The 288,358-nt window shown below is 39.3% G+C and overlaps 8 protein-coding genes and 1 pseudogene across 16 annotated transcripts; 3 read left to right on the forward strand and 6 right to left on the reverse strand.

The window, feature by feature from the left end:
* Nucleotides 1-5,016: 5,016 nt before the first annotated feature.
* Nucleotides 5,017-7,189, forward strand: LOC145783560 (uncharacterized). The gene is made up of 3 exons (XM_082595457.1): nt 5,017-5,733; nt 6,124-6,603; nt 7,058-7,189. Exons 1-3 carry the CDS (start codon nt 5,017-5,019, stop codon nt 7,187-7,189), a joined length of 1,329 nt encoding a protein of 442 aa, XP_082451583.1.
* A 5,096-nt stretch (nt 7,190-12,285) lies between these two features.
* LOC145783561 (protein-glucosylgalactosylhydroxylysine glucosidase-like) lies at nt 12,286-17,640 on the reverse strand. The gene is made up of 4 exons (XM_082595458.1): nt 17,620-17,640; nt 16,024-16,967; nt 13,786-14,891; nt 12,286-13,706 (listed from the first exon to the last, which is right to left on the reverse strand). The coding sequence occupies exons 1-4, from the start codon at nt 17,638-17,640 to the stop codon at nt 12,463-12,465; spliced, it is 3,315 nt and encodes a 1,104-aa protein (XP_082451584.1). The 3' UTR covers nt 12,286-12,462.
* On the reverse strand, nt 15,909-58,152 carry LOC145783060 (arfaptin-2-like). 3 transcript variants are annotated; one of them, XR_014290897.1, is made up of 10 exons: nt 58,004-58,152; nt 55,590-55,635; nt 31,087-31,260; nt 30,588-30,715; nt 30,335-30,435; nt 24,473-24,593; nt 23,131-23,288; nt 22,547-22,721; nt 16,933-19,474; nt 15,909-16,671 (listed from the first exon to the last, which is right to left on the reverse strand). XR_014290897.1 is itself a non-coding variant. In XM_082594829.1 (9 exons), the coding sequence occupies exons 1-9, from the start codon at nt 58,124-58,126 to the stop codon at nt 19,322-19,324; spliced, it is 1,179 nt and encodes a 392-aa protein (XP_082450955.1). In that variant the 5' UTR covers nt 58,127-58,152; the 3' UTR covers nt 15,909-19,321. The 3 variants fall into 3 exon arrangements, 2 of the variants coding, with proteins under 2 accessions (XP_082450955.1, XP_082450957.1); XM_082594829.1 differs by having other exon boundaries at nt 15,909-19,474; XM_082594831.1 differs by lacking the exons at nt 55,590-55,635; nt 58,004-58,152 and adding an exon at nt 37,129-37,208 and having other exon boundaries at nt 15,909-19,474.
* Nucleotides 58,153-84,142: 25,990 nt separating this feature from the next.
* Nucleotides 84,143-193,422, forward strand: LOC145783018 (MBT domain-containing protein 1-like). Of its 4 annotated transcripts, none has more exons than XM_082594779.1 (14): nt 84,143-84,294; nt 146,253-146,393; nt 160,549-160,650; nt 165,669-165,819; nt 170,756-170,892; nt 171,217-171,329; nt 171,562-171,694; nt 174,560-174,686; nt 181,452-181,571; nt 181,842-182,013; nt 182,289-182,434; nt 189,033-189,113; nt 190,920-190,978; nt 191,071-193,422. In XM_082594779.1, the coding sequence occupies exons 2-14, from the start codon at nt 146,280-146,282 to the stop codon at nt 191,290-191,292; spliced, it is 1,677 nt and encodes a 558-aa protein (XP_082450905.1). In that variant the 5' UTR covers nt 84,143-84,294; nt 146,253-146,279; the 3' UTR covers nt 191,293-193,422. The 4 variants fall into 4 exon arrangements, with proteins under 4 accessions (XP_082450905.1, XP_082450907.1, XP_082450908.1 ...); XM_082594781.1 differs by having other exon boundaries at nt 189,036-189,113; XM_082594780.1 differs by lacking the exon at nt 84,143-84,294 and adding an exon at nt 144,037-144,102.
* Nucleotides 142,506-143,423, reverse strand: LOC145783562 (protein FAM200C-like). The gene has a single exon (XM_082595460.1). It carries the CDS (start codon nt 143,421-143,423, stop codon nt 142,506-142,508), a length of 918 nt encoding a protein of 305 aa, XP_082451586.1.
* A 5,295-nt stretch (nt 193,423-198,717) lies between the features above and the next one.
* On the reverse strand, nt 198,718-225,427 carry LOC145783295 (small ubiquitin-related modifier 2-like). Its single transcript, XM_082595132.1, has 5 exons — nt 225,295-225,427; nt 206,290-206,340; nt 200,060-200,137; nt 199,870-199,941; nt 198,718-199,083 (listed from the first exon to the last, which is right to left on the reverse strand). The coding sequence occupies exons 1-5, from the start codon at nt 225,325-225,327 to the stop codon at nt 199,018-199,020; spliced, it is 300 nt and encodes a 99-aa protein (XP_082451258.1). The 5' UTR covers nt 225,328-225,427; the 3' UTR covers nt 198,718-199,017.
* A 2,644-nt stretch (nt 225,428-228,071) lies between these two features.
* LOC145783563 (uncharacterized) lies at nt 228,072-229,485 on the reverse strand (annotated as a pseudogene).
* Nucleotides 229,486-237,446: 7,961 nt separating this feature from the next.
* LOC145783675 (uncharacterized) lies at nt 237,447-246,480 on the reverse strand. The gene is made up of 7 exons (XM_082595564.1): nt 246,310-246,480; nt 245,305-245,526; nt 242,756-243,034; nt 242,483-242,618; nt 241,543-242,183; nt 240,944-241,079; nt 237,447-238,062 (listed from the first exon to the last, which is right to left on the reverse strand). The coding sequence occupies exons 1-7, from the start codon at nt 246,341-246,343 to the stop codon at nt 237,552-237,554; spliced, it is 1,959 nt and encodes a 652-aa protein (XP_082451690.1). The 5' UTR covers nt 246,344-246,480; the 3' UTR covers nt 237,447-237,551.
* Nucleotides 246,481-259,901: 13,421 nt separating this feature from the next.
* LOC145783411 (cilia- and flagella-associated protein 337-like) lies at nt 259,902-282,540 on the forward strand. Of its 4 annotated transcripts, XM_082595279.1 has the most exons (25): nt 259,902-260,184; nt 261,064-261,161; nt 263,086-263,139; nt 263,527-263,610; nt 263,741-263,806; nt 263,942-264,115; nt 266,316-266,423; nt 268,421-268,615; nt 268,897-269,061; nt 269,139-269,208; nt 271,837-272,064; nt 272,236-272,384; nt 272,472-272,623; nt 272,805-272,849; nt 273,922-274,024; nt 276,384-276,570; nt 276,639-276,799; nt 278,588-278,730; nt 279,290-279,348; nt 279,570-279,791; nt 279,891-280,118; nt 281,245-281,384; nt 281,461-281,601; nt 281,666-281,820; nt 281,902-282,540. In XM_082595279.1, exons 1-25 carry the CDS (start codon nt 259,944-259,946, stop codon nt 282,083-282,085), a joined length of 3,552 nt encoding a protein of 1,183 aa, XP_082451405.1. In that variant the 5' UTR covers nt 259,902-259,943; the 3' UTR covers nt 282,086-282,540. The 4 variants fall into 4 exon arrangements, with proteins under 4 accessions (XP_082451405.1, XP_082451406.1, XP_082451408.1 ...); XM_082595280.1 differs by lacking the exon at nt 272,805-272,849; XM_082595282.1 differs by lacking the exon at nt 263,942-264,115.
* The last annotated feature ends 5,818 nt before the right edge of the window (nt 282,541-288,358 follow it).

A 288,358-nucleotide genomic window follows, 5' to 3' on the forward strand; every position in this document is an offset into this window, starting at 1 on the left:
GATAAAACTCTATCTAATTTGACTACACAAAACCTTTTTAAAAAAAAAACTGCTGTTTTATCATATTTTTTAAATGAATCAGACGTTAATCATTTTCATTTGAACGAGTTTTATTTCTGCATCTTATTCTTCTTTTCCGAAATCTTTCTTTTTGGTGCTGACAGAGATAGAGGCTGTCTGGGGTCCCTAATTTTGACATTGTATTGCTCTTTGTAATAATCAACGTAACTTCTTTTTTGATCGGGAAAGCAACTAAGTGAAGAAGGTATTCAGTAAGGTTTGTTTCAGTAGGGACTGGTAGCCTAAAAGTTAAGTAACTAATTGTGTATGAAACAAAGACGTAGAAAAAAAGAAACCTAAAGAACGGTAATGTATTAATATTTATATTGAGGCTATTTTTCCAATGTCCAATTTTCTAAAAGTGACTGGCAAATTCTTCCCATTTGTCCGCCAAAGAACGAGACACCAGTCTGACCCAGTGACGGTAGTAGAAAACACATCAATTTTACCTCGAACGCCTGAAAATTCGACATCTTTCTCTTCAGAAAGCGCAACTACATCTTTTTTAAATTCACCTACTAATTTGCCTACGACCGCTGTTGTACTAAGCGCCCAACCGCGTAACTCGGCCGCAAACACGGATATGAACAACGAAAACGCGACAACTAGCTCACCGGAATCAGGCCGGGGAAATCACGAACCGCCACCGATGTCGCAGACCGCGATTCAACCCCCAAACGCCACGCTTAACAACGCATTTTTTAATACAGAAAACGAAACATTTGCTACATCTAGAAACGACCCGTCGCTGTATTTGGCTAATGCAAGACAAAAAATATCTCTCCCGAAATTTTACAAAAATCAACCGGAACTGTGGTTCAAAATGCTGGAGGCAAAAGCAGCAGCGAACCATATAGCTAATGAAGAACATCTCTTCACTAACGCCTTAGAATTTCTTGACGAGGAGCAGGTTGCGTTGGTGCACCACATCTTTGATGATGGAGATGCACATCCCTATACGAAACTAAAAAAAACACTGATTAAACACTACGAACAGACTACAGCGTCAAAGCTGCAGCTGCTGCTGACCGACCTGAAATTAGAAAAAAAAAAACCTTCCACCCTCCTAGGCGAGATGAAAACGCTCGTTAGGCAGATTGGATACTTCGGTAGGGATTGCGAAAATTTACTTTTAAATCTTTTCATTCAAAAAATGCCCAGTCACGTACGCGTCGCCTTGGCAGGGCATTTCCAAGAAAAAACAGTCGATCAACTGGCGGAAATCGCAGATAGTATATTTCTAATTAAACAAAACAACGACGCCTGTGGTCAAGACAACCTGTCGAACGCGGAAAACCTTCGCCAAGGTCTGATAAATGATCATCTCCAGCAACGACTTTCAACTTTGACAAAAAAATTGGAGACAATGGTAAATTTTCAAGAGCGCACAACTCATACGCCTCCGTACCACAACGTTGCAAGCAATAACCCGCGCGCTTCTTTCTCACATTGGTCTCCGAGACAACCGTTCCAACCCCCTTACCGAAATACGCCTTCCCAACCTAAACCTAGGGTTTGGAATCGACATTTTTCCCAACAGAACGGGAATCGATCTAACTTTTCGCCAAATCAAAGCGGTTTTAGGGCGCAATTTAATCCGAGACAACCGTGTTTTTACCACGCTCGCTTCGGTCACAGAGCACGAAAATGCGAAGGCAACTGTTCCTTTCCAAAAAAACGCGCAATTTACCCAACAATAAGTAGGGTTGTTGGGAAGGAAAATTGTGAAAACCACACAAACCTACTCCATGTTATCGACAAAAATACAGGGTCTACGTTTTTAATCGACACCGGTTCGGAAGTGTCAATTCTGCCAGCCAACAGCCGTCAAACTAAACGTAAACCAATTATGCACTTCAGCGACGTAACTGGTAGACCAAGCGTCAAATGTTATGGATTGATTGAAGCAAAAATAGATATCGGACTGCAGAAAACTTTCAACCAAACCTTCTACTTGTGCAATATCAATAAAGGAATTTTAGGTTGCGACTTTCTAAAGGCGAACGAAATAACCGTTGACATCGCCAACAAAAAATTAGCACGTAACTCTATCAAAACCTTTTCAGTAAATCACGTTTCACGCAACGCAAACCCTTCACACGCAGATACTTATAACACCCTATTGGCAGAATTTCCTGCGCTAACAGCCGAATTCGATTGTACGAAAGCAGTAAAGCATCGGCACAGATTGCATATTATTACGAATGACTCGCAACCAATTTTTAGCAAGCCACGCAGACTCCATCCAGAAATGCTCGAAAAGGTTCGAGCAGAATTAATTCGCCTCCAAGAGAAAGGAGTCATTTTTCCAATCTCTGGATCTAGTTGGGCTTCTCCAATACATGTGGTCACAAAAGCAAATGGAAAAATACGTATATGTTCAGATGTCCGAAGAATAAATAATATTACAAAACCAGACAGATACCCCTTGAGAAACTTGCAAGACTTTCGCAACAATTTACGTGATTGCACAGTTTTTTCTAAAATTGACTTAACAAACGCATTTTTTCAAATTCCAGTGGCCCCCGACTCTATTGAGAAAACAACAATATGCACGCCTTTAGGTTCTTTTGCTTACAACCGCGCCCCATTTGGCTTCAAAAATTGCCCTTCAGTGTTTCAAAGACTGATAAATGAGGTAACAGAAAAACTGCCATTTTGCTTTCCCTATATAGACGATATCTTAATCGCTTCCAAATCGCACGACGACCATTTTCGCCACTTAAAAAAATTGTTTGAGAGCCTAAATGAATATGGTCTAAACATAAATTCTGAGAAAAGCGTGTTTGGCGTAACAGAACTCGATTTTCTAGGCCATCACATTTCCAAAGAAGGCATTTCGCCTTTAAATGATAAGACATCAGCAATCCGAAATACGCCTCTGCCGCAAACTATCACCGAACTGCGCAAATTTCTAGGTTGTCTAAATTTTTACCGCAAGTTTATTCCTAACTGCTCCAGCACTCTTAGAGAGCTCAACAACTACCTGGGTAATCACCCAAAAAAGTGCAAAAAGCCTGTCCCTTGGACTAACCAAGGCAAGCGAGCGTTTGAAGACGTAAAAATAAAGCTTTCTAACGCTACGGTTCTATCCCATCCAATTCACGGCGCAGAACTACAACTAAACACAGACGCTTCTAACGTCGCCGTTGGCGCTGTATTACAGCAAGTAAATGAAGCCGGGGTATGCGAACCCCTCGGATATTTTAGTAAAAATCTATCTCCCGCACAAAAGCGCTACAGTACGTATGACCGCGAACTGTTGGCCATTTATCTCGCCGTTAAATATTTTCAAAATGACGTCGAGGGCAGATCAGTTACAATTTTTACTGATCACAAACCCCTAACCTTTGGATTCCACCGACCGCCAAACACAATGACTCCGAGACAAGTCCGCCATTATGATTTTATTTCCCAATTCGCTTCTGAGATTAAATATCTTCCAGGCGAAGACAATCACGTCGCTGACCTACTATCACGCATAGAGATTAACTCACTTCAATTACCAGAGGGAGAGCTTAACTATGTAGAAATGGCAAAGGACCAACTCACAGACCCCTCTATAAGTCAACTTCTCAACAAGTCACATGACAACATGATGATAGAAGACAGGGCGTTATCAGGCACCGATCTTGTACTAAAAGGTGACGTCAGTTTAGGAAACTTCCGCCCACTCGTACCAACGCCTCACCGACAGCTTGTTTTTGACATTTATCACAACTTGTCGCACCCAGGATTTCAAGCAACCAAAGACTTGATATCTCGTCGTTTTATATGGCCTGGACTGAGCAATTTCGTCAAGCTGCGATGTAACTCCTGCATCCCTTGTCAGCGCTCTAAAATAACGCGTCATAATGTAGCACCACTTCAAAGGTTTGAGCAGCCAAAAGAACGATTCCAGCACGTACATGTAGATATCGTCGGCCCTCTTCCCGAAAGCCATGGCTACCGCTATTTATTAACATGCATTTGCAGATTTTCCCGCTTCGTCGAAGCAATACCTCTAAGAAACATACAAGCCTCTACAGTTACTGATCATTTCCTCTTGGGCTGGGTCGCCCGTTATGGCTGCCCTGCCATTGTAACAACGGACCGAGGCGCACAATTCACATCTCACGTGTGGCAAGAAATGTGTAAAAAACTAGGAGCGAAAAATTCAACAACTTGCGCCTACCACCCAATTGCGAATGGCATGGTAGAAAGATTCCATAGGCAACTAAAAGCCTCCTTAAAAGCATGCTCAGACACCCCTAATTGGTTCCCCCATCTAGCCTTAAACCTGCTAGGCATCAGGTCTTCTGTGAAAGAGGACCTAAAATGTTCGTCAGCAGAAATGCTGTACGGCACTCAATTACGGCTGCCAGGTGAATTTTTTGACGAAATAGCGCCACCACACAAAGAATCAGATTATGCCGCTGAACTATCGCAAATTATGTCAAATTTAAGGTACACTGCAACACGCCACCACAACACGTCAAGGAAACCATACATCGACAATGCACTTTGGCAGTCCACGCACGTTTTTGTACGAACCGACCTGCAGGCAGGGACGTTAGTACCGCCGTATAGAGGACCCTATTTTGTATTAGAAAAAAAGTCAAAGTATTTCGTTTTAGCAATAAACGGTAAATCTGATTCAGTATCAATTGACCGATTAAAAGCAGCCAGACTCCCACAACATCTGTTGGAAGAAAAGAGAAATGAGGAAATGTCAGACGACGGTAATCAATTAATTGGACTAGCAAACTTAATTACACTCGATTCCTTTGCAGAAAACTCCGCACTATCCAACTCGCTCACGCCAAACGTTGGAACAACGAAGACAAACGTCACGTCTCCATCCACGGAACGCAACGACGAACAACACTCTCCACGCCCATCGAAACTGCCAGTACACGTCAGCCGCAGAGGAAGAGTCATTTATAGACCTGCAAAGTTAAGTGATTACGTTGCATGATGTCTGTCTATACATTACTGGGTCTCTGTTTTTTGGCACTCGGCCAATCACAGGAAATAGAAATTCAATTGTGCAGACCTCAATTGACAGAAGCTGAATATTTTATAGAAAAACCTTTACGATGCATCAAACATCAACATAATTCAGTACACAACTGTATTGCTGAAGTATATAATCCGTCTGCAGCTTATGTCCCGCTAACTGTTCACTCGTGTCAAATCTTTGAAACAACATGGTCAACCACGCACTATTTTTTCGGAGCACAAACCCATCATCAGACAACAAAATCAGTAACACCGCCATCCAGTAGTAGCTGCTGGTATTGGACAAAAGCACATCACGCTACCAATATAGGCTCCCTAAAACAAATCTCTAAAAATATGTGGGGCACCCATAACCCAGTTAAATTAGAATACAAATGGCCTACCACTACCGAGGGGAAGACTTTAAATTCAGTAGTTACTCAAACCAAAGCCCGTTACGACCCGTTAACAAAAACCATATTTAATGCCTTAGCTACAATGTCTAAATGTAATATTAATCGAGGTTCTTGCACTGTCGGATCCAGACGATTCGTTTGGATTGTCCCACCACGCATAAACTGTCCAAAAACAACACCAATGGGTAATCATACTCTATTAATGCATTTCCACTCCGAATCGCTACAACCATACCGTATAGAAGTTAAAGATCTGGGAATCAGTCTTCATCAACAGGCAAAGTGTCCCCCAAAAACCTCCTCTTGTTATGGAAAAAATGCGCTGTGTGACGTAGCTGGCTTAATATTAAAACCGCTAAATTGCACTAATATTTCTTCTATTGAATTTCATGACACTAGGGGAAAAACAATAAAAAATGCTAACTCAATAACTAGAAAGAAACTGGGCTTGGTCCCCACTCGTCTGTTACAAGAAGCGTCTGACACAATCACCGAATTTCTTCAAAAACAAACCAACGAGATTCACTTTCTAGAATGCCAAATTCAATCCCTCTTCACCACCTTGTATCATCTTATTTCAAAACAATATCCAGGTGAATCACTTTCCGCCGTGTTAGGTGGAACACATGCCGCTATTACACAGGGAGATTTAATTACAAAAATTTAGTGCATTAGAATAAACGGCACCATTCTTCCCAGCTTGCGATATGGTAATTATTACTCTCAACGTCCGCTAATAGAATATTTAAACAATGGCTCCAAAGAGACCGGTCAAGTCATGAGAGACGGAAATGCTTACCCTGGAGTCCACCTTCTAGAAAAATACATGCCTGGAAAGATTCTTACGTTCCGCATCGGTGAGGCATTTTACCTTTACGAAAACTATTCACTAACACACATCCACAAAAGAATTAAGTTGCTTCAAGCCCACCTTGCACCGTTAACTCAGCCGGTTGACTCCCCAGATTTTCTTGAAATCGAATCTCTATACAACCAGTCAAATTACGGTTTCGAAGATTTGCAATCAATCCTGATCGCTATCAGTGCTTCCCAACTTAATAATGAACGCATGCACGATTTCTTACAGTCCAACATCGATGGCGACGATAGCGCAGATATGCAATTCGTGTCATCGACGCTTAGCCAAGTGATGTCAAATGTTTTTTTTCAAATTCTTTCCTCTATTACAAGCCCATTTATTAATACATTGCTAGTCGTATTGTTGTTTTTATCCTTCTTTTGGAGTGCTGTTCTTACTATCATAGCGCTAAAGTATTATCTTCCTGCCATCGCTAAAAGCCTGCGATCATCCGTTGGTAAATTACAACAGCGTAGACAATCCCAGCGTCAACCCACACAGGAAAACGGGGGAGAAACCCCACAAGCCCAACTTACACAAGGGTAGCTTTATTTCTCGCCTGTTCTCGCATTTTAATAGCTTCACGCATAAGCTTGCATCTGCCGCCATGATTAAATCATGTCGCCTAGTGGTTTGAACAATTTTATGCTATATTTTGTTATTGTGTTATACTACCGTGTAGCCTACGTACTTTACTTATTACATGTACCTTGCGAATGCTACTCTGTATCGCTTTTTGCAGAAGCGCCACCTCGCGACAAGGTTGCTGCTACGACGAGATGCGAGAGACATTGAGAGACCTCAAGAGACCTTGAGAGACTACAGCACTACGACGGATGACACGACAGAGTTCTCTATCGCCACCACACGGTGACTCTCATCAACTTACCTCCACGCGAGATGCCTCTATTCAGAGATGCCTTTACTTAAAGAAGCTCTGCGCAGACGACGTCAACTCGGCTAACCTCATAGCCGCCAACATGCACCGAAGCTGCATCGTTAACTTTCAACATGGTCAATCCCATGTCCGCCGTAAAACTGCACTACCGTGCACAGTAGTTGCATTGTTACGCACTCAAACCTTCTTCACACAAGAAGCACTCTACTTCAACAACATCGCCGCAGCATTCAGCTGCCCAAGACGTCTGCTTTACAGCTTGCGACCTTACAAGCTGACCACTCATTCATGTCGTGCTCACTGCTCATCATCCGTCAACAGACATAAACTGAACTGCTCATCAGCACTGCTTGTCATAGTCTCGAACTCAACATGCTTGAACTGTATAGCATAACTGGTCCTCAAAGACATTACTCTCACAAACGCCATCTTTGTCTAGCTAGTACAACCTTCGCGCACGCGTAGCACACCGCTATTCTATTATTATTATGGTTGCTTCTATGAGTGTCAAGCCTATCTCCCCGGACGCGGGGCATGAACAATCAAGGACACTCACCTGCCTATATAGCCTAACCTACCATATTTGTGTATTTTATCTTGCAAGTGCAATCTGTGTATATCATACCAAGCCAAAGGGCTTCCAGGGAACTAAGACATCGCCTTATCTCTTACGATAACCGACTGTTACCCCTGTAACCGCATCTACTGTAGCCTATTACAGTCCCGCAATTATTGTAGCCTATATCGTAGCCTACTAAGCCAAAATGGCTGCCAGGGAACTTAAGACATCGCCTTATCTCTTATGATAAACGACTGTTACCCCTGTAACCGCAATTACTGTAGCCTATTGCAGTCCTGCAATTATTGTATATCGTAGCCTACTAAGCCAAAATGGCTGCCAGGGAACTTAAGACATCGCCTTATCTCTTATGATAAACGACTGTTACCCCTGTAACCGCAATTACTGTAGCCTATTACAGTCCTGCAATTATTGTATATCGTAGCCTACTAAGCCAAAATGGCTCCCAGGGAACTTAAGACATCGCCTTATCTCTTATGATAAACGACTGTTACCCCTGTCATCACGTTATCGACTACTTATTAACTTATGTGTGCGTTTAATCTCCTCATCCCACGAAAGGAGGGGGGTCATGTGTCTTCCCCTAGCAATTGTTAGCCTACAATTGTCAAGTTTCTTTGTAAAGTACATATCTTATAACCACACACCTATATATTGTTGCAACATATATAACCGAGATATTGTAATATTATTTATCTGTTATTTTGCCGTAAGGAGGGAAGTGTGTAACATGTACCATGTTTGATGTTTTTAACTAACAAAATTATATTTTAACATTTAACCGAAAATTATCAGTATTGCAAAATGCATTTCAATGCTGCAAATTCAAAACCTAGCGTTCTCACAGAACATAAGTCAAGCTTCCTGTAACAAATGCCACTCACACAGAATCTAGCTCAACACATCTGTATTTCTAAAGCGACATAACTATGAAACCGGTATAGCTTTTCCCTTGATTCTTACGATAGCTGTTATTGATGAAAAGGCTCTACCGGTATATTATGAAGTAAGCGGGGAATTGAAAAGGACAGGCATTCGAAATTTGACTAGCAAAACGAACGGACTGAATTTTAGAACAAAAAGGTTAAATGCACGCCGGGAGAATGTCACTCATCCGACACCCGTCTCAATAAATCAAATTAGTTAGATATTTTCTCAACTCCCCAAATACTAAAACTTGTAACATTGATAAATAATAAAAATGTATGATTCTATTCGATTGGTTTACTTTTTGTAGGAAGTCATACCCCTAGACTAGACAGCCAGAAGCCTAAATTATCCTTCTAAATTATCCTTTTAATTAGAGACTTAGAGTCTCTCAATTTCTTGTAAATTATCCTTTTATTTTATAACCAAATTACGACAGTAAGTTAAGCAAAACCCTACACTGGGGGCTCGTCCGGGATATTATGATATAAGCGGGGAATTGAAAAATGCAAACACTCAGACATTCAATTCGAAATTAGACTGGCAAAACGAACGGACTGAATTTTAGAACGAGAAGGTTAAATTCACGCCGGGAGAATGTCACTCATCCGACACCCGTCTCAATAAACTAGATTAGTTAGTTAATTTTCTCAACTCCCCGAATACTAAAACTTGTAACATTGATAAACAATAAAATGTATGATTCTATTTAATTCGTTTGTTTTTTGTAGGAAGTCATACCCCTAGACTAGACAGCCAGAAGCCTAAATTATCCTTTTTATTTTCCTTTTATAACAAAGTACGACAACTAGACAGCCAAACCCTACACTGGGGAACTAAGTTAGGCAAAACCCTACACTAAGGGGCTTCAGACATCGTAAAACCCCTACATGCCTTTGAGCCTGCCATGCTGTAAAGTTTGTTTGAATTTTGTAATTTGTTTGTTATCCTAGGGTAGTCTTTTCAGGTCTGCCTAGGATTCATTTCTTTTGGTGTGTGCCTTTGAGCCTGCCATGCTGTAAAGTTTCTTTGAACTTTGTAACTAGTTGTTTGTTATCCTAGGGTAGTCTTTTCAGGTCTGCCAAGGATTATTTTTTGGTTTGTGCCTTTGAGCCCGCCACGTTGTAATACTTTGTTTAAATTTTGTAAATAGATCTTCACTTTGGGCAGTCTTGTCAGGTCTGCCAAAGATTGAAGCTTCTAAGCCTGTACTCTGTCAGGCCACTGTTCTAGTCAGGTAGAACTGGTTATCGTTAAACCCTGTAATTTTAGTAGGTTGCTTACTGACATTCTCTGTAACATCGTGAAGGTCAATTGTCACCTCACCTAAGGTAAGTACCGTACAGATTTTGTTTTTTGTAGCTTGTATATTGCTGTGTGTTAATTATGGCTCGTAAAAAGCCCAAGCAAACCCCAAGACGGGGTAAGCCAAATGGTTATGCTAGTGGCTCAACAGAGCAGCATAAGGCCGCCTCTAATATTAGTGGTCAACATGACATTAGCGAAGAGCTGCCAGGTCTCGTTGTGTTAGAACAAGAGCTGGTTGAAATCGAGCTTGGCATAACTTCCATCGACATGGAGCTATGCTCAAGTGATGATTTCCTGAGTTCTTCTGAAGTTTTGGAGGTAAAGAAAAGATGCCTCGAACTTCAAAGGAAGCTCTCCCTTAAACGTTTAGATTTACTCAAATGCAAACCACAGCAATCAGGCTCAATGGAATCTAGGATCAACCGTATGGGGGAAAGCATTTATGGTTTGCTTGAAGCCTGCTCTACCCTCCTTCGAAGCTGCCGAGAACAATCCAAGCAAGTGTCACATCAAACATCATCGGTAGTTATGGATGCAGGCAGTGACACAGGCAAAGCTGCTGAGTCTAGCAGTCACGTGACACCCCGTGAGAGTGGTGTAAAGATACCACCTGTAAAAGCAGAACAGGGTATCCTTCAGGGCAGCAGTAGTGCTAGTAATATTCTTAATCCTTACACATCTCCCTTTCGCACTGAAGCTAATAATAGTAGTGAATTTCCCATCGTCGTGCCTCAACCCCAGCTCAGTGCAGGGTTTCAAAATGTTCATGGTCCTCGGTTGTCGCTGGAGAAGTTTGACGGCAATGTGTTAAAGTTCTTTAACTTTAAAAGGCGTTTTGAACGATACATTGAGTCAAACTATCTAAGCTTTGAAGATCGCATCGCTTTTTTGGAGGACAATTGTGTAGGCCAGGCCTTGGAAGTAATTTCTGGCCTGAGTTGCTTGCAAAATAGTGAAAGAGCATATGGAATGGCATGGGATAGATTGAGAAAAAGGTTTGGCAACCCTGGAAAACTCATGGCCAAAGTGAAGGAAGATTTGCTGCAAGGACCCCCTATTTCAGAGTGGGATGCGCCAGGCCTCACAAAGCTCTGCGACAAGATGTATAAGTGTGAAGTCAGTTTCGATGGCTGGGGTAAGTCTCACCTTTTAAACAGTGACGAGGTGCTTCAACGGCTGTTCCTGCGACTTCCTTACAAGTTAAAGGAGCAGTTTGTTCATGTTAATCACTTAGGATCGGACTGTGCCACGTTTGGTGATTTAAGAGTCTTGGTCGAGGATGCAGCCTCTCGAGCCGACAGCCAATATGGCCATCTTATGCAACCAGGCAAAGATGTTAAGAGAGCTCCACAACCATCGCTGGCTCGATCTAATCCGCAAGGTGGCTACAAGCGTGCTTCGGTTTGCACAACCCAAGAGCAGATTTCCCCATCTGCCAACCATAAGCAAGAGTCCTGTTGTTTGTGTGCAGAGTCGCATGCCCTATGGAAGTGTGAGATGTTTAAACAAAAGCCTGTTACAGAAAGAAGAACTCTGGTGCAAAAGCATAGACTGTGTTTCTGTTGCTTGAGATCAGGCCACAGAGTGGTGGACTGCAGATTTAAAAGTACGGTGGTTTACAGCTCTGCTTTTGATGAAATTAACAACTTTCACGCAATTCGTCAGAATTTCTTTGAGACTTGCTGGTAAAGTTTTTGCTGCTAAGGCGTACCTATGCAAGAAGCAATGGGTAACAACCACGTGAAGAGCTTTGTTTTTTACTAAAGCAGCAAATCCGGATTTGTTCCCGAGCATAGCTGGTGCTCTATCCGTGCATATAGAACAATTTTTTTCCAAAATTCATCAAAGTAATCACGGACCCCCAAATGCTTTCTCACGGACCCCCAAGGGGTCCGCGAACCCCAGGTTGGGAACCACTGGCCTAGACCAAAGCCAACCAGCTGACAGAGAATCCATCACTTGATTTGCTTTCCATTCGCGCCTCGTAAACGTCTCCCAAAACCGCCACACGCTCTTTTCTAGTGGAAACTTGAACTAGTAGCACACCTCTAAATTATAAAACTGCAATTAAAAAGCAAAACTAACCCAAACATCCTCGGCCGTTGAATTTTTTTTCGCGATTTCGAATCAAAACTAGCCCAATTCTGCGGGAAAACTGCAGGATTGGCAACCCTATATAATGACGCACATCAAGAGTAAAAACTGAATTGGCATGAGGGAATCAGACACTTGGCTATTGCTTTTAATACGGCTTCATTTGAACCACTGTGCTAAACAAAAAATAAGTCATGGACAATTTTCACCCGCACAAGTGTTTACCATCCCACGGGTTGAAAAACACTGCTGTAGAGCTAAGGCTTTTCAGTAAACAACTATTGTAAATTGCTGATGAACTGAAGTAGCTCCGGCCACTCTGGAAGTCAGTTCACTGCATTCAACTCACAGTTATTTCTACTTTACTGCGTTTCAGGTTAACCGATTGACCAGGAAAGCATAAAGTATAAACACGGACGGGCGACAAAGTTTTAATCGTGAGACAGAGACGACTCTCTGCAGCTACATACGCGATGACGACGCTGCCTCTTGTGACGCTAATCCGCAGCACCAGACTGTGATAATTCAAACCGTCTAGAATCATCTCTTCAGCTGTTGCCTCACCGTAAGGGATCATGGCGGGATCAAGAGTGAGACGAGAACGGCCAACACGAAGGCCAAAATAACCATAAACAACACTTTGCAGAAATCCCCCGATGCCGGTTAAGAAATTAGCTGAGCCAGAACCATCACAGTTTTCAGACCAAATGAAGAAAGGAGGGTGAATGTTTTTCATTTGTCGTAAAAAATACATCTTAGCCTTCCTGTGCTCGCCGAGAGACAACCAATTAACGGCGAACATTCCCCAAGTCATAGCTGGGCCACGTGAGGTGGTCGCCTGCTCGTAGATGACGAGATCATTCCTTGTCAGAGTCGCGGTGGACGCGCCCAGTGGAAAGCTGAGCATTATGGCGTCAGCTTGCTTCACAATGTCCTTCTTATAATCGAAGCCATCAAACTCAGGATGGAAGTGATTGACCTCATCGAGCGGAATGTACATGCGATCAGAGGCATCGAGCCACTTCGATGCAAGATTGTGACAAATGTTCAAATGCTGAGTGACGTCATAAGAAAACCTTAAGGCTTCCGAAACAGCGACGTTTGTGAAAGCAGAATTGTTCACTGGCGAGTGCCATTCATCCGGTCCCATGACATCATTGATGACGTACCTTTGACGCGTCTCGTTCCAGTTGATGCGTGACATCCAAAACGTTGACGTCTCTCTTAGCATGTCCCAAATAGAGATGATCTTAGGCGGAAATGAATGTTTCTTTCCGCACGTTGGTTCACAAGCCAATCCTTCGCTCTCCGTGGAATCCTTGCGATAGTTCTTGTGGCAAGTAAAAAGTTTTTCGGAAAATATCTTCCAGTCGCCAGTGAAGTACAAATACTGCTTTAAAAGATGAATGATGTCAGCAGTGACGTGGATTTCATTTCTGACATAAGCGTCACCAGGGCAGACGTCATACCCAGTGAAGGCGGCCTCCCACGGATAACTGGCGCCATCGAAGCGGAAACGATCAGCCTTTGCGCATGCGCCCGGCAGGTTCCTGGCCCGGTACTTCAACACAACTTTTGCCAACTCTGAAAGACAAACAAGTTATAAGATACACAATCCATGAATGTGAAAATGAAGCGTGGACTTATCGCCAACAATAATAACCTGGGAAAAGCGGCAGCAGTCCAGGCACCATCCAAAAGTCTTGATCCCAAAAAACGTGACCCAAGTAATCCTCTCCAGCGCCACCATGAGGTAAACCACCAGGGCTCACTCCATAAAACGTGAAAGGGTAAGTCTCTTGGGGCGAAGGAAATGAACTGAGTAAGGAATACAAACTTGACGTGATCGCTTGGCTGATGAAGGAGTCGCCTTTAACCTCGATGCTTCCGCGGGACCACGTGTCATTCCATTGCATCACGTGACTTAACAGAAGCTTTCCAGATGCAACACTCTGGATTCCTTTCTCGTAGAAATAATTTGCTTCTTCAAATGTTGAACTCATGGAAATAATAGAAATAAACTTCCCATAGAAATGTTTTCGAGAGGGTGACTTCCAAGATTTTATTTTGCTTGGTATATCTGTTGATATTACAATGACTGGTTGTCTTGCTGTAAATGCTTCTTCGGCTACTTTGGTGAGGCCGGTGCGGGCGTGGGCCTTCAGAAGAGGATGACACTCGCTTCTTCGAGCGCACTCCGGCGAACTGTAGCGAAGTTGCTTTTCCTCAGTGAAGATGATATCAGCAGATGATGCATTGTGTGAGCTTCCTTCTAATGCAAAGCTAGCAAGCAGTGAACTTTCCAAGATGATCTCTGACACCAATAACCTGGAATAAAGAAGATGCGCATAGATGGTTTGTCGAACAGTTACAGTCTTGTTGGAGAAAGTCGATGAAAAAGTTCCTTTCCTCATGTCCTGCACATAGACACGATCGAGAGTGGGGGACCAATGAACACGTGGGACATTGACCGGAACTTTCGCTCTGTGGCTGGAACTGGTCTGGCCGTTGTACAACCCACTTACGTAAACGAAGTTGCCATACAATTTATAGCCGACGAAACCGTTTGCTAATGTCGGGTAGAAACGAGCATCATTTGGCAATGTTGTTGATGTCACAATGTATGGATCTGTTGCGTCACTATGCCAACTACTATCGTCACTTCCTCTGGAAGTTGCTTGGGTTCTTTTGAGAGGTGAGACGTTTAAAAAACAAAGCACAAAAACCAATTGAAAAGATTTTACAGTAAGAAACATATCTATCAGAAACCTAAAAGAAACAATTTGATGAAACACGATGATGAATAAGAAAATATAAAAAAAAATGTATAAAAAGGTTGTCGTTAATATTACTGCATTCAATTTTTTTCACTAAATTAGATGCTTTTGAATCTGCTTTACGCGGATCCTCTATTGACTTTACGTTAATCAGGGTTTAAAGTGTCGAAATTCTATTTTTTTTTTCATGTATAAGAAACATGGTGTTTACATTTTCAAACACATTACTCGCACAAGGAAATAGTCGAAACGTCTGTGCTTGGCCTAGGCCTTGGCTAGGCCGCCTATGCATTCAATGGAAGGTCAGCATCTGGAGCATAACTTCCACACATCACATTTTCATCAAAGAGATGTCCTAACTTCCACATGGCTCTCACAACGGTAGTACTTACGACAATTGCATAATTTCAGTTCAATTACATTTACACTATCAAAAATTTCACTTGTAGTGAAATTCTCATATTGTGGTTACAATAAACCACAAGATGAAACGCTTAAATTTTCTGTTGAACGTCGGTTAGTTAGTTGCTGCTGACAGTTTGGTTTGTCAAATGTGGTTGAATTGGATTTCATAAGCATCAGATTGCGAAAATGCATGTAGCCAGTGCATTCCACAACAGTGGAACGTATCCCGGATGTAGCCAGTACATTCCACAAAAAGTGGAACGTATTCCGGATGTTTAAATTCATTTTGAGTGCCAACTAGCGGCGCACATACAAACATTACATCGTGCCTGCAAGCTACAAAATGAAATTGTAATTTGGCTGATACTTTCCAAATGGCAAATACAACTACACAACAGCAAAAGCCTCACAGATAGATTTACATCAAAGTTTGCATATAATTGCATTGAATTACAATTGATTTAGCTCTGACTGTCACCTTCGGCAGTTCCGCCCACGTAAACCCTTGGCTGATTTCCACAATAAGCAACAAAGAGGAGAAATCTCTCAGGAATGAACGACTGTTGGCATTCAAGATCTTTTGATTACAAACAAAGGTAACAAGTTAGTGGAATTATAACTTCTTTATTATACATAATATATTGTCGTCAGTTGCAGGTTACTAAAACGCAAAAACATTGTAGTATTAAACGCATACAAATCGAGCATAGGGAATGTACCAAGGGATACTACTGCATGGTGGTGTTTCACTGACAGGCTTGCTATCAGCTATCGCAGTTTGCCGATGAAATGGTGAGCTGGCGATCGTTGCAATGTTTGAGGACTCAAAGGTAAGCATGTAAACCTGGGGCATAAAGCCGACATGTGAAGCCGACCGACGTGTGAAGGCGACCGACGCGTGAAGGCGACCGACGCGTGAAGGCGACCGACGCGTGAAGGCGACCGACGCGTGAAGGTGACCGACGCGTGAAGGTGACCGACGCGTGAAGGTGACCGTTGTGTGAAGGCGACCGACGCGTGAAGGCGACCGACGCGTGAAGGCGACCGACGCGTGAAGGCGACCGACGCGTGAAGGCGACCGACGCGTGAAGGCGACCGACGCCTGAAGGCGACCGACGCGTGAAGGCGACCGACGCGTGAAGGCGACCGACGCGTGAAGGTGACCGACGCGTGAAGGTGACCGACGCGTGAAGGCGACCGACGCGTGAAGGCGACCGACGCGTGAAGGCGACCGACGCGTGAAGGCGACTGACGCGTGAAGGCGACCGACGCGTGAAGGTGACCGACGCGTGAAGGTGACCGACGCGTGAAGGCGACCGACGCGTGAAGGCGACCGACGCGTGAAGGCGACCGACGCGTGAAGGCGACTGACGCGTGAAGGCGACCGACGCGTGAAGGTGACCGACGCGTGAAGGTGACCGTTGTGTGAAGGCGACCGACGCGTGAAGGCGACCGACGCGTGAAGGCGACCGACGCGTGAAGGCGACCGACGCGTGAAGGCAACCGACGCGTGAAGCCGGCCGACCACGAAAAGGCGACCGACGCGTGAAGGCGACCGACACGTGAAGGCGACCGACACGTGAAGGCGACTGACGCGTGAAGCCGACCGACGCGTGAAGGCGACCGACGTGTGAAGGCGACCTTTAACACCAAAAGTTGGTGGCTAAATGGGTTCCACATAAGTTGTTGGTGGCAGGACATCCAAGGCTTGCGTTAGGAAACATATCGAATTACTGCAGAGATGAGAATCTTAATGCCACTGCAACTTCACTTTGGAAGAATCATCAAAAATTGGCAACCGAAGTATAGTCATTAAAAGTTAATGAGAACAGTGCGCTTGTGACTCACAATATAGTTTGTTATCTGTGTCACTGTACAGTCGCCTGTAATGCTAACAATTTGTACGAAACAAAATAAAAAGTCTGGTCTGAAACCCCAAAGATAGAAAATGCTACACAGAAACACGACACGTTCTCACCAGTTTGAAAATCACTGCTCTATAACTTGTGATTAAAGGTTTCAAATGTTTCTTACATCATTGTTTGATTGATAATAGACATTTGATGAAAGCAAGAAACTTTCGTATGTTCTACGGTATAAATACAAAGGATATCCATTACAAGGGCACTACAGCTTCTAGCTAAACGTTAAAACTCGTGCGACATTTGCACTTGTGATGCTCTTAAACCCGATTCTTTCATCAAAAGAAAGGAAAATAAAAATAATTCATCCCCACTTATTTTCACTCCTCAGAAGCTACTCAAACCAAAGACCTAAAGGCGACGAGTTATCAAAAAAAAACACAGGAAAAGCACCTTCCCAGCCAGCAAGCCCATATGGGCCCCATATACTATTTTAATGGGCTTGTGGGCATGTGGGTTTTTGTGTTTTTGCCATATGTGCCCAATATGGGCTTTCTTGCAGAATGTGTTTATTAATGACAAGGTGGGATATAAAACTTCCTATCTTCAAATGCGTGATCATATACATGCATTTTAATAAATTTAGCCACATAAAATTATTGATCATGGGCTAAGCCTGAAATATTGATGGGCTTCCCACTTTGTTTATGGGCAGACCATGGGCTGCTCACTTTGTTTATGGGCAGACCATGGGCTGCCCACATTTTTTATGGGCAGAACATGGGCTGCCCACATTTTTTACGGGCAGAACATGGGCTGCCCACATTTTTTATGGGCAGACCATGGGCTACCCACATTTTTCATGGGCAGGCCATGGGCTGCCCACATTTTTTATGGGCAGACCATGGGCTGCCCACATTTTTTATGGGCAGACCATAGGCTACCCACATTTTTCATGGGCAGGCCATGGGCTGCCCACATTTTTTATGGGCAGACCATGGACTGCCCACATTTTTTTATGGGCAGACCATGGGCTACCCACACAGTGATTCAAAGGTTTGTGGGCAACCCATACTAATATGATATACACCTTGATCAGCATTTGTCTAGACTTTGAGATTTGTTAGTTGTCTGAAACGACTTTTATTGATCTTTTAAACAAACACAAAATGAAATTGAACAAGCAAAATTACTGGGGGCACCTTGCTATGCATTGCGCAAAGCTCACTGCTTGCAGTTGGAGCACTTTGGCAAGGTTGGCAGTAGAACTATTTTTGGTGCTTACGTACCACAAATAGGAAAATGTCACATGGAGCTATATATACCTTCATGGCCATTCCAGTGTACAATAAACGGTGTGCACTGTCTACAGATATTGACGCTCTTGGCTTACGCCGATTGAGCACTTTACTGGGGGCACCTTGCTATGCATTGCGCAAAGTTCACTGCTTGCAGTTTGAGCACTTTGGCATCTGTCTGTAGTTAAATATATACCTGATATACATATGGGCAGCCTGTATTAGATTTATGGGTTACACTTACATATGGGCAGCCCATATTGGATTTGTGGGTTGAGTGTGAGCAACCCATAAATGAATATGGGCAGCCTATATGGGGGCAATGTGATGCCCGCGGACACAATGTGTATGGGCCCCATATAGGCAGCTCACATGGGGCCCGTACATCAGCCCATATGGGTCCCCATGTGGGGCCCATATGGGCTTGCTGGCTGGGTTGGCCGTTTGGTCTTCTCTACGTCAAACAGCGTGAAAGGATCAGACACGTGCAAACAAAATGGGAATCTTCAAACGAGGTTGATTGAGGACAAAATAACTGAGCAGACAACAAGACGCTAATGACTAACCGTATAGTTAAGCAGACAACAAGCAAGATGCTAATGACTAACCCTATAGTTAAGCAGACAACAAGACGCCAATGACTAACTCTAAAGTTAAGTTCCTAATGTACTGTATGAGAAACTACGGCAAAACAGTCGACAGCGGTAAGTCATATTGCTAGACAAGGACAAACACAATTTAGAGTCAACACAGATCCTTCCTCAACTAGCAACGATAAAAACATGACAATTATTGATTCTCTACCAACAATATTCTTCATGGGAATTATTTACAAGCAGTCATCAGCAAGTAGCTGTTCATTTTTTTTCAAGCCAAGAAGCTGTAGAGTTTCCACCAGTGGGTTTAACGTTGAATTGGTTGAGTGCAGATTCGAGTTGTTGTTGGTTTCCAGCGAAGTAAGCGGTCACCGCGTTGTGAAAGAGAAGAAGATGTTTCTGCATCACCTTCACCTGGAACATGAAGACAAACCTTTAACAGATATCCTGCCAGTACAATGAGATACTTGCATATCCTGTCAGTACTATGAAATATTTGCATATCCTGTCAGCACTATGAGATACTTGTATATCCTGCCAGCACTACGAGATACTTGCATATCTTGTCAGTACTATGAGATACTTGCATATCTTGTCAGTACTATGAAATATTTGCATATCTTGCCAGTACTATGAGATACTTGCATATTCTGTCAGTACTATGAGATACTTGCATATCTTGTCAGCACTATGAGATACTTGCATATCTTGTCAGTACTATGAGATACTTGCATATCTTGTCAGTACTATGAAATATTTGCATATCTTGCCAGTACTATGAGATACTTGCATATCCTGTCAGTACTATGAGATACTTGCATATCTTGTCAGTACTATGAAATATTTGCATATCTTGTCAGTACTAGGAAATATTTGCATATCTTGCCAGTACTATGAGATACTTACATATTCTGTCAGTACTATGAGATACTTGCATATCCTGCCAGTACAATGAGATACTTGCATATCTTGCCAGTACTATGAGATACTTGCATAACCTGTCAGTACAATGAGATACTTGCATATCCTGCCAGTACTATGAGATACTTGCATATACTGTCAGTACTATGAAATACTTGCATATCTTGCCAGTACTATGAGATACTTGCATATCCTGTCAGTACTATGAGATACTTGCATATCCTGTCAGTACAATGAGATACTTGCATATCCTGTCAGTACTATGAGATACTTGCACATCTTGTCAGTACTATGAAATATTTGCATATCCTGTCAGTACTATGAGATACTTGCATATCCTGTCAGTACTATGAGATACTTGCATATCTTGTCAGCACTATGAGATACTTGCATATCTTGTCAGCACTATGAGATACTTGCATATCCTGTCAGTACTATGAGATACTTGCATATCCTGTCAGTACTATGAGATACTTGCATATCTTGTCAGCACTATGAGATACTTGCATATCTTGTCAGCACTATGAGATACTTGCATATACTGTCAGCACCATGAGATACTTGCATATCCTGTCAGTACTATGAAATACTTGCATATCCTGTCAGTACAATGAGATACTTGCATATCCTGTCAGTACTATGAAATACTTGCATATCCTGTCAGTACAATGAGATACTTGCATATCCTGTCAGTACTATGAGATACTTGCATATCTTGTCAGTACTATGAAATATTTGCATATCCTGTCAGTACTATGAGATACTTGCATATCTTGTCAGCACTATGAGATACTTGCATATCTTGTCAGCACTATGAGATACTTGCATATCCTGTCAGTACTATGAGATACTTGCATATCCTGTCAGTACTATGAGATACTTGCACATCTTGTCAGCACTATGCGAAACTTGCATATGCTGTCAGCACCATGAGATACTTGCATATCCTGTCAGTACTATGAGATACTTGCATATCTTGTCAGCACCATGAGATACTTGCATATCCTGCCAGTACTATCATTACTATGAGATACTTGCATATCTTGCCAGTACTACGAGATACTTGCATATCTTGTCAGTACTATGAGATACTTGCATATCTTGCCAGTACTACGAGATACTTGCATATCTTGCCAGTACTATGAGATACTTGCATATCTTGTCATTACTATCATTACTATGAGATACTTGCATATCTTGCATATCCTGTCAGCACCATGAGATACTTGCATATACTGTCAGCACCATGAGATACTTGCATATACTGTCAGCACCATGAGATACTTGCATATACTGTCAGCACCATGAGATACTTGCATATACTGTCAGTACTACGAGATACTTGCATATCCTGTCAGTACTATGAGATACTTGCATATACTGCCAGTACTATGAGATACTTGCATATACTGTCAGTACTACGAATACTTGCATATCCTGTCAGTACTATAAGATACTTGCAAATCCTGTCAGTACTATGAGATACTTGCATATCCTGCCAGTGCTATGAGATACTTGCATATCTTGTCAGCACTATGAGATACTTGCATATCCTGTCAGTACTACGAGATACTTGCATATCCTGTCAGTACTATGAGATACTTGCATATCCTGCCAGTGCTATGAGATACTTGCATATACTGTCAGTACTATGAGATACTTGCATATCCTGTCAGTACTATGAGATGCTTGCATATCCTGCCAGTGCAATGAGATACTTGCATATACTGTCAGTACTATGAGATACTTGCATATCCTGTCAGTACTATGAGATACTTGCATATACTGTCAGTACTATGAGATACTTGCATATCCTGTCAGTACTATGAGATACTTGCATATACTGCCAGTACTGTGAGATACTTGCATATTCTGTAAGTACTACGAGATACTTGCATATCCTGTCAGTACTATGAGATACTTGCATATTCTATAAGTACTACGAGATACTTGCATATATTGCCAGTACTATGAGATACTTGCGTACTTGCATATCCTGTCAGCACCATGAGATACTTGCATATACTGTCAGCACCATGAGATACTTGCATATTCTGTAAGTACTATGAGATACTTGCATATACTGCCAGTACTATGAGATACTTGCGTATCCTGCCAGCACTATGAGATACTTGCATATCCTGCAAGTACTATGAGATACTTGCATATCCTGCCAGTACTATGAGATATCTGCATATCCTGGCAAGTACTAAAAGATACTTGCATATCCTGCCAGTACTATGAGATACTTGCATATCCTGTCAGTACTACGAGATACTTGCATATTCTGCCAGTACAATGAGATACTTGCATATGCTGTCAGTACCATGAGATACTTGCATATCCTGCCAGTACTATGAGATACTTGCATATCCTGCCAGTACTATGAGATACTTGTATATCCTGCCAGTACTGAGATACTTGTATGCCTTGCCAGCACTATGAGATACTTGCATATCTTGCCAGTACTATGAGATACTTGCATATCCTGCCAGCACTATGAGATACTTGCACAATAGATACGTTTTGACATGAAATGAGCCAAATAATAATTTAAATGATTACCCTGTTCTCATTGAGGAACTGAAGCTTAACGGCAACATCTTCACGGAGCCTTTCGTAGATGGTTCTGTGAGTGTTAAAGTTGGCTTGCGCATTTGCTTGCTTCCTGATGTTTGCTTCGGTTCGTGGCTGAAGGTTTATCGTTTCCAGTTCGTTCCTGTACGCGTCGTATTGCAATCTATAATGTACAAGTGGTTGGTGAGAACCTGGTCCGGATTCGAATATCCAGCAACAATGGATAGTGCCATACAATGGAGCCTGGCCCGGCTCGTGTTCGGGTACCACCAACAACACAAATGAACAGCGCTATACGATGGAGTCTGGCCCGGACTCGAATACCACATACAGCAACAGTGGACGGAGTCATGCAATGGAGCCTGGCCCTGGTTCCTACAGTAACCAAAAACAGCGCTGTGCAATTGAGAGAATTTTCCACGTCAAAACGCTGCTTTCGAGATCAATGCTTCGTCACTGCTGTGTAACGAGTGTACGACAATCGTAAAAGTACAACTTGAGCATCTACATTACAATGTAAGCGCCTTGCAACATAGGTTGTCACAACGGACAATACAAAATGCATGTGTTACCTTGCTGACTCGTACTTGGATATGGTCAGCAAAGTATCCTCCATTGTTTTCGTACACAATGTTGTCACACCAGAAGTGAAGAAGTTGATTGCAGCCAACAAATTTTCCCCGTTGTGTGCAACAACCAGCTGGGTTTCAGCATTGTATCGCAGATCCTCCTGAAAATATCAATTTTGAACAAAACTGAGCAAAAAGCTTTATCATTATTAAAATAAAGTTGGGAACGTTTTCGGCATACTTCAAACCTTTTTCGAGTTTAAAGCAATGATCTACACTTCACTAATACAAGGCATAGCATCGAAAGGATGACGTCACAAAACAATCACAAGGCCTTGCCCTGATTATGTAATAGAAAACGAGCAACTGACATGAGGGTGCTGAAACAGGAATGGCCCGTTTCGGCGAGAGCTTTTTTCGGCAAGTTTTTGAAATTTTTAAAGGAAATTATTGGGCGTTTTTTTTTTAATTTTTAATCATTGCCGTTTTTACATCGTTTTATACGTTGCTAAACGTTGAAATCGTGCAGAAAAAAATAAAAATAAAATGTTTGAACTATTAAATTAAAATTCGTCATGTTTTTGTCATTCGTTTATGCCTATAAGTTAGTACTTTTGAATAGGTAAAATGATTACTTTGGATCAACAAATGTGTGGACAGCTTAGCTTGGATTGAAAAGAAATTATTGAGTACCGTAGCCTAGTTACCCCGACCAGCAGAATTTGCCGTTTTTACATCGTTTTAACGTCGCTAAACGTTGAAATCGTAAAGAAAAGAGAACTTTTGCTGACTAGGATACGTTGAAACTGAGAAACATTCATAGAAGCCCTTCGATTTCTTCCAAGAACCCAGTTTGCCTAACAGTTCGTATTTACATTGATTCAATGTCTGAATATTCAATAATACTCAATTGTTGGATTTGCAGAAGGCATCGTTGGATTTTCAAAAACTCGCCGAATAGGGCACTCGCCCAAAAAGGCTCTCGCCGAATAGGGAACTCGCCGAATCGGACTAGCCGAATCGGATTCACCGAATAGTAGCAGACCCGCTAAAACAACTGACACGAGGCTCCATGAAACAACTGACATGAGGCTCACCAAACAACTCCCTTGAGGCTCACGAAACAACTCCCATGAGGCTCATGATACAACTGACATGAGGCTCATGATACAACAGACAAATGATTCATAAAACAACTGACACAAGGCTCATGAAATAACTGCATTGAGGCTCGATATAACTGACATGAGCCTCGGTACTCTGCTGTGAATTATTTGAGGATGTTCAAACAAATGTATTCACTTCAGCAACACACAAACAGTGGGGGTTCCGAATCTAATCTTACCTGCAGTTCTTGAGACTTTGATGATAGTTCGGCAAAAGCAGAACCTAGAACTTTTTGTGTTTGAACGATGGAACTGAAGTGCGAAGATAAAACTTTGGTGAGCATCAACAGGTTCTCATACCTGCAGCAAGAAATTCAAGCTGAAAACTTTCAATCCTAGGAGACTATGTCATGAACGCAAGGGTTCTTGCTTTTCGGCAACCGAGTGTAGACCTGTTCAACTAGATCATTCTAGTTTAGGGTTAGGGTCATTCTAGTTAACCTAACCTCATGCAAGGACCGGAATGGCCCGTTTCGGTGAGTCCGAATCGGTAAGTCCGATCCCTTAACGGGGGATTTTTTTAAATTATCGGGTACCGTAGCCCATAGGCGTCGATTTTTTCTTAGAAGAGAGGAATTCTGGGTGGGCGAGAGTTTTCAAACAGATTTCATTGAATGTGTATGTTTGCAAATTCGCAATGGTTCAGTCTTCGAAATGAGCATATTTTTACTTCGGCAAAAACGTTGCCGAGGCCAAACGGCAAAATTTGAAATTGCCTCGGCAATTACTGTGAATATTTAGTAGGAAAAGATTGTAGGTACTAAAACATGAATAACGAGAAGCGAAAAATATACAAGAGTAGTCTATTACGAACGCATTGTTTGATTTGTTGTGATGTAATAATACCAAAAGTAGCGATAAAGCGAGCAATAAGATACTCACGCTGTTATGGTAAAAAGGTAAAGGTGAGTCCCATACTTGATTCAAGCCTCGGGGAACGAGAAGATAAGGTTCTCATTAGACTAAGCCTTCGGCACTAACGAGAGTAGGGTGGCCAGTTCCTTTCTCTCAGCCGCTGTTATGGTAATTCGCGTTAAAAAAACTCATGGGGAGGGGAAAGTAAGTTAATTTTGGGTTGATTCAACGTTCGAGTCAGTACAAATCGATTTAATTTTTCCGGCGGGTTATATTGCGTAACAACAATGCCCAATAAGAAATTTACGTTTGTTTTATTACACTAATTCGACATGTAGCGACGTTGAATTATCATAAAATAACGTTAATTGCTCAACCAGGTACAGGTAACATATTAATAGCTCCCTGCGAGAAGATTGCTTCGATTTATGTAAGCTTATAAGCCAACATAATTTCGGCACAATTTGGACACTGCGAGCAACACAAAGTCTGTTTGATGAACTAGTCAGAATCAGTATCATCAGATGCTGTATCAGCTGGACGAGATAACGGAAAGCGAGGCGCAACAAGGAGTAGAAATAATTTGACGTCTACTGGAGTTAAATCAATCCAAATAGGGTGGTATTTTTATAAAAGAATCTCCCAGCTGGGCACGTGCCTAAGCGCCGGCGAAGTAGAAAGTAACCCAAATAAAACATCCAGCAATAGTAAGATTGAATCAATCTCCTAGTCTGGTGTAGTCTTAAGAAAATTAGTTTTTTCTTGTAATCTTGTGGTCCTTACAATCACCTCGGCAATTGCCGACGCTAATTTCGAAAAGTGTGGTTAGTCTTTCTCACAAAGACTGCGTTTAGCGTCGCTGCAGCAATTAAGCTTTAATAGGTTGGATGTTTTCTTTCTTGCATCTTGCGATCTTATGAGCGCTGCTAAGCTAAACAAACTTCTTTTATGTTTTCCGTTGCGACCTAAAAAGCGCGTGACTCGTGACCTGTTATCTTTACAGTGGCGCCTTCGGATTTGCCGGATTTTGGTTAGTAAAAGCGATTGTTTTAGTATGATTGGGCAATTCAGAATACCGAATCCAGAAGGATTCGGATCCTAAACTATCCGAATCCAAAACGGCAATTAAACCGGGTAATAAGATTCGGTTTTAAAGATATACATAAGTCTTGTGCGAGCTGTCAGCTGGAGACAGTGAACTGAAATAAAGTGTGGTTTACTCCCTTTTTTCTTTGCACTGACACCATCCGCAGTTCCGCACTTTCAAAAACATTGTGCGCGCTCATGCAACTCTACGTCACTCGCTCGCACGAGCAACCAAAGAAACTAAGCGCGCAATTTTCTTCACGCTTTGTACACAATATGCACAATCGTGCAATGCCTTTTTTCAATCCACGTGCGTATGCGACTCTGCGATAGATTGACTGGTGGGCGTAACAACATTGAGCAGATGCCCCCTGCTAAAGGAGTTGGCTCTGAAACACCTCAGCATCTTTCGAGCGATTCTTTTCGACTGCGGCTTGACGGAAACTAAGCTGCGCTCCCGTTCAGCGTTGCCAGATGGGGAAATAGAATATCAAATTAAAAAATTGTGGTGAAATTTAGAGGTCTTTCTTGCAAAGCTTTTTGACCTTGGAACCAGATAACTTTTTGGTGAAATCTGGTGAAATTTTTCCTACTCAATTTTTTTCAAGAAAGTTTTTTCAATTTTTTTTAAACTTTTTAGCAAATAATCCCTGCTCGTATAGAAAACGTTTTGCAAGAGGTCTGCATATGGATGGTGGCAGTGTCTTAAGTCTTAAAAACTATTTGTATTTAAGCGAAATTGCTTTATTTAGGGTCAGGGCCGTAGCCAGACCGCAGAGCAAGGGGGGGGGTTTTATAGGGGGAGGCCGACAATTTTTTTTTGGGCAAAATCATTATAATTGCTGTTGCTCGAGAATGTTGCTCGATGATGTTGCTATAGCTGTTGCTCGAGAATGTTGGGATTTTGCCAGGGGGGGGGCGGAATTTTTTCCGGGCGGGGAGCGATGCCCCCCCTGGCCCTCGGCTGGCTAAGGGCTTGTTTAGGGTGTTTTAAATATCTGGTGAAATTTTAGTTACTTTTTGTTGCCAAGCGGCTTCCATCATCTGGCATCACTGCTCCCATTTGGCTGGAAGTCATTTAGAATGCCTTAATGCGTTGCATTGCAACAAACATTTACTTTGATTGTGTAGGTTTTGTGTCTGAAATTTTTTTACTTTTTGTGTTGCTGGAGCCTGGAAGTTAATAGGATTCAGTATTCTGGATTCGATTCTGGATTCGGTTTAGTATTCCGGAATAATTCTAGAATAGTGAATTATTCTGAATTGCCCATCCCTAGATACGTCTTTAGTTTGTATCGGTTATTTTATTGTCATGTTCATTATGATGTCATATTCACATTCCCTTACGCTGATCGGGAACTGAAGTTTCATTGTGACGTAACAAAAGTGAGACCATTCGGAGAAAAAATCAAATTGCCGACGCAAATTCGGAGAAAAATCAAACGTGGCTTTCTCTCACCAGGAATTGCCAGCTGTGGCAGTTGCCGTAGCAACAACAATGCAGTGAGTACAGCATTTTTTCCACGCAGCGTTGTTGCGGAATTGCTTTGTTCTGTCGGATACCTAGCGAGAGACATAGCGTAAAACAAGAAGTTGCGCTGCAGTTGGTTGGATAGTCCAGCGTTTAAGAAAAACGGAAATAATTGTAACGAACACTTCATAAGTGTTATGAAAACAGGGTGGGCGAAACATATTTTGCCCACCCGGCCCACCCTATTTCGACGCCTATGCCGTAGCCTAATTATCATTGCCGTTTTAGGGTTAGGGGTTTGGGGTTAGGGGTTAGAAGTTAGGAACTCACCGAATCGGACTCACCGAATAGTAGTGGACCCTGCAAGGACAATGCAACAAAACGATCAAGATCAAAGTGACATGCTGTCATTCTACCGATAAAGCTGCAAAGTTAGCAAAAACTTGATTAATTCACCTGCATCACAATGCCTAGTGTGACCGTGTATGGCAAGGCAAATTTAACGCTGTGATGGTGGAATGACATTTTGTGTGACAACTGCGTCCAACTAATTGTAGTTCAGTGTTGAAAATCTAAAAAAGTTCTCGTTGCCCAAGGAGCAAGAATTGACAGCGATAGTTGCATGTTTCGATCAATTCAATCACACAACTTTTCTTATCCATTTAAAAATAAAACACCTCAACAAATTCTTTGAACACTCCGAATGTATGAGACGAATGCATCACCAATAAAATTTACTACGAAGGAGCAGCAGAAAATTAAAACCAATTGTATGCCACAAGATAGCGGTTTGTATGTCACAAGCCGGTGGCCACTTAAACATGAAAATTCCCTGTAAGACCAAATGATACCACGAATCGAACACACGTCATCGGAATGACTACCACTGCCCGCTACGCCAAGCTGTAGACAACAAAACGTTGATTTAATTTACTTTATATCAGAAGTGTTTTTGTACGGTGGAGTACAGTGTGTTTTTGTACGGTGGAGTACAGTGTTTTTGTACGGTGCAGTACAGTGTGTTTTTGTACGGTGGAGTACAGTCTGTTTTTGTACGGTGGAGTACAGCTGTGTTTTTGTACGGTTGGAGTACAGTGTGTTTTTGTACGGTGGAGTACAGTCTGTTTTTGTACGGTGGAATACAGTCTGTTTTTGTACGGTGGAGTACAGTGTGTTTTTGTACGGTGGAGTACAGTGTGTTTTTGTACGGTGGAGTACAGTCTGTTTTTGTACGGTGGAGTACAGTCTGTTTTTGTACAGTGGAGTACAGTGTGTTTTTGTACGGTGGAGTACAGTCTGTTTTTGTACGTTGGAGTACAGTCTGTTTTTGTATGTTGGAGTACAGTCTGCTTTTGTATGGTGGAGTACAGTGTGTTTTTGTACAGTGGAGTACAGTCTGTTTTTGCACGGTGGAGTACAGTCTGCTTTTGTACGGTGGAGTACAGTGTGTACTTGTGCTTCGTATAATGGAAAAGACTCCGGTGATATGGCCACGTACAACGTTAATGTTCAGTCGATGGAAGTGGAAGAGCGTAATCCACATGGACGCCAAAGACGAGATGATGCGATAACGTGCGGAGCGACTTCCGAAAGAGGAATCTTGTGGCAGACAACGTTTAAAATATAAATGCGTGGAAAGCCGCCATCAAGCCGGATCGAAATTTATTGACGTCCAGAACATAAAACTGTGCACTAACTAACCGTTTTCCCTGGAACTTCTGATGGGTCCAATGTTTCATTTGTCTTACAAAACTTTTTATTTATAAGTGCCTACTGCCCTACAAGCCACAAGCTAGTGGTTTGTATGCCACAAGCCAGTGGTTTGTATGTGGCAAGTCAGTGGCTTGTATGCCACAAGTCAGTGGTTTGTATGTGAGAAGTCAGTGGCTTGTATGTCACAAGCCAGTGGCTTGTATGTGAGAAGTCAGTGGCTTGTATGCCACAAGCCAGTGGTTTGTATGCCACAAACCAGTGGTTTGTATGTGACAAGTCAGTGGCTTGTATGCCACAAGTCAGTGGTTTGTATGTGACAAGTCAGTGGCTTGTATGTCACAAGCCAGTGGCTTGTATGCCACAAGTCAGTGGCTTGTATGTGAGAAGTCAGTGGCTTGTATGCCACAAGCCAGTGGTTTTCATGTGACAAGTCAGTGGCTTGTATGCCACAAGTCAGTGGTTTGTATGTGACAAGTCAGTGGCTTGTCTGCCACAAGCCAGTGGCTTGTATGCCACAAGCCAGTGGTTTGTATGTGAGAAGTCAGTGGCTTGTATGTCACAAGCCAGTGGTTTGTATGCCACAAGCCAATGGTTTATATGCCACAAGCCAGTGGTTTGTACGCCACAAGTCAATGGTTTGTATGCCACAAGCCAGTGGTTTGTATGCCACAAGCCAGTGGTTTGTATGCCACAAGCCAGTGGCTTGTATGTCAAAAGCCAGTGGTTTGTATGCCACAAGCCAGTGGTTTATATGCCACAAGTATGTGGTTTGTATGCCACAAACCAGTGGTTTTATCATGCCACAAGCCAGTGGTTTGTATGCCACTAGCCAGTGGTTTGTATGCCACAAGTCTGTGGTTTATATTCCACAAGTCTGTGGCTTGCATGTCACAAGTCAGTAGCTTGTATTTCTTACTTTCTTTTCGTATCACGTAAAATTTCGACTTTGGCTTCAAGTTCTAGGTCGACCGTCCTCGTCCCATGACCGAGTTTCTCAGATAAAACTTGCTTTGTGCACTGGAACAAAGGAAGAAAATGAAAGCATCAGTGTCCATCACCTCACAGACTGAAAGGCACTAACTGTGAAGTGTAAAATGTAATTCACTCGCTAAAACAGCATTCTTAGTTAATTCACAGAAACTCCAGAACGTTCTGCATTACAAACAAACTTTATATGTCTTGACACTCCACGACTTCACTTGTTCCGCTTTCACAGAGGCCACCTGCTGCACCTCTTGAAGAGTCAGATTTGAAAGTTTCGAACTGTTGGGCTCTGGCGTGGCAGAGTTTCCAAAGGCTGCAATGACACACAATAAGCAATTTATTAAATCGACTTTACAAGTACTTTTTCACGCCCGAACCAAATTTCTATTTTTCTTATTTAGGCAAATCGTTTGATTAGAAACACTTTTACCAATTAGGCATATACAAGTTGAAAGGTTCCACCAAAACCATGTAATCAAACGTTTGTACCACTTTATATTGCTCAAGTACTACCCGAACGTCAACGTTGGTACCACTTTATATTGCTCATGTACCACCCAAACGCCAAAGTTTGTACCACTTCATTGCTTACTTAAAATGCTTAACGAGTTTGGCTATGCAACATCAACCTATGCTTATCGAATTTGGCTATGCAACATCAACCTATGCTTAGTCATTGCTTACCGAGTTTCGATTTGTTGAAGTTAAGCGACGAGTTTGGCTTATAAACTGGCGACTCATCAGAAGTGACAGGTTGCATACTTGACGGGGTACCGGATGAAGCTAACCGGCTACCAATCGCATCATCTCCTGCCAACCTGCTTCCAACGCTAGCTGAGCCAAGGTAGGTCTGGCCACCTGATTCACACAAGAAAACAAAACCAGTGTGATTAGTAGGGTGTTGCAGGCGCTCTCATGTGGTCAAAAACAGCTCTACTTTTTGTTGGTATTCCTTTTGGCATATTAGGACACTTTGTGGAGTTTTATTGAGATTGCAGAAAAACTGAGTGAGCAGATTGCAAATGAATTTTACTAGTACAAAATTGCCATATTCTCACCATTGTGGGCATTAGCTGGTGCGTTAATTTTCTGGTAGTCTAATTTTGGTAATACGCTACTGTAACAATCTTAACAGCACCTTTCTTATGTCACAAGTCATGAAATATTTTACAGTGCATGATACGCTAATTCCATTTTTGAATGATCCTTATTTATACAATAGTATTTCATTAAGTTTGAAACATTGCATTCAAGATCTGTGACTTTGGCTCGTTTTCTATGTTTTAGGCCTAGCTAGGTAGCACACTGCAGTGGTGTCAACAAATGCTTATGTTTTAATTTGTGTACGTTTACATTATTTAATCTAGTGCTGCAGTGTAGACACTGTGTGTTATAATCTACTTTTATGACCAGTGGATCACAAATATTAGAAAAATATGTTTCCTTCTGTCTATATCTCCTACTAAAGACGACCAAAAAATCAAGGGGAGCAAACTTGCCACATATCGGCAAGTTATTCTTAGCTTTCTGTCTTTCCTCAGACGAAAGATGGAGGAAGAAACTTCCATAAGGAGAATTGTTAACACAAGCAGCTCATCAGACAAGTGATGTTCTGATTTTCTATAAAAAAGCTAACATTCCCACACTACACTCAGGAAAAATGGCTCAGAAAATAATGAAATTTTACGATAAAATGAATGGAGTTCTCAAAATTCAGCTGGAATACTACAAAAAGAATGAAGGCAAGCACTCTACAAGGATCAAATCATTTAAAGACAAGCTACAACTGACCTTTCCCTTCTGGCCTCGAGATGCAATGGAACCGTATTCCGATAGAAGAAGATAGACAATTTTTAAGGAGCATGCAAATGACGAGGGAAGCGACAATGGGTGGAAGCGATCAAGTAGGCTACTTCTAGTGGGATGGCAAGTTAATGGCTTCATTGCAAGATCCCAATAAAGAAGTTGACCGGCTTCCTATACTGCTGTCCGGTGTAGGTGGTGCAAAACTACTCAGTGTTCCACATTCGCCAACACGCTCTTCAGAAGCTGCAGGAAGGCTAGTTGCAAATGCCAGTCTAGAGCTCTTGGATAGTTGGAACTGCAGGGCTTGCCTTGCAGGTATGGTTTTTGACACGACTAGTAGCAATACTGGCCACAAAACTGGAGCCTGTATACAATTGCAGAATGACGTTAAGAAGGGTTTGCTTTGGGTAGCATGCAGGCATCACGTTTGTGAAGTAATCCTGAGTCATGTTTGAAGTGATCTCAAAATTGAAAGCAGCAAAGGCCCTAACATTTCTGTGTTTGAGCGATTTCACAATAACTTTGAAAGTGTTTGTTACAACTCGCCAGATGGTTTCTGCATATCGAAATCACATGAAATTGAAAGTAATTCGTTATTGAAAGACAGTCGAGAAGAATTATCTCTACTCTTTAATCAGATGAAGCAATATCTGGATTCAACAAAGTTGAATCAAGAAATGATTATCTAGAACTTATAAATTTATGTGACTTCTATAATGTATATGGGAACTACTTCTTCAGTTGGTGTTACATTGCAACCACCAGGAGCACTGCACCGAGCCCGCTGGATGAGCAAACTTATCTATTCTGTTAAAATTGTTCTTCTGGAAAATGAGATCAATTATCTCAAATTGCAAAAGCTTTATGTAGTTTTGAGGCGGGATCAGCTGAAGAAGCTGAAAAGATTTGTTCAATTTGCTGTGTATGTGGGAATGTTAGCTTTTTTATAGAATATCGTAGCTTTTTATATAGAACAATGAGTTTTTTACCAAAAGGCACATATAAAAAAAAGTAGAAGTGAATTTGATAAAGTTTAGTTTTTTGAGGGGCGCCTGCAACACCCTAGTGATTAGTGTACAAGGAAGTGTAACATTTATTACAACGTGAAGAACCCTGGCACCTGCTGGTTTTGTTGGCTCTTTCTTTCCACAAAGATAAGAGTTAAACTGACTGGTAAAGCGGCGGTCGATTACTCCAGTGGCAAGAATACGGTGCGATACTGATGAGCCCAGCCTCATGGGCGAAACACGTGTCTATCGCTGTCTATTCGATGCTACAATCGGCTGCCAAAATAACTTAAACAAACATTTATTACAATGTTGGAAGTTAATGGCAATGTTGGTAGCTATGTTACTTTATGTTGGTTTATCATAAAATTTTTAGGAGATTAAAAGGGAGCACTAGAGAAAAAGTTTGGGAAGCCTTGGCCTAAGGTATATATTCAAAGGGAAATCTAAACTTAAAACCAAGGATCTTGAAGCGTAACAACTTACACACGGTTAATTCGTTGCTAAATAAGTAATTACGTGTCTTTGCAATATTCTAGCATATGTATTCCAGTCCTGACGGTGTTATAAAATAACTGTCATTCTGCTACCTGAGGTACATCACAAGTGCATAGAAGTGTGCAAGTGAGGTATAATAATATATATAATATAGTGTATTATGAGTGTGTTGCTAGCCGAATAGAGCTCATAAACTCCGATCATTTACAAGCAACTTATGTTGAACGGCATACTGCACAGTGCACATTAGGGTGGCACTTAAAATTGAGTTTTTGAATTTTGCTTGGGACACCCTTTCAAATGGTGAGGTTGTCAGAAAAAATAACTCTTGCAAATTTTTTTTAAATTTGTAGTTGATTTAGAGGTGGCCCTGCCCCCCTAAAGTTCTATGCCCTCCCTCGAAATACCAAATCTGCGTATCTCGAAAACCACTTGAGCTAGAGATACAGTTTTTGTGTTAAAAGATGCAGAAAACATGGTTTTCTATCTGCTTTCTGAACATTGAATGCATCTATCTTGAGTAGAAAAGCAGTTATTTAGAAAAAACGCATTTGACCAAATCTTGATTATAACCTTTTTTGTGAGCACGAAACCGTCTACAAAATTTCATTTTTTTGTCTTAATTTTTGCACCTTAAGGGAACACTGGTAACGATATTCATTTCAAAATGTAATTCTGGTCAGTACTGGAAGAAGCGATATTTTCGACAATATTTTACATATTGCCTTGCGTATCATGACAGGATGTACCTGCGACCTACACCATCGGACAATTTCCCTGTCCTTGCAGGCAACCAACCAGCTGAGTTTCGCCGTGAAGAAGCCATCCTGTCTCTTTCTTGCCGCACTACGAACCCCAACCACTTGCTCCACTCAAGTCTCTACGAGTCTGTGAGCGAGCAATCGAGCATCCTCGGCAACCGAAATCGAGACACCCATGTGTATGTGATGAAAATCGCTGAAGACCAATCCATCAGCGTGGCTACCTGGGAGGACAACAAATGGAGCTCAGAGTGGAAGAAGAACTCCTCAAAACTCTAAAGTTGTATCTCCGACACCAGCCCCCATCCAACCAGAATACATAAATTGCCAAGGAAGGCCTGGGTGCGGCTCAACCGCCTGCGTACTGGGCTAGCCTACTGGAGTCAGACTATTCCGCTCCAACATGCACAAATGGGGGATGGCTCCATCCACAATCTGTGAGTGTGGCAAAGAGGAACAATTCCGAACAAACCACAGACCACACCATCTGTAACTGCGCCAAATGGTGTGCGTGGTCTGCTTGAACTGGATGACAAATCAATGGACGAATCAAAGGATTGCTGCTCGACACAGCATCTAAACCGCATCGCCACTGCCCAAGAGTGGTAAACGACAGAGCCCTTGACCCCTGGAGTAACAAAGAAGGTTTAAACCAGTGGTTCCCAACCTGGGGTTTGCGGACCCCTTGGGGGTCTGTGAGAAAGCATTTGGGGGTCCGTGATTACCTTGACAAATTTTGGAAGAAAAAAAAACGAAAAAGGGATCTTTTTACTTTCATTTCTCTCTTTAAATGCAAATGTGTCAAGCTCAAGCCCACGAGAATAAACTGTACCGGTATGCATTAAAATAAATCTATGCTGCTGCCTACAGTGTGTAGGCCTACATTGACCTTAAACTACATCTACCACAACGCATGTCGGTTACAGTGAAATCAGGATTGGCTCGTCTATTACGTAATAGAAAGCATGTGGTGCAACCAAAGTTCAGTCGTTTAGTTCAGGAAAGGCAACAACAGCCCTCTCATTAAATTTGCTTACGTTGAAAAAGTTTCGGCATGGCACTTTGGGTCACCTTAATATTCAAATACTGCTGACATTTCTTGAACAATTCATTCATTTTCTTATTTGAGCAACTGTTTAACCTGATATTTGCCGCAGGAGTCATAGCGGCAATGCAATATGACACAGACTCCACAGTACAGTAGTTGAATAGCATAATTATTACAAGAGTCAATAGTATGTTAATTGAGTTTCAGGCAAAATTTAGGTAGGGGTCCGCAGAATTAGTAATTTTTCTAAAGGGGTCCGTGACAACAAAAAGGTTGGGAACCACTGGTTTAAACGAAGACGAATCGACAATATTGTTCTTGTTGGAATTTGGAAACAGTTTCCTGTGTTCAGTAACAACTTGCAAAAGAAACTGAAGTTGGTAGCCTACTCATCTTGTTAAGATTTTGTTAAAATCCTGGATTAGACTTAGAGCAACTCCTCTCTCTGCTCTGTCATTGACTACTGAAAGTCCCTTCGCCATGTGTAAAGCTTGAATAAATGCACCATCTTCAGTCCAATGAGCAGGATCCTTTGAAAGTATAATTATTGCTTCATCTTCACTCAACAGCTGAAGAAGCCATTTTGAATTAGAGGAGCAATAGCCTACTGTTCTAGACCCTTATTGCTAAGAAACGCATCTACTTTGATGCTTGGTCTCCTTGGTGGACGTTCTCCTGCTTCATCTAACATGGTTGCCACCATTAGCTTTTTACTTTCCACAGACAATCGAGAGTCAAACAAGGCTAGTCCAACCATTTCTTCGGACAGATACCATAAATGCAGACCAAGCTTTTTGTATAAATCGCCTTCGCCATCCAACAAGTGCGATGCATAGCACCTGAAGCTTGAAAGCGGATTCCACGCTCAGGAGTTTCTCCAAGGAATATGATGAAAAACGGGCATTTTAGCTATGTATGAATGCATAAAAGTTTAGGAATACTTATTTCGTTTATTGCTTTACCAGTTTTACAGTTTAGTTTATGAAGTTTGTTTATTGAATAGCTTGGGCCACAATACTTGTTTAGCACTGTTTTGTGCTAGAATACCGAAAACAGGTTTTTTCTAAATAACTGCTTTTCTACTTAAGATAGACGCAATCACTGTTCAGAAAGCAGATAGGAAATCATGCTTTCTGCAATCTGCATCTTTTGACACAAAAACCGTATATATCTCTAGCTCAAGCAGTTTTTGAGATATGCAGATTTGGTATTTTGGAGGAGGGCGCAAAACTTTAGGGGGGGAGGGCCACCTCTAAATCAATTTCAAATTCAAAAATTTTTTGCAGGAGTTATTTTTTTCTGACAACCTCACCTTTTAAAAGGGTGTCCCACACAAAATTCAAATTTTTTTCATATTTTGCCAAATAAGAGCCACCCTAGTGCACATAGAACAAAAATGAGGAGTGTTTTCACCAAACAAAAATCTAATAAAATCTCAAAAACCTATGTCAAGCAGCGATCATTTGATCAATATAACTCCAGCAAAGTCAGTAACAATGCAATCTATAAAGTTGGCAGGAAGGCACATGTATGTAGAGTGCAGATATCAGTCGCAAATCTCAGCTATATTTTAACTTCATTCAAAAATTGTAGTTTAGGCACTTACATTTTATTTGCCCACAAGAATTCAATAACGCCACAGGCATTTCAAAAACATAAAACTCTAATTTAATCTTACACTTTAAGAATTATATGTAGAATTAAATAACTCAAGTTCTACACTTGTAGTAAAGCGACTTTTAAACCAATTTAGCAACAGAATCACTAAACTGAGCCAGACTAAGCGAAATCCAATAAACAGGAAAATGACAAACGCCTTCCTAAACTGAACCTTGCGACGACGTGGCAATATAACAAGTGAGTATAAATCAAGCGAACAACGTATAGACCAGCTGGCAGGAAGTCAACGCATATAAAACATGATATAAACTCGGCTTGCATTTAATACCTCAACAGTTCAATCTTTTATTTCCCTTACACTGCAGGGGGGATCCTCACAAGTAGGTGCAGTAAGTTGCATAACAAATATATAGAGAAAAATAAATGAAGCCCATGGGTTGAAAACTTCATGATGCAATTTGTGATCTCTATGTTCAAGTGTGGTGTTTGAACCTGTGGGATTACCTAGCACATGGAGACCTTTATACACAGGCCTTGACAACATGCAGCTTCAAATTTGACTAGAGGCCTATCTATTAAGAGCAGAAATCGGTACTGTACGCTGATAGTTTGAGTAGCAGTCTTTGTGTATAATTTTGAACTATTTTTAAGCTATTGTTACCATACAAATAATGGACTGGATTTTTGCACTGGAAATTCAAAACGCCTCTGGCAACACTGCTAATAGATATACAATTAGTTAATTTTCTTGCTGGAATCTTTGAAGTTTATTAAATTATAAAAACATCTAAATTCTCTGAACTTGTTTACGCATTGAAGTGGTTTTGCAGTTTTAACATGTTTGCAATCAATGAGGCTATGAGATCCGTGCATCACTTCTAACTGGTGATGGACCAACCTCTGGTTCCGGTTAAACTCTGGCCACTTTTTTTAGCTCCAGTTCTGGGCCGGAGGTGTACTGTATATGCCAACCGTGTGTGGCTGTGGTCAAGTTTATGACCTTGGATAAATAAGTAATTTAATTTTATGTATCATTGTGGTATTGTAGTAATGCAAGAATACAGAATTACACATGCTGGCTGTAACATTGAAAATGGGTTCAAGGAAGTCAATCAAAAATCTTCAATATTTGAAAAGCAATACTACAAAAGGTGGATAGAAAACATAAGCAAATTTGAAACCTCAAATGTTTACTTCTAACTAAACCCCTTTAAAGCACCGTAAGCATTGCCATAAAGCACCTTCTTTAAAGTGCCTCTGACAGAAAAATAAATTCGCTAAATTTACCTAAGATACCAAAGAGATGACACTAACAAATTTCCCTGACCAGCAAATCGTAAAAAATATCAACAGGCTACTAAGTTACACGCTTGTAAACTTTCGTTCAAGCTTTTTATAAAATCGGTCTCAATTCAATGGCTGCTTGACACCTGCACAAACATCTAGACCGCGTCGCCGCCACCGCCCAAGGGTGGTAAAAGACAGAGCCCCTCGACCCTTCAAGTGGCGAAGGTTCAAACAAAGAGCTTGCAGAGCTCTTAATGTTGGCATCCCTGATTTTTTTCACTACATGCCTTACCAGTTAGATATCACTTTGCTGGGATCACAACAAATTTTTCGAAACTTTATGTTTTTAAAAATTTCAGTTAATTCAAAAAAAGATAGAGAGCCGTTTATGTAACCTACACTATTCTGTAGTATATATGTCATGGCCCCAAACGTAACATCAAGATACCATGGACTCTCAATATCACTTTGAGTAAGAAAGTAGATGTTGCATTAGAGCTAAATGGATTCATCACCTGCCCTTGCTTCCCCTGCTTTCCTCCATGGCCGAGGTTGGCGGTCATTCATGTGCATCATTGAAACAGATATCGTAATTCTTTAATTGATTTGCAACTTCCACTGGTCACAAAAAATTCTGCTAACAAAACTATGAGACTAACTCATTATATGTTATGTAATTAAAATGCTTACAAAAATTGCTACAGTTCCAAAATTTCTAAAGAATGGAATGTAAAGCTTGCTTAGAGCAGGTGATTAACAAATAAAATTGCCATATGTTACTTTAAACCAATGGTCTCAAACATGCGGCCTGCGACAACGTTTTGTGCGACCTGTGATGAGTTTTTAAACTTTTAATAATTAACAATTACAGTAATTGTACAAGTGCCACATATTTTTTCTATAGATTTGAAAAGGTAAAATTCTCTTTTAAATTGCTCAAAAAATCTGAAAATGTCCATGAAATCTCAAATGACATTTTGCAGAAACTCATATTGTTACATCATAATGGCATTGCCTTTACTTTTTGTGCGGATATTGCAATTTGCGGCAGTCAGTTTTCATGGATTTAATTTTTTCCACACTTTTTGAAAGTTGGATGCAAGATTTTTGTTCTGCAGATCCAAGTCGTTGTGTTTTTTTGTTTTTCATTTTCGTTTTTTGTGTGATCAGTGGTTTTTTGTCTCTTTGTTCCTACTACTATTTCTGTGAGGCCTAGGGATAGGCAATTCAGAATACCGAATCCAGAAGCATTCGGATCCTACACTATCCGAATCCAAAATGGCAATAAAACCGGGTAATAAGATTCGGTTTTAAAGATATGCATGTCTTGTACAAGCAGTCAGTTGAGACAGTGAACTGAAAAAAGTGTGGTTTACTCTCTTTTTTCTTTGCACTGACACCATTCGCACTTTCAAAAACGTTTTGCATGTGGTTGTGCGTGCACGGTTAGGGTTAGGCGGTTAGGCACTGCACGGCGCATGCACCCCTATGTCACTCGCCCGCATGAGCAATCAAAGAAACTAAGTGCGCAATTTTCTTCACGCTTTGTACACATGCACAATTGTGCAATGTTTTTTTTCAATTCACGTGCGTATGCGACTCTGCGATAGTTTGACTGGTGGGTGGTGGCGTAACAAGTTAACAACATTGAGATGTCCCTGCTAAAGAAGTTGGCTCTGAAATATCTCAGCATACTTGCCAATCAGCTTCTTCCGAGCGATGCTTTGCCAGTGCGGGCTTGACGGCAACTAAGCTGCGCTCCCATTCAGCGTTGCCAGATGGGAAAGTAGGATACCAAATTAAAAAGTTCTGGTGAAATTTAGAGGTCTTTGGTGCCAAGCTTTTTGACCTTGGAACCAGACAACTTTTTGGTGAAGTTTTCCCCACTTAATTTTTTTTCAATTTTTTTTAACTTTTTAGCGAATAATCACTGCTCGTATAGAAAACATTTTGCAAGAGGTTTGCGTATGCGTGATGGCAGTGTCTTGTGTCTTAAACCATGTGTCTTATGTCTAAACCAACTTAAACCTAAAACCATGTGTGTTTTAGGCAAAATCGATCAATTTAGGGTGTTTTAAATAGCTGGTGAAATTTTAGTTACTTTTTAGTGACAAGCAGCTTCCAGCATCTGGCAACACGGCTCTCGTTTGTCTGGCAGTCATTTGGAATGCCATAGCCCTTGATGTGTTGCACTGCAACAAACATCTACTTTGATTGTGTTGCTTTTGTGTCTAAATTTGCAAATAAACATTGCATGAAATTTTTTTACTTTTTGCATTGCTGGAGCCTAGAAGTTAATAGGATTCGATATTCTGGATTCGATTTAGTATTCCGGAATAATTCTGGAATAGTGAATTATTCTGAATTGCCCATACCTTGTGAGGCCATATGTCTTTCTCACGGCAGTGGTGCGTTCTTACTAGGACTTCTTCTTTTATTGCGTTCTCACTGTGTGACTTTGTTTGTACTTTTATTGTGCATTGCGGCCCTTGGGTTAATTTATTAGTAATCATTTGGCCTCCAGAGCAATTTGAGACCCTTGCTTTAGAATAAATGCAATTTTGACTAGCTATAAGTAGACCAACTCTTGTTTTTAAGGGTATTGACTCAATTCTAAAGCTTTGACAACTATATCACTTCAATTTAATTGAACTTTTTTATCAATTCACAAATCTAAGTGCAATAGCACTTGAAATTATAATTAATAAATATTGCACTAAACACATGTCTAATACAGTAATGCAATAGATTGAGTTTTGCTTTTAGAAGCACGATCGTTATTCGTTGTTAACTTTACAAGTTAAGTGAAACTCGGTCTATTGCAAGGGTTCTTAACCTTTTTTGTACCGTTTACCCCTTGCCGAATGAAAAAAGTAAAATTTACCCCCACCGTTTTGGTGGCCCCTTGTGATGTCATCGTGTCCAGTCAACTATGCGAAGAAATGCGCAATAAAGGAAGTTGCAATCCACTTTGTGGTTGAAGTCCTAATTAGGTTGTGTACAGTAAAAATGTAGCACACATATACGCTGCTGAAATGGAACTGGTAGACTTGTGTGGTGATAAAAGAAAAAGACGAAAACTTACATTAAGCATAAATTTGAATCAAAATCGAGTGCAACACCACCAGTATTTTAACAACTGAAAAAATGAAGTTTGCTTTATTTTATGATTTAGTAAATTTACTCCCAGTTAAGAACCCCTGGTCTATTGCATTACTGTATTAGCCATGTATTTAATGAAAATATTTATTAAATTTATATTCACCTGATATCACAATAATTAAAAGTAATTTTAAGCATCAGAAAATGCTGAAAGGATGTGGAAACTGGTATCTACCATACCTGAACCTATCCTATTTTGCACTATATATATAACAACGAAAATCAGCGATATTACATTAGTACAGTTTATCTGAGCACCTAGCAATTTAATTGAACACAGTTACTGGATCGGGGTTGCCAGATTTAAATTTGATGTTCTGCCAAACAGTGTCCAAAAATCTTCCAAAAACATCTTTAATCTGCCAAACCAATTATGCTTATTGCTTAGTTTACCCCCAAGATAAACTGAAATGAAACCCACTAAAATGAACTAATATGCTTTCCATTTTTAGATTTCATAGTTGCTTTGTTAAAAGCAAATGATTACAACCGAAACATAACCACCATTTACTTCACAAACAACAAGATGGAACCACAATTTTGTCACGAATTCAATGGAATTCAACTAATCTTATGAGTTTTATGAATCTGCCAAACTTAAAAATTCTGCCAACTCAAAATTTCGCTGCCAAACAGCTTAAAATTCTGCAATAAAATCTGCTAAATGGCAACCCTGTACGGCCTGTACTGGATTAATCTTTATGTTCTGTGTGGCATACCTAAACGTTGGAAGAATTAAATAATATTTCACCACACATTCTAATTCATATAGCCTAACAATTTAAACAATAGAAGAAATAAAAATTGCATGGTTGGGGCTCCTGATGCACCCTAATAAGGGTAAGTTAGGGATTAGTGATAACACTAAACTAAACCATTTGTTGATGGGTCGCAACCACAAAACTACAGTATAGCTCCCAAAACTACCAAGCTCCTAACTGCATATGGCATGCAGTGAATGAACGCACATTTTTCAGTTGCAACATTTTCTATATGTATTAGCCTAGGCTATACATATATTACCATACATTTAACCATGTCATCACCAAGTAACATAAAAAGCCAACAGTAAGGCTCTTAGCAGTTTCGACACACGAAGTACATGACATCAAGTCACATGTGCCTGAGGCTATATGAAGTGATATCACTTGAGCATAACACCATGGCAGATTCAAATAAGAACAGGATCTTGTTAAGTACCATCATGATACTTGTTAAGAGTGGTAGCGGCAACAATCGCAATGTAGAGTGAAAATATAAACATTTGTATAAAACCAAAGCTAAAATTATACATAGTTCTTGCAGCAGAGAAGATCAAGATGCATAGTAGGCTACTTAGAAAGACATTCACTGGTTTATAGGTATGATGGTTAGAGGGGAGCAGTATTTCATCAACAAGCCTTTTATTAATAAATAATCTTATGTTTTTTAAATATGAGTTTATATCAAGCAACAATCTTTGCTTATTTGTTTGAAAGATGGGGTGGAAATTGTGATGAAGAGACCTATTTCACAAACAGTTAAAATGTTCTTATAATTATATATATATAAACACAATGTTGGTTGCTAAACAAACAAAAACTATGGAGATGTATGAATTATATGATAATACAAATTAGCAATTAATTCCTGAATTAGCTCAATTCTAAACATTAGGCTATACGATTGCGATAGTCTATGTCAGGGATGGTCAACAGCTCATCGATGGTAACACCCCCATTCCTTACAGTGCTGCAGCGGACAGATTTTTCTCTGTTGGTAAAGACATGCTGAAACCAAAGCATGCAGGTTGCAAGATTGCAGGACTAAACAACTTGCATTGTCAAATGCTCATGTTTTTGAAAGATGTGTAACAAAAAACATCATCCAAAACGTGTTTTTAGAAGGATAGAAAACATTGATCAAAAATAGAAGTAAAAAGATAATGGTAGAGGGGTCCTCAAGTAGGTCCTAGTGTCTTGTTGATACAGTTTATTGATGTACCGGTATACGCTACTGGACCTAATGTGGTAAGTTGTTATTCAATAAGTTGGATCACTTCTGTTTTCTAACATTGCTGTCATACCTTTCTATTTTACATGTTGGTAAGCTAGAGCAGTCCTCGTTAACCAGGCATTTTATGCCACCCAAGTGTACTGTACAACCTACCCAATCATAAATAGGGAATGCAACTGAGAAAGGGTAAACACTAAACAGTCACTATATAATAATACAAAGTATATCCAGAATTCAACTGTATAATACTGTACAGTATACAACTGTACAACTGTACATATACAATACAGTGCGGTCGAGTTCTGGATAGCTAATACTGCATCAGTTTTTATGTTTGTGACAAACTTATAAAAAAGTTTATACATACACTCGACAGAGAATCCAATTTCCAAAACATTTGTTTTTTTGATACTGCAATTTGAAGTCACAGACTTTACTCTGTGCTAGATTTTGTTATTTTCTAAGTAAACGAAAAAGTTTTACTGGTGCTGAGCAAAAGCATGCATTTAAAGGCTTTGATCAGATGGAGAATCATGAAAATAGACAAGCAGGCTTATACCATCAATTTTTCTTCAGAGGTAATGTATTTATCAAGCAAACTTATTACTTACACAAGCACATACAACTAATCTAATGCTTGTCAAGAAACTTTGATGACTTCAGAAAATCTACAAAAGAGCTTAAACTTTTTAAAGGAAAATATTGATGATGATACTGAAACACATTTCATATAATAATTCTGGTGAGGCTCATCCGAAAAGAAGGTTTTAGATGAGTGGTTTTCAACCTTTTTGGTGGAACGGAACTCAATGAAACATTCCAAAAGCTCGAGAAACTCTGTTCAATAATTTAATTGCCTTTTGCAAAAAAACATCGTTTGATTAATAAGAACTCCTTGAAGCGAAAAAAAAAACATGTCAATGAAATTTGGCGGGTAAGCAGAAAGTTAAAAGTAATCGCACCACAAGAAAACAACAAAAACTCGGGATCGCAGCAAACGTGTTAAAGTGTAGCAAATTTATTAATAGTGGCAAACCTAATCAATATTTGATTATATTTAAATTTTAAACAATATGCATAAATAAAATAGACTCTCGGATTTGAATGTAAACTTGCGGAACTCCTAGACCAGAGGTCGGCAACCTGCGGCTCCGGAGCCACATGCGGCTCTTTCAGCCCTCTGCTCTGGCTCCCGTGACTTTAAACACTGCGAGCTTGAGCAATACAAAAAAATTTTGTTGTAAATTAATAACTGCTCTAGGCTATAGTTTAAACTAGTTTTGTTGAAAATTATGACTTACAAATCCGTTTAGTATGTTTTTTTTTCACCAAGATTTAATGCTTTTATCTTGCTAAGGAAAAAAACCTTTAGGACTGTTAGGAATAATGGCGGCTCCTCACGGCTTACAATGCATGTATTGTATGCGGACAGATTCTGATTTGCCCGCCCCGTCTGTGAAACGATAAAGAGCATATTGTTACGTGATTTACCGCACAATTAATGTTAGCATTATCTTATACCTGGCAGTGTCACAGTGCAGTTTGTAGTAGCCTGTAGTATTTTGTAAGCAGTTAAAAGTGTCAGATACTCTTTGTTAAATATGTAAATCGCCATTAGTTATTTATCAGTAACTTTGGCAAATTTGCCAAATTATTGCCAGTATACCAGCGTTATCTTTACCGGAATGGCCCGTTTCGGCGAGTCCGATTCGGCGAGTCCGATTCGACTAGTCCGATTCGGCGAGTTCCCTATTCGGCGAGAGCCCTTTTCGGCGAGTGCCCTATTCGGCGAGTTTTTGAAATTTTTAAAAGGAAATTATCGGGTACCGTAGCCTAATTGCAATTGCCGTTTTTACATCGTTTTAACGTCGCTAAACGTTGAAATCGTGCAGAAAGGAATAAAAAGAAAATGTTTGAACTATTGAATTAAAATTCGTCATGTCAGTTCAGTTGTTTTTATTTCTGACCATCATATGAAAAACAATACACGTCAACATAGCAAAGGTGTAGAAAAAGGTAGAAGCGACAAAACGCGAACGTTAAAACGTGCTTGTGACCGAAGTAAGTTATTGAGTTGAAAGAAATTTAGCAAGGTTGCATCACCTTCAAAAAAATTCAAGATATGAAGGAAAAATAAAACAAAGAAAATGTTACAAAAAAAATAATGTTTATGTCTATAAGTTAGTACTTTTGAATAGTTAAAATCATAGGCGCCTAACTATTTTTTTGGCCGTGGGGGCGAAAGCGTGTTTCATCAGCAGCAACGTAAATTCAGCGAAATGTCACGCAGGTGGATGACGTAATTATGTCGTCACACTAGGATTGCTTTTATTGCCACACTCGGAGTTATCGCTACGTTCGACCTACCGTTAATTATTATAAACAAAGCTCGACCAAAACACATGCTATGCGTCTGCGTTGGCTAGCGGTTGATGGACTGCGACTCTTTAAGCTAAGCGCAACATAAAGTTTAGCAACGAACTAGATTTATTAGCATGAAACAAGAGACGAAAAGGTTTACTAAAAGGTATACTGTAAATGGAATGAAAATACTAACTTGATCATATGCTTGAAAATATACCTGTTGAAAGTAAAATCATTCATGTTTACATCAATTCAACAGCACGTCACCTTTAATAAATTTAAAAGTTGCTGACATCCGTAAACAGCCCTTGAAAAATAGTTACGGAGAGACGTTTGATTAAGTTTTCGACTTGACATTGCTCCCTTTTCACTACAATATCGCAACTTATGACTGACAAGCTTTCAAGTTTCAATTCCCTGTAATAAATACGCCCGTTTTCGTGTTGCAGATGAAACAAACGATGCGCATATTCCCCGCCTTTGATCGGGTTTCCATGGCAACGGACGTGTGTGCGCCATGCAGTTTGCGCGAGTCCGTTGTTGTGTTGATTATGCCGCTTGTGCGACTGTGGGCAGTGCGGTTTGTACCAGCCCTTGTTACGTTGGTTAGTGGTAACCTCGGGCCGAGACTTCAAGTTCATTTTCACAGCAACCGATTCACTGCCGCGACAATTCTCTGCAGAGGTTTCGAAAAGCGACAGGAGACTGTTTGCAAGCGCATTAAGTTAAACGCACGCTGCGTCAACGTAGCAAATTATGTTGTTTTTGGGTGCATTCAACATCTGATGACATTGAATCGACGCAAAATGGTAGATTTTTGCTATGTCACAGGCAGCAAAATCAGTCATTTTTACATTAATTCAACGTCTGCAGACGTTAAATCAACGTAAAAATGACAGATTTTTTTGTCTGGGGTGGGATTGTAGCATCGCTACTCGTTCTAGTGATGATTTACTGCGAAGCTGTTGCGGTTTGTATTTAAAAATGTTTTCCTGCTGCCGATCGCTAGTTCATCTATTGTTTTATGTATCAATGCCGCATAAAAAGTTGCTCCCACGCGGAAATATGCGTGGGGGCCTGGCCCCCACGGCTTAGGCGCCTATGGTTAAAATGATTAGTTTGGATCAACAAATGTGTGACCTACACTCCTACAGCTTAGATTGAAAGGAAATTATCGGGTAGGCTACCGTAGCCTAGTTATACCGACCAGCAAAAATTTGTTCCAAGAACCCAGTTAGCCTAACAGTTCATTTTTACATTGTAGTAACAGAATGAAAAGGCTAACCACATGTGTGGCCTATCGTTTTAACGTCGCTAAACGTTGAAATCGTGTAGAAAAGGGTGCTTTTGCTGACTAGGATACGTTGAAACTGAGAAACATTCACAGAAGCCCTACGATACGTTGCATTTTTAAGATAATGTATTCAGACGTTGAATCAATGTACAAATGAAATGTTATGCTAAATGGGTTCTTGGAACAAATCGTAGGGCTTCTGTGAATGTTTCTCAGTTTCAAAGTATCCTAGTCAGCAAAAGCTCCTTTTTCTACACGATTTCAACGTTTAGCGACGTTAACACGATAGGCCACACATTTGTTTAGCCTTTTCATTCTGTTACTACAATGTAAAAATGAACTGTGTTCTTGGAACAATTTTTTGCTGGTCGGGATAACTAGGCTACGGTACCCGATAATTTCCTTTCAATCCAAGCTGTAGGCCACACATTTGTTGGTCCAACTCCAAACTAATCATTTTAACTATTCAAAAGTACTAACTTATAGACATAAATATGATCTATTTTATTTTTTTTTGTAACATTTTCTTTGTTTTATTTTTCCTTCATATCTTTAATTTTTCTGAAAGTGTTGCGACCGTGCCAAATTTCTTTCAACTCAATAACTTACTTCGGTCACAAGCACGTTTTAACGTTCGCGTTTTGTCGCTTCTACCTTTTCTACACCTTTGCTATGTTGACGTATTGTTTTTGATATCATGATCAGAAAGAAAAACAACTGTGAACTGACATGACGAATTCAAGCACGTTTTAACGTTTGCGTTTTGTCGCTTCTACCTTTGCTATGTTGACGTGTATTGTTTTTCATATGATGGTCAGAAATAAAAACAACTGAACTGACATGACGAATTTTAATTTAATAGTTCAAACATTTTCTTTTTATTCCTTTCTGCACGATTTCAACGTTTAGCGACGTTAAAACGATGTAAAAACGGCAATTATAATTAAGCTACGGTACCCGATAATTTCCTTTCAAAAATTTCAAAACCTCGCCGAATAGGGCACTCGCCGAAAAGGGCTCTCGCCGAATAGGGAACTCGCCGAATCGGACTAGTCGAATCGGACTCGCCGAATCGGACTCGCCGAATAGTAGCAGACCCATCTTTACTAGTAAGCCTAGTTTCCGTAGTCTAGAGCAGCATCTAACTGAAAATCTTTTATTTACTAAAGAGTTTAGAAACGATACAACAAAACAGTATAGTCTTGTATCGATTAATAATTAGCAATAGAAAAGTGTAAGAAGAGAAAAGTTGCGAACGAAAAAAGAATGTTCAACCCCTCATGGACAGATTCATTTGCTTTCATTGCTAGCGAAACTTGCTTGCCGATATGTTTGTTATGTGATGAGAAATTAGCAAACAACAAAAAATCAAACGTTGAAAGACATTTTCTGAATAAGCACAATGTCTTTGCAGAAAAATATCCTGCTGGAGATCAGCGAAAAAAAGCAGTTTTAGAACTTCGGCGGAGATCCGATCAAAGCAAAACTTGTTTACAGTAAGTGGATGAACTCATCCAGATCAAGGACTTCTGCTAGTTTTATAGCGGCTCGAGAGATAGCCTGTCATGGAAAGCCATTTCAGATGGAGAATATTTGAAAGAGACATTCATCAAGATATCAGAAAATCTATTCTCAGACTTTAAAGACAAGAATAAAATCATTCAGAAAATCAAAGACATGTCTCTCTCAGCAAAAACTGTCAAAGACAGAACTATAAGAATGGCAGCCAACATCAGTTCTCAACAAATTTCGGATATCAATTCAGCCCCAGGATACTCTATTGACTGTGATAGTTCAAAAGATGTCAGAAATGTTGAGCAAATATCGCTGTTTTGCAGATACGTAAATTCTACTGGATTAAAGGAAGAATTGATTGAAATAATTCCACTAAAAGGCCAGACGCGAGGTGAAGACATCTGTGGGGCAGTTTTAGACTGTCTCAAAACAAAAGAAATAAACACAACTCACTTGGTTTCGGTCGCTACTGATGGAGCACCAAATATGATAGGAACGCAGAAGGGGTTTGTAAGTTTACTTCAGAAGTCACTGGATAGAAAGCTGTTGACGTTTCACTGTATGTTACATCAGGAGGCATTGTGCGCTCAAACATTTCCCGGAGAGTGCAATGAAATGATGAATCTCGTCATTCGAGTATTAAACAAAATAATTGCACAAGGATTAAACCACCGACAGTTTCGTTCATTATTAGATGAACTTGATAGCACATATCCAGATCTGCGGCTACACAACAATGTCCGATGGCTGTCCCAAGGGGAGGTACTGAAAAGATTTGCTGTGAGTTTGGAACACGTAAAAATGTTTTTAAAAATCAAAGGGCTCTCTTTTCCTGAATTGGATCAGCCAGATTGGGTAGAAAAGTTGCATTTTATGGTGGATATGACATCGCACCTCAACACGTTGAACAAAAGCTTGCAAGGAAAAGGTAGCACAACCCTGCAGATGCTGGAGGAGGTTCTGGCTTTTGAGCGCAAGATGACGGTGTTTGCCAGAGATTTACAAAGAAGTACACTACTTCACTTTCCCTTTCTAAAAGAGTTCAAAGAAGCACACAACCAGTTAAATTTTGTTTACTTTCAGCAAGCTATCATCGATATGCAAACTGTGTTTCAACAATGATTCTGTGATTTTAGGAAGGAAAAAGACACGTTATCCTTCCCTATTACCCCTCTGGAAATCGATCCATTACTGCTGAATATGACTGCATTCACAGCTGTAAGTCAATCTAGTCTTGAACTGGCTGACATAGCTGACAAGGATGTGTGGGTATCTAAGTTCCGAAGCTTGAGAGCTGACCTTGAAGATCTTGCTCGCCAGAAGGCCACGCTTCGTCACAACCACAAATGGAGTGACCTTGAAAAGCTTCAAAAACCAGACAAGCTCGTGTTCGATACGTGGAAGGCCATACCTGACTCTTACATGAACATGAAAAAATATGCATTTGGAGTTCTGTCGATATTTGGATCAACATATTTATGCGAATAAAGTTTTTCGGTCATGAATTACTTAAAAAATGAACAACGCTGCAGTCCCAGATGAAACTCAAAGTGTCATCTTATCAAGCTAATGTAGATGTGCTGTGCAGTGAAATTCAGGAGCAAATATCGCATTAGCTGGGTGAAATAAATGATTATTTGAAAATGTATGTTTTTACCCAATGCTGTCCCCGTAGGTAGCCTACTAAAAAGTCTTATGTTTAATAGTCAGGCTTTGTTTGTTGAAATTCTAGAATATTTGCATGTACAAAGCAAAAATTGAAATAAATTCTACATGAAGTGTAGGCTATAATTACCTTTGGTTTTAGTGGCCAACTCGACAGTTACATGTTATGGCTCCGAATATGTCTTAATTTGAAGAAACTTGGGAACATTGGCTCTTTTAATGCTGAAGGTTGCCGACCTCTGCCCTAGACATACTGGCGGAACCTTAGGGTTCTGCGGAACCCTGGGGAACCCTGGTTGAAAACCACTGTTCTAGATAGTAGTGCCCAGCAAAGAGTAATACATTTTATTTTTATCATAACTTAACCAGCCACCAGATCTATTTTTTGCAGTTTCTTTTTATTTGTGTAGAATATGACTGCCAGACGGCTATCAGAAAAACTCAGACGGTCGCCAATATTCACAAACCACGAAGACTCTCCCTCTATGGAAAGATCTCCATCACCAACACTCTCTTGGTCTCTGTCACTTTGCATCTGAGTAGAGTGCTGATGCCAACACAGCAACACCTCAAAGACCTCAACAAAATAATCTTCAACTTCCTTCTGGTACCGTTAACCATTTGAACAACTCCAGAGAAACAAAACACTTCCTCTTGCCAAAGATGGAGGCATAACATAGTGGACATACAATCCAAATTTCAAACAAGCCACATCGACAGACTTTGCAATCAACTCCTCATAGAAAAAGCCAAAGGGTTTAGTTCAAATCTGGCACAAATGGGCCATGTTAAATTTGAGTTACAAAATGAGACACATCAATTCTCTTTTCTTTTTCAACAGCGTTCCGCATGCCCCAAAGCCGAATGAAATGTACCCAGAAACCTTCAAGTCCTTTTGCAAGCTCAAAGGCTTGAAACACGATTGGGAATACACCTCCCATAAAAACATTTAACTTCATCTAAAAACTCTGAATAAAAAGAAGATGACAAGATAGACCAACATGGACAAAAGACCACTTGGAACGAGTTTCTTTTGAAAACAATAAAATCAAATTCCTCCTTCCCTATCCTTCATTTCTTATCAGATAGATGATGGAGGATACAAATGGGTTGAATTTGTAAGATTGTTATAATATACAATCCAGTAGAATCACAAACTGCAAATTCTGTCGAAAACTTGATGATAATGTGGCCCACGTCCTCACCGAGTGCTCCTTAGTAGTAGTAGTTTTAGAGTGCTCCTTTAGTAGTAGTACCGTAGTAGTCCAGTTTTAATCTGGTGATGTTACCAAGGATGGTCGGATCCACCTTCAAATGCCGTAACAGCCTTTTCACACTCTGCCTCCACATCAATCTTCAACAGTCCCTCGCCTTTGGATGAAAAGATTGCAGCGACCCATCCAAAGAAAACTCTGCGGTCAGCAAAAAAGCTAACCACACTCTGGCCGTCTCTCTCTGACATCTTTGCTAAATGAGATGTCAGACTGCAGTGGCTTTTTTTCCAATCGCCGCTGCCTTCTTCAAATGATCACCAAGAAGATCACACACACAAACCATCTGGAATTAAAATTTTATGAAATTTTGCTAGTTCTCGAGTTTGACCTGCTACGGTACTTCCTAATCTGATCCAACGCCAGGAAGTGGAAAGTTGAGACAGGAGGATAGGTTGAGGCAGCCAATAACCTTTTTTTATATACCAACAGATTACCATCTACCACGATGGGTCCCTTCAGTCAGAGTAAGTCTCTCGCCTCCCTGGTAGGTAGTTTAATTTATTTTTATTTTAAGTATATATGGTGTGCCAGCTGAGTGTTTGGGTGTGTGTTCGTCTGAAGCTTGTTCAAAAAACCAAACATATCTAAATAAAACTTCATACTGTTCTTGCAACGTCAAACACTTTAGCATTATAAATTTTCCTAAAGTTACATACTGTGAATCACCGCAAATCAGGGTTCGATGTTAGCACTGGTCCTCTGGCCAATGTCTAGTACGAGTTCCCCGCGGACCAGTACGAATCATTTCGCACTGGTCCGACTGTCCAGTGCGAAAATATCATCGTATTATGTCATTTAATCGTTTAGAGTGCGTGGTTCTCGTTTGCGCTTCTCGTCAAACAACAAAACATGTGATCCGTGCGTGTTAAACCGTAAGAAAAAGGCAATTGCATCACATGTCAAATCGTAAGAAAAAAGCAATCGCAACATTACGTGACGGTGTTAAATCGTAAGAAAAAGGGTAATCGCAACAACATGTGAGCTCTGGTAACCTAGTAGGCCGGTAGCCAGACAAACACACATCGGATTCCGATTATGACCCCGTGATCGTCCGTCATCAGATTCCGATTATGACCCATCACGCCATCATCGGATTCAGAAATTGAAGAAGAGTCCCAGGTAGATTGAAGACTCAACGTAGATTGAATGACTGAATGTCTTGCCTAGATAAACTGTTGTTACTATTGCCACCATTCATTATTGTCGTTTTAAGGTGGTTTTCCCTGGGTTGGCCTCGTGCTTCCCACGAAAATCTTGCTTTTATCAGTAAACGGGATGAACCAGTGCAAATGGTGAGCCACCGGTCCGGTTGGCCAGTGCAAAAAAAAGTTAAGGTCGAACCCTGCAAATCCATAACCAGCTTGGAAGTAAATGACGATAAGTCAAGCACTGAAATCATCGATTTACAAGACAATACTTTTTTGGGACTGCAAATGTCAGCAATGCACGCATAGGCATTCAACAATAGATTTTAATTGCTGTGTAACTTTTGGTGAACTGTTTAAACCTAATTTGAGAAGAACCAAAGCATTTCAAAAATTTGCCAAAAAATTCAAAATTAGATCAACTTAATTTAATAAAACTGTTGAGCAAAGGAATTCCAGGTCATAGCACCGAAACTTTGGCCAAATAGTCGTAAGTCGTAACTCCTGAACAAAATTATCACAATTTTGCGGAGAAATCTTGAAATTGGCAACTGTGATGCCAATCAGTGTGTGTGCGCTTGTATAATGTATTAGTTGTGCTGCTGTTGCTGCACGTGCATGTATTTGTTGTTGTTGATTCTATTTGAATAAGGATCTTCTAATGATCCTCCTTTTAAGTGAAACAGGCTGTCAAGGGTTTAGAGCAGGGATGGCCAAATAATTTTGGCCATGATCCACTACCGGCAAATCTGGGAACTTAGTGATCCACAATGAGCTGAAGACGACACCCAGCGGCGGGGGGTCTGGGGGGCCTCCCCCAGAAAATTTTTTAAAAATTACTTTAAATTCGGTGCATTCTGAGAGCATTTTCAACAAAAATGTGGGTATAAATATTCCTGTAACATAGTGCTGTCCGGTGGCATAGCAAAAGGATAAGATCATGTTTTCTTGGGTATTTTTCGGTAATAAAGCTAAGTCTCTATGTTTTCTTGTTGCTAATTCCTGGCTGAGATATTCGAATGTTTGGTATTGGCAAAACTCGCTCTTTTAATGCAGTTTCGTGTAAAATTAGGCAAACTTTGTTTTAGAGACATAGAAACTGAAAGCATCATTCTCAATATCGTGATTCGTGACGTCACACGCGTGCCAAAGGGGGGGGGGGGGTTGTAACCCCCAAAACCCCCCCTTGGCTACGCCACTGGCTGAAGATGTGCATTTTTCCTTTTGTATCATACAAAAAAGATGGAATTATTTGGGTACATCTAAAACAAGGCGTCAAGATACGATATATACATAATTTGATTAAAAATCAGTAAATGAGTGTGCTGTAATGAACAGGTCTGGTATTAGAGAGAAAAATGATGAGTGGGCTTTGATTTTGCAATACTATCGAAACGTGGTTTCCTGTTACTTACAGCGATTTTTACGAGTTCATGAAGATGAATATTTAAAAAAAAAGTAAAAAAAATTAGCAATTTTTAAAATAAATACTTTGAAGTTTTTTTCAGAGCCAACTTGAAAGATCCACAAAAAAAGTTGAAAAGATCCACAAAAAAAGTTGAAAAGATCCGGAACCGGATCGCGATCCGCCATTTGGCCATGTCTGGTTTAGAGACTCATAACTATATTTGATTTATTTGTTGTTGCATGTGCATGTATTTGTTGTTGCATGTGCATGTATTTGTTGTTGCTCGTGCATGTATTTTTTGTCGCACGTACATTCCATCAATGATGAATAACATATATATATACATGAAAAAAATAAATGAGAAACATACCATATCCTATTTAGGATTCGAATGATTCAAATAGTTTAGGATTTGAATCCACTATTTTAAAGTGTCCATCCCTATCTAGGACCCTCATAGAAACTGCTCACACAGAATACAACTGCAAACCACCTGGGTTTTTTTCTTTCGGTCATTGACCGATTTTTTACCAAAATGTTCAAAAAAAAATATATAGTCAATTCGGTCAAAATATCCGAAAAAATATATAGTCAACTCGGTCAAAATGACCAAAAAAAAAATAGTCAATTCGATCAAAATGTCCAAAAAATATATAGTTAATTTGGTCAAAATCTTGCGCCACTCTATGATTTTTTGTCAATAGGAAATACAAAGACGTAGACTTATGTTTGAACGTTGATCCAATGTCTTATTATTGTATGTTGTAACTTACTGTATTTTTGCTTTGCGTTATTTTTGAACGTGTGTTAGTGTGCAATAAAAGATGTTTGCGGCCGGTTGTTGCAAGGTTGAGTTTCACTGATAAACGTTGAAGAAACGTTTGTCTGTTCTAACTTTTCTCAGATAAAACACAACAACGTTTCTCAGCGAAACTTAATGCTGCAGCTAGTCAGAAAGTGCAAATTTTGGTTTGTATTAGCTACTTGAAAGGAAATATTTTTATCAGAAAAAATGACCGAAATAAACAAAAAATGACCGAATTTTTTCAAGTCATTTCGGACAAATGACCGAAAAGTCTCCGTGAAAAAAAAAACAGCAAACCACTGTGTGTTATTTTTGAAAAAAAAAAACTGTAGTAGTAAAGGTATAGCACTAAATAATATATGGAAAGCATGAAAAAAAAACAAATTACAAAAGTTAAAGATGATAGGTTAAGGTTTATAAAGCTGTAATAATGAGCAAAATGACAGCTGAATATGCACAGTTTGCACACCCAGCAAAACGTAAAAAGTAACCAAAAAACACAGACTATTAACTTTGCCAAAAAGGTGACAAACCTGGAATTGAAAGAGTACCAACTTCTTTTTCTTCGGTTGACATTTCCTGTAAAAGCTTTCTATAGTTAAATTGAAAATACTGGGCATATACATGACATTCTGACGCTGCCAACCTGACGCAGAGACATCCACTACAAAGTTATTTGACACAAATTCTAGTTTATCCATCACTGATCATATTAGGCAGTGGCTATTTAACCGGCGCCGGTCTTTGAATCTGAAACACTATTTGACCGGTCATGACGTCACTCTATAGGCACTTCTTTCTTTTTCTCTTTCAAAGCAAAAGACGAGAAGAGTGCGTATATAACTTGTAAATTCGACGATTATCTTCAACTGATTGGATGGCGCGTGGGTTACGTCTCTGGTTGATGTTCCAGAGGGAATGAGTTCGATACTTCGTGGAAGCGTTTTTTTTTTGGCAGTGGCTATTTGACCGGCGCCGGTCTTTGAATCTGAAACACTATTTGACCGGTCATGACGTCACTATACAGTCACTTTTTTCTTTTTCTCTTTCAAAGCAAAAGACGAGAAGCGGATATAAGTTCTAAATCCATCCATCTCACTCAAGTCGTAACGTGGCGCATGCGATACGTCGCCGCCTCCGACTCTAGAGGGACTGAGTTCGATACTACCCGGAAGCGTTCTTCTTTTTTATTTATTTTTTTTTAACTAAATTTTGACACAAAGTGCATTTTTGTAGTCAGTTTTTAATTATTTTTTATGTCTTTTCAAATGTGAGTAATAAAGTTAGAGTTTTTTTAATTTGCTGGAATTTGAGAATTTCTCTGGGTAATTTTCCGATTGTGGCCGTGCTAAATACTGATACGGAAAAAAGCCTACATAATTTTTCAATTCAGGCACGTTTTAAAGTTTTCAAGGTTTTGCCACATCTTCCCGTTCATTAACGTGCTGGGAGGTCTATGTGTATCGATTTTTGTAGTTAGTATCTTTTTCGTCCCGGACGCGTTAATGACGAAAAATAAAATGATTGATTGATGTGACCGTGTTTGCCGAACGAAGCAATACATTTTTGCTCTCAACAAAATGCACTTTGGGTCAAAATTTAGTTAAAAAAAAAGAACGCTTCTGGGTAGTATCGAACTCAGTCCCTCTAGAATAGGAAGCGGCGACGTACCACACGCGCCACATAACGAGTTGAATAAAATGGTTGGATTCAGAACTTATATGCGCGGTTCTCATCTTTTGCTTTGAAAGAGAAAAAGAAAAAAAGTGACTGTACAATGACGTAATGACGGTCAAATAGTGTTTCAGATTCAAAGACCGGCGCCGGTCAAATAGCCACTGCCTTTTTTTTTTAATTTTTAATTAAATTTTGACCCGAAGTGACTCAATCGTTAGGCTGCTGCATTTTGTAGTCAATTTTTTTTTTCGGAAGCAAACAGCCCAATTTTTTATGTCTTTTCAACTATGAGTAATAAAGTCAGAGTTTTTTAATTTTCTTGAATTTGATAATTTCTCTGGATAATTTTCCGTTCGTCATAAGAAGATGTGACCGTGTATGCCGAACGACGCAAAAGTGTAATGCGTCGTTCGGCAAACACGGTCACATCGCAAAAATGTAATGCGTCGTTCGAAAAACACGGTCACATCCTCTTATGACGAACGGAAAATTATCCAGAGAAATTCTCAAATTCAAAAAAATTAAAAAACTTTGACTTTATTACTCATAGTTGAAAAGACATAAAAAATTGGGCTGTAGGCTTCTGAAAAAAAAAAAAATGACTACAAAAATGCAGCAGCCTAACGATTGAGTCACTTCGGGTCAAAATTTAGTTAAAAATATAAAAAAAAACGCTTCCACGAAGTATCGAACTCATTCCCTCTGCAACACCAACCAGAGACGTAGTAACCCACGCGCCATCCAATCAGTTGAAGATAATCGTCGAATTTACAAGTTATATACGCACTCTTCTCGTCTTTTGCTTTGAAAGAGAAAAAGAAAGAAGTGCCTATAGAGTGACGTCATGACCGGTCAAATAGTGTTTCAGATTCAAAGACCGGCGCCGGTTAAATAGCCACTGCCATCATATTATCTTGCCTTGTACGGTACATTGTACAAATGCTTTTGATACTTACACTGAAGTAGCTAAAATCAGCTCCAATACCAGTATAGTTAATATAGTCAAACAGGCAAATGAGCGCAGGTTTTTTAAAAACTTTTTTCTAGATTAGGGGTGTTCAAATGGCAGATCTTGATCCGGATCTTTTCAATTTTTTGTGTGGATCTTCCAATGTCAACGGAAAAGATGGGATAACAGTGGAAGACAGTGAAGCATTTTGGTTTGGTGTGCTTTAGCATTCTGCATTCAAACACTTGTCAATTTATGCCCTCACATGTTTATTGCCACTAAAAGGACTTGCATGATTTATTTAAAATCTTTTATTTGTACCTTTTCATTATGATATGCATTTTGTTGAATATCTCCAACTCCATTTGAATCGTTTTCTTGGTCCCCATTCAGAGATATTTCAGTAGTCGCTGGTAATACATCTAGAGGACTGGTAGTGTCCATTTCAAACTAATCAAACGCTTATTGTTTAAAGCAATCTAAGATTTGAAGGGTTATAAAAAGCAAAATTTTGGGTGCTCCTATAGAATTCGCTTTTGTGGTCAATATGACGTCACCAAACGGACGCAACTATTATTGGGAGGGTGAAAAGAAGGAACGTAAAAAGCGGGGGAATGGATATAGATTTTTTGACAATTTTACTATATTTTTACAAAAAAACATTACACCAACGTCGAGTGTTCGATATAAGGCCTTAGTATGACTTAAAACTCATCAATTTGCATTAATTCAACTAAAAATTGATCTAATTAAAGTTTAACAGTAAAAATAAGAATCCTTTGCCACTATGTGCTGTAGCTTTCTCATACTGCTCGGATTTTAACAATTTTTCCATCGTTGGGAAGCACGATCATACATTCAGGGCCAGATTTAGCTGATGGGGGGCCCGGGGCACTTTTAGATCGGGGGGCCCCGTGCAAAAAAATTTTTCGCGCCTACGGCGCGAAAGACCGTCTCTACGTTTACAGTAGCATCAGTCCAGTACTGCACAGCATTTTGCAGAAACTTTAAAGGCCAAAAAGAAAAAAAATAGCACAAAATCATATTTTTTCCACATAGGGGGGCACTTCAAAAGTCGGGGGGCCCGGGGCAACTGCCCCCATTTGCCCCCCCCCTAAATCCGGGCCTGCATACATCTACACAAATCAATTGTCCAAATCCAAAACAAGTACAGTACTATCTTTATCTTGTAATAACTTAAACTTCACCAACTTGTACCGATTCTCAGCAATTTAACTTTTACAATAAAATTGTTAAATCTTTGGTAATTGAAAAAGTGTGTCTTGCTTTATGCACTTGAAAAGTTTCAAGTTTATATTTTATCTACAAAACGAGCAATCGTCGTTTAAACTTAATCGCCCGGCGAAGCTTTTTTCCAATGCATTGTAAAGGCGAATCGATCATTATTCACTATAAGCCACCCCCTGTTTGTTGTGATCGGTAATTGTAGCCACGTTTTTTCAACCAAGAAGCCATTTTTTGGCAATATAAAGTTATAGAAAATAATTTGCAATCCTGCAAATGTTTGAAAAGAATCTAGGAAATCTTCTCACAATCTGGCACAAAATGATTATGTTTATTGTATCTCTGCAGTATTTTTTATGTCAAATTTTGAAGCCACGTTATAATCATTTTTATCTTTGAGGTCAAAAGTTAATTTTTTTTTGGCCAGAAACATAATCGCTGCCTTGCTCTTGTATCGCTTTGTCGCCTTAATGCGTATTTTTTGTGTTTCAAACAATAAGGACCCAGTCCACAATTCAGTCCTTTTACATTGATTCAACATTTGTAAACGTTACATTAATGTAGATTTGCTGACTGTAGGTTTATTTCACATTTCCTTTGTTTTCCCATGTTCCCCACTTCGCTGTTGCATTGTTTCGATGCTGGCGGACAAAAATGCATTTTTAAATTGATTGACACAATCTTCAATAAAAAGTGAGCTTCGAACTTAGCTTTGTTGATGTAAATGCTGTAATTTCAATGGATGAAATTCATGAGTCATGTTAATAAACACCCGTAAGCCAAATGACTTATGATGTAGCCTGCATGATATTTGTGATGCGACTTGACACATATCCACAATTCCAAAAGCGCCTAATTTGAACTTAGAAATTTCAGATAGCCTAATTTCAAAAGCTTGTTCAATTGTCTTCTCTCTACTAAGGATGAGGTAAGTTGAGCCACTTTTTACTTAAACGCTTCTACTAAGAAAACCGCTTGGTTTACAATAAAAGTGAAAGTGGCAGCATAATGGTTGATGCTTTGGCCTTAATTTAACAAAAAAAAATTTTTCATAACTCATAAGAATATTGAAAAAAAACATGTTTTAAATATTACGTCATTTTGTCTCAACTCAACCTACCCCACGTGGTAAGTTGAGCCGGGGTGTGAGGAAAGTTGAGCCACTCGTTTTAGTTCAATAACAAAAGCTGTAGCGATGGTAGCCTACATTATAAAATGCTATGCAATACATGTAGGCTATTCACGAAATTATTGCCCAGATATTTGTCGCGAATTCTAACATGGACTGTGACGCAATGGTGACGTCATCATTGCGATGCACTGTCATGCTTGAGCGACAATCTCTCATTATTTTTTCCCTATTCACTAACTCGTGTTTTCGCTGCTTGGCGAAAACGTGGTTCGCCTTTTACGATGTCATAAATCTATCGGACGGACGTATTAGAGTGTGCAGTGACTATTCCATATCACAATTGAACCCGTCTCTTTTTGACAATATACAATCTTAACTCAACACATGTGGAACTTGTGTCGAAAGTTAGAAAGAAGACAGGTAGGGTAGCAGTTAATACATAGCTGCTACCAGGAAGAAAGAACAATATGTAAAAGGATAAATTTATTTTGTTGTGACCAGGGCCGGATTTAGTTGATGGGGGGCCTGGGGCACTTTTAGATCGGGGGACCCCCTGCAAACCCTAACCCACCTCTGCGTCTACAGTAGCATCAATCCAGCACTGCACAGAATTTTGCAGAAACTTCAAAGACTGAAAGGAAGAAAAAATAACACAAAATCACATTTTTTCCACGTAGGGGGCCCTTCAAAAGTCGGGGGGCCCGGGGCACCTGCCCCCTCTTCCCCCCTAAATCCGGGCCTGGTTGTGACTGTTCGACTGTGAAATTGCGCACTTCCCAGCCGACAAATCTGCCACTTTTTCGTTGATTAAACGTCAACAGACGTTGAATCAATGTAGTCCTACTAGCAGATCGTGTCAACTGAGCTACAGAACAGAAAATAAAACGATGAATTATTACACAATCCTGATCAAATAAACCTCCAAATCTGAATTTTCTAAATCAATTTCCGTTGTCTGTCAGATCTAAACTTATTCCACATGCCACTGATCAAGAGAGCATGGAAACCGGAATTTCTGCTGACGGCAGAAAGTTTCTCCAAATGGTCGTGTGAGGAAGCTTTAACGACATCCTCTTTAAGAAAAGCACACTCATCGTCTGCTTCAAAGACAAAGGACAACTTTTCCTCGGACTTTCTAGGCACTTTTCTTAAAAAGTTGGCCTCAATTTTTTCATCTTCATTGAAGCATTCGATTTTACCAATGTAGGCTAATGCACAGGTCGGGTTTTCCCTTGCATGTTGCTAGTATAGGCTGCAAGTTACACTACAAATAAATTTAAACTTCAATAGACCGATGGACAAGTTATTTTTCCAGAGATTTAGACTATTAAAGAGTAAAATACACTTTGTTATCTATTTAATGACTAGGGGAAGGTGAGGTAAGTTGAGCCAGTGGGTAAGTTGAGCCACCCCCCGTAACTCAAAAAATAAAAATCGCACCAACTTTTTACTGCCACCTACCTGACCGTTTATCTTATATGGAGCTGTTCTGTAAAGATTATAGGTCTTTGTCTTGTAGAAAGACAGAAAAACTGTTTTTAGTGATTTTAGGAAGTTTTTTGAACTTTTTGAAAAAAAATATTTTTTGAGTTTTACAAAATGTCTGTGGCATTCACCAGTATTGATATGTCTAACAGTAATCACTAATGTTAGCTTATTCAGAAACTATTAAAGTGAGGTTGCTAACTCATATATGACTGGAGAAATTCTCGTTTAACTTTTAATGGCGGCCTTGAGGTAAGTTGAGCCAGTGATGTACAGGTAAGTTGAGCCGGTGGCTCAACTTACCTCACTTCAGCTGTCAGTGTTAAGTGATGATATATGTAGTCATTAAATAGATAACAAAGTTTATTTTACTCTTTAATAGTCTAAATCTCTGGAAAAAATAATTTGTCCATTGGTCTATTGAAGTTTAAATTTCTTTGTAGTGTATCTTAAGTACCGTAGTGTAACCACAGAAATAGAATAGATATAGAAGGCTCATAGAGCGCTTAAAATGGCACCGTCGCAACTTGCTAGCCGCCATCTTTGTTAGCACATGGTATTCACCGCTGGAGCTTTCTCAAGTTGATATACGTGCTACAAATAGTTTACAAAATGCCTTATTGTGCAGCTATAAACTGCACAAATCGCCACAAAAAGGGCTGAGGGAAAACTTTTTCAGGGATGGTCGAGCATTTTCAGGGGTTGTCGAACATTTTCAGGGGTTGTTAGGCATTGTAGAGTATAGCTACTTTCAGGCATTGTCGATAATTTCCACGCATTGTCTAGGATTTCCAGGCATTGTCGCTCAATATCAGTGGTTGGCAGGTTTGGTAGTCATTATGGAACATTTTCAGGCATTGTCGAACATTTTCAGGGGTTGTGGAGCATTTTCAGGGGTTGTCAAGCATTGCAGAGTAGCTACTTTCAGGCATTGTCTAGGATTTCCAGGCATTGTCGATCATTATCAGTGGTTGACAGGTTTGTTAGGCATTATAGAACATTTTCAGGCATTGTCGAACATTTTCAGGGGTTGTCGAGCATTTTCAGGGGTTGTCAAGCATTGTAGAGTAGCTACTTTCAGGGATTGTTGGGAATTTCCAGGCATTGTCCAGGATTTCCAGGCATTTTCGATCATTATCAGTGGTTGACAGATTTGGTACCGTAGTCATTATGGAACATTTTCAGGCATTGTCGAACATTTTCAGGGATTGTCGAGCATTTTCAGGGGTTGTCAGGCATTGTAGAGTATATAAGCTACTTTCAGGCATTGTCGATAATTTCCAGGCATTGTCTTAGATTTCCAGGCATTGTCGATCATTATCAGTGGTTGACGGGTTTGTTAGGCATTATGGAACATTATCAGGCATTGTCGAACATTTTCAGGGGATGTCGAGCATTTTCAGGGGTTGTCAGGCATTGTAGAGTAGCTACTTTCAGGCATTGTCTAGGATTTCCAGGCATTGTCGATCATTATCAGTGGTTGACAGGTTTGTTAGGCATTATAGAACATTTTCAGGCATTGTCGAACATTTTCAGGGGATGTCGAGCATTCTCAGGGGTTGTCAAGCATTGCAGAGTAGCTACTTTCAGGCATTGTCTAGGATTTCTAGGCATTGTCGATCATTATCAGTGGTTGACAGGTTTGTTAGGCATTATAGAACATTTTCAGGCATTGTCGAACATTTTCAGGGGTTGCCGAGCATTTTCAGGGGTTGTCAAGCATTGTAGAGTAGCTACTTTCAGGCATTGTTGGGAATTTCCAGGCATTGTCAATCATTATGAATAGTTGACAGGCTTGTTGTTAGGCATTGTCAGAAATTTTCAAGCATTGTCGAACATTTTTAGGTGTCAGGGGTTCTCAGACATTGTAAAGTACCTTAGATTCTTTCTGGCAGGCATTGTCGGCAGTGGCGTAGCTAGGGAATGTGCCGCCCGGGGCGGATTCAGGTTTTGCCGCCCCTTCAAGAAAAAGCATGCAAAACCAGCCCGGATTTAAGGGGGCAGAGGGTGCAGGTACCCTGGACCCCTCGAATTTTAAAGGGCCCCCATACGTGAAAAAAGTGTGATTTTGAGTTATTTTTTTTTTAGGTTTGTAGTTTCTGAAAAATGCTGTGCAGTGGTGGATTAATGCTACTGTAGACGTCGAGGGGGAGTTTCGCGAAAAAATTTTTGAACGGGGGCCCTCCGATCTAAAAGTGCCCCGGGCCCCCATCAGCTTAATCCGGCCCTGTGTGAAAATGAAATGCGTTTTTTATCAGATTATAATCAAAATCAAAAATCGTCGTCTGAAAGTGCCGCCCCAGACGTGCCGCCGGGGCGGTCCGCCCCTCCCGCCCCCCCTGAAAATGTTCGACCATCCCTGAAAATGTTCGACAATGCCTGAAAATGTTCTATAATGACTAAAAAATCTGTCAACCACTGATAATGATCGACAATGCCTGGAAATTCCCAACAATGCCTGAAAGTAGCTACTCTACAATGCCTGACAACCCCTGAAAATGCTCGACAACCCCTGAAAATGTTCGACAATGCCTGATAATGTTCTATAATGCCTAACAAACCCGTCAACCACTGATAATGATCGACAATGCCTGGAAATCCTAGACAATGCCTGAAAGGAGCTACTCTACAATGCTTGACAACCCCTGAAAATGCTCGACATCCCCTGAAAATGTTCGACAATGCCTGATAATGTTCTATAATGCCTAACAAACCCGTCAACCACTGATAATGATCAACAATGCCTGGAAATCCTAGACAATGCCTGAAAGTAGCTACTCTGCAATGCTTGACAACCCCTGAAAATGCTCCACAACCCCTGAAAATGTTCGACAATGCCTGAAAATGTTCCATAATGACTACCAAACCTGCCAACCACTGATATTGAGCGACAATGCCTGGAAATCCTACACAATGCCTGGAAATTATCGACAATGCCTGAAAGTAGCTACGTACCGTACTCTACAATGCCTGACAACCCCTCAAAATGCTCGACAACCCCTGAATATGTTTGATAATGCTTGAAAATGTTCGACAATGCCTCACAAGCCTGTCAACCACTGATAATGATCGACAATGCCTGGAAATTCCCAACAATTCCTGAAAGTAGTTAGACTACTCTACAATACTTGACAACCCCTGAAAATGCTTGACAACCCCTGAAAATGCTCCACAACCCCCCAAAAAGCTGACAATGCCTGACAATACCTGATAATGCCCGACAATGCCTGACAATGGGTATTTAGAGGTACCGGTTGAATAGGCTTTCACGATTGGTTGTGCTAACAAAGATGGCGGCGGGCAAACTCGAGTGGTGCCATCGCGGTGTGTGGAGCGTGAATGGGAATGAGCCTTCTATATCTATTCTATTTCTGTGAGTGTAACTTGCAGCCTACTAGCAACATGCAAGGGAAAACCCCACCTGTGCATTACATTGGTAAAATCGAATGCTTCAATGAAGATGGAGAAATTGAGGCCACCTTTTTAAGAAAAGTGCCTGGTAAGTCCGAGGAAAAGTTGTCCTTTGTCTTTAAAGCAGACGATGAGTGTGCTTTTCTTAAAGCGGTTATTAAAGCTTCCTCACACGACCACTTGGAGAAACTTTCTGCCGTCAGCAGAAATTCAGGTTTCCATGCTCTCTTGATCAGTGGCATATGGAATAAGTTTAGATCTGACAGACAACGGTAATTGATTTAGAAAATTCACATTTAGAGGTTTATTTAATCAGGATTGTGTAATAATTCATCGTTTTATTTTCTGTTCTGCAGGTCAGTTGACACGATCTGCTAGTACTACATTGATTCAACGTCTGTTGACGTTTAATCAACGAAAAAGTGGCAGATTTGTCGGCTGGGAAGTGCGCAATTTCACAGTCGAACAGTCACAACCAGGCCCGGATTTAGGAGGGAAGAGGGGACAGGTGCCCCGGGGTTTTCCTACGTGGAAAAAATGTGATTTTGTGTTGTTTTTTCTTCCTTTCAGCCTTTGAAGTTTCTGCAAAATGTTGTGCAGTGCTGGATTGATGCTACTGTAGACGCAGAGGTGGTTTTTCGCGCCGTAGGCTTGAAAAAAATTTTTGCAAGGGGCCCCCCGATCTAAAAGTGCCCCGGGCCCCCATCAGCTAAATCCGGCCCTGGTCACAACAAAATAAATTTATCTTTTTACATGTTGTTCTTTCTTCCTGGTAGCAGCTATGTAATAACTGCTACCCAACCTGTCTTCTTTCTAACTTTCGACTCAAGTTCCACATGTGTTGAGTTAAGATTGTATATTGTCAAAAAGAGACGGGTTCAATTGTGATATGGAATAGTCACTGCACACTCTAATACGTCCGTCCGATAGATTTATCACATCGTAAAAGGCCGAACCACGTTTTCGCCAAGCAGCAAAACACGAGTTAGTGAATAGAGAAAAAATAATGAGGGATTGTCGCTCAAGCATGACAGTGCATCGCAATGATGACGTCACCATTGCGTCACAGTCCATGTTAGAATTCGCGACAAATATCTGGGCAATAATGTCGTGAATACATGTATTACATAGCATTTTATAATGTAGGCTACCATCGCTACAGCTTTTGTTATTGAACTAAAATGAGTGGCTCAACTTTCCTCACACCCCGGCTCAACTTACCACGTGGGGTAGGTAAGTTGAGCCAAAATGGCGTAATACTTAAAACAAGTATTTTTTCAATATTCTTATGAGTTATGAAAAATTTTTTTTTGCTAAATTAAGGCCAAAGCATCAACCATTATGCTGCCACTTTCACTTTTATTGTAAACCAAGCGGTTTTCTTAGTAGAAGCGTTTAAGTAAAAAGTGGCTCAACTTACCTCATCCTCCCCTACATATATCATCACTTAACACTGGCAGCTGAAGTGAGGTAAGTTGAGCCACCGGCTCAACTTACCTGTACATCACTGGCTCAACTTACCTCAAGGCCGCCATTAAAAGTTAAACGGGAATTTCTCCAGTCATATATGAGCTAGCAACCTCACTTTAATAGTTTCTGAATAAGCTAACATTAGTGATTACTGTTAGACATATCAATACTGGTGAATGCCACAGAAATTTTGTACAACTCAAAAAATATTTTTTTTCAAAAAGTTCAAAAAACTTCCCAAAATCACTAAAAACAGTCTTTCTACAAGACAAAGACCTATAATCTTTACAGAACAGCTCCATATAAGATAAACGGTCAGGTAGGTGGCATTAGAAAGTTGATGCGATTTTTATTTTTTGAGTTACGGGGGTGGCTCAACTTACCCACTGGCTCAACTTACCTCACCTTCCCCTACTACAAACTCAATATTGTACACCTAAAATACACAATCAAACATGTGAACAGATAGGCTATTCAAGTAGGCTAAGCTGTTACTTATGAGAAGTTTGATTCCATAAAACTAGAAGCTGCCCATGAGTTTCGAAAAGCATTAGTTTAGGACAAAAATATAAAACAACAAACGCAGTTTTATTTTTTGAAATTTGTGTAACAATATTACTCTGTAACTATTTTATAATTAATGAGTAGCCTACAATAAGATTTGCTCGCAAGTCGTAAATCTTTATCAATGCAAAAAGTATGCACACCGCACAAACACTTCGTGCGGCTGATCGAGCTCTTTGTTCTTCAGAAATTTGCATGAAATCGAATTAGCACGGTAATTAAACGGCGGCAAGATAAAGAAAAATTGTCGTTTTTGGGTACTTTTGCAAAAAGTTGACATATCAAGTTTAACATATAAAATTTTAGAATAATGACTTTTCAAACTTATAGACAAATGATTTTTTTTCACACCAGTGCAACTTCTGTTGAAATAGCACCAGCGGATCACATGTAGGCCTAACAGCTGATTGCTTTGATCCAAAAACGACCCCCCCCCCCCCCTTTGAGCAGTTAACTTCCAAAAAAACGTTGAAAAGCAAAGGGTTAAGAAAGGGTTATTGGCAGATCCCTGTAGAAGGAAAGGATATTCTCAAGACTGCTTTTGTTACACCAGATGCAACATATGAGTTCATTCGAATGCCGTTTGGTATGAAAAACTCTGGGGCGACGTTAGTGCGCGCAATCAGAAAGATTCTATCCGGAATGGATAATGTGGAAAGTTACACTGATGATTTGATTATGTATAGCCTACTAAAGATTAGGACACACATTTACGGACACTCGACGAACTGCTTGGGCGCCTTCGTGCCGCTAATTTAACAGTTGCAACCAAGGATGTGGAATTTTTGGGTCATAGAGTATAGGATATGATTGGATTACCTACGCCAAATGAAGATAACCTAAAGAAAATTCGTGATGCAAAACGTCCCAAGATTAAAAAGGAGGTGCGTTCTTTCTTTGGCTTGCTAAACTATTACAGGGATCATGTTCCATCTTTTGCTACGATCGCTGCACCTCTAAGTGATCTGACCAAGAAGGGGATGCCAAACAACGTAATGTGGGAAGAAGAACAAGAGAGAGCTTTTCGAACACTACAGGAAGGTCTTCTGAAAAGACCAATTCTGAAATTGCCCGACCATGATAAGGAATTCATCGTGCGAACCGATGCATCAAATGTTGGTATTGGAGCAGTTATGATGCAGAGATACAATGACAAACTGTATCCAGTTACATATGCCATTAAGAAGCTAACCAGCGCCGAACAGAAATACTCAACGATGGAATAGGAATGCCTTGCAATAATTTGGGGCATTAACAAATTCCATCTGTTTCTGATGGGAAAACGATTTGTTTTGCAAACGGATCATAAGCCATTAACTTTTCTTTCCCACGCCAAATTTCAAAACGATCGGATAATGCGTTGGGCTTTGGCACTGCAAGTGTACGATTATCGCATTGAAAACATTCCAGGCAAGGACAACATTGTAGCCGATTATATGAGTCGAATAAACATAGTTGCTCAGCAGTATACCGCTGTGTTGAATAACGTGTTTTTTTTTGTTTTTGTTTTTTTTGTGATTGATTGTGTTGTTATATTGTTTGCAACAATATTCTATGTCACAGGCGTAGCCTATGTCACAATCAATTTGCAAGGCCTCGCGACGGGCTGCTTTGTATCTTGACCGAACGTGCTGTTTTGATTGTGGAATTCTTGAGTGATGTGTTATTATCTTTTACTGTCTTGTAGTAATCTCTGATTGCGAAATCTTTATTATGTAACGTATATCCAGAACATTCTGTAAACGTGCAAGCCTGGAATATTCTTTTGTTTTTCACAATTGCCAGATGTTGTTTGTTATGATGTAACATAACCTACCTGGTCACAACGGTAAACCATAATCTCTTCGTGGGAAAATTGTAACAAGATTCCCGAATCCGTTCGTCTGTATGTAATGACCGAAAGAAACACTCCTTTGAAACCGTCTATTCAAAATTGTATTTCTGCAAAATTAGCCACCTGGCTGTCGAAATTGGGATGCAACACCGTACACCACTAAAACTTGTCACTACAGAACAGATTACTTGGATAAAAGACGGATATTTCGTCCAGCTGGCAAGCACTAAGCAAACAGTTAAATATGCCTCCAACTTTCAAGCAACCATTTTACAAACGACTAGAATAATTTGCGATATCTCAAACTCACGTAAACAGTAACTGTGACGCAATAATGAAAGACATTGTCACGCAATTCAAACAGGTGTTGAAAGGCGATGATGCAATGTTTCATCAGGTCTTACGAACGATGGTGCAATATTTGGACATTTTCTAGCAATTTCCATGACGTAAGATGCCAGCTAGGTTAAGCAGACCATAACGGTTTTTATATGACGTTTGATTTGGTAAACAATTGGCTGGAACATAGCGGCCCCTAGTTATGACAGTCTAGCATGGCATAACTAAAAAGATTTTAAGGACAATTGTGAGCCAATGAATAAAAACACACGATACACAAATTGTTTGAATCACTCACGTTTAAGTTAATACGTAAATACAAAGGGCATGCAAAAAATGAACAACAATACGAATAATACGCGACGATACATGAAATTGGTACCATAAATACACGCTAAAATGATGCTATATGCAATGGTTGCGATAATAACCGACTGTTCTGGGCTCAGACAAGTGTCGGCCACCGCAGACAAAACCAGGCTCAAACCCTAACACTTAGGTGTTCTTTACGGGGGCGAGGCACGAAATATCCCTCAACACGTAGTCTACTTTCACTTTCCCCGTACTCTCATCATAGTTGCAGACGGCAACTTTAGCTCTACGAACCACAGGCTTCCCTTTCCTAATTTGTGGAACTACCTCATGCACCCTCCCAAGTTGATACTTCCCACGTTTACCAATGTCTTAGAGAGAACCCACCACTACAAGTTGACCAGGCTCCAAATTCTCGGCCATTTTTAGCCATTTTTTCCGGCCCTGAAGACCTGGCAAGTAAAAATCGATCCATTTGCTCCAAAACTGCTGAGAAAGTGACAAATTGAACCGATAGTCCCTTCTTAGTTGGTCACGATCATGTGGTTTCCCAACAGCACAGTATGGGTCTAAGTATGGGGTCAAAAGTGAGGCAGGGGTGATGACAGTAAAATCCCTAGGGTCGTCACTCAAAGGTACCAAAGGGCGTTCGTTCACGATCCGAACGGCACTGCCTGTGTACGTAAGCAGTTCAATAAAATTGGGCTTACGTATTGAAGAGTCCAAAATGTGAAAAAATGCGATTTTAAATTGTTTTACCATTGCCTCCCAGGCGCCACCTTGCGCCGGAGCATACGGAGGTATAAATTCCCAGTTTATCTCTCTCTGTCTCAGGGAGTTGTGAAATTCAGCTGATTCTATCAACTTGGGTGACTTCTTAGATGCTGCATGAAAGGTGCTTCCATTATCGGAATAGATAGCATTAACCTGCCCACGTAAATCTGTAAACCTAGTAAAGGCAAGTAAAAAATCACTCAGCGACAATGACGTAACCAGCTCAACATGAATAGCTCGAGATGCCATACATGTGAACAAGAGTCCCCAAGCTTTTTTGTGGCTCCAACCTTCAACAAAGGTTAAAGGTCCAAGATAGTCTAAGCCGCAATCAAAAAAGGGTTTCCTGTGCGCAGTTGTGCGAGACAAAGGCAAATCAGACATGAGCTGCCTTATAGGCCGAGCTTTCTCAATCGCACATGCACCACAATCATTAAGATACCTCTTCACGGAGGCATTACCATTAGCGATCCAAAACTTCTGTCGCGTAGACAACAAAGTGTGCTGTACTCCACAGTGCGCATTTCGATTATGATGCAACAGTACAACAAGCCTAGTGAAGGGGTGTTTCGAAGGCAAAACAATCGGATGCTTTGCTTCTAGAGAGATCTCGGGAGAATTAATTAAGCGCCCTTCAATGCGGATTACACCAGCGTCATCTACACAAGGTCTGTACTTTTTAAGTGAACCCAATTCTTTCAAGCGTTCCTTCTCACGCGAAGCGCCAACACTACCCCGCTTTATCACTTCCTCAAGGGCATCCGGCGATCGTTTGGTCATTAAATGTACCACATTGCCATACAAGCTTTTCTGAACAAACTTCACAGTTAAGTCTAAGGCTCTATTAAGATAAGAGGCGTCCAGTTTTGGCTTCACAAAGCTACGCTTTTTCGTTTTACAGCACAAAAATTCAACAAAAGCAACCAAATAAGCGATTCTCTTTTTCATAACATATAAAAAAGGTGCGGCCTCGATCAATCTGTGAAGGCCACCCTGTCCAACGTCAAGCGACTCCTCTTAGTCATGAAGATATAGGCTATGGGCAGGTACTGAAGTGGCATTTTCTACAGATGGAATTTCTTCACACTGATAGAGAAGACTAGAACCATTCAACCACAACTCTCGAAATTCTTTCTTTGTAATAAGATTTGGCCGTGTGCCAACATCAGCTGAGTTCATATCGGTAGGGCAAAAACGCCAATCCTGGGCTCCGGACAACAATAAAATATGCTCAACTCGACGCGTAATAAACTTATTCAAACTTAAATCAGGGTTTTTAACACACTGCAACACAGTCCGAGAATCACACCAAAAATACTTAAGGCAGTCGGGCATCTTCAATGCCTCGTAGGCCTGCTTCACGAGTCTTGCTGTATTCAAAGTGGCAACAAGCTCTTTCCTAGCTATCGGCCAAGAAAACTGATTTTTTACAACAATGGTAGATTTACCCAAAACGAAAGACACACTAGGAACTCCGTTAACCAGTCTACGTAAGTAAACAACAGAAGAGAAAGCTTGATTCGAAGCATCACTAAACCCATGTAATTGATAAGAAACAACATCATCCGGACTACACACACCAGAGTTTGCAAAATACCATCTCGGTAACGTAAAATCCTTAAGCAGGTCCAAAGAACGAAGCCACGACTCCCACTCTTTTACAAAGCTATCAGGAACCTCGGTGTCCCAATCAAACTTGTCTATCGCCAATTGCTGAAGTATCAGACGTGCTTTTAGAAAAAATGGCGCTCCAAAGCCTAGCGGATCAAAATTTTGTCCAAGCTGACTGAGCATACTTCGGCGTGTGTGTTTAGCTAAGGGCTTTAAGGAACATGCGATACGCATCTCGTCAGACTCGGTTTGCCACACACAACCCAATGTCTTCGCTGATGGCAAAGACATATTTTCAGTCTGAAAGTCAATGTCACGAATCAAAGGTGAAAGCATCTCATTATCCAAATTTGACAAGACAATCATAGCCTCCTTGTTAGCACTCCACTTAACAAGCTTAAACCCACGGCTATCAAACAAAGCAATCGATTCATGAGTGATTTACTGAGCTTCCTCTAAGCTATCAGCCGAAAATATAAAATCATCCATGTACGTACATATTATTTGCAATATTGCAGAGAGTTAGTTCACCAGCACCGCTGGGATTCTGCTCGATCATTTTCTTTATAGCCAAGCAAGCGATATATGCGCTACTCTTTATTCCCCAAGGGTGTACACAAAAACGAAAGGGTACCATTCTACCATTTTCAAGGTCATCATCTTCAAACCACAATATACGAAACAAATCCCTCTGGGACTCAGGTAACTTTATTTGAAAGAAGCATTTAGTCACATCAGCCATGAGACCAAATCTACCAAGCCGAAATCTAGCCAAGACATCTACCAGAGGGTTTAACAAGTCAGGACCCGAAAACATTACATCATTAACACAAGTTCCTCGAAATTCAGACTTGCCATCGTAAACAATACGCTTTTTTAATTGTGACGTCACAAAGTATGGTAAATACCACTCAAATCCCTTTACATTTTCTGCTTCACCAGCACGCTCAATATAGCCATTAGATTTAAGATCCTTCATGGTGTCAGTGAGGAAATCACGAAGTTCAGGTTGTTTTAAAGCCTTCTTCCTTAAAGCAGCAGCTCTATCTGACGCCAACACAAAATTGTTAGGTAAATCAATATCTTCCTTCAACGGTACAGGTATCTCAAATCGACCATCTTTCAACTCAACATTCGGTTCAACAAGTTCTCTAGCCAAAATGTCATTGCGAGACAATTCACAGGTTTCATTTTGCAAGGTCAAATCCTGAATGACTTTATTCAGGTCTGCTATTTCCATATCACGAGACTCAATTTTACGTTGAAAGCCAGAAATGACATCCGACTCTGAAGACGTCTGTACTCTGCACACGTTAGCAACGCTTTCATCTAAGGGTGACTTACCACCACAAGCCAACCAACCGAGAGGAGTGAGCAAAGCATGTGGTTCACTACGATTCTCACCAACACGCTCTTCTTTAGCCCACATCAAATAAGCGTTGTCGTTGCCAATCAGTACATCTACAGTACTACAATCATTCAAATGAAACATATTCACGTCATGAAAATGACGGAAACCACTTAAATCCTGCTTATGCGGTAAAGTTTTAACATCGTCAGCCAGTAGCGCACCCAGAAAAAAATTTAGGGGGGGGCTAATTCAAAAATGTCGGCCGAGTGATTTGCGATAATAGTGACAGTAGGCCTATGCCCATCAGTGCCGGTCTTTGGGGTGTGCAAACCGTGCGATCGCACATGGCCGCAAATTAGGGAGCCCGCAATCTACTCAGAAAATGCAGTAATTTTGTTATTTCCAATGGAAAAATTCAACAAAGTGAAACAAAGGAATTAGCAACAAGAAAACATAGAGACTTAACGGGTGCAACCTTTTTTGTCCCCTGAATATTTCGTATCCTGAAAAGATCGAGAAAAAAAACAACAGAGCCGAAGTCGCTGATCGGAGTTGCCGCAAACATTTCAAAATTTCTCTTGATCTTTTCAGGGGACGAATTAAGTCGAAATTTGATTTTGTTACTTCGATTTCAGGGTACGGAATCGGGGTAAAATTTTTTTACGGGACGAATTAGGTTGCATCCAAATCAACATAGAGACATAGCTTTATATTTCCGAAAAATGCTGAGGAAAGCATGATCTTATCCTTTTGCTATGCCACCGGACAGCACCATTTTACGGTAATATTCATACCCAAATTTTTGTTGAACATGCTCTCAGAATGCCCCAAATTCAAAGTAATTTTTCAAAATTTTCTAGGGGAGGACCCCCAGACCCTTCGCCCGCCGACCGTAAGACCACCCCCCTCCCTTTTCAAAATACCTAGCTTCGCTACTGAATTGGATCATTGTCATTGGGGCCCGCAAAGTATATTCCGCACAGGGCCCGAAATACCCTAAGACCGGCACTGTGCCCATCCCTTTGATTAATATTTAAAAGCACTCACGGCCCACTACCCATCGGTTTGCCGATACATCAGGATTCGTTCTCTCAAATCAGATTAGAAGTTGGCCTAGTGAACCCCACGCTATTAGAACCATCAACACTCTCATCTCTACGTCCACTCTCACAATCTTCTATAGATCTCGACTTTTCGTCATCTAGGCCTATGACAAGATAAAATTAGCTTTCCGTTTGCCAACACAGATAAGTGCGAAACCAACAACTAGCACGAAAACAGTTTGAAACAAAACACTAAATTTGTAAACAGTAAATTTGATGTGGACGTTTTTCCTATTTACAAAACATTCAAAATTAGTTCGTATTTTCAATTAAAGTCCCAGACGCCTTCGTCTCTCTGCTCAAATGTCGTAGGCCTATACAGTTTTACATGTCCGTGTGATTCGGCATTGACGTGTGACGTTATGGTACATCGGTATGTCCAGTTGTCCACCAGACATTTGACCACGAGCGTACGGGAGCATCTGAGCTTTAGGGAGTTAAAGAAAGGTGCCATCAAAGACCATATCATGGAGTATTCTTTTTGCACAGATCAAAAATTCTCTGCTGACTCATTTATAATGTTACGCAAAGAAAAATCCCAATTTGACACCAAAATTCAGGAAGCACTGCTAACGCTATACGCTACAACCCAAATTTAAACAAACAATTATTTGCTGGAGGCGCGTCCATTCTCCTCAACATTTACTTGATGTATCACGTTTCCTGTGGTGCAAATTTTTTTGTAGTTATTTATGTAGTTACCTTTTCCTAATGTAAATTTACCTTCAAGAAGTTGAAATTTATTGCATTTATTAATTATTTTCTGATTCTTGATTAGGGCTTAAAATTAAGCCAAAAACGTTCGACTGTTAAAACTATTTGTACGGTAATTATGTAAAATAATATGCTCGGGCCTGTTGTATTGTTGTGTCTTATTCATATCTAACCTGTAAGCAAAAGGTATAGCCTAGCCTACATAGGGAACATACAAAAACTTTATTTTTTGTGGCGAGTTTGGGGGGGGCTTGAGCCCCCTTAGCCCCATGCTGGGTGCGCTACTGTCGTCAGCCCAAGCTGGGTTAACCACCGAAGTTATATCACAAAACAGTTTATCCGTCTCTAACGACTGGATGTTGAGTTTAACAAGGTTAGCACAAGTAGGTTTCTGACCAGCCAGAGTGTCTATTTTAAACGACGCTTTATCATACGGTTTAACGCCAAGTTCGCACACCAAATCACTCGAAACAAACGTCAACTGCGAACCAGGATCATGTTGACAATACACCAACTTCGATTTTCCAGTTATTGGATTCAAAACACGAGCAGCAGTAATGCGGTTAAAAGCTGCTTTAACATTTCCAATCTTAACATTACGCACTGGAACTCTGACACCAGCATCATCTTTGCCAATCAAATTCAGAGAATCACGTGACGTCACATAAAAATCATGCAGAAGAAAATAGTGTTTCCTATCGTTGTTAGGGCCACACTTACGACAGTTGTTTGCATGAACGCAATCCCTAACCATATGTTGGCGCAAACAATTCAAGCATTTGCCAGCTTTTACAATGACATCTCTCCGATTTTTAGGTGTCAAGCGCAAAAATTCTTTACAATTAGACAAAAAATGATATTCAACTTGACCACGTGACGAACAATAAAAACATGCCGGTATGTCACTACGTCTGGTCATACCACCGCGCAGTGCGCCAACAGCAGTCGAGTACTGCGAACTCCCTGAAATCACATTATCATGGGGTTTTACCGACGTCTGCCTAACCCAAGGGTTCTTAACCTTTTTTGTACTGTTTACCCCTTGCCGAATGAAAAAAGTAAAATTTACCCCCACCGTTTTGGTGGCCCCTTGTGATGTCATCGTGTCCAGTCAACTATGCGAAGAAATGCGCAATAAAGGAAGTTGCAATCTTAGCAGAGTTGCAATCCACTTTGTGGTCGAAGTCCTAATTAGGTTGTGTACAGTAAAAATGTAGCACACATATACGCTGCTGAAATGAAACTGGTAGACTTGCGTGGTGATAAAAGAAACAGACGAAAACTTACATTAAGCATAAATTTGAATCAAAATCGAGTGCAACACCATCAGTATTTTACCAACTGAAAAAATGAAGTTTGCTTTATTTTATGATTTAGTAAACTTACCCCCTCGGTAGGTGAAATTTACCCCCAGGGGGTAAATTTACCCCCGGTTAAGAACCCCTGGCCTAACCGGACAAGAAGGCAATTTTCCTTTGCCAAACTTTTTAAAATGCTGCGACTCACCAGAATCGCCCATTAGCACAATGCTAAAATCAGTCGACTTGCGCGTTTCCTCCCGTACTACAAATTCAAACAAACTCTGAAAAGTAGGCTCATCAGTGCCACCATATTGCTTACCTAAAAAGTCAACATAACGCTGCTTAGCGTCAAACGGGAGTCGTTTAGCGAAATCCAAAACAAAACGTCCTTCCAATTTGTCACGCTGACCATAAGCTTGCGCGTAAAGCAGACACTACGACAATTCATCTTTAAACTCTTTCAAATCACTGGAAAAGATCGAAGTCAATTTGCTACCATAGCGGTACTTCCTAATTTCCGGTTCGGCGAAAAGACCTCCACGAACTCCAAAACGCTGGGACAAGCGAGCTAACGACATTTCTATCCTGTCTTCCTCTGACAAGCCAGGAGTGTCGGAAACCAAATTAGCAATCGTTTGAGCAGCTGTTCTAACACAAGCTGCTTGTAACAAAGTCAAACGAGTTCGTTTAAAGGGCGAAGCTGCCATTAAGGCCGTAATACGATTTTTAAAGAAGATAAATGGCATATTATTACCATCGTAACCAATCAAGGCCGCCTTATCAAAAAACGTCCTACTATTTTGGTATTCAAAAAAGCAATCCTGTTGTTGAGAACTCGATTTAGCGGGAAAAGACAAGCTATATTCCCCTTTGAAGGTTGGGGGGGGGGCTGTCAATTCAACTTTTTTGTATCAACAGTTGTATCTCTAAAACCACTGAGGTTGCGACTACGAGATCTCTTGACTTTTCCTAACTTTTATTTACCTCTATTGAGCTGAAATTTTGAGCGAATAAAGGTTATAAATTGAGAGATATAAGGCATTTCTCAGCACATCCTCTGAAATATTTCATATTCTATTTATATGTTATTTTGCATTATTGTATGCTATTTTGCATTATTATATTATTTTGCATGAAAAATATAGATTCAAATTGAGATTATGTAAAAAAAATTTAATCACAACATTGCAATGCATGTTTTTCATTACTCTACCAAAAAATAATGTGTAAACTCACACTACAATTACAGTCAAAAGTCACCTCAACATTTCAACGTATATGAGCAGTTCTAAAATTCACATAGTTTTAATTTTCAGATATGCTCAGAGTAAATAAATTTAACAAAGTGAATCCCAAATTTTGAAATCGTGCCTTATAAAATAACAGAGATATCACTCCTAAAGCATAAGAAGAATCGACAGCCCCCCCCCCCCCCCAAACTGAGCAAGACTCCAGGAGCCCAACCTTCAAAGCGTTAAGGGGCTGAGGGGGCTCAGTCACATGCACAGCCTGATCACGATCCTCACACAAGTTAAAATCAGGAGACGCGATACGCCTCTCACAACCACCCAAATTACGTGTAGCTGGGCGATCAAAAACTAGCGGCGCAGAAAACTGTGAAGGGGGCAAAACATTACTTCTGATAGCGTCCCCCTGACCTGTACGCTCTGGGGCAGGAGTTCGGCTATAATTCGCAGGCCTTGGCTCTAGGTCCTTCGGAAGATCCTTAGCCGCGGCCCCGAGACCTCCTGAAACAGCTTGAAAACGTGTGGATTGCACTGGTCCACTTACAGATTGAACAGGCGTCTGGAAAAGGTTATGTAAATTAAACTGTGATTGATGTTCACTTCTGGAATGCCTAGAAGATCCCTTCTTAGAGCTACGCCGGGAGCCCACCTCTGATCGATATTCAGCTAAAGCTACCTCCTTACGTTGTTCAGCCCTCAACTGTGCGTCTTTGAGTGCAAACTCAGCAGTTCTCGCTTCGGCTTTCGCGGCAGCCTCAGTTCGTACGGCCTCAGCTCTTGCAGAGGCCTCAGCAGCTCTCATGGCGGCCTCAGCAGCTCTCGCTTCGGCTTCGGCTTGTATCTGGAGCTCCTCTCGTCTTAGCTGTAGGTTAATTTGTGCCACTATCCGAGAAGAACTCCTAGACATCCTAGTGCTTACATTTGAGGCGTTATCCTCAGGATGTATGTCAGCATCCAACACATCTGAGAACTCACTTACTTTTTGTTCGAAGTTATTTTTCAACGAGTTAAATTCGGGATCTACCCTATCACGAAGTTCTGCCAAGATTGCAGAGTTAAAAATTTTAGTCAAAAGAGCATGGAAATGCCGCAAATCCTCTTCCAAAGTAGAGAACTTAGATCTAAAAATTAACAGTTCCTGCTTATCACTCAAAGAACCTAGGGCTACAGAAAGTTCCCCAATTTGAGTCAAAATATCCCTTCTAAGATGCCGGGCCTCTCGAACTGACTTAGCCTCATCGTTACTGGGTCCCTCTCCAGAATGGCCTGCCCGACCGCAAAGAACATCATCAGGCTTAAACTCAGTCGAGTCGACGGCGGCCGAGTCCCTATCGCCACCGAGTGTAGACGTATTAAATGTTGGGGCTAAATTTAACAATTAAAAAAATTACGTTACACAAACACACAAAATTAAGTAATAAAAAACTTAACTTCAAAGACCTTAAAAATACAAAAAGAATTTAAATGCACAATACCGTAGTTGTACGGGTATATGAAGTCCTAAAGTTCCATAAAACTTGCTTGGCTTCGTCCACTTGAATCTTCAAGCACAGATGGATTGTCTTTAATCTTCTATCTTGCCAATAAATGTCAATGTTGTTTTTTCTCCTCAGAACCAACAAAGAAACGCCTTTAATTTTTAGCTTGAAGTTCTTCAGTACCAACTGAAAAGAAATGTCTTTAATTTTCTTTTGCTTCTGTAGACTACCAACCAACAAGATCTTTTTTTATTATTTCTTTGCTTCTGTAGCCTACCAACTGACAACTTCGTCTTTTATTATTTGTGCTTCTAAGTTCCAACTGACAACAACGTCTTTTATTATTTATGGTCACAGCGGTAAACCATAATCTCTTCGTGGGAAAATTGTAACATAAGATTCCCGAATCCGTTCGTCTGTATGTAATGACCGAAAGAAACACTCCTTTGAAACCGTCTATTCAAAATTGTATTTCTGTAAAATTAGCCACCTGGCTGTCGAAATTGGGATGCAACACCGTACACCACTAAAACTTGTCACTACAGAACAGATTACTTGGATAAAAGACGGATATTTCGTCCAGCTGGCAAGCACTAAGCAAACAGTTAAATATGCCTCCAACTTTCAAGCAACCATTTTACGAATGACTAGAATAATTTGTTATATCTCAAACTCACGTACACAGTAACTGTGACGCAATAATGAAAGACATTGTCACGCAATTCAAACAGGTGTTGAAAAGCGATGATGCAATGTTTCATCAGGTCTTACGAACGATGGTGCAATATTTGGACATTTTCTAGCAATTTCCATGACGTAAGATGCCAGCTAGGTTAAGCAGACCATAACGGATTTTATATGACGTTTGATTTGGTAAACAATTGGCTGGAACACTACCTTCCCGAAGTTACAAGACCATCAAACCTGCTATAAATACAGTGGTGGCGTGATTTGCAAATTATTATTATTATTGTAGTAGTAGCAGTTGGTAATAGATGCAAAGATTATTGTTGATCGAGAGTTGAAGTTATTGAATACGAGTAGATGAGAGTTTGTGCTAATATAATTTGTGATCGAAATTAGAATCGTATGAGAAGCTGTAAGTGGATTACGATACAGTCGATTAATAGTCGCAAGCGTTGGAATCTGTTTACTGTTACTTTGATTATTTGCTGGAAGTGCTGAACCATTCGTTAAAGTTCTTCAAGAATTTTCGTTTATCATCATTGTTTGTTTGTTTGTTATATCTTTATTCTGCATTGCGGGAAAGCGGATTTGAGCGCTATACATCGGTGTACGCCTTTCGACGTACACCTGAACCACGCTGCAGCCGACGGCAATGTCTGTTTCCGGTTGTCTACGCTATTTATGATTTAAATTTGGTACTACCCATTACTCGAAATCGATCACTGGGTAGAGGTAATTATCGTAAAGTTTCTTGCCCAGAGAAACAACAGTAAGTGCTGGTGGCTGGAGTCGAACATGCAGGCTCTCGACTGCGAGCCCAACGCGCTAACCACTCGGCCACTGCTGCTTATTAGTAGTACGTATTAGTAGAACTATCCGACCATTTAATTGCCTGCTCTTCGGTAATATCCTATTAAACAACGTCATTAATCCTTTCTAAGTATCTTTCGTGGTAAGAGATAGAAAGAATTGTGACATCCTGCTTTAGTATCATGCGCGTTATAAGGTCAGCGTTTTAGCGCTTCTACCTTTTTTAGACCTTTGCCATAAAAACAAACGGAACTGAGCTGCAACATTCATCTGATTAGAATGAAAGTGAAAGCAAAGACAAATAAATTCATATATTGCTTCACTGACGTTTGGCTCACCATGACATGCGCATCCTCACAGCAAATAACATACAAATTAAAACTTACGAAGTTACAGGCCTAATACAGGATGATTGAACGTATAGCTCCTGCACGCTTTCTTTACATCGGGGCACGCCGTTTGACTTCTTAGGAAAGAGAGAAGTCCGCCCGTTAGCTCAGCTCAGTGGTTACGCGCCCGGCTCAAGATCACGCGGCGCTGGTTCGACTATCGGGGTGTGCGCTTGAGCAACGCATTTCAGGACTGCTCTCCATTCAGCGGCACCTAGTGTATGGAATAATTCCCCGGCAACAAGACTTCAGCAATCGGAAAACTTCACTCTGCCAATCTCGGTAATCGACCCTGTGTCAAGAGCCTCTACAAGTCTACAAGTAGTGCATTGATAAATAGAATGAACTCGCACTGAGGAAAAAAAGAGATGAAGAGAAATCTTGCAGAGCGTAATTGCAGTCATAAAGTTTCTCAATAAACAAAATCTTCCTTTGCGTGGTCATCGAGAAATTCTAATTCAAGAAACCAGGGAAACTTTCTTGAAATTTTAAAACTCCTTGCAAATTACAGTACAGTCATTTACGAACCTTTTAGTACCAAACTCTCCAAACAGAGCATGACAACGCATCTTTCACCAGCTATCCAAAATGAGCATGACAACGCACCTTGCACCAGCTATCCAAAATGAGCATGACAACGCACCTTGCACCAGCTATCCAAAATGAGCATGACAACGCACCTTTCACCAGCTATCCAAAATGAGCATGACAACGCACCTTGCACCAGCTATCCAAAATGAGCATGACAACGCACCTTGCACCAGCTATCCAAAATGAGCATGACAACGCACCTTGCACCAGCTATTCAAAATGAGCATGACAACGCACCTTGCACCAGCTATCCAAAATGAGCATGACAACGCACCTTGCACCAGCTATCCAAAATGAGCATGACAACGCACCTTGCACCAGCTATCCAAAATGAGCATGACAACGCACCTTTCACCAGCTATCCAAAATGAGCATGACAACGCACCTTGCACCAGCTATCCAAAATGAGCATGACAACGCACCTTGCACCAGCTATCCAAAATGAGCATGACAACGCACCTTGCACCAGCTATCCAAAATGAGCATGACAACGCACCTTGCACCAGCTATCCAAAATGAGCATGACAACGCACCTTTCACCAGCTATCCAAAATGAGCATGACAACGCACCTTGCACCAGCTATCCAAAATGAGCATGACAACGCACCTTGCACCAGCTATCCAAAATGAGCATGACAACGCACCTTGCACCAGCTATCCAAAATGAGCATGACAACGCACCTTGCACCAGCTATCCAAAATGAGCATGACAACGCACCTTTCACCAGCTATCCAAAATGAGCATGACAACGCACCTTGCACCAGCTATCCAAAATGAGCATGACAACGCACCTTGCACCAGCTATCCAAAATGAGCATGACAACGCACCTTGCACCAGCTATCCAAAATGAGCATGACAACGCACCTTGCACCAGCTATCCAAAATGAATTACCGGAATTGAGTTTTTTGATAAAAAGGTAAAGATCTCATGCTGGAGGAGATAGAGAGCAAAGTATTTCTTAATTTTACTTGACGGTACTCCTGACGACTCTCATATCAATGAAATGGCTTTTATTGTTAGATACCTCAAAATCGACAGCAATAACGAAGTAGGTTACAAATAAAGGAATCCTCTCTGAATTTTTTTCCACTGCACGGAAAAAATGCGGACGAAATTATTAAGTCTATTATCAATGAGCTTCAGCAAAATGGCCTAGACATAATGATGTGTAGAGGCCAAGCATACGATGATGCTTCGACCATGGCAGGAGTCCGTACTGGAGTACAATGCAGTATAAAAAATATTAGTTCTGAGGCCTTGTTTATCCCATGTGGAAAACACTCACTTAACCTTGCAGGAAAACACTTTAAGCATTTAAGCATTCTTCTATAAATCCATATTTCAAATGCCTCAAGTTGTTTAACCATTTGTGATGATACTGTCCATGTTTCTGCATTGTAAATTAGGCCTAACATAGGCTACTCTCTCTCTCTCATTATTAATCATTCTTAATAATTAATCATTAATTGTCAAGAGCAATAAACATAGGCTATAGTTCATATACATTTCATAATTCGTTTTCGAGTGTTGATGTTAATTTTTCCTGTTGTTAATGTTTTTTTTCATTTTTATGAAGTTGTTTCTTGCTCCCGGTACCTATTTCTTTTCGTCTCGATATTTCCGTATCGCATTTGCCATTTTCAGTTATTGTGTGTCCCAGACAGGTAAAGCCTTTGGCTTGCTCGACCAGCATTCCGTCAATAGTAGCCTAATATTTAAACTTGGTACATTTTCTTTTCTTGTAATAATCATCGTTTTCGTCTTGTTTGTGTTGATTTTCATGTTAGCCTATAGGCTATTCCTTTCCAGTATTGTTCACTTTTTCTATTATTGTTTGGAGAGCTTCTGCTGATTCCGCCAACAAAACAGTAGCCTATCATCTGCATACCGCAGGTTGGATATATTCATGCCTCCTATACTGATATCCATCCATACCATTCCATCAATCTGTCAGAAGATCATTTCATAATAGGCTACAGGTTGAATAGGCATGGAGATAGTATACAACTATAGGCTACAGTATACATCCCTGGCGAACTCCACGTTTTATGTCCATTGCACCAGATGAACCATCTTCCATCTGAATTCTGAATATACGACTTATGATGCGTCAAGTGTAGATGAGCTATGAATTCCAAAATTCCTTTGTATTGATTGATTAAAATCAAAAGTGAGAAAAACTAACTGGAAAAGCCTATGAAAAAAAAGAAACGAAAATGAAAAAGAATAAAGCAAAGAAATGAAGGTTTTGAACATTCAGTGACTTGTATTTATTTAATAATTATGTAAAAATAAATTTTTCGGCTAGTTGTGCTGATATTTCCCTGCTACTGTAATATTTTTGTTTCTATAATGATTCAGTTGTGCTGATGACTCGTAATGGAAGAAAACCGGTTCCACTTATCTCTGGTTCCACAACATAAATTATATTAAAAAAAAATTGAAATGCTATTGTGAGTGTTAACCTGGTCAAATGGTTTAAGGTTTGATTAATCAATAATCAACAAGCTATGACCTCAAAATAAAGATAACAATGTCTGTGTGACAGAATAAACCTCGTTAATCAACAAGTAAATGTAAAAAATTATGGTAACATGGGAGTCCTTTATGAAACAATAAATAATGTTGTTTCGACTGATTATTTGTGTGGTTTTATTTATGTTTTATTATCATTATTGGGTTGGGGCAATCGGCAGATCTTTAACGTGAAACACATCAATAAAGGACTTAGAAACTCTCAAGAACTATGCAAAATTGAAACGTGAGTACAAGTAGGGGAAGGGAATTTGATACATTTTTAATATTTTTGCCTCTTAACTGAAAATTATATGACACAAGCTATTGATTTTAGGCTGAAATGAAAGTCTGATCCCTTACACACTTTTTCAAAAATTTCACTTTTCTATTTTTGTTACTTTTTTTTAATTGAAATTTTAAAAACGTCACTCAAATGTATCAACTTAACTTCCTTGGAAGGTAAATTAATACACCCGGAAGGTAATTTGATACACCCGGAAGGTAAATTAATACACCCGGAAGGTAATTTCTACACCCGGAAAGTAATTTGATACACCCGGAAGGTAATTTGATACACCCGGAAAGTAATTTGATACACCCGGAAGGTAATTTTCTACACCCGGAAGGTAATTTAATACACCCGGAAGGTAATTTGATACACCCGGAAGGTAATTTGATACACCCGGAAAGTAATTTAATACACCCGGAAGGTAATTTGATACACCCGGAAGGTAATTTGATACACCCGGAAGGTAATTTGATACACCCGGAAGGTAATTTGATACACCCGGAAGGTAATTTGATACACTCGGAAGGTAATTTGATACACCCGGAAGGTAAATTATACACCCGGAAGGTAATTTGATACACCTGGAAGGTAATTTGATACACCCGGAAGGTAATTTGATACACCCAGAAGGTAATTTGATACACCCGGAAGGTAAATTAATACACCCGGAAGGTAATTTGATACACCCGGAAGGTAATTTGATACACCCGGAAGGTAATTTGATACACCCGGAAGGTAATTTGATACACCCGGAAGGTAATTTGATACACCCGGAAGGTAATTTGATAGACCCGGAAGGTAAATTAATACACCCGGAAGGTAATTTGATAGACCCGGAAGGTAAATTAATACACCCGGAAGGTAATTTGATACACCCGGAAGGTAAATTAATACACCCGAAAGGTAAATTAATACACCCGAAAGGTAATTTGATACACCCGGAAGGTAAATTAATACACCCGGAAGGTAATTTGATACAGTAAAACTAATACAGAAATCTCCTTTGACAGCAAAGCAATAAATAAAAATTTAATGTGTGGTTGGCGTGCTTGGGTGCAAAGATGACTGTTCAATGTTGAGGTCCATGTGTGCGGCGAAACTTCTGCTGCAGAATGGACATGAGGAGGATGATTGACTGGAGTTCTTATTCAAGGTTCGGCCTTGCGCTGTTCTCGTTTTTTTGAAACCAGATGGCGCGTAGGCCTACGAAAGTCTATATAATAGCTGTTTCCCAAAGTAGCAGGTCTAGTTATAAAGAAGAACAACTTATTTAAATCAACTAGATCAGCGTTTCTCAAAGTGGGCGAAAAAATCAAAGGGGGTGATCGGGGGGCGAAAACACTCGAAGGGAGCGAATTTATCAAACCACCAATAATAGTACAACTCAACGCTAATCAGTTCTATGCACTATGACTTCTTCTTCTTCAATTGCCTTGCCTGAACCAGGCATCGACGGCCTCAGATGAATAATTAGACCAAATGTTCCTATTATATGTTGCATGGATAATTGTTTCTGTTTTGTCGTTAAATTGTTCCAGATGTGTTTGTCTTTGTCTGCCAGGTGCCCGCTTTCCAAAAATTTTACCAGTTAAAGAGAGATGCTCCAGTTTTTGCTTTCTTATTACATGGCCGAGAAATTTATATTGTCTGGTTTTCATACTTTTTAACAGAGTTCTGGTTTGGTTCACTTGGTGTAGAATTTCTTTATTTGTTTTCTTTGCCAGCCATGAAATGCGTTGCATTCTACGGAAACACCACATTTCAAAAGCATTAATCTTTTCTGCCATTTTTGTTGAAATATTCCAGGTTTCAGAGTTGTAATGAAAAACAGGATAAATATAGCATTTTAAAACTCTAGATCTTGTTTTGAAAGAGATATTTTTATTGCAAAGAATTGGTTTCATTTGTTGAAAGCTTGCTTTTGCCTGGGCTGTTCTTATGTTGAGCTCTGTTTCGTCTCTTGCATCCCAATTCACCATAGTACCGAGGTATTTGAATTTTTGGACCTGTTTAAGAATTGTTCCATTAACTGATAAATTACAAATAGGAGTTTCGGTTGCTTTTTTCTTTGTTATGACCATTGTTTCTGTTTTCTTTTTATTTAATTCCATGCCAAATATCTTGCTTTTCGTACACACAATATCTAATATGTTCTGCAGTTTTACGTCCGAGTCAGCTATCAAAACGGTGTCGTCAGCATATCGTATGTGGTTAATGTTGTTTCCTCCAATACTAATACCTCTTTCATCTTCAATATGTCTTAAAATTATTTCGCTGTATAATGAGAAAAGGTCAGAAAAGGTCACTATGACTATGGTGTAGTAAAACCATTTACAATTCCTCTATTAGAGAAGCTTATTCCGCTAAAATGCAGCTATATAGGTTAATCTGAACACAGAAACTGCAAACTGAAATCAGACTAACAATAAACAACAGTAAAAGCGACAAAGGAACTTAAGACAACTGGTCACAACGGTATACCATAATGTCTTCGTGGGAAAATTGTAACATAAAGTTCCCGGATCCGTTCGTCTGTATGCAATGACCGAAAGAAACACTCTTCTGAAAACGTCTATTCAAGAACGGTATTTCTGTAAAAATAGCCTCAAGGCTGTCGAAGAATGAGGGAAACACCGTACCCACTAAAACTTGTCACTACAATGCAAATTACTGAGATAAAGACGGAAATTTCGTCTAGTTGGTAAAGCACAAGCAAAACCGTTTTAATATGCGACCAACTTTTCAAGCAACAATTTTACAAATGACGAGAATAGATTGCAATCTTCCAAACGCACGTAACCATTTTCTGTAACCTAATAATGATAAGCATTATGAAGCTATTCAAGCACCTGTTGGCGTTGGCTTACACCATATCTCGTAATTCAAGATTTAACGATTATGTAATATTTCACAGGTGTGACAAAGCTGATGCAATCTTTGCTTATTTTTAGCAATAGTCCATATGACGTAAGACGTCACATTCAGTAGACAACGGCTTTATGTGACGTTTGATTTGTACAGATATTGTCCGTAACAGCAACGTAGTAACAAAGCAATCAACAACAACATAAATTCCAATGCAACTTAAAGCAATCCCATGTCATAGTACTATAAACTATAAAGTTTAATAAACCACAAATTCAATTATGGACATGGAGTAACAGCATCTCACAATCTTGCAAAAATTTACTTTATCACTTTCTTGCTTATGAGGCAGCAATTCGGGCAACATCTCCCAATTGTTGTAACCAGAGTAATGTTTTCATATCAGGGTCTATGAGATCCACAGTGATTAATGATGTGCTGTGCTGTTGGACAGTCACCACAAACACAGGCTGGTGAGTCACATAATCCCCAGGTAAACATATTGTGCTTGAAGCGACCAACACCAGTACGGAGGCGATTCAGAGTCACCCATTCTTTTCTTGGCAAGTCTGAGCCAGGTGGTACCGTAGTGTCTGGTGTGACTTGGAACTGGTTGGGCCGTGAGATGGTTTCCCAGCGGTCTCTCCATGACTTCATCAGGTCAAAGTGAACTTCATGAAGCACCACGTGTCGAGAAAAGGGGTGCCTGGAAAGCAGGCGTTGACGTGTGAGCTCTTGTGCGTCAAGGACTACATTGTGGAGGAGATGGCGATCATTGACCTCTGCCTTTAATGCGAGTCGGACGGTGGAATTCTCTCTGCGTAGTTTTGGTGGGGCGATGCCTGAAAGCACTGGTAGTAAGTCTGTGGGAGTTGGACGCAGGCATCCAGTGATAATGCGCATGGTGTCGTTAAGGGCGATGTCTACTTTTCCCGTGTGTGTGCTGCGGCACCAGACTGGAGAAGCATATTCGGCAGCACTGTACACAAGCGCTAGGGCACTATAGTGCGTAGTGTTGGGGTTTTGGATCCCCAAATCGACCCAACTAGACATCTGAGAAGGTTGTTTCTAGCTGATGCTTTGGCACGAACTGAGTCACAGTGTTTTTTATACGTGAGTTGCCGATCCAAGGTCACTCCCAGATATCTAGGGCAGGGGTCATGTCGGATAAGGGTTCCATCTAGGGGGACTCGTAACTGGCGGCCAGCTTCCTTGTTGTTGAGGTGGAAAGGTGTGATGGTGGTTTAGCTGCTGAGTTTTAGTCTCCAATCCTTTAGGTATTGTGAGATTAGCTTCATATCACAGACATATACAACCAAGCAACCACACGGCATTTAACATAATGGATTAAAATTGAACATAAACTATAAGCTACAAACGTTTTCGGCCATACACACGTTAGCCCTCATCAAGTAACAAAAAATAACTGCTTATCATATCTACAATGAAAATGAATGACTGATCTAAACACTGAATTGAAAAACGAAATGCAAAATGAAACGGCAGAACAGAAGAAAGGCACATCACGTGGCGTTTAAATTACACCAGGCAAAGACGCAACATATGACGTATCAAGAAAAGACGTTGAGTAGATAAGAAGCACCTGAGGCAAACAACTGTGTATTGAGTGACTGAATTCGACACTAAAATCCACGAGGCTTTGCTAATAAAATCATACAATCCTCGCCTCAAATAGCCGTTAGGCCTACTTGGTTGGCCTTCACTTTTTGTTCTAAGATGTCGATTTTAGACTTGGTCAGGCCTTCCACATTCAACTGTAGCAAGGTGATGCCTTCCCATACGACAACTGAAGTTGCCCGCCCTGAACAGCTATTTGACATGAAGGGCGCATGCTCTATAGGTCGGCATCACTCTGTACAGGATGGGGTTGCATGGAGCTCTGTGAGCTACAATTGCTGTCTCGATTTGTTGTCATTCGCTTGATTGCAGCAATCTATTACCAGGTCTCACCACTAGAAGGTTGACAACTTTATCACTTGAAGCTATCCTATTATTATATTGAAATCTAATCAATTCATTGAAAAATTATCTGTTATTGTGGTGTCACAGTGCTCTTAGCAAAATATGAAGTCGAAACGTTACAGTGTTCTTTCATATTCCCAAATTTTGCAATTGTTTTGGCGTGTGTTTAGAGTTGCCAGATTGGGCGCTTTTACGACCAATTGGGCTACTTTTGATTTCTCCAGGCGAAAAAAATTCGCGTTGGGCACGCTTTTTTGGCTGGCGCCCAATTGGGCTACTTTTTAAAAAAAATGTAATATAGCCTAACTTTTTATGTAAAAATTGTATCATGTTTAAGATTTTTACCTAATTCGTAGTTATTTCAATGAGGAGCAGCGTTTTTGGAGACCTTGGTCAGGCAGGGTTACCAATTTGGTATAAAGAATAGATGCCAATTTTCAAAAATGTGCATGTTTAGGCTTTAATATCTGGCAATCCTGGCAACTTAAGTGATCCAGGTTTTCATGACAATGTAGTGGACATCAGTTTGTTTTTATTTCTGATCATCACAACGAAAAACAATATATGTCAAACATAGCAGGGGTCTAGAAAAAGGTAGAAGCGACAAAACACAGACGCTATAACGTGCATGATGCCTAAGCAGGACAATCAGTTATGCCATGGCATGGCCGCAACACCTTAATAAACTTTTTACTAATGTAGAAAGATGAGAAAAAAAGGCTAGTGAATTTTTTTTAAACAATTTATATGAGTAAAAAATACAAGACATAAAGATAGTTTCTACATTGATCGACCTTGGTGGGTTATTAAAACTGTTGATGGTCTTGAGGGGAACACTCTCGATGCGTTAGCTCATCACTAAAAGCAATTAAACCATTTTTTGTGTTTAGATACCGGTACTGGTTTGTAGTTATTTTAACAAACAGTTGAGTGAATGCATGGTTTCCAATCTGTCTGAAAGATGTGAAGAACTGGAAAAACACTTATATTTTGGGACTGATCAAGCGCTCTCGAAGAATTTTGTATAATAGCCTATCTCTTTGCTTGGGCTCCATTTTAGAACCCACAAAAAAATTAAGCTACTTTTGGGTTACTTTTTGCATAAGCTTGGGCTCTTTTTCATATTAACCTCTGGCAACCCTACGGTGTGTCACACAGTTTGCAAAAGACACACATGCAAAATCAGTTGTAATTTTCAGTTGATTAGGATCAATTTATATCGTTCAACTGCTGCAACGCCAACACCTGAGCTAGGTTATTTATATACCAGTTTATTCATCAGTTTGAGGCCATTGCAAAGCCTCAAAGCTAAGGCTTGGCCAGCTGAGGCCAGCCAAGCTCGAGGCTAAGGCCAGAGACCTACGAATTTTATCACTGGTTTTCACCCTTGCAAGTTACGATTGAGTCTCGGGTTAGTGTCAAGCGAAGCAGTCTTAAACAGCATGCCTACGGTAGTTAGTAGTTGATCACAGTGAATGTAGTAGGTTGCCAGTCAGTAAGCGATAACAGGTTTCAATTATAACAGGATAACAGGCTTCTTACCCAACATTCTCTGCTGATAGTTAGAAACGTTCAACAGCAACAATCGGGGCTAGACTTGTCGATGAGTTATAGCAGGGATCACCAAACTACAGCCCACGGGCCGGAACCGGCCCGCGAACTGATTTCATCCGGCCCGCCACGTGCTGCGGAAATTACAGTTGCACTACAATTTTGTACATGTGCTTCCCTTGGCATTAGCAACCGTCTCCAGCTTTGCCTTTTTGTGTAATAGACTTCGTTCTTAAAATTGTTCGTTCTTATTTCGTTGTTGTAGGCTATGTTGAATTTGTACATTTTTCCACCAGGCAGCCTACATGTTGGTGTAGCCTACTGTTTTTATCATTAGGCTATCACAAATGGGGACAGCCTAGGCCAAATGTGGAAAGATGTAGTTTTTTCAAGAGCACGATGCCCTGTAGTGTATCACAGCAAGGGATAACTTTTCCAGCAACCTTTCGATTTTCATCACAACTTTGCTATTCCGCCGCTGACTTTGTTATTTATTGTGCTCAATTCAAGTCAATGGAGATCCTAAATAGTTGTATATCTTTTCGCAATTTGCATCCGGCCCGCAGCTCTTAATCTCGCAGCAATCCGGCCCTCAGAGAAAAAAGTTTGGTGACCCCTGAGTTATAGTAGCAGTAGCAGACAAAGGGAAGTACCGTAATAAAGTGGCTTCATAATTTTAATTTGATACAATTCAAAACTTTATCTCCAATTTTATAGTAGGCAAAAGCTGTGGCAGAAGTATCTTTATTCAAACAAAATTTGGGTCGAAATGTGTTAACTCAGTTTCCCAATTTGAGCAAGAATGTTATTACAGAAGAACAACGGCAAAAATACTGCTCACATTTAGACATGCTTCATAAAGACATGAAACTTTGCTTTGCAGATCTCGTGAACCTCTATGTTGGAAACTAGAATGTGGATTTTGTCGTGTCCTACTTCATATATGGTTGAAAAGGGGTTTTCGGCTGTGACATTGATGCTTTCAAAGCAAAGAAATCGCTTGCTATAGGCTAGTTTATAAACGGGGTGATCTTCTACTCTATCTTACTAAATTGTCGCCAAATATTTCAAAACTTTGTAAAAGTTGCCAAGCTCATCCATCTTATTGAACATTATCATGTTACTATCAATTTCGTTGATTAAATTCCCAAAACTAAATTTGTCTATCACTCTATCATCAATGTTTATTTTACTTGACAGAATTAAGGGGGCGAAATTTTATTTCAATAAAGAAAAGGGGGCGATGGACTAAAAAAGTTTGAGAAACACTGAACTACATCAATGACAACATTATTACAGTCACACAAGAGAATTTAATATGGCCTACTGTCAGTGGTGGATTTCCAGATGATTAGCTTCCGGAGCGCTAGTTTTTTACTTTCCAAATGCGCTAGGTGCCGTAGAAGAAATTCAGAAATATGTCTTTATAAGACTTTGAAACAACACACTTGATGTACGGTACCTAAAACGTTGCTAAAGTAAGTATCATGGTTTATAGATGGTATAGCGTTGTTCAATGCAAATATTCATATTTTAGTGAAACAATAACACAAAAAATACAAGTTATAGCCTAGAAAAAAAAAAATTGTTTTTAGTTTTTTCCACTTTTGATTTTTGATTTTTCAAGTTATAGCCTACAAATTTTAAGACACTTATCGTATTCAAAATCATAAAACATCTGGCGACTTCGTGTCTCAATTGACGGGTTACGTCCATGGCGTAATCAGGATCCAACATACTTTGCTGGTTAAAAATTTCTCAGTGGAAGACGAATCATTCGTATCAAGAGTAAGCTTGAAACAGTAACAGTGTGTAGCCTAGAGAAGCACGGTCAGATGTCAGTATGAGGTTCATTTGTGAAAATCCGTGCTCACACTCGCTCGATGAAATTGGAAGGGATTATAGTGACGTTATCAAATTTTGAAGACTCTGGGATCTTCTTTACGTAGTTGTATATTCACGATGTCCTCTCACAGCAGCTTCGCGTTCATCTAAGCGCAATCTCTTTGCCACTTCAATGATTTCGTTTTCTCCGTGTGTCATTACTGTGTCCTCTGGTCAAATAGTTGGATCAAGTACTTTTCAGCTGTTAATAAATGACAAGCCTGTTGAATTCAACAAGCGATCTTGGATGGAATTTCCTAAGTGATTATACACCCTTCTCTCTTGAGTGGAAAATACCACCCTTTGGTAGGGTGGAAATGACCATCTTTCCCAATGGACTATGGGGTGGGAATGAAAAAGTAGAAGTGGAGTTTTTAGACCACCCCAAGAAGTGGTTAAAACTCCAATTTTTGATTTACAGCGTAGAAGATGCGGGGATTGATTAACGGGCTATTTCTGCAATTGTTTACATGTAAATCTACACCTTTGAACTCTAAGTTTTCTTCAGCATCCTTAGCAATGCCATAATGTTGTCCGGGTTCGTTCCTTCGTGTTTCAAATAATTTTGCAAGATTATTAATTTTGTTATCTGCATCTCAAATAGTAGCCTACATGCTCTGTTTTACAGTTCAAGGCTTAGGCTATTTCGGATAATTCTTGCGAGTATTTGTACATCAAAGCCAAGTCCAACAAGAAATCCGTGGAGGTTATCTTCGACAAGAGTCCTTGATATTTCGCACGTTCCCGAGAATCTCTTGTGTCGCTAATAGCCCCCTTTTTGAAAAGTGCTGGAAAATCATTCCAGACGGCACTAACTGTGCGGAAACTTGAGTCTACCCAACGTGTGTCCAGTAGGCCTACCCTTCCGATTTTCAACAACTGCACTTCAACAGCGCTGCACATTCACCCGATTCCCTGCTATTGTTAGAAGAAGCGTGGTAAAGGCTATAGCGTTTGTCCATAAAAGATCGAAATCGATTCAAATTACTGACTGATTTTACAGCATGACGAACCGATAGTTCCAATCTATGGTATGCACAATACCACACCACAATGTCTGGGAATTAATCACGAAGCCATTTTGCTACACCATTTTTGCGACCTATCATCACAGCCGCGCCATCACATACAACACCAATCAACAAGAAGATAAAAATGTTGTAGACATGCCATATGATTTTAGGCAGCTCTTCAGGGAATCAAAGATGCCATTCGCTGTAAGAATAGCGAGCTCAACAAGACAAATACATTCACAGGTTCGCTTCCGTCAAGACCGGTACGAAGATATATTATCAGAGTGAATACCCGAGTTAACGTGGTCGACTCATCAAGAATTATGGATATACTTTTACTGAACAGGGCAAAGCATAATAAGAGTATAAAATATTTGAGCTTCCGGAACGCCGTTCCAGATAAGTCAATTTTGTGATCGAGCTTCCGGAGCGGCGCTCCGGACCGCTCCGGCTGAAATCCAGCCCTGCCTACTGTAGCCTATCAATTTACCTTCTGCACATGTATCAATTTACCCTTTTCAATTTTTTTTTTTTATAAAATTAAGGCACCTGCAGCTAATAAGGCCCGGCCAGTAATAATGCCCACCCCCTGGATTTCCGTTGTTACAAATCTTTTAAACAAAATTGGAAAATCTGATTGCTGCTATGGTGAATTGAGACTAACTGGTAAAGCAGGCCGTAATTTTACATTTTAGCTTGGGGGGGGGGGGGGCTCAAAAGCTGTTGCGAAGTAAAAGGCTATGCACCAGTGGCGGCTCGTGACTTTTGGCCATGGGGTGCTGTAAATGGTGATGTTAAATATGACGTCATAAAGTGACAGAAATTTTGCACTTTTATATGCTCTAAAATGCCATTCCTGGTGTTTTCAGGACAAAAAATAAAAATTTTAAGCAGTTGAAAATGTGGATTTTTAGAACTTTGAAACAAAGAGCACGAGGGATCAGTATCGAGCACGAGGGATCAGAGAGAGAAAGCGAAAAATTAACGAATGTCATCACGGAGGTTGAAGATACTTTATTTCAAGAACTCTGTGTCCCTGAAAAGTGCGATGTTGGTGCAGTGGACCTCACTAAAAGATTTAGGCTATATATGCTAAACCATCACAGCACGCTTAGAATAATGATACCTTTCAGAGTAAACGTTGTCAAGGCATGTTTTTGAAATACAACACACCAATACCATCCAGCGCGGCTGTGGAACGCATGTTTTCGCTTGGAAAGGACATCATGCGTCCCAAACGCAGCAGATTGTCAGACAAACGTTTTAAAATGCTTATGTTTCTACAAGGAAATAACTAAAAGCTTTGAGCTTGGGGGGCATTGCCCCCTCCCCAAGCCCCTCCGGCAATTATGGGCCTGTGGTAAAGTTTCACAGCTTAAAATTGAGAACTTTTTGAGTTACGGAAAGTTGAAGTTTGGGGGGACTGAAATTGAGTGGTTTTATTAATTTTTACATATTTTAGACTGTTCTACAGTTAACAAACCGCTTTGACTTCCGTTTTTTTTGAATTTTATGTGAAAGATATGTGCATGCTGATGCAGTAAAATCAATAAATTTGAACTTTTTTTCTAATTAAAGCAAGACTGATAATGACGATCAGACTAGGCTAATTTTGGTAATGAGGCCTATGGGCCCCTGGGGTAACGTTGTGCACCCCTGGTTAAGAAAGTGAGAGTTAAAGCCTTGAGTGACCTAAAAATTCTTGTTACACCATTAATCCAATTTGTTATTGCAATGGAAATATCATAATTTCAGAATCAAAATACTTTATCATCCCTACCATATCAAAAAACACCATGTCGCTTTTTAAAAAATGGAGCATGGGGCGGGGGAGGGAATAATTGTCTCTGTGTATTTAATTATTAGTTATGTGCCTGTGTTGTTGATTAGAATTTGTTTTATGGTGTTGTTATTGTGAAAATACACCTTTTCCATCACTTTTGGTGCTAATTCAAACCGGGCCTTATTCATAACACGTGCATCTAATGCCCGCTTGAGATTTTTTTTATTATTTTAATATTTTACAACCCCTTTCATTTAGAAACTTGTTTAATAGATATGTTGTTTAGATAGACCCAAAGTATCCTCATTCCAAGTTTCGTTCAAAATTATGCAGTATTTAGAAAAATATTGAGGTTTGAAAATTAGCGGGCCTTATTAGCTGCAGGTACCTTATGATTTTTGTATGCTAGAATGCACATAAGAAAAAAAACGTGATATGCCCTTGAAGCCTTATCAATGAACTGTCAAATGAGTTTTGTTTCATCTTTGTGGAACTTTTCTTCAATTTTTCAGACGAAAATAATCATGAGTTAAAAACTTCACAAAAATACTCAAAGAACACATTTTTCCAATTTTATGCCACAAAAGCACGACTTAGCTGGATGGTGTCATTGTTGTAGGCGTTATTTTTACAGATCTTACACTTGATGAGAGTATTTTCGACTAATATTTTTTGTGCATTTCTGTAATGGAGGTGTATTAAATTACTTTCCCTTCCCCCAGGTACCCTAAAATGAAGACTAGAAGCCTTTCCTCAATTTTATTTGAATAATGTCATTCGATCCCATTTCAGTTAGTAGTCAATTATCTTGCTGTAAAATCACAAGATTACTTCTCTCCCAGAGCAAAATTAACGATACAGTATTGAAATGTTGTTTCTTTTTTCAGAACTCTGAATTCGCCTATTTACGACTAAAATTGCGGAACAGCTTTGAAAAACTAAGAAATTTTGAGGAAAAAAATAGAAGAAATGCTTTGAGCTTCGTCGAAATACGTATCATCTAAGTTGCAAACAAAGGCATATTGCAAGACTTCGGTTTTTGAGAAAAAAAACGATTGTGATACAATAAAACAAACTTTTCAAATTACAGTTTGTAAATTGTTCCAAAGTGTTCTATTACGGCTTGATTTGGCCTCTTGAACGTCATGAATCAAACATGGGAAACAATTCCCTCTAAGATACGCAAATGCGCAGAAACACCATCGGGATTGATATTATGTCTCAATAGTGTGGTTTACTTACCATTATGCTCAGGGCCGTTGACAGGATTTCTCGAGCCCGGTGCCAATTTATTTTCGGGCCCCTTTCATCGACAATGCTATGAAAAAAGGTTGCTGTAAAAATGAGGATGACACATGCCGTTCAAAGTAGAAAATTAAGAGGAATAGAGCAAACCCGATATGCCAAAAGCATGGTTGTTTAACAAATCTTGCGTAATCTTAAAATTTCCCGAACAGCAAAACTTACTATCTCTATCTAGCGGTTCCTTTTTTGAACTTTTATTTGTCACATGGCGCTAGAGTATTACTTCCCGATTCCATTGATGTTTCACTGGTCATTCTAGGCTCACCAGAAGAGAATTTAAAGCAAAGTTAATGCAGACGGTCAGAAAGTTTTCAATTTTATTTGGGAAAGGTTTTTGGGCCTAGGTCAAACATTTGTTGATTGCTGTAATCTGAAAAGCCGTTTTTGTCTAATTTTTAGTTCAAAAATAGGGATAGCAATCTTCTTACCTGTGCCATTTCAGTTTTTGAGTTTAAACAAACATTAGCTTGTTTATTTTGAAATTCGTGTTTCCGGTTATATTTCACTAAATATTCGTGGTTAGGGAAATAACTATACCAGACTAAACTAAATTTTTATTTTACTGTTTGGTGGCTGAAGTGAGCCCGGCACCCGGAAGGGGGCCCGGTACTTTACCATCTGACGGCTGAAGTGGCTGTTTCAACCTCTGATGCCAATTCCTTTAGATCTGATTATATTAAGATCTTGATAATGTTTGAAGTCGCGGGGAATCTTTAAATCCAGGCCCCTTAAATATTTCGGGCCTGGGTCCAAAAGTACCACCTAGACCCCCCTGTAAACGCCCCTGATTGTGCTGTGTACGTGGTGAAGTCAGTTGATTGTTTTCTTCTACCAGATTAAATTTACATAGTTAACTGTTGTAAATAGTTTCTATTCTATCAAATATAGTTATTACTCTCTAAACCCTTGACAGCCTGTTTCACCTAAAAGGAGGATCATCAGAAGGTCCTTATTCAAATAGAATAATAATAATAAATATAAATAATAAGTAGAATAACAAATAGATTCTATTTGAATAAGGACCTTCTGATGATCCTCCTTTTAGGTGAAAACAGGCTGTCAAGGGTTTAGAGTAATAACTATATTTAATTCGCTCTGCTTCTTGCTTGGCATTGAGCACTTTTTTGTGGTATTAATAGTTTTCATTGTTTAGTTTCTATGCTATGTATAAGTTGTATCAAGCGGGACTTGGTATGAAAGCTTAAGCCATATTGTTAGCTCTAAAGTTATCCTTACAGAAAACTACTCGTTGTTGGCTGTGAGAGGGTTTCAAACAAGTTGAACACAAAGTTGTGGTTAAATGACCAATGGGACAGTGCAAGTAGCCTAATTGCCTTTGAGACATATTCCATATAGGTTAGTTTGAGGCTGAAAGCAACCTTTCAATTAAACAGTCGTTTCCACTTGAGATGTAGAAAAGGATACTGCTTTATTTTCTACAAGTTTGAAAAGCCTTATTACACTACACTCTGCTAGAGATCATGGCAAAAATGTGTAATTTTTTTTAGTATTTAATTCATTGAATTCATTTCAATAGAGAACTATATGTGAACGTTACAACCAAATCAATAAAGACGTTTATACCTGCTTTATAGACTATGAAAAGACCTTTGACCGAGTTAAACACGAAAAATTGATGCAATGTTTGGCTGATATAGGTTAAAATGGAAAAGATCTGCGACTGATAGCTAATCTACACTTGACGCATCATAAGTCGTATATTCAGATGGAAGATGGTTTATCTGGTGCAATGGACATAAAACGTGGAGTTCGCCAGGGATGTATACTATCTCCATGCCTATTCAACCTGCATACTGAAATGATATTCAGACAGATTGATGGAATGGATGGATATCAGCATAGGAGGTATGAATATATCCAACCTACGGTATGCAGATGATAGGCTACTGTTTTGTTGGCGGAATCAGCAGAAGCTCTCCAAACAATACTAGAACAAGTGAACAATACTGGAAAGGAATATAACATGAAAATCAACACAAACAAGACGAAAACGATGATTATTACAAGAAAAGAAAATGTATCAAGTTTAAATATTAGTATTGACGGAATGCTAGTCGAGCAAGTTAAAAGCTTTACCTATTAGTCCAGGAGTTATACGAGTTTAATTACATTTTCATTAGGAAATTTAAGGAAGAACTTTTTAGATGTATTTTCGGTCGTAGAATCCAAAAATCGAGTGCTTACACGCCGAAAACTGGACATTTTTGAGATATTTGCAATTTTTAATGTTTGTGTACTACTTCCTTTTTTATTTTCTAATTTTTTTATTTATCAATTTGTCATAGAATTAAGACAGCTTCTTAGTTCAAAAAATGAAATTGGTCAAATTCTGCCAAGACAAAAGGATATCTGTCATGGTTTTTGAGTAACTGTAACAGTTTTTGTGTTTTTCAAATGTGAAACTGTAACAAAATACAATCTGAAATACAAGATTTAGTTAGATAATGTTAAAATCATCATTCTGACTTTCACTGTCATCTGAATCGTCAGATAAATTCGAATCCTCGTAGTCACTATCATTGTTATATTGGTCTACTTCCAGAGAATGATAAAGCTTTGGTAGAGATTCAAAGAAAATGAAGGGGTGTACCAGCAAACATCTATAGGATTGGCCCATGATACAAGAGAAGGATCCCCAGAGGATACAAACTGATATGAATGAATCAACAAGTGAATAAAAAAATAACAGTTAACCTCTCAAGTACATGTAGCTCCACACAGAGTGAAATTTACATGCCTTTTGACTCTTTTTTATTTCTTTAAAAGTATTATTGACTCAAAAAGAATGTCTAAAAAGACATTACGAAAAGTAACTACGGACAAAGGCCAGTGTTTCGATCTTCCGATCTCTTCAGCGTAGTAAAGTGAAAGTTGTCTTGAACTTGAAGCGTTGGTTGAGATGATGATTTGAAACTTGAGTGATTGTTGTGAGACAATGAGCCTGGATTTAAGTTTTAACTTTGGACCTCAGCGAAACGTAGTTTTACAGCCTATTAGAAAGTGTGATTTTTTTAAAAGAATTTGTGCTAAGAAATGGCAGGAAACTGTTAAAAATAAAAACTAGAAAAAAAGACAAGAATTTGCAACTGAGCTAGGACAAAACAATCATCTGAGATGGATCTAAAATACAAGAAATTAGATTCTAGCGGCACATATAAGTATTAAAATTCAAAGAAAATGAAGGGGTGTACCAGCAAACATCTATAGGATTGGCCCATGATACAAGAGAAGGATCCCCAGAGGATACAAACTGATATGAATGAATCAACAAGTGAATAAAAAAATAACAGTTAACCTCTCAAGTACATGTAGCTTCAAGTTCAAGACAACTTTCACTTTACTACAGTGAAGAGATCGGAAGATCGAAACACTGGCCTTTGTCCGTAGTTACTTTTCGTAATGTCTTTTTAGACATTCTTTTTGAGTCAATAATACTTTTAAAGAAATAAAAAAGAGTCAAAAGGCATGTAAATTTCACTCTGTGTGGAGCTACATGTACTTGAGAGGTTAACTGTTATTTTTTTATTCACTCTTTGGTAGAGAGTTTGCTTTATTGAACCATAGAGAAATAAAGCAAAGTACTGTAACTTCAGCGGGTTTAACATGATGTATTACATAGACAAATATAACATAATTAAAAAATAAACTCTAACGTTTTCGACGAGTAGGCTACATGTGTCCTCATCAGGAATTACATATCTGCAATATACATAAAATGAAAATTGTAAGGTAAATTTGACTTTGCACTGTAACTGTATACTAACGATACTCCAGACTAAAAGCACAAACTGAACGAGTGACACAGAAATGATTACAAGTATGTAAATTATACGGTGGAAAACAGATCACATGAGATGTAAACTACAGGTAGGCTATCAAGAACTGCTTCATGTCTTGTAGGTGGTTTCTCTATATTTGGCATGTATGCAGCTGTCTGGCGTGGCAGGGAATCTTTTGTAAGTTGAGCATTCTACCCTGACCACATAGGCGTGCCTTTACAGCCAGCAAAGGCGATTGACCAAATCACATCCCTTTTTGTCACATTTTGTAGATTTTCAGGAGAAGGCATATCGAAAGTTTTGAAATTGGTAGAAACTATCTTTGGCTTTTTTGTTACAGGCTCCAGCTCAATGTGAGGGATTTCAAGACTCCATTTTCTAATCCAAGACAAACCAGAATTGCTACTATCACTCTGTGATAGGCCTTGTTCCTTTGATCCATCTAACTCTGTTGTCATATTTTGGAAGCATATTCCTTGTGTATCATGGAGGGTGTCACTGCCTGAAAGCGTATCTTTACTCTCATCATACTGTCCCAAGCAATCGCAGTTGATAAACCTTTTTCTCCAATTATTCCTTCTGGAGAAACTTTTTCCTTCTCCAAAGCCTGTAGGGAAATTTCTGTTTCATAGGCTACTCCCAGTGATGGGCATTATCGGCGATAATTCATCGGCGATAATTATCGGCGATAAATTTTTATCGCTTATCGTTATCGCTCAATTATTTTTTCAGTTATCGTTTATCGTTATCGCCAAAGGCAATATTTGATTATCGCAGATAATTAATCGCCGATACATTTTATTTCGGATCAACACACAAGTGGCAAGATCATGAAAAGTAATATTTTTACTAGCCACCTAGTTAATGAAACTAAAATTAAAACCAGTTCTTCTTCAGTGCCTGAAGTGTGTGTGCACAGGTCGTTATCAGGGGAGAAGGCACGCCCCCCTGCAGCGACGGCTCTGACAACACAATAATTTTTAGAGTTGCGAATTGCAATGCAATGAAATGCATGCAACAAGTCTCTTGTTGTTTTGCTGCAATGGGCAATCGCGAGTGAATTTTACAATTAAAATGTAAGCGCACAGGCAGCACAATTTCCTTTGAAGCAAAGCGAAAGAAATTGGCAAGTGGTTTGTGAAAGTGTCGCAATACGAGGCCGCTTTTACATCGGAAACATGGTCTTTTGCGCCACCTCACGATCAACTATTTTATTTTTGTGTTTTCTTTTTTCGTTGGAAGTGTTAGTTTTTAGTAATTGTCGTAAAAAAATAAAATCTCTCTCGTCAAAACATGAAACTTACTGTTTTAAGCGCATTAAATCTTTAGATGAGTAGATTAACTAAAATTGCAAGAACTTGCCTTGAGACGTGCGGTTACGTCACAAACTCAGATTAAAAGACAAAATTCACACACAATAACAACACAAGATCGGTTATAGACTGCAAGATCGATTTTTTTCTAGCTTGGCGATATAACTTTAATCCAAAAATAATAACCGAATGCATAAGTGCCATTTAACTTAAAAAGTTAACCCATTTGTGCCGAAAGTGAAAGTATTTTATATGTGTCGAAAGTGAAAGTACTTTATATCTTAAATTTTTCTGAAGGTGTTGCGGCCGTGCCAAATTTTTTTCAACTGAATAACTTACTTCGATCACAAGCACGTTTTAACGTTCGCGTTTTGTCGCTTCTACCTTTTTCTTGACCTTTGCTATGCTGACGTGTATTGTTTTGATATGATGGTCAGAAATAAAAACAACTGAACTGAACTAAGCTTACTTAAACAAAATTTCGGAAAATTTAAATATTGCATAATTATATGACCTAAAAAACATATCACAATTATTTTTTTCCTAATTGGGTTTGTACTTTTTGAGAAAAAAGCCGTCCTATATATAAGACGCTAGGCAAATCCGTTGTCAAATTTCACAAGTTTCTTGTGCGTAATGCTAAGCGTTATTACATTTTACTTATCGCTCAAAGTGATAAATGGGAAATGTCTTCTTCATCATTATTGTCATCGAGCATTTTATTGAAATGAAAGTTCAAAAAATATGAAGATGAAAAATAGCAAAGTAACACAACATCACTGAAACAAGTCATTGCGGAATATGATATTGTTTGAAGCATTTAACATGCAGACCGACATCACATTTTTTGTATCTTGTAGTAGTTTTTGCATGACAATAGGCGGATGGAGTTGCGTGGTAAAATTATGCTAAATACAGTATAACTTTTCTCATTTACTGTAGCCTACCTCAATCAAATATTTTTATTCCCACTAATACAGTGCCTACATTGTAATTTTTATCTCAACAACTCAGCGTTCTGCCATTGCTTTAATGATGGTGTTCACAAAGAAAACACAAAAAAAATTATCTGAAATTATCAGTAGGCTAAATTACGATAATTATGTTATTGTTTTTAAACAAACACGACTAATTTGACAAGCTTGATGGATTTCACAGTATGCACATTTTTACTACCAATAACGCTTAAGATTACTGATAAATTTTCAAGCATTTTGCGCTTTTGGGAATTTTTTCAATTCTTGCTGACTTTGCTGTAAACAGCCCATTAAGCAGAAAGCAAAATACAAAGTTTGGAATTTTTTATGGTATTTTCATTTGATTTAATTATTTTGCCTACTGCACGTAAGCGGCAGTGTAACTCAATGGATAAAAGCATCGAACTGGTATCTGAAGGTATAATTATAAGCACGGCGGTTACCTCAGTGGTTTGATTCTGGATCAAGAGGTTGAAGATTCGATACCCACTGCCGCTATTGCGATTCTATTTATGCATAAGTTACAAAAAGTTTTGTCCCTTTACAGTATATTATGTTCGATTTTTTGGCATGTTGATGAAAACAGTTCGTGCTGCATGGGATGGGGCAGCGCCATGACGTACTCAACAGAGGCCATGTCATCGTGCGTGCTGGAGTCTAAACTGGAGGCGAACATGTTTTCATGATTTTGACATACCATATTGAAAAGATATGTATAAAAAGTTGAAGTGAACATTTTTCACCTTAAATATTTATCTTATATGAAAAAGTTTGCTAGAAAATCAATTTTTAATTGTATATTCATTCGCCATTTGCGCAAGCATATTAAAACAATGCAGAGTTGCCAGGTGTGAAAACCCCAACAGATATCTGTGTGCTTTAATCAGTACTGTCCGGTTGTTCTGTTATTGAATTTGCACAATTGTTTTAACATACCCTTCTTTGAACAGGAAAAATCTACAAGAACTATCTTTACATTTTAAAAACGCAGAAAAGTCTTAGTTTTTAAAATACTTTTTTTTTCTTTCAATTTTAATATAATTCCTATATGATGAAACTTTACTAAACGTTTCATTTAGCAGCTTTATCTGCGGTTTTTATAATTTATATATTGAACAATTTTTTTAATTTTACTCAGCTTTGTTTTGAAAATTGCACTCCTTTTCATGGCATTTACTTTAAAAAGTTAATTGTTTTAAACTTCTGGCAACACTGATATTGTGTTCAATAATTGAATTAGGTTTTGCGGTAGTTCTTAAGGTGCTTGCTGTTGAAATGTTATTTAGGGTAGAATATTTGGATAAATGAAATGTTGATTTATTGAAATACTGGCCATGCAAACAAATATTGAGTACCGAGACTGAAGGCTAGCTAGCGAATGCCGGTAGCCGCGTCGGTTTTGGTAAAATAATGTTAGGCTACTTGAGGGCACACCCAGAAGTGTTATGAAATTGTGTGAAAAGTAACTTACTGTACGGTACCTTTGAGAATGATAGGAATTGTTGAGGCTAGCTTTGTTTTTTTTTTTCCAAATTGGTGTAGCTGTTTTTATTTTTGGTAGAGGTGTAGTATATTAAACGCATGATTGCAGGGTCAGCTCTTGAGCCTAAAATTGCTTGCATGGTCAGTATTTCAAGGTCGCCATGGCTCAGACAAATCTAGAAACCCTATGCAGTATTTTGAAATTCTACTTTAGAAAAATAATTGCTTAGTCTGGCTAGACTTGTGCAGGCTAATACTTTGCTACTCTGTAGAACAGTACAGCAAAAATGTGGCATGAAGGCACCAAGGAATTAAGAGACACTCTCATTTTCGAACCTGGTTTTAAAATTTTGTTGCAGTCTAAAATACCCGATTGTTCTATACTGTGCAATGTGCACGTAGTATAAATAGGAATAGTCTAATGTGGTATAAGAAGGAATAGTCTAACAAACGCTTTTAAGTTTGTGTGCATTAATAAAAATTTAGTCTCCAATTTTGAGACCAACAAAGTTTTTTTAAAAAAAAGCAAAACGTTAACATGTTTAGATTGTTCTTATAAAAACTGTGCATTTAAATTGTGCTGCTTAAAGTTTGATAAGTTGAATTTAGTCAGTTCATGCGGTCTCAAAGCATCATTTGTGACCTTAATTTTGTCAAACTTGTGCCATTGCAAAGTGTAGCCTATAGTTAGTGCAGGCATAGTTTTCATTACATCTTCATTTTCATGTATATTTCAAAGTATGTTAAGAGGTTATTTGATATTTAATTAAGATGGGTAGAAAATGTTGTGTGACTAATTGCCATGAAAATTATGATGAGGCAAACAAAGAAACAACTTTTCGTTTACCTCGAAATCTTGAAGAGAAATATACCATATATATGCATATACCAGGTGACACAGTTTGCCAATGGGTACTTTATGGTTATATCATGTTTCATGAAGTTGTTAACCACTGTTGCAGAACCTCGTTATGTCGTGTTTTTCACTCTATATCAGATCAATACCAGTTATCTGTGAACAAAAAGTATGCAGCTACATTGGCCAATATTATGTTTAAAAATTATTGTTGTCTATTTTCACCTGTATCAGAAAAGGAAGTAAAACAAAAGATTTTAAAACTTATGCATTAAAAACTTGTTTTTTGTTTGTTTTTCTTTGTTGTTGAGACTTCTGTAAGGACTGTTATAGAACTTCTTTAAATGTCCATTTTCATTCCTGAGAAGTCCTTGCACTGATATTATTTAAAGTTGTCGTAACAGATAATTTTTTCGTTCATTATCTGAACTAAAGTAGCACCACATTAGTTGCGCAACCAGGGGGGCTTGGTTTAGCCCCCCCCCACTTTACTAAAATCCTGGTTGCGCTACTGGCCACAGTCCTTTCATGTAGTAGTTTTGACCATGTGGGTACATTGTACTTTTGTGAATCAGCTCTATACAAAATAATAACTTCAAAGTTAAAACCTTACACATCTACTGTAATTGTTTTTATTATTGTAACACACACGGGAACAACTATTCATTGGAATAGACTATGTCAAGCATATTGTCACAATCAATGTGCAAAGCCTCGCGTCGGGCTGCTTTGCGTCTTGACAGAATGTGCTGTTTTCATTATGGAATTCTTGAGCGGTATGTTATTATCGGGTATTGACCTAAAGTAACCTCTGATGGCGAAATCTGTATTATGTAACGTGTTTTCTACAACCTTCGGCCCTACGTGACATTCTAGGGACTTCTGTTGTTTACATTTAAATGCTACGTGACCGAACGATGGTTCTTTATGATGTAACCTTCTCGAAGTTATTGGACTGAACAGCCAACTATAAATAGTGGTGTAGTTTGTGTAATGTTTATTCTGAGATTCTGAGATTATTATTATGGGAGTTGTATTATGATGAGTTGGTGATGAGAGTTCATTATTGTAGTAGTAGCAGTTGTTAATAGACGCAAAGATTATTGTTGATCGAGAGTGGAAGTATTGAATACGAGTACTGTAAAGCAAAGTTGATGCTAATATAATTTCTGATTGAAATTAGAATCGTATGAGAAGCTGTGAGTGGATCACGTTAAACTCGATCAATAGTCGCAAGCATTGGAATCTATTTCTGTTTACTATTACTTTGATTAATTGTTGGAAGTGGTGAACCATTCGTTGGAGTCCTTCAAGCGTTTTTATATATCATTTCACCAGTAGAACTATCCGTGAATTTAATTGACTGCTTTTCGGTTTGACCCATTAAACTACGTCATTGAATCTTTCCAAGTCTTTTTCCTGGTAAGAGATAGAAAGAAATCGTGACATTCTGGGGGCTCGTCCGGGAATAACCGAAAAAGATTTAACCGAAAAACGGAATTAACCGAAGATTTATTGAAAGAATAATAAATTAATGTCAAGATGGCGGATACTGTCAAACATGAGATGATTGAAGACTTAGGGAGCATGGCTGAACGAATGGGGCTGACTGGTAATGAAAAGTCTCAGTTTGTGATGGAAGAGTATCACAAGATAATGGACCAAAAAGCTCAGCGAGAAGCTGACGAAAGAGAAGATAGAAGAGCTGCTCGTGAAATAAGGAAAGCAGAACTCGAAGCTGAAGAAAAACGAGCACAGCGTGAGGCTGAAGCTGCACAACTTGAAGCTGAGGAAAAGCAAGCACAACTCGAAGCAGAGGAGAAGCGGGCGCAGCGCGAAGCAGAGGAGAAGCGGGCGCAGCGCGAAGCTGAAGAAAAACGTGCTCAACGGCAGTACGAAGCAGAAGCTGAAGAAAGAAGAGCGCAATATGAATTGGAAAAGTTAAAACTTGAATTAGAAAGACAAAAGCTGGACATTGGTGAGCGATCTAATTCTACTAATGATAATGCTCGAGATGTTATTTTGGCGCAAGTTAGACGTCCAGATTTGCCATCGTTTGTTGAAGAAAAAGATGAGTTGGATAGTTATTTGTTAAGATTTGAAAGATATGCTACAATAGCCAAATTGGAGAAGTCCACGTGGGCTACCCAGCTAAGCATGTTATTATCGGGACAAGCTCTTGATGTATATTCAAGACTTTCGCAAGAAGAAGCCATGAATTACGACAGATTGAAGTTAGCTCTGTTAAAGCGATACAATTTTACCGAGCATGGATACCGTCAAAGATTCCGTGAGGCAAAGCCTGAAAAACACGAAAGCCCAGGTCAATTTATTGAACGTTTAAGAAACCTTTTGTTAAAGTGGTTTGAGCTTTCCGGGGCCGAACAATCATTGGACGGATTGGCAAACCTTATAGTTAAGGAACAATTCACAGATTCATGTTCAAAAGATCTGTCTGTTTATCTAATGGAGAGAAGTCCAAAGAATCTAGAAGAAATAGCCAGTGTGGCAGAACAGTACTTAGTTGCTCATGATGAGAAGTTGTCGACTGAAGAAACGTTGTCATGCGATAATGACGAAGAACAAACAAATAATTTTAAAGGAGGTGCTGTTCCAAGAGAAGTACGTTGTTTTAATTGTAATGGTTTAGGTCATAAATCTGTTAACTGCCGGAGGAAGACTAACAGAAATCATCAGGAATCGAGGAAGTGGTGCAATCGTTGCAATAGGCAAGGACACGAAGCGAAGGAATGCAAGGACAAGTCGTTTTCCTTACCTAATCAGTCTGGAAAAGATAAAGACACGGACGTTTATCGATGCGGTTGTGCGTTAATGATTCCTGAACCCACGCTTGACGAGGAGAATACGGATGAAGATGTTTGCGGAAAAATAATACCTGAAGATCACCTGCCAGTAGTGGATGGAAAAGTTGGAGACAAAAAGGTAAAAGTTTTACGTGATTCTGGTTCTACTGGTATAATAGTGAGGAGAGATTTGGTTAAAGACAGTCAATTAACGGGAAAAACTGGCCATGTGACAAAAATAGATACCACTTCAATCCAAGGACCTTTAGCGATGATATCTATCGAAACTCCGTATTGTAGTGGGACTGTGAAAGCGTTATGTTTACAAAACTCTTTAGTTGATCTGATAATCGGAAATGTTTTTGAGAGAGATTCTGAAGTTACTTGTTATTCTTGTGGCAAGAATGGTCACTTTGCTCAAGATTGTTCTGCAGATAATCAGCAACGATCTCACGATGACGGATATTACGAGCGCGAAGAACCGAGGAGAAGAGGCAGGCGACGACCATTTGGAGTTTGCTATAGATGCGGTAGACGCGGACACTTCGCCAGGGAGTGCGTTGCTGACGGCGGACATTCGGAAAATAGACGTTGCCGTGACAACCACTGCTACCGATGTGGGGAGATTGGACACATAGCCAGGAGCTGCCCTTTTGATGAAAAGGCTTGCTACAATTGTCGTAAAGAAGGTCATCTCGCCAAGGACTGTCCGGAGAGGAGATGTTTCCGATGTATGAAGATGGGTCATCTCGCTCGCCGATGCACTGAAGATGTTGAGGACGTTGCAGACTTTCGCAGAAAACGTGACTATTGTTTTAAGAAAAGCTATCGTTGGTAGATCATGCAACGATAGACTTATGAGAACTGATTATTGAGTAATTAATTGTTTTATGGTGTGTTTTGTATTGATTGTGTTGTTATATTGTTTGCAACAATATTCTAAGGGGGGGCGTATGTCACAATCAATGTGCAAAGCCTCGCGTCGGGCTGCTTTGCGTCTTGACAGAATGTGCTGTTTTCATTATGGAATTCTTGAGCGGTATGTTATTATCGGGTATTGACCTAAAGTAACCTCTGATGGCGAAATCTGTATTATGTAACGTGTTTTCTACAACCTTCGGCCCTACGTGACATTCTAGGGACTTCTGTTGTTTACATTTAAATGCTACGTGACCGAACGATGGTTCTTTATGATGTAACCTTCTCGAAGTTATTGGACTGAACAGCCAACTATAAATAGTGGTGTAGTTTGTGTAATGTTTATTCTGAGATTATTATTATGGGAGTTGTATTATGATGAGTTGGTGATGAGAGTTCATTATTGTAGTAGTAGCAGTTGTTAATAGACGCAAAGATTATTGTTGATCGAGAGTGGAAGTATTGAATACGAGTACTGTAAAGCAAAGTTGATGCTAATATAATTTCTGATTGAAATTAGAATCGTATGAGAAGCTGTGAGTGGATCACGTTAAACTCGATCAATAGTCGCAAGCATTGGAATCTATTTCTGTTTACTATTACTTTGATTAATTGTTGGAAGTGGTGAACCATTCGTTGGAGTCCTTCAAGCGTTTTTATATATCATTTCACCAGTAGAACTATCCGTGAATTTAATTGACTGCTTTTCGGTTTGACCCATTAAACTACGTCATTGAATCTTTCCAAGTCTTTTTCCTGGTAAGAGATAGAAAGAAATCGTGACACATATAAAATGCCATGGATGAAAATGTATTTTACATTTTGAAATTTGAAAGCAAAATTTTCATTATAATCGTTTTAGGTTTAAATATACTGTGTTTGCAATGCAATATGTCAATGAAAATGTTCGCCTCCAGTTTAGACTCCAGCACGCACGTTGGTTTGGCCTCTGTTAAGTACGCCATGGGCAGCGCTAATCAAGAAAAAAAAAATATCGTTATCGGACATTATCGGCGATAATTTATCGTTTAACTTTTTTTGATTTATCGTTATCGCTTTAGGCATTTTTCGTTTATCGATTATCGTTATCGCTTAACTGAAAAATGAGTTATCGCGCCCAACACTGGCTACTCCTCACACAAAATGTAGCCTACGCAGTGTCCTAAATGGTAAAGAAGTTCAATGACCTTTTTGGAGCCCGTCAACGACTTCAGAGTCATCCCTAACAGCAGATGGTTTGCAGGTTTGATTCTCCCATATGTAGCTTTGTAAACATCGTCTTCAGCTGATGACCTTGCATATCTTTCACAGCGCTCAGTCATGGTATCTTGGCCACCATACATATATTTGTAGAATTGCACAAGGTCTTCAGGTGGTTGTATTTTACCATCATTCAACAGATCCGCTGTTATAGGTGGCTTTAACTGCTTTACCTAAGACATTTTAATCTTATTTCTGAGAATCATGGCAGTAGATTTTTTGAGTAGTATTTGTGGGCAGTAATAATTATTCCGTTCTTTCTGCTTTGTTTATCTGTTTTACTTCACAGTGTAGATTCAAACGATCTGTTATAGCCTGATGCTGCGGGTTCTTTTTGGCAATATCAAATTACACTAGCTTTCGGAACACAGTTCCCTAGTCATAGCACATGACTAGGGAACTGTGTTCCGAAAGCTAGTGTAATTTGATATTGCCAAAAAGAACCCGCAGCATCAGGCTATAACAGATCGTTTGAATCTACACTGTGAAGTAAGCAACGATCATGCTGCTAAAAGCGAAACTCATTCAACTACATTATCTGTTTTAATATTGGACCCAAAATACCTTTTCAGTTTTTCACACAGAAATTGTTCTTTGAAACTTACATTTGCGATTCCTTCTTCAGAGAGAAATTCAAGATACTTTTTTGATATGTTTGTGAGCGTCTCACTCTTGCCCTTCTTTAGAACTTCTATCCTAATGTAATTTACAAGCTTAGAAAATGCATTGGCTCTTCTCCTATGATACTGATGGGCGATAACGGCAATAAGCAATATTGGTTCGAATTGAAACGACACAACCAGACCACAACCCATCACAGCTAAAAAAAATTCGCGACCAGGAAATAAATCTACCCGAATTCCGAGGGAAAACAGCGGAACTAACAACTTTGGGTTTGATCCATGTATTCAAATGCAGCCGCTATCCAACGACCACGAATTTCTCCTGAGCTCCCACGCAATGACGTCATTCTCTTGCTAACACAAAAAAATGCAAATATCTCAAAAATGTCGAGTTTTCGGCTTGTAAGCACTCGATTATTGGATTCTACGTCCAAAAATATATCTAAAAAGGTCATCCTTGAAATTCCTAATGAAAATGTAATTAAAGCCATGTAACTCCTGCTCTATCATAAGTCCATCCTTCAACCAGTGGCGTAGCAGCCCCCTGGCGGTTCTGGCTCTGCGCCAGGGGCGGCAAAGTGCACACAGCACGAGAAATGAAGTAATGCAAAAATAAATAAAATGTAAAACAAGAAAATGATTTACAAAGAGACAGCTAGCACACCTTAAAAAATTTAAGGATAGAACAACAGCTAAAAATCTCGAGTTGCTTCTTGCGTGATGTTGGATAGCTGTAGCCTGTGAAGCAATTAAAAACAATCAAAGTGAAACCACGTTTGATCGTAATGCAACAGCGTTTGATGTTTTACAGTGGTTAGCTAAATCACACCTACTTGATTCGACACCATATTTATGCTTGTGTCTGAAACTTTATCTTACCATTGGTGTTTCAATTGCGAGCTGTGAGAAGAGTTTCTCATTTCGTATTTATTCTCAATTCGTATTTACGTTCTACCATGAATGATGATCGGCTACCAGCTCTATGGATTCTTTCTATATAGTGCAGGCCCTTAGGGGAATCTTTAGGCTAAACGTGTTACACGTTGTTTTTTTGCATATTTTTGCAGTTGATCAACCCAACTTTGATTTTAGTGGGTGCCGCAACTTTTGGGTCACGTGATCACCCCCAAATCGGGGATTTCCCCAGAAATCACGTTTCAGCTCTTTTTACGTCATTTTTGTGCAATTACATATTTGATTTTTGTATATTTTAACTTAAAAAGCACATACAAATAAGTGAGACAAAATAAACACAAAATAATTTGATTGGTGACGTCATCACATATATTTTTTGCTTTTTTAGCCTGTTTTGGTCGTTTGCTGTTGGTTTTAGTTGGAGTACCGGTTACTAAAACCATTTCACAATTCCTAAAAGTAGTTTCGTCACGATTGCATCTTTTATGACGTCATCATTACATTATTAAAACTAGACAACTTCAAATTCAGGAACCAAAGGTAAGTTTATTCCGAAAAAAGCGATCAAATACTCTCATTATAAGTTTTGCAAATGCTTAAAATTTTACAATTGCAAGCAATAACAATAATTCCAGTACAGTATGACGCAATAACGACGTCATCAAGGGAATAACCAGAAGAGCAGCTACCAGGAGTGAATTTCCCTTTTGGTCATGCCACTTTAAAATAATATGTAGGCCTAATTATGATCTACAAATCAAATTAATACACGACCCCAGATGATGCAATGTCAGAGTCTTAACACTGTTAATTCAAAATGAAAAAACTAGCAGTTTTCGATGTTAAATTCCTACCATACGTAATTTGATGTTAAAAAATTCGTGTACGACAAGTTTTTTCAAGTTACAAGATAGAGTTTAGAAAGTCAAAAGCATTTCTTGAATGATCAGTGTGGATTGGAGATGAAACGTCAGAGAGGATTGGATATTTTGTGGTCGAATTGCATGTTTCGTACTCGCATGAACAAAGACTTGTGCATTTTATGGATTTTTTCTTATAGGAACATCGAGAGCCACAAGTAGACTGACAAAACGGAACAAGCTGATTTGCATCATTATGTTTCCAACCCCAAGCTAAAGGAGAAGGTAGTTGCTGAACATTTACGAGGCTTGATTTCCGTATTTCAGCTTGATGTATCGCTCTGCGTGTATGTTGCATCAGAGCAGCTGACGTTGGTGGCAGCTTTTCAATAGTGCAACCATTGGTAAACATCATATAACGGCATTCGTCTACATCCGTGATAGTAGGACCATTGCCATAAAGAGCTATGACATATTTTTGTATGTCATTTATAGAACTAGGTGAGCTTGAGAAATTCAGAGAGTTAAATAAGCCACACATTGCGGTAAGATTAAGCATCCAACAATCCTAAGCCTTTTTTTCCAAAGACGAAACAGTATCACAGATTGTGATAGTATAAAACAAAGGTAAAGAAGCGCAAATCATCGGATATTGAGGTAAAGATGAAACAATATCATGGATTGGAATGAAGCGAGTTTTTTCTCCAACTCCAAATTCAACCCATAGTTTACAGATTTCTAACTTGTCAAAACACGAAATTGCAATAATTACCACATTAGTAGGGGAAGGTGGGGTTAGTTGAGTCATGTTTCAGATTTTTCCTTATAATTTTTTACCTATTGTAGATACACTTATCAAAGTCTAAGTGAAACAAAGGTAACAAAGTATGCTTGCTACTACCCATTTATTAAAATGCTATCTCACGTTTAATTGTCATTTTTATTACCTTGAACACAGAGCACCGTTTGACTCAACCAACCCCGCATGCAGGGTTAGTTGAGTCAGTGGGTGGGGTTAGTTGAGGCGCAATGGCATTCATGAGATGCATAATTTTTTGGGGCTATGGGGCACCGTCCCCATCTGGCAGACTGGCACCTCTGATCTATGCCATCAATGAACGTTTCTTGTATCCAGAAGTGGGGAATAACCTATAGGCCACAAGAAATATTAAAAATATCAGGCGGGCCACATGGCTCCTCCAAATTCGCCCGTTTCCACAAACTTTTCATAAAAAAAGAGTTTTCACAGCAACCAGTCACAAATTTTCTTCGAATTTGCCCGACTTCATGCCATTTCTCTAAAAAAAATTTAAAAAAAGGTCTTCACCGCAACCAGGCCCAAATTTCTCTCGATTTCGCCCGACTTCATGCCATTTCTCCAAAAAAAAGGTCTTCATATCGCCCAGACCCAAATTTCACACGTATTATCGAAAGTGACATGAAATCTAATACTTTTCATGCTCCCACAGGCCACATTATATTGCTTTGCGAACCACATTTGGCCCGCCGGCCGTAAGTTCCCTACCCCTAAATTAATCACAAGTGGACATGTAAAAACAGCACTGTTGTCGGTGCACGCCAAATGTGCCCAACTGTTGCATTGGATACATGTAGAACTACTACTTCCACCATAGGACAGCACGAGTTGCATCAAGTGCAGCAATAACGAATCGAGCAATTCCAAGAGTATTGATGGTGCCGATCATAGTCACCAAATCTCCTCTATCCCTAAAAACAATAGATCCAACTTGTTTCATGCCTTGTTTGTGGTTTGAGCATCCCATCTTTACTTTAGAAGCATCAGCTCCAGTTTCATTTATCTTCTTCAAACATCTACGAAACGTTTCTTTGTCCACACCAACTCTTTCTGCTGCCTTTCTTAACGACATACCATCTTGCACTAACTTCAAACCAGTTTCAAAAGTCTCCATAAGCCATTGTCCACGACCAGTTTTTTTTATAATTTTTAAGACTTAATTTGAAAATATTTTAAAGAGAAAACAGAAAAGTAATAATCAAATAATAGCTCATTTTGTCCAAGTAACTGAATTAATAATGCGCGTTTAGCAATAAAATTCAGAAGTAAGATTTCAGCAGCCTGCAACTTGAGGTAGGGTTAGTTGAGTCACTGCCTCAACTAGTCCCGCAGCTATTGACTCAACCAACCCCAATCCTTCCTCGTGACAATTATTGAAAGTATTATCTATACGTAAAGCTTTATCAGTTTTACACAAATGCACTGTGCATAAGATAGCTATAAACTATATGAAACTTCGACGCTATCTTCGCTTACGCCTATCATAGTTTCAGCATCCTAATCAACTTTGAGCTGAAAATATTTACTTTTTAGTCCAAAAAATGGCATTTTGCTGACTGTATAACCTGTATAACTTACACAGCTGCTAAAACAAGATGGACGCAGTTACCCATAATGCTTATTATTTCAAGCAATTAATCTTCACGAAGTCATGCTTGGTTAGTCAGAAAACAATGGTGACTCAACCAACCCACTGACTCAACTAACCCCACCTTCCCCTATCTACTGTTTTGAGTTTTGACTATGGCATCGGATTTTCCATGTTTCACATGGAGAAACATACGGGTGTCTGCCTCTTCGTGATCACATGGGGAAACCTCAGACATGTCCAATGTTTGATTGTTAAGAGTTGTATCTAACGATGTTACAACAATCGTAAACAAGTTTGGATCGACTGAAGTTATCACAGCTTGTTAAACCAGTTGATATAACGCAGTTTTGTTGCTGTCATTTCCCAAAAACTCAGACCAGTTGAAAGGAAGACGAGTATTACTTGTGACAGCCACGTAACATCCAGACCCTGTTTCTTGCAGAAGATAAGCCTCAAATAGCTACTGCCATCACAGAACATGCCAGCAGTGTGATGTCAGCCGATTATGAAGTAGTGAAAGAATCTGCCTCGAAAACCAATCACTACGTCCTTGATGGAGGGTTCTTGTTGCATCGAGTGCCATTGACACTGGAGACAGTTATGAGTCTATTGCACAGTCGTATGCAGATTTTACCATTCGTCATTATCGCTTAGCAACGGTGGTCTTTGATGGATATGGTGGTCCGTCTATCAAAGACAATACCCATCAAAGACGCGGCATGAACGTCCACCCGGTTGTTCACTTTACTATAGACACCAAGTTCATTGGAAAGAAGGAGTAGTTCTTGCCTCGAGCTTCCAACAAGGAAGGATTCATTTCTGCTCAACTGAGGAACAGAAGCTGCAATGTGATGAACGCTCCAGGTGATGCAGATGTTGACATTGTCAAGACGGCAGATGGACAGCCCTCATCGACATAGTACGACTTTAATTGGTGAAGACACAGACCTTTTAATATTGATACTACGCTATGCTGACACTGACCCAGACATTAAAGACCTCTACTTCAGCAAAGCAAGCCGGTCCATCAGAAGTGAGCGTAGAGATGATAAAAGCAAGTGGAGAGTTGGGAATTGAAGTAATGCTACAACTTAGCCAAAGGGTATTAGATGGAGAGGGAATGCCGGAGGAGTGGAAGCATAGTACTCTTGTTCCATTGTTCAAGAGAAAAGGGGATGTGAGAAGTTGCAGTGCATATAGAGGTGTAAAACTACTAGAGCATGGAATGAAAATTGTGGAGCGAATACTAGAAAAGAGGTTGAGAACATTGGTGAAATTAAATGATATGCAGTTTGGATTCATGCCAGGAAAAGGTACAGTGGATGCTCTGTTTATATTGAGAAGAATGCAGGAGGAATACCGAGAGAAGCAGAGAAAACTATATATGTGTTTCGTCGACTTAGAAAAGGCATTTGACAGAGTACCAAGGAAAGTGATGGAGTGGGCAATGAGGAAAAGAGGTATACCGGAGGTATTAGTGAGAGCTGTGATGTCTATGTATGAGGATGCAAGAACAAAAGTGAGAGTTGGATCAAATTATTCAAACGAGTTTTTTGTGAAGGTTGGTGTACACCAAGGATCAGTTTTGTCACCTCTGATATTTGCTATTGTGGTTGACGTTGTAACTGAAGGAGTGAGGGAGGGCTTATTGAGTGAAATTTTGTATGCAGACGACCTGGTCTTGACAAGTAATAGTATGGAGGGACTGGAGAGAAAGTTTGAGAAATGGAAAGAAGCATTTGAAACCAAGGGTATGAAGGTGAATCTTGAAAAAACAAAAGTGATGGTGAGTGGAGCAGAAGGAACAGTTGTTGAGAGCAAAGTAGATCCCTGTGGAATATGTGGCAAGAGAGTGATGAGAAATTCAATGCAATGCAAGGAATGTGGAAAGTGGGTACATGCAAGATGTGCTAATGTCAAGAGAGCCGCAACAAGATTGGCGAAGTGTTTTGTTTGTGGGAAATGCAGTAAAGGAAGGAATGAAGTGGAAGGCCATGATGATGAGTTCTGCCATGGCATCGAAACAGTGACAGACTTCTGTTATCTGGGTGATCGGATAAATGGAAGTGGTGGATGTGAAGCAGCGGTGACAACAAGGGCAAGATTGGGCTGGGCAAAGTTCAGGGAATGTGGGGAAATGTTGTATGGCAGAAAATTCTCACTAAGGATGAAAGGGAAAGTATATCGGAGCTGTGTGCGGCCTGCAATGCTATATGGTAGCGAGACATGGATATTGAGAGAGAGTGAACTGGCAATCCTGAGAAGAACGGAAAGGTCAATGGTGAGAGCAATGTGTGGGGTGAAAACGAGAAGGGAAAAAAGGACTGAAGAATTGTTGGATATGCTAGAGATGAGAGAGACCATAGACCAGGGGTCGGCAACCTTTCGTATGCAGTGTGCCAGTTTATGAATAATATCAAAATATCAACAACTCGCGTGCCAAACATTTTTGTATGTTTGGTTTTGTACTGGCAACTATCTGATGTTAAAATTAAACAGTAAAGTTGACTGAGTTAACAGACAAGAAACAAATTTGTTTTATTAACTTTATTGGAAAACATCGAATGCAGTCATAAGAGTCACTTTTTAATGAGATCCTTGTCCTTGCTTTTTCTTGCTTAGCTCTGTAGTATTAGGATTATATTTGGACACTTTAAGTAGAACATATGCTTCCGAATGATCTTCCGTAAGTCGGCTGCGATGTGGACTGAGAATAAAATTCATGTGCGAAAATATTGGTTCACACAAATAAGTGGAGCCAAATGCAGATAGCAAAGCTATTGACATCTTCTTGAGACAGCTAAATTTCTCCGGCAAAGATTCCCAGCACGTCAAAATGCTTGTTTGTTTGTTTTCAATCGTTTCCAGCGATTTCCGCATTTTGACGAATTTTGATGTCCACAATAAGGATGCTTTGAAATCGATCAGCTGCATCTGGAAGTCTTCGCTGCTCTCGGGCTTGATAAGAAATGAAAATACTGAACCAAAATGTTGAAAATCTTGAAATCTATTGAGACGTTAGATTCCTCATGTACACATCAATTTCAACTATGTTGACTTGGTGATCCAATGAGAAAACCTTCAGGTATTTAAAGTAGCGAAAAGTTGCAGTTTGGATGTCCCTTGTGTAGATATATATTCAATTTAGCTACAAAACCTTTCCATGCCTCAAAAAGATCCATCACCGTTTGTTGTTAACCTTGCAGACGAAGATTAAGTTCGTTAAGGTGGGTGGTGAGATCTGCAAAAAACATTAGTTTTACAAGCCACTTTTTATCCTCCAGTTCAGGGTAGATCTTGCCTTTCCCTGCCAAAAAGACCCTTATCTCGACTAGACATTCAACAAACCTCAAGAGAACCTTACCGCAACTTAACCACCTGACACTGCAGTGCAGGGGCACATCATGGTATGCACTGTTCATCTCTTCAAACAAAGATCGAAACTGTCGGTGTGTTGTAGCAGAGCATGCGACAAGGTAATTCACTATTTTCGTTACGGTTGACATTACGTCATTAAGAGCTGAATTTGAAATCTTCGCACAAAGGTTTTCTTGATGAAGAATGCAGTGCAATTTCATAACAGGGTGCCCAATCTTTTGCTCAACAAGGGTCACAAATCCACAGTGTCGTCCTATCATAGCAGGTGCACCGTATGTTGTAACCGAGAATATCTTTTTTATATCAATCCCTCTTTCCTCAAAATGGTTAGTGAAGGTGTCAAGTATATCTTTCCTTTAGTAGTACCATAGGCTACATAGGTTTCAAGCAACAAAGCTCTTCATACACCTCGCCTTTACTACAGTACCTAGCTACAATCGCTAAACGTGGATTATCGTTTATGTCTGTGCTTTCGTCAAGAGCTACGCTGAAAATATTTGCAGCTTTTAACGCAACATTTCGTTGCTCATTTACATCTGCAGCCATGTCCGCGATGCGTCTCTCCACTGTCCGGGGAGAAACAGGCATATCATTCATCCTCGAAAATATCGTGCTTTTGTTCGGTAAATCATCAAACAACACATCGGCACAACTGAGAAAAGCCTTTTTTACAAACTCCCCGTCAGTAAATGGTTTCCCGTGTTTGGCAATGACCTCTGCGACTTTGTAGCTACTTTCGATTGTTCGATTTGTGCTATGAATCACCTTCTTGAAAATGCTGCTTTGTTTTTCGTAGCCAGATACTGCCCTTTTCAGTGATTCGATCTTCTCTGCATCGTCCTTCAAGGATTTCTCGTGCTTCGTTTCAAAATGTCGTTTTATGCTTGATGTTCGGCAAACGACGTTTTCACAACACAGTGCACACACACTCACACAGCTCGGTCGTCTCGAGAAACGAATCCAAAAACTGTCGTCCAGGATTCTTGAGATGATCTGACATCTAATTTCCGTCTCTTGGGATACGCCATTAAACCTAATTTCATAAGTTAAATTCTGTAAATATACCCTAACCCTGATAAAAAAAAAAAAAGAAACGAACACTGCAGATCAATGTTGCCACTCTCTTGTCATGAAAAAGTACTAGATTTGACTGAAAAAAAAACACTAGAAAAACTAGCTTCACAAAAAACTACTTTGAACTCTTTTCACAGTTATTTGTGTGTATTTTTTAAAGTATTTATGCTGAATATCTCAAATTTAGTCATCATTGGGTGTAACCAGACAAAAAACTCACTCTGCACTTTGAAAAGCACTACAAACACGTTGATGCTGCCAAACAAAAAATAGGTGGGGCTACTTTGAACACTGTCCAAACTTATGCATACCAACATAACGCTAAATCGCTAAAAAACACTAGAACACTAGATGCAATCCAAAAACACTAGATCTAATGGAAAAACCACTAGGAGTGGCACCACTGCTGCAGATCGAACTGGAAATAAGTGCAACCATTCAGTTGAGTTAGCGCTAGTGATGTAATAATAATGTTAGTGATGCAATGGTTGCACCTTCTTAAAATGCTATAACGTGCGCGTCAAATCATTTGGCGTGCCATGAAAAATCATCTCGCGTGCCACAAGTGGCACGCGTGCCAGGGGTTGCCGACCCCTGCCATAGACCAACTGGCAAGGGCAAATGGAGTAAGATGGTATGGACATGTGATAAGGAGGGAGGAAGGAAGTTTTCTTAGAAAGGCACTAGATCTAAAGGTGGATGGGAAGAGGAAACGCGGTCGTCCAAGAAGAACGTGGAAACAACAAGTGAAGGATGAATTTAAAAAAGTCGGACTGAAGGAGGAAGATGCAAGGGACAGGGTGAAATGGAGAAAAGGGATTAAAACAATTGCTGCGCGGAAACAATCGGCCACCCCCACTAGTGGGGAACAAACCGACGATGGATTATGATGATGATGATGACTTCCGCTCCGAAAGGGCTTACGCAACCAAGATACACGACATCAACAAACTTAAAGCAATCATCGGACCTGACATAATTATGCTTACAGCTCCTCTTCATTCATGCATTCACCGGTTGTGATTCAACGTCAAGGATATTTGGTATCGGGAAGAAGACGCTTTCAAGAAACTAGTGAAAAGTCAACAAATAATCAAAGAATGTGCAAATTGCTTTATTTTCCCAAATCAGACAGACCACATCATTAAGGATCTTGGAAACAAAGCTATGACCGTTATGTTTGGCAACGATGACAGTAGTAACCTAGAAACACAGCGATACAATACATTGGTCAAGAAAATTAAAACATAGGCATACGAAGCCGAGCAACGTGATCAAGTTTAGCATCTTCAAGTTTATTACATTTACATAAACATAAAACTACGCAACAAATTAAGTATCGAACGTTTTCGACATCACAAGATGTCCTCTTCAGGAATAACATACATACAAATTAACTACATCTGAAAAAAATACAATGGTTAACTAAATCTATAAACAGAAAAAGACAAAAAACTGCACAGTACTTCTGACTAGCTCAAACTAAACGATATAGGCTCCACGAGAATCAAAGGTAACTGCATCAAAAGGTGTTAAACAGGTCACATGATATGGTAAAAAGGCAAGGTGCGAAAAAACTAATTTTAAAATACAGAGAGCAAGAAAGACGAGCCGCAAGCATACAATTGTCTGTTCAAAAGTGGATTGTGACGTTTTATGTACAGGGCTTCCAAGATCTTAGTTTGATACTCAGACCTGCCTCTAGACATGATCTCAAACTGCTTGATAGAAACGTTATTTTGGCATTCTGTACATGAAAAAATGTGATCTTTAATTGCGCTTTTCTGTATAGAATTCAAATTCAGGTGTTCCCCAGCTCTAGTCGATAAATGTCTTGTTGACATACCGATGTATGTCAGGCTTGTATCACGCAAACAACTGAATTTATAAACGACATTAGAACATAAAGCAAAGGGCGTAGGCGACTTCAGCTGAAAATATCTGCCTACTTTGAACGTTCTATAAACAGGGTAAATGTCACAATCAAATTTCTTTTTGACAATTTTAGCTAGATTTTTTGAAAATCTTACCGAATCTTTTCCCAAGAATGGTATATCAAAAAAGTTGCTAAAATCGTCTTCCTCGGGTTTATCTTTCGGTTTCGTATCCAAAAAAGTTTTTAATATTTTATCAAAAAGTATGACGGGTATCCATTTAAATGTAGCATATTTTTCAACTTTTTAGTTTCATTGTGGAACAACAAGTCCGTCGAGCAAACCAAACGGGCACGAGATAAAGGACACAAGATTAATCCAGATTTCCACTTATTTGGGCAAAAAGCATTGTAATTTAAAAGTAGGCCAGTGTTGGTGGGTTTTCTCCAGATTTGTGTGTCAAACGAGTCATGATTTATTTTTACTTCAACGTCCAAAAAGGCAATAGTGTCATCAGATTTTTCAACAGTAAATTTGATGTTTTGATGTTGAGCATTTAAAAGGTTTAAAAACTGCGAACAAGACTGATCGTTGTCAAAAATTGCAAAAATATCGTCAACATAACGTACATACATTTTAGGGTAAAAATCACGGAACACTTCAAACATTTTCGTTTCTAAGTGCGCTAAAAAGAAGTTGGCCAAAGTCGGACCAAGTGGAGAACCCATGGTCCACTTGGTCCGACTTTGGCCACTTGGTCCGACTTTGGCCAACTTCTTTTTAGCGCACTTAGAAACGAAAATGTTTGAAGTGTTCCGTGATTTTTACCCTAAAATGTATGTACGTTATGTTGACGATATTTTTGCAATTTTTGACAACGATCAGTCTTGTTCGCAGTTTTTAAACCTTTTAAATGCTCAACATCAAAACATCAAATTTACTGTTGAAAAATCTGATGACACTATTGCCTTTTTGGACGTTGAAGTAAAAATAAATCATGACTCGTTTGACACACAAATCTGGAGAAAACCCACCAACACTGGCCTACTTTTAAATTACAATGCTTTTTGCCCAAATAAGTGGAAATCTGGATTAATCTTGTGTCTTTTATCTCGTGCCCGTTTGGTTTGCTCGACGGACTTGTTGTTCCACAATGAAACTAAAAAGTTGAAAAATATGCTACATTTAAATGGATACCCGTCATACTTTTTGATAAAATATTAAAAACTTTTTTGGATACGAAACCGAAAGATAAACCCGAGGAAGACGATTTTAGCAACTTTTTTGATATACCATTCTTGGGAAAAGATTCGGTAAGATTTTCAAAAAATCTAGCTAAAATTGTCAAAAAGAAATTTGATTGTGACATTTACCCTGTTTATAGAACGTTCAAAGTAGGCAGATATTTTCAGCTGAAGTCGCCTACGCCCTTTGCTTTATGTTCTAATGTCGTTTATAAATTCAGTTGTTTGCGTGATGCAAGCCTGACATACATCGGTATGTCAACAAGACATTTATCGACTAGAGCTGGGGAACACCTGAATTTGAATTCTATACAGAAAAGCGCAATTAAAGATCACATTTTTTCATGTACAGAATGCCAAAATAACGTTTCTATCAAGCAGTTTGAGATCATGTCTAGAGGCAGGTCTGAGTATCAAACTAAGATCTTGGAAGCCCTGTACATAAAACGTCACAATCCACTTTTAAACAGACAATTGTATGCTTGCGGCTCGTCTTTCTTGCTCTCTGTATTTTAAAATTAGTTTTTTCGCACCTTGCCTTTTTACCATATCATGTGACCTGTTTAACACCTTTTGATGCAGTTACCTTTGATTCTCGTGGAGCCTATATCGTTTAGTTTGAGCTAGTCAGAAGTACTGTGCAGTTTTTTGTCTTTTTCTGTTTATAGATTTAGTAACCATTGTATTTTTTTCAGATGTAGTTAATTTGTATGTATGTTATTCCTGAAGAGGACATCTTGTGATGTCGAAAACGTTCGATACTTAATTTGTTGCGTAGTTTTATGTTTATGTAAATGTAATAAACTTGAAGATGCTAAACTTGATCACGTTGCTCGGCTTCGTATGCCTATGGTTCAACAAGACAAACTCTCTACCGAAGCTCTAAAATTAAAACAGCCAAATCCTTTGTTCACCCTGAACGTTTGCCACCTACATCATCCTTTACCAAATTCCACTGCCTCAGAGTTTACTACCAGATTATGGTCAGGATGGGTAGGCTACTGACGATGGTATGGATGCTCTAGACTGGGGATGGAAAGTAGACAATAATCAGATGGTTCCAATCATGACGACATGAAAGCTGCACCGGACAACCTACTGAAAATGATCACTGCAATTGCGAATCGTGTTCACCTCACTGTAGTTGCCGGAGATATGCGCTACCATACCATGCTGGATGTGGACCATGCCAAACTGGTTCATGTGTCCATACAGCAATCACATAATTACAGACGATGACATCGAGAGTGACAGCGATGAGCATTAGTAATACTTGATCCATTTGCTTTCTTTACGCTGATTATGTCAAGAGTCTACATGACCACATCGTATGAGCTCTTTATGCCTGCTCAGTTAACCCAAATATATATAGAAATCCCTGTGATAGAAATTTACCGGGTTTTTTAATAAACAATACATCGTTATTGTACATTTTTAATTGTTTTGGCAGCCATCTTGGATTGCCATATTGAATTTATAGGCTATCAGATAATTTAACAATTCTGAGAATGGTCTCATTGACTTCACAAGGTATAAAAACCTAGATATAGACACCAAAACTACACGTTTTGGTCATATGATAACCTAGTTATGGTCAATTTACTATGTTATTTTAATGGTTTGGCGGCCATCTTGGATTGCCATATTGAATTTATAGGCTATCAGATAATTCAACAATTCTGAGAATAGTCTCATTGACTTCACAGGGTATAAAAACCTAGATATAGATACCAAAACTACATGTTTTGGTCATATGATGACCGAGTTATGGTCAATTTACTATGTTATTTTAATGGTTTAGCGGCCATCTTGGATTGCCATATTGAATTTATAGGCTATCAGATAATTTAACAATTCTGAGAATAGTCTCATTGACTTCACAAGGTATAAAAACCTAGATATAGACACCAAAACTACACGTTTTGGTCATATGATAACCTAGTTATGGTCAATTTACTGTTATTTTAATGGTTTGGCGGCCATCTTGGTTTGCCATATTGAATTTATAGGCTATCAGATAATTCAAAAATTCTGAGAATAGTCTCATTGACTTCACAGGGTATAAAAACCTAGATATAGACACCAAAACTACATGTTTTGGTCATATGATGACCTAGTTATGGTCAATTTACTATGTTATTTTAATGGTTTAGCGGCCATCTTGGATTGCCATATTGAATTTATAGGCTATCAGATAATTTAACAATTCTGAGAATAGTCTCATTGACTTCACAAGGTATAAAAACCTAGATATAGACACCAAAACTACACGTTTTGGTCATATGATAACCTAGTTATGGTCAATTTACTGTTATTTTAATGGTTTGGCGGCCATCTTGGTTTGCCATATTGAATTTATAGGCTATCAGATAATTCAAAAATTCTGAGAATAGTCTCATTGACTTCACAGGGTATAAAAACCTAGATATAGACACCAAAACTACATGTTTTGGTCATATGATGACCGAGTTATGGTCAATTTACTATGTTATTTTAATGGTTTAGCGGCCATCTTGGATTGCCATATTGAATTTATAGGCTATCAGATGATTTAACAATTCTGAGAATGGTTTCATTGACTTTACAGGGTATAAAAACCTAGATATAGACACCAAAACTACATGCTTTGGTCATATGATGACCGAGTTATGGTCAATTTACTATGTTATTTTAATGGTTTGGCGGCCATCTTGGATAGCCATATTGAATTTATAGGCTATCAGATAATTCAACAATTCTGAGAATAGTCTCATTGACTTCACAGGGTATAAAAACCTAGATATAGATACCAAAACTACATGTTTTGGTCATATGATGACCGAGTTATGGTCAATTTAATGTTTTGTTCAATGGTTTGGCGGCCATCTTGGAAGCTATCTTGAAAATAACCACTTTCCGGAAGTTGGATTCCTTAAGATTTTGAATATGTTAGTACTGACACTCAATACTAATCAAATCAGTTGAAAAACCATTGGTAACTTATTGTAACCAAAAAAGTAACACCAACAACAAACAAGCGACTACAATAAGAAAAAAACAAGCAAAAAATTAATACATGACGTCACAATGACGTCATTAATAACATAATTTTGTGTCATTTTTATCTCGTGTATTTTGTAGTGGCAGTCAGTCCAAATGTAAAAAAATAACATATCTAATTGCATAAAAATGCTGTGAAAAGAGCTCAAAATTGACTTAGGGGGAATCCCCGATTTGGGGGTGATCACGTGACCCAAAAAGTTGCGGCACCCACTAAAATTGAAGTTAGATTCATCAACTACAAAAAAATGCAAAAAAACAACGTGTAACACGTTTAGCCTAAAGATGCTCATTTTTGCCCCTAAGGGCCTGGACTAATAGAAAGAGACTACGTTCAAAAACTTGATTTTGAAGATATTATCGCTGATTTTGCTTCGGCGAAAGCTCGAAAAGTTTGAGGCAGCTATTGATCTTTTATTTGCCTAATACATTTGTTGTCCATTTTTTGTCTTTTATTTTTGGCCTTAACGCTGAGACAGTGAGGCTTCTTTCTCAAGCAATATAGAACTTCTGAGACGCGGCACATCATTTGTAATTATTTTTATTGAAAAGATTGCTTGACCATGAAACTATTACAAAATTTTCTGCAGTCTACTTAGGGCGGCATTTTCAACGAAAGCCAGGGGCGGCAGTATATGCTCCTACGCCATTGCCTTCAACAATGAAGGAGGATATGGTATCATTTCGAATGAAAAGTAGGCTACTTCTCAGCATCGTCTTCACGTTCTGCAATAGCGGCCAGTCTTGTGAAATAAATGATTGGAATGACATTTACGTGTTCCTTGTCTATCTTTACAAAAATTCCAAGTAGCCTACCTCAAGTGGTTTAATGCAGGTTTTGTGTTGAATAGTTGCAGTTGCTAAATTTTGACCATCCAATGTTTTTTGAATGATTCCTCCTATCTCCTCTGATCTCTCACAATTAACCAAATCTTCTCCAGATATAGAAACCCAGCCGGATGTCAAGAAATGTAGATGCTCATCAGAAAAAGTAAATGGATTGCGTTGTTCAAGCCAATCTCTAACATTACATAATCATCACAGTCGCGCTTGCGTCTGGAGTCACCCATATGTATGTGCTGTTCATTTGACTTTATATCTAGTGCGGAAAGCACCAGGCTAAAGCCTAATGGTGGATTCTGCCTTATAGTCCGTATTTAATGGCTAATAACTTCAAATGTGTGCATTTTTTGACCATAATTCTTTTGTAAAAAAGATTCAGTATGAAATTATCTTTCGAATGAGGTATAAAACATCAATTTTAGACGATTTTGAATTTTTGGCTTATGGGGGCTGCGGCCATTATGGAAAAATGGCCAAAACTCGCTATTCCCAAGGGGGAATGGAATCATGGGGCTTTTTTTTGGTGGCTCCACATCACCAATCGAATCTCCTGACAAAGTTTCAGCTTGGTATTATTTTTTTCCGGGTTTGACCATTTTTTTCAGTTCAGCGACTGGACTACATTGAAAAGTTTTGTTGACATAAAAAATTCTTTGATTGTTTTGAGTTGCAGCATGGTTTTGTGAAAAAGGTTGTTTTGACGTAAAATATATATATTTGAAATATCATATAAAATCAACAAATAGCTTAAGGGTCATTCCATGCCAAATGAGCAAATGGGTTACACCACATGTCATAGATTTTATTGAAATTTGGCATACTTGTAGATGTCAAAGAAATATTAAGAATGCAAAAAAAAATTTGGAAAATTTTAAATATAGCCTATTATTAGTAGAGTTATGGTCATTTAGAAAAATCACCATTTTTGCCCGTTCCACTTCAGTGATTTTGTCCACTTTCTTGTTATATATATTTCTTAACCTGTGATCAAACAAAATGGCTAAAAATTGCTAGACAGATATTTTAAGACCCAAGGAATCCAAAAATGTAAATTAAAAAGTTGACAGAGAACTTCTTGATAATACAATTTTGGTAAAGAGGTTACTTTCTTCAGCCACAGACATATACAACCAAGCAACCACACGGCATTTAACATAATGGATTAAAATTGAACATAAACTATAAGCTACAAACGTTTTCGGCCATACACACGTTATACACACGTTTAGTGTTCAATTTTAGGTTGTTCTATTAGTACGGTACTACATTAGTTTTACTTTTACAATAACACAATTATTCATCACAGCAATGCGACATTGTAAAAAAATGGAGAAATTGTGCCATAAAATTCACTTTGCTAGAAGCAGTGGGTTTGTGGACATTGGTGGACTTGCAGAAACAGATGAACATGTTTATTATGACCATTGACATTTCTCTGCTTCAAGCAGATAGATGGGCTTAGAACATTTGAACAGTGGAAAAGGTATATTTCCTGGTTGCAAGATCTGTCTTAGCATGTTAGGAATAATACATTACTAAGTAATAAGACAACCTAAAATTGAAATCACAGTTACAAGAGTATGGTAATTAACTCTACAAGTTACCACTACTATGGTGCATGGGCTACAACACTAAACCTAAGTGCATTACCAGTATTCAATTCATTCATGAGCTACATAACAATTGTCACGACAAACAATATGTAAATTGTGATGTCATCAACAAGCAATAATGTGAATTGTGATGTCATAGACAAAAATCTCGAACAATGAGTGTAAAAAAGTACAAAATTTGCAAGTCAGAAAATTTAGCTTTTGTCATAGTAGTTATCAATATTAACTTCATATTTCATATTTTTTAATTCATATTTGACATAAAAGAGTATTGATATAAGTATAAAACATGTAAATTTCAGTTCTTACCGTAATTTTTATACCCATTTTGTTATAGGCCGCCAAAGTTTGGCCTCCGAAAAATGCATGTATCAAATTGAAACCTCTATACCGGTAATCATATCAAGCATTTCTCTGACGACTTTTTAATATATGATATGATATATTTTTGGATTCCTTGGGTCTTAAAATGTCTGTCTAGCGATTTTCAGCCATATTGTATGATCGTAGCTAGGTTAAGAAATTAGAAATATGACAAGAAATTGGAAAAAATCGCTGAAGCGGAACAGGCAAAAATGGTAATTTTTCTAATGCCCATAACTCCACCAATGTTTAAAATTTTCAAATTTTTTTTTTGCATTTATATTTCTTTGACATCTACAAGTATGCCAAATTTCAATAAAATCTATGACATGTGGTGTAATTTTTCCAAAAAACTTGCTCATTTGGCCGTCTTTAAATGTAGCAAACCTAGCAAACCTCGCAAACCTAGCAAACGTAGCAAACCTCGCAAACCACAAGGTTGCCAGATGGTATTTGTTTTAATTGTATTTTTTTAAATTTCTTGGCGCTTTATTTATCAGGCGCATGTTTTTTAAAATCCTTTTGAATATGTTATTTGTTTAGTGTTGATGTTTTATTTTTATCAATAAAAAGATATCACAATCTCTGCTTTGTTGGTCATGGTTAGTTTTGATATAAATACGTTTAAAGCAATGCCTTTGCGATCAACATTTGTGAGATGTTGGAAGTTAATATTAACGCAATATTTGGTAGTCAGACATTCGGGAATCAGTTATTCAGTACTCCATCCATCCCTTAAACCATGGTTGGGTGAGTTCACTAATCAGTGATTCTCTAAAAACCGAGCTGCAGACGATAAATAAAACTTAACTTTTGCAGGTGACCGTAGTTCCTGGGCTACGCCGTGTGACACAAAAGCAGGGTTGCATTCCTGGGGGGCTCGGGGGGCTGAGCCCCCCCGAAAAACGAAAAGGCTTGATGTAGGGGGGGCTCGTTCAAGCTTCCAATTTTTCAGCTTTTCTGGCTGAACAACAACTTCTCGACTGAACATGTAACACTTTAACAGCTTTCTTACAACAGAACTGCAAAAAAAACACAAACATAAGTTGATAGCAATCGCCAATTATCACTTTTGTCAGAAAATCTCCAGACTGGGAATATCAACTTAAAAAAAACTGTGAAGAAAGGCGTTCTTCCCGGCTATCAGCACAAGGCTGATTACTCACTAGCACAGCAAGCAGCAGTAACGCTTCGCTAACCAGAACGGTGTAGCTTCCACGCTAGCCATAAAGACCTCCAATTAAACGTTAAAGTTATTTTGGCAGCCGATTGTAGCATCGAATAGACAGCGATAGACACGTGTTTCGCCCATGAGGCTGGGCTCATCAGTATCGCACCGTATTCTTGCCACTTGAGTAATCGACCGCCGCTTTACCAGTCAGTTTAACTCTTATCTTTGTGGAAAGAAAGAGCCAACGAAACCAGCAGGTGCCTGGGGTGGGTTATGTGAAGAAAGGCGTTCTTCACATAACCCACCCCAGGCACCTGCTGGTTTTGTTGGCTCTTTCTTTCCACAAAGATAAGAGTTAAACTGACTGGTAAAGCGGCGGTCGATTACTCAAGTGGCAAGAATACGGTGCGATACTGATGAGCCCAGCCTCATGGGCGAAACACGTGTCTATCGCTGTCTATTCGATGCTACAATCGGCTGCCAAAATAACTTTAACGTTTAATTGGAGGTCTTTATGGCTAGCGTGGAAGCTACACCGTTCTGGTTAGCGAAGCGTTACTGCTGCTTGCTGTGCTAGTGAGTAATCAGCCTTGTGCTGATAGCCGGGAAGAACGCCTTTCTTCACATAACCCACCCCAGGCACCTGCTGGTTTTGTTGGCTCTTTCTTTCCACAAAGATAAGAGTTAAACTGACTGGTAAAGCGGCGGTTGATTACTCAAGTGGCAAGAATACGGTGCGATACTGATGAGCCCAGCCTCATGGGCGAAACACGTGTCTATCGCTGTCTATTCGATGCTACAATCGGCTGCCAAAATAACTTTAACGTTAAAAAAAACTATTCAAGAAGGAAAGTATTCGTTTGATGAAGTTGTTAACTTGAGTCCCGGAAGTACAAAAAACTACTCCTTTAAAGGCACAACATTAGACCAGTTTAAAGCTCGACGTAGAGACTACCCTTCTTTTGATCGTAATCGGTTTATTCAAGCTTTGGTTGACAACATTGGAAGCAGGATGGTGGCCACCAACAATGAAAATTCTGTGAAGAGCTTGGAAATTATTGTTCCAGAGTTATGGCCTGCTGCAGTCGAAGTTCCATGGCAAGAAGGGGAGCAGAGATTACGAAAAATAGAGGAGAGATTTGATGTCATCACTCCTATTTCCGATTTTCGATTGTATGTTGACAATCCTTGTCATACACCAGATACGCAGGGGCGCCGGAAGCGGGGGGGCAGGGGGGGCGAATGCCTCTCCTGCCCTCAATTTTTTTGCAGATGGAGGGGCAGGAGGGGCAATGGTGCCCTTTTAAAGTCATGTAAGCTACTGCACATTTTGCAATATAACAATTTCTGCTATTTGCTTTTAGCCTAATTATAATCTTTCATTTTTGCCTCAAAATAATATTTACGGCACAAAATTTTGCAACACAGTACAGGCCTTAAAACTCGTTTTTTTTCGGCAGCCATCGTGGCCTACGGGGAGCTCCTTCTCGGCGGCCAAATCTGCGTGCTTTGAGGCCAAAATAAAAATAACGATAGCACAAGTAAATAGAATTAAACTTGCAACAATGCTAAAATAATCACTTAGCGTTGTTGAAGTCTGGGCCTGGGCGACGTCCTACAATAGAATCGTTGCACCACGCAATAACTGCTTTATCCGGATTGTAATCCAGTACTATTCAAACGACACTCGCACGAGTGTCTCCAATGTGGCTGATTTTAAAGAAGTTCTCCATTCCCCTAGAATTCTTTTTAGCAACGAAAAACAACGTTCGATATGACTGTGTTGACGATGACGGCAAGGTAATAAAATAAGTATTTCAATGATGTGAAGGACGTTACTAAAAGAAGCATAATTTTTGCAAAATATGATCAAAAAATGTTTTCCCCTCGGACGTCAACTAACCTAGTTCTCTTTTTTAACACTTTGCTCCTCAAAGGGAGGCCAGATTTGGCCCCCCCTCATATTTCCTTTGATTACTTGAAGCACAGTAACGCCATGCACTTGGTTTTTCTTGACTTTTCCTAAAATTGCCAAGCGGATCTGATGATATTAAATTTGATGCTGAAAGTTGTGTAGTTTTCTTGTAAATTCAAGATTTTGGTGAATTTTTGCTATTTCTAGCTAACTTCCAGCAAAGCGTGAAATGGATTACATTGCGATAACAAGCCATAAGCTCATAATTGCTTCGTGCATCGATATGCGCGAGCAGAGAGAAACATCCTCTTGTTTTCCATTGTTTGGTTTGACCTCAATAACACAAAGCGCGTTATTTCTTATGTTACAAAAGAAACGCCATCGTTTCTAGCACTAGTTGCTACGTTCATCTGATGAAATTGAAAGTAAAATCAACAACAAACAAGATGGTTTATTGTTTCACTGACGTTTCGCGCACCATGACAATGCGCATCCTCAGAGCGAATAACATACAAAATAAAATTTCACCAGGCTCTGAGGATGCGCATTGTCATGGTGCGCGAAACGTCAGTGAAACAATAAACCATCTTGTTTGTTGTTGATTTTACTTTCAATTTCATCAGATGAACGTAGCAACTAGTGCTAGAAACGATAATTGTCCTGATGAACACCCAAACTTTTCAGTAAAAAGAAACGCCAGTAATTACAAAGTTGTTAATTAGAAACAATAATAGCAAACGTTTTTTGCGTTATCAGCTCTACGAAGAATAGCAATCCACGATCAAAATAGTATGCTATGTAGGGCACAAACTATTCAAAACAGTTGTTTCAACCAGCAAATATCCATTGACGAATAAAAAACGTTACAATAAGAAATCTTCTCTTAGGTAATGACACGAAAAACCTAGTTTCGAAATAAACGTTCTATGGAAATGCTCTCATTGACAAAACTTGCAATTGAGGAAATGTATCACTGCAAATGCTTTTAGAAGAAGCTGAAGAAATGGCGTTTTTGCAAACAGTAATTTGGAGATTCTGTATATTCAAAATTATGAGATCACGTAGCAGCTTACTCGATGACTACATGTCCCTTACCGGCTTTATGTCGCCTACTTGTTATTATGTGTTGCATTTTTGTTTCACGGTGCACTGTGTGTTCAGTTCAGTTGTTTTTTTTATTTCTGACCATCATATCAAAACAATACACATCAACATAGCAAAGGTCAAGAAAAAGGTAGAAGTTCCAAAGAGCGCAAAATAAAGATGCTAATGCCAATGTAGAGGAGGCATAATGCTCGGCGTCACATAAGACAAACAACAAATCAGCTTTCTTGATCATTGATTCAACATCTGAATACGTTGAGCCAATGTATAAGAGGCCGGCTATTGTGAAGACCCGCCATTCATAAACGATCCGATTATACCAAAAGTGGGATAAACTAATGGATCAAAGAATGAATAAACAATGCTGAGAAAACTAAATCTAAGTGGCGAACAATACCGATGTCTTTATTTATCTTGGAAAAGTGCTGCCTAAACTTATCAACAAAAAATACCGTAAATAACCGCAGGGATCCCGAAAGCAAAATTTGCTCGACTTTGGCATGAATTTAGTCAGACATCTAATAAATCCACACATACAATAACGGCCACTCAACCGCTATAATATTCATAATCAACCTGGTTCTGGGTGGTTTGTGTAACAGTTCAGGGGAAGATATTTCTTGAAATGATGCACCACACAAAAGATTTTTAATGAACACTGAGTCTAAAAAGCGATGTGGATTGTAGAGCACAGTGACTTCAAGTTTAGGACAGAAAAGGCACAAAAATTTCATGACAAAACCAAAGACCTTGTGGGAAATTTGCGGGAATCATAACACGATGCAAATGCCATAAACGCATAGTTTGCATGCTACTCTAAGCTGGCCGGCAATCACAAAGGTAGACAACAAAGGCAGTTTATAACTCGATAACAGCGCAATAAACATTATAAATACGTAATCCGACAGTTTTCTTTTACAAACGTTTTACGTCTAACAGTAAAGTCTATGCAATAATTTTTGTGAAGCGTTTACAAACCATGGTTATGTGAAATTATTTATCATTATTATTTTTTTACTTTTCGGATGTTGTAAAACATCATCAGAAAAAATCAAAAAAAAAACATTTTATTACTTCAATGCAGTAGGCCTAAGAATTATTTATAGAATAGTAGCCACGTTTTTTTAACCAAGAAGCCATTTTTCGGCAATATAAAGTTATAGAAAATAATTTGCAATCCTGCAAATGTTTGAAAAGAATCTAGGAAGTCTTCTCACAATCTGGCACAAAATGATTATGTTTATTGTATCTCTGCAATATTTTTACGACAAATTTTGAAGCTTCGTTGTAATCATTTTTACCGTTGAAGTAAAAAGTTAATTTTTTTTGGCCAGAAACATAATCGCTGCCTTGCTCTTGTATCGTTTTGTCGCCTTTACGCCTTTTTTTGTCTTTCAAACAATAACGACCCAGTCAGCAATTCAGTCCTTTTACATTGATTCAACATTTGTAAACGTTAAATTAATGTAGGTTTGCTGACTGCGGGTTTATTTCACATTTCTTTTGTTTACCCATGTTCCTTACTTTGCTGTTGCATTGTTTCGACGCTGGCGGACTAAAAATGCATTTTCAAATTGATTGGCACAATCTTCAGTAAAAAGTGAGCTTCGAACTTAGCTTTGTTGATATAATTGTAAATGCTGTATTTTTAGTGGATGTAATTCATGAGTCATGTTTATAAACACCGGTAAGCGAAATGACTTATGATGTGGCCTGCATGATATTTGTGATGCGACTTGACACAAATCCACAATTCCAAAAGCGCCTAATTTGAACTTAGAAATTTCAGATAATTTCAACAGCTTGTTCAATTGTCTTCTCTCTACTAAAAATGTTCATACTACAAATTCAATATTGTAGAGTGTAGACCTAAAATACACAAACGAAGATGTGAACAGCTATTCAAGTAGCTAAGGTGTTACTTATGAGAAGTTTGGTTCCATAAAACTAGAAGCTGGCCATGAGTTTCGGAAAGCATTAGTTTAGGACAAAAATATAAAACAACAAACGCAGTTTTGTTTTTTCAAATTCGTGTAACAATATTACTCTGATTGTAACTATTTTAGAATGAGTAGCCAACAATAAGATTTGCTCGCAAGTCGTAAATCTTCATCAATGCAATGAGTATGCACACCGCACACACACTTCGTGCGGCCAATCAAGCTCTTTGTTCTACAAAACTTTGCATGAAATCGGATTAGCACGGTAATTACACAGCGGCAAGATAAGTCAAAATTGTCGTTTTTGGGTGCCTTTGCAAAAGTTGAAATATCAAGTTTAACATACAAAATTTTAGAATAATGACTTTTCAAACATATAGACAAATGATTTTTTTTTCACACCAGTGCAACTTCTGTTGAAATAGCACCAGCGGATCACACGTAACAGCTGATTGAATTTGATCCAAAAACGGCCCCCCCTTGAGTAGTTAACTTCCAAAAAAACGTTGAAAAGCAAAGGGTTAACAACGGTTCAATGCCCGACAACATCGAATCGACATAAAAACGACAATATTGCCAGCCGATGTAAATAAACGTCGACAATTACAAACAAGACTTACAGCGCTGGTGATCGCAGATGGATATATTCCATCAATAACAAATATTCCAGCACAATGCAACAGTGGCGATTATGACGCGCTGATCTAATTTTGCGTCACTCTTTGATACTACTTATTTTCGACAGTTAATCCACGATCATTTTATTGCGAAATTAAATAATTGGCTAGAAGAGACCGGCGGCCAAACTTGGCCGATTGAGGAGGTAGCACCGGCGGTCATTCAAGCACTACTTAGCGGCCATGGCCGCAGGCTGCTTTAAGGCTTGACAGTAGGTTACATCATGATAACATACAGTAGCATGATGCCCTTCTTTGTATACCGGACACTTGTAGGCTATCATTACTCAATACATGGTGAGTTGATAGATTAGCATTATCGCTTTATTTTATCTTAAAACTTGAAAAAAAATTGGCCTTTTAGTAAACAAAAGTGCCCTTTTTTCGTAATCTTGCCCCCCCAGTCAAAAATCGTTCCGGCGCCCCTGCAGATACGATAAAGTTGCTCAAGAACGTAGTACTAAACATGATTGCTATAAGTTCTGCTGAAGCCGAACGTGGATTTTCACAAATGAACTAGGTCATCACACCTGACCATATCACTCGTTTCAGCATTGTTGTTCATCAGCATCAATGGACCACCTCCTCATTTATGGAATGGCACTGCGGCAACTCAGAAGTGGTTGCAGACTCATCGGTCGGCTGTGAACATTCAAGTTAAGCATTCTAAGCTGCCCACATTGAATGAACTCAGATCTCTGCAAAAACTGTTTGCTGGCTAAAATCAAGGACTGTAGCGGTGCTTATAATAACTTAGCTCATAAAACCAAAGACCTGGCAGACAGGCTATTTGTTTTGTGTAATCTCGTTTGCACCAACTTGGAACATGCTTTTGTTGTAATTGGAGTTTTTTAAACTGTTCGTTAATAACTAAATGAGATTTTAGTGTAACTGTCACATAGGCAGCTTATTGGTTCTTATATAGCAAATCTGCAACCACAAGCGCTCATTTCAAGAATTGCATTTCCTTACTTTCCTATTGCAGTCAATGTTTTTGCAAGTGTGCTTAGGATTGGCTCATACAAATAAGTTTACAATTGAGTTAAGAGATTGGAATTAGCTCATGCAAATCGAGTTTCAAGTGTAGGCCTACGCAGTAAAAAAAAGCAACGGAGATTGTAGTGTAGCAACCAAGCCAAATTTCAAACTTATAATTTTATATCGGATTCAACCACGTTTTCACGTTTTGTTGCTTCTAACTTTTTCTGTACTTCAAGCTATGTTTTAGCATGGATTGTTTTTCGACATGATGTTGAGAAGTAAAACCAAACTGAACAGTGTTTCCTTTCAAAAAAGGTAAACATTGTTGGCTAACCTCAGGGCTAACCTACACCGATTACTTATACATACTTTGTCTATAACAACACAGCTAAGTGTTAGAGCCCCCCAAAAAAATTTTTAGGAATGCACACCTACACAAAAGGAAGAAGTTCCTAATGACAAGTTTTTGTGTGTTTAGAATGTAAGGAATATTTTGTAAACGAAACCGGTTTTTCCAAAAGTTTTGGTCATTTGAAGTGAGTTTAAAATGCCTATATGCTTTGGCTCCTTTTTGGGCTACTTGCAAAAAAATTGGTTTGAACGTGTTTTTGGCTGGGTAATTTTGTGGAATCTGGCAACTTTGCAAGGTTTGCTTCTTTAAATGTAGGTAGCCACTTTAACAAGTCGAAATTCTGCCACTGAAATTGACTAGAATGCAACCGCCAACCAATCAGAACATGTTATAAGAGGCTACCGTCCAATTGTGACCTTTCTAGCACTCATCCACAGAGTTAATGCTTGTTTTGAACTTTATTTGGTAATTACAGAAGAAAAAGAGCAATAGCAGTGGTGAGAATCGAACACGCGTCAATGAAATGACTACTTTCTAGCCCTAACCCTAACCCCTAAGCCAACCAGCTGACAAAAAATCCATCACTTAATTTGCTTTCTATCATCTTCTTTTCGCCATTTTTTACGTCGGTTAAACAGTAGCTTATGATTGGTTGGCGGTTGCATTCCAGTTGTTTAACAAAGCTTCCAGTTGTTTAGATGGTAGCCACTTTAACAAGTCGAAATTCTGCCACTGAAATTGATTAGAATGAAACCGCCAACCAATCATAAGCTACGGTTTAACTGACGTAAAAAATGGCGAAAAGAAGATGATAGAAAGCAAATTAAGTGATGGATTTTTTGTCAGCTGGTTGGCTTAGGGGTTAGGGTTAGGGCTAGAAAGTAGTCATTTCATTGACGCGTGTTCAATTCTCACCACTGCTATTGCTCTTTTTCTTCTGTAATTACCAAATAAAGTTCAAAACAAGCATAACTCTCTGGATGAGTGCCAGAAGGGTCACAATTGGACGGTAGCCTCTTATAACACGTTCTGATTGGTCGGCGGTTGCATTGTAGTCAATTTCAGTGGCAGAATTTCGACTTGTTAAAGTGGCTACCTTAAATGTAGCAAACCTCGCAAATCTTGAGAAAGGTTTCTACAATTGGTGGCCGATGAGGTTTTCAACTGTTCATAGTTTGCATAAAATAGATAGGCCTAGACTACAGACATCCTTACCATTACTTGCTGCTAGTCTAAATCTATCTTCTTTTGGGAGACTATGAAAACCTATTGGGGTAGGCTTTTAAATGCAGAAACCTTCTCAAGCTTTGCGGGTAATTCGGAGTTTGCGACATTTAAAGACGCCCGCTGAGAAAACCTCATAACTATCAATTGACAAATGCACAAATCTTATTAAAAGTCATAGCCTAGATAGTAGTTACATCAGTCCATCACTAGTAATTGTACAAACCTTGTGAGGTTTGCTAGGTTTGCTACATTTAAAGAAGCAAACTTTGCAGAGTTGCCAGATTCCACAAAATTACATAGCCAAAAACCAGTGACGTTCGGTGGCTTAAACCATAGATATCTTAAATATAGATATGCAACTCAGCAATCGTGGAATTATCGTCACGCTCGACTGACTTTATGGACACAATCAACAATCAAGGTTGCCAGCTTGGCTAGCGTATCTATGGTAGGCTATTATTGTACGGTTTGGGCTTGGCGAGTGGTAGCTTTTGAGCTCCTTTGGAATATTTTTGATGGCGTATCATATATTTCAAGTTTTCACAGAATAGCCTACTATGAAAAATCAAGACAATAATCTTTCTTCACGTAGGTTATGCAACTTCTGTTTCATGATCGTTGGAACTATCATTTAAGCTTATTTCCAGTGACTCATTAAAGCTTGTTGTAGGCAGTTTACAAACCTGAGATAGAGAGGCGCCGGAACGATTTTAGGGTGAGATATACGGTAGCGATAATTGTCAAACATTTTCAGGGGTTTTCGAGGATTTTCAGGGGTTGTCAGGCATTGTAGAGTAGCTACTTTCAGGCATTGTTGGGAATTTCCAGGCATTGTTGGGAATTTCCAGGCATTGTCGATCAATATCATTGGTTGACAGGGTTTGGTAGTCATTATGGAACATTTTCAGGCATTGTCGAACATTTTCAGGAATTGTCAAACATTTTCAGGGGTTGTCGAGAATTTTCAGGGGTTGTCAGGCATTGTAGAGTAGCTACTTTCAGGCATTGTTGGGAATTTCAAGGCATTGTCTAGGATTTCCAGGCATTGTCGATCAATATCAATGGTTGACAGGCTTGTCAACCATTATCAGTCATTGTCGGAAATTTTCAAGCATTGTCGAATATTTTTAGGTATCAGGGGCTCTCAGGCATTATAAAGTACTTTAGATTCTTTCTGGCAGGCATTGTCGGCAGTGGCGTAGCTAGGGAATGTGCCGCCCGGGGTGGATTCAGATTTTGCCGCCCCTTCAAGAAAAAGCATGTGAAAACAGGCCCGATTTAGGGGGGGGCAGAGGGTGCAGGTACCCCGGACACCCCGACTTTTAAAGGGCCCCCCTACGTGAAAAAAATGTGATTTTTTTACTATTAGCTTTTGTGGTTTCTGCAAAATGCTGTGCAGTGCTGGATTGATGCTACTGTAGACGTCGAGGGGGTGTTTCGCGCCGTAGGCGAATTTTTTTGCACGGGGGCACCTGATCTAAAAGTGCCCGGGCCCCCCATTAGCTAAATCCGGCCCTGTGTGAAAATGAAATGCGTTTTTTATCAGATTATAATTAAAATCAAAAATCGTAGTCTGAAATTGCCGCCCCCAGACGTGCCGCCCGGGGCGGTCCTCCCCTCCTTCCCCCCCCCCCCCCTAGCTACGCCACTGATTGTCGGACATCTTCAGGCATTGTCTAGGATTTCCAGGCATTGTCGAACATATTCAGTGGTTGATGGTTTGTTAGGCGTTGTCGAACGTTTTCTTGGGTTGTCGATCATTACCAGGTTTTGACAGGTTTGTCAGGCATTGTCGATAATTATGATAGCCAGGTCATTTAAACGCTGCTGTGTTTGTGTATACCGTAAATACGTTTACAACCTACGCAAAATAGAAAGGGATCATTCTGCTGCGCATGCAAAGCTGGGAATAAAAATGCATGAAAATGTTCGACAATGCCTGACAAACGTGTCAAAAACCAATAATGATCGATAATGCCCGGAAATCTTAGACAATGCTAGGAAATGCCCAACAATGCCTGAAAGTAGCTTAATCTAGAATGCCTGACTACCCCTGAAAATGCTAGACAACCCCTGAAAATGTTCGACAATGCTTGACAAACCCGTCAACCACTAATAATGATCAACAATGCCTGGAAATCTTAGACAATGTCTGTAAATTCCCAACAATGCCTGAAAGTAGCTACTCTGCAATGCCTGACAACCCCTGAAAATGCTCGACAATGCCTGAAAATGTTCCATAATGACTACCAAACCTGTCAAACACTGATATTGATCGACAATGCCTGCAAATCCTAGATAATGCCTAGAAATTCTAGACAATGCCTGAAAGTAGCTACTCTACAATGCCTGACAACCCCTGAAAATGCTCGACAATTCCTGAACATGTTCGACAATGCCTGAAAACGTTCCATAATGACTACCAAACCTGTCAAACACTGATATTGATCGACAATGCCTGGAAATCCTAGACAATGCCTGGAAATTCCCAACAATGCCTGAAAATAGCTACTCTACAATGCCTGACAACCCCTGAAAATGCTCGACAACCCCTGAGTATGTTCGATAATGCCTGAAAATGTTCGACAATGCCTCACAAGCCTGTCAACCACTGATAATGATCGACAATGCCTGGAAATCCTACACAATGCCTAGAAATTCCCAACAATGCCCGAAAGTAGTTAGCCTACTCTACAATACCTGAAACCCCTGAAAATGTTCGACAACTCCTGAAAATGCTCCACAACCCCCCAAAAAGCCGACAATGCCCGACAATGCCTGACAGTGCCCGACAATGCCTACAATGCCTGACAAAGGGTATTTAGAGGTACCCTCTGTGACTGTGATTTGTTTTCAATCGCCAGAATCTCCATAAAGCAGTCCATGCGGAACGAGAATGTGACGTCATCACAAGCAATCCATACGTCAACTTGAAAACGAAGAAAGTTTTATTTAAACAAAAACCAAAAAAATATATTAAAAATAAAGTTGTTTTGCTGTGCCAAGTTTGAAGTCAATGCATACAGCCATAGCTACGCTGTTAGCCTTCAAACATCTTACGCACCACTGAGTTGCATATCTATATATAAGATATCTATGCTTAAACCGTTGGGAAAGCAACTTGGAAATATGCTGCAGCAAGGTAGTAGGCACGAAGGGCGTAGGTGTGTTGCCGAAGGCAACACTTCCAGCGGGGGGTCTGGGGGGCCTCTCCCAGAAATTTTTGAAAAACACTTCCAATTTGGTGCGCTCTGAGAGCATTTCCAAAACAAATCAAAAATAAAAATCTGTCAAATTGTGCTTCGCCTATGTCGTGATCATACATCCATTTAATGTTTAGAAGTCATGAACAATCTTAATTTTAACGTTGCAGGACCAAAATCCAGTGTTAGACATGGAATAATAGTTGTCTAAATATTTAATTCGTCATGAATGTTCATTCTCAGATATTCAGTTAGGCCTACATTACAAAAACTAACACTTAGGACTAAACATTACAACCGCAAGCAATTTGTACAAAAAGCTGGATAAGTTTGCCTCCTGCATATAGAAGCCTAACAAACTAAATATTGCATCCGCACCTGAACATTCATTGGCGAAGTAGGCTAACGTTATAACAACGCTGTAAAAAGGGCAAAGGCATGACTATGAAAGCTAGTAGGCTAAAGTAGGCTACATGGCGAGGAGACATTAAAAAACAGCAACAATTATTTCGGCATTATGATGCTGTGCTCTGCACCGTGACGAGAGACCATTCTGACGAGTTAGTCTATCCGCTCTAGCGAATGTTCGCATTGACGTCAATGGGAAAGCACAACTAACCTAACCATAACCATAACACATCCGATTGGCTAAGCAGCTGGTGACGTTTTGAAAAACGAGTGATGATTGGATAAAACGAAGGCGTTTTTTGACATTTTTGAATCTGGGAAAGCAAGTTTGATAGTTGCTTACCTGGAGCGTCAGTGATTGTTTCTGACAGAAGCGTTTGCGTTAATTGGCATTTATAGGCAAGACATGCGGTTTGGTGAGGACTTAGACTACTCACAAGCGTTACGAGTAATTCTAGTCACGAATAGCCTACAGTAATTTTCAAGTTAAAATAGACGTGATAAAAATAATAAGAAGTTAAACCTAGAATTCAGTCATTATATTTTGCATAGTTTTCGCTCAGGTAAGCACTGCTTTCCTTGCTTTCCCTCACAGATCGTCACTGCCAAAAACACGTTTCAAACCAATCCCAAAAACAAACCAATTTTTTGTAAGTAGCCCAAAAAAGAGCCAAAGCATCTACCGTAGGTATTTTAAACACACTTCGAGTGACCAAACCTTGGAAAAACCGGTTTCGTTCACAAAATATCCCTTACTTTCTAAACACACACAAAAACTTGTCATTAGGAACTTCTTCGTTGTGTGTCACACGGCGTAGCCCAGGGCAGGAACTACGGTCGCCTGCAAAAGTAAAGTTTTATTTATCGTCTGCAGCCCGGTTTTTAAAAAAACCACTAATTAGTGAACTCACCCAACCATGGTCTAAGTCAGTGGTTCTCAACCTTTTTGACCCACGGACTATTCTCAAGCTCGCCTATATATCCGCGGACTCAAGCTATATATTAACGAAAAATAGGTTTCCTCTTTAAGAGTAGCCACTCTCTCAAGCACCTTTCCTCGTGACAACCAACGAACAGTTGAATGGAACAAAAGCCCACTGAGTTCCGCTCCCACTTCGTCACACAAAGCACGAAATAAGCGAGTGTTCAAAGGACGAGATTTAATATAATTCACCACAGATACAACCTCTTTGAAAATTATGGCAAGATTTTCTTGTATTTCTTTTGTTGCCAAATTTTCTCTGTGGAGAAGACAACTGAACAACCGAAATGTTATTGTTTTTCTTTTTCACAAAACTCATGAAGCCTTTCTTACTTCCCATCATGGCTGGAGCACCATCAGCACAAACAGACACGCAATTAGACCACTCAAGCTGATGTTCTTCAAAGAAGTAATCCACTTTCTTGAATATTTCTTCTCCTGTGGTATTTTTAGCAAGTGGACGGCAAAACAGAAACTGCTCAACGAAATCATTTGTGTCAAAATATCGCACAAACACCATGAGCCGTGCATCACTTCCGATATCGGTTGTTTCATCCAGTTGCAAACTAAATCTTTCACAGCATCTTATGGCAGCGATTGTTTGTTGCAGAACATTTCTTGAGAGTTCTTCGATACGCCGCTTCATGGTGTCGTTTGACAAAGGAACCATTTCCAGTTTGTTAGCAACAGCATCACCACACATTATCCTGGCCATTTCAACAGATGCTGGTTTAATCAAATTTTTTCCAGCTGTGTGAGGTGCTTTTGCACAAGCGATTTTCCATGCAACCGCAAAAGAAGCACGCACTGCATGACTGTGAGAATATACTATTCCTCCTCGAGCAGTTGGGCGATCAATGCGACTTCGCTTCCCCTGATGCTCTTTTTCTTTAAATACTTCAAGAGATTTGTTAACAAAATTTCCATGGTTTGATTCTAGGTGCCGACGAAGTTTCGTGTCCTTTAAAGAGCTGTGAGCTAAGACTGTTAAGCACAACACACACTGCGGCCTCACATCGCCATTCACCTCAATCGAAGTAAATCCAAGCTTCAAGTATTCATCATTATATGCAAAAACTTGTTTTCTTTTAGCCATTTTAAGTAATTCTGTCTGAGACTGTTCACCAGGCATCTAATATAAAACTGACTGTGTTCCCACCGGTAGAACACAGTCAGTTTTAGAACTTTAGCCAATTTATTATGACATTACAAAGATAAAGTTGGTGAAATAGGAGCATTTTACGTTTTATTTGTAATACAATATGAACTGACTACTAGCAAAAGCAACTGTGCTCGCGGACTCATCCAGGACTCGGGGTTGAGAAACACTGGTCTAAGTAAAGGATAGAGTACTGAATAACTGATTTCCGAATGCCTGACTACAAAATATTGCGTTAATATTAACTTTCAATATCTCACAAATGTTGATCGCAAAGCATTGCTTTAAATGTAGGCTATTTATATCAAAACTAACCATAACCAACAAAGCAGAGATTTTGATATCTTTTTATAGATGAGAATAGAACATCTGCAACATCAACACTAAACAAATAACATATTCAAAAGAGTTTTAAAAAACATGCACTCGATAAATAAAGCGCCTAGAAATTTAAAAAAATACAATAAAAAATACCATCTGGCAATCTTGTGGTTTGCGAGGTTTGCTAGGTTTGCGAGGTTTGCTACATTTAAAGTCGGCCGCTCAGGCGGCATGGAATGACCTTTATTTAAAAAATGAATGACATGACGAATGACATAAACATGACGCAAAGAAGGTAGATGACGTAACTTAAAATTCATTATATGAATAAACTTGATCTGTGACTGTTTTTATTGTCACAACATTGACGACTGTTTCGCAAATTGTTTCGGTTTGAACATTGTTGGTAGCCTACTACGTAGGCCTACTACTCACGAACTGGTGCTACGTACTACTTATTAACGGCTGTCATCTTATTAACTGTACTCAAGTCGGCCTATAAACTGACTGATTTTATTAAAGTATTAAGATGTAAACTATGATTAGGCCTACTTTTAGTGTTTTTGCTTCCGTCTTATGCTAGCAGTTAACAGTTGTTGTTTTTGCATAGGTGTTTTTTTTCCTCATAGCCTACTACTTTTGTAGGGCATGATATTTTTGGTGTTTGAATAAAACCACAGGAATTCACCTTTTTGTTTTCATTTTCACGGAACTAAAGCTTATCTTGTTTTCAACGTAATGCCGATGCTTTACATTTGTCACATTAAAAACACCGGAAGCAGCTGACTCGATGACTAATATAGTCTTTCGCTGCTTCCTGTCTGTTGTTGAATATATAATATATGTTTGTATCGTATACTATTTTTCGCAACAGACAAAATAAAAGGTTTCTATCTCTCTCTTATGTGAGCAAACATTTTAATTTAGGCAGTGGCTATTTGACCGGCTCCGGTCTTTGAATCTGAAACACTATTTAACCGGTCATGACGTCACTACATAAGCACTTTTTTCTTTTTCTCTTTCAAAGCAAAAGACGATAAGCGCCTTAAGTTTTAAATTCAACACGTTTTCTTCAACTGAGTCCGTGGCGCATACGCAACGTCTCGGGCTGCCATTCTAGAGGGAAAGAGTTCGATACTATCCTGAAGCGTTCTTTTTTTTTTTTAATTAACTAAATTTTGACCCCAAGTGCATTTTTGTCGTCAATTTTTAATTTGAGTAGCCTACAGCCTATTTTTTTAAATCTTTCCAAATGTGAGTAATAAAGTTAAGTTTTTTTAATTTGTGAATAAAAGAATAACAGTTAACCTCTCAAGTAGGTACATGTAGCTCCACACAGAGTGAAATGCCTTTTGACTCCTTTTTATTTCTTTAAAAGTAATATTTAATAAGACATTATTGACCCAAAAAGAATGTCTAAAAAGACATTATGAAAAGCAACTATGGACAAAGGCCAGTGTTTCGATCTCCCGACCTCTTCAGCGTAGCGTAGTAAAGTGAAAGTGGAAAGTTGTCTTGAAGGGTTGGTTGAGATGATGATTTGAAACTTGACTGATTGTTGTGCGACAATGAGACTGGATTTAATTTTTAACTTCGGACTTCAGCGAAACGTACAGCCTATTAGAAGGAGTGATTTTTTCAGAGAATTTGTGCTAAGAAATGAAAGGAATTAGTTAAAAATAAAGACTAGAAAAAACTTTTTTAATTCGTTTTGAAACTTTTTTATTCACCTGTTGATTCATTCATATCAGTGTGTATCCTTTTGTAGTTAAAAAAAAAAAAAAAAAAAACGCTTCTGGATAGTATCGAACTCATTCCCTCTAGAATGGCAGCCCGAGACGTTACGTATGCGCCACGGACTCAGTTGAAGAAAACGTGTTGAATTTAAAACTTAAGGCGCTTATCGTCTTCTGCTTTGAAAGAAAAAAGTGCTTATGTAGTGACGTCATGGCCGGTCAAATAGTGTTTCAGATTCAAAGACCGGAGCCGGTCAAATAGCCACTGCCTTTAATTTAATGTTCAAACATTTTTCGCTAAATTTCATTTTAATTTATGCAATAAACAAGCAATTATAAGTTGATTCATATTCATATTTTCAGCTCAGTTTGTTTTTGTTTCTGACCATCACAACAAAAAACAACATATTATGCCAAACATAGCAAAGGTCCAGAAAAAGGCAAAAGGGGACAAAACGCAAACATTATAACGTGCATGATACCATAACAGGACAATCAGTTGAAAATTTGTCTCAGCTGCAACACTTTATTATATATTTATTATATATTTATTTATATATTTATTTCACGTTGCTCGGCTTCATATGCCTATGGTTCAACAAGACAAACTCTCTACCGAAGCTCTATCATTTATTTTATATATAATTAAACGTGATTACGTCATTGTCAACTCCTCTCTTGGTTTCCACTGTGACAAATTTCTGTTTAGATTGTAAGGCCATTTCTGTCTTTATTTATGTCGCCACTGCAAATGGAAAAATTGCAGGAATATTCAAGTCCAGGCTTTGATTGGGGGAAGTATTTGATTGAACAAAATAGTGATGCTGCCCCTGTGCATCTTTTTACACACGTATGTATGAAATTCTAATTCATTATGTTTGGTTAAATTTGTGGCTGTGAATTTGCTTAACCTATCAACAAAATGAAAACTTATAATCGCATGCTCCCCATTCCCCAGCTTGCAGGCTACCATATCTCTTGTGAAAACTGTTTTCAAATATGTATATACTATGCTTTGTTTGTGTTGTAACAGACTTGGTTATTCCATTGAAGTATGATATGTTTTCAATGAAGTCACAAAAATACATCATACTTAAAATTCTAGTTTTAAGTTTTGTTAATCAGTTATGATATATATATGTAATTACAGTGCTTCCTCGATTATCAGGTTTAGTTGGGACAATGGTTTCAGAAATTTGACTGGATAAGCAAAAAAAAATGGACAATTGAATTGTTATATATATTTGTCATGAAAACCAAAGAGTTACATTCATAGGCGTCGATTTTTTCTTAGAAGAGAGGAATTCTGGGTGGGCGAGAGTTTTCAAACAGATTTCATTGAATGTGTATTGTGTATGTTCGCAAATTCGCAATGGTTAGTCTTTGCCAGTCCTCGAAATTAGCAGCGGCACACCGCAATTGCCGTGGTAAATGCCGCCGCAAACGTCATAATGGCCATTTTGCTACGGCAGTAAAAATGCCGCCGCAAAATGAACACTTAATTAGGACAAAAATTGTTCAAAATTTCTTCCTGTGTTATTTACTCGCGGCGGGAGTTTAATCAGCAGAAACATCGCACCAAGACCTCACCTCGGACTATTTTATTTGCTGTGAACACTCACTCAGTCTTCGAAATTAGCATATTTTTGCTTCGTCAAAAACGTTGCCGAGGCTAAACGGAAAAAGTTGAAATTGCCTCGGCAATTGTTGTGAACGTTTATTATGAAAAAATTGTACCAAAACGAGAAGCGAAAAATATACTAGAGTAGTCTATCACAACCGCACTGTTTCATTTGTTGTGATGTAATAACACCAAAAGTAGCGATAAAGCGAGCAACGCGATACGCATGCTGTTACGGTAATTTACGTTAAATAACTCATGGGGAAAAAGTAAGTTCATTTTGGGTTGATTCAACGTTCGAGTCAACACAAATCGATTTAGTTTTTCCGGCGGGTTATAATGCGTAACATTAATGCCTAATTAGAAATTTAGTTTGTTTTAAATTAATTCGACATCTAGCGACGTTGAATTAACAGCTCCCTGCGAGAAGATTGCCTCGACTTACGTATACACTAACATAATTTTGGCACAATTGGGATACTGTGAGCAACGCAAAGTCTGTTTGATAAAGAACTAGTCAGAATCGGAATCATCAGATGCTGTGTCGGAGGATGAGGTTGTCGCGTCGTCACTGGAATACTTGCAGACGCAAAACTGCCCGTTCATGAACGCGATGCCATATGATCAGAAGCATTATTTTTCTTTTCTGCCGAAGAACCGTTTATCCAATTTTGTACTACTTTTTTAACTTGTTCCCCGTAGCTTTTCTAGTTCCGATTTGTTTCAGTCATAAAATTCTTTACAAATTTTGCAAAATACCACCCTAACTTTTCCTTCTGTTTGATAAACTATAGCAGGTAAATTCCACTTTTTAACTGTATCTTCCTTCACCATGATTTATATTCACAACGACACCGGTAAACAATAAGCATTTGACGAAATAATAACTTTTGCGTAACAATCAGCCTAAGTTAGTATTTACAAGGTTGCAAACTTTTTACAGTTCACAAGAGCATTGTGAGCGCATGAAATAGCTTGCGTAATGCTCTGGGCTACCGCCGAGTGACACGATGAAGAAGAAGCGCATAAAATTTCGTTTGATTAAAGCATACAGCAATTGCCGCCGCAATCCAAGGTTTGTTGATTTGGCGAGTTTTTGCCGTCGCAGATGGAAGCTAATTTCGAGGGATGCTTTCTCACAAAGACTGCGTTTAGCGTCGCTGCAGCAATTAAGCTTTAATAGGTTTGATGTTTGCTTTCTTGCGATCTTATGAGCGCTGCTAAACTAAATAAATTCTTTCATGTTTTCCTTTGCGACCTAAAAAGCGCGTGACCTGTTATCTTTGAAGTGGCGCCTTCGGATTTGCCGCATTTTGATTTGTAAAAAGCGATTGTTTCAGTATTATACGTCTTTAGTTTGTATGATATCGGTTATTTTATTGTCATGTTCATTATGATGTCATACTCATATTCCCTTACGCTGACTTGGAACTGAAGTTTGATTGTGACGTAACGAAGGTGATACCATTCGGAGAAAAGATCAAACGTGGCTTTCTCTCACCAGGAATTGCCATTGCTTTGTTCTGTCGGATACCTAGCGAGAGACATAGTGTAAAACAAGAAGTTGCGCTGCAGTTGGTTGGATAATTCAGCGTTTAACTAAAACGGAAATAATTGTAACGAACACTTCATAAGTGTCATGAAAACAGGGTGGGCGAAAGATATTATGCCCACCCTCGTTTCACGGCAGGGTGGGCGTCGCCCACCCTGCCCACCCTATTTCGACGCCTATGGTTACATTTATGGTACTATGCAGTATAAAAATTGATAAAGTTCAATATTGTAGCAAGAACTTGCCCACTTGACTATCAGTTGCAACAGTTGATAGCCTATACTGAAAAATTAATTAATTTGAGATTGTTTGCAGAAAGATTCGTGTATTTCCGCAACTGCCTTGTAAAGTCGTAACAATGAGGATGTGTTTGAAACTGTTGTTACCTGCTGAAAACAGAACTACGTTGGGCACTGAGACAGTGGTCAAATATTTGTATATATACCGGTATATTGCTTCTGCATGAGAAACAAGGCATAGTGCTTTTTGCATTGAATGTTCTGCCTTCTTTCGTCATCCATCACATGCATCTTCTGCTGCTAAAACAAGATGAATTATTCTATATTCACTCGTATGTTTATAAAGCTTGAAACCAGCCATCAATATCGGAGGTGGGCTGTTTGTATCGGCTACATAGTTGAGTGATGAGAGCCGTGGTGCAGCACTCGAGTGCGCGTCAGTTAAACACCGCTCATGAGCATGCGGCTATGTCTTTAGCAGATCACTTAAAGGCATGCCTGAAAGGGGTCTGCTACTATTCGGCTAGTCCAATTCGGCTAGTCCGATTCGGCTAGTTCCCTATTCGGCTACAGTCCAATTCGGCTAGTCCGATTCAGCTAGTTCCCTATTCGGCTACAGTTTTGAATTGTATATATTTTGTATTTTATTCCACAATATTGTTTCTTTTGCATTCTGACAAAGAAAAATAAATTGAAATTAAATTTAGCGCAAAATATTTGAACTATTAAATTGAAATGTTTGCTCACATAAAATCGACATGTATCCTACGTCATCGTCTGTATGCAAACTTAGAATATATTAGAATCCTCAACTATTACAAAACTTCAAAACCAACGATGCCTTCTGTTTATTTAGAGAATTTTGTATTTTATTCCGCAATATCGTTTCTTTTATAGTTGAAATTATCGAAGCTTTAGATGAGTGGGGTTTAGTAGGGTTGTAAAGAGGTGGAAAGCTTCTGGGAATTTTGGAAACTTTCCTGAAATTTTGAAGGACCCCGGAATATTTGGAATTTTCATTTGGCATTTATTATGTTTAAAACATTTGTTAAATATTTCATCAATTAGAAAAAATATCAAAAACCTATCTTAAGCATCTCTTATTTTCTTTAATTATTATAAACACTAATTTGGTGTTAATTAAGAATGAGGCTTATGCACACACATTTTCAATATTTAAAAAATCCTGATCATATTTGGGAACACTCACACCAAGGTCCGCAATAGGCTCGCAAATGACGGAATGGCCCGATTCGGTGAGTCCGATTTGGTGAGTCCGATTCGGTGAGAGCCTTTTTCGGTGAGAGCCCTATTCGGTGAGTTTTTTTTTTTTAATTATTGCGCGCCGTAGCCTAATTATCATTGCCGTTATAGGGTTAGGGGATAGGAGATAGGGGTTTTGGTTTTTTGGGGGTTTTGGTTATTTTTGGAGTTTTGGGGGTTTGGGTTTTTGAGGTTTTAATTAGGCTACGGTACCCAATAATTTTCAAAAAAAAATTCAAAAAAATCACCGAATAAGGCTCTCACCGAAAAAGGCTCTCACCGAAAAAGGCTCTCACCGAATCGGACTCACCGAATCGGACTCACCGAATCGGACTCACTGAATCGGACTCACCGAATAGTAGCAGACCCCCAAATGAAAGGGTGGAAAAACTACAGTAGTATCAGTCAGATCAAACTTGGCATTGTTTGAGACCTGTGAAGACAAGTCCTCAAATTGAAGTTGACTCTGAAGTCGATGACGCTGCCAGAACAGTCATTAGTACATCATCCGAAGAAGCCGAGCAGGAGGAGATGCTAACCGGCAGAAACTAGAACAACGACTTTGTAACTGACTCAGTATTGTTTTTCATTGTAAAAAACAGATTGGTGATGATTCATTTTTGGAGTTATTAAACTAAACCATGTGTTTGTATGTTCTTAAGTATTTTAGGTAGGTTATACATAGTATTATACTTTTATTCTAAACAGTATAAAGCCATTATTTTCCTGTTTCAACATCAAATTAAGGTTGTTTTAAAAGTTTCCTAAAATTTTCGAATATTCCCCAAAATTCCCGTTAATTCCCAAAATTTCCATGGAAACTTTCGGCTCTGAAACTTCCCGGGAATTTTGAAACCTTAGGGTTTAGACCTAACTACTGAGATCTTAAATCATATTTATGACACCGGAAACATCCCTAGTGATATGGTACGTTCCGTATTCGTAACTTTACCAAAGAAAACCGGAGCAACAGAATGCTCACTCCACAGAACAATTAGCCTTGTGAATCATCTAACAAGGATCTTCCTCCAAATCTGTGCAAGAAAATGACATCCCACGCTGCACTACTCAAGCACCTGGCAGGCGGAATGGCCCGTTTCGGTGAGTCCGATTCGGTGAGTCCGATCCTTTAACGGGGGATTTTTTCAATTTTTTTTTTTTAAATTATCGGGTACCGTAGCCTAATTATCATTGCCGTTTTAGGATTAAAGTTTTGGGGTTAGGGTTAGAGGTTAGAAACTCACCGAATCAGACTCACCGAATCAGACTCACCGAATCGGACTCACCGAATAGTAGCAGACCCCCTGGCAGGCCACAACTGGAAGGCGAGGGCTGACACTTTGCGTATAGCAGCCTCAGCCCTTGTCTACTCTTCAGCAGAGTACTGTGCACCTGTTTGGTGCTGCAGTGCACACTGCCATAACATCGGCACTGCCATAAACAGCGCCCTGTGCACAGTTACCGGATGCATGCGTCCCACACCATTGGATAATTTTGCCATTCTCGCTGGCATCCAACTTTCTGAGCTTCGTCACGAAGAAGCCACTCTGTTTCTTAGCCGACGGGCACTAAAGCCTAACCATCTTTTCCACCACAAGATCTCTGCTTCCCCAAACCAGCACCCCAGTCGACTGAAGTCAAAACAACCATTCGTGCCAGCTGCTCAACTTCTGATCAACGCAGCAGATGAACTTCTTCTCCGCGGCTACTTGGGCGGACTATAAATGGAATTCTGAAAGGAAGTCAAGTACCACCGGACTTCATTCGTTCATCCCCAACGCCGACACATGCTCCATCTGCCTGACACTACAAAGACAAGCATGGGTGCGCCTCAACCGTCTTCGTACGGGCTTTTCCGGTCAACCATGCGCCATTGGGGAATTGGCCTCTTCCTCCTCCTGTGAATGTGGTGCCGAGGAACAGACTGCAGACCACATCATCAATAACTGTACTATCTTCAAGCCACCTAACGGAGTGGAAGGTCTGCGTGTCATGGATGATGAAACTAAATACTGGCTGCTCTCTAATAGCCTTCCAGTGTAGTCCGGGAACATCTTGAGTCTGGGCTCGTAAAAGGATAGAATAGACCCTCGGCCCCAGAGGCTTGCACGACGACGAAGTGCACGGTTAATAGGTCCACCCGCTTATTAAGCCCAATTTGGTCCATTCCGGAATTACTGAAGGTATAGGAGTGGTAGAAAATTATCTCCCGCAGCCAAAATTGTCCGGTCCCGATGTGGCCTTAATAAGTGGGGACGACCGTATTGGAATTGATATTAATTTGCAAAGTGTTTTGCGCAAAATTATATGCTTCTGAAACGTTTGGGTCGCGAAGACTTCGAACGATTGCTTTTTGGATCGCAACAAAAAGTATTTGCGGACCCCTGATATAGACCACCTCATGGTATGGAAGGCCTAGTTTCCATTGATGACGACACCAGGCAGTGGCTAACAAACGAATGCCCTGATATATAGCGACAACACGAGAGAAGAAGAAGGAGTAAGATCTTTGTTAGATGATTCACAAGGCTAATTATTCTGTGGAGTGAGCATTCTGTTGCTCCGGTTTTCTTTGGTAAAGTTATGAATATGGAACGTACCATATTACTAACAGGGGGGTATGTTAAAATTAAAAAAATCTCAGTACCCCCCAAAATTGTGCCACTGGGTGTAAAAAAATATATTATGAAAAAAATTTTGGGTTGCCCCTCTGGGAACTCCCCGCTACCGGGGGGTCTAACCAGCGATTTCCAAAATGCGTGGGATTTGACACCTAACGTTTGAACCGGTGTAATTAGTAATACTAAGGATGTTTCCGATGTCATAAATATGATTTAAGATCTCAGTGGTTAGGTCTAAACCCGCTCATCTAAAGCTTCGATAATTTCAACTATATATAAAAGAAACGGTATTGTGGAATAAAATACAAAATTCTCTAAATAAACAGAAAGCGTCGTTGGATTTAGAACTTTGTAATAGTTTAGGATTCTAATATATTCCAAGTTTGCATACAGACGGTGACATAGGATACATGTCGATTTTATGTTAGCAAACATTTCAATGTAATAAATCAAACATTTTGCGCTAAATTTAATTTCAATTTATTTTTCTTAGTCGGAATGAAAAGAAACAATATTGTTGTATAAAATACAATTCAAAACCGTAGCCGAATAGGGAACTAGCCGAATCGGACTATTCGATTTGGACTGTAGCCGAAAAGGGCCATTCCGGTCTGAAAGAGGAAACATATTGTACATTATCCATTCGATATTTATTGTGGCAAATTGTTATATGCCATCGTCATTTAGCATGTTCATCCGAGTGGAATCAGTTTTTGCCAAAGTTTCTTTTACGTCTCTAGACTTATTTGTTCTCGAGCGTTTGCTATTGTACAACCCTCACCATACCAACTTTCTTCAGGTAATCATATCACTCTAAGAAACTACAGTATGGTACCGTATATTAAATAGATCCTAAAATATAATATGGAGGTACTAAAATAGAATATGGTCTTTAAATATGAAGATATGATAGATCCTCGTTGCGCACTTTGAAAGGCCTTGATCCGTGACTTGTATGACCTGAGTGTAGGGATGGGCAAAATAGAATAATTAGCTATTCTAGAATATTCTAGAATACTGAAACCGAATATAGAATACAGATATCTATTCTAGAATAATTAACAGTTTTTACCATCGACACATTTTAATGATTTTTATGACTAGGCCTATACAAAGTCAAAAACAATGAACATCACAAAAATTGCTTATCACAGTGTAACAAATTGAGGCTTTCTAAATTTTCACCAGTCAAACAAGATCTCAACTTGGTGGCAGTTAAACCTGCACTTGAAAAACATCTCTCTGAAGAAGCAGATGTAGCAGGTACACAAAAATATTTTGAAACTAACTGATATAAACAAGAAAATTGGTTTTTGTTTGCTTTCCTCCAAACAAGGGCGTTTTCAACAGATGTAGTGGATGCTTTCAACAACGTGAGATAGATATCTATTTCTGAAGGTGGGGAAACCAAATTTGCTGATTCATCTTCACTACTGCATGTAGCATCTTCAATTCCACAGCTCAACAAGTCGCCCATGTCACTGTACTGGCATACTGGTGGTAAAAGCTAAGACAAAGCCAACTACCCATACATACTTCTGCGGGGGAGGGTCGCTAATCCTCACACCCTGTGGTCGACGTTGCCCCACATAGGAGAGTGGGAGCTTCCGATGTTGGGTTGCTCAGCGAAGTCGACCCTTGTGTTCTACCAGAAACAACCTAGGTTCGTGGTACCTAAACAGAGCAAAATCCCGAAAACGGATTAAGCTGTTTTGTGCCACATAACACCCCACCACCACCAGTGTCTGATGAGGGCTGCTGGGTTTGCCCGAGACACGCAAAGGTAGAGTGCCCTGTTTTGTTCTAAGCCAGAGGTGACGAACCTGCGGCCCGACAAAGAGTTTTGTGAGGCCCGCAAAACGATTTGACAATCACTCATGCATTAAAGACATCTCAAAGCTGTTTTATGCATTCACTGGTACACCTTTCCTTTGCTATTTTCTTGCCCAAAACACTAACTTTCAAGGTTTAAAGTTAGAAAATAGGAAAGCTACAAAAGGCAAAGTTGTTAAAACACTATTCACCAACTTCACCTTGTATTTTTGGTCGATTCCAATCTATGACGTCATAGAATTTTGACAAGCGCTAAGTTGTGCTGATAACTCATGCGTAATTGACAAAGTGGCCGGCGACCACAAAAAGGTTTGTCACCCCCTGTTCTGAGCGCTAGGTGTCCCAGTGCGGGAGAGGGCCCGCTAGTCCTCACGACGTTGCCTTACATTTTTTTTTTTTTTCTTTTTTTTTTCGCGCAACGCTCAGAGTTCAAGATGGACACCACTACATCTTGCAGGTTTACAAATTGTCCATATGGAATGGATTTGTTTCCTGTCTCATCATTAGTGCGTCCGCTCCGGGAGCCGTCCACACACCCAAACACTCAGCAGGCACACCATACTTACATGGAAGATACCTACCAGGGAGGGTCGCTAATCCTCACACCCTGTGGTCGACGTTGCCCCACATAGGAGAGTGGGAGCTTCCGATGTTGGGTTGCTCAGCGAAGTCGAGCCTTGTATTCTACCAGAAACAACTTAGGTTTGTGGTACCGAAATAGAGAAAAATCCTGAAAGTGGATTAAGCTGTTTCGTGCCACACTTCCGCAAGACTGTGAGGACTACAAAGCGCTTGACAAGAAAGATCTCTTGTGAACAATGAAACTCGTGCGATTTTCCTACGCCGCATCGCACAAAATCGATAAACAATTCTATTTTATCGTCATCTCGTTGATCCAGTAAATTGTAATTTATCGTAAAATACTGACTTCTGTTACGCATCACTTCATGACAAACCTGACTTTTATTACGTTTTTCGCTCTCATAATAGCTTGTTGATGAGTCGTTGTGACGTCAGCCGCAATTCAATTTAAATCCAAGCGGCATCAGGGATTGCTTACATTTGTAACACTGATGATGAAGACAGTATAGTTTTCGAAACGTTTGTTTGCTGAACATGAGTTTGGTATCTACATTTTGGGCTCTTTATTTTTTGATTAAATTCTATTTTCGCTGCAGCGAATTCGATACGACCAAACGGACTAGTACGAAGTCGATCGCTAAAGCGGTTTCAATTATCCGATTTCATTTGCGTTTTGAAACCGGTTTGGCTCTACAACCGGTTATTCTATATTCGGTATTCTATTTTGCCCATCCCTACCTGAGTGACACTTGAAGGCAAAAACTTTCCGCACAGCAAATAGGCAAACGTCGACTGTTCGTTGGTCAACGGTCGTGAACATCGCCGTGAGCCTTCATCGAGAACCAACAATTTGTCAACTAACATTAATTCTATAGCTGATCAAATAATCACCAAAAAAGTAAAGCATGTTATTATTTAATGATATGAACCATTTTTTGACCAAATGCTTGTTGCGCAATATTAGTTGCTGACACTATGTCAATCTTTTTACTAAAGATCAGCCCACGTTGGGCGTTGCCGTTGGCTGGTGATCAAATACCTTATGCCTCAATGTTGCGCCTGCGGAACAGTTTCGATAGTCTAGCAATATGATGCTATGCCGGTGCCAACAACCTTTCTGTCCCACTCGAATGAGCTGAGTAGTTATCTAACATCAATCAAAAGTACTTTTGGTTCCTGTCCTATTTGGACTGTTTTTTTCTTGACACAATGGGTGTTGTTTGGGATTTTTCCGTACCATATCACACACTTTCAAGTTGTCTTCAACAGATACATCTCTTTTACGCTACCTTTCACACATGAAACCATCTCAAAATTTTAACCACAGTTAGGTCTACCTGTCCAGTACAATGTACAGTAGTTACAACTCGACAGCTGACTCTACCACAGGAAAGCAGCCCTGATTGTTTTAATGGTGACACACTGTTACTTTATTGACAGTGCTGATGCATCCGTGATTAGATTTAACTTAAAGTAAAATTGTTTGAATCAATTCGTGGAATGGCTAGAAAACTATGAAATTTTGAAATGTAGAAAAATAAAGTGACCGGATGATCGAATGCCGCTTAATCGAGGTACGCATAGTTGAGGAAGCACTGGGTTTTTACTATGTTCAAACTCTTTATGCCTTAAAACTGTCATTTTTGAAATGTACCTAGCAATTCTGAACCTGACGTTTATGAAAAATATTTAATTTTACGGTACTACTTTTGGACAAATGTGTCCAGTCTGAGCAGCTATCTCGGCGGACAAATTAAGTCTCACGGCGGACACACCAGTTTTAGCGTCAATCGTCGTGCTTAATCACTTTAAATTTCTTGTAAATTCTTCGCCATTTGAAAGCTATAGCTACGGTTTAGAAGGCTTTTTAAAATTTCAGTGAAGTCACTGACTCTGAAAAGCTTTCATCAGAACAACGACGTGCTCTTGAAGAGTCAAAGCAACGCGTAACTGCTTAATACGCCGCATAACTGATTAACTTCCACCGAAAGAGGTCGTGTGGCTTCTTGCTTCACAAGGCTCTGAGCACGAGTCGGAGAACTTCTACACTAACGCTACTATTTTCTACTGTGCAAAGTTTCACTAGGCTTTTTTCATTAGGTTTATTTTTGCGTGTCATGTGAGCGAAAGTGAATTTTTCCTGGGCCTTTTCTTACAGTAATACCAAAACTACACAAATTTTGCTGCATCTTGCTGTAATAGCCTACTCGTATGATCTAATTTTGTAACAAACCTTGTCTTATCAATATTACTCGAAGATCAAAGCCAGATATTGTGACGTGAGACTTGAACTAAGTTGCGCGTGATTAGTGTAAAAGTATCGGTACTCCCATCGATTCATAGTGAAGAATTCACCTTTGTTATGCTGATTCAATGTCATCAATCGTTGAAGCAACGTAAAAATCGAAAGTTTTCCTTCTTGAATGGAAGCTAAGAGTTACAGTATTCACATTTTCGAGATGCGCACTAGAATGCGAGGAAATTATATATTCGCAACAATGGTTCGAATGTTCGTGCTATGCAATGACGATTTGTATTGCTATTTTTCGGCGGACAAATATGACCGATCTAGATGGCACTTCCCGCGGACATCACATGCTGTGACGGCGGACATGACCGCCGTGTCCGCCGTGAATTTCGAGGCTTGGCTTATAAGTGTTAAAAAATCTTTTGGTTACAACGGAGTGCCAGTTTCAGTCTGTGAGATCCAGTGTTCTTGGAGATAAAATAGGAACGTTTTTGCTGTTTTTTAATACCGTACTTTATGTTTAATGCTGCTGTTTTCGCCTTCATTTTCAATACTAAAATTGCAACTCTACCCAAACCACTTAGGCCTATCCAATTTTTCTGCAATTTAACAACGGTTTATTAGAAGGCTTTTTAAAATTTCAGCAAAGTTACTCTGAAAGGCTTTCATCAGACCAACGACGTGCGCTTTGAAGAGTCAAAGCGCCGTGTAGCTGCTACGCCGCATAACTGATTACCTTCCACCGAACGAGGTCGTGTGGCTTCTTGCGTCACAATGCCCTGGGCACGAGTCGGAAAACTTCTACACTAATGCTACTATTTTCTGCTGCGCAAAGTTTCACTAGGCTTTTTTCTTTAAGTGTATTTTTGCGTGTCATGTGACCGAAAGTGAATTTCTCTGGGCCTTTTCTTTCTTACTGTAATACCACAACTTTAACAAATTTTGCTACATCTTGCTGTAATAACCTGTGACTCACATAATCTAATTTTGTAACCAACCTTGCCTTATCATTATTACTCGGAGATCATAGCCAGACATTGTGACGTAAGACTTGAACTAAGTTGCGCGTGATTAGTGTAGAAGTACGGGCACTCCCACCGATTCTTAGCAAAGAATTCACCTTTATTACGCTGATTCAATGTGACCGATTGTTGAAGCAACGTAAAAATCGAAAGTTTTCCTGCTTCAATGGAAGCTAAGAGATGCAGTATTCACATTTTCTAGATTCACGGGAAATTATATTCTTGCAACAATCGTGCTATGCCATGACGATTTGTATCGCCAGTTTCTATGTTATTTCTCCGCGGACAAATATGGCCGATCTAGATGGTACTTCCCATGGACATCATATGCTGTGACGTCGTACATGTCCGCCGTGAATTTCGAGGCCTGCTCCATTAACTTATTTATGTAATAAGCCCATCTGGGTTTTTTTTGGTCATTTATCGGTCACTGACAGATTTTTTAGCAAAATGTTCGCAAAAAGTTCTCAGCGAAACTTATTGTTGTACCTTACCTAGTCAGGAAGTGAAAATTTTGGTTTGTATCAGCTACGGTACAGTACTTAAAAGGAAATATTTTCATCAGAAAAAATGACCAAAATAAATAAAAATAACCAAATTTTTTTAAGTCATTTCGGATAAATGACCGAAAAGTCTCAGCGAAAAAAACAAACAAACCCACAAGCCTATGTATATTATTTCCACAGAAATTTACAACAAATATCTCGAAAGGAATTTTAGCTTTTAAGTTTTTTTTTGCAATCTGCAGAAATCGTGTGCACATTTTTGAATCAGTTTCTTTGAATAAGTGGATTTACTGCATATTAAATACTGTAGACAGTTTGCAAATTTCATAAGCTTCCAAAAATATATACTTTGTGTGGGTTTAAATGTATGTACAGTATAATTCATAAGTAAGAATGTGAAAGCCCCGCAAGAATTTCTTTTCTAAGGAGTTGTGCCCCCTTAAGCATCAGTTTGTAGCTAGGAAATTTGCCAATTGACATCCAGCAAGAGCTTGCTGTTGTGTCACAATATGATTGAAGAGTCTGAAAAGGTTGCCTTCCTAATCTTTTTATTTGTTGAATTCAAACCTTCAACATATAAGCTTGCATACTGCATTATGTTTCAATGCAAGACAAATCAAAGCCATTTCTGGGCTGCAACGGCTAGCCACAATGCTACATTGCTTTATACAGTTATTGTTACCACTGTGGCTAATACCACTTTTAAGGCTTTGCCTTGTTTGTGTGTAAAGGTTGTGAAGGCAAGTGTAGAGAAAAAAGTTTCACATACGAAGTATGAATGTAAGGGGAGAAATTTTAAAATATGAACACGAGTGGAGAAAAAAGTTTTAAATACCAACACAACTAAAGAAATGTTGGCTTGTGGAAGTTGGTGACCAAAAATAACTTACCGACTCGATAGTTTCAAAGGCAATTCAAACAACTTTCCGGTGGCCATGTCTGCAGGCGGAATGGCCCGTTTCGGTGAGTCCGATTCGGTGAGTCCGATTCGGTTAGTCCGATTCGGTGAGTCCGATCCCTTAACGGGGGATTTTTTCAAATTTTTTTTTAAATTATCGGGTACCGTAGCCTAATTATCATTGCCGTTTTTGGGTTAAGAGTTAGGGGTTAAGGTTAGGGGTTAGAAGTTAGGAACTCACCGAATCAGACTCACCGAATCAGACTCACCGAATCGGACTCACAGAATCGGACTCACCGAATAGTAGCAGACCCTCTGCAGGAGCTTAGAGGCCTACATAAGTATCAACTTCCCTGATTCTTTGGGTGTTGTCATGTTTTGAGTGTGTCAGGCATTTTAGCGTTTTTGTGCGAATAAAAACAATCTATTAGACAAAAAATGCTTCAATTTGCTAATATTTTGTTATCAAACCCAGTTGAATTCATAAAACCTGTTTTTCACACATAAATGTCTGCTGTGATGCTCCATAAAGCCTGATGTTCAATAATTAATCATGTACTTTTTATGGCAATCCCTTGTTTCTAATACGATAAAGTAGTTCTAACCTGCTGTTGTTGCAGGCGCAGATGTCATCTCACTGGGGTGAGATTGACAATGGAGTCAAAGTAGAAGTTTTAAACCTTGATTGTCCTGTTGCAAATAAAGTTTACTGGATAGCCCAGGTTTGTTAAGGATTAAGTATCAGAAGTCATGAAATTATGACAAGATTAATTCAACTCTGTTCTTGGTTGGTGAGTCTGACTCAAATACAAAATGGAAGCAAGATTGGTTTGATTACGATTAATCATTTATAGTAAATCTGCTGCAACTCAAATACCATTCACCTACGTATGCGATCAACTCACCTCAATAACTCAATTCATACAACTAGCCGGTGCAATAGCCTAGTGGTTTGAGTGCTCTCCTCTGCGTCTGTAAATGTGGGTTCGAGTTCGCAACCGCTGAACACTCTGCTCTCGGTGTCAGGGAATGTTATCTTACAAGCTGTGCGAATTGCGTTCAGACTACCAAGAGGACTTCAAAAGACCGGCAGTTGATGGACAATTCAATGTTATAGCCTGAGAAGGAGACCAAATTCCTAAACAAGCAAACATCACGTATACACGCGACGCACCTACACATGCTAATTATCTATATACATTAAAATCATCTACACATGTAACTCGCCTGCACATGCAAATCACCTGCACACGCAATTCGCCTACACATGCAACTCACCTACACATGCAAATCACCTACACATGCAACTTGCCTGCACGTTCAAATCACTTACACATGTAACTCACCTACACATGCAAATTGCAAATCACTTACACATGCAATTCTTCTACACATGCAAATCAGTTACACCTGCAACGCGCCTACACATGCAAATCAGTTAAACATGCAACTTGCCTACACATGCTACCGATCTATGTCGGAATGGCCCGTTTCGGCTAGTCCGATTGGGCTGATCCGATTCGGCTAGTCCGATTCGGCTATTACCCTTTTCGGCTACAGCCCGATTCGGCTAGTCCGATTTGGCTGACCCGATTCGGCTAGTTCCCTATTGGGCTACAGCCTTTAGCGGTTAGTTCCCTATTCGGCATTTTTTTGAAAATCCAACGATAATCCTTCTGTAATCCAACAAAATCCAACATCGTTTCTTTTGCATTCCGACAAATTTAGCGAAAAATGTTTGAATTATTAAATTTCTTTTATAGTTGAAATTATCGAAGCTTTAGATGAGTGGGGTTTTGACCTAACCCTTGAGATCTTAAAACTAAAAAGCGAATTAAATTTATTTTTGAACTATTAATGTTTGCTCAGATGAAATTGACATGCATCATGCGTCGTCGTCTGCATGCAAACTTAGAATATATTAGAATCCTCAACTATTACAAAATTCTAAATCCAACGACGCCTTCTGTTTATTTACAGTACAGTAGAGAATTTTGTATTTTGATCTCGAAGCTTTAGATGAGTGGGGTTTAGACCGAACCACTGAGATCATAAATCATATTTATGACACTGGCATAGGCGCCGACTTTTAATTTTGCACGGGGTGGCGGATAGCACAATATGGCAACCTAAAAACTTTCAAACTGCATGTTTTTGTTTTTTACTAAGCGTGTTTCGTAGATGCAATTGTCTTTTCACACCTGATTTGTAGCTCGATTATTTACAAAACAACTTTACAACAAACCACAGGAAGTATGTCGTGAATTTTATTGTTACGTTGTCGCTCCGACATTTAACATTTGGCAAAAGTATTTTTGCGAACGGCAGCTCTGTCAATCCAACTGTTAATCAACTGGTCAAGTTGTAACCGTTAAGCTTCAGCTTGATAAACATTTAAAATTAGGATGTGGTTCTATCGCTGTTGCGTCATGGTAGATCACAAGTAGGTTTTTATGCGCCTGAGTGCATTACTAAACGATCGCTCCGCCTCGCAGGTGGTGGAAGGCAACGATAAGTATATTTTCACAATGCAGACCACGTTTAGAAGCATTAATGAGATTGTTTCATTGCTTGCAAATAGATCAAACAGTTGCGACAGTTGAGCGCTTTTTCGGTGGCATCTTTAAGCTGAATAAAACTGGAATGTCGGAGAAAACTTTTACTGGACGACTTTTTGTAATTTTTTCTATGATGTAACAAGCAACTCCTAACTTATGTCAGACCAATAAATTCCCTCCTCAAAACTTTTACAGGACAACTTTTCGTAATTTTTTCTATGATGTAACAAGCAACTCCTATGTAAGACCAATAAATTCCCGCCTCACAATTTGTCACGCATTGACACGCAATATTACATTATTACTGCATGAAGTAGATAACAAAGTAGAAATTAAAGCAAGAAGTAGATGACAGTACACTCCAATTGAAATCGGAAAATAATTCAAAATGCAAAATCTTGACTAATTGAAAAAGGTTGCTTTCATTATTGGAAATTGGCAGGGGGTGTAGCTTTCCTCGAATAGAATCATATAAACGTGCAAATTTGCAAAACGTTAAAACTGCTACTTTACTAGGTGCACTTTTTAAATAAAAACTCAAAAAGTTTCGAAAATTGCATTTTTTTTAATAAAATTTGAAAATAGATATTCATTTAGGAGGTGGAGCTATAAATCATCGAGATAATTTTATTTTCAAGTATTTTATAGCTGTCATAATTTATAGCGATATTATGAGCAGTTTAAAATTTTTCAAAAAAGATTTTTGAGGGAGGCAATGGAAAGATCGTATTTTATTGATTAATAAATCCCATTGTAAACCTAACAAATGTAACAATGACTTATGACAAGTAACAAATAAAACGATCGCAACAACAACAAGGAAAAAACTCGTAGCCACGTGTTGCGTAATCTTCACGTAGCTTGCTTGATGTTACGCGAGTATCATGCTTGTGACAAAAACAATCATTTTCTTCGCAATACTGTATTGGTTCACCCCTTGCTTTACGTTGACTTGAAGCGAAAACCAATGATCAAAAAAAGATTTAAACGTCCGTTCAAATTACATTTATTTGCAGTAAGTAATGTAACCTAAACGGGGTGGCTGCCATCATGCCATAGAGGTTATGGGGTGGCGTGGCTGGCCACCCCGTAAGTCGGCGCCAGTGGATGCATTAGACATTTGCATTTTTGTAATGATTTTCAAGCGAAACAGAAGTGTTTTGTTAGTTGTTCGAGTGTGTTATTGTTCAAAATACATTTAAAAACTTACATACGAGTTATTAATTAGAGATTAGCATAAATTTGATGCTTTAAAACAAAGTCATATATTATCATTTATTTCAAAAAATAAAGTCATATTTTTCAATTTTTTAGGTAAAAAAAATGGCCCTAGTAATAAGTAATAGCACAACGTCACTATCAAAGCAGTTGTAATTATTAGATTAGGCCAGTCCGTGGTGCATTCCCAGGTCCAACGTCAATGCAGGTGAACAATGGTTGCGATTATTACAATTCAAGTACTTGACATTTCTTGGCACATTTTCTCAAATGATCAAAATATAGTCATCATAACACACATTATTACCTGATTTGTTGCCACACAAGTGTGGATGCGAGCCTTGCATTTCTCATCACGTCGGGAACAACGCCAGTATTTCTTAAGCCCGTCTGGACTATATTGAGCTAGTTGAAACATGTAGCCATCATGTAGAAAAACCTCACCTTTGCGCTGCGTACTAATCGATTCCTCTGCCATGATCAAGTAACATCAACTGAGAGTCTAACGAAGGAACTAACCAAAGGAATTTCAGGTCATGTAACGCCGAAACCCAGGTTTACTCTGAACTGCCACTTAGGTTTTAACTTCATCTTTTATGGCAAACGCTATTTGGCAACTGTCTTTTTTTCGTTGACACGTTTTGGCTGAGACTTCATCTCATTAACCCTTATTGGTAATCATGAAAACTGTTATTTTCATGTAAAACACATATTTTGAACGAACCCAGACATCAAAACTCGTCATTTTTACATTGATTCAACGTCTGCAGACGTTGAATGAATGTAAAAATGACGTATTTTGCCGTCTGGGAAAGCACTCAAAGGTATACACTGGATAAAATGCAAGAATGCAAAAGATACCATATTGTTGAATTAAAATACAAAATCCTCTAAATAAACAGAAGAACCGGACATACATTTCTCTGTTATCATTTTTAATGTAAAAATTCCTTTTGTGGTCCCTTTGTCTGAAACAAATAAAAACTGTGCTGTTGAAATTTCCGATTGTAGTTTTGGTCTCAATCTCATCAACATGATTCGGAGTAAGCTGTTTGTTACGTAATTCACAAGGCTAATTGTTCTGTGGAGTGACCATTCTGTTGCTCCGTTTTTTTTTGGTAAAGTTATGAATACAGAACGTACCATATCACTAGGGATGTAACCGGTGTCATAAATATGATTTATGATACTCCACTCATCTAAAGCTTCGAGATCAACTATTGTGGAATAAAATACAAAATTCTCTACTGCAAATAAACAGAAGGCGTCGTTGGATTTAGAATTTTGTAATAGTTGAGGATTCTAATATATTCTGAGTTTGCATGCAGACGGCGATGCATGATACACGTCAATTTTATCTGAGCAAACATTGATAGTTCAAAAATAAATTTAATTCGTTTTTTAGTTTTAAGATCTCAATGGTTAGGTCTAAACCCCACTCATCTAAAGCTTCGATGATTTCAACTATAAAAGAAGCGATATTACAACATTCTCTAAATAAACAGAAGACGTCGTTGTCCATTTTATGTGAGCAAACAGTTAAATTTAATAGTTCAAACATTTTTCGCTAAATTTCATTTCAATTTGTTTTTCTTTGTCGGAATGCAAAAGAAACGATGTTGGATTACAGAAGGATTATCGTTGGATTTTCAAAAAAATTGCCAAATAGAGAACTAACCGCTAAAGACTGTAGCCCAATAGGGAACTAGCCGAATCGGATCAGCCAAATCGGACTAGCCGAATCGGGCTGTAGCCGAAAAGGGTAATAGCCGAATCGGATCAGCCCAATCGGACTAGCCGAATAGTAGCAGACCCGATCTATGTATCTAACTTACGTATGCAATTTACCCAGGAAGAAATTTTAATAAAAATTAACAGCCGTGTACTCATGCACTTGAGCAAGTGTTACATTTTTTGTAACAATCAATTTATAATTTTACTGTCAATAAATTTGATTCTTGTAGGTTGTGAAAGTGGCTGGTTATAAAGCCCTGCTTCGTTACGAAGGTTTTGGAGATGATCCACAATTCGACTTTTGGTGCCATCTATGCAAGCACGATGTACACGCAGTTGGATGGTGTGCTTCCATAGGAAGACCACTTGCTCCACCAAAAAGTATGGTTCCTGTGATTCTATAATGGCCGTGGCACAAGTAAAGCCGTACCACAGGTTCATTTAAAGCACTTGTGCAATGTGCATGCCAATTGCCAAGTCAGCCATTGTTAAAATTCAAGTTCATTTAAATGTTTTGTTACTAGCTAGCTGCTGCATTTTGCAGAAGCAGTATCTTAGTTGATTGCTCATCTGTTGTGAGACATCTGTGCGTTGAATCTTCATCAAAGTCATCTCATGTATAAGAATATGGTTCATTGTTGCATATAAGGATTTTTCTTGCTTTAAGTGGCCCAAACTGCATGGCCTTCATGAAAGCATAATAGATGTCCATATGTATCACCCAACAATCCAACATATCTTTAGCTTTTATAGCAATTAATTTACACCAGAGGTTTCTGATTGGGGGCGATTTGTCGACTGGGACCTCTTCCTTTTGAGTCCACTTTACTTACAATGTTTTAATCTAGCGTCCAAACTGAATACCCAATCCTAATGTACAGAACATTGCAAGGGTTAGTTCCATTATAATTTTTATAGTTTTTAGTGTTGGGTAAGTCTTTGTCAACTTGACCAGAAAAAAGGGAAAATGTAACCCATGGTCTCAGATTTTAATGAAATTTTGACACTTTGCAAAGCAAGTTATTCTGAGAAAAATGATACCAATCTCAGCAAAATCGGTTCGGCGGTTTTTGAGATATGGCCATTTGAAAATGAGGTGTTTTTGCGTTCGCTCAAGCATGAAATTAGTAACAGGTTGGTACGACAAATTTTAAACGTAAATAAAACGTACACCATTAATGTTGCAAACTTCAAATTTTGTGAGAACTTAAGTTTGGTTAAAGTCAACACATTTATAAACTTTCAACAATTTTGGTCATGGTTGAATGATTTTGAAGACAAGTTAATATTGTTGTGGAATTGAAATCAATCAACCGTGACGTAACTTCCAAGCACTATACTGAAAAAGGCCCCTCTTCAATTTTTTCGAGTAATACATCATATGAAAGGTCTTGACTTCCCCTATACAGTGAAACAAAGATATCTTTGTGTATTTGAGAAAATCTAGGCGTAGTAAGTTGAAATGTATCATATACACAAAGTGGCTAAATTGATTGTTTTTATAATTGTTCGACAGTGCTTTGCTTTCCTTTTTTGCAATTATGCACAAAATATATACATTAGTAGGCATAATAGGTAAGTTGAAAGCTTTGAATATCTTGCTTAGTCAATTAACCATACTATGACTACTGAAAATCAAAGCAAAGATTATTGAAATTCAATGTGTAAAATGTTTCACTTGAAACTGGTTTTTAATGATTGTATAATGTATATAGTTTAATGCCAGAAGGAAATAAAACCAAGAATACTAATAGAGAATTGGCTCTTTTTACCTAGTCCAAAGATGCAATTTAATCAACAAAAAAGGTTATCGTGCTTTGAGATATTGTAAGAAAAACATAACGATATGTATCACAAAATTTGTCAGCAAAGGATAATTATAATATTGAACTCTCATTGCAGTTTTGAACCATGATAACTTTTGGGCTGCTTTTCAATTTATAGTCCCAATTTAAATAATTAGGTCAAACTGGATATTAATGTATATATAATATATTCCAAAGCATATGTGTGACAGTAATTAATTATTTATTAGCTGATCTCCAATCAGTTTGAATTTGTTGCAAACATTGCATGGAAAATTGATATTGGTCTTGAGTAGTTGCAAGGGTTGGACTGTCTACAACACACAAAACATGTTCAAAAGGGATCCAACATTCGTCTTTGTTTCTTGGCCAATGAAAAGATGGAGACGGTCAATTAGGGTGCAGAAAATTTATAAAGATGTCACCATTTTCTGTGTCAACTTCCAGGGTTACTCCAACATACCACTTTCCATCATACATGGTTGCTACAAACTTTCCTTGATTGATGCTTTTGTTGCTGTACTTGGTATCAAAGTTGAAAGTGTAATCATATGTGAGTTCATTGCTTATTCTTTTGATGCCAATTTTAGACTTGTCAACTGGTTCAAAGTAATGAAATCCTCTGGTTCCTTTTATTGTACTTGCTAGCTTCCACCTTTCTTCCAGACGTTTTCTTTCATTCGTCAAATCTTCCTTAAGAAGTATTATGAAATGTATATATTGAAAGCAAATTTTCAATGCAGTGATCCATCATTTCATCTAAAGTACCAATTTGATGATGTAGAGGTCTTCGTAAACTTTCCATAGCTGTTGAACGCTTCACAGTGCCCCCAATGCCATCGCAAGGTGACTTACCATGACTTGTGGCATATTCAAATGCTGGTCAAAAAATTAATTAAGCTTACTACTCATTCTTATATCGCGAAACGGCAGTCAACATATTGGAAGAAACGAAAGGCTGAGCTTAATAGGGGTTCAGTGTTAATTTTATTAGATTTTAGTGAAAAGTACTCCTACTGTTTTCAGGATGAGGTTCAAAGCTATCATCGGTGCCACAGCAGCTGCACTGTCCATCCAGCTGTATGTTACTACATAGATCAGCACAACAAATTGTGCAATTTAAATATATAGATAATATGTTTCTTTCTGATGATTTACGTCATGATGTTTCATTTGTGGATGTGGTTCAATCAAAAATTGTGGAATATCTAAAAAGTCAGCTGCCTGATCTGAAACAAATTGAGTATTTTTCTGATGGCTGTGCGGCACAGTATAAAAACTGCAAAATAAATTATAACATGTGCATTGTGCAATGTGCATGGACTGCATGCACAAACATGATTTTAACCTTTAAACATCATGGTCTTTCTTTGCCACAATTTATGGCAAGTCACCTTGCGATGGCATTGGGGGCACTGTGAAGCGTTCAACAGCTATGGAAAGTTTACAAAGACCTCTACATCATCAAATTGGTACTTTAGATGAAATGATGGATCACTGTACTGAAAATTTGCTTTCAATATATACATTTCATAATACTTCTTAAGGAAGATTTGACAAATGAAAGAACTGGAAGTTGACACAGAAACCCTGGAAGTTGACACAGAAAATGTTGACATCTTTATAAATTTTCTGCACCTTAATTGACCGTCTCCATCTTTTCATTGGCCAAGAAATAAAGACGAATGTTGGATCCCTTTTGAACATGTTTTGTGTGTTGTAGACAGTCCAACCCTTGCAACTACTCAAGACCAATATCAATTTTCCATGCAATGTTTGCAACAAATTCAAACTGATTGGAGATCAGCTAATAAATAATTAATTTCTGTCACACATATGCTTTGGAATATATTACTGTATGTATATATACATTAATATCCAGTTTGACCTAATTATTTAAATTGGGACTATAAATTGAAAAGCAGCCCAAAAGTTATCATGGTTCAAAACTGCAATGAGAGTTCAATATAATTATCCTTTGCTGACAAATTTTGTGATACATATCGTTATGTTTTTCTTACAATTTCTCAAAGCACGATAACCTTTTTTGTTGATTAAATTGCATCTTTGGACTAGGTAAAAAGAGCCAATTCTCTATTAGTATTCTTGGTTTTATTTCCTTCTGGCATTAAACTATATACATTATACAATCATTAAAAACCAGTTTCAAGTGAAACATTTTACACATTGAATTTCAATAATCTTTGCTTTGATTTTCAGTAGTCATAGTATGGTTAATTGACTAAGCAAGATACTCAAAGCTTTCAACTTACCTATTATGCCTACTAATGTATATATTTTGTGCATAATTGCTAAAAAGGGAAGCAAAGCACTGTCGAACAATTATAAAAACAATCAATTTAGCCACTTTGTGTATATAGTACATTTCAACTTACTACGCCTAGATTTTCTCAAATACACAAAGATATCTTTGTTTCACTGTATAGGGGAAGTCAAGACCTTTCATATGATGTATTACTCAAAAAAATTGAAGAGGGGCCTTTTTCAGTATAGTGCTTGGAAGTTACGTCACGGTTGATTGACTTCAATTCCACAACAATATTAACTTGTCTTCAAAATCATTCAACCATGACCAAAATTGTTGAAAGTTTGTAAATGTGTTGACTTTAACCAAACCTAAGTTCTCACAAAATTTGAAGTTTGTAACATTAATGGTGTATGTTTTATTTACGTTTAAAATTTGTCGTACCAACCTTTTACTAATTTCATGCTTGAGCGAACGCAAAAACACCTCATTTTCAATTGGCCATATCTCAAAAACCGCCGAACCGATTTTGCTGAGATTGGTGTAATTTTCCTTAGAATGACTTGCTCTACAAAGTGCCAAAATTTCATCAAAATCTGAGACCATGGGTTACATAGCTTGGTCAAGTTGACAAAGACTTACCCTGTTGCTATTTTTGACCATCTGGAAAATATTGTCCAACCCGATAGCTCAGTTGGTTAGCGCGTGACTTCGTGAACAAAGAAGCTTCAAGATCAAGCAGTGCTGGTTCTACTCTCGGGGTGTGCGCAACCATATGTTCTCTCAAAGAAAATTACAGTCGTCTGCTTGATGCTCGGAGACTTCAGTTTGACACCGCTCCAGAGTGCGCTGCTGTGTCTCGGAAAGTCATGTCAGAATAACGGGAGCAGCTGACTCAATGGCTACGAGTTCAAAAGTAAATGTCACATTTCTTGAAATCACCAAAATATGTTGTACAGTGGTCAATGCATGTCCAATTGTCCATTGTCTTCGCGCAGAAATTAATTTAGAAAACGACTTCATTTCGTTATGACCCAAGCTGGTGTTTGCATAGAAATAAACAGAGTTAAGCAAGAAGAACAGAGTTGACAAGACTTTCTCAAAAGTCGTACTTTGGACTTGAGTAGTTTTTTTAACTCAGTTTTTCATTTTAGAAGCCAAAATCCGATTGTGTGACTACCAACCTTTGAATTCAGATATTAGGAAATATAGGGAAGGTTTAGTGTCAATTCTTGTTGTTTTGCAGCTATACAATTCAAGCAGAGAAACTGGAAAAACTTTCTTGTTCATCAGCTCACTGGCTCCAAAACCCTTCCCAATGACTTCCATGAACGAATTTCACAGAGCATGTTGTCTCCATTTCAAATTAAAATGCGCCTTGAGGTAACTCCAAATTAAACTTCCCGTTTGCGCTTTATGTCCACAAGTGAATAGCTAAACCTGAGCTAAATGGTGAGATCAACAAAACCATTGTTGTTCCACCCAAATCTACATTATTCTAAAGTTACACTTCGCATGAATCTGCCGTCTTTTGTGTAAGTTGAATGCTCGTGATCTCATTTTTGAAATATTGTGATCAGCTACAGTTTCACTAAATAATCCAATAGATTTTCACTACGCTGATCCATCAAGTTTAAACTAACAATGTGATGATGTTCCCTTGACCGGGAGGCGAGCAGTTCTGTTGATTTCATTACAACATTTCAGGTGATGGATAAAACCCAAATATCGCGGAAGCGAGTCGGTGTCGTTGAAGAGATCATGGGGGGCAGGCTACGACTTCAATATGAGGATTCCGATGAACCAAACGATGACTTCTGGTCAGTTTCTCGGTTTAAAAGTTTAAAGGGGTTGTGACTGTCGGATCCTACAACGCCATCAACCATGTTTTACAGCAACGGAAGCGGTTTAAAAGTTTATTTATTGACTGAATTTGTAGATTGTATTTCGTCTTGGATAATTATTAGAAACTACATGAAGCATCACAGACATACTGTCATGTTGGACTAGCCCTTCGTGTGGAAGAAATTTTATTACTTGACTAGTTTTTAGGTGCCACATGGGCTCACCGCTTATTCATCACATTGGATGGTCGGAGAAAGTCGGGCACAGGATACTTGTTGCAACCAAGGATTATAAAACTATTCCGGGATTCCAAAACTCCAAACCAGAACTTTTTGCCTCGGTTAGTAGTTTTCTGATCACCTAGCATTTAAGTGATCACCTAGCATGTAAGTGATCACCTAGCACGTAAGTGATCACCTAGCATGTAAGTGATCACCTAGCATGTAAGTGATCACCTAGCACAGGGGTGGGCAAACTTTTTGTACTGAGGGCCACAGCTAGGGGTGTTCAATTTCGATTTACGATTCGATTTCGATTATGGTGATATTCGAAATTCGTTTTTCGTATCGGACATATTAGAAATTATAGCAGTCCTTTCGGCTGAACGTGGTTGAAAGTAACGCAAGTGGCGCGAAATCTGTCTTGTCGCATTTTGCAAGCGAAAAAAGACTTCGACGCATGCGCATCGTCGATCACGTGGCTATCACACGTTCTCGCGGGTCCAACGGCCAGTCCTGCACCAGGGATGCCAGGTTGGCATTTTTAATGCCAAATTTCACAACTTTCTCTCAAGAATGAAGATAGCTAGGTTGTGCAATAGCAGAAAGTGTAGGCTGAGCTTTGTCGCAGTTTTATCCATTTTTTACCGAATCCATTGGCGCCTAAGCCGTGGGGACAGGGCCGTAAGTCAGACCGCAGAGCAAGGGGGGGGGCAACTTTTTTTAGGAGGGGGCCGAAAAAATTTAAATGGGCAAAATCATTATAATTGTAGCTGTTGCTTGAAAATGTTGAGATTTTGCCAAGGGGTGGGCGAAATTTTTTTCAGGGGGGGCGAGGCCCCTGGCCCCCGGCTGGCTACGGGCCTGCGTGGATGCCAGGCCCCCATGCATATTTCTGTGTGGGGGGCAACTTTTTATGCTGTGTTGAATATTGATACATAAAACAATAGATGAACTAGCGATCGGCAGCAGGATAACACTTTTTGAATGCAAACCGCAACAGCTTCGCGATAAATAATCACTATGAACGAGTTGCGATGCTACAATCCAACACCAGACAACAAAATCTGTCATTTTTACATTGATATAATGTCTGCAGACGTTGAGTCAATGTAAAAATGACTGATTTTGTTGCCTGGGACATAGCAAAAATCTACCATTTTGTGTCGATTCAATGTCATCAGATGTTGAATGCACCCAAAAACAACATAATTTGCTACGTAGACGGAGCGTGCGTTTAGCTTTATGCGCTTGCAAACATACTCGATGTCGCTTTCGAGTCGAAACCTCTGCACTCTGCAGTGAAATGTCGCGGCAGTGAATCGCTCGCTGTAAGATGAACTTGAAGTGTTTGGGATCCCAGCGACCTCCGCTCCAGCGGAGCGATCGTTTTCAAAAACTGGCCTGACCTTCACGAAGCTGAGATCCCGACTGACGGGTGACCATGTCGATCAGCTTGTGTTCATAAACACCAACATTGGCCTGGAGCTGTAGACGTTATTTTGTGTTTTTTTTTCGCAAATTTTCATGGCTTTTTTTCGCGTTTTCTAGCGAATTTTCATGTCTCTTCTTTCAATAAAATCTCATTTTGCAGTTTGGTGAAGTGAATAGACTTTGTGATATTCGAAATCGAAATTCGGAAATCGAAAACAAATTGAATTTCGAATATTCAAATAATCGAAATTGAACACCCCTAGCCACAGCCACATTTGAAAAAATGTTGCAGCCGGGGGGCCGCACACTCTCATTACAAAGTAGGAAAGTTTACCCGGTGCGTAAATAAACGCATATTCATATTAAACACAATTTTTGTATTTCACACTCAGTCACGTTTAAAGCTATGCAGTCATCATCACAAAAGTTAATGAGGCTTGTGCAACTGTTCACACTTTTTCACAATCTTCTGCAAATTGGGAGCAAGTTTGCTGGTAGATATCCTCATAACATCATTCTCATACATGCAAGTTGGTGTCTGTCAGCAAAGACCTGTTCTTCGACTTGTTTATTTTTAAACAAGAAAATGCTTGTTCGCATAATGTATGTGGATCCAAACAGTGTCAAAAACTTAGCAGCAAAGTTTTTTAAGTTTGGAAACAAATCGTAAGACAATGACTTGTAAAAGTCAGGCAGTGAATCAGGCATTTATTTTTTAACAAAAATCCTGTCGAAGTAGAAAACATTAAGCTCTTCGTCTCAAATAACAACGAAAAGCTATTTGGAGGAAATTAGAAGTAGGCTACTGGTAGGCCTACACGTGGACGTCGCTATAATCCACGGCCTACGGTAGTCACTACCGTGTTTGTATTTTATGATCACACAATTGAATCAAACAATGCGTGAGAGGATGTTGCAATGCATGTGCGACTGACGTGTGTGTGTTTACGCACTGAAAGTGAAGAGAAAAACACACTCGTAAAGGGAATAATATTTTGTCATGTAACCTGTTTAATTAAAACAATAAGTGATGAGTAGGAGTTTCTGCAAGTGCCGGCGGGCCGCATAAAATGGTCTTGCGGGCCGCATGCGTCCCGCGGGCCGTAGTTTGCCCACCCCTGACCTAGCATGTAAGTGATCACCTAGCATGTAAGTGATCACCTAGCATGTAAGTGTCAGTGACCAGGTTAGTCTACCGACTACCATGGACTTGCAACCATCTGAATGAATTCATTTGGTTTCCTTGTTTTATTTTGTAAAATTTATAAACAAACAAAATCAACCAACCACACGGCATTCGATATAACAACATGAAAATAAACTAAAAATTACAAACGTTTTCGGCCATACTCATGTTAGCCCTTTTCAATAACCAACTGACTGATGTTCTACTTAAATTGAAATGACAAAATTCCTAACTCATAAAGTTTCAAAACTATCCAAATCAGGGCTGCGGAAAGGAAACTATGTTCAGGACATTTGGCGTAAGCTGGGCAAAAAAAGCTCGTTCCGTAACAGATTTAGTCATCTAGAAATGTTTGATTGGTGCACAGCCTCGTTCAACAAAAACTTGCGGCTTTAAAGTCGGTATGAAACTGGAAGCCATCGATCCACTGAACCTGTCCTGCATCTGTGTGGCAACAGTGAGAAAAGTCTTGAAGAACGGATTCCTTATGATAGGTATGCAACATGTTATTGATCTAGAGCAGTGGTTCCCAACCTTTTTGACCTTACGGCACCCTATCAAAGAGATAAATAGTTTGCGGCACCCTGGCAAAACTGGATCAATTTTATGAGGTTTCTGTATTAAAAATAACTATATAAAATAACACAGAATGAGCTGTACAGTATAGCGCGTGTAAATAAATGTATTAATTCAAAAGTCAGTGTGAAATTTGGCCTTGACCTCTTGCACAAAGTCCCTTAATATTTGGGGGCACATTCGATAAAGCCACCCGCATTTCTTCCTCGACTATAAGCAGTCGTTCTCGTTGTTTAGTTTTTATGTTCGATAATACGGAAAATCCACTCTCACATAGGTATGACGTGGAAAACTGCAGCAAAAGCACAATAGCTTTCTTTCCTACGCAAGGATATTGATTTTGAATTTTTATCCAGAAGTCGTCGAGAGACATCTGCTTGTGCATAAGCTTAAAATTTCCATCGTTACGAATATCAATTAATTCTTCTTTACGATTCAAAACAATATGAGAGTCCAGTAAAACTGGATTTCTCGAATTCTTCGCAAAATAAAATCATGAAACCTGGTAATAATGATGCGTTTCAAACGTTTTTATGGAAAGAACAGCAACGAGTTAAAATCTCTTTCACGCTGTTTTTTTTCTGGGCGAGAAAACAAAGGCTTGCTGCGGATTATCTACTTACCGCTGCCAGCGACTTCCCCACTGAGCAATTCTCCAGAAAGGAGCTGGGAATGACTGGGAGACGCGAAACTTAATACGCACTGAAACTCGGTTAGAAATAAATAAATTTCGCACTTAACGGGTTAAAGTTAAAATAAAGAATGGGCCGCAATATCTCAATATCTCGCGGCACCCATGAGCATTGCAATTGACACCCCAGGGTGCCGCGGCACCCCGGTTGGGAACCACTGATCTAGAGGGAGCATTGTTGTCACATATTTCAGTGATCGCTAGTCGCATTGTTGTACATAGCATTTGGAAGCCACTCTCCAAATTTGAGGCTAATTGACGTTGGTTTTACCTACCGACTATTGGGCTGAAAATTGACACTTGGCGCCATATTATGCGACTACAATGAGGGAACGATGTTGTATCATCTACGCTCTTGGCTCATTACCAATCCACGTGTTTGTTCACTGTGTGCTGCAATCTATGTCGAGAATTCCAAGCAATTTCTATAATGCACAATTTGTGGACCCGCTTGTCAGTCTGTCGCGATTGTCGTGAATAATTCTGCGCATTATTTAATTTTGCTGCAATTGCGTAACGTTGACCTAACACCCTGGAAGACACACAGCCTTCTAATTTGGCGCTTGAAATTGCAGAGTTAATAGGTAAATGCTAAAGTAGCCTAATTGTACAAAATATAAATTGGGTCCGCAAAAAATTGCAAACGCAAATTTCGAACATGGTGTTAATTACGGAAACCCAGTTAGCAAATTAACTCTTTTTACCTTGATTCAACGCCAGTAAACGTTAAATCATGTAAAAAGGGCTGAATTCCGCCAACAATTAGTTAAGCAGCGCAAAACCGGCAGTTTTCTAACAAAGTTGTTAATATTAACAAAAACCGAGGGGCCAGACATATCTCGTCCTCAGACCCCAGGGGGCGCCGCCCCCCTACCCCGCGTAATCGACGTCGATAAATTACCACAGAAAGTCATCAATGCCAAACAGAGCAAATTATATTAAATATAGTTACATTCACTTAGCAGCCTGTTCCAACTTTATTGAGATTATTGATTCAAACAGCAGAGAAAATGGCTGATCATCTTACAGCTATTCAACTTCCCTGGTGTCCAGATGGAACACTCTGGAGGAGAGTATTTGTAGAGGAAATGGCTGATCATCTTACAGCTATTCAACTTCCCTGGTGTCCAGATGGAACACTCTATGGAGGAGAGTATTTGTAGAGAAAATGGCTGATCATCTTACAGCTATTCAACTTCCCTGGTGTCCAGATGGAACACTCTATGGAGGAGAGTATTTGTAGAGGAAATGGCTGATCATCTTACAGCTATTCAACTTCTCTGGTGTCCAGATGGAACACTCTATGGAGTAGAGTATTTGTAGAGAAAATGGCTGATCATCTTACAGCTATTCAACTTCCCTGGTGTCCAGATGGAACACTCTATGGAGGAGAGTATTTGTAGAGGAAATGGCTGATCATCTTACAGCTATTCAACTTCCCTGGTGTCCAGATGGAACACTCTATGGAGGAGAGTATTTGTAGAGGAAATGGCTGATCATCTTACAGCTATTCAACTTCCCTGGTGTCCAGATGGAACACTCTATGGAGGAGAGTATTTGTAGAGGAAATGGCTGATCATCTTACAGCTATTCAACTTCCCTGGTGTCCAGATGGAACACTCTAAGGCAGGGGTTCTTAACCTTTTTTGTCTCGTTTACCCCTTGCCGAATGAAAAAAGTAAAATTTACCCCCAAAAGTCCTAATTAGGTTGTGTACAGTGAAAATGTAGCACACATACGCTGCTGAAATGAATCTGGTAGTCTACTTGCGTGGTGATAAAAGAAAAAGACGAAAACTTACATTAAGCATGCATTTGAATCAGAATCGAGAGCAACACTACCAGTTTTTTAATTACTGAAAAAAATGATGTTTGCTTTAATTTATGATTCAGTAAATTTACCCCTCGGTAGGTGAAATTTACCCCCAGGGGGTAAATTTACCCCCGGTTAAGAACCCCTGCTCTAAGGAGCAGAGTATTGAGGATATATTTTCCACTGCTCAACCAAGTAGCCAACTTGAGAGGATCGCTAACTTGTTGGTGAAGCTCCCTGTGCCAATGTGGTGTCAATCAAGAGACATTTGTACATGACAGATGGTCCACACAACACTTCTGTATGCTTGCAGTTGTTGAAGCGTGTGAACAGCAAGGAAATGAAGATTGTGAAGGAGGTGGCCCTAAGAAATGTCTATTTTAGTCATCCAGACCAACTCCTGCTTGCCTTGTGTACAGATCAAGTTGAAGAATTGAGTAGAGACTCTGTTAATAAAATTATGAAGCTAAAAGATCAGTCGGCTACATTCCAAAAACTATGGAACTTTTCTAAACGTTGAAATGGATGGTGATTAGGGTGCGGCTGGTGCCCCATGATTTTCAAAACTGGAATCGTTTGACCCTTACTTTTTTTTGGTGGGAAGGTTAGGGGTATAAAACAATCTGTTAAAATTTCAGGAAAAATAAACAATGTTTAGGGGTAGCAGGTCGCCCCCAAACTTTTGAACCCCTCGCTTGCCCCGATAATCACGATTTTACAGTATCTACAGTTATACTTGGGCTAGAGAGTTGATTTATAGCTCAAAATGACCAGAAACCTCATATTTATATTAGTCTTTCTAACATTATATAGGTCTATATCCTTGAGAAATAAAGATAATGAGAAAAAACTATTTTTCTCTTGTACGACAAGAATTATTTGGCATTAATGGTATATAATTTACATAAAATTTATTTAAAAAACTTGTTCTATAACCGTGTAAGTGTGTAACTAATACTTACTTTTAAAATAATTGCTAACTATTGTAATTTGCATATTTAATTTCAACAGAAACAAACATTCAACACATTACAAGGTAAAGCAGTAAGGTACTTGTATTGCATTAATTTATAATGCTAGAAACCACGATCTGCTGATTTCAGATTTTTCTTTCTTTGATTTGGTAGCTGATGTCTGGCATTCTCAACCACTTGCAGGATATCTTGATGACGATCTTCTCTCTCTGCTGCCTCCAAAAAATCATGGCATAGCTTTACCCCTCTATCGGCGGCATTGTTCACCACATGAAGACTTTGTACAATAGTATTAGCTTTTTTGTACTGCTCATCTTCCGACCATTCTTTAATTGGTCGCGAGAGGAAGGTATGCCCAATCATTAATGCCTCGAAAAACATCCACGAACCAAATCAAATCCATGGATTCTTCAGTAGGCATTCTGCGAAAACACGGTCTGCCAAAACCTGTTCCATATCGGTTGGAAGCAGTTGTGGATCCTACCGAGAGCATCAGCCATTTTCAGCTTCTCTTCGGGAGGGACAAGCCTCTGAGGGCAGAAGTAGCAAGCTTTTGGTCAATACGAACATAATGCAATAACGAGTTAATTAAACCAAGATCATTCTTAGGTGCAGTGGCAGGATCAGTGGTTGTCAACCACCATGGAATGTGACACTAACTACAAACTGGACAAATCGGTGGTTTTTGGTCTGTTGCAGTGGTGTAACCACTTTTGCTTTGGGCAATTCCGTCACAACTTTAGAATCTTCAACTCAAGCAACACAACAACTTCGACATCTAACGTGCTTTATGCATGGCACCTGGTTTACGAAATGCAAAGTTCTTGACTATCTCACTATCACTAAAATAAACCAGCGTTAACTGCACCAATTCTTTATAATCACCAAGTACAAGCGATTGTGTCAATGCATTGTTACATAGATCAACAATGCTATGCCTTCCATCCTGGAGATGAGTTGGTGTGATTGGAATATCCAAATTATCAACATCTCCATGGGTCAAAGAATCATAGTTTTCTTTGAATCTGGTAAATATTGTATCATGCATTCACTTTGGTAAATAAAATTTGTATACAGTACCGTACCAAACCATTTCCAAAAATTTAGAAAAATGTTTCATAACTGAAAAATCACTAAATGGAAAACATAACTATGTAACAAAGACTGCAAATCTGTCCAAACTTTTGCAAATCTATACCTGACTGACTCGTATAGGTAATCTTATCATCATCATCTTTCAGCCCTAACACAGTGATCAAGTTTTTTAACAGAAAGATATCTGACTCTGTACTTACCTTTTAATTACCATGATATCAGGACTTTTAGAAACTTCCATGTTTAAACTATTCCATGAATGCGTTAGTACAACTTCGCCTATATGGTGTCTGCACGCAAACCACAGTAACTTTCGATTCAACTTCTTTTGAATAGATACACATGCTGCCGTTTAAGATCCTGAAATCATATAATCTATATGCCTAGTTGCTGAACTTGCTAAGAAATAATATTTCTCTTAGATACTGCATTTGTTACTGTACCTCTCTTTATATTTCTGTTATAATATGCATACTGTTTCATATTTTATTGTTACTTACTACTCATAAAATATAGCCTTACAAGAATAATTCATAATAATCTGATTAATCTGGTCTGCCTTCTGCAATTGTATAGATATTACTGTATTGAGTTAGCCTTTATTGAACTGTATTTTACTGAATTCTGATTATAAATGCCTGACTGAATTTTCTATTGTATATAATACTACCGGTATTAGAAGCCGTTGTGTCAAACACCATCCCTCCAACACACTCAGTGCAATTCCATTCCTTGAAATGTTCAATGGTAGCTTTTGAAATTAATTCTCCTGACTTTTGTGATGACTTATGTGGTAGTGCTCGAACTCCTAACTATAAAAATCCTAAAACACCATTTCTGGCAATATCTCTTTTTCTAACGGACATAGACCTATATAATGTTAGAAAGACTAATATAAATATGAGGTTTCTGGTCATTTTGAGCTATAAATCAACTCTCTAGCCCAAGTATAACTGTATATACTGTAAAATCGTGATTATCGGGGCGAGCGAGGCGGTTCAAAAGTTTGGGGGTGACCTGCTACCCCTAAACATTGTTTATTTTTCCTGAAATTTTAACAGATTGTTTTATACCCCTAACTTCCCCACCAAAAAAAAGTAAGGGTGAAACATCCATACAAGGGGCACCAGCCGCACCCTAATGGTGATAGCATCGCAATCTTAGGATTGAATTTCTTCGAATAACGTCGGGTAGTGTTCACACACATTAACACTTTGTATTTTAACGCAAAATTTGGCCTGGACGTTTATTTTGGAGACACGACTTTATGACGCTGTCCGAATCACGCGAGCACGAATGACCCCATCACCAGGCCGCAAGTTACGAACGACGCAAGGCCCGAATGACGCAAGACATGAATGAATCAAGACTTATTTCTTACTAAATTTTTTTTAAAGTTCAATCTATGATGACTGCTTTGAGACTACCAGTGATGCTAATTTTGTCTGTTATGAAATGAGTTTTTTTCATGTTGTGAACAAAGTGGAAATGGTCAGGTTTTAATACAAATGCGTCTATTGGATAATGGATGCAACTTCGAACGTTACAGACCAAAAATTACCCATGACTTCATCTCAAGTTAAATATCACTGTTTGATCCGAATCGGTCGTCTTTGAAGCCAAAAGAGTGTAACTGATCTTTTGTGTTGTTCCTGAAGCAGCGAAGAACGAGATTAACTGTGGGAAGCCAGTCGCACACGAGTTTGCCAGGCGTTACTGATTAGTAAGACTTCTCAGCAGAAGTGTCCATTAAGATTAAAAAGCAAGAAGTAAATTAGTGGCAGCTTCATCTTTATTCTGTTAAGTGCAAGAAACAATTTTTACTTTTTATTTCTTACACAAACAAAAATTGAATTTGCCACCATATAGTATTGAAACAAACAATTAGTTTAACCCAATTTCGCGGCATTTATGTATCGCAGCATTTGTGCCTTGCGGATTAGAGATGTTCGTGTTCGCGTTATTCGGACCACGGCATTAAGTCGTGTACCGTTTATTTGACCCATCGCAACAATGCGCTTAGCGATCATAGCAAAATTCAATAGTTTGTATCTTATTGCCCCCATTGATCTATCTTAAAGCAAATAGGATCAGATTGATTTTTTTGCCAGGTATTGATGGTAGTGAGGCAGCGGGGGGAACAGATTGGTTTTGCTACCATTGTACCTCTCCTTCTATCTTTCCTGCCGGGTTTTGCCAAGCCAACCGCATCAACCTCACCACCCCAAAAGGTCAGTGCCATTCTTAGACTTTTCTCATAACAACCCCTGAAGTTCCAATGTTGCAGCCTCTTGATTATTACACACTGAACTTTTTAACGTAGGTTGTTGATAAACATCGCTCACCTCTGCCCAGGGTGAAATTAATTGAGGCCGAAAAACTGGCCATCTTACTCATCATTAGTGTGACGATAACGTCTCGTTCCCTGAAGCCGAGTAGCTAAGTATGGGACCACCTTTTACCTTCAACGAGTACTCTCTACTCAAATGACATGATTTCAGGATTGAAGGATCAGTTTTCATGGAAGGATTATCTTGCGGAAGAATCCAGTGAAGCTGCTCCTGAAGGTCTCTTCTCCTGTGATCCGATTGATCATGGCTTTCTCGTTGGGATGAAGCTGGAGGCAGTGGATTTGATGGAGCCACGGCTGATATGTGTCGCAACTGTAGCAAGGTATATATCTCAGCACTTTTGTTTGGATATGGTGCAGCTTGAATCACTTGACACCGTGATGTCTTGAGGCCGTAATCTCACTGATACCGTGGTGTCACTGATGCCGTTGATATTGTGATGTCACTGATATTGTGATGTCACTGATGCTGTTGATATTGTGATGTCACTGATGCTGTTGGCCCTGATGTTCCTGACGTCGTGATGTCACTAATACCGTGATGTCACTGACACTGATGTTACTGACATCGTGATGTCACTGATGTGATTGTTGGCAGAGTCGTTGGTCGTCTTCTTCGCATTCACTTTGATGGATGGGATGATGAATATGATCAGTGGGTGGACGTACAGTCGTGCGATATCTACCCAGTCGGTTGGTGTGAGATGGTTAGCTGTGATCTACAACCCCCTATTAATATGAAAGGTGCGTATTGGCTGAATCAATGGAAACATTTTTCCAACCATAGCGACGTTTGTGGGGACACATCTGAGGTATTCCCAGTAGTTGTTTATGAATAGCGTCGGGTTTGAATCGTTTGTAGTCTGGCATCTCATCCGCAGCAGTTCCAATGTGGGTAACCCTATGTTGGCCGCCCCTGACAGGAATCATCAATGCACGCAAGCCTCCACACGTCGACAACGTGACGATCCAGGTCGTGGACATACGAAACAACAACAACAGTGTGGTTTGGAATGGTGATCTGCAAATGTGCAGTGGGTCTCTTGGAGGATGATGAGCGCCCGGTTGATATGGGCAAGCTGCTCCACAACTTTGATCTTGTTGGATGTGTATAGTCTTCTAAGTTGAGCTGTAGGGTGGTGTGGTGTCTGTACTTGTTGGGGGAAATGTCGTTAAGTGGCGACTTAGGCTTTACACAAGTCTGCCATGCTTGAACCTTAACCATTGTAACGTCACAAGTTCACTAGGGTGCATCATCTGCCCCTCATTTTTTTGTTTGGTTTTCTGCAGTGGATTAAAATGTTCCTTTTTATGATTGTTGAAGATGTGCAACTTTTCAGAAGAATTCATTAACATCTAGGGGTACCACAATTGGATTAAATTTTGTCATTTTTTGTTATTTTGGGGTAATTCCATGACTACTGGTACAGTTGTTGAACCATATGCCGTAGATTTTTCATGAAATTTCATATGTAGAATCTCCGTAAAATTCTAAGAAAAGTAATACCAATTTTATCAAAATTGGCCCACTACTTTTTGAGATATCGGCGATTGAAAATTGGCCCTTTTCGTGATCGCTCATGCGTAAAATTTAACTGCAAATTTTGTTTGACCTATTATGAAGGTGTTTCAAATGGTAACTTGAAAATTCCAATGCATATGAGTTATCCAAAGTAAGGAGATTCCGAAAAGATATAATGTTCGTTTGTTTTTATATCACTATAGGCCACCAAGTGGCTAGTTTCACACTTGACTATTTGTGATCAGTCATGCATGACGAAACTTTGATCGCCTATAGCAAATAACACTCTGCTTGGATTTTTCTGCAACTTGGCCTAAATAAAAGGTAATTTTCTTGGCTTTCTAGCTTCCAAATATGAAGTGGGATATTTATGTAGAAATGAGGTAGTTTGCTGTAGTAAGTGTACCATGTATTTTTTAAAGTGAAGGAAGGATAGGTAGCACAGTTTAAACAACTGACTGAGGGGAGACGGTAAAACCAATTCCGTGACCGGTTACAACGTCTTATACAACGATTACAACGTTAATTGGGATTCTCATGAATTAGACAAACACAAACTGAATGGGTTCAGAAAGCTCCTCCCAAAACGCACCATTTTGGCCTTAATGTGCAAGATTTTGTCAAACCAATCTTCATATCTGGTTGTCTCTTTTTAAACTCCTGATGCAACTCATTTAGTGTCACCAATACCCATAGGCGTCGATTTTTTCTTAGAAGAGAGGAATTCTGGGTGGGCGAGAGTTTTCAAACAGATTTCATTGAATGTGTATGTTTGCAAATTCGCAATGGTTCAGTCTTCGAAATGAGCATATTTTTACTTCGGCAAAAACGTTGCCGAGGCCAAACGGCAAAATTTGAAATTTCCTCGGCAATTACTGTGAATATTTAGTGGGAAAAGATTGTAGGTACTAAAACATGTAAAATGAGAAGCGAAAAATATACTAGAGTAGTCTATTACGAACGCATTGTTTGATTTGTTGTGATGTAATAATACCAAAAGTAGCGATAAAGCGAGCAACAAGATGCGCACGCTGTTAGGGTAATTCACGTTAAAAAACTCACGAGGAGGGGAAAGTAAGTTAATTTTGGGTTGATTCAACGTTCGAGTCAGCACAAATCAATTTAATTTTTCCGGCGGGTTATATTGCGTAACAACAATGCCCAATAAGAAATTTACGTTTGTTTTACATTAATTCGACATCTAGCGATGTTGAATTATCATAAAATAACGTGAATTACTCAACCAGGTACAGCGTACAGGTAACATATTAATAGCTCCCTGCGAGAAGATCGCCTCGATTTGTGTAAGCTTATAAGCCAACATATTTTTTTTTTTTTTTTTTTTAGATGATGATGTAGATGTTAAGGAGTAGATGCTTACAATAATTTGACGTCTACTGGAGTTAAATCAATGCAAGTAGCAGGCCTTGAAACAACTTTTTTTTCCGGCGGCCAAACGTGTCCGACTGAAGCAAGCTGTTCGGCGCCAATCACAAGCACATGGCGCCCATCGGAACTTCGACAATTAGCACATTTTTACTTCGGCAGAAGCGAAAAATATACTAGAGTAGTCTATCACGACCGCACTGTTTGATTTGTTGTGATGTAATAATGCCAAAAGTAGCTATAAGACGAGCTACAAGATACGCACGTGGCACGCTGTTGCAGGAATTCATGTTAAATAACTCACGGGGAAAAGTAAGTTAATTTTGGGTTGATTCAACGTTCGAGTCAGCACAAATCGATTTAATTTTTCTGCTCGGTTATATTGCGTAACAACAATGCCCAATAAGAAAGTTACGTTTGTTTTACATTAATTCGACATCTAGCAACGTTGAATTATCATAAAGTAACGTCAATTGCTCAACCAGATACAGGTAACAAATTAATAGCTCCCTGCGAGAAGATTGCCTCGATTTACTATACACTAACATAATTTCGGCACAATTGGGATACTGCGAACAACACAAAGTCTGTTGATAAAGAACTAGCTGTCAGAATCGGAATCATCAGATGCTGTATCGGAGCACGAGGTTGTCGCGTCATCACTGGAATCAGACACATCAAGAGGCTCATAGCTTGGCTGTAAATCTATACCGTCTTTGCCGTTCGCAATGAAGCGTCCACGTTTTGCGGCTTTCGGGCTTTGATACCAATCCACACGCTTCTTTCTTTTTCATAAAGATCAATCAGGGTGTTGACTAGGGAATAAATCTATGCTGTGCCATAACGACTGGGAGGAATGTTTAACCCTAACGTTACAAGCGCTCGTGTGGCCTCGGCATTTTCATTGCCGACGCTAATGCGCCATTTGCCGACGCTAATTTCGAAGACTGAATTTATCGCATCAATAAAGTGTATTGTGATGTCACTTGCATCCAGCTTATCGTCAGACATCAGCTGCTTGATCACTCAATAATGTTAACAATTCAAGCATATACAGGGTGTATTGTGATTTATCGAGTGATTTAACTCTTTTCTAGTCCTTTGTGATTATAAGTGGCAAAGTACTACTACTTTATTTACAAGGCCGCTTGTGTAAAATTTTGTCGGAACTTCATGGCGGACAATGCGGCCGACGGAAGGGCGAGACCCGGCGGACAAAATGTCGGTTTTTGTAGGTTAATCTCGGCGATGGCCGCGTTCAGTTTCGAGGCCTGAATTATAGGGTGATATTTTTATAAAGGATTCTCCCAGCTGGGCACGTGTCTAAGCGCCGGCGAAGTAGGAAGTAACCCAAATAAAACATCGAGCAATAGTAAGATTGAATCAACATTCTAGTCTGGTGTAGTCTAAGAAAATTAGTTTTTTCTTGTAATCTTGTTGTCCTTACAGTCACCTCGGCAATTGCCGACGCTAATTTCGAAAAGTGTGGTTGGTCTTTCTCACAAAGACTGCGTTTAGCGTCGCTGCAGCAATTGAGCTTTAATAGGTTGGATGTTTTCTTTCTTGCATCTTGCGATCTTATGAGCGCTGCTAAACTAAACAAACTTCTTTCATGTTTTCCTTTGCGACCTAAAAAGCGCGTGACTCGTGACCTGTTATCTTTAAAGTGGCGCCTTCGGATTTGCCGCATTTGTAAAAGCGATTGTTTTTAGTACGTCTTTAGTTTGTATCGGCTATTTTATTGTCATGTTCATTGTGATGTCATATTCACATTCCCTTACGCTGACCGGGAACTGAAGTTTGATTGTGACGTAACGAAAGTGAGGACCATTCGGAGAAAAGATCAAATTGCCGACGCAAATTTGGAGAAAAGATCAAACGTGGCTTTCTCTCACCAGGAATTGCCAGCTGTGGCAGTTGCCGTAGCAACAACAATGCAGTGCGTACCGCCGTTTTTCCACGCAGCGTTGTTACGGAATTGCTTTATTCTGTCGGATACCTAGCGAGAGACATAGCGTAAAACAAGAAGTTGCGCTGCAGTTGGTTGGATAGTCCAGCGTTTAAGAAAAACGGAAATAATTGTAACGAACACTTCATAAGTGGCATGAAAACAGGGTGGGCGAAACATATTTTGCCCACCCTCGTTTCACGGCAGGGTGGGCGTCGCCCACCCTGCCCACCCTATTTCGACGCCTATGCCAATACCTCAACCACGTCAACAAAGAGCTTTCCCTCAAGAGATTATTGATTCTGCGTTGAAGTTCCATGAAGATGATGAATTTAGTAGGTTACTACTAGGTCAAAAGGATAAAGTGTCTGTGGGCAAAAAATGCTATCATGACATGACATGGATGACAGTTGATAGAGCAGAAATTGTTACGATGATCACGAGGGTTTCAGATTTCATAGAAAGCTTGATTGAGAAGCTGGTCTAACTTCTTCCACATAGTTATGTGTCCAACTCCAAAGCACAATCAAAATATTACAATCCAGAAAAGAAAATTTGCAAGAAGGTGAAGTTTTGATTGCAATAAACTTTTCATAGAATTATTCCTTTCATGTGCAAAATGAAATCCAGGGCTTTCACTGGACACACACCCAAGCAACTAAGCATCTAGTGCTTTGCTATCACAAAAACACCGACTCCGACATGGTTGAACACTTATCCCTTTGCTTTCTATCAGACATAATGGTTCATGACGTACAAATGGTGTACTACATTCAAATTGCAAAGTTTAAACGTTTTGTCAAATTTATCTTGTGCTATGGCTGGTACTGGTTTTTAGCACCGTGCCAAACTGCCAAGTCAATGCACCAACAAACGACTTGCGCTTTATTGAAGTCCTACACCAATACAAAGAAGAAGACAAGCTAGTAGCAGAAGTAGCGCTCAAGTATTTCATGCTACACACATGGTACTTGTCTGGGGAACTTGCTCCCTTTGCCCTTTACAGCATCAAGACACTGCCAGCTGAGAAAGCAGCAATGGCAAGAGCAATACTAAAGAAAATGAAAAGTTTCAGACAGCCATTAAAAAGATTTGGAGAAGGTTTTGGAAAGCCAAGGTTGATTCCAGTGTTGCCAGCAACCAAGTTGGCTGATCTAATCAATGAAGATTCCTGGTTCCTTTTTGCCGCACTAAAGCTTGGCCAATGTACAAGTTTCATGGACGAAGATGTTCTTCAGTGAGACAAATGTCCTTGATATGCAGCTTGCTGCACAGTTGTAAGGCAGCTAAGAGTAATGAATGATGCAGCTGAATGGGGTGTCAAGCTTGGATGCGACTATCTTTCATTGGCAAAGTCTGAACAGAGATTCCAAACTGTTCTGCAGACTGTTGAAGGCAACTATCAGCAGTGCCGAATTTACGGAAGAAGGAAATAAACAACAATGTTCAATGGATACTGCATATTTAGTTGAACAGGAAACTGTGCCTTTTCAAACTGTGTTAATTCAATTCGGAAAATACAGAATTTTGCAAATTCGGCAAAACAATGTGCATTTATTGGTGTTTTGTGACCAAAACAGTGAATGTTAAAGTTTAGATAAAGTTCAACGAATATTTTTTTTGCAATAAAATGATCAAAAGGTGTGCAGTTTAGAGAGAAAAACCCTAACAGTGATTTAACGCTTTTGGACTAACGGTACATATATGTATACCACAGACATGCCATCTGAAACTAGGGTTTTCGCATTTTTCACTCGACGTCTATATGTCAAAACTTCATTCGCGATGTGGTACCCCTAGATCCAAATCATTTCGCATAAAACTTCACAGGTGTGTTTACTTTGACAAAAGGAACACTTTTGACAACTGCAGAACAAAATTTGAACGAAAAAGGGCAGATGATGCACCCTAAAGTTCACGTCAGACCTGTGACGACATTCGGTTCAAGGTCATGAACCTTAACCATTGTAACGTCACAACTTCACGTCAGACCTGTGACGACATTCGGTTCAAGGTGATGAACCTTATCCATTGTAACGTCACAAGTTCAGGTCAGACCTGTGACGACATTCGGTTCAAGATCATGAACCTTAACCGTTGTAACGTCACAAGTTCACGTCAGACCTGTGACGACATTCGGTTCAAGGTCATGAACCTTATCCATTGTAACGTCACAAGTTCACGTCAGACCTGTGACGACATTCGGTTCAAGGTCATGAACCTTATCCATTGTAACGTCACAAGTTCACGTCAGACCTGTGACGACATTCGGTTCAAGGTCATTGTAACGTCACAAGTTCACGTCAGACCTGTGACGACATTCGGTTCAAGGTCATGAACCTTAACCATTGTAACGTCACAAGTTCACGTCAAACTTGTGACAACATTCGGTTCAAGGTCATGAACCTTAATTTGTAACGTCACAAGTTCACGTCAGACCTGTGACGACATTCGGTTCAAGGTCATGCCGTCATCTTATAATTTAGCAGGGCAGTCATCTCTTGCGAACTTCGACAGGAAAAAGAAAAACAAAACCAAGAACCAAGGATTTGGTGGGAAACGAAAAAGTGAGTCCACCCTTATGGAACCAGCATAGTTGTTTTTAGCTTGAAGATCGCGACCTATAGGGGTAGTTTGCCTTTTTTTAGAGGTACCAAACACTTTTGATAGCCAAAATTTATAAAAAAAAATCGGTGAAGTGGGAAAATCAATATTTTTTATCTAGAATCTAAACCAGACATGGGAAAACTACGGCCCGCTGGCCAAATCCTGCCCGTTGGGTTATTTAATCTGGCCCGCCTAAAATTGGCGGAAACGAATGCTTTAACCCAATTCATTACTATTTTTTCTAATCAACATACAATCATTCTATCTTATTGAAATTTTGTCATGTTGGGTCAATGGCTAATTGTTATGTCACAACCAGGGCTTTGGAGCAGGCATAAATGTTAAGTTGCTCTGCAGCTCCGGAGTTCATTTTTATCATAAATTAGCTCCTGCTCGGGAGCTTATTGATACCACTGCTCTGGCTCCAGGCTCCGAAAAGTGCTTTCATTAAAATAATGACGACATATCAGTTTAATTTCTAAAGCTTAAAATTGCCTGCAGTCAACTGTTGCTAAAAAATGGCACAACTTTATGAAATTTAAGGTACTTTCATCAAAATGTCATGCGGAACTGCGTTTCAAAACATATTCGTTAATTCGACGTCTGATTACGCAAATAATTTCTTAATTTTGTGAAGGGTTGCTGTTAAATTATGTAAATTTAGCCAATAGTAGTAGCATCTTATGAAATACATCGGAGCCGGAGCTATTTTTCAAACAACTGGATCCAGCTCCGGCTCCAGCTCCGTTGAAAATACACAGCTCTGGGGCTCCGGCTCCAAATTCCTGGTCACAACTAAGCATTGTTAATTTGGTTTATTGTCCCGTTACAGTTAAACAATTGTTGAAACTTAGTTTAATCACATGACTCTTCTTCTTCATCGTGTGTCACACGGCCGTATCCCAGAGCATCACGCAAGCTCTTGCTTTATCGTTGATCGTCCGCCCCGATAGCTCAGTTGGTTAGCGCGTCACTTCTGGAACGAAGAAGCTTCAAGATTAAGCGGCGCTGGTTCAACTCTCGGGGTGTGCGCTTGAGCAACGCACGTTAAGAACTGCTCTCCATTCAGCGGCATCTAATGGATGGAATAGTTCCCCGGCAACAAGACTTCAACAATCGGAAACTTCACTCTGTCACTCTCCGTGACCAGGCCTGCGTCAGTATTTCAAAGTCTCTACAAGTATGCGAAACTGCCAGGATTAAGCTCTGCAAGAAGCTTTCCCAGTCCGAGGATAAAGATTCAATCAATCAATCAAACTTTTAGGGCAGGGCATTCGTGGAGATGTTACATCGTATGCTCTTGTCCACATTTACAACTTGTGCTTCCCAAAGAATATTCCCTGCAACGTCTCACATCTCTCAATTGTCTGTTCCAGTTTGCGCTGAACAATGTATTGAAAGCAGACAGGAAACCAGTCAATTTGCTAATTTCAGTTCTATGGTTCTTACTATTGGCGTCGCCTCAAGACGACGTCATAATAAGAGACGTCATTTTAAACCCAGCGTTGAAAATCCGTTCAGAATATGACCAAGTTAATTTTTCCTGAAACCCCAAACATGGGACTACCATGGCCACCCAAATCAGGCCGCATCTTTAGGTGGCCATGGGACTACCTAATGAACATGTTTATTATTGTGCAAATGTGGCTGGTGCTTGTCGCACAACGTCATGACGATATGTTTCCAGTCGTTGCTTCCGTGAACGAATTGTCTTGGGACAGCAACTTCTTCAATCTATGGTGACGTTAGTGATGTTATTTTTTAAGGGAAAAGAGCTCAAGGGAAAAAACTGGATGCAGCAGATGATTTATCGGAGGCGCCTGGGGTGAGTTATGCTACAAGCAACAATGAAATGTTTTTTGTGGTGATACACGAGTTGGGAACAATAACGTCATAGCATACGTCATGTTTACACAGGAAAAACAAAAAAGCGTCGGTTCACCTGATGGAGAGATTGACGTGCAAATGGAATCGGTAGATGACGCCCCAGCGCCGTCACCCGAGCAACTTTTGCCGCCAGATGGTGACATTGAGCTACCTAACTGCACGCCACTGATCACCACAACAACAACAAACAATGACGTCACAATCAACAGCGAGTCGACGACGTGCTCGAGCATACAATCTGTCACTTCATGACCATGATAAAAACTGAAATTTCAACTAATTCCAGCTACCCGTATGCGGGGCGCAGCCTTATGACAAGGTTTTAACTTTTCATCTTCCTGGAGAAGGGGCTCTGGAGCTGATGAAGTAACGTCATTGTTGGTGGCGAATTATTGTTGAAAATTACAATTGCCATGGTAACGATAGTCTACGTCATCTTCCTTAAAAGTTGGTAGAGCGCATGAGCTCAAGAAAGTATTCCCAAAGTTTCAACTGAAAATAAAAAAAGTTTTGCAATAGATTAGGCTGAAACCGAATGGTGCAAAACATCATTGAGCTGCTTTCAACCTGCAGGACATATGAACCTCAGACCTCATCCATTTTGATGAGAGAGAAAACTTTCGTCTGTTGCCAGAATAGCACAGTACAATTCTAAACAATAGAAATAAAATAGCACCATAGCAATCTACAGGGTGATCAATAATTAACGTTACAACTTCAAACAACTGTATTTAACATCAATATTTAGCGTTACAATGTTAATAAATTGAATATTTCTCGATTTTATATTATTTAAGCCTAAATTTGATAGGCCATGAATGAAAATTTGAATAAAAGAATAGCTATTATAAAGCTCTTCAAATTGGGCAAGACAAGGAGTGATATTTGTAAAAGACTTAAAAATTAACAGAATGTTGGTCTGAAGAACTCTCAAAAGGCACAAAGAAACTGGAAATGTCAAAAATCGACCTGGCCAAGGTCGCCAGAACTTCAAATTTTTTAAAAGCAACTAGAGAAAAGGTGCGCGGACATCCCAAGAGATCCATTCAAAAACTGGCAAAGGAGGCAAACGTAGCTTATATGTTCACAGTTCTCAAGAAGGATTTGAAGATGAGCCCATTCAAACACATTGAAGAAACAGTTGATAAATGCCAATACGATTGAGAAACGTCTCTCCAGAGCCAGAATTCTGTTCTGATGGTGTGGATAAGTGATGGTGTGAGCCGCAGTCAACGAATCAGGAAGGAGTCCATTGATGTTTGTGGACCAAGGAGTGAAATTGAGCCAAGAAAACCACCGAAATGATATTCTTGCGGGTTCATTGTTGCCTTGGGCAAAGAAACACTTCAAACAACGTAATTGGTCATTCCAAAAGGATTCTGCCTCTTCACATGGAGCTAAGAGAACGCAAAACCGGCTTTCAGCCAATGTGCCGTTTTTCATTTCCAAGGAAGAATGGCCTCCTTCATCCCCAGACCTGAACCTCCTTGGACTTTGCCAACTGATCTTACCTGGAGAGCAAGGTTTCGACTAAACACCACCAAAGTTTGGAAGCGCTGAAAGCTAATCTGAAAAAAGATTGAGCCAAAACACCTCAAAGAGTTATTCATGACTCTTGCAGGTCCTTTTCGAAGCATCTCCGACTGGCTATCGACGCAAATGGCAGACACATTGAGTAAAACTTATTTTTTCCTAAATGTTTATTTATTTGACAATAATATTATATGTTTACATGGCCACCTGGAGATGCGGCCTGATTTGTCACATTTTGCAGATTTTGATTACAGCTACTGCTAGTGTTTGACTGACATTTTTTGAGATGTTTTTACTTTTTGCGGTTTCCTAATAATATAAAAGCTTTTTATTGCCTTGGGGAAGCACTAGCAAACGAGAAAAAGTAAGTTGAAAAACGCCGAATCAGACTGTTATTGAAGAATTAACAGCCTGACTAAAATCTTCGAAATCAAATGTTCTTTGTTTTTCAACATGTGAAGATGTTAAAACCTATTGTGTCATCTGGGGAAAACAGTAAGATATAATTTTTAGAAAAATTTATTTAAACATTTGCCCAAAGTTAGCAAAATCTGGAAATTTCTGCAAAATGTGTCAAATCAGACGTATCTTTAGGTAGCCATGATGTTTATTACTCAAAAGTTGTCTACCATTTGTTAAATACATTTGATTGAAGTTGTAACGTTAATTATTATTGATGACCCTGTAGATGCCACAACAGACAGGAAGCAGCGAAAGACCTTTTCAGTCATCGAGTCAGCTGCTTCCCTGTTCTTAATGTGACAAATGTCAAGCATCGGTAAATTACGTTTTAGTTATTTTTCCAGTTTCCCTTTTGTTTATTTGCTGTTGACTACGTGTTTGCGCCAACAATGAAAAATAAAATTGAAAAGAAATTAAAAATAACAAGTTTTCTGAACTTTTTACTATGAGAACTTCAAGGGTAATTTTAAAAATAAATCGTAATGTCACAGAAGACTCCGCAAGATAAAAACTTACCGGAAACCGGCCCAGTGTGACCGCACGACTTTGGGAAAACAATTGAAAATTAATGATCGGTTACTTTTCAGTAGCTATTAAATACGTGAATTCAAGAAGGGCCCAATGCACATAAAGATGTTTTTGGAATAGATGCGTTTTATTTATTGTGGGACTGTGGATATTTACTTTTGTAGTGGGATTTTGATAGAGTTAGTTGAATGATTATCAACATATGCCTAGCTAATTGTATATACTGCAGCTGAAAACCATCATTGAGGTGTTTTCAGGTAAATTGAGATTCGACTCTACCGGGAAGATATGCAACTTATCCATTGTCAATCAATCAATCAATCGTTTATTTATCAAAAAACAAAAGTGACATAAAACAATAATACATACAATGTTTAGGTTTTGTTATTGATAGGGAGACAACGAAACGACCATACGGTCTACGAGTCAGTTGCCACCCTGTGGATTTATGCGCTGATTTAAATGCTATCGAGGCTTGACATTCAACATTTTCAAAATACAGTATTTAACATAAATAGACACATTAGGCTGCTACAGAGCATGACGAAAATGTTTTTGCAAGAATCAAGCCGAATAAAATGCAATTCACAGCCACAGCTAAACTCCAGCCATCCGCACTTGCTGTTGTTTCTCTGGGCAAGAAACTTGACGATAATTGCCTCTACCCAGTGATCGATTTCGAGTAATGGGTAGTACCAAATTTCAGTCATAAGTAGAGTAGACAACAGGAAACAGACATTGCAGGCGGCTGCAGCGTGGGTCAGGTGTACGTCGGAAGGCGTATACCGATGCATAGCGCTCAAGTCCGCTTTCCCGCAATGCAAGATAAAGATATAAAAAACAAACAACTACCGTACTCAAGCAAATTCATCCAATTAGGCTACTCAAGTCCGTTTAATTTCATATTGTCTTGCAGCCTCTCTGAGCGAAGTAGCCTACCTTTTGCCACTAAATCTGCAGCTGATTGCATAACATCTTCTGAAGCACGATTGGTTGTACGTTTTCTTATTCTAGTCATTTTTCTATAGTTTCTAAGGAGTAAAAGCAAAATATTATACAGTAGAACTCGGTTAATCCGGATTCGATTTGACCGGCGATTCCATCCGGATTAGGCGAAGATCCGGATTAACCGATGACGGTTCTATCAAGCCTGACGTTACCTAGATAGAAGGGTATCGGTAAAAATCCCCGAAATTGAACGCATTAGTGTGGTCATCTGTCAATTCCGAGACGCGCGATCACCATATTAGCGATAGAATTCTTTTGAAATGCAATGCATGTAAAACGAATGTATTTGTAGACTCTGCGTCTAACGCAAGAACACACTGACAAAAGTTATATTTTCAGACATGTGTGTCGGAATAATCTGTAGTCACTCAAAACTTTTGAAAACAGTTTCGGAAGACGAGTTTCTTTGGAAAACTTACAAAAAATCAAAGTCTTCTATTGGAAAAACATCACCGACATACCGCCGAAAATTCCACCGACATCTTTTCAAGTTACAGTACGAGTTTGGGCATTTGCGCACGAATTTTGCGTTAGGAGTGATTACTGTTCATGAAAGGAAGAAATCCGCAATAATTTATTGCGTCACATTAACGGAACAATTGATAAGAAATTTCTCGCAATAAGCCACGTTACGTTTTAGCATAAAATGGCAAAACTGTCGGGAAAATCCGGATAAAGCTATAGAGAAAACGCAACTTTTGTCCGGAATAGGCGAAGATCCGGATTAAATAATCCGAAGCTGTTTCTCAAGAAAAAGATTACAAATCATTTGTACTTCCAGTTTCATCCGGATTAGGCGAAGATCCGGATTAACCGAGTTCTACTGTATTTAAATTGATCAACTGACTACCCCAAACCTGCAAGAGGGGTGACTTGAACCCTGTTTCAACTTTCCTCAAACCTGTGTTGCTACTTTAGGCTAAAGTAAATTCTCGTCAAAACAATAAAAGCTAGGTGTAGCCTACAAGGTTTAGGCAAAATATTTCAGCTACAATATCACATAAATTCAACACTAGAACTTATGAAACCGAAAATACTTTTCTTAAATTTTCACTTCTACCTTAGCAAAATCAATAGCCCACTGCTAAGTCACTACCAAACCACTGCAGTTTTCTTCATGATTTCTAGAATAAAATAGCGTTCTGAACTGAATTAACCAGTAGGTGGAGTACAAGAATCTATTTAGATAAAATGAGGGGTTGTCTAACTTACCCCGTTCTCCCCCTACCAAATGTCCAGATTGTAATTGAAGACTAAGTGACATTCTGTGCGATGCGAGTGACCGGAGGTGTCGTGAATGACTCAATCAGTCGCAATAGGCTATGTGGAAATCAACGACGCACTGCGTCCTGTGACTGGATGCCTACGTCCCACTCCGACGGATTACCTACCCATCTTAGCAGGCATCCAACCCGCTGAGATACGCCGTAAAGGAGCCACGATTTCTCTCGCTCGCCGCGCTCTGGACGCCGACCATCTCCTCCATGCAACATTCAAGCGACCGCCACCTATAAAGCAGCGGCTGAAATCAAGACGCCCCTTTGTGCCTGCCGCACAACTACTTAAGAACACAGAAGAACTTGGTTTAAGTGCGGCACACTGGACGAACCACATGAGAAACACGGAGTGACAAAACTACACCTCGACGCCGATGTCCCTCGCAAGGCTTGCTTGGGTCAGGCTTAACCGCCTGCGAACTGGTGTGGGCCGCTTTCCTTCGGAATTAACCAGTGTTGTACGCGTCAATGAAACAAATTGACGGCGTCAGCGCGAATTGCCTTAAAACTTTACGGCGCAAAGTAGCCTACTGCGTCAGCTATAAAGAAACTGACGGCGTCAGCGCTGTTTTAGCCAGGGTCTCACAAAAAGGAAGTACTGTATTGCAACCAAGTTTAGGCTAACAATGGCTATAAATAAAGAGCAGGTTTTATGTTTTGAGAGTGTATTGTAATTATTTTTTTTTTTTATTGTAATTAGCTTCTTAGTTATGGTATTTCCTTGCAGAAACGCAAGCATTTCAAAACGTTTGTCCGACAATCTGCTGCGTTTGGGACGCATAATGTCCTTTCCAAGTGAAAACATGCGTTCCACAGCAGCGCTGGATGGTATTGGTGTGTTGTATTTCAAAAACAAGTCTTGAAAACGTTTACTCGGAAAGGTAGTCTATCACAATTCCAAGCGTGCTGTGATGGCTTAGCATATATAAATCTTTAAACGAGGTCCACTGCACCAGCATCGCTCTTTTCAGGGGCATAGAGCTCTTGAAATAAAGTATCTTCAAGACTTCAACCTCCGCGATGACATTCATTGATTTTTCTCTTTCTGATCCCTCGTTCTCGATGGTAGCCACTTTAACAAGTCGAAATTCTGCCACTGAAATTGATTAGAATGAAACCGCCAACCAATCATAAACTACGGTTTTAGTGACGTAAAAAATTTCGAAAAGAAGATCATAGAAAGCAAATTAAGTGATTGATTTTTTGTCAGCAGGTTGGCTTAGGGGTTAGGGTTCGGGATAGAAAGTAATAATTTCGTTGACGCGTGTTCGATTCTCACCACTGCTATTGCTCTTTTTCTTCTGTAATTACCAAATAAAGTTCAAAACAAGCATTAACTCTCTGGGTGAGTGCTAGAAGAGTCACAATTGGACGGTAGCCTCTTATAACACTTTCTGATTGGTTGGCGCTTGCATTGTAGTCAATTTCAGTGGCAGAATTTCGACTTGTTAAAGTGGCTACCGTTCTCGATACTGCTCACGATATGAGTGATCACCTTTTGGCGAACTTCTTCCGCTTGTATTCCAGGTAGCCATTCCAACCAACGCGAAAGCCGGTAATTCGGATGAGTCGCGCTGGCCAGAATACATTTTGAAACTCTTATTGTGAAACCAAGATTTTCCATGAAAACAAAAAAATTGACGCATAGCGCTTGACGCTTAACATCGGCAAAATAGTTGACGGCGCTATCACTTCCATCAACTAAAAATATACTGACGGCGCCAGCTTCAACGAAAAGTTGACGGCGTCAACGTACAACACTGAAATTCACCATAGCAGCAATCACCCTCCTTTGCTTAAAAGATTTGTAACAACGAAGATCTCGGGGGTAGGCCTTATTAGCTGCAGGTACCCTAATACCAAAAGTAGCGATAAAGCGAGCAACGCGATACGCACGCTGTAACGGTAATTCACGGGGGGAGTAAGTTAATTTTGGTTTGATTCAACGTTCGAGTCAGCACAAATAGATTTAACTGTCCCGGCGGGTTATATTGCGTAACAACAATGCCCAATAAGAAATTTACATTTGTTTTACAATAATTCGACATCTAGCGACGTTGAATTGTCATAAAATAACGTTAATCGCTCAATCAGGTAGGCTACCGTAACAAATTAATAGCTCCCTGCGCAAAGATTGCCTCAATTTACGTATGCACTAACATAATTTCGGCACAATTGGGATACTGCGAGCAACGCAAAGTCTGTTTCTCTGGTTTGATCAAGAACTAGCTGTCAGAATCGGAATCATCAGATGATGTATCGGAGGATGAGGTTGTCGTGTCATCAGACACATGAAGAGGCTCATCGCTTGGCTGTAAATCTACATTGTCTTCGCCGTTCGCAATGAAGCGTCCACGTTTTGCCGCTTTCGTGCTTTGATACCCATCTCTTTCTCAGAGCTCCATCAGAGTGTTGACTAAGGAACAAATCTATGGCTGTGGCATAACGACTGAGAGGAATGTCTAACCCTAACCTTACAAGCGTTTGTGTGGCCTCGGCATTTTTATTGCCGACGCTAATGCGCCATTCATGCATCTGCGTCGGCAACGGCCGACACTAATTTCAAAGACTGGAAGTGTTATGAATGACCAGCTCAGTCGCAATAAGCAGAGGGGTGATGTATGACCGGATTAATGGCAATAACCTATGCTCTGAGGTGTGGCACATGACACGAAAATCGCAATTTACGGAGGTGTTGAGGATGACAAGATTAGTCGTAACAAGCGAGAGTGTCGTGATGACTGACTCGATCAGTGGCATTAACCGGCTGTGCTGTGAATGACAGGTCAGTGGCAAAACTTCTCGTGTACATAGAAAGCCTCCGCTAGAAAAGTTTTGGTTCAACTGTTCCATGTGAACAAACGATAAGTCGTCAACGCCATTTCCAGTAAATTGTGAACGCGAACAACAAGTTTTGCTGAGTTTAGCTCATAACTAAAAATATGAAAAGAACGTACGCGGCTGCAACCCATTAATTCTCACTGCATGTTGCATCTGAAGAGTCTCTACTACGTTCGGTCGCATCACGGGAAATATTTACATTAAAACTGCAATTGTGGTGACGCCATTAGGTCATTAAAAAACATCAACAAAAGCCGGAAGCTTTTCCGATAAAACGGAATGAGAGGAATAAGTTTTCAAATGCCCGTGAAAGGGGCCGACAGTTTCTTCAAGACTTTTTCCCTCCAGTTTGTTGAGTGAATACATCAATTGTGTCCTCATCCTCCATGTCGAGCTGTAATCAATGAAATTCTTAATGTATTTATGATTGATATAACGACACAAGAACTACCTCAAGTTGTGCTTTTGTCTTACTTACTTTGTTAGAAGAGATGTGACTATAGCGACATACAAACAGGCCTTGCCAACGTGCAAACCTGTAATAACGACTGCAGGCCGATATAAATTTTGAACTTTTGGTTAAATTCACTTTAAATCGTATAAATCAGCGATTCTCAATCGCGACCCTCAACCATTCTTCTTGCGGCCCTTATCGATGCAGCACAAAATATCGTTTGGGCTAGAACTGCCAGAAATTGCGGGAATATATGGTTGTCACATAACTATGTGCTAGAAAAGAAAATGCCTTAAAAGTGTTTTCCACACAACGAATGCAGATCAATTAACATATTAGCTGCATTTATCAGGGGAGCTATGCCGGACTTCCACACTTGCGAACAATTCTCACTTTGCGTTCCACGCACGCCACGACAAGATATCCCTAGAAATAAACTTTCGTTCTTCCGGCGACTGTGGCTAATACGTCACCACTAGAACTTAGATGTACCAAAAGAGATAAATAAGTTTCGTTCAAGTTTTCTAGCACATTTACGTCAAAGTTTTGCTCAGTTGCAACAGATGACTGTCCTTCCATGTTAGGGAAGAATCAAGGTCTTCATGGACACGTTAGCAGATGACGTCAAGGGTATAATGTTACCCTGTGATGTGGCACCACTGTATTTTACACCAAGAAACGTGTATTTTACCTTTGGAAGTAATTGTTGGGAAAGATGTAACTTACTTTGTTGGGTGTGTCATTCTCGTTGATGGCTTGTCCATCGAATCGGAACCGAATCATGCTCAGACTCTGACCCTGTAAAAACGCATAAGTGACAACAAAACCACAGACTAGGAATGATGTGTGATACGGCTAGTTTCAACACCAAAGCCTAGCACAAAAGACCGCGATGACCAATGAACAGTGTGCTCACTTGTCTGTCACAGTAAGCCTGCATGAGTTTACGAAGAGGAGTGTGTCGCTTGATCTTGAACTGAACCACGGATCCATCCTGTAACAAGTTTTGATGACATCATAGTTACCAAAATTGCATTACCATAAACAACAATATTGTAACACCACATACAAAAGCAGCTAATTCAGGTGATTAGTTACTTGAAAAACGCAATCCTGTACCACCTGCAGCATAGCCCTGCGGCTTCATCAAGTTGCAGGCACTCACAAGCTTAAAATGATACCGAGATCAATTGAGAAAACAAACAAGTTAAACAATCAATCTTGTGATTTCTATCCAAATTTAAAATGACCATAAGATTTATCATAAAAATTACATGTACTGAAGAAACCACTGCCAAGCTTTAAAATATATTGTGTCACAACACAAAATATATTGCACTGTCAAGAACTTGTTGTGCTTTGCTGATCTGAGTGAACGACAGAGAATAAAAAAAGGCAAAAACGCAACTCTGAGCGATTGTTCTTAAATAAAAGTAATCAGTTGCACACAGTAAAACGCTTTCTCATTAAGCAATTGTTCTTTCCAGCTTCAAAATGTCATCGTAGCTTTTGATCAACAAGATTATCTTTAGAAAGTTGCACAGCGGAACATTGAAGAACGTGCATTAAACTTTAGACTTGCAATGTTTTTGATTCTTGCTGATGGCCGTTCCTCGCCCACCTCGCAGCACTGGAACCAGTGTTTATTAAAACTCTTGATTCAGTCTTATATCGCCAAAAAGAATTCGTCTGTGCTCCAAAGCTGCTTCGTTAATTTGAATTACTCTGATTAGCCAATATTTACATTATGTTTAACAATAAATATTTCACCAAATTTAGATTTATCTTATTCTAACTATAAGCTCCTGAACGGAGATTGCAGCTTCGAGCTACGAAAAACCTTCACACAATTTTCAAGTTCTATCCGCTAATCAACTCTTTAATAATGTTATTATAATGATGAATATACAAATATATTTAAATTATGAAACATAATAATCAGACTAGTAGTCTCGGGAACTATGCGCAATAGACCAATGACAAGTTTAAAATAATGTATTTTAAAACACTAAGTGAAATAAATAATCATTTACTGCCGAAGTGTCAGCTCTAGTATTTACTGTCACCTTTTAAACACATCAAGCGCCTTTGCTTATAAATGCTGCATCTCCAGATTATAAATATTCAATGGTTCTGAAGTTATCCTTTCCAAATAAGTATAAAAAAGAAGGGTTGCACGATTCACATTCAATTTATAGAATAAACTTATTAATTGACCTCATTGAAACTGTGCTATCTACATTCTATATGGGCAATGAAAACTAACACTCTCTAACTTATTTAATAATACAATCAACTTACATGTCAACACAATTAACTTACATGTCAACACAATTAACTTACATGTCAACACAATCAGCTTACATGTCAATGTCAACACTATCAACTTTTATGTCAACACAATCAACTTATCGTATTTTACGAACCACAAGGCGCACTTTAAATCCTTTTTTTCCTCATAAATTGATCGCGCGCCTTATGGTCCGGTGCGCCTAATGTATGGATCAAGTGCGGTAGTGCTTTATTGCCTACACTCAAAACCAGTACTGATATACTACTAGTCTATTATATATGGTCCGGTGCGCCTTATGTATGAACAAAAAACTAATCAAAGGAATTTAGTGACAGTGCGCCTTATAGTCCGGTGCGCCTTATGGTCCGTAAACAATTTACATGTCAACACAATCAACTTATATGTCAACACAATTAACTTACATGTCAACACAATCAATTTACATGTCAACACAATCAACTTATATGACAAGTACAAAAGCAATAAATATGGAACAAAAAGTTGGATGCTGCACTGGCTTTCTTGTGTAAACAATAATCCGACACAAAATGATTTGTAAAGAAAACTGCAAAGGGGTTCAATTGAGTGAGATGGCCAATTCGGTGTAGCCGGGTCGCAGATTGAAATATTTGCTAAATTGCCTGTATGGAAACAGTATCGAAAACCCATGGTGGCATAGTAATACAGTATTCTTCTTTGTGTATGCTACCATGCCTGTTCCAGACTTAGGCGTTCATGTACAGCTCCTTCCATTTATCCTGGTATTTGACTATTAAATGTTGTTGTGGTTGGGACGTGAAGATGATCTTTGATGTTATTGAGAAAAGTGAGGCACTGTTTTCCATGAATTACAGTACTTAGAGAATTATAGGAATATTCAAGAGAGTGATATATATTTTAACAAATCACTTGCAAGTTAAAAACTAGTTTCATAGAAACAACAGTTTCAAGTAGATGTGAAGTGTGGCATTTTACAACTTTATAGATTAATGTTTAGCATTACAATACAAGATACAGACGGCACCTTGGCATGATATAAATCACATTTACCTCAATATGAAATAATAACAATACAGGCCATTTCATTTCTATTGGTAATTGGGTATGGAAATTCAAACATGCAAAGTGCCTACCTAAATGATCTCCACAATTTTTCTAAATTAACAGAAGGAGTCGCAAGATTTTCTAGAATGTCTGCAGTGAACCAGCAGTACCGAGTTGTCGCAGGTCGACAGTTGAATGGCAAACAAGCTTTATATTTCTTCAATCTTTCACAAAATAGTCTTGTTCTCAAACACATACGCGCCGACTTCCGGGGGGGCCGGCGCCCCCCGTAAACTTATGGTTGAGGGGCAACAAAAATGGTTATTACAAGTGGTGTTTCAAAGATAAACCACTTCGCGAAAGAGAGTTAGATCATTTAAACGGACTTAAAGAATGCCGAAAGAGAAAAATAGCCTACGTTGCTCTTGCCCGCAAAACAGCAGCTGATCGCATGACTTTCTCATAATAAGGTAAGGAAATTTCAAAGTAGATGGTAGAGTAACTTACGCTGCTGGAATAGTCACGTAACTATTCATGGCAATATTAAGTAAACCAGCTAAATTAGACGACCTATTTTCAACAAGTACTTCCCGCTGTAAGATCAATTATGATTCAACAGAACGCATTGTTTTGTTCGCAATGTGTGAGAATTAAATCGAAAACCGATAAAAGAAAAGGTGTTTAATTTAATGGTCTTGGTCGCAGATATTGCCTGCATTAAAGACATCTCCTACCGCTATTATCACCTAGCTAACCTGACATCATTGTTTTATGCGGCCGCTAAGCTTTGACATCGACTTCAACGATCATGGAATGTTGCGTAATAAGAACGATTATATCCTACATGCAAAAATAAAAAAATCGATCTCTTAAAACAGCTCTGTCTGCTGGTTTGTCTCGTGAGCTTTGCATATTGCTCAACAAGTGCATAAAGTTTAGAATTGACAAAAAATCATTAAATTTGAAAATTAAGTTTGAATCACTGCAAATAAACGTATTCAAAACTTTTACTTCGTCGACGCCATTTTAAACTCTGTAATCTACGTCGGCAATGATTTTACCGCAGTAAAAATGCGTTCATTTTGAAAACTGCCGAGCTGGAGACATCAGCTTGTCCCATGTATAAGTTGACCCTGTTATTTTGAGGTGAAAATGACTTGCGAACATGTCGACTTATACTCGAGTATATAACGTATTCGATAAAAAACAGAAGAGAAAACACTTCGTCGTTGTTAACGCTTTGAAGGTAAGTAATTAGCAAAACGAGGTCAATAAAACCGATAGCGGGTTCCCACTCCGCTTGAGATCATGATTTTTTGCGTTTTATTTCGATAACTTCACTGTCTTGATCGTTGTTATTCACTCGCACGAAAAGGAAATGAATCGGCTTGTTTTCCAACTGTTCCAATTATGAGCTAACAGTATCAAAATTTTTTACTAGGCGCAGGCTACTGCATGCGTAAAACTAATCGTTTCAAGCAGTAGTTCTAATAAATTCGCTTCCGACCTAGGTGTTAGTATAAACAAGACAGTAAGCTTAATCAAAAGACTATTTTAATTAAGAAAAATAGCGTTATGGTTATGACGTCATCACCTTTTTCGCCCCCCAAGGTTTTTTCAAAAGTCGGCGCCTATGCTCAAACAGTTACTTATAACAGGGTTTCCCAAACTTTTTGGGCCACGGACCACTGTTTGTGAATCTGTTTATTCGCAGACTCCCAATTCCAATACAAAGGTAAAAATGATTAAAACCGAATTTTGTTTATTTAAAAAAGTGACAACATCAATGGGATGGATGGGATTGCTTCTTATTGCATAAGTCATCAATTCTGGGAGTTATTTCTGAAAGGCAAACTCGTAAGTCAGGGTCCACGGAAAGTCTGGACTTGTATTTGGTCTTCATGTGGGTAAGAGCTGAAAATGTTGTCTCACACATGTAGGTCGTGGCAAAAGGCAATGAAATTTTAGTTATAAACAAACAAACAAACATTTCTCCACAACACTCAACCAGAAAGATGCAATAGCTGTTTGATTGAAACTAAGCATTAAAGTTCGATTAGATGATAATTCGGCTGATTCTTCTTCTTCGCGTCCTGACAGACCAGTCTTTGTAACAACAAAAGGGTTTAAAATCTAGCCAACATTCTCATATGTCTCTTTTAAAAATTACTTCTTAAAGTATAGCCAAGTGGGGTAAAAAAAAATTTTTTTTCAGAAAGGTTGTCCTAGATTTTTTAGCTCATCAAGTATGACCACTACAGTTGGTCACAATATACAGACCATGTATGTCTATCATCCCCCAATGAAATTTTTTAAATCCATTAACTGGTTTGAAAATTATGCACAAAATACCTGAATTTTTTTTTACCCCAGCTCTGGGGTAAAAAATTTTTTCATGGGGTAAAAAAATACACCTGTTAGTATAGCAGTTTCTTTTTCTTTATTAATAATATTGATTTCATATGTTTTTCTATTGATTTCATATGTAGTGTAAATGATTCTCCACCAGAGGAAAGAAGCTTTGTGTAACTCATATATCAAGCACTGTGAGAGATGCTAAAAACCAATAGTCGAAACCGACCGGATGGGTCATGATGATGTAAACGATTTTGCCCACAATTTTTGTATGCACTTTTTATTACAATACACATTGTGAAATCGCAAAGTCTCATTTCTGTAATAACAACAGCAGCAAGACAAAAAAAGTGTGTCTAGTATACTTATGCACGCCATCCTGAATTTTATCTGCAGCTCTAGTTTGAACATGCGAGTGGGCGATTAAATTTCGCAGATCGTGAATCCTAAAAAATCAACCAGCAGTTTGTGAATAAACATACAACTAAAAAACAACAGACAGGAAATAAAACAACAGTTTGTGTATGTATGATTGTATGTGTTGTGCACTATCGATCGATGGATCACTCTGTACTCTCAATCTGCGCTATAGATCGACTAACCCGCAACACTAACCTTAACCTCGGACCCCCAATTCCAACAAACATCAATTGATTGTGCATAACACATGCATACATTGGCACTGATGCATCCAGAAGTTTGTTTTTGTATTTTTTGGTGATATACTGCTTGGCAGTTGACATAACACCAATACAAAGCCAAAACATTCCATGAAATGCACTGTTTTTTTTACCCCAAATCAACGAATTTTATTGGGGTAAATAAAAACACCTCAATAATAATTTACACAAACATTTGGAGGCCCTGCAGTCTTTGTTGCATTTAGTAGCCTCACAACATAGTACTCACAATATAACATTAAAACTTTCATACTACCTATCACTAAAATTTAGCAAAAACGTTTAATAAACTCCTTCGAACTTTTTTTTGCACGCTTTGCTGGCCATATTTACTCTATAGATTTAACATATATATCTCTTCTTTGTCAAATCCAATCTTTTTCCTTTACCCCTCAAAGTAATCACCAGAGACCACTTAAACAGACACTAAAAAAGTTGAGTGGATGTGAGATGGTAAGTGTTTTTTTTACCCCAATAACCCCACTATTTTTTTTTACCCCACTTGACTATATGCAGAAAGCAATTCCAAATGTTGTGTAATGTCGGCGAAAATCAACCCTGTATTAATTAAGAACTGCGGCAATTATCTTTGACAGGGTACGTACTGTACAACGTATAAGTGTGACTTTGCAATTTCTTGTCATATCGCCACAGACCAACTGTGCAGTCGTTGCGGACCACCAGTGGTCCGCGGATCACAGTTTAGGAAACCCTGACTTATAATATGGAAAACGTTTAGCTCTGAAATTCAAGAACATATATTAATAGTAATACCTGCCCGGTAACTCTGAGGTTTATATGATCATTTCCCTCTGACTTCACATCCTGAAAAATAACGTTATTATATAAATCAACAATCAATGACGAACATTTCAAATCAAATCCTTTGTGTTATTGTGTTATGTAGTCTCAAATATGCACAAGCTTAACTGAATAGCTTACATAATCTTTACATTCTATGAAAGAAAATTATCCATAGAGATGTACGGACTGTAACGGACATATAGGTATCTGTGATGTCAGGCCGATATATTTTTTACATTGAATGTATTCAGACATCCAAATGTTGGATAACATATGTCTTCACAGCAATCTTTTGCAGTCCTTATATTAGAGTGAATATATACTCTTTTCAATAGAATAAAACACTTCTTTTAGTAAATATCAGTTGCGTGATTTATGAAATTATGAACAACCGACAACAAGTCAATTATTATTCGTGTTTGCTCTCATAGGGGTCCCACTCTGAAACTGTACATTTCATTTGTAATAACTTTATAACCAAAACAAATCATTTCTTTTTTATAATTTTTATCTCCAAAACATTTTTTATTGTTTTTTTTTTTAATAATATTTGGCCCAATATTATACCTGAGTTATTCGATTATAATTCTGCAAATTTTGAAGAAATTCTATATATAAGTTATATACTATCCTAAACGTTACTGTTCATTTCAGCTGTAAATATCTGTAAACAGTATTTATACATGCAGGATTGCAGGTGTTAAGGTAATTATTTATTCTGTCAAATTGAGAGGTAATAATAGTACTGGAGCAGGTACACTTTCAACAATTTAAAGCTATGTCCAAACAATACAAAGCTGCAAAAATGGAGAAAAATTGCACGTTTTTCACCAAACATAATTATCCAACATAATACTTCAACAACATCTACGCACACTCACACACACAAAAAGGTCATTTAACACATTATATATTTCTTTATATACGGTACAATACATAGCCAGAGGTGGGCAGTAGCGCGCTACTTTTGTAGCGCCGCTACTATTTTGGTAAAAGTAGCGGTAGCGGCGCTACTTTTTAGTTGGAGTAGCGGCTGCAGTAGCGGCGCTATTTTATTTTCAAAGTAGCGGTAGCGGGAGATGCGCTACTTTTTTTCAGTCGCACTCCCGCTACCCGCTACTTTTTAATTTAAAGTAAAAAAATACTCGTTTTTTTCGCAACACTGGCGTGGTCAAGCAGTTATATATATTATATAGCCTATAATCCTATATGATCGGTTTCGTTGCAAAGTATCGGTCTTTTGGGAATCTCGTTTTCTGGTGTGGAGCTGTGATGCTGCGATCAAGGTATGAAGTCGATAATGTTCGTTTTAATTTTAATAATAGCCGAAGTAAAGTTGTATATGGTTTATAGAATATAGACTACATGCAGTGAGCATTCCCTCTTCAGTCGATCATCACCTATGTTAAGATGTCCAAAAATAAGGTTTTATCGTATTGGTTAAAGTAAAACTGTTGATAAATGGTTAGCTAAGATATTTGTTGCTGATAAAGTTTTCTTACACGATGGTTTTTGTTAAAAGAAATCATTACAGGGGTTATTCCAGCTCAATTCACCCAATGCTGTTAACACCACCATCACCGATTTACATCAAATTTGGTTTGTGGTTAGGTTTTGGGCAAAAACACATAAATTTTAAATTTTATCAAAATCCGGCCAGTGGTTTTGGAGATATGGCCCTGTGAAATTTCGTATTTTGGGGGAAAATGGGGGTACCCGGCTTATTTCAACATGCCATTTCTCAGCAACCACTGGGTGTATTTTAATGAAATTGGTGTCATTTTGCAGGAAATTGGTCAAGGATTTCATTTCTGTGATTAATTTTCAAAAATAAGCATGTTTGGGGGTAATGACCTTTTGACCTTTGCTTCGACATTGACTTTGACCCTGTGGATCACGTGATACAAAAAACTTGTCTACATGAAAAATATTCCTTGTTACCATCTCTACAACATATGAAAAAATGGGAGAGGTAATATTTTCAGTTCAGCCATAGTTTTCATTCAAAGAGGACGATTTCTGTGAAATTTTCATAAAATCCGGTTAGCTTAACCTTAATTCGCCGCTTGAATTCAAAACTGACTTAAGTCCATTTTTAGCGTTTTGAGATAATTGCAAATAACTGCATTTGCCTGTACAACTGAACAAATTTCTTTGACATGGATGTGCACACAGAGACTTACTATTTACTAGTGATAGGCAATATGTTGGTCTACAAAAATCACCGAAGAATTTGCCACTAGGTGGTGCCATCAATTTTTTTTTGTATGTTGTTGGACTTAAGTCTTTCTTGCTCCGAAATATTTTTGATTCATTTTTATGTAAATGGACATAAGTCTTATTTATCCTTAAGGTTAAGATACCTACATGCTGAAAAACATGAATGAATTGTTTAATACCAGTGCAGCATCATTCATTTTCATTTGATGAATCACTTTTAGAGGTAAAGTATCATAGCATACAGCAAAATAACATAATTTTTACTCAAACTTTCATGTTCAAAATTTCTTTATCACAAATTTAATTATTCAATCACACTGACACAAACTCTTCCAAAAAACTCTTCTTCTTCTTAGCAAACTCTCACACTAACTGTGAATTTGCAACATTTTCCCAAAAGAGAGTAAAACTGCTGTGTAGTTGACTAGTTGTGCTGAATTATCTTTCTCTGTTCAATTAACATGTTGCCATTTCATACAGACTACAGTTAGTGCAATTCAACCTGTAGTCACTGTAATTGAATTTAATGTACCGTACTTAAACAACTACCACTGTTAACTCAACTATTGCACATAGTAACTACTGCACTTAATTTGTTTATTAAATCCACTGCACTTCACTAATTACCACTATTGCCAACTCATTACAATTTACCAGCACAATCTCCTAGGGTTATTAAATTTCCTCAATTTTTTTCATATTTGCTAAATTCAATGTGCTTTCATTCACTTCACTTATTAACTGGCACAATTTATATATACCACCATACTGCATAATGACACTGACAAGTTCACTAGACATAACAGAATGATGCGTTATCAATATGCATAACTTTATGCATAACTTCTTCAATCATCAATATGCATAAAGTCTTTAAATCAAAAGTGTCTGCAAAGAAGCGCTATCACTTATTTCTGAGCCTAGTTTATGAAATTATACTTCAATACTGGCTTTGTTGGGAGTGACCGGAAGATTTCGAAAGAAGTCGTGATGTTGAATTGGAATTAAGCCTTTGAGGCAGAGTTTTTTCAAATCATTCTTCTTATCCATTGAAGTGCCAGGAAAAGATTTATATAACCTTGGCATAGTGGTAGTGCTCAGCTTCGTCTTTCTGGATTTTCGAACAATTAAGTCTAGTTTTCTGAATGTGCTTTCACTGTAGCTGTATTTTATAAAAAATGTTGTTGGCTCTGCTTTGGTGATTTTTAGTTGCATAATTTTGGACCAGTAGATTCTTTCTCCATTGCCATCATTGACATTGGCTTTCATCATTTTCGAAAACTGAGTGAAATCCTTGCTTTTGAAATCAATCACATCACTATGTTGCAGACATTCAACAATTGGTTGATGCTTTTTGAAGGCAGTCATAATCAAAGTTTCCCATTGTGCAGTAGTGTAAATGGTCATTTTGCTTGCAGCACGTTCTATGATTGAATGGGCTGTATCATTTTCGTTTTGGCTATGCCCAGATACCAAAAAGTTCAAGGTGATTTCATCAAAGCCATAAATCTCGAGAGCAATAGCCAGCATGATATAAACCATACGGTTACTGTTCTGGCCACAGCATCGATCACAAAACAAGTGAATTTTCTTTGCACCATTGGTGTTTGCTTTTGATAAAAAACTTAGAAGACATGATGCTACTTCACAAGAACCTTTTCTTGCATGACATTCGTTCCACAAAAAGCAAGTAGTTTGCATAGAGTTCAAATTAGTCACAGTAAAGTTGTAATTTTTCAACCTTAAACTGTAATAAAATGAAGATGCTTTTCCATGAGGTGAAAGCAATGTTTTCTGGAAATCGAATCCTGCAGTAAGAACAGATGCATCGTTAGAAGCTTCCTTCTTCATTTTTTCTTTATGCTCTCTTGCAAGTTGCTTTTCAGCAAGGTGTTTTTGTTGATCAGCCTTCATTTGATCGGTAACAAGATGTTCTGGAGTATTATCAAAAGTAACACAGCTATCACATTGATCCTTCTTTGGTTTGTGAAATTTCAGATTGAATTGTTGGGTTAATACTTGGTAATACGTGGAATAGTTTTCTGGTTGAAACTTACGTTCACTGCACCATTCAACATACATTCTATGCATCTCTGCAATATTTAAGTGTTCTGGCAAGTATTCACAATTTGATTCTTTTCTGATGTAATGGGATTCAACAGTTTTGAACATCAGAATATGCTGCTTTATAGTGTTGATTCTGCTTTCTTCTATCTTGTTGTGATCTGATGTTTGACCACGCAAGTCTCCTTCAATAGCTCCACTCTTTGATGTTTTCTGGATAACTGTTCTCACCATCTTTTCTGAAATATCAAGTGTATTAAGAAAGAAACTTTGACATACTGGTACTGATGTACTTGTGCCTGAGCTGTTGGGTTTAATCAAGGAGTAGGTTCTTGTGAACTGTCGGTTACGTCTCTTTCCTTTCGGGTTCTTACGCTTCCTTTCTCTCTTCTTTTTTGACACATTAATTAATTTACTTAAAAATGTGCGTTTTATGCCTATATTAGATAATTCCCAAAATTCGTCATGGATTAGCTTTCTTTCTTCTTCTGTAATGTTTTCTGCACATTTCTTTTTACAGATTCCAGAGCATGGTTGCTTTACTGCTCTAGCAGATTTCACGAAATCTTGACCACATTTTGATTTATAACTGTATTGCTCTCCTGCTTGTCTCTTCTTTTTTAAAACGTTCTTCTCCCACTCTGCTTCATTCCGTTTGCGCTTTCTTTTCTCCAATGGAGTCGGAGGTCTTCCTTCAACTCCATACTTCAAATCACCCTTTGAAACAGCACTTTCATTCCAAAATATTGCACTTCCCTTGCAGTGTACATCTTCATCAAAACGTTCCCACAAATATGCATCACTTAGCACTTCTGTAATAAAATATCGCCTTTCAAAAGACTGAACTTGTACGCCGTGCACTGTACCACAATCTCTTTCATCTATCATAGCTTTAAATAAATGTTGTCCACTTTCACAAAGAAACACTTCCTCTTCTTCTGTGTTGACATTGGCAGTAACTTCCACATCAGTAACAGCATGATTATGGAGCTTTGAAGGTGGCACAAAAGCAGGATCCATATCTGAATCATCATCAATATCGCTTGTTTTTGGAAGAATAAATTTTTGTTGTTGATCACCAAGTCTTTGTTCTGTTATAGCATATTCTTTGTTGATGGATGTAACATCATTATCTATCAGAAATTTTACCCTCAGTGTGTTACTATATACACTCAACACAATTCCTTTGAGGAGAGACTTTTCTTTGTACAATAAGCCATCTGTATACTTTGGTCCTACATCACTTTTGTTGAATAAATCAGCTTGAACAAATATGCAATCATTCGCTTTTATTTTATCTGTGCTTGACATCCAACTTCTCGTACCTGCACCTTTTGAGCTTTCTGCTATTTCCATTTTCACTGCCCTAAGTTATTATCTTACCATACTCTAAAATACTACAACCTATTTAAAAACAACACATTATTATATTTGCAATCATCAACATAATTCAGGTATAGGCTGCTGTAAATACCATGACCATAGGTAGGGGTAGGCTATAAGTAGAAATGATTGTCAAAAAATGTTAAAGATGTTACAAACGAATGACTGATTCATTTCTGTATCATACTGTCATGAAAGAACGTTTTCCCTGCTAGGAGGTATAGCCAACAACCTTTTCTGATGCTGTATTGGTATAAAATATCTATTACCTAAGAGATCATGGCAAGACTGTGTGGTTTCTGTTCATATGTTACGTACAGGTGTAAAATCTGAAAGTTACTTAAATCCCCGAACGCATAGATACAATGTGCATACGACTGTTCAATTAAACCGTACTTGCCATGCTGCCAGTTGAAGTGCAGGCCAACTGCTGTAGTTTTGTTGCAAGGCAAAGTGATTGTTATTATGATGTTGATACAATGCAAGCTTAACTAGTTGCCAGTAATTGGTAATGGACTTACAACCAAAATTACACTGATAGTTTTTGGACATAAGTCCACAAAAATATCTTAAGTCCAAATGTTTTATAAAAAAATTTATCTTATGTCCATGCATGGACATAAGTCTATAAATTATTAAAACTTGGAAAAATGTGTGGACATAAGCCTACAGTATCTCTGGTTTTAAGGCAGGTACAGCTTAGCAAATTGCTCATAACATGGGCTTATGTCCAATTAGCAAAAAAATGCAAAAAAGTCAAAATCATGAAAAGTGGACTTAAGTCAGTCTTGAATTAAAGCGGCGTTATATTGTAGAATAAGTCTTGCTGCTCTTGCAACAACAGTATACTGTCAGCTTCATTTGTAATAATCAGAAATCGATTTCGCCATACTGTTATAGCATGATCAGTCTGATAAGGTAGCCTATATCGTTATCCGGTGTTCGACGTTTTTTCGTAAACACTGATTTAACATATGGCAATGTTGAAACGATGTAAAAGCAGTGGAAATTGCGGTCAGACTTTTGCCACGAATGAGATTCCTCACAGGTTTGCGCAATTTAAGGTTTGCGCATCAGGGCAGAATGGCACTTTTTTGCTACTTTGCATGGAAAGAACGTGCATGTGAGGGTATAGGGGGGACAGTGAAGCGCCTCTTAACCAAGGCAAGTTTGCAAAGACCTTACAGTGACGCTATCCTTACTACCGAGTCAATTATGACATTTTATTACAAGGAATTAAATTTTTCAATGTCAAGCCTGACCGGTATGAAGCTTGCAAAAAAAAATTGAAAAAAAGATTCTCGTTGGCAAAGAAAATAAAAGGAACACTAAAATTCCATAGATTTGTTCCGATTTCTGAAAAAAAGTTATTCGCGTACAAACTCAGTGCTCAAAAAAATCTGCCTGAAATAGTGTCAGTGACAGGAGGGAGAGATGAAGACCTTGCACTTGAAGCATTGAATGAACCTATCAACATCGCAACACAGACATATGTATATATATGATTATGAACCGTCGATAGGTTTGGTGGAAGACATTTCTGATGAGTTTGGTGACTACCATGTAAACTTTATGCATCCTCATGGTCCAGCCAGAATCTTCTACTGGCCTACCTCTGCTGATAAATGCTGGATCGATATTAATAACATTGTTTGTATCATTGAAACTCCTTCCATGATTGCATCTGGCAGATGTCGTTACACTATTTCCAAAAACGATACAATTAAACTTCACAGGTTGTGTAAAAACTGGTCAGCTCACAGTGATTGCTGTCTATGGAAAACTTTCAGAACCTAACATTTTGTCTGTTGTGTCTTGACTAAACTGTGTCATTTAACTCATTTTTATGCAGTATTAATTGGAAGCATTTGTGTATTACATCATCAGAATTTGAGATATTTTACCCCCTCCCCCATTTGCCATCATTTCCCAATGTTATAAGCTTATTTTACAAAAAAACAAACACCCCTCATCATCATTTTGTACCCATTCTTTCTGATGATGCAATGTGCATATTGTTCCATTTGTACATACCATATTATACTATTTTTGAAAGTGATTTTACGAAAATTTGTTGAAATCATGAGACATGCAAACTTTGAGTGAAAACTATGGCTAAACTAAAAATATTACCTCTCCCATTTTTTCATATGTTATAGAGATAGTGTCAAAGAATATTTTTCATGTAGACAAGTTTTTTGTATCACGTGATCCACAGGGTCAAAGTCAATGTCGAAGCAAAGGTCAAAAGGTCATTACCCCCAAACATGCTTATTTTTGAAAATTAACCACAGAAATGAAATCCTTGACCAATTTCCTGCAAAATGACACCAATTTCATTAAAATACACCCAGTGGTTACGGAGAAATCGCATTTTAAAGTAAGCCGGGTACACCTATTTTCCCCCAAAATACGAAATTTCACAGGGCCATATCTCCAAAACCACTGGCCGGATTTTGATAAAATTTGAAATTCCTGCTTTTTTACCCGGAACTCACACACAAACCAAATTTGAAGAAAATCGGAGATGGCGGTGTTAAAAATTTCATTTTTTTTGGGTGATTTGATGTGGAATGACCCACAGGGCAATTTTGTTTGATTTGTTTTGCTTACAACTTTGAAGTTACAACATAGTTTGTCTTATTTCTAAACAGCTCATTTATTTCTAGCCGACGTCAACTTCTTCGGCGAATATCTACGTGGGATGAAGCCTATCTGCCAGGCTATAGACATTCTCCAGGGCGAGTCCAAGGCGTATTACGGAGTCTTGGTTCCAACCATTACAATTTGCGCGAAGAAGTTGACCGAGATTAGTGATCTTGTGAGCTGTGAGGAGTTGAGAGTGAAAGTCCTTGAAGGGGTGAAGAAACGATTCAACAAGTGCTTCAATGACATGAAATGTGTTATGGCATCATGTCTTCATCCCTCCTTCAAGACGTCGTGGCTACAACTTCTGCACTACGTTTCCACGGATGATGCTGACGCACTGCCAGAAAGAGTCAAGACAGATGTAATTCGACTGTTGCCGGAGACATCAAGCCAGGTTGATACTAAGGAGAGTGACACCAACACCAGTCACGATTCCGAGGATGAACTTTTTGGTGTGTTGGCACCATCCCGTGAAACGTCGGTGCAAAAGGAAACAGCAATTGTGGATGCCTTTTTTTCGGACAAGAGCAAGTCCTTGAGCTTTTCGAATACCGAGTTAAAACATCTGTTTATTTAATACAACAACCCCGTCCAGTGCTGCGGTTGAGACTTTTCTCTGTTGGAAAAGATGTGCTTAAGCCAAAGCGGGCAGGACTTAGTGACTCTCATTTTGAAATGCTGGTGTTTTTGAAAGATGCCTAACAATAAATTTCCCTTAGAATGTGTTTTCTATAACGACGTTAAAATGACAGTGTAAACAAATGATAACATTCGTTTTCAAGATCATTTTTGCGTCATTATAGGGACATGAAGAGTGCTTCTTAACTTAGTGTCATTTTAGACAAAAGTAGCGGAAGAAGTAGCGGTAGCGCGCGCTACTTTGGTCCGAGTAGCGGTAGCGCGCTACTTTTGTAAATTGGTAGCGGGTAGCGGTAGCGCGCGCTAATTTGGTCCAAGTAGCGGTAGCGGGTAGCGCGCTACTTTAAAAGTAGCTGGTGCCCACCTCTGTACATAGCCTATGCTTCATATTTTACATCAAATAATTATAAATATTATACACGTTATATTTTACATAAAATTGATTCTATTTGAATAAGGATCTTCTGATGATCCACCTTTTAGGGTGAAACAAGCTGTAAAGGTTTTATTAAGTAATAACTATATTTCATGTACCGTATTTTAGGGACCATAAAGCGCACCCGATTATAAGGCGCACTGTCAATAAATTGCTTTGATTAGTTTTTTTGTTCATACATAAGGCGCTACAATGCGCAAAAGAAAACATGGGTCTAGTGAATATCACAGAACTTGCTAGTTGCTTTTACCGTAGTTTATTGTGTAAGACGGTGGTTTATTTATATAATAACAGTATCGGTACTGGTATTGAGTGTAGGCAATAAAGCACTACTTGATCCATACATTCTAAGGCGCACCGGCTTATAAGGCGCACAATCAATTTATGAGGAAAAAAAAGATTTAAATTGCGCCTTATGGTACACGACAACTGGGCGAGACAAAGTGGGCGATACCCACTTGGGCGAGACCAGGTGGGCGATGAGACAAGTGGGCGACGAACCAAGCGGGCGACGGCCAAAGTGGGCGACGAAAGCGAAAGTTTAGCCGTTCGGAAAAAAAATACGACATTTAATTTTTACTTTAAAATACAATGATTGATTTGTGGAAGGGAGGCAATGAGAGTTCTCATGCTGAGTTTCACCAAGCATTGGAAGCAACATTTTCATTATTTTTTGTAGTCTAGTAATAGCGCTTGCTGTTTGATGTTAATTTGCATTGTGACATCATCTTGACACATTACTTTGCAATTTGCGGCGTCAGGGTTTATCGTGAAGCTTAAGAGAAACCTCTCTGAAAAGAGACAAACGAATGGCCAAAGAGTAGTTTAAGTCAGTTATGAACGCTCCCTAACCGTTATCAAAGCTTGTCAGTATAAAATATGACTTTTAATTTTTACTTTAAAATACAATGCTTGATTTGTGGAGGTGAGGCAATGAGAGTTCTCACGCTGAGTTTCACGAAGCATTGGAAGCAACATTTTCATTATTTTTTGTAGTCTAGTAATAGCGCTTGCTGTTTGATGTTAATTTGCATTGTGACATCATCTTGACACATTATTTTGCAATTTGCGGCGTCAGGGTTTATCGTGAAGCTTAAGAGAAACCTCTCAGAAAAGAGACAAACAAATGGCCAAAGAGTGGTTTAAGTCAGCTATGAATGTTCCCTAACCGTTATCAAAGCTTGTCAGTATAAAATATGACTAGGGCCATTTTGTTTATGACCTAAAAATTGAAAAATATGACTTTATTTTTAGAGCATCAAAGTTATGCTAATCTCCGTAATTAATGATTCGTATGTAAGTTTTTATATGTATTTTAAACAATAACACACTCGAACAACTAACAAAAACTTCTGTTTCGCTTGAAAATCACTACAAACATTCCAATGTCTAATGCATGTACTTACCAAACCAGCTACTTAGTAGTTAAGATCTCAGCACTGGCTGACCTAGTGACCTACCGCAAGTGTTTATAATATTCAGAGACTGGATTATGTGTTGCAAAATAATGTGTCAAGATGATGTCACAATGCAAATTAACATCAAACAGCAAGCGCTATTACTAGACTACCAAAAATAATGAAAATGTTGCTTCCAATGCTTCGTGAAACTCAGCGCGACAATTCTCATTGCCTTCTTTCCACAAATCCACCATTGTATTTTAAAGTAAAAATTACTGACAAGCTTCGATAACGGTTAGGGAGCGTTCATAACTGACTTAAACCACACTATGGCCATTCGTTTGTCTCTTTTCTGAGAGGTTTCTGTTAAGCTTTACGATAAACCCTGACGCCGCAAATTGCAAAATAATATGTCAAGATGATGTCACAATGCAAATTAACATCAAACAGCAAGCGCTATTACTAGACTACAAAAAATAATGAAAATGTTGCTTCCAATGCTTCGTGTAACTCAGCGTGAGGACTCTCATTGTTTCCCTTCCACAAATCAATTATTGTATTTTAAAGTAAAAATTAGAAGTGATATTTCTTCCAAACGGCTAAACTTTCGCTTCCGTCGCCCACTTTGGCCGTCGCCCGCTTGGATCGTCGCCCACTTGGTCCGTCGCCCACTTGGCTCGTCGCCCACTTGACTCGTCGCCCACTTGTCTCGGCGCCCACCTGGTCTCGCCCAAGTGGGTATCGCCCACTTTGTCTCGCCCAGTTGTCGTGTACCGTTCTAAATGTTCACCAGTCAAACGGGATCTCAACTTGGTGGCAGTTAAACGTGCACTTGAAAAACATCTCTCTGAAGAAGCAGATGAAAGATTTCTTTTGTTGACCGCAGACAAACGTGTCCGGTCTAAGCAGCTATCTCGGCGGACAAATTAAGTCTCACGGCGGACACATCAGTTTTAGCGTTGATCATCATGTTTAATCACTTTATCTTTCTAATTCTTCACCATTTGAGAACTATAACTACGGTTTAGAAGGCTTTTTAAAACTTCAGGGAAGTTACTCTCAAAGGCTTTCATCAGACCAACGACGTGCGCTTGAAGACTCAAAGTGCCCTGTAGCAATAGCTGCTTAATACGCCGCATAATTGATTAACTTCCACCGAACAAGGTCGTGTGGCTTCTTGCGTCACAATGCTCTGGGCACGAGTCGGAAAACTTTTACACTAACGCTACTATTTGAAAGCACAATTATATTTTGCCCTCTCTGTGATGTGGTCGCATCTCCAAAATAGTATCAGTATTCCACGAGATCACGGCAGGCTCGGGGTTATAATCAGCGCAGTCCGGGCCGTCCAGGCATATGCGCATGAGAGCTTCAATAGTATTGATCTTTAAAGACGTGCACATAAGGCTTGAACTAAGTTGCGACTGCGCGTGATTAGTGTAGAAGCACCCATAGGCGCCGACTCCGGGGGGGCAGAGGGGCGGCGTCCCTCCGTGAATTTAGCTCGGGGTGGCTGCCCCCGCAAAATTATTAAAAAAAAAATCCTAAATTAAACGTTTCTAAGTTCAGATTTGCGTTAGTTTGACCTTCATTGAGGATCGATCTCAATTGAAAGATCTACTTGTTGCAACAAGAGCGCTGCTCCTAAGATAACAAAAGAAATAGAAGTATGGTAGCTGATAAACGCCAGCATGGTGCCGTTGAAGCATAGTAACAATGATTGAAAAACGTTTTTTTTTTTCTTCTGCTTTGTTTTTTCTTGGGAGTGTCAATAACGAGGTGCGGTTTGCTGTTTGCTCAGTTTAGTATCTACACGCGTACTAAGAGCTAAAGTTCAAAGTGACCAGCATATAAATCGAAGTAGCCTACAGGCCTCGAAATTCGTTTTTGTTGACGGCGGACAAACGTGTCCGGTCTGAGCAGCTATCTTGGCGGACAAATTAAGTCTCACGGCGGACACACCAGTTTTAGCCGTCGATCGTCATGCTTAATCACTTTATCTTGATAATATTTCTTCGCTATTTCAGAACTATAACTACGCTTTTAGAAGGCTTTTTAAAAAATCAGTAAAGTCACTCTGAAAGGCTTTCATCAGACCAACGACTTGCGCTTAAAGAGTCAAAGCGCCGTGTAGCTTAGAGTGGTTCAAAAAAATACAATTTTTTAGGAATCTTCCTCCACAAGGCTTAAAATGTGCCATTTCCCCATAGAAGTGCCCTTACAAAAAATTGGACTGATTGGAAGTCGTTTAAAGGTCAATCAGATTTTCACTTTTTTACCACATGATGCATGAAAACATCATTTTTTTCAATATTCTTCTGTTCAAAGATATTCGAAGCCAAAACTTTCTTATTCACAATATTTTGCATTCCAGAGTAATAGTTGTGCTTGCAGTAACATATTTGACAGGATAGTCACCTGCATAAAACTAGGCTCACTGTTTTGAAAATGCCAACCACAAGAAGCTCACCAGAAGTTTGGCTACTTGGGAAGCCTACACGGGAACTTTTGGGTTCTGGTCTCCCCACGAATGGTGCTATACTACGCAAGTTTATGTTTCACCCCTGGGATGGAGGATTGACAATTGCTGACAGTGCAAGATAAACCATGGATGCTGCAATCACTGTTTGGAACAAGGCAAATATCCCGACTCAACGTGTGGACTCAGGTATGCGGAAACTTCGAAAGATTCACAAAAAATATATACATGGAATTGAAAGTTAACCGCAAGCGTGTTCAAATCACTAAAGTTATTTGATCTGCTGTGCACAAAAGGTAACAAAGAAGCAGGAGCCTTCCTTGCCAAACCCCCAGCCTCTGGGCATCAGACCCTGCATACAATAAATTTAAAGCCAGCGTTAGTCTCCTAAAAGTGGTTAATGACACAGCTGAGCGATGAATTGCACTAATTCAGCTCTAACCAAAGATGAGACTCAGAACAGAATTATATCATACCTACTGCAGTTCGTAAGCACCCACAGGAAAAGATTTATGGTGCCAACCAAAGCAACCCTCAATCTCAACAAAGCCTCAAATGAGACTGAGACGAAAACAGTGGCCGAATGTCATATCTGATTTAACACCACAATCTTTGACGCTAACATTTTATTTCATTTATCGTGACATTGATGTCTCTTTGTGATAAAGGAAAATTGTATTAGGCTATGTTTAACTTATTTAACCTATGAAAATGATTGCTGATGACCGATGAGACTACTGCCGGTTTTGTTATAAAATTTTTGTAAAAAAACTACTGCCATCTAACATTTTTCAATAAATGGTAGATGCCGAATTGCCGATAGTTTAGTATGGAAATAAGATTTTTGCTTTGTTGGGTGCTAAGTTAATAAATATTGGTTACATACACACTAAGTTTAATTCTGCATCATACAAAAGTCTAGCTCATTCTCTTGTGTGGTTTTCAAGATAATAGAGGGCATTTCCCCCTCCGTAAGACTTGCACACAATATCGGCCAGTGTGCGATATGGTTTGACATAGGCAGAATGTGGTAAAAAAGTGAAAATCTGATTGACCTTTAAACGACCTCCAATCAGTCTAATTTTTTGCAAGGGCACTTCTATGGGGAAATGGCACATTTTAAGCCTTGTGGAGGAAGATTCCAAGAAAATTGTATTTTTTTGAACCACTCTAGCTGGTCAATACGTCACATAACTGATTAACTTCCACCGAACGAGGTCGTGTGGCTTGTTGCGTTACAATGCTCTGGGCAGGAGTCGGAAAATTTCTACACTAACGCTACTATTTTCTGCTGTGGAAAGTTTCACAGGCTTTTTTCTTTAAGTTTATTTTTGCGTGTCATGTGAGCGAAAGTGAATTTTCCTTGGGTCTTTTCTTTCTTACTGTAATACCAAAACTTAACAAATTTTGTTGCATCTTGCTGTAATAGCCTACTCGCATAATCTAATTTAGTAACCAACCTTGCCGTATCATTATTACTCGGAGATCAAAGCCAGACATTGTGAAGTAAAACGTGAACTAAATTGCGCGTGATTAGTGTACTGTAGAAGTACCTCCTATCGATTCTTAGCGAAGAATTCACCTTTGTTACGCTGATTCAATGTCATCAATCGTTGAAGCAACGTAAAAATCAAAAGTTTTCCTCCTTGAATGGAAGCTAAGGGATACAGTATTCACATTTTCTAGATGCGCACTAGAATGCGCTGGAAAATATATTATCGCAAGTCGCAACAATTGTTCGTGCTATGCAATGACGATTTGTATCGCTAGTTCCTGTGTTATTTCTCGGCGGACAAATATGACCAATTTAGATGGTACTTCCCGCGGACATCACATGCTGTGACGGCGGACATGTCCGTAGTGAATTTCGAGGCCTGAGCCTACATTATAAAGCTTGGCGATATACAATGGCAGATAGACGCAAACAAACATCAGCATTTTGAATGTAAGCAATCAGTCGGCTAGAAAGTTTGCCCCCCCCCCCGGCAATTTTCAAAACCCGGCGCCTATGGAAGCACCGGTACTCCCATCGATTCTTAGCAAAGAATTCACCTTTGTTACGCTGATTCAATGTCATCAATCGTTGAAACAACGTAAAAATCGAAAGTTTTCCTGCTTGAATGGAAGCTAAGGGATACAGTATTAACTTTTTCTAGATGCGCGCTAGAATGCGCGGGAAATTATATTCTTGCAACAATTGTTTGTGTTACGCAATGACGATTTGTAGCGCTAGTTCCTGTGTTATTTCTCGGCGGACAAATATGACCGATCTAGATAGTATTTCCCGCGGACATCACAATGCTGTGACGGTGGACATGTCCGCCGTGAATTTCGAGGCCTGCGAATGAAACTCGTGCGTTTTCTTATGCCGCAATTGCCGCATTGCACTAAATCGATAAACAATTTTACTTTCGCTACAGCGAATTCGTTGCGACCAGACGGAGCGGTACGAAGTCGATCGTTAAAGCGGTTTCAATTATCCGATTTCATATGCATTTTGAAACCGGTTAGGCTTCACAACCGGTTATTCTATATTCGGTATTCTATTTTGTCCATCCCTATTGATGACGTTTACATTTTTCTATTGAATTGATGTTACTGGTGCCAAACGTTATCATGGACCTTCTGGCTTGAAGGAAGGAGCACATTCAACACAATGATGACTGGTGAAAAAAATATGTGATAGGAATTCAACACAAGTAAACAAAAATTTTCCCCGATAAACTTTTCACGGATGACACCCATTTCGTCTCCTGAAAAGATCGAGGAAAATGCAGTGACATCGAAGTCACTAATCGGAGTTTCTACAAACAATTTTCCTTTGAAAAGATTACAATGAAAAATACAGAAGGGTCAAAATCCAAAATTGTTTTAATTTTCTCAAAGATTACAGCCCCTCTGTTAGGCTACAAATGATCATTAGCAGCCGCTGAATTGATCTATTCACTTCCAACTAACATTTCTTAGAGCTCGACTGATATCACTTTTTCAGGCTGATACTAATATTTATGAAATTTTTAGGCCGATACTGATATCAACTACGAAAAATTTGTTACCAACAAAGTTATCAGGTAACAAATCAGTCTAAGAAAGTTTATGCATTGCTTACTGTATGGAAAAATCATTTTTAAAACTAATCACAAAAAAGAGAAACGACCAAATGCACTACTGTTTTGTTTTCAATTCAATAATCAAAGTTAGAGCTCGACCGATATATCGGTCAGCCGATATTTATCGGCCGATATTAGGGGTAGCCTATATATTGTATCGGTTATTTTTCGGCCAGCAAAAGCACACTTAAAACCAGTCATACATGCCTTTGAGGGTCTGCTACTATTCGGTGAGTCCGATTCGGTGAGTTCCTAACCTCTAACCCTAAAACGGCAATGATAACTAGGCTACGGTACCTGATAATTTAAAAAAAAAAATTGAAAAAATCACCAAATAGGGATCGGACTCACCGAAATGGGCCATTCCGTGCTTTTGAAACAGAAGTTGCTCAGACGTGCTTGTAAAGAGCGCATTCAAACTCTCTCGTTTTAATTACGTGCATGCGGCTGCACACAATTCATTTTTGCATGCAGCACGTGGATATGCATTCGAATGTCTTGTTTTGTGCACGTGGAAACTGGAAAGGCGCTCTTCTCGCTGCCTATTTAATTGCAGCTGCCTGGTTAGAGTTCGCGCTCCAATTGCTGTATTTGTGCTTCTGTTATCGGACTAGTGGCGGTGACAATGGTCTCTGTCCGAACCTAGCAGAAACTCCTGTCGCATTGCTTTACCAGGGTTCGATCTTAGCGCTGGTCCTCTGGCCAAAGTCTAGTGCGAGTTCCCCGAGGACCAGTACAAATCGTTTCGCACTGGTCTGACTGTCCAGTGCGAAAATATCATCGTATTATGTCGTTTGATCGTTTAGAGTGCGTGGTTCTCGTTTGCGCTTCTTTTCAAACAACAAAACACATGATTCGTGCGTGTTAAACCGTAAGAAAAAGGCAATTGCAACATCACGTATTAAATCGTAAGAAAAGAGCAATCGCAACATCACATGACGGTGTTAAATCGAAAGAAAAAGGGTAATCGCTGATGACCTTAGTAGACCTGGTTTGCTGGTTCTGATTATGCCAGCCAGCTCTGCTGAAGCTGAGTGTGGCTTCAACCAACTGAAAATTGTCAAGACGAAGCTGAGGTCAAGGCTCCGGGCTGACCACGTAACAGATCTTCTAACCATCCAGCTACAGTCAGCAGAAATAAAAGATTTCGACCTCAAACCTGCCATACATCTATGGCTGGCAAACGATTCATCTGTGAGGTCAAGAAGGCCCGACACTGGCTATGTGTTTACAAGGCCAGACAAACACATATCGGATTCAGTAATTGAAGAAGAGCCCCAAGTAGATTGAAGACACAACGTAGATTGAATGTCTTGCCTAGATAAACTGTTGTTACTGTTATTGCAATTGTATATTTCCATGTTATTGCCGCCACTATTCATTATTGTCGTTTTAAGGTGGTTTTCCTTGGGTTGGCCTCGTGCTTCCCACGACAATCTTGATTATATCAGTAAACGGGACGGACCAGTGCGATCTCGTGCGGACCAGTGCAAATGGTGAGCTACTGGTCCGGTTGGCCAGTGCGAAAAAAATTAAGGTCGAACCCTGTTTACGATCACAAAAGATGTTCTCTTCTTGGCATGAATGCTGAGAAACTATGTTTTTTGAACTACAATTTGAAACTGTTGAACTTTGATTATTGGATTGAACACAAAACAGTATTGCATTTGGTTGTTTCGGTGTTTTTTTTTGTGATTAATGTTAAGAATGATTATTCCATTACAGCAACCAATACATAAACTATCTTGGACTGGTTTGTTGCTTAATAACTTTGTTGGTAATAAATTTTTCGTGGTTGACATATATCGGGATCGGCCTAAAAATTTCATAAATATTAGTGTATCGGCATCGGCCTGAAAAAGTGATATCGGTCGAGCTCTAATCATAGTTTAACAGTTTCAAATTGTAGTTAAAAAAACATAGTTTCTCAACATTCATGCCAAGAAAAGAACATCTTTTGTCATCGTAAATCAGTCCAACAGTGCTGAACACTTGTTCACTGGGGACAGAAGTAGGAGGTGTTCCGACTGTTCCGTGATATGAATCCATGTGCTGCATACAAAAATGGAATGTGTGTAGCCGTAAGCACGTTATTAAAACGAGAGAGTGTGAACGAGAGTTTAAATGTGCTCTTTACAAGCACGTTTGAGCAACTTGTGTTTCTTCTAAAGGAATGTATGACTGGTTTTGAGTGTGCTTATGTTGGCCAGTTGCTCAAGCACCCTACTTTGTACGAAAAAAAACCACAAGATCAAGCAATGCTAGATTAACTCGTGCAGTGTGCCCTTGAACAACTCATTTCAAAGTCAGCTCTCTAGTCTCTATTTACACAGCATAATCAGTGGCATTTAAAAGTTACTTTTTTTGTAAAAACTTACATCAGCAACTCAGCAAGGAAAAGTTGTTTGCAGAAAAATGTTTGCTCAATTTCTTCAGAAAAAATTAAAAAGTGTTTGCAGAAACTTTGATTAGTGAATATGGCGCAGTTGTATTTTGTCTCTTGATCTTTTCTGGAGACAAAGTAGGGGGATGAAATGCTCAGGGGACAAAGTACATTGCACCCACTTTTCACCATGTTGTCCCAGAAGAAATCACCTGATTTGGTTTCTGTGCTCCTTCATCTCCCATCGTGTCAACTGACCAATGATTTTCTGTCAATGCAGATTACAAACACACTCAACAATAATAAAGAAAAATACACAAAATGCCTGAAATTGTGAGTGCAATTCAGTAGTTATGTTGGATGCAACCTAGTTCGTACCGTCAGTTCGTACCTTGAAAAGATCAAGAAAAAAAATTAATAAAAGCCGAAGTCGCTGATCGCAGTTTCCGCAATCATTTTAAAATTTCCCCCCTGGAAAGATCGAGAGAAAAAATAGCTCAAAACCGAAGTCCGCTGATCGCAGTTATCCGCAAACATTTTTCCGCTAACTCTAACCATAGAGTAGCCTAATCTATGCTCTAACCCTAACCTTCGCTGATCGCAGTTTCTGCAAAATTTTTTCCGCAGTTTTCGTTAACCCTTACCCTAATTCTAACCATAGAGTAATCTATGCTCTAACCCTAACCTTTGCTGATCGCAGTTTCCGCAAAATTTTTTCCACAGTTTCCGTTAACCCTTACCCTAATTCTAACCATAGAGTAATCTATGCTCTAACCCTAACCCTCGTTGATCGCAGTTTCCGCAAACATTTTTCTACAGTTTCCACAAACATTTTTCCACAGTTTCCGCTAACCTTTACTATAACCATAGAGTAATCTATGCTCTAACCCTCGCTGATTGCAGTTTCTGCAAACATTTTTCCGCAGTTTCCGCTTACCCTAACTCTAACCATAGAGTAATCTATGCTCTAACCCTAACCCTCGCTGATCGCAGTTTCCGCAAACATTTTTCTGCAGTTTCCCACTAACCCTAACCTTCAAGTTTGTTTCAAATTGTTTGGGGAAACTCCGATCAGCGACTTTGGCTTTTTTTTAAAAAAAATTTCGATCTTTTCAGGGTACGAACTGACTGTACGAATGGTTCAAGGTACGAACTAGGTTGCACCCAGTTATGTTGACCATCAATAAGCTTACGATAAAAGAGAACTGCTGGTTGAAAAATTATGTTATTAGTTGCTTGGCAAGTAAATAAAGCTGTTTTGTGTCTACAATTATATTTATTGCATCACATTTCATTATCGTTAAAAAATACATTATCATTTACACTCTTAAACGTCTGGCATGCTCTATGTAAGTGTGACTTCCTGCAGTTCACCTTGTTGTTCCTCACTGTCCTAAAAGAATTAAAAAATCTCATTTATATAAGGTATTAAGTTATGTTTTAACCTGAAAGAACAGAAAATCAGTGAATTGAAGAAGTGCTACGGTAGGGTATAATGGGGTAATTCCGGACATGGGGTAATTCCTGTTCTAATCGTATTATCAGTTTATTTTATTTCAAAACAAAAGTATAAAGAATAAATGCACATGTAAATACAAAATAACAAAGTAACTACGGTAAACAACACAACGCAAACAAAAGGCAGTGGCTATTTGACCGGCGCCGGTCTTTGAATCTGAAACACTATTTGACCGTCATTACGTCACTATACAGTCACTTTTTTTCTTTTTCTCTTTCAAATCAAAGAACGAGGAACGCGTATATAAGTTCTAAATCCGACCATGTTCTTCAACACGTTACGTGGCGCGTGCGATACGTCGCCGGCTCCTATTCTAGAGGGACTGAGTTCGTTACTACCCGGAGGCGTCCCTTTTTTTTTTTTATTTTTTTTTAACTAAACTTTGACCCGAAGTGCATTTTTGTTTAAAACGTTTGAAACGTGCCTGAATGAAAAATTATGTAGTAGGCTATAGTTAGCACGGCCACAAACGGAAAATTACCCAGAGAAATTCTCAAATTGCAGCAAATTAAAAAACTCTAACTTCATTACTCACATTTGAAAAGACATAAAAAATTGGGTTGTAGAAAACTTAAATTAAAATTTGACTGCAAAAATGCACTTCGGGTCAAAATTTATTTAAAAAAAAAGTAAATAAAAAAAGGGGCGCTTCCGCGTAGTATCAAACTCAGTCCCTCTAGACTAGGAGCCGGCGACGTATCGCATGCGCCACGTAACAAGTTGAATGAAAAGGGTCGGATTTAGAACTTATATACGCGTTCCTCGTTCTTTGATTTGAAAGAGAAAAAGAAAAAAAGTGACTGTATAGTGACGTAATGACGGGCAAATAGTGTTTCAGATTCAAAGACCGGCGCCGGTCAAATAGCCACTGCCCAAACAAAACACATTAATGCGTTCATAAAGTGACTTCCCCAGTCCGAGAAAAAAAAAACATTCAAACACAATCTTTTTCAGAGTGAGCAAAATGTTCCTTTTTTATATACATATAATTTAGCTTTCGAGCGCCAAATGTGGTGAAATACTAAAAAAATAAAGTTTCTGTGCTGTCCGGAATTACCTGTAACGGTAAGGCTACGGGGAAATTCCGTTTTTTGCATAAAAGGTGTGCATGTCCAGAATTACCTCACAGACGGGGTACCATCAACCGGGGTTACTATGATAAGATTCAGGACATTTCTTTGCCTCCTCTCTCACATGTTGCTCAAAAAGGGTCTGTTTCTTGAATGAGTAACACTTTGGTCCCAAGCTTCTCAATAAAATAAAAAAAAATCATTTTTATGTTTTCACACTTTTTTTATTCAACTTTAAAATATTATCGTAGTAGCCCCTGGGTTGGGGCTACTATGATAATACATTGTAAATACCTAAAATGTTCATTGTAGCCCTCCCTTGGGGCTTTTCTGATAGTTTTTTGCATTAAACAAAACATCACTCAATAAAAAACATACGGTAAGTGTCAAAAAAACATTGTTAAGCACAGCTGCAATAATCCGAGGCACTCAATCCACCATTGTCTCTGAGGCAGATTTTGTGATACCACAAATCACAATTGTCACATCCCTCCCAATCCACATCTCTGCTTCTACCTCGTGGAGGGTCCAAGAGGTTGCAGATGGCGCAAACTTGCCCTTCATCTTCACTGGAATCATTGGGTTCTGCAGCAGCACGTTTGCGTTTTCTTGCATCAGATTGAGATGAATTTAAATCAGCAATATCACATGATGAAATTGCTGCTCCTGGAGATCTTGGGACCACGTTTTTTTGATGCTGTTTGTCTTGGTGAAATATATTCCTCAAGCATTGTGGTGACTGCATTACCAAGCACTTCTTGAACTGGCTGAGAATTGGCAGAGTGGCAGTCGCTTCAGCACTTGCTCTCGGTCTTTTGGGAAAATTCCACAGGCTTTAAACCCTGAGACCAAATTTTGCTGCTTTTCGTTCAACCCATCACAGAGTCTTTTGAGCAACATAGGAAAAATATTCTTCGGAAACTGTGAATTATGCAAAAATTGCAGATAAACTTGAGAAAAATGTGCATGGGGCTACTATGATAGCATTACCATAGAAGCCCCCAAAATCAAAGTAGCCCCGGTTGACGGTAATTCCGGACAGTTAGGCACTAGAAATATAGGCTTCATCTTGTGGCCATCTTAAAATAATTTTAGAAAATTGCTAAAAATCATACTATTAACATATGCGTGAATGTCTTAAATTTGCATTGGGGTCGATTTAAAAGCAACACGTGAGCAATGGTAATCCGAAAACGGAAATTATGTCCGGAATTACCCCGTTATGCCCTATTCAAATCGCTACAAAAACTACACTTTGCAGGCTGGACAATAAACAAATGAAGTAAACCATGTTATTGTAAAATATGTGCTGATTTAGTTGACAAGCCCAATCTACTAGAACAGTGGGCTACACAAAAGCAGCACATATTTTACAATAACATGGTTTACTTCATTTGTTTATTGTCCAGCCAAAACCGCTTGTCAGTTAGTCGATTCTAGGATATTTACCACCTGGAGTCCTGGACATCATTTACCAATTACGGTACCACTCTCATCTTTCCCACCCGGACTCCTAACCTATCCCTTACACCGAAAACATACAGGTGGTAAATGTCCAGTAACGAATTATCCATCAATTAACAAATTTAGTTTTGTGTTTACTTTGGTTTTCCTTGATGCGCTAACTTGTTCAACTCTATAGGCTAGTGCGCTAGGCTATCTCTTTTTTCTCCTTGTCAGTAACGTCTTCACAATCCTCTGAGACTGATGAAAAACTTCAGGATACTTGGCTTATTCATGATACTGACTCAGTCTGACTGTGTACGCTATACATGCCGTATATACAGCCTAGCTACCTCTGTTATTATGACCATAGTATTAATAGATTACCGTAGTATAGGCTATAACTAACTTTTCTAATCCGGAAGGATACCACTAGCCTAAGCTTATCATACCCAACTGTACCTCAAAGCTCAGTGAGCTTTGTCATTGCTACTCAAATTCAACCGTAAATCAACGATTACCTAATTTCAACTAAAAGAATTGAGAACTGACTCACTCACTGCACTCATGTCCAATTCCCAAAATGGTGATAATAGAAATCAAGCAATCCAAAGGCGAGAATGGTAAAGAGAGTAAGAGGGGGTTCCGGATGGTGTTTTGCGATGGAAACCAGCTGATCATCCTTATTCCAGTCACTTTTAGAACTTTTGAAAGGAAATATTAATAAAATTTTCTTTAAAATTGCTAAAAACATCAATTTCCTTTTTACCACAAAATTTCCTTGTAAAATTGTTAAAAATCCTTCGAAGTGGAAGCATTGCTTCAGCCTTCAAGATTAAGCCGCGCTGGTTTCACCCCATGGTAATGGTATCAGTGGTTCCACTTTTACAAAGCTAGATACCACATTTGTCCTCAGATTACCACATTTTTACTGTGATTTTCTTCCCGATTTTAACCGCATTTCGACTTACTTTACACAAAATTTCCATATTACCACATTTTTACCACAAACATGATGAAAATTCCACAATTGTGGTAATTACCACCAAAGTGGAAGCGCTGGGTGCCTGGGTATTGGTTTCATTTTGCAGTGTGCGATGGAGCAACGCAGCGTGCGTTGCCATCTAGTTTTTTTAAAAGTAAACTAGATGAAAGCTAAGAAAAAGACCAGAATAAACCAAATTGAAGCAGAAATAAACTAAAAAATAAACCAACATACAATACTGATGACAAATCGCATTACGACACATGAAGCTAAACAAAAAAGATCAGAATAAGCAAAATTGAAGCAGAAATAAACTAAAAAATAAGACGTAAAATATATATATAACCCAAAAAAATAAACTATAAACGCTCCCATAAGTCCGCCCCTATAGCTCAATTGGTTAGCGCGTCACTTCTGGAACGAAAAAGCTTAAAGATCAAGCGGCGCTGGTTCGACTCTCAGGGCTTGCGCTTAAGCAACGCACGTCAAGGACTGCTCTCCATTCAGCGGCATCTAATGGATGGAATAATTCTTCGGCAACAATACTTCAACAATCAGAAACTTCACTTTGCCAATTTCGATGACCAGGCCTGCGTCAGTGATTCAAAACCTCTACAATAGGCCTACCATATTTTCATCGGCTAAAAAGAGGACACGTTTCACCAGCTAGTAGAATTTTACACTTGAAGAGTTTTTTACATGTTTTTAGATCATCCGCCTACGCAGCAAAAGTTACAAAAAAAAAAAGACAAAACAAGAAAACAGATTGACTAAACGTTTAACTTATTTTTTCTCATTTCTATTGCTTCCTTAAAAACAACAAATGATTTTATATTTTTAAGAGTCAACAAAAAGTGAAAAAAAATACCTAATTTTTAGACAGTTTTAGTCAGACAGCAATGATCGTAAAAATATGCAAAATGTGACAAATCAGGCACGACCTCCAGATCAAGCCTTGACTTTTTTCAACAAGGAGTGGTCAGCCTTAACAAAATTGTTAAATTATTTGCAAGAATTCTGACTAAAACAGTAGGCTGCACATGTAACCTTTAAGAAGCTAAAAACGGCGTGAACTAAAAAGCTGTTCCTTTCCTTGCAAAGCTGTAGGCCTATCCATGCCACGATTTCTTTTGCTGTAGGTTAGGTGTTAGGTTATACACAATGCAAATTTTAGACATTTGTATTAAGTAACAAACGAACCAAACTGTGTTGGTAATCAACAACGTCTACAAGCGTTGTATCAATATAAAACGTATGTAGGTAAATAATTTTTGTGAAAGTGTGAGCAATGAGCATGGCCTTTAAATTGTCGTTTAATATCTTACAGTGAACCAGGCAATGAACGTTTAACAACAATTCCATAAAATGCGCTGATTTCTTATCAGCATGTTAGCTTTACATGGTATGCAAAATGTTTAGAAAACAATAGACTACAAGCCTCGTTGAAACGTCATCAAGCAATATAATCCCGTTGAAAATATAAGCATGAAAACCCAAACTGTCAAAAAAGAGGACATTTGAGCATTTTTTAGTGTCCTCGGAGGACAATTCATTTTTCTCGACAAAAGAGGACAAATCCTCTTAAAAGAGGACGTATGGTAGCCCTACTCTACAAGTAGCCTATGTGAAACTGGTGCGTCTACACGACGACTGTTTTCTTGCTTAAGCTAGCAAAACGTCTTGTTTGTTAAAGATAATCGCACTTTGTGCGCTTACTTTTACGAAACTGAGCGAGTAAGCGAGTGCCCGAGAAAAAATACGCTCCAGAGCGAAAAACTGAGCGCTTAAGTGAGTTCTCTTGCTTAGAAATCTTTTCGCGGCAAAACCTCAGGTCTAGGCTACACTCAAGTCAGTAGTCTGGCTGCTAGTCAAGCAACTAGGAAGTTTGTAGTTGTTGTTTTGTATTTGATGCACCCAGTGTTCTCTGGCCACACCTGTTTCTGACTTTTTAACTTCACTAAGGTGTCAGAACACTTCTTTCCGAAGTAAATTGCGTGTTTGCAACCTTATCTTTTTGCAGCATTTTTTACACAAGTTGAGTTCAGTTGCTTTTATTTCTGACCATGACCATCACAACAAAAATAACACACGTTAACATTTGAAAGCCAATATTGAATGACTGCAACAACTCAAAGTGCCAGCTCACTCCGACTAGTTATTAAAGAACAATTGGTTTACTTCTTGCTTTGGCGCAAACTTTTTGAGAGGTGACGTCATTGCGGTTGAAATACTCACGTGACCGCGGTTCAAGCAAGCAAAATCTTTTTTCGAGATTGTGAGTGTAGACGAAACAAGCTTAAAAACTAGCTTAAACAAGAATTTCTAAGCAAGAACACTTTCTCGTTTAGACGCACCTCTACAAGAAGCTTTCCAAGAAGCTAAGCTCTGCAAGAAGCTTTCCCAATCCGGGGATAAAGATTCAATCAATCAACCAAATTGAAAAAAAAATAAACCAGACAGTTGCAAAATAGATCAGATTTAGTTTTAAAATGACTAATATGGTAACACTGAACGCACGTTAAGGACTGCTCTAGTGCTCTCCATTTAGGGGAAACTGGTCAGTGTTGTACGTTGACGTCGTCAATTTGATGGCGTCATTTAACGGCGTCAACTTTTTGTTGACGCTGAGGCTAGCGCCGTCACTTTATTTTTTAGTTGACGGAAGTGATAGCGCCGTCAACTATTTTGCCGATTTTAAGCGTCAAGCGCTATGCGTCAATTTTTGTTTTCATGGAAAATCTCATTTCACAATGAGAGGTTCACGATGTATTCCGGTCAGTGCAACTCATCCGAATATTCCGGATTTCGCGTTGGTTGGAATGGCTACTTGGAAAACAAGCGGAAAAAGTTTGCCAAATGGTGATCACTCATATCGTGAGCAGTATCGAGAACGAGGGTTCAGAAAGCGAAAAATTAATGAATGTTATCGCGGAGGTCGAAGATACTTTATTTCAAGAGCTCTATGCCCCTGAAAAGAGCGATGTTGGTGCAGTGGACCTCGTTAAAAGATTTATAGCCTACATGCTACACCCTCACAGCACGCTTGGAACAGTGATACTTTTCCGAGTAAACGTTTTCAAGATTTGTTTTTGAAATACAACACACCAATACCATCCAGCGCTGCTGTGGAACGCATGTTTTCACATGGAAAGGACATTATGCGTCCCAAACGCAGCAAATTGTCAGACAAACATTTTGAAATGCTTGTGTATCCACAAGGAAATAACTATATAGGCTAAGCAGCCAATTACAATACACTCTCAAAACATAATACCTACCCTTCATTTATAGCTATTGCTAAGCCTAAACTTGGTTGAAATACTTCTGTTTTGTGAGACCCTGGCTAAAATAGCGCAAGAAATTAGCGCTGACGCCGTCAATTTCTTTAAGAGCAGATGCAGTACTTTACACCATGAAGTTTTTAGGCAATTCGCGCTGACGCCGTCAATTTATTTCGTTGACGCGTAGCCTACAACACTGCTACTAATGGGCGGAATAAATCCTCGGCAACAATTCACTTGAACAATCGGAGACTTCACTCTGTCAATGACCAGCCCTGCGTCAGTGATTCAAAGCCCCTACAAGTAGGCTATGCGAAACTGCCAGGATTGAGCTCTGCTAGAAACTTTCCCAGCCCGAGAATAAAAATTCAATCAATATCAATTCCGAAGCAAAACTAGCAAAATCAAAATTCCTTGGGAAAACCGCGGACCCGGCAACTCTAGTGCTTGCACAATTCTATCCAGAATTGCCAGAGCATACAATTTTTTTCAGCGAAAAACAGTTTTCAAGCTTCGGTTATTTTTTCGTTACTTGAAAAGGGCTAACATCTGTATGGCCTAAAACGTTTGTAGTTTATAGTTTATGTTCAGTTTAATATATTATGTTAAATTCCGCGTGGTTGCTAGGTTTTATCTGTTTATAGTTTTCAAACTAGCAAAAATTGCAAAAACAAGCCAAAAAATGTTTGCAAGTAGTGTAGGCTAATCCAAAAATCCTGAAAGAATTTGTAGAGGTCCGGTGCTAATTTTCCACTGTTTTCTACGTGATATTTGTGTTATTAAACCCAGATGTTTAAAAACAGAAATCAGGGACAGACAGAAATTGACTGATAAATCGTAATCGCTGATACCTCCAATTGCTTTAGGGATGTGGTGCCAGTTCAGTTCAGGGCTGCCACTCCTAGTGGTTTTCCGCTAGATCTAGTGGTTTTTGAAATAATCTTGTGGTGTGGTGGTTTTCTTGGAGAATCTAGTGTTTTTTATAACCTTCAAATCAAATAATATACTTTAAGTTATTTCCCGGCTACCATTGTTAAAAATGGTTGCTGAAAGAGAAATCCTTTGAATCTGCATCGCATTAAACTTCTGTGGTTTGCCACCTTTTCTTTTGTTGGTTTTGTTCCCTCTAGGCTACACTATTTGTAACTTTATCATTACTGTTGTTTTCCGACAAAGAAAAATAATATTGAACTATTATTATTATTTATTTGTGTCAGGCAAAACTGTCCATTGAATTGAACTGTAAACTTTAATTAGATACGCGAATAGTCCTTTTGATAATATGTTCTGATAAACTATTCTATTTTATAAATCTGTCTTTCATTTTTAATTCGCACTTAATTGCTCTCACTTTACATGATATGTCTAGTCAGTTGCTGTCACTTTTTACGTTGATTCAACGTCGGGGCACGTTGCATCAATGTGGAAGAGGACTAGTGCACTGTATGACCGACGTACAACCTTAATTTGCCTTTAAATTTTTATTTATATATTTGCTTCGTGCATAACCAACTTCCACAGATGGTTTTGAGTATTTATTTTTAACTTCTGCCAGTAGGCTCCCTTTTCTTGTTGCTGACCTGGACTTTGGCTAGTCAAACAGTCTTTGATCTGCATGGCCTTTTTCTTACCTAAGATACCGGTACTATAAATACTCCAGACAAACAAGCGTTAGGTATTTGCAAAGTATTCTCGTTATAATCTAGATTATCACTTATAGAGTATCATTATAATTCAGCATTCAGACTTTTAATCATTCGAATCATTATTCTGATCACATGATCACATGATCACGTTATGATCACGTGCCGATCTGAAAGTCGGTCGCATCATTAACCAATACGTCTCAGGATTTGTTTGTCAAGCGCAGTTTGATTTGTAAATCTTATGTCAATGTCTTCTAGTGTCACTCGTTCGTTTGTTCAATCATCGTCTATCAACAATCCGAACTCACTTCAAATAAAAGAAAATAAAACCGCAGACCCTGCAGCATCAAGCTCCTATGACAATAAGAAATACATAAGACAGAAGGTTTCCACCAAAAGTAAAATATCTTATAGCTTAAGCAACTTCAATATCACTGGCAACGCTGGTAAGCACTGCGCAGTTGCAGTACAGGAAGTCAGAGACTCTCGAAACTTTTGAATCCTGTGGGCTACTGATCCTACTTTTCCACAAACTCAAGATCTGGTTCTGATCCTATCCTGCTAATTTTCAATAATTCTGCAGGATCTGGATCCCGATGAACTACAAGGTAGTAAGCTACTGAATTTCATGAATCCATTATGGTGTAGGAAGCAGGTATCCGGTCAGTACTGTACGTAGAGCGCTGTTGATGGCAGTGTCTATGTTGTGGCAATGAGCACTGCGGCACCAAACAGGTGCACAATATGCACAATGCTCTGCTGAGGAATAGACAAGGGATAGAGCTACTATGCGCAAAGTATCAACCTTCGCTCTCCACCTGGAGCCTGCCAGGCGATTGGGTAGTGCAGCGAGGGATGAGAGTTCTTGCGCAGTGACACCAAATGGTGGTGGTATAAGTTATGTAAGTGATCTGTAATATCACTCCCGAGATATTTTGGTTCTAAGCAGAAGGACAGCAATTTTCCGTTGTTCTGGACATTCATCTCACGATCAGCTTCCCGGTTGAGTATATGAAAAGCTTCTGGAAGCTGCTGCCACAGTTTTGGTTTCGCTAAGTTTCAGTCGCCAATTCTGAAGATACGCTGAGAGGGTTTTCATGTCCTGGATTAAGGTGTCTTCTAGGTTTTCCCATGACTTTGTGGAGAATATTATCAGGTCGCCTGCATATGTGTATTTTGCGGAGACCGTGCTTGGCAGGTCGTGGGTGTGGAAGTGGATATTAAAAAGAAGTGGCGCCAAAACTAATCTCTGTGAGACACCATTTTACAGACGTCTCAGTCTGCCTCGTCGTGAGTTGTCAGTCGTGAGGGTGAAGCTTCGATTCTTAACAAGTTCCATGATCATATGTCTGTCAGGAAACAGGTGAAGTAGCTTGCAAGTAAGGCCGCGATGCCATACGGTGTCATAGGCAGCTGTGAGATCTAGAAAGACAGTGCCGGCCTTCTTTTTTGCTTCAAAGCAATCCTCGATGTTTTGGGTGAAGAGTGTGACCTGATCTACGGTGGATTTTCCGCGCCGAAACCCAGCTTCCTTTTTTGGAAGGATCGGGTCGATGATTAGGTTAACGCGGGCATAGATCAGTCTTTCGAGGATCTTGAAAGGAGCACAGAGGAGGGATATTGGACGATAGCTCCGTGGATCATCTGGTGGCTTGTGAGGCTTAAGGATCGCAGCTACTAAAGCTATTCTCCAAATTTGCGGCGATTGTTAAGTGGTGCAAGCAGAAAAAAGGAATCTACGTAGTCAGGACTTTGGGGCATGGCCAGCATGGAGCACAAGCTCATGGCAAATCTTATCCGGCCCTGGAGACTTGTGTGGTTTCGTTGGGCCTAGTTAGTTAGGTTAACGCGGGCATAGATCAGTCTTTCGAGGATCTTGAAAGGAGCACAGAGGATAGCTATCGGACGATAGCTCCGTGGGTCCTCTGGTGGTTTGTGAGACATAGTTTTATCGCATAAGTTGGCACAGTTGTAGGCATACTAACTGTTATATACTTTATAGTAATTGATAGTATAAGGCATGTTGTTGATATACAATTGTCTTAGCTACACAATCCGCCATTTTTCAAATTGTTGCACACTCAGAGCTTTGTTGCCTAGTTCCATGTCAGACAAGACATGCAGAAACATGTGGCAACCCTGGTATAGACACTCATCAACCAAAAGCGGTCTTTGTTGCACGTTCACTAGCACCCCATGAACGAAAAACTGTTCTTGCAATGCGCTGCTCAAGCGTACACCCCGAGAAATGCACCACCGAATGGCTCAATAAAATCACAATCTATTTTCACGTCAAAGTGATTGTGAAATACTTCCTGACACAGTACCCTACACAACTTTGGGCTAGGCTATAGTCTAACAATTTAGACACAAACATATACTATTCACACTATAGTTCGTCAGAAAATGACAATTTGGCATTTTCACGGCGTTTTTTTATTTTTATTTCTGTCAAGGCCGGTGTCCTGGTGAAACAAGGCAGACTTTGCAACGAAGTACAAATAGGTAGCTACGTTAGATACATTTTATCTTTCCCTATTATCTATGTCGACTCGTTTGTTGCCGAACACATGAGGCCACGAAGTTCTTTCCAAAAACCTGGCAAATGAGCTTTTTTTACGGGCCATTCCTGTTTGCTTTCGAGGCTTCTTCATTATTCCTTTCACGTGTCGTTTTGTGATTGGATCTTCGTTGAAACCAGCTGACGTCACAGAGCTGGCTGGTTCGCTATTTCGATCTGTTTCGCTTCCTTGGTATGTAGACGCGCGCGTTGAGTCAGTGTATGAGTCGTCACGAGAAAATTTTTCAAACTTTGTTTGTTCTCCTGAACCAGGCTCCTCGTCTCTGTACCTTGGTGACTTTGGCTTCGCAGGAAACTCCCTCTCTCTGGCCCGCATGCTAGGAACCCCGTTTTGAGACCTTTTTGCGTTCTCCAATTCAGCCAGTCTTGTGGCGCTGTTCGACCGAGTCGCGCGCGATTTAGCGGTTTGAATTTGCTTGTATATCTTGATAGGGTCAAAAGGTTTTCCATTGTTCCTGCAATAAAACTATTTTATTACCGTACGTTTGAAATGAAATAGTTTAAATCAGCAAATTATTCACCGTCAATCAGACTTGGACAACTACTGTAGATAGTTCTAGTTGTCTAATTCGATGAATTAAAGCAAAATGTTGGTAATTCTAATTTTAATTTAATTTGATAAAAACATATTGTTTGCTCTAATTCAAGTTCTAATCTAATCTCCAGTTTTGCAAAAAAATTCAAGTTAATCCAACAGTGTTTTCAGCAAATGAAAGGAAATTGCGCTCTTATCAACTTCATGCAAGTAAAATGCAATAAAACGATCAAAATCAAAATGTCATTCCACCGCTTAAGCAGCAAAGTCGTTAAAAACTTGATTAATTCATCAATTCACCTACATCACAATGTCTGTTATGAAGTGATTTCAAATGACACTTTGATCTAGACTAGAGATGCTATATTGGCGTTTTTATCCTAATAGAAAAAAGAGTTGGCAACACGGCAGAGTTAGATCCATTACAATTGTAATTAAATGTAATCAATTACACATTTTCATGTAATTGTAAGTGAGACTGTTCATTGTTCTGTAATGTGTTTGTAATTGAAAAAAAATTGGTCTAAATTATAATTAGCCTATGTTTGGTGGCTAAATTGCACACATGATATTCGATGTGGAATAAATGACCCTTCGTGAACTTGTGCGAGAAAATAAATGGAATTATGATGGAATGCAAATATAATTTCTGGTACTATAATGTCTTTATCAAATGCAATTATACTGCTTTTGATAAAATCTATGTATAAAAAATCATTGTTAAACATGAATATTGAAACATTTATTGTCACTAATTGAAACGTGTAATTAATTATATTTGGAAGTAATTGTAATTTGAAAATTTCAGGATAATGTAATTGTAGGTGAAGGTTAGTCCCATGCTTTATCCAAGCATTGAGAAATGAGAAGATAATATTCTCATTACTGTATACTAAGCTTTCGGCAGTAGCGACAGTAGAGCGGCTAGTTCCTATCTCTCGGCCGCCTTTCCTTCAGCAACTACGCCCACCCAATTCATTACTCTCTGGGTAGAGGTGAGCTGTGTCTTCAACAAATAGTTGAAGCCGGGAGTCGAACCAGGTTTGCATAACTGGAAGCATCGGGGTATGAGAAGATAAGGTTCTCATAGTAATAGCCTTTGGCACTAAGGAGAGTAAGGTGACCAGTTCCTTTCTCTCGACCGCCTTTCCTTCAGCAACTACGCCCACCCAATACACCTTGGGTAGAGGTGAGCTGTGTTTTTCAACAACCAGGAGTTGAACCAGAATTGCATGATTGGAAAGCGAGCGCTTTATCCGCTGCACCATCTCACCGATTGTTTGTAATGTAATTAAGAAGTATAATGGTGTAATGTAATTGAAAATTGTAATGGTGTAATTGTAATGGAATTAAAAATTGTAATGGTGTAATTGTAATGGAATTAAGAATTGTAATGGTGTAATGTAATTAAGAATTATAATGGTGTAATGTAATGAATTATAATGGTGTAATGTAATTGAAAATTGTAATTGTGTAATTGTAATGGCATTAAAAATTGTAATGGTGTAATTGTAATGGAATTAAGAATTGTAATGGTGTAATGTAATTAAGAATTATAATGGTGTAATGTAATTGAAAATTGTAATGGTGTAATTGTAATGGAATTAAAAATTGTAATGGTGTAATTGTAATGGAAGTAAAAATTGTAATGGTGTAATGTAATGAATTATAATGGTGTAACGTAATTGAGAATTGTAATGGTATAATTGTAATGGAATTAAAAATTGTAATGGTGTAATTGTAATGGAAGTAAAAATTGTAATGGTGTAATGTAATGAATTATAATGGTGTAACGTAATTGAAAATTGTAATGGTGTAATTGTAATGGAATTAAAAATTGTAATGGTGTAATTGTAATGGAATTAAGAATTGTAATGGTGTAATGTAATTAAGAATTATAATGGTGTAATGTAATGAATTATAATGGTGTAATGTAATTGAAAATTGTAATTGTGTAATTGTAATGGCATTAAAAATTGTAATGGTGTAATTGTAATGGAATTAAGAATTGTAATGGTGTAATGTAATTAAGAATTATAATGGTGTAATGTAATTGAAAATTGTAATGGTGTAATTGTAATGGAATTAAAAATTGTAATGGTGTAATTGTAATGGAAGTAAAAATTGTAATGGTGTAATGTAATGAATTATAATGGTGTAACGTAATTGAGAATTGTAATGGTATAATTGTAATTAAGAATTATAATGGTGTAATGTAATTGAGAATTGTAATGGTGTAATTGTAATGTAATTAAGAATTGTAATGGTGTAATTGTAATGTAATTAAGAATTGTAATGGTGTAATTGTAATGTAATTAAGAATTTTAATAGTGTAATGTAATTGAACTGAAAGTATGTAACATGAGAAAATAATATTCTCATTATACAAAGCTTTCGGCAGTAACGACAGCAGGGTGGCCAGTTCCTTTCTCTCGGCCGCCTTTCCTTCAACAACTACGCCCACCCAATACACCCTTGGTAGAGGTGAGCAGTGTTTTTCAACAACCAGCTTGAGCTGGGAGTCGAACCAGGTTTATGTAATTGATCCAACCCTGTAACATAGATGTGCAGAGCAAGCGAATCAAAAAGAGTTGACTTGCCGGTTCATACAAACACGAGCCTGGAAAATGTAGCATTTCACTGTTGATGACATTGGTTTTGTTTAGTCTACAACTCTACTATTAAAATCCTTTGTCTTATGATAACCATCAAGTCTTGTCAAGTGAGAGAAAGTCGGTTAATCAGTTATTTGGTATCTGGGATAAAGATCAGAAGCAAGTAACTAAAAAAAGAAATATTACCCTGCGCTTTCCAGTCTTTTGGAAATCTGCATCAAACACATCACTAAGAAGACTGTGAGGCACATCACAGAACCGGTTATCTTATCAAAGTTATTTCCAGCTTTGCAGAATCCTTTCTTCCCGAAACTGACGTCAACTGCAAACAAAAATGTTTAATTAAACTCATTCGTTATTGCGTCATTTCGACGAGGTAGGTGGATGACAAATTCTCCCGATGCAATGTTTTAAAATGGCGTTTTCGCAAAGGTTCTGTTCAGATGTTGTCTCTTTAAATTTTTTAATTACGCTTTTGTTAAATAAACAACTGTTTGACTTTTATCCTCTAGTCTAGAGAAGACATTGATTTGCTCGCTTCTTCTTCTTGCTTTATTTCCACCTCAAGTAGGGTCGCTGGTGAGTTGCAGGCTACACAGTCAAATTGAACTAATCAATTTCGTTGTATAAGTTGCAAATGTAATTATTATGTTATTCCTGATGAAGAAACAACAATGTGTTGAAAACGTTCTAAAGTTGTTTACTTGTTTACTCAGTACAACAAAGTGACCGCTCTGCTAAAGCTCCAAACAAATTGTTTCCAAAATAAAGTTCAACAAACTCACATTTGTCGTCCCCGGCGAGCGTCGACGCGATCATGCTCGCGGTCTCCATGTCCTCGGAATTACAAACCGATTCAAGCGCCGCGTGGATCTCGTGACAAGTCTCGTCAAAGATGATCTCTGATCTTGACGGTCGCGAGTAGGTGATGTTAACAGTTCTCATGGTGTACGTTGGATGAACGTCGCTCAACGTTTGGCTTGAGCTGTTCGAACAGGCATGCTGAAACTCTCGTCTGTCGACACTTGTGATGTAAGAATTGTTTTCCGATACTCGAGGCCCAGCGAATTCTTCTGCAGCGTAAGTTGCTGGCAACTCAAGAGAACCTTCTGAGTTTGTGTGTTGCGGTGAACGAGATTTCCGTTGGATTCGGTTGGAATTGGGACGATTGAGAAGCTCATCATCACAAGGTGGATCATCACACTTCACCTTCTTTGTCGCAGAGTGTCTTTCATTGCAGGCTGGATCAGAGTGACTTTCTAAAGTGAGAAGATCCATCCACAAAACGTCACGGTCCGGCTTCCGGGAGCTCTCCAGCGATGACGGTCGGGACGGAGTTGGGACGCGTTTTGACTCTACCACAGGTGTCTCCACTGCCTGGATGTCATCTTCGGATGAGAAGAGAAGCTGCTTCCTTTTGTCGTTTCTAGATCCAAAGAAAATTTCATCAAGAAGTGCCAGAGTTAGAAGAAACTCCTGGCTCATGAACTCTCAAGTTGATTTCCAACGACAATCCACAAAGGTCATGACTCGTCAAGGTTTACATTACATGAATAAAAAAATACTAAAGTACAGTTTTCCACTGTTCGCTTTTACAACTCAATCTGAGGTGCCTTATTCGTGACTCATGGCAAGAATCCCACTTGCTCTGCTGGTTGATAGCATCCAAGTAAACTTACAACTTACGCCTTTAAAATAACAAAAGATGTTTGCAAGAAACCCCACCTGATTTTCAAGAGGAGCAGAAGAATAATGATGATGCTAATTATGAGGAAAACTACAAACACTGTTGTGGTTGTGGATCCTGAGCTACTCGCAGGGGTAGTTGCTTGGTCAAATTGGACATCAATTGGATTCCCACCTACAAATTTAACAAAGAAGATGTCAGTGATGTTCATGTTGTAACCTATCTCTGACTCACTCGGACTCATTGATAGATAAATTATTGTTCAAATTTATGTTAAATCACTCAAAACTCTTCCTGGCACCATGTCCTACCTGGCTGTAGAGTGTCAGCTGGCCGCGTGTCGTTGCAAAAGACAAACAAATAAGAAGCCTGAAAGTTCGTGTAAAAGTAGGTGGCTGCCGACTTCTGGAATCGAGGGAGTGTGGAAATTGAAATCCGAATTGGTTTTCGAGTTGCTTTTGTCAGAGTCTCAGGACAATAAAGCTTCCCGAGAGTGTCCAGGCACGGTTTTGACTGCACCTCCGAGAGAACATACTTTGCGCACAAAGGCTTGTCACCATGTTCAATGGTTTGCCTTGGTAATGATGATCCTAAACATCATTAATTTTATATCATTAATCTACTTAACGCGCATTAGGGATGAAAACCATGTTAGTTACAACACTGAAGCAAACGGCAGCCACTTAACAATGTTAATTCCCAGTAAGACCTCAATTGCAGCAACGACATCGCCAACCAATCAGAACATGTCTAACAGTGCTCCTCAAGGGGGTTCAGGTTTGGCATCCCTCTCACATTTCCTTTGATTACTAGAAGCACAGTAATGCCATACACCTGGTTTTTCTGGACTTTCCAAAATTGCAAGGCGGATCTTCTTCTTCTTCAATTGCCTTGCCTGAACCAGGCATCGACGGACTCAGATAAATAATTAGACCAAATATTCCTATAATATTTTGCATAGATGATTGTTTCTGTCTTGTCGTTAAATTGTTTCAGATAAGTTTGTCTTGTCTGCCAGGTGCCCGTTTTTCAAAAATTTTACCAGTTAAAGAGAGATGCTCCACTTTTTGCTTTCTTATTACAAGGCGGATCAGATGATGTTTAATTTGATAGTAAAAGTTATGTAGTTTTTTGTAAATTCAATATTTTGGTGAATTTTTGCTATTTCTGGTCAACTTCTAGCAAAGCGTGAAATAGATTCCATTGCGCTTGCAAACGATAAGCTCATAATTGCTTCGTGCATAAATATGCGCAAGGAGAGAGACGTATCGCGGAGTTTTCCAGTGTTTGGTTTGACCTCAACTTGCCCCGAGCTGATGGCTGGGGTTCTCTAGTCAGGAAATCATTTCTTTTTAGGGTTCATTGGTTTTACGTTTCAATTCCCCTTTTAGGGTGAAACAATCGAAAATATAAATAATTTTAGGTGTGATTGCTGAGGAATGCTTGGTTCCATCCAAACTATAAATTATGAATTTCGGAAAGCATTGCCTTATGAAAAACAAATGCAAGTTTGTTTTAATTTGTTATTGAAAACGAAATAAAACCATTGATATCAGGCCGATATAATCGTTCATTTCTTGCATTGTAACACAGTCATTGCTTAGTAAAAATTTTCCATTGTTTACATTGTGACATAATGTAAACAATGCCTGATTTGTCAACTAGTAAAACATTTCTGGTTTCTGGCAGCAAAGATTTTAGAAGCAAAGCACGATGTAAGATAGGCCTGGCACACATTCCGCGTTGGGGCCCTCTCATTGTTTTGCAAAGCAAATATTCGTTTCTGGGTACCTTTGTAAAAAATAAAATATCAAGTTAAGAGTACGACATATTAGAATATTGACTTTTCAAACTTATAGACAAATGATTTTTCTGCACATTAGTACAAATTCTATTCAAAACAATCCAGCAGATCACACGTAACAGGTGGTTAGACCCTCGGCCCAGAAGCTCACACGAAGACGCTGGTTGAATTTGATTTAACCCCCCCCCCCCCCTCCTTGAGAACTGAACTTGCGAAAAAAGGTTAAAAAAGCAAAGAGTTAAATCGGTACTGTCCAATTGTAACCCTTAGAGAGTCGATCCTTGCTTTAAACTTTGTTTGTTAATTAGGCTACAGAAGAAAATAGAGTAATGGCATAGATGGGAATCGAACTTGCATCATTTAAACGGCTACTTCCGCCCGAACCTTCTACGCCACTCAAGCGAAGGAAAGTTGACTCAACTTATTCAATCGTTGCGTTTTTCTTTGATTCCTCTGGAAAAGCAACCTTGATGACGTCACAAAGAGCATAGCTTTTGATTGGTTGGCGGTATCGTTATTGCAATTGGTTCAGCAGCTACCGAAGCAAACCAACACCCGAGCGAATGGAAATAAGTAAAAATATTTTTCAAGAGAAAAAAGAAAAATGTTTTCAATATTTGAACGAAATCTGGTTAAAATTATAAAATTGTTCTCAAAAATATTTAAATAATAAACCTCGTGCAAGAAAGTTTTATTGAACAAATAATTTTTCAGTGAAAGATAACCTCTAAAATAATCTAATATCTAACCACAACAAACAATTTCACGCTCCTTTTTAGCTTCGTTGGGAAAAAAAATTCGCTTTTCTCTGGCACGTTTTTTTCTTACTTTATCTTGTATCTTTATAGTCTTTGAATCATTTTATTAAGCCCACTTGCCTTGCTACTGAGATAATGTCAATAACTTCAATTCTTTTCGCTTTCAATTCAAGGTTTTATGGATCTGGTCTTGAACTAATTTAGTCTCGGAGCGACAAAGTATCGAAAAGTTGGAGTTATTGCATTTTTTTTTCGATTAGACTAGAGTCTTCACGTTCATTGTAATGCAAGAACTTACTGTCTGGCAGGATAAAGTCGTCGTCATTCTCGTAAGAGTAAAGATAATTGATTTTAACAATTAAAAGGAAATCCCTTTCCCCGGGGGGATTAATCGTCCAAACGCAGTTCTTCGGTACTCGAAGTTTTGAGCTAAGAGGCACATAACCTATCTCCCCGAAAACATTGGAGATTGTTGGATTGAGGCATTCTTGAGCGCTGCATGTCCGTAAGAGCCACCACCCTGAAATAAAGTAACACTAAAAGAGGCATGCAAGTCTGTTTATCAAGGGCAGTATCTCAAATTAATAAGTTCACTCGCGCGCTACAGACAACAGTTCACCGAACTTATGTGGACTACTAATTTTCAGCGTTTTTCTTTGTTTGAACCAATTGATCTTCTTTAGTTAATTGCAAAACTCGAGAAAGCTTCTTTGCAAGCATAGGCTACTGGTAGTTTCGAATACTAGTAAAATCTTTGAACCAGGAACGCATGCCAATCACTGAAATAGACAGCGGAGTTGCCGCTGATCGAAGAGCTGTTTCCGGTAAATTACTCCACCCACAGATGCGCTTCACGTAGAGTTGTCCGAGAGGCGTGGTGTTCCAGCGCACAGCCCGAGAGTCGAATCAGCGTTTTTAGATTTTCCTTTTTCTGTTGCAGTTTAGTGTATTTTTACCACAGATCATGAAGCCAAAAGTTATAAGCTACTTGCCATAACACAGCAAGGGAGTAGGTTACTCTGGAGAAAGGTAGAACCGACTAAACACGAACTCTAAAGCTGTTTATTCAATGAATTTTGAGTATGAAGATTTAATGCTAAAAATTATTGCACCAAGAGCAATTGGGCGGAGTAAAATATAATTTTTTGCAAAAATTGTTTTGTTTCACATATCGAGAATTTTGTTTCAGCTCCGATGTTGCAATCGGTCTCTACTTTCCGAACTGATCAGTGTAAACTTAGCTAGTAGATAGGCTGCAAGTATAATCATATTTTTTCGTTTTATTTAATGTAGAAAAACTTACCTTGACAGATGACTAAAAAAACTCCAACATACATATAGGAGAGAAGCTATAAAGTGAAATCGAGGGTCATCGCTCAAACTGCAGCCAAGCTGCCTGGACTGCTACTTATCCCAACAGGCAATATCGCGTTGAAAGACAAGCTACAGCATTTTTAAAAAAGTTGGACTTGTGTTGCAAATAAATTAGAAAGTGCCTGCAGGAAATATAAAAATGTGTGCTTGAAATTTGCGGCTATTACGTCATAGGTACAATGTGGCATTGCTTGTGACGAAACAAGTGAGTAAACGCAAATGCTTGATGGAACCCGCAATGGTAAAAACAGCTTTGGAGAAAACTGCGGAGAGGCGACAAATAAACACGCCACTGTCGCCGCAGATATCGAATGATCTTGTAGTAAAATCAATGACAGAAACATCGAGAATAAAGTTCAGCTCATTCAGTCTAAAGCAGCGGTAAGAAACGCAGAGTGGTGACCGTGCGTCCGCAAGAAAGCCTTCTGGTTAGGCCTACATTAAAACAAAAAACACTTGCGGCAAAGGTCGGAAATATCGATGAAAATCTGATCACTCCATAAATACTGTAAGAGAGAGGCAAAAAATTAAACTGCGTACCAAGACATACCCTAGGTTGCTATGTGGTAGCATTTACTTTATGTCTATAATGATGGTTTATATTTTAATGAATGTAAATTATAATGTTATCTGCCTGGCTGAGGAAATTCTGTCTAATTTAGCTGTCTGACACTATACTCTAATAACCTCTACAGCCTGTTTCATCCTTTACTGGGAATCATCAAAAGGTCATTATTCAAATAGAATCTATGGATTATAATTATTAATTTTATTTATAGATTTTATTTGAATAAGGACCTTCTGATGATCCCAGTAAAGGGTAAAACAGGCTGTAGTGTAGAGGTTATTAGAGAATAGTGGCTGAATTTGGTGTAATTTGCTTTGCATTAAGCACCTTTTTTGTAGTGATAATGGTATTTGTTGTTTAAATTGCTTTAATTATATTTTTGAGTTGATCAGAGGGTGTTCGCATAATTTTGTAGGTAGCTAAACGAAATAAATCGCTTTAGCAAAAACAACGGTTCGCTTCGAAATTTTTTAAAAGGGTGGACTTAAAGCACCAGTGAATTAGTTACATTTTAGATTGAGTTTGATCACCGTGTGACATTTATACTGTATTATGCGTGTTGCTCAGTTTATACCGACCAAAGTTTATGGGGTAAGTTGAGCAACTCCATCAAGATGAATTATTTCCGTGCCAGTTTTATCATTATAATTAGGCTACAACGCGTTGCTTTGCAACATAGCACTACACTGTTATTTTATCCAACAAAGCTAAAAACACAAATTCAACAGTTAAAAAAATTAATAGCTCACAACTTACAAGGCTATTTCTTTTGCAGTAAGTTGAGCAACTGCTCCAACTTAGGCTACCTACTTCAATTGCACACTTACTAAATGACACTTATGCTATACTACAAAAGCACGCAGTAGATCAATTTCATCAACACTTAAACGCCATATCAGACTCCATCCAATTCACTAAAGAAGTTGAAAACAACCAAAGCATAGCATTTCTTGATGTGAAGGTCACCAGACAAACCAACGGTACATTAGCCACAGAGATTTACAAAAAACCAACACACACCAACAGGTACATGCAATACACATCACACCACCCTCTTCAACACAAATTATCTATTCCCAAAACACTTTACAACCGCGCCAACAACTTGGTCACCTCTGCAAAGAAGTGAGAACAAGAAAAACGAAAACAAACAAATTTATAACACTTTAAAACTTAATGGATTTCCCAAGAAAATGGCAGAAAGGCACACTCATTTCTCGACCAAACGTCAGGTCAAACAAAGCAACAGCAAAACTTATAACAGTTTCACCACCATTCCATACATAGGCTACAGGGAGTTTCTAAGTCGATAAGGCGAGCATTGAATCGCGCCGGAATTAAAGTCGCTATGAAACCATTTCGAACCATCGGCAATATTTTATCACTACCAAAAGACCCCACCCCTTTTCACAATAAATGTGGTGTTGTTTATGAAATTCTGTGTAATGATTGTGACGCAGTTTATATTGGTCAAACTGAACGTAGTATAAATTCCCGGGTCAAAGAACATCGCAGAGCGGTCAAAAATATGGAACATGAAAAATCAGCTCTTTGTTCACACATGCTAAAAGAAGATCACAGAATTAACTGGTCAGAAACAAAAATTTTGAAAAATGAAAGTAATTCATGTCAACGCACCACCGCAGAAAGTTGCTTGATCGAAATTACGTCAAAACAATGCAATGTGCTCAACCAGAACGATGGAAATCTATTATCGAAAGCTTTTAAAAAACGTTAGTGTCTCGACAAGCAGGCTTCATGTTTATTTGAACACAGTTGGAAACGTTATTGTAGTTTAGTTTTGTTTCGAATTTCTATTGGTCTTCACTGCTTTGAGTTTATGTTGTTGGAAGTTTTTGCGTAAATTAACGTGGAAAGTAACCGCTCACACATGTTTGGACTATCTTTAAAATAACGAGTGTTCAATTTTCCTTGCCTTCAACTGCACTGCAGTAATGAGTGCAGTATACAACCAAACAACTAATCACCCATCACACGCAGATCTCCTACTACATCAGGTGGCTTGAAGATGGTGCAATCGTTGATGATGTGGTGTACGTTCTGTTCCTCAGCACCACATTAACAAGTAGAGAAAGAAGAAGCCATTCTCCATTGGTGCATGGTTGAACGGAATAGCTCGACGCCCGTACGGAGACGGTTGAGGCGCACCCACACCTGTCTTTGTAGTGTCAGGCTGGTGGAATGGGTGTCGGCATCAGGGATGAACACATGGAGTCTGGTGGTCCTTGAATTCTATTGAATTAAATTGAGAGTTCCATTTATGGTTCGCCCAATAAGCGCAGAGATGTTTTGTCTACAGCTTCGTTGATCAGAAGTTGAGCGGCTGGCATGAATGTGTCTTTTTTTGTTTGTCGTATGCAGGCTTACACCCGGTGGTTGAAGATTTAGATTAAGTGGACGGGAAGGCAAGAAAGCCAATCTTCGTATCCACCTTCAGGCGTGCCTTTAAGTGTCTTGCCAAAGGCACAGCCACATGCTCTTGAGCGGTGTCGAACCGGCTCTCTTTCGATTGCCGTTCCAGGGCTCTCACCACTCGGCTATGCAGCCGAATGTGTCTTAATTTCAGTCGACGGGTGACTCGTTTGGGAGAGCAGAGATCTTGGAGTGGAGAAGATGGTTGAGCTTCAATGTCCGTCAACCGAAAGACAGAGTGACTTCTTCCGACGAAGCTCAGCGGTTTGGGTGCCAGCAAGAAAGGAAACATTGTCCAATGGTGTGCGACGCTAACATCCGGTCACAGTGCCCAGAGCGCTTTTGTTGGCAGTGTCGATGTTATGGCAGTGAGCACTGCGGCACCAAACAGGTGTACAATACTGTGTTGAAAAACGGACAAGGGCTAGAGCTGCTATACGCAAAGTGTCAGCTCTCTCCCCCCAGCTGGAACCTGCCAGGCGTTTGAGTAGCGTAGCCGGCGATGAGAGTTTCTTGCACAGTGACACCAAATGGTGGCGGTATATGAGTGATCTGTAATATCACCCACCTAAGGTATTTTGATTCTAAGCAGAAAGACAGTAATTTTCCGTTGTTCTGGACCTTCATCTCACGATCAGCTTCTCGGTTATGTAGATGGAAAGCTCCTGAAAGTTGCTGCCACAGTTTTGGTTTCGCTGGGTTTCAGCAGTCGCCATTTCTGGATACATGCTGAGAGGGTTTTTATATCCTGATTCGGGGTGTCTTCTAGATTTTCCACGACTTTGTGGAGTAGGGAATTGCCAGGTCGTCAGCATATGCGTATTTTGTTGAGACCGTGTTTCGTAGGTCGTGGGTGTAGATATTAACGAGAAAGACTGACCACTGCTGGACACCATTTTTCTGGCGTCTCAGTCTGCTTCGTCTTGAGTTACCGGACGGCGTATTTGTGATCTGCAAGTCGCTGCAGCAGATGGAGTGTTTTGACTGGTAGACACATTAAAAATACGATAATTTTCACTATAAATCAGCTTGTGATTGTTCTTTCTTTTCAGTTCTTGTGATTGTTGTAACACTCGGACAGAGAATTGATTTTTGCTTTGAACTTTGTTCGTAATTAAACAATAAAAAAGTAATGGCAACGTTGGGAATCGAAACCACGTCATCAAATTTATTACTTCCCCAAGTGCAGTGATGGACGCGCATACAAAAAACATTGACGCCGTCAGCGTTAACGCAAACATTCGAAAAACCATACGCCGTATGCGTCAACGCAACTTGTAAAAAAAGTTGGCGGCGTCAGCGTCAGCGCATACACTGGCGTAAACTCATTTTGTTTGCTAGGTGCCAAACGTTCACACGGTATAAACCACTCGAAACAAACAAGTTTTATTTTGAATTTCCATGAAGAAACACAAGCATCTGAAAGTGTTCATCTGACATTTTGCTGTGTTTTGGTTGCAATATGTCTTTGCCCATTGGAAACATTCTTTCAACTGCAGCGCTGGAAGGTATTGGCCTGTTGTATCGAAAAAAAAAGACATTAAAAAGTATGCGTTGACGCTATGCGCTAAAACACCGCGAAAATTTTAGGGCGTAGCCTCAAGCGCAAACTATCCAAAAAAATGTAGCCGCAAGCGTTAGCGTAAACAAAAAGTCTACGCCGCATGTATGCGGCGTAGAATTTGCGGCGTATACGTACATCTCTGCACAAGTGTACCGGTAAGAGACAAAGCCATTGTGCTAATCTGCGTCTACCGAATTGCTCGTTGAACTTCATATCAGAAAGTTTTGAGAAAGACGATTGCAATATCACGTTGTTGCTGTATTGACCACCTGCAGATTATAAATGCACTTCCGGTCATGAAGGTGAAGCTTCGATTCTTGACACGTTCCATGATTATAGGCTACATTAGTCCTGAAGCAGGCGAAGAAGCTTGCAAGTAAGGCCACGATTCATTCATAGCTTGTCACGCCAGTGTCGGAGCCAGGTAAGAGCATTGTTTGTGATGTTTTTGAGGTCGTTGTCATCACATGAAGGGCTAAGGGGGCAGTTGGTGAGGATGTGCTTCATCGTCTGATTGTCTAGGCCGCAATCACACATTGGGTCAGGAGTCATCTTCCATCGGAAAAGATTGCTTTTATTTCTCCCGACTCCGCAGCGGGCTCTGTTTAGGCAGCACCACTCTCTTCTCTCAAGGGTGGGAGTTTGTTGTAGACTTTCGGAAGGACTTGGGATGGCAGGATGTTGTGTCCTATCGGGCTCAGAGGTCCACATTTCTAGTCGTGCAGCTGTCGCGCTTGTGTGTTCCAATGGGCCGACTTTGATGAAGCTTTTGCGTGACTTGAGTCTTGCTGGAATAAGTTTGTGTTCATAGAGAGGGTGGCGTTGGTCGGATATTTGTTTTACTCTTTCCTTTTTTATAGCGACTTCTCTTCGGATATGAGGTGGAGCTATAGTTGCTAAGTTATAAAGGTCGGCGATTGGTGTTGGACGGAGTGTGCCAGTTATGATTCTACATGCTTGGTTTAATTCGGAGTCAATTACTTTGGTGTGGCTTGACCTAGCCCATACTGGAGCGCAGTATTCAGCGGTCGAATAACAGAGAGCCAGTGCTGTTTGCTTCAGTGTGTGCTCATCTGCTCCCCAGTTTGAGTTTCCCAGCTTTTGCAAAAGGTTATTGCAAGCAGATAATTTTTTCTTAAGCTTCATTAGGTGTGTCTTATAGGATAAGGTCCTGTCTAGTGTTATGCCAAGGTATACAGGAAAGGGGGTATATTGTAAAGCAGTGTTTTCCCAATTGATGATAAGTTTTTGGCTAGCCTTATGATTGTTCAAGTGAAAGCATGTCACTTGGGTTTTGGAAGGGTTTGCATTTAGGCTCCAGTGCTTGTAATATGTGGAATACTGCGATGTAATATGTGGAATACTGATATATGAATACTGGAATACTGTAATATGTGGAAGGCCGCGATGCCATACGGTGTCGTAGGCAGCTGTAAGAGCTTAAAGACAGTGCCGGTCTTCTGTTTTGCTTCAAAGCAATCCTCGATGTCTTGTGTGAAGAGTGTGACCTGATCTACGGTGGATTTTCCTCGCATGAACCCAGCTTGCTTTTTTGTGAGGAGCGGGTCGATGATTGGGTTGACGCGGCATGAATCAGTCTTTCGAAGATCTTGAAAGGAACACAGAGGAGGGATATTGGACGATAGCTCCGTGGATCATCTGATGGCTTGTGAGGCTTTTAAGGATCGCAGCTACTAAAGCTATTCTCCAAATTTGCGGCGATTGTTAAGTGGTGCAAGCAGAAAAAAGGAATCTACGTAGTCAGGAGTTTGGGGCATGGCTAGCATGGAGTGCAAGCTCATGGCAGATCCAGGGATCTCTGAAGAACTTCAGAGATCCCTGGCAGATCTTATCCGGCCCTGGAGACTTGTGTGGTTTCGTTGGGCGAAGGGCGGTGGTGAACTTCTCTTGGAGTGAAATCTTCGGATATTGTATCATCTCGTGGTATTTCTACTCTCCACAGGGCAGGCACTTCTTTTGCGACAAGGTGAGATGCCTAACGGTCTTTTGTTTTGTAGACCCCGTTCTGCAGTATAGCTGGGAAGTCATGACATTTGTATAAACCGGGCATTGGCTAGGGGAGTTTGCTGAACGACCAGTGAGGTTGTTGATGATGCTCCATGCTTTGCGACGAGTGTGAGAAGTCGATAGTTGGGATGGCTTCGTTCCATCGCTCAAGCTTCTTTATGTCCAGCCGCTCAAGTAGTCTGGTGGCGGCGGTGTTAGAAGCAATAGCCTACCAGGTGCGTCGTTTAGGTAGGATCGATAGGCTAGAGAGTCTCACACTCTGAGTCCCAGCATGGTGTAGCCTATAGGGGAGGTGGGGTAAGATGAGCACCTTTTTTCTTAAGTCGCTTTTACAAAAGAACGGTTTGTTTTGGAAAATTTTAATAGAGTGAACTTAAAGCACTAGCGAATCAGCTACATTTTAGATTGAGTTTTATCACCTTGAGATTTTTATACTTTTTATATTGATACTTATTCGCGTGTTGCTCAACTTACCCCGGCATAAATTGTAGCCTATGATGTAAATTGAGCAATGACCTGGGGTAAGTGGAGCAATTCGATTGTTGAATTAAGCATACCCCTGTCAGTTTGTTTGTATAATTGCGAGGCATTATGCTATACAACACAACAGTGTTTTTTTTTATCCCATGCGAACCTAAAAAGACACAAATTCAACAGTTCAAACATTAAATAAGTTAAAGCTATTTCTTTTGGGGTAAGTTGAGCAACTGCTCCAAGATACTTCAACTAGCATTGCACACTTTACCTCATCCTGATTTTTGTGACAAAATTACAAATATTTAAAAAACTACATGACTAACCAACCTGAACGTTTTATTGAATATCCTCACACTTGGTCACAGCGGTAAACCATAACCTCTTCGTGGGAAAATTGTAACATAAGATTCCTGAATCCGTTCGTCTGTATGTAATGACCGAAAGAAACACTCCTTTGAAACCGTCTATTCAAAATTGTATTTCTGTAAAATTAGCCACCTGGCTGTCGAAATTGGGGTGCAACGCCGTACACCACTAAAACTTGTCACTACAGAACAGATTACTTGGATAAAAGACGGAAACTTTGTCCAGCTAGAAAGCACTAAGCGAAACAGTTAAATTTGCGACCAACTTTCAAGCAACAACCTTACGAATGACTAGAATAATTTGCGATATCTCAAACTCACGTACACAGTAACTGTGACGCAATAATGAAAGACATTGTCACGCAATTCAAACAGGTGTTCAAAGTTGGTGATGCAATGTTTCATCAGGTCTTACGAACGATGGTGCAATATTTGGACATTTTCTAGCAATTTCCATGACGTAAGATGCCAGCTAAGATTCAGTATAGACCTGAACGGTTTTTATATGACGTTTGATTTGGTGAAAATTGTCCGTAACAACACTTTATAGGCTACTTACTAATACAAAAAAACAGATTTGATTTACATAGTGGTAACAATAAAGTTGTTCAGTTTTTGGCAAAAAAATAAAAATTTTGAATTTTTAACATAGGCTAAACAATATAATTGCGTGCCATTGGAAAATACAATCCTCAGTGGACATAACAAATACATTGAAAGAAGTGGCATTAAGAGTGATATATGCAGAATAATAAAAAAAAAATTCCGCGGACTCGTTTTTCCAAAAACAGGGGTTGCTCATCTTACCCCATTGCACACTTTACCCCAGTCTTCCTGGTCACAGCGGTAAACCATAATCTCTTCGTGGGAAAATTTTAACATAAAGTTCCCGGATCCGTTCGTCTGTATATAATGACCGAAGAAACACACATTTGAACTTCTTTTCAAACAGTGTATTTCTGTAAAAATTAGCCCGCGGCTACCGAAAACGAGGGGGTGCAACGCCGTACACCACTTAAACTTGTCACTACAAACCAGACTAATTGGATAAAAGACGGAGAATTTGTCCAGCTAGCAAGCACCAAATAAACCAGTTAAATGTGCGACCGACTTCCAACAAACAACTTCAAGAATGAATCAGAAAAATTTGTGATAACTCAAAGGCACGTCAGCAGTTAGTGTGACGCAATAATGAAAGACAAGTATGAAGTCATTCAAACATTTGTTCCAGAGGCTGATGCAATATTTCATGTTTAAACAGGTTTCAAACTGAAACAGGTTTAAACAGGTTTGACACAAGTCTATGAACGATGGTGCAATTTTGGCACATTTTCTAGCAACTTCCATGACGTAATATTCAGTAGACTTGAACGGTTTTTATATGACGTTTGATTAGGTGAACAATTGTCTGGAACACTTCCCTAGCTGCTTCCATGGCCACGTGGTATTATGGCATTGCAGAATTCCTGCTGAAATTACGGAGAGTGGTCTGTGTTTCGATCTTACAATATTTCCAGGGTAGTAAAATGTTCATAGCCTACATAGCAACTGTCCAACTGTCTTCATAGCAACTGTCCATACAAATCTTAAATATATCAGCTAAAGCTATGTGGGCTAATAAAGCTATAGCCTAAATATATGTTATTTTTGTTTTGTAACATTTTCTTTTTGTATTTTCCCTTTATATCTTAATTTTTTCTGAAGGTGTTGCGACCGTGCCAAATTTCTTTCAACTCAATAACTTACTTCGGTCTCAAGCACGTTTTAACGTTCGCGTTTTGTTGCTTCTACCCTAGTATTCTCGACCTTTGCTATGCTGACGTGTATTGTTTTGATATGATGGTCAGAAATAAAAACAACTGAACTGAACTAAAATAAAAATAAAAAGTTGTCTTGAAATTTTGATTTTTGTTATGAAGTTTTGATGTTTGCTGGCACACCTCTTCATTTTCTTTGAATATTTACATTTATTTGTGCCGCTAGTAGGCTATCCGATATTTTTGTATTTTGAATCCATCTCAGATGATTGTTATGTCCTAGCTTAGTAAAAAATTCTTGTATTTATCTCAGGTTTTAATTTTTAACAAATAGGCTACTAATCATTGCTTAGCACAACTTTTTGAAAAAAATCACCCTTTCTAATTGGCGGTAGGCTAAACTTGCGTTTCGCTGGAGCCCCAGATTAAATATTCAATCTATTCTCATGGGCTTAGTAAAATCACTATTAGAATCCATCGTCTCAAAACTTCAAGACAGCTTTCTATTTTTATCTTACTAGGAGATCGGAAGATCGAAACACTGGCCACTGTCAGCAGTTAGCCTACTTTCAATAATGTTTTTTTAGACGTTGTCTTTAAATCCGATATATGTCCGCCCCGATAGCTCAGTTGGTTAGCGCGTCACTTCTGGAACGAAGAAGCTTCAAGATCAAGCGGCGCTGGTTCGACTCTCGGGGTGTGCGATTGAGCAACGCACGTTAAGGAATGCTCTCCATTCAGCGGCATCTAATGGATGGAATAATTTCCTGGTAACAAGACTTCAACAATCGGAAACTTCACTCTGCCAATCTCGGTGACCGGCCGCGAAATTTTTTTCCCACGAGATTTCTGTCTCATTTACATATTTTGGTAAAAGTTTGTATTAAAACCGTGTGAATGCAACATTTTCTCGATGGCACGGTTGGTTCAGGGGTTTCATCCTCTGCCTAGTGATCGTGAGAACGAGGGTTCGACGTCCGTCGAATTCAAACTTTCTTTTTCTTTAAATTGATTTTTGCGGTGCACAAGAGCTTTTTAAAAAAAGTAGGGTTAGCGAAAGCTTATATTTTATTATCATTGCAGAATTTCATTGGCAAATAGTTATTTCGCTATCTGAATCAACCAATCTCTCAAAACACTTTCGGAAAATCTTACTTTTAGAGTGACTAGAATCAATGAGACAGAAATCTCGTGGGAAAAAAATTTCGCGACCGGGCCTGCGTCAGTGATTCAAAGCCTCTACAAGTATGCGAAACTGCCAAGATTAAGCTCTGCAAGAAGCTTTCCCAGTCCGAGGATAAAGATTCAATTAATCAATCAATCAAAGATATAAAAAAGAGTCAAAAGTCATATAAATGTCACTTTGTGTAAAGCTACATACATGCACTTGAGAGGTTACTATTATTATTTTTTTCACTTGTAAATATAATATGTTTTGAAAAATATCAGGCTATTCTTGCAAAAGTCGTGATTTTTATTGTTTTTGTTGCCCAAGAGCGCCACATGCTGTTGATCGCGGTGGAAACGAAGATGCTGCAAGCTTGGCGGGCTTGTGGTAGCCTACAGCAAGTTCAGTTTTTTTTTGTCTGGCTGTCACAACCAAAACTATGGAATTATGCTAAACATAGCAGAAGTCTAGAATAAGGTAAAAGCGACAAAACGCAAACTTTATAATATGTTTGATACCGAAACAAGATAATCATTTGAAAATATGCCACGATTGTAACACCTCAGAACAATTTCAAAGTGAGAAAAATGAAAGGCTGTGGCTATATTTACACTATATAGTGTAGTAATAGCCTCAATAGTGTTGCCAGATAAGGAGTTCTGCCCTAATTTCAGAAAAGTTTAAAGCTGTTAAAAACAAAAACTTGTATTTTGGAATTTTATTTAGTCCTGGGCAATGATCATGAAGCCCTAATCTTATTCATAACTCTAACCCTTACCTTAACTCTTCCTAACTTTAATCCTAACTCTGGCAACACCTGATTGTAACCATGGCATTAAGTGTGGAAAAATAGCCACTTCCAAAATGAAAAAGCCTAATTGAAATTTTTCGATATTTATCTGAGTAAGAGAAACAAATAGAAATATCTGAGTAAAAGAAACGAGTTGCTACGATCAGCTTTGGTACGTTATCAAGAATGCTGATGTTCATTAGGGAAGCACTCTTGATGGTAAAATCTCATTGCAAACAAGAGAAAGTTGTGCAAATCAATGAAAACTTCCCATAGGCCTAAGCAAATTCTACCATGGGCAACGCCATTTCAAAATGCACCACACCAGGCCTTGCAAGACTAACAAAACGGTAGCACTAGTCAAAATAATGTGGAAATAAAAACAGAACTTTGCAGGTGCATAGTCTTTTTTTTTCGAGTAGTAAAAGAAGTCACATACCATAGGCAGTAGTCTATTGTGTTCTGCTCAACCGTAAACGTAAGTAGGGGAGCTGGCATGCACTTAAATGTGCAGTTACTGTTTTTAAACTTAATCCATAAAAATTATCCAAGTAGCTTATAAAAAAAAGTAATAAATGTTACTACATGGCTATGTTCTACACTAGATACCATGGTTGCGATCAAAGAGTATTGTTTTAGGCAGGTTAGAATTAAAGTTGGGTTTAGGGTAAGAATAATGGTTAGAATTTTTTTCTTGTACTTTAAATTTTTTTAAATCACAACTTTTGTCTTTAAAGGCTTTAAACTTTTTATGCATTAGTGCAGAATTTCTTATCTGGCAACGCTTGCGGTATATAGGAAAAATAGCCACAGCCTCTACGTTAACTAAACAATAAAATGATAATCTGCCTAATAAAAGGTTATTGAAGTAATTAACAGTAACTTTGATTTGTTATGCTTAGATGAAGAGAAATGAATTCAACTACAGTACAATAAATAAATAAGGTGGTTAAAAATACAATAAATGACATCACTGCCACAAAAAAGATGCAAGTAAAAAGCAATGCTTAGCTGGGTAAGGTCACATTTAAGTGTTTTATTGCCAATTACTGAGTCTAGCATAGCAGCCCCTCATCCCCGGAAGGTCTCCATTTGATCAGGGTACCCATTTCTATATCTACATAAAATGCTTTCCTTGAGTAAGGAGACCCCATACAAGGGCAGAACCGACTACCAAAAACAAAAAACATTCCAATACTTGAAAAACAAAGTTAACCTCGGCAGCAGTGGCCAAGTGGTTAGTGCGTTGGGCTCACAGTTGAGAGCCTGCATGTTCGACTCCAGCCACCCGCACTTGCTGTTGTTTCTCCGGGCAAAAAACTTTACGATAATTGCCTCTACCCAGTGATCGATTTCGAGTAATGGGTAGTACCAAATTTAAGTCATAAGTAGTGTAGACAACCGGAAACAGGCATTGCCGTTGGCTGCAGCGTGGGTCAGGTGTACGTCGGAAGGCGGAATGCGTACACCGATGCATAGCGCTCAAGTCCGCTTTCCCGCAATGCAGGATAAATATATACAAAACAAACAAAACAAATAAAACAACCTTGTTAAAAATAGCAAAATTTTTCTTGATGCTAACAGTCTAACTTTCTAAGCCTACAAGAAAAAGCCTCCAGTTGATCACCATTTTCAAAGATTTAGAAATGACCATAAGAGTTGATGTGTAACAAAATGATTTCTTTATGCTGAAAACAAAAACACCTGTGCATCATATGACGACAGCATATGAATCAGTTTATTGCATAAACTTATTTTATTCATTTAAAAACTTGTCATGTATTTGCGTAGAGTCATTATGATGCACAAACTGTTCAAAGAGTTTATTGATACAATCGAGTTAATTGACTCAATTGATTGAAAACAAAATGAGAATAAGAAACATGCACTGCAAAAAAATCTGACCTTGCATGCCTATTAATTTATTTTATTGAAAATTAAATGAGGCTGTTTACCAGATATACCGTGTATAATATATAATTCAAACACATGATATGTATACTCTTCTGGTTTAAATCTAGCTTAATTATCACAGTTTGTTTCGATTGATAATCTGACATTTTGTCAACTAGATGTGATTGACTTTCTCAGAGCTCTTTGATAGTGTAACTTATTTCACACCAAAAAGAGTGCAGTAGGCCTATGTTTTTTATGTACTGCTTTGTTGTCATGTTATCACACTACAAGATATTACTAGTTACATCATACAAGGCTCTGCAAAGAAATGGATAATATGCATATCAAGTCTGCTCAACTAATCTGCGTTGCTTTATTATTTGTCACCATTCCCCTAAGGTTGTAACATCTTGAGTATGAGTTATTTCAAACTGCTGTTGATCAATTAATTGTGATTGTGTTTGTAGATGATGATAATTCACTTATAATATTGATAAAACGCATTAAACTACCAGCCATGCTTCGTGCTGCTACTGGCAAGCCAACTACTGGCGTGGGTTTGAATGACAGACCTATCATTCGCCCATCATCAGCCGGCGGGAAGCTACAGTCGTACGCATATGTTGATTTGAAAGATGAAGTTCGTCCTGCTACATGTGCTACTGTTCCAAAAAATGCTTCGCTAACTGCTCTACCAAGTACCCTTCCTGTGGAAGAGGCCAAGAAAGGGGTCAGACTTCTGCAACAACCTTTGATGGGTTCGTACATTCTTTTTTATACTTTTCTGCATTTAATTACCTATTCCTATCACATTTTAGTTTTCTTAAATCTATCAAAAGATTTGTGACAATATTATCTCCCATGCTTAATCACTTTTGTACCACAAATATGCAACATTTCAATATTTTGATATAATTCTATACTTTTGAAAGCATCAATCAAACATCTTTGTGTCAGAGTAGATACATCAAAGTCGGTCAAATGTGATGCTTTCGGTTATGAAATGTAGTGCAACCAACAAAGGCGCTTAAAGAACGTTCATCACATACAAAACCAAAGCCTTTGTTACTTTCGATTTGATTTTTGTTTCATTTTATGATGTATAGAAGAATATTTTATGCAAAGGAAACAAACATAGGAAATCTGTACTTTGTTGTTGCCCTAATTCTCGTTGTGTTCATATCTTTTCGGTAGAACTGACAATCCAATACAAGATTTGACAAATATGAGAAATTACTTCACTTGAGTTGGATTTGTGCAAATCCCACAGATAGAATTTCTTTTAAACCCTTCCCCGCCAATCAATCAATTGAACAAGTTTTGCTATTGACTGAAAATCACACCCATCTTCACAAATTGATGCTTATCATATGTTGGCTGCATAGCCAAGCGGTGATAACTCTGGTTCGTTCTTTGAAAGGTTGCAGGTTCGAACTGCGAATAGCATCATCATCATCATCATTATCATCATCAACATCATCATTGTTTCATCAACACAATTGAAACTAACCCTAACCCTTGAAACTAAATAATTGATTGGAAATTTACAACGATCTAGTTTTAAACTTAAATAGACTCTAAAATTGTGCCGGTTGTAATTCAGTGGATCTTCCAACATATTGTTGTGGTTGTCATAGATCGGCGCTTGACTCTCCATAATGTCGATGGGATTGGAAAGAATGCCAAAACTTTAACAAGGTTGAACACTCCGGCCAGTTCCATGGTTAAGATCAAGGTGAGTTTTGAACACTCCGGCCAGTTCTATGGTTAAGATCAAGGTCAGAGGTGGGCAAAGTTACTTTCAAAAGTAACTGAGTTACAGTTACAGTTACTTGGCCAAAATAGTAACTGAGTTACCGTTACAGTTACCGATTTCAAAAATGTAACTAGTTACCGTTACTAGTTACAGTTACTAGTTACTTTCAGTTACTCATAAATCTCAACATAAACGCTGTAATCCAAATTTAAACAAACAATTATTTGCGGGAGGCGCATCCATTTTCCTCAACATTTATTAGATGTATCACGCACTCTGTGGTGCAAATTCTTTTCTAGTTACGCAGTTGCCTTTTCCTAATGTAATTTGTTTTCCGTCTGTCTGTTTTCCACACTACTGCTTATAATCGTTGCGTGTTTCTTGATGCTTATAGTCAGTTAGTTATAGTTACTTTCAAAAAGTTTAAATTTATTGCAATTTATACATATTTTCAGATTCCTGATGAGGGCTTAAGTTAAGCCGAAAATGTTTGACTGTTAAACTACTTGTAAATATGTAAAATATATTGTTGTAATGCTCAACCCTGTGGTATTGTAATTGTTGTGTTTTGCCTGTCTTTGGTACAAAAAAGCAAACTCTCTCCCGAAACTATATTCTCTTTAAATGCTCGAAACAAAGGAAATAATTTGTTTTCCCTGCTATGACTCGGCCCGGATTTAGGGGGAGGCAGAGGGTGCAAGTGTCCCGGGCCCCCCGACTTTTGAAGGGCCCCCCTACGCGGAAAAAATGGGATTTTGTGTTATTTTTTTCCTTTCAGCCTTTGAGGTTTCTGCAAAATACTGTGCAGTGCTGGATTACTTAATTCTACTGTTGACATAGAAGTGCTTTTTGCACGGGGGCCTCCCGATTTAAAAGTGCCCCGGGCCACCCATCAGTCCTATGGCTCGAAGTTACAGACATCGACTTCCGATTTTGAATCGAGAAAACAATGATGTAATAAGGTTGCGAACAGTGAACGTAACACCGAGACTCCGGGTCCTAAATACTCCAAAACTACGGCTCCTGTACACCCCTGGCAGCTATACGACAAGCATGAACTGAGCTATCAAGTGTTACCAAACATTTTTGCTAAACATTGCATAGAAAGTCACATATTGATCAGTCACCAAAAGGAATTAATATAGCCAAATCAGTTCTCAAAAAGCGCTAAAAAAGAGCCAAATCGCCAAACCATAAATATGAAGCCAAACGTCTTAAAAAATCGCCAGATTTCTGGATTTTGGCGATGAATTCGCCAATATGGCAATCCTGCTCCATAAGATCACAAAACAAGAGCGCCGCGCATGGGCAGTGCTGCTCCGATACAGCTGCGAGAAGAATGCATTATGGCGCAACGCGCAGCAAACACCCATAAAGCATGACACAAACATGTGCAGAGAAATGGACGGCAATTAGAAACAGAAATTTCAATACAAAAGTAACTTGTAACTGTAACTGTTGAAAAAGTGCTAAAATAGGAACTAGTTACCGCGTTTCGTTACTTTTCGAAAATAGTAACGAAGTTACCGTTACAGTTACTCAAAAAGTAACTAGTTCCAGTAACTAGTTACTTTTGTAACTAGTTACTGCCCACCTCTGATCAAGGTGAGTTTTGTACACTTCGGCCAGTTCTATGGTTAAGGTCAAGGTGAGTTTTGAACACTCCTGCCAGTTCTATGGTTAAGATCAAGGTGAGTTTGTCAGAGTTGCGACTCTGAGTCAAGGAGCGATGCTTTGTCATTGTAGCAAACGAAAACTTTTTATCTGCTGGCAACTGCAGCTTATTACATTTTTGTGTTTCGGAAAGGTAAGTGCCATTATGAAGTTCCGATAACTTGTAGCTATCATAACCTCAACGCAATCACACGATATCTTGCACTTGATCATCCCAACCTTGTTACAGATCGAAGAGAGAATCACTCTGGATCAACTTCACAAGATCAAGGTCGCATTTGAGGTATGTTGATGCAACGTACCCTGTGTAACAACGTATCCTGGGTAACAACGTATCCTGAGTAACAACGTATCCTGGGTAACAACGTATCCTAGGTAACAACGTATCCTAGGTAACAACGTATCCTTGGTAACTTTGCAAACTCCTTCCAGATTAGAAACGAACGCAATCGAGACCAGAGTTTGGTTTCAAAATATTGAGGACAGTCTTTTTGAAACCAGTTCTATAGAAATTTATTAACACTTCTATGAAGTTCTTGAATATTCATTTGATAACTCAGGATTTACTGAACTCTGTTGACCTTTCATACTTTAAACTTTTCTGTTTATTCACGATTTTGTAAATCTGCAAGAATCTTTTTCCATAACTTGACGGCAAACTTTTCCGCAGGAAGCTGACACTGACGGGAGCGGAACTCTGGACATTGAAGAGTTCAAGATGGTCGTAAAGAGCTGCTTGGGAGTCAAAGGGAGGGTGCGCCGTAGAACCGTGTTGCTATAAATTTTAAGCTAGGAAGTTTCATTTGTTTTGTAAGACAACCCAGCGGCTAGAAAACAGAAGTATCCTTTAGCACTTGAGTGTCAGATTGTTTTGTTTTCAACAGAACGAGGAACAAATCGTTGCACTCTTCATGAAGATTGACTCATCCTCAGATGGGGAAATAGATTGGGTAAGCAAGCCAGAGCAATTTGAAGTATGATTATTTAAAGTACCAAATGTCTTATCACTTTAAGCTGGGGATCATGATGATGTGATGCCTTGGGCATATTTTCCGCCTTGAATTTATCACTACCTGCTCTGCCAGGATGAGTTCTGCACCTACATGCAACTTGAGTATGCTGAGAAGGAGGATGCTCTAAAGAGGTCGAAGCGGATACGATTTCTTCTCCCCGCAATCACTTCCCCAACCCCCCACCACAAAGCCCCCATACTGAGGGTGGTCTGTATTTCCGAATCTTCGTACATGTGTGCTGGCCAGGTTAGAATGGATTTTTGAGGAGTTATTGTAATCATGGATTTTGAGTGTTCAACAATGAAACGGAAAGGGCCTGTAGCGAATATATATTTTGTATGTTTTACGTTAACAGCTGGCTCGCACAATAATTTTAGAATAATATAGTTAGGGATATGCACGTGGCAGTGGACCTGCTCAAAATCCAAACAAAATTTAAATTTTATAGCCTCTGGCGTTGTTTCCCATGATTTTAATCATCAACCATCTTGCCCAATACCTTGCTTCAGTAGCCTTCAACATTTTCACTTTTGCCAAAATTATCCATTTTGACCTGTTAAGCAATGGTTCTGACGGTGGAATTCTTTATTTCAACTGAAAACACTTTCATCTAATGCTTCACTGATAACTCACAAGAGAAAATCAACTTTTGGCATCATTTTGAGAAGAGTGAGAGGATTAAGAAGATTTAAAAGCAGAGTTTAGCGCCACTAGTGGTAAAAAGGCTTTTTGCTTATTTCAGACAACCGATACACATCTTTTGAAATGTTTCAATCGATCAAGTTTGATAGAAAGAGATCTCAGATTTACTTTTTGGCGATGACGTCAGAGTGACATCATAAAACTCATGATGACGTCATCCTATTGCTAACCATTTATTAAACAGCAAAGATTAGCTCATTATTCTGTTAGACAAGACAGTAAAATTACTCTGCTGCATTGCGTTGTTGCTACTCCCTATCCCTGAAATTGAAGAGCCCAAATAAGAAAAAAAAACTCACTCTGAAAGAAAAACTGTTGCTGTAATATCGACACTACCGTTTTTCAAAACAAACTATATTTCTTGCATAAAATGAAGCTCAGAAAATAAATTACAGCTGAAAGTTAACAAAATACTCATACAAAAAAACAATACAAATTTTGTTTCACAAAATTTCAAAGCAATTATGCCTAACAACACACAAACTCAACAGACAGCATTCAAGACAGTGGCCTCAACCTAAACAAAAGAACCGAAAAACAACGACTCACTGATTTTGATAGTTGTTTATAGGTTGTTCCAAAATAAGCAAAAAGCCTTTTCACCAGTAGTGGCGCTAATTGTTGCTTGTTAATGCCTCCCACATTTTTTTTCTCAAAGTTATGTCAACACCCAAAAGTTTATTTTCTCTTGTGAGCTATTGGATAAAAGTGGTGTTAGTTAAAATAAAGGGTTCAACGGTCAGGAATATGGCTTAACAAGTCAAAAATGGGGAATTTGGGCAAAACTATAAATGTTTAGGCCATTTGAAGCAGAATATTGCATCATCTGAGAGCTTGTCACTCTCATATTTCTCATGGTCAAACCATGGGAAACAATGCAAGAGGCGACAAAAATTGGAAAATTTTGAATTTTGAGCAGGTTTAACGCGGCAGGTTGGTAACTTTTGTGAGAGATATGCACGTGGAATGTTGGTGACGTGCATGCGAGATATGCACGTGGAAGGTTGGTGACGTGCATGAGAGATATGCACGTGGTAGGTTGGTGACGTGCATGCGAGATATGCACGTGGCAGGTTGGTGACGTTTGTGAGAGAGACGTGGCAGGTTGGTGACGTTTGTGAGAGATATGCACGTGGCAGATTGGTGACGTGCGTGAGAGATATGCACGTGGAAGGTTGATGGCGTTTGTGAGAGAGACGTGGCAGGTTGGTGGCAGGTTAATGACGTTTGTGAGATATATGCGCATGGCAGGTTGGTGACGTGCATGAGAGATATGTACGTGGTAGGTTGGTGACGTTTGTGAGAGATCTGCACGTGGCAGGTTGGTGACGTTTGTGAGAGATATGCACGTGGCAGGTTGGTGACGTGCGTGAGAGATATGCACGTGGCAGGTTGGTGACGTGCGTGAGAGATATGCACGTGGCAGGTTGGTGACGTGCATGAGAGATCTGCACGTGGCAGTTGGCAAGGTTTGTGAGGGATGCACGTGTCAGGTTGGTGACGTGCATGAGAGATCTGCACGTGGCAGTTGGCAAGGTTTGTGAGAGATCTGCACGTGGCAGGTTGGTAACGTATGTGAGAGATATGCACGTGGCAGGTTGGTGACGTGCGTGAGAGATATGCACGTGGCAGGTTGGTGACGTGCTTGAGAGATATGCACGTGGCAGGTTGATGACGTTCTTGCAGGACGTTGTGCAATGTGGGATGGACTTGATGTAATTTGTTGGTCACATACTTTTTGTAGGACGGCCTGTTCACGTTTTGGTCGCCCAATCTGAAACTCCGTCGAACTAAATCGATTCTGGACAATCCACTTGCCGAGCGTCAATCGTTCACCTCTAAGCCATCGGTGGTGAGTTGGTCGCTGAAGAAATCAATGGTTCATCCCTGTTGGCACTATTTTGATACCCCCAAGTGGTTCTTCAACCTTTTTCTTGTTGGCACCACTCTGACACCCCTAAGTGGTTTTTCATCCTGTTAACACCATTTTGATACACCCAAGTAGTTCTTCAATCTTTTTCCTGTTAACACCATTTTGATACATCCAACTGTAATATTCACTGACAATCCACACGCGGGTCGGACAACCGTCGAACGACTTTCCATGTTTGCATAACTGATTCATGATTCAGAATCATTACTTAAAGTTGTCAATGATTTATTTTCATAACGCAGTAATGATTCAGAGTTTTCACACACCCAAGGAACAGGTATCGCATAGGCGCCGACTTTTCAAAAAACCTTGGGGGCCGAGAAAGGTGATGACGTCTTAACCATAACGCTATTTTACTCAATTAAAATAGCCTTTGATTAAGCTTACCGTCTTGTTTATATTGACACCTAGGTTGCAAACCGAATTTATTAGAACCGCTGCTTGAAACGATTAGTTTTACGCATGCAGTAGCCTACGTCTAGTCGTAAAAATTTTGATATTGTTAGCTCATAATTGGAACAGTTGGAAAACAAGCCAATTCATTTCCTTTTCGTGCGAGTGAATAACAACGATCAAGACAGTGAAGTTATATATTACGAAATAAAACGCAAAAAAAATCATGATCTCAAGCAGAGTGGAAACCCGCTATGAGTTTTATTAGCTTCGTTTTGCTAATTACTTATCTTCAAAGCGTTGACAGCGGCGAAGTGTTTTCTCTTATGTTTTTTGTCGAAAGTCTTTAGTCTTTTATTGAATCCCGTATAAACTCGAGTATAGGTCGAGATGTTCGCAAGTGATTTTCACCTCAAAAAGACAGGTTTAACTTATACACGGGACAAGCTCGGCAGTTTTCAAAATGAACACATTTTTGCTGTGGCAAAATCATTGTCGACGTAGATTACGGAGTGTCACGTAATGGCGTCGGTGGAACTAAAAGTTGTGGATACGATTATTAGCAGTGATTCAAACTTAATTGTCAAATTTAATGATTTCTATCAATTTTAAAGTTTATGCACTTGTTGAGCAATATACAAAGCTCACGAGACAAAACAGCGAAATAAGAGCTATTTTAAGAGATCAATTTTTTATTTTTGCGTGTAGGATATAATCGTTCCAATTACGTAACATTCCATGATCGTGGAAGTCGATGTTAAACATTAGCGGGTTAATGTAGGTAATATCTGCAACCAAGACCATTAAACACCTTTTCTTTTATCGATTTTCGATTTAATTCTCACACATCGCGAAAAAAACAATGCGTTCTGTTGAATCATAATTGATCTCACAGCGGGAAGACCTCGTTGAACATAGCGCGTCTAATTTAGTTGGTTTACTTAATATTGCAGTGAATAGTTACGTGACTATTACAGCAGCGTAAGTTGCTGTACCATCTATACTTTGAAATTTCCATACCGTATGAGAAAGCCATGCGATCAGCTGCTGTTTTGCGGGCAAGAGCAACGTAGGCTATTTTTCGCTTTCGGCATTCTTTAAGTCCGTTTAAATGATCTAAATCTCTTTCGCGAAGTGTTTTATCTTTGAAACACCACTTGTAATAACCATTTTTGTTGCCCCTCAACCATAAATTTACGGGGGGCGCCGCCCACCGGCCCCCCCGGAAGTCGGCGCGTATGAGGTATCGCACCCCTATTTGTGCTCGTAGTTAACAGTCACTGCCATTGAGCTACTTGGTGTTGAAGATCACTAAACTTTTAATTCCTGAATTAACTTTGACGAAGCTTTCCCAAAAGTGAGTCCTGTGAAAAACAACTCGTTGTAAAAAGTTGACATCGCCTTGCTTGTTCGCCACAGAAGGCCATCAACATTGGTAAGCTGTCAATACCTATTGTTTCTAATTGTAATGTCCAGTGTGACGTAGATGAAATGTTGATTGCCTGTAGCGCCCCTTTGTGTAGTGGGTTACTGACGTGGCCGTCCTGTCATCCCATGGGAAGATCGTCGTCGGGACCGGAGAGCGCGAATTTCAGTTCTTCGAACTCCTCACTTTCGAGTTTTATTGTCAAATAATCGGGCTTGACGCTGTGCCGCTCACAATGGACCTGTGCTCGATGGAGAGGGATAGATGTCTCATTGTGTACGGAGATGATCAGGTGGGTACGGACGAAAGACAACGCTTTGTGTTTTCTAACTGTGTGGTCTGATTTAGACCACCAACCAGCTGGTTGGTGAAGGTCTACGTCCCTGTTTGGTAGACTGGGTTCTAAATGTATGGTCTGATTTTGCAATTATTTTTCCATGACTCTTTTTAATGAGTTTACTATGTAATGATCTCATCACATCGTGATCTCATAACATAATGATCTCATCAGATCATGATCTCATCCGATAATGATCTCATCACATAATATCTCATTTCGCCTTTCTTTTGCAGGGTTGCGTCAGCATCATCATATTTGACGAGATCGGAGACACCCTGAAAGCGTGGAAGAAACTCCCCAAAGTGAATGGCGTTCCCACGGTAACCATGTATGACGTGGCAGATGGAGAGAGGACGTCGTTTATCAAGTGGAAAGTTCACAACGACTGGGTCACAGAGGTGAAATATGTTGCGTTGAATTGGAGGAAGGATTTTTCTTGCACATAAAAATTGTTCAAACTTCAACTTTTATTTAGGTTCGATATTTCCACGAGCTTCGATCCGTCATTTCGTCATCAAACGACGCAGCCACCGGTTTAGTTAGAGGTAAGTCCTAAGACCACAGCCTCATCAGTAAAAGATCACAGCCTCATCAGTCCAATATCACAGCTTCATCAGTACAAGATCACAGCCTCATCAGTCCGAGATCACAGCCTCATCATTACAAGATCACAGCCTCATCAGTGCAAGATCACAGCCTCATCAGTCCAAGATCACAGCCTCATCAGTGCAAAACCACAGCTTCATCAGTGCAAGACCACAGCCTCATCAGTACAAGATCACAGCCTCATCAGTACAAGATCACAGCCTCATCAGTCCAAGATCACAGCCTCATCAGTCCAAGATCACAGCCTCATCAGTACAAGATCACAGCCTCATCAGTCCGAGATCACAGCCTCATCATTACAAGATCACAGCCTCATCAGTGCAAGATCACAGTCTCATCAGTACAAGCTCACAACCTCATCAGTCCAAGATCACAGCGTCATCAGTGCAGAACCACAGCCTCATCAGTGCAAGACCACAGCCTTATCGGTGCAAAACCACAGCCTCATCAGTACAAGACCACAGCCTCATTAGTCCAAGACCACAGTCTCATCAGTCCAAGACCACAGCCTCATCAGTCCAAGACCATAGTCTCATCAAAAGCTCTTGCACAGAATTAACTTATTAATGAGAAGATTTATTTCCAAATTTACGCATGTCTCATAATTTTTGGATTGCAAAGTCTACAACTTTTCATGCCAACCTTTTTCAAACCATAGAATTTTGGTTTCCTGTTTACCTTGTTGTTTCATTAAGATTTAACGTTATTTTGGCTTATGATTATTTTATTTGTTCAACATGAATAGTAATAAAATGTTAATCAAACGTTTTCGGCATGCATAGAACCCTCATCACGAGATCTGAACTTGCAATACAAGTTGCAGAAATTAAATTTTACTAAAACTGGACATTTGAAAACTGAAGAATAGTTTTAGTTCCGTACAACTGTCACTTTATTGCAAACCTAGTCTTGCTGATGAAAGCTGTGTGAAAGCCGAAATTTCGTCATCAAACGACGCAGCCACCGGTTTAGTTAGAGGTAAGTCCTAAGACCACAGCCTCATCGGTACAAGATCACAGCCTCATCAGTACAAGATCACAGTCTCATCAGTACAAGATCATAGTCTTATCAGTACAAGATCACAGTCTCATCAGTACAAGATCACAGCTTCATCGGTACAAGATCACAGCCTCATCAGTACAAGATCACAGTCTCGTCAGTACAAGATCACAGTCTCATCAGTACAAGATCACAGTCTCATCAGTACAAGATCACAGCCTCATCGGTACAAGATCACAGCCTCATCAGTACAAGATCACAGTCTCATCAGTCCAAGATCACAGCCTCATCAGTCCAAGATCACAGCCTCATCAGTACAAGCTCACAGCCTCATCAGTACAAGATCACAGCCTCGTCAGTACAAGATCACAGCCTCATCGGTACAAGATCACAGCCTCATCAGTACAAGATCACAGCCTCATCAGTACAAGATTACAGTCTCATCAGTACAAGATCACAGCCTCATCAGTACAAGATCACAGCCTCATCAGTACAAGATCACAGCCTCATCGGTACAAGATCACAGCCTCATCGGTACAAGATCACAGTCTCATCAGTCCAAGATCACAGCCTCATCAGTCCAAGATCACAGCCTCATCAGTACAAGCTCACAGCCTCATCAGTACAAGATCACAGCCTCGTCAGTACAAGATCACAGCCTCATCGGTACAAGATCACAGCCTCATCAGTACAAGATCACAGCCTCATCAGTACAAGATTACAGTCTCATCAGTACAAGATCACAGCCTCATCAGTACAAGATCACAGCCTCATCAGTACAAGATCACAGCCTCATCGGTACAAGATCACAGCCTCATCGGTACAAGATCACAGCCTCATCAGTACAAGATCACAGCCTCGTCAGTACAAGATCACAGCCTCATCAGTACAAGATCACAGCCTCATCAGTACAAGATCACAGCCTCATCAGTACAAGATCACAGCCTCATCAGTGCAAGATCACAGTCTCATCAGTGCAAGATCACAGTCTCATCAGTACAAGCTCACAGTCTCATCAGTCCAAGATCACAGCTTCATCAGTGCAAAACCACAGCCTCATCAGTCCGAGACCATACTCTCATCAAAAGCTCTTGCACAGAATTAACTTATTAATAAGAAGATTTATTTCCAAATTCCCGCATGTCTCATAATTTTTGGATTGCAAAGTCTACAACTTTGCTTGCCAACCTTTTTCAAACCATAGAATTTTGGTTTCCTGTTTACCTTGTTGTTTCATTAAGATTTAACGTTATTTTGGTTTATGATTATTTTATTTGTTCAACATGAATAGTAATAAAATGTTAATCAAACGTTTTCGGCATGCATGGAACCCTCATCACGAGATCTGAACTTGCAATACAAGTTGCAGAAATTAAATTTTACTAAAACTGGACATTTGAAAACTGAAGAATAGTTTTAGTTCCGTACAACAGTCACTTTATTGCAAACCTAGTCTTGCTGATGAAGGCTATGTGAAAGCCGAAAACGTTTACTTCTCATTTATGTTGTTTCTTGTCTGTTTTGCACATACAATGGTGAATCATGTTCGGTTTTATAAATTGCTTCAGGTTGCACGACTGCAAGCACCGTCCTTGACCATCTGCACACAAACCTGACTTCATCCGCATCTCCAAACCCCACTCTTCATTCCCAACTTCATAAGCAGGAGAAATTACGCAAACACATCACCGCGACTGCTCAGCGCCGCCAAAAATCTGACCAATCAGTGTTCTACGTCTACAAAGGCGTGAAAACCTTCGATTTCTGCACAAGGACCAACATTGTTGCGTCGGGAGGTGATACAGCGTTCTTCGCTTGTGATGTCACAATTGTAGAGTTACTTCGATAATTTTTTAATGAATTGCTCGCTATCGTGATCGCTCGACAAAGCATGTTTATGACGAACAAGACCTTGATGAAGCTTGCAAGCTCTCAATGAGGAACGTGACTGGAGTGTTGATTTCCAGGAATGGACCGCATCGTGAGATTATGGAATCCTTATGTACCCAACAAAGCTACAGGTCATCTCAGAGGACATGGGTCTCCCATTGTCTTCTTGTCAATTGCCGGAGAAGATAAAAGACTTTTCAGCATTTCTGCTGACAAATGCTTCAAGGTGAAAGCTTTTTATGACTCAGCAATAACAAATGTGTGCTTGATATGACTCAGCAAAATCACTCAGTTGGAACGGTTTTGTTTGCAGGTTTGGGATTTAGTGGAACAGAACTGCCTAGTAACCCTGAATCCAAAAATGCACAAAGTTATGGGGGAAATTTTGGCTTGTGTCTACTCCCGCCACAACAAGGCCGTTGCCGTGGCAACAGACCAGCTGTCACTGCTCAAAATATCGCAAAAGTAAGATTATGGCTAAAGAATTTTTTTCCAAATTGCTAAATCCTTGTAACAACAGACATTTTAAAATATATTTCTGTCACTGTTCAGCCACGAGCCATCTCTTACTGAGGTCGCTGGTAATATTTATTTGTATATTAAAGTTGACCAAACTGTGCGTCATACTCAAACATTGTTACAACAGAAAAGGTTCAAGGAGCAATCCAGGCATAGCCTCACGGATGAAGCAGTAAGTTGTGTGACGTGCTTTGAATGACGTGTTGCTTTTGTACCCACTTCATTTCATCTTTAACCAATTAGATAAATTAAATTGCTTCTCCAGTTAGGACTCGATACGTGAATACAGGATTATTAAACATATTGCTCCTCCAGTTAGGATTCGATATGTGAATACAGGATCAATAGATAATTTCTCCTCCAGTTAGGGCTCCATATGTGAATAGCCTACAGGATCCTCCAGTTAGGACTCGATATGTGAATACAGGATCAACAAACAAATTGTTGTTCCAGTGACGCCTCTTGTTACGCTCTTGATTTGTTTGGAAGACACCATTGTGATTGTATTGGTCGGTGATGTGCGTAGACACCATTGCGATTGTATTGGTCGGTGATGTGCGTAGACACCATTGTGATTGTATTGGTCGGTGATGTGCGTAGACACCATTGTGATTGTATTGGTTGGTGATGTGCGTAGACACCATTGCGATTGTATTGGTTGGTGATGTGCGTAGACACCATTGTGATTGTATTGGTCGGTGATGTGCGTAGACACCATTGTGATTGTATTGGTCGGTGATGTGCGTAGACACCATTGTGATTGTATTGGTTGGTGATGTGCGTAGACACCATTGTGATTGTATTGGTTGGTGATGTGCGTAGGTACCATTGTGATTGTATTGGTTGGTGATGTGCGTAGACACCATTGTGATTGTATTGGTTGGTGATGTGCGTAGACACCATTGTGATTGTATTGGTTGGTGATGTGCGTAGACACCATTGTGATTGTATTGGTTGGTGATGTGCGTAGACACCATTGTGATTGTATTGGTTGGTGATGTGCGTAATTTAGGTTTCACACTCGGAGGCTTCTAGTTATTAACCTGCATGCCATGAAATGCCAACTTGCTCTTGCTTCAGCGGTTTTGCGTGGTGTCGTTTGCGTGGTGTGGCTTGCGTGGTGTGGTTTGCGTGGTGTGGTTTCTTTTGCGAGAATTCAACGTTTTAATTCTTTGTATTATGGTTTGTGCTGATACGGTGACTCACAATCTTCTCTTTGTTTTACTACGAGTTTATGCTTTCAGGGCTGTGATTGCCGGCGACATGCCAATCTCACACACCGAGGCTGTTACCTGCTGCGCTTACAACGAAAGCTTCGGACACGTCATCACCTGTTCGGAAAGTTCGGTTAGTTTCGGTTGGCTTCGGATAGTTTTGAAAATTGTGTAAAGACATACTTGGGTTTGGAAGAGCAGACTTGCTTCCATTGACGGTCATTGGTATGTGTCAAGCTGTGACATACTATTGCAGGTCGTCATACTATGATGTCATCTTGCAGGCTGTCAAGCTGTGATATCATATTGCAGGTCGTCATGCTGTGATGTCATATTGCAGGTTGTCGAGCTGTGATGTCATATTGCAGGTTGTCAACCTGTGATGTCATCTTGCAGGTTGTCAAGCTGTGATATCATATTGCAGGTTGTCAAACTATGATGTCATATTGCAGCTTGTCAAACTGTGATGTCATATTCCAGCTTGTCAAACTGTGATGTCATCTTCCGGCTTCTCAAACTGTGATGTCATCTTGCAGCTTGTCAAACTGTGATGTCATCTTCCAGCTTGTCAAACTGTGATGCAAGATGTGCTAATGTCAAGAAAGCCGCAACAAGATTGGCGAAGTGTTTTGTTTGTGGGATATGCAGTAAAGGAAGGAATGAAGTGGAAGGCCATGATGATCAGTTCTGCCATGGCATCGAAACAGTGACAGACTTCTGTTATCTGGGTGTTTGGATGAATGGAAGTGGTGGATGTGAAGCAGCGGTGACAACAAGGGCAAGATTGGGCTGGGCAAAGTTCAGGGAATGTGGGGAAATGTTGTATGGCAGAAAATTTTCACTAAGGATAAAAGGAAAAGTATATCGGAGCTGTGTGCGGCCTGCAATGCTATATGGTAGCGAGACATGCGTATTGAGAGAGAGTGAACTGGCAATCCTGAGAAGAACGGAAAGGTCAATGGTGAGAGCAATGTGTGGGGTGAAAACGAGAAGGGAAAAAAGGACTGAAGAATTGTTGGATATGCTAGAGATGAGAGAGACCATAGACCAACTGGCAAGGGCAAATGGGGTAAGATGGTATGGACATGTGACAAGGAGGGAGGAAGGAAGTTTTCTTAGAAAGGCACTAGATCTAAAGGTGGATGGGAAGAGGAAACGCGGTCGTCCAAGAAGAACGTGGAAACAACAAGTGAAGGATGAGTTTAAAAAAGTCGGACTGAAGGAGGAAGATGCAAGGGACAGGATGAAATGGAGAAAAGGGATTAAAACAAAATTGCTGCGCGGAAACAATCGGCCACCCACACTAGTGGGGAACAAACCGACGATGGATTATGATGATGATGATGATGTCATCTCACAGCTTGTCAAACTGTGATGTCATCTTCCAGCTTGTCAAACTGTGATGTCATCTTCCAGCTTGTCAAACTGTGATGTCATCTTCCAGCTTGTCAAACTGTGATGTCATCTTGCAGGTTGTCAAGCTGTGATGTCATCTTGCAGGTTGTCAAACTGTCTGTCATCGGTAGGCACTTTGACATAGGACAGTTTGCGAATCAGCTGATTTCTGTCATGTGACTGAGCACGTGACATTCTGACCGATCTACTCGAAAGATTTTTGATACAAAGAAAATTAAGTGAATGTATCGCCACAAGCAGCGTGGCCTAATGGGTTAAGGTTAGGGCAAGGGAATAGTCATTTCGATTGCGTGGGTTCGATTCCCACCCTCAGCTAATGTTTTTTTTTCTTCTGCAACTGAACTGAGTGCAAGCATGACTGTAATCAATTGAGTTTATAAAGGAAAATTGCCCTACCTTTCTTAACCAATGCGCCGCGGCTCAATGGTGGTAGCTGGTTCGCAGGGAAAACTGTCCTATGTTAAAGCGCTTAGCCATGTCATCTTGCAGGTTTCAAACTGTCATGTCATCTTGCAGGTTGTCAAACTCTCATGTCATCTTGCAGCTTGTCAAACTGTGATGTCATCTTGTGGCTTGTCAAGCTGTGATGTCATCTTGCAGGTTGTCAAACTGTGATGTCATCTTGCAGGTTGTCAAACTGTCATGTCATCTTCCAGCTTGTAATACTGTGATGTCATCTTGCAGGTTATCAAACTGTGATGTCATCTTGCAGGTTGTCAAACTGTGATGTCATCTTGCAGGTTGTCAAGCTGTGATGTCATCTTCCAGCTTGTCAAACTGTGATGTCATCTTGCAGGTTGTCAAGCTGTTATGTCATCTTCAAGGTTGTCAAGCTGTGATGTCATCTTGCAGGTTGTCAAACTGTGATGTCATCTTGCAGGTTGTCAAACTGTCATGTCATCTTGCAGGTTGTCAAACTGTCATGTCATCTTGCAGGTTGTCAAACTGTGATGTCATATTGCAGGTTGTCAAACTGTCATGTCATCTTGCAGGTTGTCAAACTGTCATGTCATCTTGCAGGTTGTCAAACTGTGATGTTATATTGCAGGTTGTCAAAGTGTCATGTCATCTTGCAGGTTGTCAAACTGTGGGATTTCGAGACCGGCACTTTCATGTTTGAGTTCAACAAAGCCCACGGGGATAGTTCCATCACCTCGCTGACTTTTGACGCCTCTGGCCGTCGCCTCATCACCTCAGGCAGAGATGGTGCAGTCAAGATATGGAACTACAACAATGGTCACTGCTTGAGGTCATTGGAGAGAGGTAACATCATTATGACCATGAGAAGCATTTAGTTGGTTCGTGTCTCAACTCATTGAATGATTTGCCAGAGAACGACTGCAGGGAAGTGACCAACTGCATTTACGTCGAGATGAACAACAATAAGTTTATAGTCGCTGTGGGTTGGGATCATCGCGTAAATATATTCCCTGACCAGACCGACCAATTCCACTTGATCCAACGACCCTATCCTCATTGGCCTGATGACTTGGTAGGTGCTGATGGTAGGATGGTAACACTTTTAGTTTTTTTGCTGTAATCTGTGGATATTTTAGTTAAAATAAAGTTCGATGAGTAATTCCATATGGTGATGCCAACCTGATCCTCTCATCTGGTGATGCCAACCTGATCCTCCCATATGGTGATGCCAACCTGATCCTCCCATATGGTAATGCCAACCTGATCCTCCCATATGGTGATGCCAACCTGATCCTCCCATATGGTGATGCCAACCTGATCCACCCATCTGGTGACGCCAACCTGATCCTCCCATATGGTGATGCCAACCTGATCCTCCCATCTATGGTGATGCCAACCTGATCCTCCCATATGGTGATGCCAACCTGATCCTCCCATATGGTGATGCCAACCTGATCCTCCCATATGGTGATGCCAACCTGATCCTCCTATATGGTGATGCCAACCTGATCCTCCCATATGGTGATGCCAACCTGATCCTAGCTTGCTTGATGTTGGATTGTTGTGAGTAATCCCATATGGTGATGCCAACCTGATGCTAGCTTGCTTGATGTTGGGTTATTGTTCATTTTCCAACTGAGCAGCCTTTTTGTCAACTGAGCTTTCTTGTCAAATGATGTTTCCATTGGTAAAATTTTTGCTTCCTCGCACTTTTATTAATATTTCAACGGCCGCTGCTTAGTCTATTCTTGTTCGTTGCTTTGTGTACTAAGCCAGGTTCAAACACTTAAACATAGGCTCATAGGTTCCAACATCATCAGTCAGTGTGATGGAACCATCAGTCAGTGTGATGGCATTATCAGTCAGTGTGATGGTACCATGAGCTATTATGATGGCATTATTTTTACTAAAATTATTATTAGGCATTATTTTTAATAAAAAATACTGAACTGATACTTGATGGAGAATCGCTGGCCTGCTGCCAGACTTCAACAACTAGAATTTTTTTAACTTTTTGAAATTAGATTAGAATTAAAATTACAGCTATTCTAGTTTTTACATATTAGACTAGACTTAAAATTAGAGCTAGCTAAGTTTTCGCAAACTAGAGTAGAATTTAAATTGGATTAAAAGTGGGAAAAACTAACTGGAAAAGGTGATCTGGTAGGTACTATGACACTTCCTCAAATGGGCGATCTACCTAATACAGAAAGCAATCAGTAAGAAAACAAATCAATAGCTTTTTTTCCTTAAAGTCTGAACCTTAAAACATTTGACCAGGCTAACACTCACAATAGTATTTCAATAATAGGCTATTTCAATAAATTAAATTCACATATATTTTTCTACTTGGATAAAAAGGCTAATATGGCAACTCTACATCAAAGTGTCATTCCCCATCACTGCACCAAAACCATTTAGGGTACGTCATAATAGACATTGTGATGTAGGATTGTAGGTGAATTGATGAGCTAATCGAGTTTTTAATGACTTCGTTACTTAAGCAATGAAATGACACTTTGATCTTGATCGTTTTATTGCATTTTCCTTGCATGAGGTTTCCTTTCATTTGCTGAAAAACACTGCTGGAAAAACTAAAATTTGTAGCAAAACTGGAGATTGGATTGGAAGTAGAGTAAACAAGTTTTTACCAAATTAGATTAGAATTAGAATTACCAACGTTTTGCTCTAATTCATCGAATTAGACAACTAGAATTATCTAGTTGTCCAAGTCTGCCTGCTGCTTCGTAGTCAGGAGATCCCCTTTCCCTGATGGAACTCAATAAATGTATGATGGGCTGATGGCATTATGTATGATGACAGTGTGCTGGCACTATCAATCAAATGATGCTTTTCCCAGAAATCCGGCCACGCGGAAGATATTGTCGCGGTGGCTTATGGGAAGCCTAACATGCTCGCCACCGTATCCTACGATGGACTCATCATCGTATGGAACATTGTATCCGGACATTCCATCTCCAAGATTCCTTTTCCTCACGACAGGTCAGTCCTATCTCACCAGCGATCATTACATTAACAATTTAACATAAACTTGGCACATTGGAAATTTATTTTATAACAAGATTTATTTCACTTTCTGACAATGCAACTTCTGATGAAGTCAGACACACGCAGCCGTGTCCATATTGGATGTTCTCATGACGGTTTTTGTATCTTTGGGGATTGTACAAATGGGGGAGAGCTCATAATTCTCGTTCACCCCCGGCATAGTGATCTAATACAACCAGGCTCTGTCTATCCTCGACACCCGTCAATGAGATTTACCCCACCAAGACCGGCGTCTTAAAGCATCTTTCGTTCAATCATGTACCAATGAGATGGAGCATCTTCCTACTAGTGTGGCTCTGGGAAATAGGTCTTCGGTCCGAAAACCTCCAACGATCATACTCACGTTTGCTTTTACTTTCAATCTTGTGACGTCGGTGTGATGACGTCATATTGACATTGTTTGGTCGTATCCAAGCTCATGGCGGTTGTTGAAGGTTTGTCTAGGATAGCAAATCGTGTCCACACTTATCTCACAATTACTTTGACGTTTCAGTCTGTCATCGCAGAACAGCTCGGATAGTGAGGACCAGTTCCCTGCAATCAGGATCGAAGGTCAGGTCTGATAAATAATTCTCGTTTGCGCAAAAACTTCGTTGATATTACGTCATGTGAATAATTCCAAAAAGTCCCTGCTGACGTCACGCATTGTGTCACATGCTTGTTTCAAGAATCTCATGAGCATCGTTGTATCTCCCGCATTATTCTGAACGTTGTGTTGAACTTCTATATTTTAAAGTAAAGAAATCATAATGTGACGTCATCGATGCGTTTAGCTGGCCGGAAAGCGGTCAATAAGATTCTGTTCCTCCCCGATCGATCCCATGGAAAGGAATTCGCCTCTTTAGTGGCCGGATGCTCCGATGGTTCCATCATCTTCTGGAACTATCACCTGAGAGTGGCACACGCTCGGTTCGTCACAATGCGGCGATCGCGGACGCTGAGCGCGATGAAGGCGACTGAGGACGGAACTAAACTGTTCGTGGCCAACGACATCGGTGAGCTTGATTGTGATGTCATAGCCACATTGCATGGTTGACGTTGTGTGTTTATTTATCACTGAATAACTAGCGCTGATTGAGTTCATGTGTTTCCAGGATACGTGACCATGTGGGACATAGAGGACTACGCGATCATTCCAATGGGAAAATTTTCTGATGACTTCACGTGTCCCCGAAGCAGTCCTCCTCCGAAGCGCATCGCGATTTGGCGCGCTCACGTGCAATCAATCACGTGGTTGGAACTCGTCGAGTCATGCGATATTGTGCTTACGTCATCGGTAGATTATGCGGTCAGAGTGTGGTCGACAGCCGGTCATTACGTAGGTGAGACGTCACAATTGATTAACTTCATTTGAAACCATCGCAGCGCGGAACTAAAACATTTCGGGCAAAAATAGAAATCGCCCAAACAGGTTCCAGCTATCTGCCAAGTTAAATAATTGCAAAAGATGAAACTGGTCACTGCTCTCTCGCGAATAGAAACTCTGCGTTGACGCAGCCATGCTGTAGACTTGTCGAAAGCTTTCAGATGCAGCACCGGAAGAATAATTTCAGTCATTTGAAATAACTTTCTCCGCCACTTTGCTTCCAAGAATGGAACTGATATCAATTTTGTTTTCAAAATGGTTGAAATGGCTAATTCATTGATTTCTGTTAAAATAAGCTTTCCTGTTGCATAAACTGGAAACTGGCCAACCGGCCCAGTGTCTTAGTAGTTAGTTCGCCCACCTCTGAATCGGTAGGCATGGGTTCGATACCTTGTCGTGTCAAACCAAAGACAGTTTAAAAATGGTACTGAATCTTATATCTGCTTGGCACTGAGCAATGGAGTGGATTCGGGTAATAATGTGCTCAGTTGCGTCACTATACGGCTGCATTGACACTGTCTGCTTTGTATAGTGCTGAGGTAGTTTTGTTGTTTGTGATTACAAATATCTACCAGGGAGTTGTACGCCACCAACAATATATGAACATATTCTTTATCGGATTTTGTGGGTTCCGTATCTGCCCAAACAGCATTACGCATCACAGCATCTATATGAGATATATATTGGGATGGGATGGGAAATCTCATTATGTAGGTTTGAGCAGTTAACGGATTGACGAAATTCACATAATTTGATATTTTGTGCCCAACATGAATGAACTGCCCAACATGAATGAACTGCCCAACATGAATGAACTGCCCAACATGAATGAACTGCCCAACATGAATGAACTGCCCAACATGAATAAACAAAATTTAAGATTTTATTTATTTTGTGGCAACTGCATCATGTCAATTTTTATGGAGTTTTTAGCAACATTTGCTTAAATAATTGTAGGTTCTTCCCAAATTTGCAACTTTTTTGACAAAACGGGAGGGGAGGCAACTGTCCCTGGGTCTACGCCTATGATTTAATAAAGCACCAACCAGTGATGTTGATTGTGACGCAATTTCCTTTTCCAGGAACTTTCGGGCAACCCAAGCCATGGGACATTTTTGATCCATCAACCTGGCAGCATCCAATGGTTCCTCCGGAAGTGTTGCTCGATCCACAAAGTCTTCCCGATCATCCAATCCTGGATGACAAGAGGACGCTCATGGAGGTCAGAATCATTTCTCTCAATTTCAAACAAAACAAAAAATGAGTCATTACAATTATCGTTTGTTGCATCACACTAGATAATTCACGCGGATAGCTTGGAGGCTTCGGACTCTGAGGAAGAAGAGGAACTCAAAGATGTCGCGCCGGACACCATAGAAACGAAAAAGAGCAATTCGTCGGTGAAGATTCTTCCGCGACAACTCCCGAAGTCCAGAACGGTAAGCTTCTTATGATCTCTTCGTGACTGTTTCGATGCGATTGTTACGTCACATTTGTGTCCAGTGGGGAAGAGGAATGTCGGAGGAAGCTTGGAAGAGAAAACTCTCCCGCAGACTCTCGAGGAGTTCAATGGTTTCCAATCTTGGTTTCTTGAAGGATGAGGAGGAAGCGTTGTTAAACGATGTCCGAGCCACCATGAGGAGGAGCGCAGGAAAGAGGTGAGGAGGAGCATCCAACATCAACGAATTGGATTCTGTGATCTCCATCTTGCAAGTCATGAAATGTTTTCCATTTTTTAGATTACGTCATGAAAAGCTGATGCAGCGCACTCTACGCACGTCACAGGACGTCAGTGCGCGCGCTTTCAAGTCGCTCCAATACTTTGATTTGGGGGATCCACCCGAAGACGTCATCAAACCCGACCCCCGAGCATACATCGATGACGTGTTTCTAATGGAAAATGATGAAGTTGAAGCCCAGTGACGTCACCAATTGGATAATTTGCAACTTTTTATGTCAAGTCAACCCTAAAAATATCGAGATTACGATTTGTACGTTGATAACGTTTGTAGCCTACTCACTGTGATGATGTAGAAGCATCCATGTTCTCTCTGTTATCAGGGAAGATTTTGCCTACTTCCAATTTATCCTAATTCCCGAAAGTGTTTTCAGCAGTTTACATGTATTTGCACGTTTTACAAGCCCTTTGCCTACTATTTGTGTCCGCTTCATCTATTTGTATCTTTTATAACTCGCTTGGTTCATGACCATTTGTTACCTTTCATGTGATTCTTGCATCAGTGTTACCTGCCCATGAAGTTACTTTGTATGGAGCGCAAGTTGCCTTTTAAACATTTTCTACCTGACATTCCTAGAGAAACTGTAAGTTCTGTGTTTATAAGATGTGATTTGTTTATGTTAACCAATACAAAAACAATAAGTTATCAGGTTAGAAAATTGTTGCTACTTGTTTGGTTTTGAATCTCTATCCTTGGACTTGGAAAGCCCCTGATAGGTTATTCCTGGCAGTTTCACATACTTGTGGAGGCTTTGAATCACTGACGCATGGCCGGTCACCGAGATTAACAGAGTGAAGTTTCCGATGGTTGAAATTTTGTTGTCTGTAAATTATTCCATTCACCAGCTGCTGCAGAGTGGAGAGCATTCCTTGAAATACGTTGCTCAAGCGCACACCCCGAGAGTAGAACCAGCGCCGCTTAATTTTGATGTAGCCTACTAGACGCAAAACTATCATCTCGTAGTTAATAATAATAATAATCATGCTTTTATTTGCGCCCGTTGCGATAACATACAGTACACTGCGATCACAGATGCGATACAACAGACGACAGGAAGCAGCGAAGTGACATATAGTCTTCGAGTCAGCTGCTTCCCTTATTTTGGCTTACTCACGTAGTTGAGGCAGAACGGATGCTGACCCGTGCAAGTTGCTTCTGGAACGAGGCATGATCCGTGCGATCATGAAGCTTGTCAGGAGCAGACGCTTTATCTCCGGTGCAGCAGATTGAAAAACCATGCAGCCACATTATCCTTGAAGCGTCGGCTGCGCCTATTCAGCCAGTTGTTGTTTCCAATGTCTTGGACTGGATCGTCGTGCTATTTCTTCTCTATTACTTATTCAACTTATTGTACCGAACTTAATTGCTCTTACTGGTTTGGTCAAACGCGTGAAACATAACCATGATATTATGACATGATGTTGCTCTATCTTAACCTGTTGTTATAAAATTAACATGCTGGGAAAGGTGACTAGTCCTACATGCGACGCAATGCAACAGACTTTGCAAGACTACCAAACACGGTACAGTGAATAATACTAAGTTAGAACAGCATAGAAATATAAACAAAACAGCATAGAAATACAAACAAAACAGCATAGAATTATAAACAAAACAGCATAGAAATATAAACAAAACAGCATAGAAATACAAACAAAACAGCATAGAACTATAAACAAAACAGCATAGAAATATAAACAAAACAGCATAGAAATATAAACAAAACAGCATAGGATTATAAACAAAACAGCATAGAATTATAAACAAAACAGCATAGAAATATAAACAAAACAGCATAGAAATATAAACAAAACAGCATAGAAATATAAACAAAACAGCATAAAAATATAAACAAAACAGCATAGAAATATAAACAAAACAGCATAGAATTATAAACAAAACGGCATAGAAATATAAACAAAACAGCATAGAAATATAAACAAAGCAACATAGAAATATGCATATGTGTTACAAATGGCTAGAGGTGGGCAGTAGCGCGCTACTTTTGTAGTGCCGCCACAGTTTGTTGGAGGAGCGGCGCAATTATTTTTACATTTTTTATTTCTTTCGGTCGCACTCACGTTACTCGCTACTTTCCAATTTAAAGTGAAAAAAATGACTCGTCTTTGAAGATTTTTTATTGGAGCAATGCGTGAAACAATGATTCGACCATTGCGGGAAACATGAAGCCACGTTGATACCGACAAGAGTGACACCAACACCAGCCACGACTACGGGGATGAATGCTTTGGTGTGTTGGTGCCATCCCGTGAAACATCGGAACGGAAAGAAAGTCAATTGTTGTTAAACCTTTTTTTCAGATTGTCGAAGTCCTTGAGCTTTTCTAATGCCGGTTTATAACGTCTCTTTATTAACTAAAACATCCGCATTCCTTCTAATGCTGCGGTGGAGAGATTTTTCCAGTTAGAAAAGACGTGCTGAAGCAGAAGCTGAAGTGTGCTGAAGCTGAAGAGTATCAGCCATTCAACGTGCAGAAAGGAGATTTTACTCCTTTCTGCACGTTGAATGGCTGATTTTACTCCTTTCTGCAACGTGCAGAAGAGAGATTTTACTCCGTTGGAAAGACGTGCTGAAGCCAATGCGAAAGGACTGAGTGACTCGCATTTTGAAACGCTCGTGCTTTTGAAAGATGCGTAACAATATATTTCACCTAGAGCGTGTTTTTTATAACGACGTTGAAATGGTAGTGCAAACAAGCGATATCATTTGTGATATCAAAAACTAGCCTAGACTCCCTAGAGCGCTGAAATTGTCTTCAGATTACAGGTTGTTTGTATCTTGGGTCCCACGCAAAAATATTTGGAAATCACTGAAGAACGTGTTTTCCATAACGACTTTGAAATGGCAGTGCAAACGAATGATGTCACTCGTTTACAAGGTTACTTTGACGTCACAAAGTGCTTCCTGTGTCAGTTTAACCCTATCTTAATACGAGCTGTTTTCGTACGCGGAAAGTTCGACACGGGCTATTTTAGCCCCGTGCTAATTAATCGCTAATAACGGGAGCTATGAAAATCACAGAGCCAAAATATTTGCAAGATAATAGCCATGTGTATTGTACGTATAGAAATTAAAATTTTACCCAAGAAATTTGTTGGAATAAAGTGTTTGAGATGAAAAAACGATAGAAAGACGGTTTTTATTCTACTTTCACGAAAATAGCTTTAAAATTGACCGTTTGAAGGCATATTTTTGAATTATAACATGGAGTAATGCCAAACTAAACAAAAATGTACTTTTCCTCATAAATATAAGGCATTTTTGGGCGTTTTTACATTACAAAGAAATTGCACTAATATTTATAATCTACCAATAATTCGTTTGCTCAAATATCAAGCAGCGAAAGGTCAATTCTGGTTTGCCGCTCTTGTCCTGACCTAATTCTCATCGCAGAGAAATAAGCACAGCTTGATATGTCCTATCGTGTCATTGCGAGTGCTAGCAGCTTATAGATACTTTGCTTATGTCGATACAACGTTCAGCGGTGTTGCGATACAACCTAAGAAAATCATGAGTTTGTTTCAAATTGCATTCCTCTTGAATGAATGCTTTTTTGTTACGCAAAATTTTCGCAGGAAATATCGGCCGCTTTACAGCGGTTCACCATCGTCAGACGTTGAAACAGTACAAACATTTGATTTGTGAAAGTAATGCCTATCAGCGAAAATGGAAACACATAATGTCATCCAGGCACTGTTTATTGAAAATGAAGACATGCAGCTCGTCATTGCATTGAGAAAAACTGACTTATCAAAATTCTTCGAAGACAAGAAATTCCAGTCACAAAAAATATGACTTGTGCGAAATATTGTACAAAACAGACCGTATTGCAAGTGAAGTAAATTAGCATCGTCAAGTATAATGGTAATGAAATTGAACCGCACAGCTTTATAAGTAATATTTCGATCAATTTATAGATAGAAAAATACCCTGCTTTTGAATGAAACGGTGATGGCCAAATACTGTGATTAAAATACCTAATCCCATAATCAACGATAACATGATAAGAACGAATCTTATGATAACCCGCTATTTCATTATGAAAACCACTGATAATAGCATATTTGAGTTTGCTGTTAATCTATGGTTTCGTCCCAAAAATGTTGACATTGTATGGCGGAGTGACCCACGTAGAATAGGTGCATCATCCAAACGTCTAGACATGTGTGGTTTGACTAATGACATGGCTAGCTACCACCCCTTCACAAAACTTTCGTCTCCCTTGGCTTGTGAAAAGGACAACTCGCGGTTCAAGTAACTAATGGTCATCGCATTGACCAGCACAACGTCTAAAATGTAAGAAAATGCAGACACAGTCCATTTTGCCGACTTCGGCTTGACGCTATAATATTCCAACTTCTGGTCGACGACATCAGTCCCACCCTTGGTAAAATCGTAGAGCTTGATTATTGCAGGTTTTTTCTTTCCGTCATCTTTGGTTACTCGAAGGATTGGCTGCATGGTTGATAAGACCAGAACATTGCGTTTACCGGTAGATTTTGTTTTGACTGCGTACGACGTAACAGTAATGTGGGTTCTCGACTCCTCCCAGTAAATTTTGGTACTGAAGGCTTCCCAATCAGTGAGAGATTTTAACTCGCTAACCCCTTTTCTATTGCTTTGCCATTTTCCAACTAAAGTTATGTTTTGTTCCAAAGCCATTCTGCCTAATCAAGTGAAGTGTAAAAGCGATCAAGGGATATGTTTCGTCCTTGAAGCGAAGAAACTCTGTCCAAATTGTGTACCAACGTTTCCACATATTCCATAGTGGAAGTCAGATAGCGTGGTCCTGGTACACCTACTGGCTTACCCGCATAAGCTATGGCGGTATAGGTGAATGACATACGCGCACTATTTATGCTTCTTAGCAACAAATCATATTTAGCAGGCTTATTTTTTGGCTGAAGCTCACTGCCTGAAGGACACATCAACGCGGGATGAAAACAAAGTCTCATCCAGTGAAAGGAAGTCTTCTGGTATTAAAATCTTTTCACAATTTCCAGTAAAATATCGGAAAAGTTTTCCGATTGCTGTAAATCGGTCACTTTGCCAGCGATCGGCCCATGTGCTTTTATCATCAAAACAAATATTTGCAGACAGAAATTTACATCGGTTCAATGACATTGTCGCACTAAAAATAGGATGTCCATATATATTGGAAAAGCAATGTTAATTCGGTGAAATGTTCGCTTGAGCAGTCCTCTAATATACCACAATCCAATTAATGCTTCTAGTTCCGTGGTATCAGTTTGCTGAAAATGTGAAGCATGCCAAGATGTTCGTTGAGCCTCCGATATTCGCAAAAAATAAATCCAACATAGGGTGTGAGAAGATTTTTTTCTTCAACTGTTCGTGTTTTGAGCAATTAAGGAGTTAAATTTAATAATACAATAATTGGAGGAAAGAGCAGACATTCGTTACAGTTATTATTCAGACGCTATACTATCCCTTGCTGGCAGAGTCAGCCATTTGCATTGATTCAACGTTGGCAGATGTTGAATCGTTGTTGAGTGACTGATTTTGATAGCCGAGGTGACTCAACTACTGTATCGCATTTTTCGCTCGATTTTGCCATTGTAAAAACATAACTTCATTCTTACTTTTGACTGACGATGAAAACAGCAGTTTTCGAAACGTTTGAATAAAATGTTCGCTAATGTGTTAGCTTTGATATTCATAGTCCGAATTTCCTCTAAATCTTACGGTTATGCTCCGAAGTTTATTACTTTATTTCTGGCCTTTTCAATATCAAAATAGTTGGGCCATAAAACATATTGTTTTCATATAATGATGTAACCTGACTTGTAATATCGCCATGGTATTATGTGCATTTCTACATTACTCCTGTACGCAACGTTAGTATTTAGCATACTAACATATCGTGAATGTCGTTTTATTTGGACAGTTGCTCATAGTACTCCCAGAGCTAAATATATTGCAAACGTGTTGCAGATAATCTACAGTATATCGCACCTTTAGAGGAATTCATCATTACGATTTTACATAATTCAAGAGTTTGCCGCAATAATCAGGAATGCTTTCTGTCTTATTCAAAGTATTCTTCATCTCATAAATAACAAAGTGCCATGAGACATCAAAATGACGTAGAATACCTGTAAAGTTTATAAGTTTTGCGCAAAGAAATTAAAATGAACCAGGATACTTTGTTTTTTGTCCGATATAAACTCATCTATATTTGTCTAAATAGGTTGAATGACAGTAAATTGGCATAATTTGACGGTTACAACCGATTACACAAATATGTGAAACGTATAATGATTTTTAGCAATGATGGGACCGCTTGAAGTACCTCTCATTCTTCATTGTAGGGACGCTATGAACTCATAACGAAAATCAATGACCTAGAATTCATTACACCGTAGTGCTGACAAAACACGTTATGTATGTAGCATGACAGGTGTTATATTATATTGTA

The sequence above is a fragment of the Aplidium turbinatum genome, chromosome 14 (genome assembly GCF_918807975.1).
Source record: "Aplidium turbinatum chromosome 14, kaAplTurb1.1, whole genome shotgun sequence".
NCBI classification, from domain to species: domain Eukaryota; kingdom Metazoa; phylum Chordata; class Ascidiacea; order Aplousobranchia; family Polyclinidae; genus Aplidium; species Aplidium turbinatum.

Bases quoted from the DNA above. Each gene is read 5' to 3' on its own strand.
- LOC145783411 (XM_082595279.1), top strand. From the start codon at position 259,944: ATGCTTCGTGCTGCTACTGGCAAGCCAACTACTGGCGTGGGTTTGAAT. The intron at 276,800-278,587 runs GTAGGTGCTGAT...TGCTTTTCCCAG, and splicing joins CTCATTGGCCTGATGACTTG to AAATCCGGCCACGCGGAAGA. The intron at 278,731-279,289 runs GTCAGTCCTATC...TTGACGTTTCAG, and splicing joins ATTCCTTTTCCTCACGACAG to TCTGTCATCGCAGAACAGCT.
- LOC145783562 (XM_082595460.1), bottom strand. From the start codon at position 143,423: ATGGCTAAAAGAAAACAAGTTTTTGCATATAATGATGAATACTTGAAG.
- LOC145783561 (XM_082595458.1), bottom strand. From the start codon at position 17,640: ATGGGCTTGCTGGCTGGGAAG. The intron at 14,892-16,023 runs GTACATTCCCTA...TGTTTCTTTTAG, and splicing joins CCATGCAGTAGTATCCCTTG to GTTTCTGATAGATATGTTTC. The intron at 13,707-13,785 runs GTTATTATTGTT...TTTGTCTTTCAG, and splicing joins ACTGCTGCCGCTTTTCCCAG to AGTTGGCAAAAGTTGTGTTG.
- LOC145783295 (XM_082595132.1), bottom strand. From the start codon at position 225,327: ATGGGAGATGAAGGAGCACAGAAACCAAATCAG. The intron at 206,341-225,294 runs GTGATTTCTTCT...GTTATTTTTCAG, and splicing joins GAGCACAGAAACCAAATCAG to GATGTGAAGTCAGAGGGAAA. The intron at 200,138-206,289 runs GTATTACTATTA...AACTTGTTACAG, and splicing joins ACCTCAGAGTTACCGGGCAG to GATGGATCCGTGGTTCAGTT.
- LOC145783675 (XM_082595564.1), bottom strand. From the start codon at position 246,343: ATGTATGTTGGAGTTTTTTTAGTCATCTGTCAAG. The intron at 245,527-246,309 runs GTAAGTTTTTCT...ACTTTATTTCAG, and splicing joins TTTTTTAGTCATCTGTCAAG to GGTGGTGGCTCTTACGGACA. The intron at 238,063-240,943 runs GTAATATTTCTT...GTTTTATTGCAG, and splicing joins AAAAGACTGGAAAGCGCAGG to GAACAATGGAAAACCTTTTG.
- LOC145783560 (XM_082595457.1), top strand. From the start codon at position 5,017: ATGTCTGTCTATACATTACTGGGTCTCTGTTTTTTGGCACTCGGCCAA. The intron at 5,734-6,123 runs GCAAAGTGTCCC...ACAAAAATTTAG, and splicing joins GAATCAGTCTTCATCAACAG to TGCATTAGAATAAACGGCAC. The intron at 6,604-7,057 runs GTGATGTCAAAT...CGCTTTTTGCAG, and splicing joins TGTCATCGACGCTTAGCCAA to AAGCGCCACCTCGCGACAAG.
- LOC145783018 (XM_082594779.1), top strand. From the start codon at position 146,280: ATGTCGCCACTGCAAATGGAAAAATTGCAGGAATATTCAAGTCCAGGC. The intron at 160,651-165,668 runs GTTTGTTAAGGA...TGATTCTTGTAG, and splicing joins AAGTTTACTGGATAGCCCAG to GTTGTGAAAGTGGCTGGTTA. The intron at 182,014-182,288 runs GTATATATCTCA...GATTGTTGGCAG, and splicing joins TGTGTCGCAACTGTAGCAAG to AGTCGTTGGTCGTCTTCTTC.
- LOC145783060 (XM_082594829.1), bottom strand. From the start codon at position 58,126: ATGGACACTACCAGTCCTCTAGATGTATTACCAGCGACTACTGAAATA. The intron at 55,636-58,003 runs GTACAAATAAAA...AAGCTTTTACAG, and splicing joins ATGCATATCATAATGAAAAG to GAAATGTCAACCGAAGAAAA. The intron at 30,436-30,587 runs GTTTGTTTGTAA...CCTTTGTTCCAG, and splicing joins GGAGTGTCAAGACATATAAA to TGCACAAAGCAAGTTTTATC.